This window comes from Muntiacus reevesi, chromosome 1, assembly GCF_963930625.1.
Source record: "Muntiacus reevesi chromosome 1, mMunRee1.1, whole genome shotgun sequence".
Taxonomy (NCBI): domain Eukaryota; kingdom Metazoa; phylum Chordata; class Mammalia; order Artiodactyla; family Cervidae; genus Muntiacus; species Muntiacus reevesi.
The window spans coordinates 62,830,969-63,058,809 of NC_089249.1; the positions used below are offsets into that span (position 1 = coordinate 62,830,969).

The following is a 227,841-nucleotide window of genomic DNA, read 5'->3' on the forward strand; positions in this document are numbered from 1 at the left end:
TCAGGGGTTGCCGCTCCTGGGAAGCCCACCGGCAGCACTGCAGACTGGCCAGCACGCAGTGCCAGCGCTCCTGGACTCCTCCTGCCCACACCGCGGCACACCGACCCACGGGGGCATCTCCCAGGCCGCAGGCCGGCACTCCGGAAACTCAGTGCCTGGGGGGAGCGGGGGTGCCCCAGATCCGAGGACACCAGAGCGCAAGGGTGAACCTCGCTGCTCCAAGGACCACAGCCCTGGGAGCGTCTTCTCGGGACAGTCCGAGGGAGGCTGTGCTGCCAGCTGTTAGGCCAGCCGCCTCAACTGCGCAGGGACTGGCCTTACTGCTGACATGCAGAGGATCGAAGGCCAAGGGTCACCTCAAGCATCTGCCACTCCCTTTCAGATGCTTCCAGAAAACAAGGCCTGTGTGTGCTCTGCCCTCCCGTCAGCGCGCGCGCGCGCGCGCACACACCCACCCACCACCACCACCACCACCACCACCACCACCACCACCACCACCACCACCACCACCACCACCACCACCACCACCACCACCACCACCACCACCACCACCACCACCACCACCACCACCACCACCACCACCACCACCACCACCACCACGGAACCTCAGTGTTGGCTGTATTAACCTTTCAGCTCTTCTGATATGTTTGAAATTTCTCATAACACCGTCTTACTGGGATCGTCCAGGGCATCTGAGACTACCCCTGCCTGATGCCTGAGCCTGTGGGGGAGACACTGGACCCCCGAGAATCCCCTTAAAGAGGAGGTTCTCGCTCCCTTCAGCTTACCCAGGAACCAATGGGGTCTCTCATGAGACTGGATGAATGTGACTCTAAAACACAAATGAACGCAGAAAGGGCTGAGAGGATAAGACACGCCTGTGAAGGCAGGCGTTCCAGACCCGGGCAGCAGCTCAGCGGCACCGTGTCTCTAAGGGTTTAATTAAAATAAAAGCACACAGACCTTGAAGGCTGGTGGGTAGTCTTTGAAAACGTCCATGATTCTCATGATGCTGAAGGACAGGTACCCAGAGGCCGTGAACAGCAGCGGGGCCGCCAGGCTGCAGACAGCAATCAGCACCTCCACCTGGGGGGGCGGGGCGGGCCGGGGCAGCCGGCACCGCCAGCGTCACTCAGGACTCCGCTCGGGTCTGCGGCCGGCGGGGCGCCTGCTAGTCTCTGTGCCCAGCGTGCCCCTTGATTCAAAACGCACTGTGTGTTGAACTTTGTCAACTGACGCACAATTCACTCTGTTCATAAAACAGCACTTAATGATCTCTGGCCTCCTCCCCACGCCCTCCCACCTGCTCCTCTGACCTCCCAAAGCAAGCCACGCAGCCCCAGGAGTCGGCCGAGCTCGGATGCTCACACCTTGGGGCATTCAGACTGGATTCGGCAGTTCAACGCCCACACCAGGACAGGACACTGCCTCTGCTGAGTCCCTAGAATCTCTCCCGACTCTCATGCCAGACCTGCTGTGGCTGCTCATTTCCACAGACGGGCCAACCCTCGGACAGTCGCCCGGCCCTCCTGCAGGCCCTGCAGACGCCCCTCGGGTGCTCGCCCCCACCCCGCTCAGGCCAGCAGGTTGCGCAGGAGGTCCCTGGGCCCAGCCGGGTGTCACCTACCAGAGGCCTGCTGGGACACTCGGCCGTCACGTGACTGGCGACGGCGCTTGGGAAACACTGAAAGCGGAGGAAAGAGAAGGCTTCAGAGCCAACACCCCACGTCTGGCCCCAAACCTGCCCCCCCCCCCCGCCCCGTGCTCATTCAGGCCGGCCACTCGGGGCTAGAGGGTGCGGGGGAGGCAGGGGAGGCACCCTGCGCCCCGCCAACATCGAGTGCCTGTCTCCTGCTCCCTCCCAGCTCAGCGGCGGCCCGGACTGTGACGCGGACTCAGTGGCCGTGTCCCAGGCAGGGTCTGCGTCCAGCTGCAGTCGTCCCCGCCGTGTCCTGGTCCAGCTGGGTCTGCTCGCAGCTCAGGGTCCAGGTGAGGACGAAGCTTTGTGCTTCTCGTCTCTGGGGAGCCCTCAGCTGGCCCTCACCTGTGCCCTGTTCCTGACGTTTCTGGGCCATCACCAGGGCGGGCTGCAGGTGGGCTCAGCTGGGCTGTCAGACGCCGGGGCCCTGGAGACACTGGGTCCACCGCACACCGTGCTTCACCCACGGCGGGGGCCTCCACTGGGCCAACGTCCCTGCCGCTTCGTTAGCAATAAATGCCTGGTCTACTTATTTTAAGGAGCCAGATCTAACTCTACACGACCCAGGCAGGGGGAAGTTCAGGGGGCTGAACTTCCTCAAGGTCACCAACCCCCGAGCCCACCTTCTGGCCATCCACCCGCCCGCACCCTCCACCGTCCCAGCCAACACGGCCTGCTAAGCCCAGGTGTGTCCAAGCCCAGCCAGCCGTCCACGCGGCCACAGAGGAAAGGGAAGCGCCCACACGCTGGGTGTGGGAGCACCAGGCTCCGGACGACTGTGCGGTTGGGGCGTCACATGACACGGGGAGACTCGGGGCGCGGGGGGCCCTGGTAGCTGCCCCAAGCGGGCTGGGATCCAGGCACCCCGGCATGGCAGGGCCGCGTGGTGCGCGGGGCTGGGCTGGCGCTCCACAGGGGGCTTCCCAGTTTAAGGGGCCAATAGCATTCAATTACGTAAGTCAGCTGAGACCTGCTTATGAAAGGACGGACGTCCTGTCTGCGGCAGCGACCCAGCGGTGAGCACTTGCCAAGCTGAGCCCTCACCGCATTGCAGTCAATGTGAAATAACACGTGCACTTCATTTTAAAATGTGAAACAAAATGAATGCTGTACATTATGAAACTATATAAAATAATGAAACAAGGATTTTCCTGGAAAAATAATACCAAAAAAATAATAAATAAAACAGCTAGGCTAACAGGCCGACTCGTATCCTCCTGGGTCCCAAACAGCCCGGGTGCCCCGGCCCTCCCACTGCGATCCTGCCTGACCCCTGAAGCTGAGCTCAGAGGCTGGCCGCCCCCACGGGCGCCGCCGGTGTACTCACGGCCACTAAGATCCAGAAGAACGTAACCGAGAGGTGCGGGCCCGAGACGGCGTCGTCCACGTTCAGAGCAATGACCCCTCCGAGGATGGCGGAGACCCCTGCAATCACCTCGATGACCTGGGGGCGGGCAAACAGCGAGGGTCAGCATCACCCAGGGGGGTGCGGCGGCTCCCCAGGGCCCCCGGGAGGCGGGTGGGGAGGCTCCCGCGAGCTCAGGGTTGAGGAGCAGGGTGCCCCCCCAAGCAGTGACATGCAGGATAATCTCCAAAGGAATACTGAAAATATGCATTCCAATTCAAATTTGTGGGAAAAAGGAAGGAGGAAGCTTCCACCAATTCAAAGGAAAGTGGGAAAAGCCACAGAAAACAGGAAAAAGATGGAGAAATACATAAATACGAAGGTGCCAGGAATTGTGCTCCGGGTGACCTGGCTCAGTCCACACGGCCCCTACACGCCACACAGAAACCACCCAGACGTGAGGGAAGAAAGGGGTGGAAGGAATGGAAGACACGGTGAGGAGATATTAACAAGAGACAACTCGTGGAGTTAATGATGCAACTGTCCTGGCAAAGGCCACGACTCTGGAGAGTTGCTCGCAATGGTTTAAGAAAGGCGGGGGGGGCGGGGATGGGGGACAGGCGTGAGGAAGGGCTTCTAAAGCTGTGTGTACTAAAACCCAGCAAACTCTATGGTGCAAAGCTGCAGAATTACAGAGACAGATCCGTAACCTGCACTCAGGTTGGGAGGTTTTCAACAGAGCTTTCAGTAATAGAACAAGTGGACTAAAAGATTTTGGGAAGGGCTTAAAACACAGTTAACATGGGATTTATGGAACAGGGGTGCACTGCCAACCAGGGCAGAGCCTGCGACCGTGGACACGCCCACCCCGTATTTATCACGTACTCCCCCCCACCACTCCATGAAACCAAGTAGAGGGGAAAAAAGCCTTTCTTACAGAGTAGGATTTCAGGACCCGAGCAGGAAATGTCACTTCACACAGAATGTTGGTGCTCTCAGAGATGGAACCCTGCAAAGAAACAAACCCCATTACAGGGGCGGCCATGTCCAGGCCACCGCTCCAGGGACGGTCTGAAATGGGAGTTTCTAGGCGATGCTCCTGGATCTTCAGGCTTAAGAGCAGAAGTTCAAACACGGACTTTCTCTTTGCACATGGAAATGTGTGATTGCTGAAGTCCTAGTTTACAAGGTGATACTTGAGGTTGACTTGGGCTCTGTCTGTGGCACTGCTGGGAGAGGGGAAGGTACTTGGTCAGAATCAGACGAGGGAGGAGATGGTCCGCATCTCTCTGTTTGCCTCCCCGGGGCCACCGACCCCTCACTCCGCAGCCAGGTCTTTGGTGCAGCCGTGCCGCAGGCTAGACCCACCTTCTGCTTGCATTGCGCCTCACTGGACCGCGCAGAGATGATCACGGTGGCCGCCATGAAGAGCTCCAGCAGAAGCAGCAGAATCAGATTGAAGTTGATCTGCCCAAGGAAAACATACACGTTTATAAAGTTGGCTTCTCCATTTTGATCCAGTAAACATAGACAGCCCCATGAAGGGGCTTAGTGGCCTCTTCAAAGCCTGGGCAACATTTCCTGTCCAAAGTCAGATATCAGGCAAGCCTTTTCTTTTTTGGTTGTAGACTTTTGTTCTTAAACCACTGTTGGCTCACAGGCTGGATTTGACCTTGGGCTGTAGTCTGCCAACTCTGACCTCAAGCTTCCTTGGCAGTTGTTCCCTCCTGGGTATTTATCCTAAAGGAATGAAAACTCACATTTATAACAAAACCTGCCCATATTTATAGCAATTTTGTGCGTAGCTGCCTCAAGTGGAAAACACCAGGCTGTTGGGGGTTACAAGACTGACCCACATCCTGACTGTTGGCAGTTACAAGAATCCATGCCTGTGTTTAAATTCACACAATACACAAGTCAATTTAACTGTGTGATATAAAACCATAATATCTACTACTGTGGGCAAGAATCCCTTAGAAGAAATGGAGTAGCCCTCATAGTCAACAGAAGAGTCCAAAATGCAGTACTTACGTGCAATCTCAAAAATGACAGAATAATCTCTGTTCGTTTCCAAGCAAACCATTCAATATCACAGTGATCCGAGTCTATGCCCCAACCAGTAATGCTGAAGCTGACGTTGAACAGTTATATGAAGACCTATAAGACCTTCTAGAACTAACACCCAAAAAAGATGTCCTTTTCATTATAGGGGGCTGGAACTCAAAAGCAGGAAGTCAAGAGATACCTGGAGTAACTCTTGCAGTAAAGTGATGCACTCAATATGCCAGCAAATTTGGAAAACTCAAGAGTGCCCACAGGACTGGAAAAGGTCATTTCTCATTCCAATCCCAAAGAAAGGCAATGCCAAAGAATGTTCAAACTACCGCACAATTGCACTGATTTCACATGCTAGCAAAGCAATGATCAAAATCCTCCAAGTCAGGCTTCAACAGTACATGAACCAAGAACTTCCAGAGGTTCAAGCTGGATAGAGAAAATGCAGAGGAATCAGAGATCAAATTGCCAACATCTGCTGGATCATAGAAAAAGCAAGAGAGTTCCAGAAAAACATCTACTTCTGCTTTATTGACTATGCCAAAGTCTTTGTGTGGATCACAACAAACTATGGAACATTCTTCAAGAGATGGGAATACCAGACCACCTTACCTGCCTCCTGAGAAATCTGTATGCAGGTCAAGAAGCAACAGTTAGAACTGGACATGGAACAACAGACTGGTTCCAAATCGGGAAAGAAGTACATCAAGACAGTATATTGTCACCCTGCTTATTTAATTTATATGCAGAGTACATCATGCGAAATGCTCACCTGGATGAAGCACAAGCTGGAATCAAGATTGCCAGGAGAAATAGCAATAACCTCAGATACGCAGGTGATACCACCCCTATGGCACAAAGCAAAGAGGAACTGAAGAGCCACTTCATGAAAGTGAATGAGAAGAGTGAAAAAGTTGGCTTAAAACTCAACATTCAGAAAACGAAAATCATGGCATCCAGTCCCAACAATTCATGGCAAATAGATGGGGAAACAATGGAAACAGTGATAGACTTTGTTTTTTGGGGCTCTAAAACCATTGCAGAGGGTGACTGCAGCCATGAAATTAAATGTTTGCTCCTTGGAAGAAAAGCTATGACCAACCTAGACAGCATATTAAAAAGCAGAGACATTACTTTGCCAACAAATGTCCGTCTAGTTAAAGCTATGGTTTTTCCAGTAGTCATGTGTGGATGTGAGAGTTGGACTATAAAGAAAGCTGAGCACCGAAGAATTGATGCTTTTGAACTGTGGTGTTGGAGAAGACTCTTGAGAGTCCCTTGGCCTGCGAGGAGATCCAACCAGTCCATCTTAAAGGAGATCAGTCCTGAATATTCATTGGAAGGACTGATGCTGAAGCTGAAACTCCAATACTTTGGCCACCTGATGTGAAGAACGACTCATTGGAAAAGACCCTGATGCTGGGAAAGATTAAGGGCAGGAGGAGAAGGGGGATGACAGAGGATGAGATGGTTGGATGGCATCACCGACTCAATGGACATGAGTTTGAGCAAGTTCCAGGAGTTGGTGACAGACAGGTGATCTGCTGAAGTCTATGGGGTTGCAAAGAGTCAGATACGACTGAGCAACTGGACTGAACTGATAAAACCAACTAATCAGGAATTCCCCGGCAATCAGTGATTAGGACTTGGCACTTTTACTGCCTGGGCCCGAGTTCAGTATTTTTTTTTTTTTTTGCTCTGTCGGGTCTTCACTACTGTGCGTGGGCTTTCTCTAGTGGAGTCAAGAGGGGGCTCTCTAGCTGCGGCGCTCAGACTTCTCATTGCGGTGGCTTCTCTTGTTGGCGGCTGTCGGGTTCTACAACACGCAGGCTCGGCAGTTGCGGTGCACAGAGTTAGCTGCCCTGTGGCAGACAGAAAACTTTGACACTAATAATGAAAGATGTCCCCTCACCAACAGTCATCATCGAGATGACTTTACAAGTGAGTTCGATCAGACTTTCCAGAAGCAGTGACTTCTCATCGTGTCAAGATGTTGCAAAAAGCAAAAAAGAGGTAAGAGTTTCTGCGTTCATTTTATGAGACAGGAAAACCTTGGTTCTAAAACCAGACAAAGGAAATGTAGGTCCATTTCACTCAGGAAACTTGATGAGCAACCCTAACGAGGAGACTGGTTGGTCGACCCATCAAAACACTGAAAATAACACACTGTGATGAGGTAAAGCTAATCTCCGGAAGGAATGTTTCAACACCAGAAAAATTAGTGCATTTAATCAATTAAATGAGGACAGAGCACCTCAGTAAGTTCAACAGCAAGCAGCACATGTTTGTATTTTTAAAACGAAAAACTTACAGCAAACCAGGACTTGAAGACAAGGTTTTAACTTGGTGAAAGTTATGTATAAAACACTTAATGGAGGGACTGCTCTAGTGGGCCGGTGGTTAAGAGGCTGCCTTCCAAGGAAGGGGATGCGGGTTCGAGCCCTAGTTGGGGAACTAAACTCCCACGTGCCGCAGAGCAACCCAGCCCATGCCTATAACCACTGAGCCCTCAAGCCAACTAGCGAGTCTGCAGGCAGCACAGCCAAAGAAGAAAAAGAAAGAAGTTCACGGCAACTTTAGATCCAGCCCATTTAAAACCAGGAATAAGACAGAAAGGCCCAAGGTGCCAGAAGCCCTGGGCAAAGCTATGAAGACACAGGGACTGAGGCGGCAGGCTGAGCAGGGCGTTTAGTGTCCTTTGTGGCGACACAGGCCTGCACAGAAAAACCAGAGCAACCAGTAGGAACGCTCGGAGGATGCGAGTCCAGCAAGGCTTCTGGACACAAAGTCCTCTCATGAAAATCCACTTCTAAAAATGGCTACAATTTCAATGGAGTCTGAATTAGCACTGATTTGACAACAGAAGGTGCTGTCACTGGGGAACCGGATAAAGGACGCCCAGGAGTGCTTTGTCCTGTGCATGCAAGTTCTTTTCAGTCTCTAACACTTCAAAATAAAGGGGAAAAAGAGAAAATCAGAAGTTTCTCTCTGCACTGGGAACAACCCCTCTAAAGATATAATTTGAGAAAGAAGACACCATTCATACTAGCAACATGCCTGTGAATTATGTAGGGACTGTCTAATACAGGAACATTCCGGCCCTGATAAAGGGCAGATGCTCTGAGGGGGGAGACAGTCTGTGCCCCTGGTGGGATGACGTCACACAACAAAGCTGCCGGTTCTTACCAGGTTACTCTATAAACTTCAACCAATCGCAACAGAATCTCAGCTGTACTTTCTGGGAACTCAGCAAACTTATCCTCTAACACATTTGAAATAAGAGCGGTCGACTTTGAAGGAGGAAGACAGCTGAAGTCACGAAGCCACACTGACAAGCCTGGCTTTGCCTCGGCCACCAGGCAGCCCACGGGGGTGTAGGCAGGGGCTGGCCCACGTGGCACGGCCCGAGCTGCTGACCACGGGCAGACCCACCTCAGGAGAAGCCGAGGACGGCAGCAGCCAGCAGACAGAAAGGAGGTTCAGGAGGGCACGTGCCTGGGAAGAGGGGTTCAGAGGTGGCAGTGATCCGAGGGTGACCTGCGGCAGCGGGGAGCCACGCCACAGTCATCAGATGGGAAAACGGGATGGCTGGAGATGCCACGTGCAGGGACGGCTGTGGGACCGGCCGTGGGGAGGACAGACCCCGCCGTATCCTAGGCTTGGCTGCGGCAGGTGGGCTCACGGCCCTCCTGGGCATCCAAGGAGCCCACGGAGATGTGCCACGTCAGCCTCACTTGTTGAGGGAAGAGTCAGAGGCCAGGGAGCTGGGTCCTTCCCTAAAGAAAGCAGTGCCCAGGAGGACAGAGAGCAGCCTGGGTGGGGAGTGCGGGGACGGAGGCAGCAGAGCCTCTCTGGAACCCCGCGTGGCCTCCCCCAGGGAGGAGGAGGACAGGCAGAAGGGGGAGGGGAGCAGCCCCTCACCCTGGTGGCCTCACGGCGGGGGGCTTCAGGGTTTCCTGTTTCATCGTACATGGCCCTGTTTGGACACTGGGAGTCCGACCTCGTGGTCCTGGGGTCCTTCCATGTGTTCAGGTGTCCGAGCTTCACGTCCTCCACATGGCCTGGCTGGGCCTTGGAGGTGCAGGAGCCCATGGGTCTGGTTAGCGATGGGCTCTGGGTCCCAGACCTAGGTGGGGGGGATGCTGCGGCCCAGGCCCGGGGGAGGCCACTGGAGGAGCAGCCCTCCTGGGGGAGCCCTGGAGGAGGGGAAATGCAGTGAGCAGCTGCACACATCTGCAGCCTCTTCATCCACTCTGTGTGGGGTGCCGTCCTGGGTGACGGGTGCTGGATCATGTTCTGGTCTGGGACTCATGCCACCATCAACAGGGCTGCTAGGAACACGTGTGAGTGTCTCTCTGAGGTTTGTACCTCAGAGGTTGTACCTCTTTCTGAAAACCCAGGCCTTTGCCAAGAGCCTGCAGCAGCAGCAGGAGTTGCAGGAAGTGAGGGAAGCACCCTGGGCCCTTGCCCGACCGATGCGGGAAACGTCATCGCCTGTGGCTTCAGCTGACCTCCTCTGCCGGGTGGGTCTCGGCTCAGCTGCCTGCTGGCATGGCGGTTTCCTGCTGGTGAGCCCCTGGCGCGGTCACCTACAGTCCAGGACTTTCTCCCAAGGCTCCGCACGGTGGCCTGGAGCCAGCCGCGCTGACAGAACCTGTCCCCTTCCTTACAGCGTGGGCTCCTGTGTCCGCAGGACAACTGGCTGGGCCTCATGGTGGGCAGGTGGCAGGGCCAAAGCCGAGTCGATCACAGCTGTGTGCCAAGCCTGGGACGGCCACACCCTGGACTGCTCAGGCTGACTGGATGCAGGCGCTCTCCTCTCCTGCCAGGGCAGCTGTGCGATGGAGGGGGAGACCCCCACCTGAACTTCAAGGGGGCTCCGCCCCGGCCCTTGGGTACCACCTGGATCTGCGGGGGCCTGCCTGTGGGTGGACTTGCTCTGGGCCCACAGGCCAGCAACACCTCCATGCAGTTTCTTTCGTGAAAAAGCAACGCAATTATCAGTGGGGCTTTCTGACTTGCTACAAACAGTCCCCAGACCTTCTGTTGCATTTATTCCCAGGAACCCGATACTGTATTTCATAAAATGCTATCTGTATTTCAGTAATATTTTCAACAATTTATGTTTCCGGCACAAATAATTGTTACACATGGATTTTCACATCCAACAACCTTGCTAGGAGCGCTTAACGGTGAAATGTCAAGAAAGCAGAGACTTGTCTCCTGCAGGACAGGCAGCAGACAGGCCCCTCTGAGACCGGAGCGTCTGTCATCTTCCTGCTCAGACCGCAGGCTGGGGTGTCTCTGGCCATGGCCTCCGTTTCCCGATCTTAAAGAAACGCGTGCACTGTCACACACAGAGCAGCGTTATCCCTAACCAGATCCTATTTCCTAGAGATTCTTCTCTGCTTTTTTGTGATTTAAACAAGGCTCTTCCATTTTTCTTAGCAGAACATTAAGTAATAATGGGACTTTAGTCATCAGCATCACACATTTAACAAAATACGTTATGTACTGCTAAATGCTTAAGACCCTGTTTAAGACTCCTTTGAAAAGACCCTGATGCTGGGAAAGATTGAAGGCAGGAGGAAAAGGGGACAACAGAGGATGAGATGGTTGGATGGCGTTATCAACTCAAAGGACATGAGTTTGAGTGAACTCCGGGAGCTGGTGATGGACAGGAAGCCCTGGCATGCTGCGGTTCATGGGGTCGCAAAGAGTCGGACACAACTTAGCAACTGAACTGAACTGAATAGAACGTTTAAGAACTGTCATGAAAGAAATACAAGAAATCAGTGAATCCATCCACTGACACCAATGAAAGCATCGAAGACAGTTCTTTTCTTCAGAAGCATAGGTGAAATTCTCAGGCTCAAGAGCTACGGTACACATCCCTACGTAACTGCCCGGCAGACAGCTCGCCAACACTCGCTCCAGGCCCACAGGGCTGAGCAGACTCAGGAGCCAGGCCCGAGGCACCTGTGAGCGCGGGAGACCGCATGGCTCTCTAAGGACTCACATCTACTGCTGACGGGTTCAGGACAAGCTTACAGCCGAACCAGATCAGGCAGGTGGTGGTGACAGCAAACGTGGACACGAACAGTATCTGGAAGTTGGGGATCTGGAAGACAAGACGGGAGGCTTTCCTTCACCTCTGTGTGACCTTCACCCTCATTCCTGGGCACTGACCACCATCCCGAGGTCAGGCACTTAGCATCAGGGGGTGACTGCGAGCTCGGCCCCTTTGCCCTCATGGGGGCAGGAAGAGGGGGTGCAGGGCTGCAGAGGGTATGCCCCAAGGGCGGCCTGGGCCCACCCCCCAGCCCTCCCACCTGCATGCCCTGCCGTCCGGGGCCTCTGGTGCCGCCCTCAAGCTATGCAGATGGAAGGCTGGACTCACCGCGCTAACGTTTCTCTTCGAGACGGCGAAGCTCACGATGGCTGAAGGGATGCACTGCAAAGAAAGAGTGGGTGAGCGTCCCGCTGGCCGCTCCGTGTCCTGAAAACCTGCAGGGCCCAAAGCATGTCCCCTCTGCCCAGTGCTCTCACTCAAAGCTGGAGGGGTCTGGGTCTTTCAAAATAATTCTTCTGGAAACAGCTTTAACTGTTCTGATGATGGAAAGGCACCTGAAGGTGAAGACTGTCCTAGCCAGACGCGCCTGGAGCAGATGTAGTTTCCTATCACCTGAGACCAGCGCGGCTTGCTAAGAATTACCCAGGAGACCCCAAGCCCCTTGGGGTCCTTGTTGGGGGCCCCCACTGCACCCTCCCAGGAGCCGAGGACAATGAAAAGGGGGAGCCTGGGCGGCAGGGAGGGGATGGGGGCCAGCCTGAGCCTCAGGGATCATGCCAGTTTCGCTGCACCACAGGACCCCCGGACCTCAGAGGGAGCAGCGGCGACACAGCCTGGCAGGAGTTGGGTGGGGGCTGGGCCAGGGGAGGGGCCAGGGGGACTATGTGACCCGCCCCCACCCCGTCACCCCTGACAATTCTGCTGGGACATCTGACTAGGTCAGTGTGGCCCTGGAGCCACCTGGGTCAGAGGTCACTGTGACCCCCAACCAGGGCTGCTCCAGTAGTGAAGAGCAAGGGCCACCTAGGAGGTTCTGGAGAGAAGGGCAGCAGGTGAGTGGAATTCTTTCAACGGGTTTTCTTTAAGAGAGCGGAGGCTGTGCGCCCTGCGGGGGTACAGGGTAAGGAAATGTCGGTCTCGAGTTTTCAGACACTTGGGAGTGCTGACGGGGCTGGAGCAGGGAGCAGGTGGACGAGGCCCCCCCAAGACCCCAGGGAGCGTGCCCTGTGCTCGAGCTGGCTGGGGTCACCGGGTGTTTCTCCGTGCGGGCCAGCGGCTCCCCTGGGCCTCAGCACTCTGAGTCCAGAGCAGACACAAGCTCTGGGGAGGGCAGGTGCAGCCCCAAACCACGGAGGGGGTTCCCTGCCGGCTCATGGGACAGCCCAGAGCAGCTCACAGCCGCCTGGGAGAGATCAAAGGGCCGCTTCTCACCCTGGAGTTGGTGGAGTAAGGCAGGCTTGCTTCATTCATCTGTTTCAAAAGCGACAGAAGCCAAAGTATACAAAGAGATTTTTTGAGTGAGAAGTGAGCACAAATACGGGTCAATCTCAGAGTCGAGAACTCAGTGCTGATGGAGGACCACTACTCACCGAGCCCGCAGCACAGCGTAGGTAGTCCATCTCCAGAGGAAACACGTTTCCCAGGTAGAGAGAAAACCCCGAGGTCACGAGCAGGCAGCTCTGCAGGACAGCACGAACGCAGGTGAGGACAGTGGGCCTGAAGCTCAGGTGGCGGGACAGCCAGCCCTCGCCCACACCTTCACCCTGCCCACACCAGCACCCCAGCTGGATCCTGCTGGACCTGACTCCCTCCTGAAGGACAAGAGCTGCCCACTCTCCCCCAGGCTCAGGCTGTGGGCCTCAACACTTACTAGGGAGACGGGAGGCTCTGTCAAAGCTGAAACCAAGAAGCAGAGGTGCCGCTTCCCAGACAACGCCTGCACCTCAATGCGCGCAGGGGGCCTGGGGACGGAGCCAGCATACAACCGTGTCCTCCTCAAGGCGGCGGAGATGGAAACTCACCCATGGGGAAGCCATGGGGCGGAGGTCACAGGTAGAGGTCTCTCAGACCTGGGGCCTGGGGGGCCCTTGTGCACCGTGGAGTGGGAGTGTGGGGCCTGGGGGTGCGGGGACAGAGGAACCCTCGCTGCACCCCCAAGTGAGGAACAGACAGCTGGGCCACGCGCTAGGCCGAGGGCACAGAGCCCCGGGCCCTGGGAGTGAGAGGAGGCTGAGCAGCTGCTGGCCGTCCACACGGGGGCGGAGGGAGGAGACTCCCCTGAGACACAAGTAGTGGGGGGTCCAGTCTCAGGGGCGCAGGGGCGCGGTGTAGGGGGAGGGCAGGCAGGACCACTGGGTGCTGGCCTGTCGGGCCTGGGCCCGGGGAGAGGCAAGGGCCCAGCCTGGATCCTGGATCTCGGCCTGGGCACAGGACCCCCAAGGTCCTGCCCACGGAGGGGTTGGGCCAGGGGACAGCCCCGCTGACCATGCTTGCTCAGGCCAAATGGCTCTTGCTGCTGTCTGAGTGCACGCGCAAGCTGTCAGAAAACGTCCCGGGCCCCCAGGCAAGGTCCGCGGGCCCGCCCCCAGCTCTCTGTCGGCCCTGCCCCTTCAGCCCCTTGGTCTTCACTGTCCCATGGCCCTGGCGTCCTGCCTCAGGACCCCATTCCACTGTTCACCCTGCCAGAGGCCCGTCCTGAGAGCAGAGCCCCTCTTCCCCATCTCTGCAGAGCCCCCAGGAGGTGATGGGCATGCAGGCCACCCTGGCCCACAGGCGGGCATGCAGGCCACCCTGGCCCACAGGCAGCGTGGGCCCCAGACTGTCCCAACCCTGCGGGACACAGAGTGGCCACCAGGAAAGAATCCAAAGAACAAAAGCAACCAGCACGTCACACCCGTGCGGCTCTCAGATGCAGCAGTGACCCAGGGCCCCGGGGAGCCACACGCAGGCAGGGGACCCTTGGCGGGGAGCACTCACCCCCATCAGCACAGAGAAGACCCACGTCCTGCGGCTGAAGCACGGGGGCAGCCTCGACGACAGCTGAAGGTCGCCGGGCTTGGTGTCCGGGGCGTAGCCCGCGGCGTCCGGCCTCCCGCGCTCCAGCGGGGGCATCCGGTCGTAGGCCAGGCCCTCCCGGCACTGCTCCTCACGGGCCATGGGCCGGCCGGGGCAAGGCTGGCGTGGGCGGCTCAGCGCAGCACTCACCACGCAGCCGTGTCTTTATTTGCGATAAGATTACAGATTACACTTTGATCACTCTGAAAAAACTCCCACAGAAGTGATTTTCAGTAAATACTTGTTTGGGCTTGCCTGCTGGCTCCCTGGTAAAGAGTCCACACGCCAGTGCAGAAGGCGCGGGTCTAGCCCTAGTTAGACCCAGCCTGGGCAGGTCGCACGCCAAGGGGCAGCTATGCGCACGCGCCACACCCACGGAGCCTGTGCGCCGCAACAGGGGCAGTCAGGCAACGAGAGGCCCGCACTCCACAACTCCAGAGCAGACCCCACGTGCCGCAGCTAGAAGAAAGCCCGTGCAGCAGCAGAGACCCAGCACAGCCAGACACAAATTAAAAAACTATTAAAATTTTCTTAAATATGCTTTCAATAAAAGAAATATCATGCGTATGGAAATACTGTGAATTTGAAGAATATAATGAGCACTTAATTTCACAAGTGAACAGAATCACTCTCCCAGTAAAACCACCCTGACCAGTCCAGATTCATGGAGGGACTTAGGCGCCGTGCTGAACTGGGGCTCCCTCGGCGCCTCCCCCCCCCACCCCACTGTCCACTGGCTCCTGCAGCCACAAATCCCTTGATGTGTCAGTTACCCCAGGTCCAGGGTGGTGACCAGACAAGAGATCACAGATGTACCCCACCCGAGGGGTTCCCAGCTGTCCACGCACTTACCTCCGTGGTGATTCTGGCGGCGGGAGCACCGGTCTCTGGGTGATGGGCTCCTGTTACTGAGTCACTGTGCCTTGGCGTCCAGTGGGAACTATTCACAGACGGAACAAAAGCCCAGCAAAACTGCACTTAAGCCAGGGAAGCGGGACTGCTTCCTGAATTTCAATGAGGGCATGAAGTGAGGGATCCTGGAAGGTTCTCGGTGGTTGTGTAACTGCTGGCCCAGAGTTCCACTCCATCCTGTGCCAACCCACCAAGAGCAGGGGGGCCTCCGCTGCTCCACTTGTGGCAGACAGGTTGTGAGCACCAGAGTGGGCCTCTCAGGAGAAACAGCATGCCTGAGCACAGAACTGTACCAAGCTCAGGATCCTAGAAGGCCGGACAGCCCAGCACTTGACTCTTTTGGAAACAAGCACGCTTTTATCCAAAGTCTTACTCTCCATCCTTTCTGGAAGCCCTTTTCCATCCCTGCCATCACACAAGGAAGGCCCTTCACAAGGTCACACACCATTTGCGTGCTGCGTGACTGGCCTGGCCCTTAAACTGTTTGGGATTCTGACCCACGGGCTCCTGTGCGCCGTGAGGGTCCCACTATGCCTGCTACTTCCGCTCAGCATGGAAGGGAAGGGACGGGCGTGCATTTTGCCCAGCCTCTGCTTGTTACTCCTCCATGGCTCAGTCGTGTCTGACTCTCTGCGACCCCATGGACTGCAGCACACCAGGCTTCCCTGTCCTTCACTATCTCAAGGAGTTCGCTCAAACTCATGTCCATTGAGTCGGTGATGCCATCCAACCATCTCATCCTCTGTGGCCCCCTTCTCCTCCCGCCCTCAATCTTTCCCAGTGTCAGGGTCATCAACCTGGTCAGAAGTTGCAAAGTATCGATACTCCTCACTGTCATTCAGCCTTCTCTATTTGCCATTGCTTGTGAACTTCACACATAGACAGTGCGCTCCAGAACGAAAACCACAGTCACAGAAAACAAACCAAACGATCACATGAATCACAGCCTTGTGTAACTCAATGAAGCGATGAGCCATGCTGTGCAGGGCCACTCAAGACAGACAAGTCATGGTGGAGAGTTCTGACAAAACATGGTCCACTGGAGGAGGGAACAGCAAACCACATCAGTACTTTTGCTTTGAGAACCCACAAACAGTATAAAGGCAAAAAGACATGACATCAGAAGATGAGCCCCCAGGTCGGTTGGTGCAGAGACTCCAGTGCCCCATGATCACAACGTCAGTCTCTTGTGTTCTCAGGAGCCGAAGCCTTCCACAGAGCTGGCCGCTCACATCACAAGCCCACATCACGCCCAAGCAGAGGCTTCAGCTTCCCATCATAGGATGCTCAGAGCCTTAGTTCTTCAACCAATCAAAAAGTATTAGAATTAATTTTCACAAACTGTGAGGTCAAGAAGGGATTTTAAACATTGAAAACCTCCCAAACCTCTTTAGTGACTGCCTTTTAAAGCAATTAAGTGCAACTAGCAGGGAGACTGTCAACCAGTGGAACTCTTCGCTTCTCTGTTTGAAAAAGAGCATTATGCAGGTTTCACCATGTCTGTGCATTTCCAAAGTTGTTCTCTAAGAAACACAAATAAGCAGTCTGGAATTAGAGATGGTGGGACAAACGCCTCCCACGTGTCCTGGGAAGAACTTCCTCATCTCCAGCAGCAACACTAGTCTCTAGAACAAGCTCCACCCCTCGCACGAACTCTGTTCCTAAAGTGCCCCCTCTCCCTCTGTGCTGCCCAGGTCCTGCTCATGCATCAACATGCACCCCGCCGTTCAGCACACACTTGCGGGAAGAGCGGGACAGGCCATGGCCCTTCTCATGTGGAGTCCACAGCCTGATGGGGGACAGGCACACAGGGGCTAAACAGGTGTCTTCTGTGGTGATGCACCTGGCTTCCTCTGTGATGGCAAATAAGTCCAGGTAGGGCGTGGGGGGCTACTTGGGGGAGTTAGGGTAGGCCTCACTGGGGGGGCAAGGAGGGCAGGGGAGCAGCAGCGCCCCAGGTGCAGAGGCACTGAGGTGGCAAGGCTGGAGGGCGGTGGGCACAGGGACCCTGTGAGGCAAGATGCAGGTGAGGCGCCCAGGCATGAGGCGCCTGAGGACGTGGAGACGGCTGTGGCTTTGACTCCGAGATGCACTTGCAGGGCAGGAGAGTGAGCGCTCAGCTGGGTGGAGCACAGGCCGTGGCACCGCCGGTGACAGCAGGTGTTGGTGGGATGGAGGGGGAGCCGCGGGGGCGGTGAGAAGCCACCAGATTCTTGACAGACTGAAAAGTCAAGCTGACCTGCCGTCCGAATGATGCGAGATGAGGGGAGTAGGAGTCCAGGGACTGGAAGGTTCCTGGCCTGAGAGGTGCAGCTGCCTCACCTGAGACAGAACACAGAGAGCAGGAGTTCTGTCCATGGGACGGCTCAGCCACAAACCCATGCTCTGCGACAAGAGACGCCGCTGCAGTGAGAAGCCTGCTCGCCACAACTGGAGAAAGCCCACGCGAATCAACAGAGACACAGCTCAGCCAAAAATAAACAAAAACTTAAAAAAAATTGTATATGCAACTAATTGGTGCTTAGAGTAATATATGGTCTTAAATGCTTGTGTTAAAAATGAAGAAAGTTCCATTCCAAAATTCATTATCTAATTTTCCAGCTTAAAAAGTTAGAAAAGCACAAATCAAACTAGAAGAAGGGGAAGGAAGGAGAAGAGGAGTGGAAGGGGAAGGAAGAGAAGGGGGAGGAAGAGAAGACAGGAAATAACGAATAGAAAAAAGTCAATGAAACCAAAAGGTATTTTTTGAAAAGATAAATAAAATTGATAAGCATGTAGCTAGACTGATGAAGACAAACAAGAGGACAGACATTAATTACCAAAGTTAGGAATGAAAGATGGTTCATCACAATGGGTCACAGAGATATTAAAAGGATAGTAAAGAAATACTATGAACAATTTATGCCGCCAACAATTTGACACGTTGGCTAAAACGGACAAATCCCTTAAAATTACCAAAGTTTATGCAATATTGCTGAATATTAGTAACAGCCCTTTAACTAATATAAAAGTTGAATTTGTTAAAACAGATATATGTGTTTGATAGGCCACAAGGCAGGCTGTTCCAGTTAGCACAGATTTCAAGCCAAATCAGGTATAAGCCCGGAGGACTGCCCCACACTGCAATAAATGAAAAATTCCTCATCACTCAGGCACAAACATACCACCCTTGACCAAATATTACCAAGCTGGATCAATACACAAAACAGATAATACACCATGACCTGGGAAGTTGAGCTTCTCGGGAATGCAGGGTAGTTTAACATTTCTCGGATGTACGGGAGACCTGGGTTCGATTCCTCGGTTGGGAAGATCCCCTGGAGAAGGAAATGGCAATCCACTTCAGTACTCTTGCCTGGAAAATCCCATGGACTGAGGAGCCTGTTAGGCTCCATGGGGTCGCAAAGAGTCGGACACGACTGAGTGACTTCACTTTCTTTCTTAACATTTGAAAATTCAATCAGTGTAATTCATTGTCATTAACCCGCTAAAATAGAAAAAACAAGACGTCATTTCACTAGATACAGGGAAAGCATTTGAGAAAACTCCACACCCAAGCACTGTAAGTAACTCTCAGAAAAGTGGGCAGAGGGGAGTTCTGCAACTTGATACAGTGAAGTGAAATTCCAGGCACGAGTACTGGAGTGGGTTGCCATTTCCTTCTCCAGGGGCTCTTCCCGACCCAGGGGTCGAAGCCGGGTCTCCCGCACTGCGGGCAGACGCTTTACCATCTGAGCCACCAGGAACATTTGCCAAAGCTACACCTAACAGCACCGAGCAGCCAAACGTTCAGCCGGCTCCCGCCCAGAAGGAAGCATGCACACCTCCCCAGCTAGCCTGCACGAAGCCCGGCCAACCTGCTCCAGGCCCCGCCCACCAGCACAGGCGTGACGTCACCAGCACAGGCGTGACGTCACCCCCACAGGCCTCACTAACGGTCGCAACCGCCCACCACTCGCCGCTAAGTCTCCGCGTGCGGCGCACCCATTGGCTGAGCCCCACCGGAGGGGCAGGCGCCGCAACCCTATTGGCCCAGCTCCAGGGCGCGCTGGCGCGAGCGCCGCAGCCCATTGGCGGCAGGAGCGGCGTGCCGCGTGCGGGCTCCTCAGGTGCGGCGCTGAGGCTGGGCGCCCAGGCCATGCTGCGCCTCGCGGCCAAGGTGGTTTCCTTCTTCTGGAGGAAGGCGGACTGCCCAGAGGAGGAGGCCGGGCCTCTGGGGCCCGAGCTCGTGGAAGGTGCCTCGCGGGGAGGGCGGGCCGCGCGGCCCTGCGGCGGCCTGGCCTCGCTGGCCGCTGCCCGGGCGGGGCGGCTGGGACCAGCAGTGGCCCCCGAGGCTCGCGAAGCCTGGTTCCCCGCCTGCCCTGAGGGTGGGGGTGGGGAGCGGCCCGAGCCGGGCCCCAGGGCGTTGGCATGAGCAGACCAGGGTCTGAGAGACCCGGGCGTCGCCGTTATATTGTCTTCTCCCTCGAAGCTCAGGCGTGTCTCTTTGATGGCGATCTCTTTCCAGCGTAGGATCTGCGTCTCCTTTCCGCTTGGTTTTTTCGCGCGCTGCGAGCGCCCTGACACCAGTCCCTCTGGACAGGTTCCCGCCCTTTCTCTGTTCCAGCAGCTGGGTGCGTCGACGGCTCTGGAAAGGGTGACCCGGCTGTCCTGAACTGTCCTTTTAGTCCCGTGGGGTCTTGCTCTTCTCGAAGTTGTTTGCGAACCCAGTTCCTGAAGTTCAGGCAGTACTTGTGATTCCGGCACCCGGATTACACACTCCCCAAGGTTCTTGGCATTTTCTCCCAACCCCTCCTTCTGTCCGAGACTTGAGCGCTGGGTAGTGAGTCTCCAGTTGCTTTCTGTAACCTCCAAAACCAGGAAATTCTCCGCGAGAGAAGCCAGAACGTCGGTCATGGAACTACTTGTCGCAACGTGCTATTAGCCGTCCCCCGCCGGCATTCTGGCCTCTTCAGCAAACTGCGGCCTGGAGCAGGTCGCTCCACCCATCCAGGCCTTGTCTGTCAATGCAGCCCCTCAAGCTGCAGTAGGATTACAGCTCGGCCTCAGTGGGCTTCCAGCCGGGCTGGGGGACACTCGGGTGTCTTCTGGGTCTGAGAAGGAGCAGGAGTTCTAGGCCCAGGTCTCTTGAGTGGATGAGGGCAGGCCAGCTCTGCCCCAGACCCAGAATCTTCCAGTAGTGCCTGCCTAGGATTGAGTGCTCAGTTGTGTCCCACTCTTTGTGACCCAGTGGACTATAGCCCACAGGCTCCTCTGTCCATGGGATTCTCCAGGCAAGAATACTAGAGTGGCTTGCCATTTCCTGCGCCAGGGGATGTTCCTGAGAAGGAATTGAACCTGGGTCTCCGGCATTGCTGATAGTTTCTCTCACCATTGGGCCATCCAGGAAGCCACTCCTGGTATGATGAAATAACACTGAATCTCCTGCTCCCGCTGCTGGTAGGGTTGGCGATGAGAAAGACAGCAGTGGTGATGAGAGCGCACAGTGGTGACTCCCCCACTGCTGCTCTAAAGCAGCCCCCAGCCTGTGCCAGCCACGCAGGGGTCTGTGCTTTGCACATTCTGTCGTGTGATAACCTTCACACAGCTCTCTTGGACTGTAACTCTCCCTTTTACAGATGAGGACAGGCACAGACCTAGACCAGGGTTCCCCAGATGGCAGGGCAGGAGATGGGCATCAAACCCAGGCAACATGGCTCTAGAGTCAGAGCTCTACCCATGGTGCCTACCACCTGTGCCCCTTGGAGTAACCTGGGAAGTCTGCCTCCAAAACCCTACTTTCTCAGCACTCTGCTCTCCAGGGAGGTTCTCAGCCCACAGGGCTCTTAGCCACAAGGATGCTCTGAGCTCCGCTGTTCTCTGGGAGGCTCAACTGTAGTCTGCACTTGCTTTGTGGTCAATGTAACCTTTCTGTTTACCTGTCTCAGGTGACACCAGGTTGAAAACTGTCCAGGGTGTTGTGACAAGATACTGCAGTGATTATGGGATGATTGATGATTTGATCTACTTCTCCAATGAGGCTGTGACTAGCAAAGTGCTTCTAAATGTCGGACAGGAAGTTATTGCGGTTGTGGAAGAAAATAAGGTGTCAAATGGACTGAAAGCAATCCGGGTAAGACCTGAGTTGTTGAGGAAGAATTTTCTCCACCTTGAGCTTTGCACCACCATCCTCCTCTCAGAGACAACCTATAGTTTTGTGCCTTGGAGGAAATCAGTGTTACCACTTCGTTATCTATTCTTCTAGTCATTTAAAAAACTATTGTTACAAATGATAGTTATTTGAACCCTTTGTTATCCAGTTAGCAGAGATAATTAATGAACTCTACTATGCAGCAAATTTTTCTTTAAAAAAATATAGTATTATTATGCTCTAATTCCCTGATGTTAGTTAGAGGGTATGCATGTTTAACATTTTAATGGTTATCATCAAATTATCCTTCAAGAACTTTGTGCTAATTATACTCAGGAGCAGGATGAGAGACTTGTCACCTGTGTTGGCGAGGGTGTGGACTTAGGCATCTTTGAAATCTTCACCAGTCACTTTCATAAATGATCTTATTGTTTTAATTTGCATTTAAGCCTTAAAATAGACTAAATATTCACATTTTTTTCCTGTGAGTTATTTTAGTGTCCTTTATACATTTTGTTTGTTGGATTCAGCTATTTAAAATTAAACTTTCTACTTTACGGGATTAAGTTTCATTCCATGTAGTTAATGGGTCTGTCTGTTTCTTGTGGCTCTGGGGCTTTGTATGAATCCTTAGAGAAGCTTTTCATACTTCTCAGTACAGACATGCACTCAGGTTTTCCTCTGAAAAATTGTTTATTGACATTTAAATGTTTAATTTCCCTGGAACTTATTGGCTGTGTGGACTGAAGGAAGGAACCAGACGTTTCTTTCCTGGTAGCTTGCCAGTCATCTGCTGAGTGGTCCAGTCTTTCCCACTGAGTTGGAAGGTCCCGGAATCCCACCTACCTGGGACCCTGTCTGGAGCCTGTCGGTCCTAATGCCTTCACTTGGCCCCCGTGACACAGTCACATCCTTGGGTGGCAGGCTGGTTTCCCTCTTCCTGTCTGTGGAGGGGCTTCTCCAGGCTTTCCTCTTATTCTGGGTGAACATTAGAGTCATCCTGCTGTTTCTCCTCCTTGGCTCAGACTGACCTGGACCAGCACGGAGTACATGGATCCACTGAGGTCCAGTGACGTGGATCAGGGCGAGTTTCACCAGCTACAAATTAGGTCCGCTTATTTAAGCCTTCCTTTGTGTTCTTTTTGTTCACTTATGTTCTGCAGATTCCTTCTTAAGTTTATTTTTGAGAATTGTATTGATTTTGTTTCATTATCAGTATGATTTTATTTTGTATTTTCAATCTTTTTCTTCCCTTATAGGAAATCTGTTGATTTTTGGTATATAACTTGGTATCTGGTAAACTTACTGAGTTCAACTACTTTTTTAAATGGTCATGACATACCATCTACCAACCATATGTCGCTATTTAGATTTATTAAAATTAAGTAAAATTTAGAATTAACTCCTCAGTTTCATGAACTACATTTTAAGTACTGAACATGACTGGTGGCGCCAAATCGGATGCTTCCAACATAAACCATCTCTATTGGGGCAGAAGGGCCTGTGGAGTTGCTGTGGTCTGGAACATGCCGCCCCCGGGGACCAGCATTCTCCTCGTGCTCCACCTGGACTCTGGCTCTTCAAACACAGTGCTTCCTTGTTTGTCTTTAGCTCTTCTGGAAGATGCCTATGTCACTTGATTTACCAACACTAGGTAGGATTAACTGACTTCCACTGTGAAAGTTGTGGAATTGGCTCATTTCTACTAGCCTCTGGATTTATTTGCTTATTTTTTATTTAGGTTTTTTAAATCATGGTAAAATGTATATAACATGAAATTGTTAACCATTTAAAATTTCTTGATGCCATTCAGTGGCACTGAATACATTCATGTTGTTAGGCATCCATATCACTACTTTCACACCTTTTCTTCGTCCTGAATACAAACTCTATACCCACTAAATAATAACCTACAGTTCTAGTTTCTGTCTCTATGAGTTTGACTATCCTGGGATGCTTCATGTAAGTGGAATCGTGTATTAGTCCTTTTATATCTGCCTTATTGGACTTAATATTTTCAGAGTACATCCACGTACCAAGTCTCAGCTCTTCATTCGTTCTTATGGTTAAATAACATTCTGTTGTATGTATAGACTATATTTTGTTTTTCCACTCACCTGTTGATGGACATCTGGGTTGTCTCTACCTTTTGGTTGTTGTAGATAATACTGCTGTGGAAAGTACCTTTTGAGTCCCTGTTTTCAACTCTGGAGTCTTTACCTTGCAGTAGAATTGAATGGTCATATGGTAATCCTATAGGCTTCCCAGGTGGTTCAGTAGTAAAGAATCCGTCTGCCAATGCAGGAGACAGGAGATGTGGGTTCGATCCCTGGATCAGAAGGATCCCCTGGATTAGGAAATGGCAACCCCCTCCAGTCTTCTTGCCTGGAAAATTCCATGAACAGAGGAACCTGGGGAGCTACAATATACGGGGTTTCAAAGGGTTGGACATGACCGAGAGACTGAGTGTGTGTAAGGTAGTCCTGTATTTACCTTCTGGAGCGTCCACCTCAGTTTCCCCACCAGCAGCGCAGAGCTCCACTTTCTCCAGGCCCCCACCAACGTGAATTATTTTCCTTTTTTTTTTTTTTGATAGTAACCAACCTAGTGAATGTGTCTTATTGTGGTTTTGATTTACATTTTCCTAATAGTAACACTGAAGATCTTTTCATGTCTTTATAGGTCATTTACAACAACATGTGTCTTCTTCAGAGAAATGTCTTTTCAGTTCCTTTGTTTATATTTTAATCACTATTTTCTTATTGAATTGTAAAAGTTGTTTATATATTCTGATATTAATCCGTTATCAGATGTGTGATTTACACATATTTCCTCCCATTCTGTGGATTTTTTCACTTCAGTTCTCTTTTTAAACTTATTTATTTTTGGCTGCACTGGGTCTCTGTTGCTGTGTGTGGGCTTTTCTCTAGTTTGGTGAGCAGGAGCTACTCTCTAGTCGCATTGCTCTGACTTCTCATTGTAGTGGCTTCTCTTGCTGCAGAGCATGGGCTCCAGGGCACTTAACCTTCAGGAGTTGTAGTGCAGGGACTTGGTTGCTCTTCAGCAGCATATGGGATCTTCCCAGACCAGGAATCATACCGATGTCCTCACGTTCCAAGGCAGAGTCTTAACTACTGGACCACCAGGGAACCCTCTTCACTTTTCTCAATAATCTCCTTTGATGCACTGAAGTTTTAAATGTTGATGAAGTCCAATTTATCATTTTTAAATTATGATAAATTCAAATTAAATTTAAACTGAAATTATTATATTTTATTTTTTAATTTAATTTAAATTAAAATTTAATTTTAAATCTTAATATAAATTAAAATTATCATTTTAAACATCAGCCTGTGCCTGATGTCACATTTAAAAAATAACCCAAGATCATGACGTTTTTCTCCTATGCTTTCTTCTAAGAGTTTTGTAGGTTTAGCTCTTAAATTTAAATCTTTGACCCAGTTTTTAATAGTTACTGAATATGGTGTTGGATGAGAGTTTGACTTCATCTTTTACATGCTGGGATCCAGTTTTCCCAGCGCTATTTCTTGAGGAGATTGCACCACATGGAAGACCTTTTTTCCTTCAAATGGTCTGGCACCTTTGTTGAGAGTCTTTTGACCATACGTGTGAGGGTTTATTTCTGGGCTCTTTATTCTGTTTCATTGGTGTTTTGTATGTCTCTACAGTCTTTTAATTATTGTAGCTTGGTAGTAAGTTTTGAAATCAAAAAAGGTGAGCCTTCCAACTTTGTCCATCCTTTTCAAGATTGTTTTGGCTATTCAGGGTCCCTTGAGATTCCATATGAATTTTAGGATGGATTTTTCTGTTTCTTCAAAAACCATCATTGGGATTTTGACCAAGATTGCATCGACTCCATCGATCACTTTGGGCAGTATTGATGTCTTCATGTTAATCCGTGGACGTGGGGTTTGTTTCCACTTGTTTGTGTCTTCTCTAACTTCTTTCCTGGTGAGGGCTTCCCTGGTGGCTCAGACGTTAAAGAGTCTGCCTGCAGTGCGGGAGACCTGAGTCCGATCCCTCGGTCAGGAAGATCCCCTGGAAAAGGAAATGGCAACCTACTCCAGTATTCTTGCCTGGGAAATCCCATAGATGGAGAAGCCTGGCGGGCTCCAGTCCATGGAGTCGCAAGAGTCGAACATGACTGAGTAACACTTTAACTTCTTTCAGTCACATTTGTAGTTTCAGTGTATAAGTCTTTTACCTTCTGGGTTAAATTTATTCTTAAGTATTTGATTCATTTTGATGCTATCATAAACGGAATTGTTTTCTCAGTTTTTTTGGATCATTTATTACAGGTAAATAGAAATACAGCTGATTTTTGTCTGTTGATTTTGTATCCTATAACTTTGCTGAATTTGTTTATTGGCTCTAACAGGTGTTTTGTAGATTCTTTAGCATTTTCTGGATGTAAGATCTCACTCAGTAATGTTTGACTTTTTGCAATCCTGTGGACAGTAGCCTGGCAGGCTTCTTTTCCATGGAATTCTCCAGGAAAGAATCCTGGAATGGGTAGCCCCATTCCCTTATCTAGAGGATATTCCTGACCCCAAGGATCAAACCCAGGTCTCCTGCATTGCAGGCAATTCTTTACCATCTAAGTCTTAGGGAAGCCCATATTAGATCATTTGTTGTTGTTCAGTCCATCAGTTGTCTTCAACTCTTTGCAGTCCCATGGACTACAGCATGCCAGGCTTCCCTGGCCTTCATCTCCCAGAACTTGCTCAAACTCATGTCCACTGAGTCGGTGATGCCGTCCAACTGCCTCATCCTCTGTCGTCCCCTTCTCCTCCTTCATTCAGTCTTTCCCAGCATCAAGGTCTTTTCCAATGAGTCAGCTCTCCTGATGTCAACTTCAAATAGATAGTTTTATTTCTTCCTTTCCAATCTGGACATTAAAATTTCTTCTCCTTGGCTAGTTGCTTTGACTGGGACTTTCAGTATTCTGTTGAACAGAAGTGGTAAAAGCGCACATCCTTGCCTTTTTCCTTATCCTGGGGAAAAGCTTTCAGCCTCTTACCACTGAGTGTCATGGGAGCATTGGGTCATATGTGGTCTTTATAGTACTGAGGAAGTTCCAGTGTCTTCCTAGTTAATTGAGTATTTTTATCATAAAAAAGGTGTTGGGTTTTATCAGATGCCTTTTCTGCACCAGCTGAGATAACTATATAATTTTTCATTTGTTCTGCCAGATTGCTGGATGGTGGTGACTGGTTTGCATTTGTTGAGCCATGTCTGTGTTCTGGGAGGAACCCCTCTCCATCATGATGTGCAGCCCCTCACTATGCAGCTGCATTCGGTTTGCCTGTGTTTCACTGAGATTTTTGCCTCAGTGTTCATAGGGGGTCTTGGCCAGTAATTGGCTTTCTTTGTGGTCCTCGGCATGTGCTAAGTGGTGGTTTGTCTGTCTTGCAGGTGGAAGCTGTCTCTGATAAATGGGACGATGACAGCAAGAGCCACGGTGGGGGGCGGTCGGACCCCAGCCCCCGGGTGCTGATTGGCTGCGTGACCTCGCTGATGGACCGCGCGGGCTACATCAGCCAGACCACGTACTTCTCCCTGGAGAGTGTGTGCGAAGGTGCGCTGGGCAGGTCTCTGCTTCACATTTACAATCACTTTTTGTGGTTTTTAAAAAATGTTGATGGATAGAGTTGAGGTGACTGCTCGCATCCCTGAAAGGGCCACGTCTGGGTTCCCTCTGGGAGGAGGCTTGTGGTGGGAGCAGCAGCAGGCGCTGGCGCCACAGTGCCCCTCGTCTGTGGGGCCTGCCGTGCAGTTGCCAACTCCTAGGTAGCTGTTCCTTTTCCATAATTGTTGCTCCTGACCTAAGACAGCAATGTCATAGATGAACAGAGGTACTGTGATTTTTTTTTTTTAGTTGTGTCCGGTGTTTTAAAATAGAACTTGGGGATAACCTGGTACTTTTCCGAGAGTCCATTTTTAATTGCATTTGGTTTTAGCTGATATTCCTAGATGGCACCGTGATAAAGAATCTAGTTTCCAATATAGGAGACACAAGAGACCCGGGTTTGATCCCTGGGTTGGGAAGATCCCCTGGAGGAGAAAATGGCAACCCACTCTAATATTCTAACCTTGAAAATCCCGTGGACAGAGGAGCCTGGCAGGCTACAGTTCATGGAGTTGGCAAAGAGTCAGACTCAACTGAAGGACTGAGCACACACACATTAGCTGATCTAAGATTCTGTTTTTATGCTTAAAGAAATAATTTGTCAGCATAATTTGTTGAACAACTATTTATTGTGTGCCTGCCGCCTCCAGTGGTGGGTAGGGAGCAAGGCAGGAGGAGACCCAGATGAATGTGCCCTTGCTGTCCCTCCTGAGGAGAGACAGCCCTATACAAGCTTTATCCTCAGGCAGGACTTAGAGGAGCTTGGTGGGGGGAGGCCCGGGAGCTGGACACCCTGCTGGGCTATGTAGTCGAGGGGCCCTGGCCCCCTGTGTGGATGACCCTTCAGTGATTGATGTGTCCAGTCCAGGGACCAGTTTTCATCTCCCAGCATCCCTGAGGTCCTCAGAGTGTTGCCCTGAAAGCCTCGACCCAGCACCTGGTTCCTGCTTCCTGGGGCTTATCCCAGACCTCTGACCTGCGACCCACCTCAAGGCTGGACCCCTTTACCCAGATCTCCCCCTTCTCTGACCCTAGGCCTGCCCTGTGTGGACCATAGCCTTGCCCTCTGCCTTCTGGTGGGGGTTAACCTAGGGGGAGCACCAGCAGGTTGAGGATGTGGGGAGTGCGACTGGGCTCAGCACCCCCACCCTGTGGCCTGCCCGTGGCTTCGCTCCTCTCCTGTGACCATAACCAGGGCACCAGGCAGGTGAGCGGCCGAGCCGGTACACAGTGGAGAAGTGAAAGGGACCTTCAGATTGGTTAAGATTAAATCATTTAAAAATGTGTGTGTGTGTATATATATATGTCGATTAGCACATTTATTTTATTATATTGGTGGGCCTTTACTGATATTCAAAAATTATTTGCAATGCTAAAATTCCTTCTAAAAAAAAGAAAAATGATACCTGGGTACGTTAAAGAATAGTAAAACAATTTAATCTTGATTGTGTAGCCATTATATTCTTTGTGTGTCTTAACATCTTTTCATTTCTTAGCAGCCCTAATACCATGTCACTGGTATTGTTCTGAGGAACGTACATTTTTCAGTGTTATCTTAGCTTCATTTTTTCATACAGTGGCCTGGAGTCTTCCTCAAAGCTGCATTTTATGGTCGATGAACTTGAAATTGTAGGCACCTTTGATGGGCTCTCCCTGTAGGCTTTTGTATGCTCAGTTGCTAAGTCATGTTAAACTCTTTGCGACCCCCATGGAGTGTAGCCCACTAGGCTCCTCTCTGTCCATGCGATTTCCCAGGCTAGAATGCTGGAGTGGGTTGCCATTCCCTTCTGCTGGGGATCTTCCCAGATCAGGGATTCAACCCTCATCTCCTGCATTGCAGGTGAATTCTTTACCACTGAGCCACCTTTTAATTAAGGAAATACTAGTAAGCTCAAAGCAGATTCTGCTGAATGTGAGTTATTAACAAGTCTGGGTTTTTTCCTACTGAAATATCCAACTTTTTTAGCCCAGATGTTTCACAGGTATTGGTTTTTACCTCTGTAAGTACAAAGGTATTCAAATATTTTCATGAACTGAAATCTATCAAATAAGTCATCTCTGTGATTTTTTTTAATCTTACACCAAATTTGGAAGCTGTAGACTTGTTGTAGGCCTTGATGGTTTTAACTTATTCATTGCTGAATATCAGTTTATCCAACTAAAAGTGAGGGCTTGATTGAACGGCTCCTCACACAGGTGGTGGGCGTCATGGCCAGGTGCTCAGCTCTGCACTGAATCAACACACGGGGCCTCGCTGCTTCAGATTCTCTGTGCTTTTATGGAAGTGAGTGTCACCATGTCGTGTTTACAGGCTGTATTCCCAATAACTGCAGTTCACAAAAGTCTCAGAACTGAAGACTTTTTTTTCTTTTCTTTTTTTTTTTTGGTTCTCAACCTGTTTAATGTGTAAAAGGGAAAAAGGCGGTAGGCAGAGTTTCGGTCTGAATACATTCTCGGAATGCTGGCCATCCAGAGCATCGTTCTGAACAGCTGATTATCTTCTGACTCGAGAGAGTTTTAGTTTTGAAAAGACCTAATTCCATGGGATCATGGTGACTCATTTATTGTAAGAATTAAATAGAGAAATTTAAAGGTTCCGAGCAAACAGCAGGGGCGGGACTAATGCAACAGTAATAGCTGGACTTGATGGGACAAGAGGCAACCAATCATAAAATTACTTTTCCCTTGTAACAAAGGGTTCACACTTTTAACATAAATTATACATTCATTATGGTGTTTAAAAACAGTCAAACCTAAATAAATTCTTCATTCCATCGAGAAAAGACACACACACTGAAAACCTGCTTAAGCACAGAACTTCTCGTCTGACAGCTCTGGGCCGGGGCCACGCACATTTTACAGGGAGCTTTTGCTTCTCAAGCTTAGTGAAAGTCTGGCAATCATTTTGTATAAAAATAGGACTTAAATTTAAAACCTCACCAAACTAGGAATCTGATGTAGAAAATCGGTCACACTTGAGTGGCTAAAGCTCACAGTTCTCAGACTTCAGCCCACGTCCCAGTGACCTGCGAGGCCCCGCCCCGCGTGTCCGAAGCCTTGGGGGGCCCAAGTCCCTGAAGCACTAGCGGGTTCCCCGGGGGGCGCTGCACTGCTGCTCCAGGAACCCTGGCTGAGAACCCCTGGAGGGACGTAGCACCGTCTCCTCCTCTGCCCGGCGCAGACCGTGTCCACACTCTCATCAGCCGTGGTTACCCTGCGGGCGATGGTGCTCAAAAGTGACGCCACCGCCCGCTGCTTTACGGTCAGAGAGGTCCCCGGCTTGCGGTCAGGTCGCGGGGAGTGCTACTCTGCCAGCATGCGACGCGGTTTACACCTATAGCCACAGACGACATGTTTGAGCGTCAGGCACTCAGTCCGACTCTGCAACTCCGTGGACGGTGGCCCGCCAAGGCTCCTCTGTCCGTGGGGGTTCTCCAAGGCAAGAATACTGGAATGGGTTACCATTTCCTTCTCCAGATCTTCCCGACCCAAGGATTAAACCCAGGTCTCCTGCATTGCAGCTGGGTACCATCTGAGTCACCAGGGAAGCCCCCAATATACTTGAATTGTGTATTTAATGCTGGAAGTTCACCCTAGGGGACAGACAGAAGGATGTGAAAGGAAAAGGCACCATAATTAAGCCGTCCTTGGAAATGATGAGGTTTTTTTTTTTCTTTCTTTCTCAAACACCTTCACTTCAGTGTAACTTCACTGCTGTAGAGACGGTGGAGTGGCCAGACCCCAGTGCTCCTCCAGCCATCCTGGGGCGCATCCTGCCTCTCATCCGTCGTAGCTGCCAGACTGTTTACCTCCCAGAATGCTTGGGCTTGAAGTTACACTTTTTTTTCTTTTGTTCCATCTCCCACTCAACCCCCACCCTCCTCACCCCACCCCGCCGTGCTGCACAGCTTGTGGGCTCTTGTTCCACAGCCTGAGTGAACCCAGGCCCTCACCAGTGAGAGCACCGAGTCCTAACCACTGGGCCATCTAGGAATTCCGTAAAGCTGAAGATTTGTTGCTTCCACATTTACTGAGTACTTTAATTAAAAATTGCCAACTGATTTTGAACAAAGTATAACCAAAATTTAGAGCCCTCACCTGAAAAGAGTGGAAGGAGCACCACTGAAGGGTTGATTTACAAAGCAGTTCTTCAGAGGTTCAGCCATTTGTGAACTTCAGGCTGCGGGGCAGCCAAGAGGGCCAGGCCACCGGGCCCCGCGGTCTGTCTGCTTTAGCACTGGCTTTGCCGCGGGGCTCTGAGGCCGAGTTGCCTCCATGGCTGCCGCCTGTCCGTCCACTCACCGCCAGGCACGGCGTGGGGGAAGCCCTGGGCCTGCGGGCGCACAGAGGTTCCTGTAGTTGTTGCCCCACGGGTGTCTCGGCGCACAGGGACCGTGTTTCTGTTACAGGTCCATCAAAACTTGCACTTAGGTGTGTTATCATGGTAAAAGCAAGTAATCTTTTCTCCAGTGTTGGATTTTTAAACTGAATTACAGTCGCTTTCACGATAACGTCAGATATATCTCCTTCAATAGAACAGTCTTCCAAAATCTTTACTTTGACTCCATGATTCTGAAGGGGGAAAAAATGAACTAGTTTTTTATTTGCCTCACTGTTTTTCTCTTTAAAATAACTTTTATACAACTAACAGTTATAGTTATTGCTTCACTTCTTGTGTATGTTGGAAGATACAGAATTAAAAATTAGCAAAATTATGTCAATTATTTGATAAATTAAGGCATGGCTTACAAACCAACAAGTAAAGATTTCTCAGTGGTGTGTTAACTTGTGCTTCTGAGCATCATCCTCCTAAAAAACTCACCAACCTGGAAGCTGGCGCCCGGGAGCTGTGTCTCCCGTGGGTTTGTGCTGCCGTGCCATGCTGGGTGGCCCCTGTGCTGAGAAGCAGTGTCTGTAGGTGTTTGGGCTGCTCTGTGCTTATCATCAGCTTTCTTGACAAACAAACTCAGTATTTTATTAGGCACTGTTGTCTTCTCAGCTCAATAAAAATGTTTATTACAAAAGAACCAAAAGGTTATCAGCAGGTATAGCCCCACCACGAACCACAGCAGCTCCGCGGCTGCCTCACGTCCCTGCTCCTGTAATTCCCCTCTCTGCCTGCCCCGCCAGTTCCCAGACACGCTGAGGGGGCTCCGAGGGTTCCCCTGCCTGAGCTGGGGCGGACGCGGCTGCCCAGGCCTCGGGTGTGAGTGCACCTCCCTGCGTCGCCACGCACCCGCATGTCCCTGACAAGGAGGATGGGCGGGCGCTCCCAGTGTCTGCTGGAGCCGGCAGAGGAGCGCCGTGAACACCCACGCCTCCTGAGCTCACCTCAGTGCGGTTGTCAGCCACGGTGCTCGGTCACGTGTTAGATGTGTGCTATATGTGCCTGTGTGTATAATTGCTATGTGTGTATAACATGACATATATGCCTGTGTATTATATAGCATATAATTGCCTATTACATATGATTACATACAGTGTATATAGTTGTGTATAATGTACATAATATATGCCTTATACACACATGGAACAACCATGCTCTGAAAGGTAACTTCAGAGTCTCTTGTACACTTTTTTTTTTCTTGTACACTTTAATGTTTCAATGTCACCAAGTAACTTCCCTGGTTTCCCTGCCTTGGAGGTTTCCAGCCCTGCAAGGGAGACTGGGTGGAGGCTGAGTACTGGATCCGGCCAGGCACATGGAGCAGCGAGGCCATCTCGGTGAAGCCGCTGAGGTACAAGCGCGTGGACCGGGTAGGTACCAGGCCTTGAGTGTCCACGGGTCCTGGGTGCACCGGGAGGTCAGGTTAAGTGAGAGTCAGAGAAGACCCTGACTTCTTACCAAGATGACTGGAGGCTGGCCTGCATGCAGGCGTACTTAAATTCTAGGTCACGGGAGTACTCAGTGTAAGGTGTCTGATGGTGGGACACAGAGAGCGGGTGTGGGCTCTGCCCGTGCTCCTCGCAGAGCTGTGGTCTGGGGAGTCGGGGCTGGAGCAGAGGCGGGAATCGAGCTCGCGAGTGGAGGTGGAGCCTGCCCTGGGCTGCTCCCGAAGCCTCGACTCCGGGCTTCTGCCTGGCCTGCGCCGTCTAGGGTGTTGCTTCTCACCGGCGACCAGGCCCGCGCCTCGCTGGCCACAGCAGCCCCACCCTCCGGGCGCTGGTCTCCGGCTCACTGTGCACGTGCTGCCAGCCCCAGTGTTCTGCTTTCAGGTCTGCGTGTCCAGCCTTTGTGGGAGGAATGGGGTGATCGATGATTGCATCTTCTTCACCTTGGACTCCCTGAAACTTCCGGAAGGCTACATGCCCCGCAAGCACGATGTGGTCAACGCGGTGGTGGTGGAGAGCAGCCAGTCCTGCTACGTGTGGAGGGCACTGTGCATGACTCCAGTGCAGAGGTGGTGAGGAGGCGGGAGCGGGTCCAGGGTGCGTCTGAGGGTTGGTTCAACAAAACAAGATCCCCTGAGCCAGCGGGGTTGGAGGGAGACCTCCTGGGCACTGAGGGGTCTTCATGGTTGACTGAAGGCTGAGTGAAAAATGGCCCCTTGAGCCTGACCTCATGTTGATGATCTTCATGTTTTCGTGGGTTTTGTGAGTTGTACTCTTTCACACACTGGTGTTTTGCGGAACATGTAATACACGGCAGATTTTTAGAGTTACTGAATTTGCTGTATCCGTATTCTTCTCTCTGTCCCAGTGACCTCCCACCTCTGACACGTGTTTATGAGCACGCCAGGCCTTCCTGAGCTTGGGTTTGGGCAGCAGCCCTGCCCTGCGTCCTGCCTGCCTCTGCTCTTTCTCCCTAGTGCTCAGTTAGGGCACTCATACACGGTTTCCTAAGCAGTCCTATTTGTCCTGTGGCCCCACAGGAGCAGGTCACATGTGGGAGGAGGGTCTGTGAGCCTCAAGTCGGGGAGCCTGTCTCAGGAGAAGTGGGCTACCGGCCTGGCCAGGAAGCTGTGCTGCAGATAAGGTGTGGGCAGAGCAGGGGACATGCAGGCGGCCCTGCCGCGTCCAGATCACCTGGTGGGCACGTGCTTCTGCCCCACGGGGCTTGCTCCCCTTTTGGAGAATGACTTGACCCATCTGTGGAGCAGTGAAGTGTGTGAGACACATTGCCCTCGCCCCTGCCAGCAGAGAGGCTGAGGAGTTCTGGCTTTAGCCTGTCTGATGGGCCCAGGGGCTTGAGGACCACCCCTCCACATGATCGTGCTGGCCGCCAGCTGCCTGGAGCAGAAGCCGGGGCCCTGCGCACATGGGTGTCATGGTTGCTCAGAACCTCGTGCCGCTCTCAGGAGACCCCAGGTCGTTGAGACACATGATTCCATGACCGTCCTCTTTATGCCGCAGTTAACTGGGATCCTATTGGCTGTGGGCATGGGCGGACCGTGGGAGGGTGGCCGGGACTGGCCCAGATGACCATCCGGGAGAAAGAGCTGCCAGCACACCCTCAGGGCCAGTGTGTCCATCAGAAGGACTCTGGATCCCTACTGCTCCACCTGTCTGCCTCTCTGCTCACTTCCCTCACCCTGCCCTGCAGCTCTCTGTCTCCAGAGGACTCGCGTCTGCTGAATGGAGTGGGTGGGGGCATGGGCAGGGGCTCCCTCGCTGTGGGTGGCAAGCTTCAGGTGAGCCTCTTTTGGGCCCCGGCTGCAGTGGCCTCTGCTCCATCCAGGGAGGGGACCTGGTCCCGGGCGCGTGATGACAGGCATGTCCGCCTGCGGCTGGAGCGGCTGTCCTCACAGGGAGCCCGCGGCCCAGCGAGTGCTCCCCGAGCACTGTGCCCTGTGCCGCGGCCCTGACCCTGTCTCCTCCTGAGCTGGTCCCGCCTGCAGGCTTTAGCCCCAAGTCGAGGATGCTGCCCTGCCCTCAGACCCACTGTCCTCCGCCCACTCACGGGTCCCAAGGCCAGCAGCAGCGCTGCATGTGCAGCGGGGCCTGGTGGTGTCCCAGGCCCGCCCCCCAGGCTCGGGGCGGGTTGAGCCCGTTAGCCAGTTCTCAGCCCCTGGGTGGTGGGCCGGCTGTAGGACACATGACCCCTGCCACGGCACGCTGGGCTGGGGGAGGCTCGGCAGGGCTGGCTGTGCGGCCAAGGCGAGGAAGACGGGATGGGGTGTGTGATTGAAATGGGTCTGAGGGGGTGGGCAGGCTGAGGTCGAGGATGTCGCTGGTGTGTGGACAGGCAGGTGTGAAGGAGCCCATTTGTGAGTGGCATGGGGTGGGTCAGGGCTGGGAAGGAGCTGCGAGTAAGTGGTGGACGCAGGACCTGCAGTACACAGCCGTGTCAGCACAGAGGGGACGAACGGTCCCTCCTCAGGGGAGGGCGGCGTCTGCCCATTTTCTAAAGATAAAAATTCTCCTTTAGTTTCACATACTCTGAAGCCAGATTCTTTTCCCCAAGGAAATGGGTCCCTGACAAGCCAAGTGCCTCCCTCCAGCCGAGGGGAGGGCCTGAGGAGGAGCACTGAATGCCCTTCCCTCCGGGTGCAGCGGGCTTGGGTCCCTGGGCCACTCTGGGGGAGGCAGCCTGCGCTCAGACCCTCAGTATCCCTGCTGGTCCTCCTCTCCTCTGGAGTCAGCAGGCTTGTGGTTTCTTCATGAGGGTGACCTGCTGTCCTGCCCAGAAGTCCTCAGGTTGTCCTTCCACATCTCTGGGGCTTGGCTCCATGCCCCGTCCCCTGCGGCTGGGGCCACCAGCGGAGCGGGGCCTCCAGACCCCCTGCCCGCTGGCCTGACAGTGTCATGTGGTGCTTTCTCCAGGGACGTCTCTCCCGCCACAGGGACTGCCGAGGAGGCCTGTGGAGCCCTTCTGCTCAAAAACAAAGGTGACATTGAAGTCACAAGGATGACAGATTTTGGAACTCTGAAAGAAGGAGAGAGCAAAAATATGGTGATCTGGATAGAGTAAGTTTGCCACCTAAATAGAATCACACAGTTGGGTTTTAAGCTGTGATTGAAGAGTTTCTATAGAGTGAACTTTACTTTGCCTGTTTGTTTTTCATTTTATGTCTGTCTTTCTAGATTTTCCGCCCTGAAGTAGCCTTTTCACTTACACTCAATTAGAAGTATTTTCAATTGTCATTCTCTTTTTTAGATTGAATTCTGTTTTATGGTAATAGTGTTTTACTTTAAAAATCCTGTCTCTGTTCACAGCTAATTTTCCTTTTCCAGGAATAAAGGAGACGTTCCTCAAAACTTAGTCAGCTGCAAGCTGGGTGGCTGGGATAAAGCTCAACAGTTCCGATTTCAAATGCTGGATAAGACCCAACTGTGCCCCGAAGTGTCTCCTGTTTGTGTTCCTCAGAAGGAGAAGGATTTTGCAGATGGAAATATTAACTCGCTAGGCAGCTGCGGGGGAAGCACAGCCGGGCAGCCCCTGGAGAGCAGTTCGGTGAACAGCAGAGAAGTCTCTTCAGGTAGCCATCTCACTGATGCCGTCGGGTCAAGCGCACCAGCACCTTCGGGCCAGGGGCTGGTGCAGCTGCTCCCGGGTCTGGGCTGGGGAGGGCAGTGGCTACCCTGCTGGCGCTAGCTCTGGACCCTGCTCTGGTAACTCGGGGCTGACAGCTGGAGACGCGCCCAGGGTGCTTCAGACAAGCCACTGCCTCTGCGGGATTCTAAACGGGAGAGGCTGCCTGTGCGCCTTTGCCTGCTGATCACTGTGTGTGCTAGACCCTTCCATCAACACCGCCGCTGTCAGAACAGCTCACCTTTGGTCTAATTTTGGATTTAAATTTCATCTCCCAGGTGATTGTGCCTGTAAAGGAGAAAATGGACTAAAGGAGAAGAACACATCACAGAAGCAGGTGACAGAGTCCGAACCTGATGGGCTCATCCCTCCAGGGGGAGAAACTCGGATCGTGATCACATGTGATGCAAAGTACGTGGCTGGAGGGTGTGGAAGGAGTTGACCTTAAGGACGTGTGCATATGTGTCTTGTTCTGTTTCACGTGTGGTCCTTCTGGGTTGGATGTTGTGAAAAGGATCGGTGGTTATTTTGGTGGGACAGAATCAGAAGGAAAAGCACTGGAGAAAAGTGGTCCAGTCCAGGGGGCGAGCCGGGGTGCCCACCAAGGGGCTTAGCCCGGCGTGGAGGACATGAGCCCCTCAGTCCTGGGAGCCAGTGCCCCAGCCTCCTGCTGCTGCTCCCCCAGCCTGCCTTCAGCGTGCCCGAGCCCTTCTTGCCCCGCCCCTTCCCCCCGCGCAAGCTGAGCAGTTGGCGGCTCCTGAGCCCTTGCGGGCCCTTCCCCTCTTCTGCCTCCGTCCCTGTGTCCGGAGCCCTGGGCTCTGACTCCCAGTAACCTGTCAGCTCGGAGCTTGGGTGCAGCCTTTCTTCCCTGTCTCATCTCATCTGCACCTGCTGGTTCTACATTGGTCCAGGAGTGGCTCTGATTAGGTCAGCGCCTCGCTTCAGGCCAAGGGTGACCCTACTCAGAGGGCAGTCCTCGCATGAGCAGTCAGTGCTGGTGCCTGTGTAGCAGCAGAGGGAGGTGGGCCGCAGGCAAAGGGAGACGGCGTCTTGTGTAGCACAGCTCTGATCAAACTTGGGAACACTGGATGTGTGTTACCTGTTCTTAAGTCTGAGAATCACAGACAACACTATTTTAGGTTTGTGATTTTATCTTATACTGTTCATGGGGTTCTCAAGGCAAGAATACTGAAGTGGTTTGCCATCATTCCCTTCTCCAGTAGATCGCATTCCATCAGACCTGTCTACCATGACCCCTCCGTCTTGGGTGGCCCCACACCGCATGGCTTAGTCTCACTGAGTTAGACAAGGCTGTGGTCCGTGTGCTCAGACTGGCTAGCGTTCTGTGACTGTGGTCTCCGTCTCTCTGCCTCTGATGCCCTCTCTCAGCGCCTACTGTCTTACTGGGGCTTCTCTTACGTTGGACGTGGGATAGCTCCTCTCGGCCGTACTTCTGTGCCGTCACAGCCATCGCACTCCAAGAGTGAAAATGAGTGAACATTTGCATTCTAGGAATCAGCAAGCTAAGATGGACTAGAATGGGTTATATCTACTACTGTGGGCAGGAATCCCTTAGAAGAAATGGAGTAGCCATCATAGTCAACAAAAGAGTCCGAAATGCAGTACTTGGATGCAGTCTCAGAAATGACAGAATGATCTCTGTTCATTTCCAAGGCAAACCATTCAATATCACGGTAATCCAAGTCTATGCCCCGATCAGTAACGCTAAAGAAGCTGAAGTTGAACAGTTCTATGAAGACCTATAAGACCTTCTGGAACTAACACCCAAAAAAGATGTCCTTTTCACCATAGGGGACTGGAATGCAAAAGTAGGAAGTCAAGAAACACCTGGAGTAACAGGCACATTTGGCCTTGGATACAGAATGAAGCAGGGCAAAGACTAATAGAGTTCTGCTAAGAGAACGCAGACACCCTATTCCAACAACAGAAGAGAAGACTCTACACATGGGCATCACCAGATGGTCGACACCGAAATCAGATTGATTATATTCTTTGCAGCCAAAGATGGAGAAGCTCTATACAGTCAGCAAAAACAAGACCAGGAGCTGACTGTGGCTCAGATCATGAACTCCTTATTGCCAAATACAGACTGAAATTGAAGAAAGTGGAGAAAACCACTAGACTATTCAGGTATGACCTAAATCAAATCCCTACTGACTATACAGTGAAAGTGAGAAATAGATTTAAGGGACTAGATCTGATAGACAAAGTGCCTAATGAACTATGGGCAGAGGTTCATGACATTGTACAGGAGACGGGAATCAAGACCACCCCCAAGAAAAAGAAATGCAAAAAAGCAAAATGGCTGTCTGAAGAGGCCGTGCAAATAGCTGTGAAAAGAAGGGAACCGAAAAGCAAAGGAGAAAAGGTAAGATATTCCCATTTGAATGCAGAGTTCCAAAGAATAGCCAGGAGAGATAAGAAAGCCTTCCTCAGAGATCAATGCAAAGAAATAGAGGAAAACAATCAAATGAGAAAGACTAGAGATCTCTTCAAGAAAATTAGAGATACCAAGGGAACATTTCATGCAAAGATGGGCTCAATAAAGGACAGAGATGGTAGGGACCTAACAGAAGCAGAAGATATTAAGAAGAGGTGGCAAGAATACACAGAAGAACTGTACAAAAAAGATCTTCATGACCCAGATAACCATGATGGTGTGATCACTCACCTAGAGCCAGACATCCTGGAATGTGAAGTCAAGTGGGCCTTAGGAAGCATCACTACGAACAAAGCTAGTGGAGGTGATGGAATTCCAGTTGAGCTATTTCAAATCCTGAAAGATGATGCTGTGAAAGTGCTGCACTCAATATGCCAGCAAATTTGGAAAACTCATCAGTGGCCACAGGACTGGAAAAGGTCAGTTTTCATTCCAATCCCAAAGAAAGGCAATGCCAAAAAATGCTCAAACTACCGCATAATTGCACTCAACTCACATGCTAGCAAAGTAATGCTCAAAATTCTCCAAGCCAGGCTTCAGCAATACGTGAATTGTGAACTTCCAGATGTTCAAGCTGGATTTTGAAAAGACAGAGGAACCAGAGATCAAATTGCCAACCTCCAATGGATCATCAAAAAAGCAAGAGAGTTCCAGAAAAACATCTAGTTCTGCTTTATTGACTATGCCAAAGCCTTTGACTGTGTGGATCACAGTAAACTGTGGAAAATTCTTAAAGAGATGGAAATACCAGACCACCTGACCTGCCTCTTGAGAAACCTGTATGCAGGTCAGGAAGCAACAGTTAGAATTGGACATGGAACAACAGACTGGTTCCAAATAGGAAAAGGAGTATGTCAAGCCTGTATGTTGTCAGTCTGCTTATTTTAACTTATATGCAGAGTACATCATGAGAAACACTGGGCTGGAAGAAGCACAAGCTGGAATCAAGATTGCTAGGAGAAATATCATTAACCTCAGATATGCAGATGACACCACCCTTATGGCAGAAAGTGAAGAAGAACTGAAGAGCCTCTTGGTGAAAGTGAAAGAGGAGAGTGAAAAAGTTGGCTTAAAGCTCAACATTCAGAAAACTAAGATCATAGCATCCGGTCCCATCACTTCATGGCAAATAGATGGGGAAACAGTGGAAACAGTGGCTGACTTTATTTTTCTGGGCTCCAAAATCACTGCAAGTGGTGATTGCAGTCATGAAATTAAAAGATGCTTAGTCCTTGGAAGGAAAGTTATGACCAGCCTAGACAGGATATTGAAAGGCAGAGACATTACTTTGTCAACAAAGGTCCGTGTAGTCAATGCTATGGTTTTTCCAGTGGTCATGTATGGATGTGAGAGTTGGACTATAAAGAAAGCTGAGTGCAGAAGAATTGATGCTTTTGAGCTGTGGTGTTGGAGAAGACTCTTGAGAGTTCCATGGACTGCAAGGAGATCCAACCAGTCCATCCTGAAGGAGATCAGTCCTGGGTGTTCATTGGAAGGACTGATGTTGAAGCTGAAACTCCAATACTTTGGCCACGTGATGTAAAGAGCAGACTCATTTTAAAAGACCCTGATGTTGGGAAAGGTTGAGGGCAGGAGGAGAAGGGGACGGCTGAGGATGAGATGGTTGGATGGCATCACTGACTCAACGGACATGGGTTTGGGTGGTCTCCGGGAGTTGGTGATGGACAGGAAGGCGTGGCATGCTGCCGTTCATGGGGTCGCAGAGTCGGACATGACTGAGCGACTGAACTGATTTTATCTTGGGAAAATGTTACATTGCCTATTGTAAAACATCCCTTTTTTCCTGTAAAAGAATTATTAAAAGGCTAAGGGTCACTGGTTTGCTACCTCTGTGACTTTCCCTGAGTGAAAAGGGAGGTTGTGTTAGATCTGCCTGTTTTAATTTATAACACACACTAAATTGTGTCTTGTTTTTCCAGGAATTCTGGCCGCTGCAGGGAGCTCCTTCTGCTTTGCTTCTCCAGTTTCATAATTGGGCGATACCTTGAAGTAAATGTTGTAAGTGAGGAGGAGTCACTGATAGCTGTCCGCGAACCCTTTTCGTGGAAGAAGTCTAAAAGTTCCCAGGTGTTAGCTTCCACCAAAACCACAGTCGTCGTGACCACACAGAAAAGGTACCGTGAGCAGAAATGAAAAAGCAAGCCCTGATCTCGGGCTCGCGATGTGAGGGACACACACGGTTGCTGTTGTTGAAGGGATGGAGACATCCAGTTAAAGGGGTGTAGCTATGGCCCAGCCTCTTCCATCGCTGCCCTCGGGGCACACTGTGAGGACCAGGCAGGGGGCCTGCGGCCGCAGCTCATCTCAGGGTGACTCTCAGGGCAGGACGGGACTTGACCCTCACCCTCAGCTCCTGCCGCCTCTCATGTTCCCAGCAGCACAGCCGCCCACCCTCAGAGACAGCCCGTGTCCCACATGGGCACCCCCAGGAAGGGGTCAGTGAGACGTGGCTGGCGTAGCCTCTGTGAGCTGTCCACCGCACCCACGTGTCGTTTATCAAGGGCAGCTTGAGGGTCACTTGGCTGCTTGAAGCCCATTTGAAGATGTGACACCTTTTAAAAGTGAAATTAAAAAAAGCCTGTAACCTGCCATCTGCATGTGGCGGGCGGTTGGGGACCACCCAGACTTGAACTAGGTCATCGTCTGGAGAAAGTGCTTTTTGTCTACCTTTTCTCATCTGCAGTAATAAACCCCAGAAGCTCTAAAAAGCAGATTTTGGTTTTTTAAGTTGGTGCCAAAAATCATGACCTATAGACTGGAGGGTTTTCATGACTTAGTCCTGTGGGTATGTGGCCTCAGCTGCTGCCCCAAGTCCCTGGGATGATGGGTGCTAGTTTTCTGTAATGAGAAACCCTGAATTTCTGCTTACACCCTCCCTACCTGGGAATAATTGAAGATGAGATGCGGACGTCAGCTCAGTTGTGGGCTGAAGGGAGAACTGTTGAGTGTTGTGTGCTGTCGGCCTTGGGCTGGCGCACTGTCGGCTCCCAGCATGCACAGGGAGCCGCGTCGTCCCTGCCCGGTCTGTCGGTCTCTCTGGCCTGCTCTCTCTGTGAAGCGACAGTCCCGCCCCCGCCCTGCCTGTGATCGTAAGGATCTTTCTTTCCCCGAGCTGGGTCTTTGTCTTGGTGCCCCAGCTCTTGGTTGCTGCACGTGGGCTTCTCTCTCGTTGCTGTGAGCAGGGCTCACGGGATGTCTGAGGGCTGACACTGCAGGGGCTGCTCTTGCTGCAGAGCGTGGGCCCTGGGGTGTGCTGGCTTCAATAGTTGCAGCACGTGGGCTCAGTGGTGGCATGCGGGTTTAGTTGCCCCACAGCATGTGAGATCTTAGTTCTCAGGGCAGGGATCAAACCCATGTCCCTTGGATTGAAAGGTGGATTCTTAACCGCTAAACCATTGGGAAGTCCCGGTTAATGAGGATTAAATGTACAGTTTCTGCCTCTGAGCAGTCAGGAGTAATAAATAAGCAGTAACAGTCACTAGGTCTGTGAACAGTGGTCAGGTTGGGTGGCTCTAGGGATAAAAGCCGAACACAGGAGCAAGAAGTCACATGGTCCGCAAGTGGTGGGTCCCCAATGCTGGGCTCCAGTTACAGGAGCTTTCTAGAGCTTCCAGCTGTCTTCAGTGGTGCTACAAGCAGCTTTCTCATCACAAGTTGACTTAACTGAAGAAGTAAAATAGAGCAGGAGCACACATATTTAGTCCCCTGGTCAGCTTTTTCAGTTTGAATGTTAATACATTGTTCCTGTTCAGGAGCATCCCTAAAACAAACATCTGTTTCCCGCCATCAAAGCAGTGACCCAGACTGCCTGTCCTGATGGCCTGGCTCTTTTGGAACTGCCACCGTCTGTATCTGCCCACCCCATCAGCAGACAGGCTGCTTTAAGCCCTGCAAGACCTAGCCCCAGCCACCAGTGGCCAGCAGCCTCCACACAAGGCAGGGCCTGGGAGCAACCAGACCAGGGGCAGCCGCACCCACCACTCACAGCAGTCAGCCCACTGTGACCGAAGGATCCACACAGCCCACAGGAGGGCGCGTGCAGTGGTGAGGCATGTGGCTCTGGGGCTCAGCGGGGAGTGTGCTGCTGGGTGCAGAGGACATCTGCAAGAGGCCTCTTTTCCAAGGCCAGGAAACGTAGCCACCCCCAGATACTCAGAAATAAAAACAGTAAGCTGGGCAGAGGAGGGCTTCCCCGGTGCTCTAGTGGTTAAGAATTTGCCTGCCAATGCAGGAGACATGGGTTCAGTCTCTGGTCTGGGAAGATCCCACTTGCCAAGGAGTAATTAAGCCTATGAGCCATAACTGCTGAGCCTGCATGCCCCAGGGCCTGTACTGCTTAACAAGGGAAGCCCCTGCAAAGAGAAGCCCTCGGGCTGCAATGGAGAGGAGCCCCCACTCATCACATAGAGAAAGCCTGCATGCAGCAGCAAAGACCCAGTGCAGCCAAAAATACATAATGTTAGCAAGGTGACAGAGGAATGTGTTCCAAATACAGGAACAGGTAAAACTCCAGAAGAAGAACTGAGTGACGTGGAGACAAGCCTCCCGCCCAAGAGATTTCAAGGTAATGATTGCAGAGATCAAGCAACTTGGGAGAAGAGTACATGAATGCAGCGAGAAGTGAGAAGTTTTCAACAGAGTTAGAAAATGTAAAGAACCAAACAGATGAAGCCTGAAGTAAATGAAATGGAAAATGCCCTAAGAAGGAGTCAGCATTGGATTAGATGATATGGAGGAAGGAAACAGCAAGCTTGGGAGAAAGTGGTAGAAATCACTGAGGTGGAACAGAAGAAAGAGAAAAGAAAAAAAGAAATGAGGATAGATTAAGAGAACACTGGGATGACGTCAAGTGTGTAGACATTCACGTGATAGGGGTCCCAGAGAGAGGAGAGGGAGAGAAAGGGGCAGAGAACACAAGTGAAGGCGTAACAGCTGAAAACTTCCTAACTTAGAAAAGAAAACAGACATCCAGGTCCAGGAAGCGCAGAGAGTCCCAAACAGGATCCACCCAGAGAGGAGCATAGCAAGACACACCGTCGTCAACCTGGGAGAAGTTAGAGGCGGAGTACTAAAGGCAGCACACCAGGTACAAGGGCACTCCCGTAGGACAGTCGGCTGATTTCTCAGAGTCTGCAGGCCAGAAGGGAGTGGCAGGATGTACTTAAAGGGATGAAAAGGAAAAAACCAACGCCCAGAAACACAACCCGGCAAGGCTCTCGTCCAGATTTGATGGAGATCAGAAGCTTTACAGACAAGCAGAAGCTAAAAGAATTCAGCATCACCAAAGCAGCCTTACAAGAAACGTTAAAGGGACTTTAGCAAAAAAGAAAAGGCCACAAATGAAAGTGTGAAAGTCATGAAAGAACACTCATAGGAAAGATAAAAGTATATAGTAAAGCTTGCAAAAGCAGCCTTGTATAAAGCTAGTAATAAGGTTAAAAGGCAAAAGTAGTAAAATTGTATGTGCCCGTAACAAGTAGTTAAGTGACAGTGTCGGTTCACAGTTGTATCCGACTCTTTGTGACCCTATGCGTGGTAGCCCACTGGGCTTCTCTGCCTTGGGAGTCTCCAGGCAAGAACACTGGAGTGGGTTGCCATACGCTTTTCCAGGGGATCTTCCTGACCCAGGGACTGAACCCATGTCTCTATGTCTCCTGCATTGGCAGGTGAGTTCTTCACCACTAGCGCCAACTGGGAAGCCCAGTAAATAAGGGGTACACAAAAGATGTCAAGTATGATGTCAGATACAATAATCATGAGGGAAGGGAAGTAAAAATGCAGGGTTGTTTAAATGTGTTTGTACTTAAGACAAGCAGCTTAAATAACCATAGATGGGTGGATGGATAGATGGGTGGATGGATGAATGGATGGAAGGTGGAAATGGATGGATGGAGGCTGGCTGGATGGAGAGGTGGGTGGATGGATGGGAGGGATAGATAGATGGATGTATGGGTAGATGCATGGATGGGTGGATAGATAGCTATCCCCAATGTGGGGAATATAGTCAATAACAATGTATTAATATCTTTGCAGAATGACACATCTTAACTATGCCATGATCATGCTTTTTGAAATGTACACAAATAGCAAATCACTCTGTTGCTTAATAGAAACTAACAGTGTTGTAGGTCAATTATACATCAAAAACAAAGTTATAGAAAAGGACATCAGATTTGTGGTCACCAGTTTGGTTTAGGGGAGGGGAATTGAATGAAGGAGGTAAGAGGTGCAAACTACTGTTAACCAGATGAGTAAGTACTGGGGGTGTGACGTACAGTGTGGCAGATGTAATCAGCCCTGCTGTGTGTTATATGTGAGGGCTGTTAACAGAGTAAAACCTGGGAGTTCTCATCGCGTGGAAGACTGTTTTTTTCTGTTTCTTCAACTTTGTGTTTGCACGAGACGGTGAGCGATCATGATTTCTTGATGCATATAAGTCCAGTCATTATGCTGCACACTTTAAGTGTCTTCAGTACATCTGTCAGTATCTCTATGAAACTAGAAGGAAAAGAACAGTTGAGCTCATTGGAAGCTTCGAAACCGTGTTTCTGAATTCCCTGGTTCCTGGAGGCTCCTGGTCATTGGGCGTGTTCTCCTGTCGCAGGCAGAGCAGCTCTGTTCCTGCTTACAGGAGGACAGGCCCGGAGAGCGGGTCCCAAAGCTGAATGACACTTTACAAACCGAGGACCAGAGCCCAAGGGTCAGTGGCTTTTGGTGAGAATGTGTAAGTGAAGATATCTGGTAGGAAGTGCTGTGTGAGGAAGGATTGTTTTTGACTTGTGACTCTCTTTTGTAAGGAACTCACGACGACAACTTCCTAGCTTCCTCCCGCAGTACCCAATACCAGACAGGCTTAAGAAGTGTGTGGAACAGAAAATCGACATCCTGACCTTCCAGCCGCTGCTTGCGGAGGTAAGGATTGTGTCTTAACGCGAAGCAATGATTCTTCTCCCCACTCGAGCTGTTTTCTGACAAACTCAGGATGAACCCTTGTCGAGTTCAGAGGTCATGTGGGCTGGATTTCACCCTGGGGAGCTGGGAGTGTCAGAATATTGAGTGTGGAGACCATCGCTGGGTCCCTCTGGAGACGGTTCATCCTCACAGCCTTATGGACTTACATGCACCAGGACTCTGGGGATACCCTCTCCCCACCTGGCCTTTCTCCTGTGTGGCTGAGCCTCTTGGCAGCTCTCCACTCCTGCCGGAGCTCTGAGCACTAGGAAGGCCTGCAGCCGTGAAGAGCAATGGGGAGCAGAGGGGGCTACCCTCCCCAACCCCGACCCTTGGGCGTCCTCTGCCAGGACGGCTCCTCCTCACCCTCCCAGTGCTGTGTGTTCTCAGGCTTCCTCATACCTGCTGGAGGAGGCCTGCTTCGAACCTGTGTTCTGTGACGGGAGGAGAAGGGCTGGGAGTCTGAGGGCAGGGCAGTGCTGAGTGAGGAGCAGGGCAGGGCTGGAGCCTGTGTGTGTGCAGGGGGAGCCGAGATGTCTGCTTCACTGGCAGGGAGGAGGGGAGCGCGGCCCTGTCTCCAGGAGGCATCTTCCCAAGAATCTGGGGGTCTGTTGGCTGAGGACAGGGTGAGTGGAGTGAGAACTGGGCCTGTGTTGATTCGGGGCAAGGGGGGAGGAGAGGCCATGTGGGCCCCGTGTCAGAGGAGAGCTTGAGCCCATGACTCTGTGGCAGCTAGGAGCACACCTGACACTGTGAGACAGACTGACGGACAGACGGAGCCTTCGTTTGCTGGCCTGTGTCCTCCCCAACGAGGATGCCGCAAGGGCACCCGCAGCAGCAAGCACCCGAGGCTGGCTGACCGCAGGGAAGGGGCAGCACCTGGAAGCATGTGGGCCAGGCCGTGGGTGGCTGAGCTAAGGCCGGAGCAGCAAGCCTGCCCTAGAGTAGCTCAGAGCAAACCTGGGGCTGAGAAGCAGATCCCAGGGCGGTGCTCGCATTGTCCTGTGGGCCTCCTGTGACTTGGCCTGGGCACCAGGACGGGACCTCCTCGGGAGCGCAGTTCCCAGGAGAAAGTGGCTCCTTTCAGCAGTGGTAACATCACAGAACTGAGACAGCGCACCTGTCACTCAGCACTTCCGCGCCCTGTGACCTCCCCCCTGCAGTGTGGCCCCTCCTGGGGTGCCTCCCATCTGCTGGGGGCCTGCGCAGTGGGTTCCCCACTGCCCTGTCTGAGAGGGGCCCTCTGGGCCCGGGAGGCGTTGCTTCACTTCTCACCCTTATTCTTTTGTACAGTCTGTATTTCCCCCTGCCTCCTTTTAGGGCTTTCACTAGTTTTAAGGCATTTAATTCACAGTGTGCCTTACTGCAAGTTCTTCACGTTTCTTGGCTTGGGTTCTTTGAGCTTATTGGACAACCATAACTTAGAGTTCTCAGATTTCAAGGTTCTTGGCCATTCTGTCTTCACATGTTCCTTCTGCCCTGCTCTCCAGGCTCCTGTGACGGGCACGTGCAGCCACATGAATTAGCCCGAGCTGCCGGCTGCTCCCTTCACTTCTCTCCGCCTTTCCCCTCTGCGCTGCATTCTGAGTAGTTGCTCTGGCTGTGTCTTCACAGCCAAATGTTTCTTCTGCAGCATGTGATCCCCTCCAAACACTGCAGTTATTGCCTCCACAAGTTCAGTGAGGGTCTTTTATATCTTCTGTATTTCTACTTAATGGACTTCCTTGGGGCTCAGATGATAAAGAATCTGCCTGCAATGCAGGAGGAGAATACAAGAAACTCAGGTTTGATCCCTGGGTGCGGAAGATCCCCTGGAGAAGGGAATGGCAACCCACTCCAGTATCCTTGCCTGGAGAATTCCATGGACAGAGAAGCCTAGTGGGCTACAGTCCATGGGGTTGCATAGAGTAGGACATGACTGAGTGACTAACATTTTCACTTTAACTTCTCTACTTAATATGTTTCATCTTTCCTCTACTTTCTTTTCACTTCCATTTTTTCCCCTCCACTTTTTGAATGTATATAGTTAAATATATAAAAAATATAAATATGTAAAAGAACTGTTTTATGTGTTTGTGTACTGATTCTATCCCAGGGTTTTTGTGTGTTTTTTTTTCCTTTTGAACCTCTTATTTTGTTTGGAGTTTAGCTGACCAGCCGTGTTGTGATAGTTCAAGGTGAACAGCGAAGGGACTCAGCCATGCATATACATGGATCCATTCTCCCCCAGACTCCCCTCCCGTCCTCAACATGGAGCAGAGTTCCGTGTGCTCCACAGCAGGTCCTTGTTGGTTATCCACTTATAGCAGTGTGTACATGTCCCTCCCAAACTCCAACTATCCCTTCTCCCCATTCTTCCCCCTGGTAACCGTAAGTTCCTTCTCTAAATCTGTCAGTCTCTTTCTGTTTTGTAAGTAAGTCCGTTTGTATTGTTTCTTTTTAGATTCTGCATATAAGGGATATTTCTCCTTCTCTGACTTCACTCCTAGGGTCATTTTTTTGTTCTGTAGATAGGTTTTTCTCCTCCTGAGGTCATTTTTTTGTTCTGTTGATAGGTTTTTCTCCTTGTTACAGGTTGTGGCTTGTGCTCATTTCCATGCCTGATCATCTTTGGATGCTAAACAAACATCCTGCATTCTACTTTGTTGGTATTTCTATTCGTGGAAGTAGCTTTGAACTTTGTTCTGGAATGCAGTTAGGTTAGCTGGCAGTGGTTGGGGACTTTTTAGCCTGGATTTAAAGCCTCATTAGACCAGAGTAGTTTTTACTTAGGGCTGATCCCTTCTGAGTCCCCCACCCAGTGCCCCTGTATCTCAGGCCTTTCTGTTTAGGTAGGGGGCCCGTGGCACCTCAGCCCTGTGTGAGCTCTGGGATTTGTTCTTTCCAACCCAGTGGCTCTCAGCAGGCGGACTTGCCCCCAGGAGACACTTGGTTGTCACGGCTGAGAGAGCCCACAGCCTCCAGTGGACAGAGGCCAGAGGCGCTACTCACTGCCGTGCTCTGCGCAGCTCAGCCCTGCTGCAGAGGCCGGGCCGCCCCGGTGTCTCCCGCCCCACGCGTCTGCCCCGTCTGGCATAGCTCCTCCCGCTCATGTGCTCATGGGGCCCTGGGAAGCTCCAGACCACTGTGCTGCACCTTCCCCGCCCCGCTCCGGCATTCAGCCTCCTGGGACCCCCAGCCCCGCCCGCTCTGCGCAGAGACTGGCAGAGACCGCGAGGCTGCTAGGCGTGCTCCGTGCCAAGCCTGGCAGCTCTGACTTGGTGGGAGCTGGGCGGCTGTGGGCACACTCAGATGGCTCCCGGTCTCAAGGCCACCACCCTGCGTTTGCCAGGTCATCGGCGTGTGAAGGTTGGTTAGCCTGTCCTTTGGCCTCCTGACCTGAGTGTGTGTGGAGTGCCGCCCTGCTCTCACTCACAGGCTGCCTTGTTTCCAGCTTTTGAATATGTCAAACTACAAGGAGAAGTTCTCAACTCTGCTCTGGCTGGAGGAGATTCATGCAGAAATAGAACTGAAGGAGTATAATATGAGTGCGGTCACGTTGAAAAGAAACGGGGATCTGCTCGTTCTGGAAGTCCCAGGATTGACTGAAAGTCGACCTTCGCTGTATGCAGGTTTGTTACGTGTCATGTCCTCCTCGGTGGACTGGCAGCCACTGAACGCGGTCACGGAAGACAACATGTTAGCTGGCAGTGCTGTCATCACATGAGTTGCCTTTGCTTTGGGTATCTCTCTCAGCACATTGACGTGATTTTAAGCCATTGACCTCGTAATGTTTTTTGGCTTATTCCACTTCTTCATAGTGTTTCACCTTACAGTACAACAGCAAAGTTCATTGAGTTTGTAGTTTTACATGTGGTGATGTGTTTTTTAACTAGGTGATAAACTGCTTTTAAAAACCCAAGAGTACAGTGGACACGTGATCGAGTACATTGGCTACGTAATCGAGGTGAGAGGCCGCTGTCACCGGTCCGTGTGGGGCTGGCCCGGTGACCACTCGCAGAGGTGACCCATCTGCCCTGGGGGCGAGGGAGGGGGTCCCCTGGGCGTTGAGGGCATTTTAGAAAATCAAGGATCAAGTGAATATTTAAATAAGTGTGACACATAAAGAGAACTTTGTAACTGAAGAAATCTTGTCACTTTCAGCCATGAACAACGTCTTACTTGTTATCACATCGATATCAAGGTATCGCATGGGTATCCCATGGAAGGCTTGCATTTACTCAGATTTGAGTGTTCTGAACATGTCCCAGAGGGTAGACTGGTCATGCCCCTAGGGGCCACTCTGTGGACTAAATCCTCAGCAGAAGCAGGGCCAGAGATGTCAGGAGTGAGACCCCCATGGCCCTGCCCCCAGGCTGGCTGGGGGAGCGAGCAGCGCCACAAGCTGGAGAGTCCAGAGCTGAAGCTGAGTGTGCCGGCCTCGGGTGAGAGGCCCTGCCGACCCTCCTGCAGGACCATCTGGAGCCGCCGCTCCTGAGTGATGGGCTGCCAGGTGAAGCGAGGGCTGTCTCGGGTCTCAGTCTATTGCTTCACTCAGTTCTCTGGAACTCCTTGGCCGGTGCCGTGGCCTGGGTACCTTGAAGGCACCAAGGCCCTCGAGAGCCCCCAGATTGTGTGGCAGGCAGCACAGTGCTTCTGGGAGCCTCCTTGGCTGCGCCAGCACTACCTCCCCCGGCCGCAGCCTCAGAGGGCCTGCCTGTCTGGGGCAGTGCACGGAGCACTTCCCCCCTTCTCCCTGAGTCTGGCTCTGTAAGCACACCCCATTGTGTTCCCTTGTGTTATCTTATGCTTGCTTATCTTGGTCTCCCTAGTGTTTTTTGTTTCATAGTTTTTGAAGTTTCTGTAAACGACAGTGTCAGTACATGATGTCCTGGGGGCCTCGATCTGTTGATAACTGTGCCTGTAGACCCTCACTGTTGGTGGTTTGTTTCCTTGTCTGCCTGGTGGTCTTTGATTACAGATTTATTTTCATTTGTCTTAACCTGTGGGAAAACTGGGGACCTGTGCTTGCATTTGCTTCTGCCAAGAGCAGGGGCACAGTTAGCCTCACGTCACGGCCCCCAGCTCTTGGGAGAGACCCCACTGCCTGCTGGTCCTGTCCTCAGATCCTCCTCAGCTCGGGATTTTCCATCCTGCTCATCTCGGATTGTTATGCAGGATCTAGTTTTGGCTGGAGGGTCCCTGAATGTCTAGTACCCTGTCCTGCTGGAAGGGTGTTTCAGAATGATGTCCATGAGGCATTTTTGTGGTCAGCACACCCTGCTGTTAGTGGTCACTCACTTGTCTGCTTTGGAGGTGGCAGCCTGTCTCCAACATAGGCTGTCTGAGCCCCGAGGAAAGTGCGACCTGAGGGAGGAGTCAGCAGGTATGCTAGTGGGGCTGGGTATGCAGCAGCACAGTGACGGAATCTTTTTAATATTTTTGCGCACATTTCAGATACCATATTTTAGCTCTGATCTATAGGATGGATTTTGATGATGCTTTATGACTATGGGTGGAGGATTGTCCAAAGCAAGCATAAAGATGAGAAGTAAAATATTTTTCTTTTTAGATTCATGAAGAAGATGTAACTCTTAAACTTAATCCAGAATTTGAACAAGCATATAACTTTGAACCTATGGATGTGGAATTTACATACAACAGGTAACGCTTCGGGGACTCTTTCTGCCGGGCGGGGGGCTTCTCCTCTTCGCTCGGCCCCTTGATGCCTCGGTGGCGGCATGGGTGCTGCAGGTGGTGCTCCTGCCCCTCTCTGCGGTCACAGCTTGGTCAGTGGACATTTGTAACATACTGAGCTGCGAACATTTGCACATCCGTTCCTTCTTGGACCTGAAGTGAGAATCCCCACGCTCAGTCACCACCGCCACCACTCCCTCTCATCCCTCGTCACGTGTCACCAGCCGTCTGTTCCCTTCCTCCACCAAGCCCCCCACTGTTAGCAGGAATTTTGTGTTTCTCTTCGTTTTTTAAAGCACAGTCTGTGTCTGTGCATATGCGCACGCGCACACACACAGGAAGTTTGTGTCAGCTGCAGCTGCTTTGCGCTTGCAGCCTGTGGTCTCTGGAGCGGTGTGTGTGCTGACGTGAGGGTCACATGCCAGGCCCTCGGCACGCTTGGCCCCCGTGCGCTCTGCCCCGTCTGTGTGCCAGCTGAGCTTCTGTGGACACCCGCTCCCTCCTCGTGCACACCCGCTCCCTCCTCGTGCACACGCACTCCCAAGGTGTCCTTGGCTGCACACTTAGGATGGGGTGTCACAGTTGGTGAGTGTTAGTGTTCCAGTGCTTACACGTGGTGGGAGAAGCGACCCCCAAGATCAGGGTCTGTAAACCCTCCCAAAACCTGGTTTTGGGAAATGTCTGAATTGGTGCCAGCCTTGTAGGTGTCTGCTGTTTCCTCTGTGGTTGTGAGGTGTGTTTCTCTGATGATGTCTAAGGTTACAGATCTCCCTGTTTGTTGGCCATAAAGTTCCTTCATCTGTGAAATGCTTGCTCATGTCTTTTATTGAGTCATTTGATTTTTATTATTTGTAGGAGTTCTCTCTGTATTCTTTACATAGACCTTTCTTAGGTTCATGCATTACAGATAACTTCTGTGAGTTTGTTACTTGATTTTTCACTTCTTAAAGTATCTTTTGTGTGACAGAAGGTGGTAGTTTTTATAGTGAAACGTACCTGGGATTTTGTACATTACTGCTTTTCATGTCTGGTCTTCTCTGGTGGCTCAGTTGTAAAGAATCCACCTACAAATGGAGAAGATGCAATTTCGATCCTTGGGTCGGGAAGATCCCCTGGAGAAGGCAATGGCAACCCACTCCAGTATTGTTGCCTGGGATATTTCGTGGACAGAGAAGCCTGGCCAGCTGCAGTCCATGGGGTCACAGAGAGTCAGACAAGACTGTGTGAGTGAGCGCACACACATGCTTTTCACATCTGATTTAAGAGGTCTCGGTGTTTGGAACACAGTCAGATGGAAATGTCTTGAGGATGAATGGATGGTGCAGATGTGGAGTCGGCCTCTTGAGGGGTGTTTGCCTGTGAAAGCAGAAAAGACAGGAGAAAGAGACCAGTGAGTGAGGAGGCGCCCGAGGCCCAGAGGTCCTCCCTTGTTTGTGTGCTGCCCAGGGAGCGTGAGTGACTTGTGGGGACACAGTCTGGACCCGGTTTGCAGGCCATGGTCTCTGGGGGCAGCGGCGCATCCTCCTTGGAGCTGAGCTGGTACAGCAGGCAGAGTGCTGGTGAACGGCTGTGTCTGAGGGCTTGCGGGTGCTCTGAAACAGGAGGCGGGATGCTCGCAGAGGAAGGGGAGGATGTAGATCTGAGTGAGGCGGCGGAGTGGGGGCAGAAGCAACATGGCTGCAATTGGTGTAAGAGGAAACGGACTGAGGGACCCAGATGGGAGGATGGGTGGGAGCGCTGTCGGATCTGAGCCCAGGAGAGAGAGGGAGCAGGAAGCGGCTCAGAATCCTGGGCGGCTTCTCCACTCGGCATCATCCGGGTGGGGCACAAAGCGGGCGGGACGGCCACCATAAGTGAGTGAGAAAGCCCGGGGCACTTCTCCACACAGAAGTTCTGCTCCAGATAAGTTTTTGTTTCCCTTTTTTGTTGTTCTTTTTTCCCCTGTTTTTATTCTTTTATCTATTTTCTTTTGGTTTATTTCTTCTTGTTTTTCTCCCAGACAATTTTTGATGGTTTACATTGTTACTGCCCCAAAGAAGAGTAATATCAAAGAATATTCAAACTACTGTACAGTTGCACTCATTTCACAAAATCCTTCAAGCTAGGCTTCAGCAGTACATAATGCAACAACTTCCAAGATATACAACCTGGGTTTCAGAGAGGCAAAGGAAACAGAGATCAAATTGCAGATATTTGTTGGATCCTGGACAAAGCAAGGGAGTTGAAGGAAAACATCTGTTTCTTTGACTGCACTAAGACCTTTGACTGTGTGGATCATAACAAACTGAAACATTCCTAAAGAAATGGGAATGCCAGACCACCTTACCTGTCTCCTGAGAAACCTCTGTGCAGGTCAAAAAGCAACAGTTAGAACCAGACATGGAACAATGGACTGGTTCAAAATTGGGAAAGGAGTACGACAAGGCTATATATTCTCACCCTGCTTATTTAACTTGTATGAAGAGTACGTCATGTGAAATTCAGGACTGGATGAATCACAAGCTGGAATCAAGATTGCCAGGAGAAATACCAACAACCTTAGATATGCAGATGATACCACTCTAATGGCAGACAATGCAGAGGAACTAAAGAGCCTCTTGATGAGTGTGAAGGAGGAGAGTGAAAAAAACTGGCTTAAAACTCAACATTCAAAAAACTAAGATTGTAGCATCCTGTCCCATCACTTCATGGCAAGTTCAGTTCAGTTCAGTCACTCAATCATGTCCAACTCTTTGCAATCCCATGGACCGCAGCATGCCAGGCCTCCCTGTCCATCACCACCTCCCAGAGCTTGCTCAGACTCATATCCTTCAAGTCATTGATGCCATCCAACCATCTCATCCTCTGTCGTCCCCTTCTCCTCCTGCCTTCAGTCTTTCCCAGTATCAGGGTCTTTTCCAGTGAGTCAGTTCTTCCCATCATGTAACCAAAGCCTTGGAGCTTAAGCTTCAACATCAGTCCTTCCAATGAATATTCAGGACTGATTTCCTTTGGGATCGACTGGTTTGATCTCTTTGTAGTCCAAGAGACTCTCAAGAGTCTTCTCCAACACCACAGTTCAAAAGCATCAATTCTGCGGTGCTCAGCTTTGTTTATAGTCCAACTCTCACATCCATACATGACTAGTGGAAAAACCATAGCTTTGACTAGACAGACTTTTTTCGGCAGAGTAACGTCTCTGCTTTTTAATATGCTGTCTAGGTTGGTTATAGTTTTTTTTCCCAAGGAGCAAGCGTCTTTTAATTTCATGGCTACAGTCACCATCTGCAGTGACTTTGGAGCCCAAAAAAATAGTCTATCACTGTTTCCATTCTTTCCCATCTATTTGCCATGAAGTGATGCCATGATCTTAGTTTTCTGAATGTTGAGTTTTAAGCCAACTTTCTCACTCTCCTCTTTCACTTTCATCAAGAGGCTCTTCAGTTCCTCTTTGCTTTCTGCCATCAGAGTAGTGTCATCTGTGTATCTGAGGATATTGATATTTCTCCCAGAAATCTTGCTTCCAGCTTGGACTTCATCCAGCCCAGCGTTTCTCATGATGTTCTCTGCAGGTAAGTTAAATCAGCAGGGTGACAGTATACAGCCTTGATGTACCCCTTTCCCAGTTTGGAACCAGTCTGTTGTTCCATGTCCTGTTCTAACTGTTGCTTCTTGACCTGCATACAGATTTTTCAGGAGGCAGGTAAGGTTCAGAAAGAATGAAGAGATGGAGCCAAAGCAAAAACAATGCCCAGTTTGGATGTGACTGGTGATGGAAGTAAAGTCTGATGCTCTAAAGGACAGTACTGCATAGGAACCTGGAATGTCAGGTCCATGAATCAAGGCAAACTGGAAGTGGTCAAGCAGGAGATGGCAAGACTGAACACTGACATTTTAGGAATCAGTGAACTAAAATGGACTGGAATGGGCAAATTTAATTCAGATGACCATTATATCTACTACTGTGGGCAAGAATCCCTTAGAAGAAATGGAGTAGCCATCATAGTCAACAAAAGAGTCCAAAATGCAGTACTTGGGTGTAATCTCAAAAACAACAGAATGATCTATGTTCATTTCCAAGGAAAACAATTCATCATCACAGTAATCCAAGTCTATGCCCCAACCACTAATGCTGAAGAAGCTGAAGTTGAACAGTTTTTTGAAGACCTACAAGACTTTCTAGGACTAACACCCCCCAAGAAATGTCCTTTTCATCATAGGGGACTGGAATGTAAACATAGGAAGTCAAGAGATACCTGGAGTAACAGGCAAGTTTGGCCTTGGAGTACAAAATGAAGCAGGACAAAGGTTAACGGTTTGGCCAAGAGAATGCACTGGTCATAGCAAACGCCCTTTTCCAGCAACTCAGGAGAAGACTCTACACATGGACACGACCAGATGATAATACTGAAATCAGATTGATTATATTCTTTGCAGCCAAAGATGGAGAAACTCTGTATAGTCAGCAAAAACAAGACCAGGAGCTGACTGTGGCTTAGATCATGAACTCCTTATTGCCAAGTTTGGACTTATATTGAAGAAAGTAGGGAAAACCACTAGGCCATTCAGGTGTGACCTAAATCAAATCCCTTAGGATTATACACTGGAGGTGAGAAATAGATTCAAGGGATTAGATCTGATAGAGTGAAGAACTATGGACGGAGGTTCATGACGTTGTACACGAGGCAGTGATCAAGACCATCCCCAAGAAAAAGAAATGCAAAAAGGCAAAGTGGTTGTTTGAGGAGGCCTTACAAATAGCTGTGAAAAGAAGAGAAGTGAAAAGCAAAGGAGAAAAGGAAAGATATACCCATTTGAATGCAGAGTTCCAAAGAATAGCCAGGAGAGAGAAGAAAGCTTTCCTCAATGAGCAATGAACAGAAATAGAGGAAAACAATCAAATGGGAAAGACTAGAGACCTCTTCAAGAAAATTAGAGATACCAAGGGAACATTTCATGCAAAGATGGGCTCAATAAAGGACAGGAATGGTATGGACCTAACAGAAGCAGAAAATATTAAGAAGAGGTGGCAAGAATACACAGAAGAACTGTACAAAAAAGATCTTCATGAATCAGATATCCACGATGGCGTGATCACTCACCTAGAGCCAGACATCCTGGAATGTGAAGTTAAGTGGGCCTTAGGAAGAATCACTATGAACAAAGCTAGTGCAGGTGATAGAATTCCAGCTGAGCTATTTCAGATCCTAAAAGACGAAACTGTGAAAGTGCTGCACTCAATATACCAGCAAATTTGGAAAACTCAGCAGTGGCCACAGGACTGGGAAAGGTCAGTTTTCACTCCAGTCCCCAAGAAAGGCAATGCCAAAGAATGCTCAAACTACCGCACAATTGCACTCATCTCACATGCTAGCAAAGTAATGCTCAAAATTCTCTAAGTGAGGTTTCAACAGTACATGAACCGAGATCTTCCTGATGTTCAAGCTGGATTTAGAAAAGGCAGAGGAACCAGAGATCAAATTGCCAACATCCGTTGGATCATGGAAAAAGCAAGAGAGTTCCAGAAAAGCATCTCCTTCTGCTTTGTTTACTACGCCAAAGTCTTTGACTGTGTGGATCACAACAAACTATGGAAAATTCTTAAAGAGATGGGAATACCAGACCACCTTTCCTGTCTCCTAAGAAATCTGTATGCAGGTCAGGAAGCAACAGTTAGAACTGGACATGGAACCATAGACTGGTTCCAAACTGGGAAAGGGGTACATCAAGGCTGTATATTGTCACCCTGCTTATTTAACTTACCTGCAGAGTACATCATGAGAAACAGTGGGCTGGATGAAGCACAAGCTGGAATCAAGATTGCTGGGACAAATATCAATAACCTCAGATACACAGATCACACCACCTTTGTGGCAGAAAGCGAAGAGGAACTGAAGAGCCTCTTGATGAAAGTGAAAGAGGAGAGTGAAAAAGTTGGCTTAAAACTCAACATTCAGAAAATAATGATCATGGCATCTGGTCCCATCACTTCATGGCAAATAGATGGAGAAACAGTGGAAACAGTGACTGACTTTAGGACAGGGAAGCCTGACATGCTGCAGTCCATGGGTTCGCAAGGAGTCGGACACAACTTAGTGACTGAACAACAGCAACAAATTAAGTTACTCAAAATCAGATCGTTTCACACTTCAGAAAATCTGTATTTCCTCCTTGTTTTGAAAATGAGCAGATGGATGACACAGCAGTGCAGCAGGTGAGACAGAACCAGGAGGCCAGGCCTCTCAGTGCACAGGTGGTCCCCTCTTATGCTCCTTCACAAGTGTTTTTCCTCCTTGAAGAGGTAGGTGTGCTGAGATACAGTGATCATACAATGGCTATGCCTGTTTAAAGTGTACGGTTTCATGATTCTGACGTTTGCACACCCCTTGGGTCCATCTCCACAGTGAAGACCGCGGTTCCGCAGGTGTTTCCTGGTGCCCCGTCCTGCCTTGTCTGTGCCCCAGCGCCCAGTCTCCAGAGGCTTGTTTTCATTTCATAGAATTTACGTTAACTGGAAACATACAGGACCTACTCTTTCTTTGGTGGCATCTTTCACTCGGCTAATTATCTTAAGATTCAGCCTACTTTTGCATGAATTCATTCCTTTTTATGAGTAACATTCCCTTATAAGACCATACCCTAGCTCACTAATCCAGGCACCTGTGGTTGGACGCTGGCTTGTTGCTTGTCGTGGCCGTCACAGAGGAAGCTGCTGTGAGCATCACGCCGAGTGTCTGTGTGGCCAGTCATTTCCACTGCTCTTGGGTAAGTGCCTGGCAGAGCCAGAGCTGTGTACAGCGGCTGGCGTACACTGGGCATCCGGAGGCCCTGCCAGGCCCTCCTCCAGTGGCTGAGCAGCCTTTGTGCCCACAGCGTGTGTGAGGTCCCACTCGCCCCACAGGCTCACAGCCGCTGGGTGGCTGGTCACGCTGCTGCTCGTGGCGGTGTGAGGTGTGCAGGGGGGGCTCCTGTGGTCTCGGCCATCTTCGCTCTGATGACCAGCATTTGCTGGCCATCACTTGGCCTTGGTGAGAGTGCCTGCCCCCGTCTGTGGTTCACAGCCTCCATCATTTGCTTATTTTTGTTGGTCTGGAGAATTGTTCACATATTCTCAGTGCAAGTCCTTTATGAGGTGTGTTTTTTGCAAGTGTGTCCTCAGACTGTGGCTTGTGTTCTCACTGTTTTTAGCAGTGCCTTTTGAATAGCAGAAGTTCTTAATTTTGATGACGTTCAGTGTACCAGTTTTGCTTTGATGGATTATGCTTTCGGTGACACATTTAACAAGTCTGCCAGGTTCAAGGTCATGAGGGTTTTCTCTTACGTTTTCTTCTATAATAGAAGTTTTACAGCTTGGACTTTTATATTTATGGCTATGATCTGTTCCATTTTTGCAGATGATGCCAGGTGTGGATTGACTAGCGCCAGGGGGTGGCCAGTTGCCTCAGTACCGTGTGTTGAAAAGACAGACTGTCCTTTGTCCCGTGAGTGACCCTTCCACCGTGTTGAAAGCCCATTGACCTGTGCCTGTGGGTCTGCCCCTCAGCCCTTGGTTCTGCTCCACGGACGCGGGCGTCTGTCTTGCAGCCACACCACAGCCTTGTCCGGGCGCCCTCGTGGGAAGTCGTGAAGTCGAGGGGACAGCCTCCAGTGAGTCCCTTTTCTTCAGAATGGCGGCTGTCCTAGCTGTTGGCATTCTGTGGGGATTTTAGATTCAGCCTGTCAGTTTCTACAGAGAAACTGTTGAGAGCCTGTTGAGATTTTGGTCAGGATGACATGACGGACCCTTTAGGTCCACTGAAGGGACAATAGGCATCTTTTTTTCATTGGAGTAGAGTTGGCTTACAGTACTGTTAGTCTCCAGGGTACAGCAAAGTGATTGAGCTACGTATTTCTTTCAGGTTCCCTTCCCATTCTAGGTTATTGCAATAACCTCTTGGCCTCAATCACTTCCTCATGCGCGCTCCTTTCTGCCTATGAAAGTCTTCTGTTTTGAGCTGCTCCTCATGCTCCTTTCTGTCTGCGGTTTGGACTGCCTGATTCTAATCAGTTTTTGCTCTAATAAACTCTTAAAATTTTTAACATACGTCAGCTTATCTTTTACCTGTTTTGAATAAATTTCATAGGAGTGAATCTTCACCATCAGTTACTTCCCTTTTTGAAAAAGTTTTTTTACTTGTCTTTGGCTCTGCTGAGTCTTTGTTGCTGAGCTCAGGCTCTCTCTAGTTGTGGCGCTGCAGGCTTCCCATTGTGGTGGCTTCTCTTTTTAGCACAGATTCTAGGCTCAGGGGCTCAGTAGTTGTGGTGCATGGACTTGGTTGCCCCGTGGCATGTGGGCTCTTCCTGGGCCAGGGATCGAACCAGCGTCCGCTGCATTGCAAGGCAGACTCTTAACCACTGAACCACTAGGGAAGCTGAAAGTTACTAGATTGATGCAAACATAATTGCGGTTTCAGACTGTGACTTTTAAATCATTATAACTAGACTCAAACACATTTTTATTAGTCAAAATAGGAACCATTACAATCAACACATTTTTTGCCAGCAAGAAATAAGTTTGTTTATTCCTATAGTGCAAAAATCCATTCTTCAGGATTTGGTGAACTCTTGGAAAGCATTTTCTGTTTCCTGTTGGTTGTGGAAGTGTTTTTCCTGCAAAAAGTTACCAAGATGCTTGAAGAAGACGTAGTTGGTTGGCAAGAGGTCTGGTGAAAATGGCAGATGAGGCAAAACTTTGCAGCCCAATTCATTCAACTTTTGAAGCACTGGTTGTGTGATGTATGAGGGCGTTGTCGTGGAGAAGAACTGGGCTCTTTCTGTTGACCAATACAAGCTGCAGGCATTGCAGTTTTTGGTGCATCTCATCCATTTGCTGAGCATACTTCTCAGATGTAATGGTTTAGCCAGGATTTGGAAAGCTGTAGTGGATCAGACGGGCAGCAGATGACCAGTGACCATGACCTTTTCTGGTGCAAGTTTGACTTTGGGAATTGCTTTGGATCTTCTTGGTCCAGCCACTGAGCTGGTCGTTGCCGGTTTTCATATAAAATCTACCTTTTGTCACACATCACAATCTGACCGGGAAATGGTTTGTTGTTGTTGTGTAGAGTAAGAAAATGACACTTCAGAACGATGATTTTGATTTTTAGTCAGCTCATAAGGCACCCACTTACCAGGTTTTTCACCTTTCCAATTTGCTTCGAGTGCCGAACAAGCATAGAATGGTCAACATTGAGTTCTTTGGCAGCTTCTCGTGTAGTTGTAAGAGGATCAGCTTCAATGATGGTTCTCAGCTGGTCGTTGTCAACTTCTGACAGCTGGCCACTGTGCTCCTGTCTTCAAGGCACTCGTCTCCTTTGCAAAACTTGAACCTCGACTGCACTGTACGTTCACTAGCATTCCTAGACCAAGTAAGCTGTTGATGTTGTGAGTTGTCTCTGCTGGTTTATGACCCATTCTGAACTTGCATAAGAAAGTTACTCAAATGTGCTTTTTGTCAAACATTATTTCCATAATCTAAAATAAATATAAGTAGTAAGTCAGTAACAAAAAAGACATAAAGCGAGAAATGTTCATTAAAATAATGTATAATGTAGCTGCATTTATTTAAGAATGTGTTCCAGTATCAAATGGCAAAGTTCAACAGTGCGAAACCAAAATTACTTTTTCACCAACCTAATACTTTCCCACTGATGCAGCATTGTTGCTATTTCTCTGACACTTCACAGGCTCTATTTTCTTTTTTTCTACTTGTTCACTTTGTACATTAAACAGAGATAGTCCTAGAAAGGAAGGCACCTGCTACCCTGACACATTTAAAGTTTTCCTGGTAAACTCCTGGCATCCTGATGGCAGCCTCATGGTGGGGCTTCTGATGCTGCCTGGCCTGGGCTCTGAGCGCCCGTCTGCCGAGGCCCCAGACCGTGACCTGTGTTGCTTTCTCCACTGCAGGACCACCAGCAGACGATGCCACTTTGCACTTGAACAGGTCATCCACTTGGGGGTAAAAGGTACTACTTTGGGGGGATGGTGGTGTTATATCTTCCTGGAGTATTTTAGAAGCTTCCTATAGAATTTTGTGTAAATCAGTTTCTTCAGCTGTGCATTAGAAGTGAATTGAAAAAAAAAAAGAAAAAAAAATGAAAGGAAAAAAAAAAGAAATGAATTGAAATTCTGATACCCAGTTTTTTCTGTTGGGGAGGTTCATTGTTTTCTGACAATTTCAAGTATGTAGAAATAGCACGCTTAAATTATTAACGATAAAATGATTTTACTCTGCTTCCCCATCTTAACATAAGTCGTTTGTAGGCTACAAATAAACAAGAACATGGCGTGGTTGCAAAGAACATGCGGTGCTGGCGTTACGCTGCACTGAGGCGCAGACCCGGGGCAGGGAGCAGGGTGTGCACAGACATGCGTGTCTTCTCTGCTCACCTTTCTTAAGCTTCTCAGTAACATCTGCCTTCTCGTGTTGTCTTGTTTTAAAAGTGTTGTTTCCAGAAGAAATCATTTTACAGCCTCCCCAGGTGACATGGAATTGGACCCATGCACAAGACACCAAAAATGACGGACAGTCTACCTCCAAGGTACTGATTTGATATGTGTAAATAGATAATAGTTTCCTCTCAGTTTACTGGAGCATCAGAGGAGTATAGTGAGTGTAGTTCACAAATAACCCCACATCACAATGAAAGTAAAACTAACTATTCACTATGTAAAGTTTGTTTACCCTTATATGTAGGGTAATGACAGCTGCAATATACTGGGGAATAATAGGGGAAAGGAAGATAAGGATATATTGTGTGAGCATGTAGTTTTCTGTTTTGTTTTTATTTACTTTTTAATTTTTTAATTGAAACCTAATTGCTTTACAGAATTTTGTGGTTTTCTGTCATTCATAAACAAGAATCAGCCATAGGCACACCCATGTCCCCTTGCTCCCAGACCTCCCTCCACCTCCCACCCTCCCGCCTGTCGCAGAGCCCCTGGTTCAGTTCCCCAAGTCATACAGGGACTTCCCACTGCCCATCCGTCTCACATGTTATTGTGAATTTACATGTTACTGTCTCCATACATCTCCCCTTCTCCCTCCTCTCCTCCCCCCGTGTCCATAGGTTCAGAGCTCTTTCTCTGAAAGAGAAATTAAGAAATCAATCCCATTCACCATTGCAACAAAAAGAATTAAAATCTAGGAATAAACTTACCTAAGGTGAAAGAAGACCTGTATACAGAAAACTATAAGACACTAATGAAGGAAATCAGTTCAGTTCAGTTCAGTCGCTCAGTCATGTCCGATTCTTTTGACCCCATGAACCACAGCACACCAGGCTTCCCTGTCCATCACCAACTCCCAGAGTTTACTCAAACTCACATCCATCAGCTCAGTGATGCCATCCAACCATCTCATCCTCTGTCGTCCCCTTCTCCTCCTGCCCTCAATCTTTCCCAACATCAGGGTCTTTTCCAGTGAGTCAGTTCTTTGCATCAGGACGCCAAAGGATTGGTGTTTCAGCTTCAACATCAGTCCTTCCAATGTCTATTTAGGACTTATCTCTTTTAGGATGGACTGGTTGGATCTCTTCGCAGTCCAAGGGACTCTCAAGAGTCTTCTCCAACACCACAGTTGAAAAGCATCAATTCTTCAGTGCTCAGCTTTATTTATAGTCTAACTCTCACATCCATACATGACTGCTGGAAAAACCATAACTTTCATTAGATGGGCCTTTGTTGGCAAAGTAATGTCTCTGCTTTTTAATATGCTGCCTATGTTGGTCATAAATTTTCTTCCAAGGAGTAAGTGTCTTTTAATTTCATGGCTGCAGTCACCATCTGCAGTGATTTTGGAGCCCAGAAAAATAAAGTCTGTCACTGTTTCCACTGTTTCTCCATCTATTTGCCATGAAGTGATAAGACCAGATGCCATGATCTTAGTTTTCTGAATGTTGAGCTTTAAGCCAACTTTTTCACTCTCCTCTTTCACGTTCATCAAGAGGCTCTGTAGCTCTTCTTCACTTTCTGCCATAAGGGTGGTGTCATCTGCATATCTGAGGTTATTGATATTTGTCCCAGCAATCTTGATTCCAGCTTGTGCTTCATCCAGTCCAGCGTTTCTCATGATGTACTCTGCATATAAGTTAAATATGTGGGATGACAATATACAGCCTTGATGTACTCCTTTCCCAATTTGAACCAGTCTGTTGTTCCATGTCCAGTTCCAACTGTTGCTTCCTGACCTGCATACAGATTTCTCAAGAGGCAGGTCAGGTGGTCTGGTATTCCCATCTCTTTAAGAGTTTTCCACAGTTTGTTGTGATCCATATAAAGGCTTTGGCATAGTCAATAAAGCAGAAATAGATATTTTTCTGAAACTCTCTTGCTTTTTCAATGATCTAGCAGATGGGGGCAATTTGATCTCTGGTTCCTCTACCTTTTCTAAATCCAGCTTGAACATCTGGAAGTTCATGATTCAATGTATTTTTGAAGCCCAGCTGGGAGAATTTTGAGCATTGCTTTACTAGCATGTGAGATGAGTGCAATTGTGCGGTAGTCTTGAGCATTCTTTGGCATTGCCTTTCTTTGGGATTGGAGTAAAAACTGACCTTTTCCAGCCCTGTGGCCACTGATGAGTTTTCCAAATTTGTTGGCATATTGAGGGCAGCACTTTTACAGCATGATCTTTCAGGATTTGAAATAGCTCAACTGCAATTCCATCACCTCCACCAGCTTTGTTTGTAGTGATGCTTCCTAAGTCCCATTGACATCACATTCCAGGATGTCTGGCTTTAGGTGAGTGATCATACCATCATGATTATCTGGGTCGTGAAGATCTTTTTTGTACAGTTCTTCTGTGTATTTTTGCCACCTCTTCTTAATATCTTCTGCTTCTATTACGTCCATACCATTTCTGTCCTTTATTGTTCCCGTCTTTGCATGAAATGTTCCCTTGGTATCTCAAATTTTCTTGAAGAGCTCTCTAGTCTTTTCCGTTTTATTGTTTTCCTCTCTTTCTTTGGACTGATCACTGAGGCAGGCTTTCTTATCTCTCCTGGCTATTCTTTGGAACTCTGCATTCAAATGGGTATATCTTTCCTTTTCTCCTTTGCTTTTCGCTTCTCTTCTTTTCTAAGCTATTTGTAAGGCCTTCTCAGACAGTCATTTTGCTTTTTTACATTTCTTTTTCTTAGGGATGGTCTTGATCCCTGTCTCCTGTACAGTGTCACAAACCTTTGTCCATAGTTCTTCAGGCACTCTATCAGATCTAATCCCTTGAATCTATTTGTCACTTCCACTGTATAATTGTAAGGGATTTGATTTAGGTCATACCTGAATGGCCTAGTGGTTTTCCGTACTTTATTCAATTTCAGTCTGAACTTGGCAATAAGGAATTCATGATCTGAGCCATAGTCAGCTCCTGGTCTTGTTTTTGCTGACTATATAGAGCTTCTTCATCTTTGACTGCAAAGAATATAACCAATCTGATTTCAGCATTGACCATCTGGTGATGTCCATGTGTAGAGTCTTCTCTTGTGTTGTCGAAAGAGGGTGTTTGCTATGACCAGTTCATTCTCTTGGCAAAACTCTGTTAGCCTTTGCCCCGCTTTATTCTGTATCCAAGGCTAAATTTGCCTGTTACTCCAGGTATTGTTATAGCCACGCTTTCCGGGAAACAGACTCACTCAGAAGGACAATGCAGATAGTGGAGTGCAGTTTATTACACCGGCGGGCCCAAGGCAGAGTCACCTCTTAGCCAAGGACCCCGTCCAGCATTTGTGAAAATCTTTTATACCCCATGTGTACGTGTCCAAACCCACCACCTCAATTCCCTTGAGACTTACATAAACAAAGGCAGGGTAAATACAACTACAATAACCCCATCATTCCCGTGTTATGTGTTCAAACAGTCAATAATCAATCAGCCCGCAGTTACATTCCAAACAGTTAATAACCGATAAGCCTGTGCTTACATTCTGATAGATAGTGTCCGGAGGCAGGGGTGATTAGTGTCTCTTTTCTCTTAGGCGATGTAATCGCCTGGATATGATCTTCAAGGTTCCCCTGTCCGGAGGGGGTCTTATCCTTCCATTGTCGTTCCCACAGGCACTAAGCAGAGAGTTCAGAGTCCACTGGAGAGGCAGCTGAGCACGATCAGCACGGACAGGCCTGAGATGGAGTCCAGGCCCTATGAATTCCTTCTTCAGTATCTCTTGATTTCCTACTTTTGCATTCCAGTCCCCTATAATGAAAAGGACATCTTTTTTGGGTGCTAGTTCTAGAAGGTCTTGTAGGTCTTCATAGAACCGTTCAACTTCAGCTTCTTCAGCTTTAGTGGTTGGGGCATAGACTTGGATTACTGTGATATTGAATGGTTTGCCTTGAACAAGAACAGAGATCATTTGTCATTTTTGAGATGGCACCCAAATACTGCATTTCGGACTCTTTTGTTGACTGTGATGGCTACTCCATTTCTTCTAAAGGATTCTTGCCCCCAGTAGTACATATAATGGTCATTGGCGTTAAATTCACCCATTCCAGTCCGTTTTAGTTTGCTGCTTCCTAAAATGTCAACATGTACTCTTGCCATCTCCTGTTTGACCACTTCCAATTTTCCCTTGATTTATGAACCTAACATTCCAGGTTTCTATGAATTATTGCTCCTTTCACGTCCACAACTGGGTGTTGTTTTTGCTTTGGCTCCATCCCTTCATTCTTTCTGGAGTTATTCCTCCACGGATCTCCAGTAGCATACTGGGCCCTACCGACCTGGGGAGTTCCTCTCTCAGCGTCCTATCTTTCTGCCTCTCACGCTGCCCACGGGCTCTCAAGGCAGGAATGCTGAAGTGGTCTGCCATCCCCTTCTCCAGTGGACCACATTATGTCAGACCTCTCCACCATGACCCGGCCGCCTTGGGTGGCCCCACACGGCATGGCTCATAATTCCATTGAGTTAGACAAGGCTGTGGTCCATGTGATCAGATTGGTTAGTTTTCTGTGACTGTGGTTTTCAGTCTCTGCCCTCTGATGGAGAAGGATAAGAGGCTTATGGAAGCTTCCTGATGGGAGAGACTGGGTCTCCTGAGGGGGGAGACTGGGTCTCCTGATGGGGGAAACTGGGTCTTGTTCTGGTGGGCGGGGCTGTGCTCAGTAAATCTTTAATCCAATTATCTATTGATGGGTGGAGCTGTGTTCCCTCCCTGTTGGTTCAGTTCAGTTCAGTTGCTCAGTCCGGTCTGATTCTGCAACCCCATGGGCTGCAGCACACCAAGCCTCCCTGTCCATCACCAACTCTTGAAGTTTACTCAAACTTACGTCCATCAAGTCGGTGATGCCATCCAGCCATCTCATCCTCTGTCATCCCCTTCTCCTCCTGCCTTCAGTCTTTCCCAGCATCAGGGTCTTTTCCAATGATGAGTTCTTCGCATCAGGTGGCCAAAGGATTGGTGTTTCAGCTTCAACATCAGTCCTTCCAATGAATATTCACGACTGATCTCCTTTAGGATGGACTGGTTGGATCTCTTCGCAGTCCAAGGGACTCTCGAGAGTCTTCTCTAACACCACAGTTGAAAAGCATCAATTCTTCAGTACTCAGCTTTATTTATAGTCCAACTCTCACATCCATACATGACTACTGGAAAAACCATAACCTTAATGAGATGGGCCTTTGTTGACAAAGTAATGTCTCTGCTTTTTAATATGCTACCTATTTTGGTCATAACTTTTCTTCCAAGGAGTAAGTGTCTTTTAATTTCATGGCTGCAGTCACCATCTGCAGTGGTTTTGGAGCCTAAAAGAGTAAAGTCTGTCACTATTTCCATAGTTTCCCCATCTATTTGCCATGAAGTGGTGGGACTGGATGCCATGATCTTAGTTTTCTGAATGTTGAGTTTTAAGCCAACTTTTTCACTCTCCTCTTTCACTTTCATAAAGAAGCTCTTCAGTTCCTCTTTGCTTTCTGCCATAAGGGTAGTGTCATCTGCATATCTGAGATTGTTGATATTTCTCCCAGCAATCTTGATTCCAGCTTGTGCTTCATCCAGCCCAGTGTTTCTCATGATGTACTCTTCAGGTAAGTTAAATAAGCAAGGTGACAATATACAGCCTTGACGTACTCCTTTTCCTATTTGGAACCAGTCTGTTGTTCCATGTCCAGTTCTAACTATTGCTTCCTGACCTGCATACAGGTTTCTCAAGAGGCAGGTCAGATGGTCTGGTATTCCCATCTCTTTAAGAATTTTCCACAGTTTTTTGTGATTTGAACAGTCAAAGGCTTTGGCATAGTCAATAAAGCAGAAATAGATGTTTTTCTGAAATTCTTTTGCTTTTTCAGTGATCCAGTGGATTTTGGCAATTTGATCTCTGGTTCCACTTCCTTTTCTAAATCCAGCTTGAATTGGATTCAGAAAACTGGATTTAGTTTTCTAAATCCAGTTCCGGTTCCATCTGGAAGTTCATGGTTCACATATTGTTGAAGCCTGGTTTAGAGAATTTTGAGCATTATTTTACTAGCGTGTGAGATGACTGCAATTTTGCGGTAGTTTGAGCATTCTTTGGCATGGCCTTTCTTTGGGATTGGAGTGAAAACTGATCTTTTCCAGTCCTGTGGCCACTGCTGAGTTTTCCAAATTTGCTGGCATATTGAGTGCAGCACCACAGCATCATCTTTTAGAATTAGAAATAGTTCAAATGGAATTGCATCACCTCCAATAGCTTGTTCGTAGTGATGCTTTCTAAGGCCCATTTGACTTCACATTCCAGGATGTCTGGCTCTAGGTGAGTGATCACACCATCGTGGTTATCTGGGTCATGAAGATCTGTTTTGTATAGTTCATCTGTGTATTTTTGCCACCTCTTCTTAATATCTTCTACTTCTGTTAAGTCCATAACATTTCTGTCCTTTATTGTTCCCATCTTTGCATGAAATGTTCTCTTGGTGTCTGTAATTTTCTTGAAGAGATCGCTAGTCTTTCCCATTCGATTGTTTTCCTCTCTTTCTGTGCATTGATCACTGAAGACAGATTTCTCATCTCTCCTTGCTGTTCTTTGGAACTCTGCATTCAAATGGGTATATCTTTCCTTTTCTGCTTTGCTTTTCACTTCTCTTCCTTTCACAGCTATTTGTTAGGCGTCCTCAGACAGCCACTTTGCCTTTTTGCATTTCTTTTTCTTGGGGATGGTCTTGATCCCTGTCTCCTGTACAATGTCACGCACCTCCGTCCATAGTTCATCAGGCACTCTGTGTGTCAGATCTAGCCCCTTGAATCTGTTTCTCACTTCCACTGTATTATCGTAAGGGATTTGATTTAGGTCACACCTGAATGGCCTAGTGGTTTTCCCTACTTTCTTCAATATAAGTCTGAATTTGGCGATAAGGAGTTCATAATCTGACCCACAGTCAACTCCCGGTCTTGTTTATGCTGACTGTATAGAGCTATAACCTAACACCATAGGTAAAAAGATAAGCTCAAAATGGATTAAAGACCTAAATGTAAGACCAGAAACTATTAAACTCTTCCCGAAGAATGTAGACAGAACACTTGGTGACATGAATCAAAGCAAGATCCTCTATGACCCTCCTCCTAGAGTAATGGAAATATAAACAAAAATAAACAAGTGGGACCTAATTAAACTTAAAAGCTTTTGCACAACAAAGGAAACCACACACAAGGTGAAAAGACAACCCTCAGAGTGGGAGAAAATAATAGCAAAGGAAACAAACGACAAAGAATTAATTTCCAAAATACAAAACCAGCTCATATAACTCAATACCAGGAAAGCAAACATCCGAATCAATAGGTGGGAAAGGGACCTGAAGAGACATTTCTCCAAAGAAGGCATACAGATGGCTAACAAGCACATGGAAAGATGCTCAACGTCAGTCATTATTAGAGAAATGCAAATCAAAACCACAATGAGATAACCACCTCACACCAGTCAGCATGGGCATCATCAAAAAGTCTACAAGCAATTAATGCTGGAGAGAGTATGGAGAACGGAAACAGTCCTGCATTGCTGGTGAGAATGTAAAATGATGGAAGATGGTGTGGAGACTCCTTAAAAAACTAGGAATAAAACCACCATATGACCCAGCAATCCCACTCCTAGGCATATATCCTGAGGAAATCAAAACTGAAAAAGACATGTGAATCCCAGTATTCATTCCAGCACTGTCTGCAATGGCTACAACATGGAAGCAACTTAGATGTCCGTCGACAGATGAATGGATAAAGAAGCTGTGGTGCGTGTATACAATGGAATACTACTCAGCCATAAAAAGGAATGCATTTGAATCTGTTCTAATGAGGTGGATGAAACTAGAGCCTATTATACCGAGTGAAGTAGTAAGTCAGAAAGAGAAATATAAATATCGTATGCTGACACCTATATATGGAACCTGAAGAGATGACACTGATGAATTTATTTTCAGGGCAGCAGTGGAGAAACAGACATAGAGAACAGACCTATGGACACGGTGGGAGGAGAGGAGGGAGAAGAGGAGATGTACGGAGGGAGTAATGTGGAAATTCACAATACCAGATACGAGATAGATGGGCAATGGGAATTCGATGTATGACTCAGGGAACTGAATCAAGGGCTGTGCCACAGGCGGGAGGGTGGGATGGGGAGGGAGATGGGAGGGAGGGGACATGGGTGTGCCTGTGGCTGATTCTTGTTCATGTGTGACAGAAAAGCACAAAACTTTTACTTCTTCTCTGATTTGGATTCCTTTTATTTCTTTTTCTTCTCTAATTGTCATAGCTGGGACTTCCAAGACTATGTGAAATAATCGTGGTAAGAGTGGACACCATTGTCTTGTTCGTTATCTTAGAGGGAGTGCTTTTAGTTTTTCACCATTGAGAATAATGTTTGCTGTGGGCTTTTCATATATGGCCTTTACCATGTTGAGGTAGGTTCCTTCTATGCCCATTTTTTGGAGTGTTTTTATCATAAATGGATGCTGAATTTTGTCAAAGGCTTTTTGTGCATCTATTGAGATGATCATATGGTTTTTATCTTTCAATTTGTTGATACGATGTATCACATTGATTGATGTGCATGTATTGAAGAATCCTTGCATCCCTGGAATAAACCTGACTCGATCATGGTGTATGAGCTTTTTAATGTGCTCTGTTTAAAAATTCTGTTTGCTAGAATTTGTTGAGGATTTTTGCATCTATGTTCATCAGGGATATGGCCTGTACTTCTCTATTTTTGTGTTGTCTTTACCTGGTTTTAGTATCAGGGTAATTGTGGCCTCATAGACTGAGTTTGGAAGTGTTCCGTCCTCTGTGATTTTTTGGAAGAGTTTCAGAAAAATAGGCATTAGCTCTTCTCTGAATGTTTGATAGAATTCCCCTGTGAAGCCATTGGCCCTGGGCTTTTGTTTTGGGGAGGTTTTTGATCACTGTTTCGATTTCAGTGTTTGTAATTGGGTTGTTCACAATTTCTGTTTCTTCCTGGTTTAGTCTTGGGAGGTTGATTTTTTCTAAGTACCTGTCCATTTCCTCTAAGTTGTCCGTTTTACTAGCATATAGTTGCTCATAATATTCTCTCCTGATCCTTTGTATTTCTGTGTTATCTGTTATAACCTCTCCTTTTTCATTTCTAATTTTAGTGATTTCGTTTTCCTCCCTTTTTTTCTTGATGAGTCTGGCTAGTGGTTTGTCAATTTTGTTTATCTTCTCAAAGAACCAGCTTTTAGTTTAATTAATCTTTGCTCTGTAGTTTTATTTTTAAGTTACATGGTTTTTGTGTACATTCAGGCACGTTTTTATCATTACACATGCATAGAAGACCTCTGAAAGTGCTGCACGCCAAGAGCATTATTCTTCTGTGATCTTTGTGCAGGTTACAAGGGTATTTTTTAATGTCCAATCAGTAGGTCCGTAAATACGTATTATGTGCCAGATATTGTTCTGGGCTCTACGTTTTATTTTCAAGAGTAAAATAGAAGTGGTTTTATTTATCACTGAATTTCCATTAACAAGAAAAACCCTTCATGCCACAGGTTACAGCTTGTAACTTATAATTCTATGCTGTTGGAATTTGGTTTTTTGAGCATGCTTTGACTTTATAGTAAATACAGATTTTTTAATTGTATCTGACATGTATAAACCTTTTTACTACTTTGTAGCCCCTCTCCAAAAATGGAGAAATGATAGCTTTAGAATGCCTGCACAACCACAGAGAATTCTCTAAAAGTTTGCATTAAAATCATCTGCCGTGTAACTGGTACCTGAACTCACTTTTGCTCTGAAAAATAGAAAGAGGTCTTCATTGAACAAAGATTTAATGTCATCTGCAAAACTGTGTTTTCACCTCATTTCCTGGCCCATCCCACTGCCCGATTCTCAGGAAGTATTGCTGTTTCAGTGGATCACAGTCCTGATGAGCTGAATCTTAGCACTTTAAGTGTAGAGCATTGTCCTAATACAGATTAGCCAGGTTGCAGACAAAGCACCCAGCCAGGGTGGAATTGCAGGGGGCGGTTTTACCTTCCCACCTAAATGATTAAAAATCAGAATGCATGAAGCAACAGGTTCAGAGCTTGACCAGTGATTCCTGAGAGAAGAAACAAGGGCGGCCACTGTGGTCACCCCAGCCCCTGCTACCAGCCTTCAGAGCTCCCAGGTCGGGGAGCCCAGAGCCAGAGCCAGTGTCTGCCTCATGGAGGAGGCAGCGTTTTCACTAAATGGCCAGTGGTGTGTTTTGATCAACTTCAAGTGGAGGTGGGTTTGGGAAAGATACTGCTTCTGTGAAAACACCCCCTTTTCTCCATTAGAGGTACACTCATTCAGCTCTGATATTCATATTCCAGGAAGTTATTTTGTTCTCACTGTTAAACACAAAAAGAACATAAAAAGCGTTGCACAGGGCTTCCCTGGTGGTCCAGTGGTTAAGATTCTGTGCTCCCAGTGCAAGGGGCCTAGGTTTGATCCCCAGTCCGGGAACTAAGATTCCACATGCTGCAACTGAGAGTTTGCATGCCACAATCCAGCACAGCCAAATAAATATTTTTTTTATTAAAAAAGACACAAGACAATGAAAAGACAAGTGACAGACTGAAAATATTTGCAAATCACTTTATCTGATAAAAGATTTGTATCAAGACTACATATTGAAGAATTTTGCAAATTGAATAGGAAAAAGATTTTTAATGAACCAATACCTGAGCAGATGTTGCACAGATGAGCCACGTACAGGTGACATGACTGCAAGAAGATGCTCGGTGTTAGTCGTTACGGAAACACACGGCCAGTGAGACCCCACCACACACCTGCTAACGTGGCCGCACTGTGGGGCCACGGGGGCCTCACTGTGCTCGCTGGTGGGAACACAGACCTGACTGGACACAGGATGAGCGCTTGAGCAGGAGATCGCCCACAGCCTGCAGTGCAGGCGTCTCCCCGGGGGCGGTGGGAGCACGTGCACTGCAGCCTCTCTTGCAGTGGCGCAACCTCAGAAACAATCTCTGTCCATCCACGGACAGTAGGCAGCAGTCAGTCTGTGCTCACCATGGATGTCTCCTCAGCGAGGAAGGGGGTAACGTCCGTGTGCACACAGCCCAAAGGAGCCTCCAGATCCCCAGTTGTGCTATGTGGCGATGTCAGAAGGCCTGCGTCTGCGCACTTCTGTGACTAGAACCTTCTGGAAGATGCACGTCAGTCTGCAACAGCAGGAGGGTGTACCGGGATGCTTGGGGACTGACAGGCAGACTTGCTTTTTTTCGGTGATGGGTTTATGGGTGTGCATGTATCCAGACCCGCCCAGTTCCTCACTTTGGCAGTCCACTCCTTACTGTGTGTCTGTTCTCTGTCAAACAGACGATGCTGGGAGGGCGGATTGCTGCGATCTCTTGGACTAAAATTTGATAAAAGAGAAAAACTTTTTAGTGTGAAAACCTGTATAGAAATTTTACTTTGGGAATTTACGCTGTAAAAGTAATCAGGTGATTGCACAAGCATGTGTGTGCAGAGGTGTTTATTACCACGTTGTTTATAATGAGAAATTTGAAAAATAGTTCCGTTGGTCCATGTCAGATTCAGTTTATGTTTAAACACATGCAAAACCAGTTCCTCAGCACGATTCTGACCCAGTAGACAAGGAAGCAGCCCCAGGGCCGCCTCATACCCAAGAGGCAGGTGAGGGTCTGCCTGGGGCCGAGTCCTTGCCGAGCTCATGGGGCCCCTTCACACACGGAGAGGAGGACCTGGGGCCCCAGGAGCAAGGGCTGAGCTTACAGTCAGCCCCGGTGGGTTCTCCTCGGAGATGAGCAGGCTCCACGGGAAGAGCAGACATCCTGGACTCAAGGAGAATATAGTCCTTTTTAGCAGTTTTTATTAGATATTCTGCATTCGCATTACATCTGAAAGGGATGACGTGTGATCTGTGCAGACTGCTGTTAAGTCAATAAAACAAGCATTTGATGATTGTTTACATTCACACTTTAAGCCTGCGTGAACACAAAGCTTTCTTTTTAAGCAATTTTTTTGGCGTGATTTTTTTCTAGAATAGGAAAGCTGTGAAGGACCAAACTAAGCAAGCCCCAGAGGAGCACCAGGCAGGTGCCCAGGACACACCAGGGCCGCGGGCCTTCGCCACAGAGATCAGCAGGCTGGGTGAGTCTGGGACCAGTCTGGCTCCTGCAGGCCTGGAGGGGAGATGTCTGGGGCTGCCGGGGCACACATGCTCTGGCCTTGGTGGTGGCTGCTGTTGTCCACCTATCACCGCAACGTCTGACACCTTGGTGACACTGTCCAAGTGAAATGGGGAGGGCCGAGTGGCCTGGGCTTTTGCAGTCAGCCAGCCGTCCTGGTGAGTGACGCTGAGCAGGTCTTGAAGGGCCCTGCCTGTGATCCACTGACTGTCTCTCCCTGACGCAGTCAGTGGATCCCCGAAGGCGAGAGAAAAGGAGTTTTTCAACCCCATGCTCAACGAGAACCAGAAGCTGGCGGTGAGGAGGATCCTGAGCGGAGACTGCCGCCCAATCCCCTACGTGCTCTTCGGGCCTCCGGGGACGGGGAAGACGGTGACCATCATAGAGGCCATCCTGCAGGTAACGGCCAGGCAGTGTCGCGGGAGGTGTAGCCTTGTGCTCCTGCCATCAGAACGTGTTGGTGCAGACCTTGGGATCAGAGCATGGGAAACAGCTTAGAAAATCTCATTTGCTTTGCATGTAGCAGTTTGCTATGTGGCTTTAGGGCTTCTGAGAGCTGATGTCCTCAGTTTAGAAAGGAGTTGCTTCATTTCAGAACAGTCAACTGCAGATGTTTCTGGTGCCTCAATCTAGATTGAAGCTGAGTTTGTGGAAAGAGAGGGTGTGCTCAGTGTCCTGCATTGCTGGGGACCCGGCTTGACCCACAGGCACCCAGACCTGGTGCAAGGTTTCCCAGGGTCCTGGCCAGGCAGCTTAGGGGCTGGGAGACACGATGGCAGGGTCAGGGCTCTGGCCACGAGGGGCAACGTGGGTCAGGCAGCAGGTCTGCATCCAGAGACCTCGTGGCGGGGCTTGGTGCTGGCTGCTGACCATTCCCTCTTTGCCTTCCATGTGTCCTGGGGAAGGTCTTTCATGCTCTGCCGGACAGCCGGATCCTGGTGTGTGCACCCTCCAACAGCGCGGCCGACCTTGTGTGCCTGCGGCTGCACGAGAGCCAGGCGCTGCGCCCAGGCACCATGGTCCGCGTGAATGCCACCTGCAGGTTTGAGGAGGTGAGCACCCTCCCCAGCCTCGTGCACACCGCCGGAGGCCCCGGGAGGGCCACTTCCGTGCTGGTGTCCAGTGGCGGCCGGGCAGTCCCAGCTCTGTGAGGGATGACACTCCTGCTTGCCTCCCCCAGATGTGTACTTGCTTTTTGGTTCTGCTCTGTTGGTTTGCTATAAAGGTTTCCAGTTTGGTTAGCAAAAAAGATTAGAAAGCATGTACAGTTGTTTTGGGGAAGGATCTGCAGGATTCTCTTGTTATATTCATGGTTCTAGCATCTGTAAGACGTGGATTATGTTGATGAGAAAACATAAGACGTTTTGATTTAAGAAAACAATATAAAAAAAAAAGGAAAAGAATGTTACATCATTACGTAGTCCAGATAAAAAGGGGCAGCAGAACAGGCGAATTGTTGAGAATTCCATTCAGCTTTGTGATTACGTCCAGTTTGAAGAATCACTCAGTAACCCTAAGGGTGGCCTCTTCCCCGCAGACTATCACAGAGGCCCTCAGGCCGTACTGCAGAGACGGGGAAGACGTCTGGAAGGCCTCTCGCTTCAGGGTGGTCATCACCACGTGCAGCAGTGCGGGGCTCTTCTACCAGATAGGCTTGAGGTGGGGGCTTGAGGCTTGGGGCTTCCCGGGTGGAGGCAGGGCAGCGTGGGGTGTGGGGAAGGGTTGGAGGTGCCTGGGCTCCCAGGCCGTGAGGCGAGGCCTTGTGGGCAGGACACTTGAGCAGGAGTGACCCTGGGACGTGTCTGCTGCAGAGTCGGACACTTCACGCACGTGTTTGTGGATGAAGCGGGCCAGGCGAGCGAGCCCGAGTGCCTCATCCCCCTGGGGCTGGTATCGGACGTCAGCGGCCAGGTGAGGCCCGTGCGCCGCGGCCACCCCGGCCTTGGTCCCTGCCCCTCCACACACCAGGGGCCCAGGCAGCTGTGTCTGCCTTCTTCACCTGTGAGACACATGCTGAGAGTTGCCCCATTTGTGCTGTAGATCGTCCTTGCTGGAGACCCCATGCAGCTGGGACCAGTCATCAAGTCCAGACTTGCCATGGCCTACGGGCTGAACGTCTCCATGCTGGAGAGACTGATGTCCCGACCAGTGTACCTGCGTGACGAGCATGCTTTTGGGGCCTGCGGCGCCTACAACCCCTTGTTGGTGAGCTCAGACCCACATGCTCTTCAGTCAGACTGGATCAGAGGGGCCACTGGGGAGGTCACCTCTCTGTGTCCCAGAGTCACAGCTGGGGGCAGAGGCCACCACCTAGGGTGCACCTGAGGTGCCTTCAAACCCACTGTCCTGGGAACTCAGGAACTGCTGCCTGTGCCCCTTGAGGGGCTTCCTGAGGCGTCAGCCCTTCCCAGCAGCTCCATCCCATCAGTAGAACCACTGCAGACCGTGACGCTATGGGAAGTGGGAAGGAGCTTTGTAAGTTTACCTGGAGGAGAAGGCAGATGTCTGCGGTCTCCTGAGGTACCAGGTGGAGTACAGGTTCCTCGTTCTTGGCGGCTCTCTGACAGCACTGAGGCACAGACCTTGGCATCTGCGTTTCAGGAGCCCCAGCACCTGGAGCTCAGAGCGCTGTGCCTGTGACTGCCCCGTGCACGGGCAAGAGGAGGTTCCCCTCTGGACTTGGAACAGAAGAGCAGGTGCAGGGATTGTGGGCGATGGTCCGGGCAAGGCCTGGGGCCTATTCCACATTCCAGGCCCTTTCTGCCAGAGGGCAGGGTGGGCAGGTGGGCACAGGGTGACGAGGTGGCGGGCAGGGGTCCAGGCCGGTGCAGCGGGCCCAGCCTGGCCGAGGGAGAAGTCGTGCTGCTGAGTTTTGGGGTTTTGACAAGAGTCTCGGAGGCTGGACTTGTCGCGATGACTGAGTAGAAGGGTGTCAGCCGGAGAGTCCCGGGCCTCTGGCCTTCCCACCCCAGGAGCAGGAAAGACGGGAATGAACTTCCTGGACAGTTGAAGCAGGAAACAAAGCTGTCCTTGCTTCATGTCCTGGTGCTCCACCCCCACTGGCTCTCAACAAGATCCTGGCCAGCCTCAGAGACCCAGCACCCACCGCAGCAGATCCAAGACCAGGCTCCCCAGGCAGCTCTAACGGCCGGGCTCCCACGGCCTGGATCAGGGTGCAGCTTGGAGGCAGCCGCGGCCCCCACAGGGGCCCTGTCTCACAGCAGAGGTCCCCCAAGCGCTTCCGAGGCAGGAGGAGCTGGGCACAGGTGCAGGGCCCTCCTCCCCAGTGGCAGCGTGCAGGGCGCCCACGGGCTCTGGCCCAGGCCCTGCCCCACCTCCCCCATAGGTGACGAAGCTCGTGAAGAACTACAGGTCCCACTCGGCTCTGCTGGCCCTGCCGTCCAGACTGTTCTACCACCGAGAGCTGGAGGTGTGTGCCGACCCCGCCGTGGTGACCTCCCTGCTGGGCTGGGAGAAGCTGCCCAGGAAGGGCTTCCCCCTCGTCTTCCACGGAGTGCGGGTGAGCTTTGGGCCAGCTTAGCAGGAGGGTGTACGCATGTCTGTGCATGGGTCTTGTTGAACCCAGCCATCACTCGGCATTTCCCGAGAGCCTGTGGTGGGCTGGCTCCCTCCTGCTGCTGGTGGTGGCGGTGGTGTTGAGTCAGTAAGTTGTGTCTGACTCTTTGTGACCCCATGGACTGCAGCACTTCCAGTGAGTGTGGAATAAAACCAGTGAGGGGGGCGTTAAAGGGGGGCCTCCTGAAGGAAGGAGTAAGGGTCACACGAAGCTTATTCATGACAAGACCCATGTAGGAGGGATTTGCCAACATGCGTAAGGTTGTGTAGAAGGAAATGGAGACTGAAGCCCACTGGGTACCCGGCCTCAGAGCTGCGAACGGGGGGCTCCTTGGTGTGGAAAGTACAGACCTGAAAGGCTGCCTTACTTTTTAATCAGTGCTCTTTGTCACTAAGATTTACTTATGTAGGCTGTGCTGGGTCTTCGTTGCTCTGAATGAGCTTTCTCTAGTTGCGGCAATGGAGGCTGCTTTCTGTGTGTGGTGTACAGGCCTTTGACCGTTAGGACTTCTCTTGCCAAGAAAGTGACATTTTCTGATGGACCAGCTATTCTCTTATCTTCCTGGTGACTCAGGGCAACGAAGCTCGAGAGGGACGCAGCCCGTCGTGGTTCAATCCTGCCGAGGCCGTGCAGGTCATGCGCTACTGCTGCCTGCTGGCCAGGAGCGTCTCCAGCCAGGTGTCCGCTGACGACATCGGCATCATCACACCCTACCGGAAGCAGGTGTGGGCCGCTCCAGATCCTCCACGCAGTCGTGTCCGTGGGGTCCTGGTCTCTCTGCCACTCCCCCCTCTGTCTGCACAGCTGCTGCTCCTGTGCCCCAGATGGAGTGGGCGCACGCCTCGAGAAGGCCTGTCCTCTGGGTGTGGAGAGAGTGGCCCCTAGTCCCCGCCCTCCAGCCTCCTCTCCTGGAGAGCCGAGCTTCTGTCCGTGTTCTGTTCCTTTCACAATTCAGAGTTGCTTCTCCTTTGCCAGCACCGCCTGGAGATCTCAACAGCCCTCTCCCCCAGCGCCCCCGCCCAGTCCCCGGCCCTCTTCCTTCTGGCTTCCCTGTGGTGCCTGCTCAGGCCCCTGGGGGTGGGATCCCCTGAGGGGCTCTCCCCCCACCCTGGGAGGCACTCTGCACCCTGGAGCCACCCCCACTGTTGGGGTGCCCTCGTGTCTCACGTGAAACCCCACTCCTGGCAGTACCCACTGGCGCACCATCTGAGATCAGGGCATGTTCTGTGAGCAACTTAGAGATTGTGAGACTTAAAAGATTGTGATTAGGAGTTGAAAGGCCCTGATGCTCACTGGTTACCGTTTGGCTTTTGCTGTTAATGTGTAAAGAAATGGTCAGATTTGTGAAATTTTATCTTTGATCTTATCTCTTTCAAAGGTAGAGAAAATCAAGATTCTTTTGCGAAATGTTGATCTGATGGATGTAAAGGTTGGATCCGTGGAGGAGTTTCAAGGGCAGGAATACCTGGTCATCATCATCTCCACTGTAGGTGCCCTGTCCAGACCTGCACAGGCCCTCGCCTCGAGCAGTTACCTACCTGCAGGGGGTTCTTTAAGAAAACAAAACAACTATAGAATCCCGAGAAGAAGTGCTTAAATTTGGAGACGGGAGCCAGGAATGGAGAGGAGGGGGAGGCGGGATCTGAAAGCAGCTGCGGGCCCGGAGGGCAGCTGGGCTCCAAGGAGTCTGTTCTTTTAAAAATTCCCATAGTGACCAGTGCACCGCTGTTAACTGCAGGCAGATTAGGGAGTTCAGGCAGGAGAAGAAGCAGCGTTTCTTGAAATCCACACGTGAGGTCACCCCTGGGGAGAACATAGCGCGGTGAAGCGTATTCCCCTCCCATGGCAAAATGAAGACACACTGATGTGTAACATTTTTAAATGCTTTTATATATCGAATTTCTTTCCACACCAAAAATTTTTAAATACTGTTTTTATTCATCTCTGTGTTTTTTAGGTACGGTCAAATGAAGATAGATTTGAAGATGATAGATATTTTTTGGGATTCTTGTCCAACTCAAAAAGATTTAACGTTGCAATCACCAGACCCAAAGCCTTGCTGATCGTAGTGGGAAACCCTCATGTCCTTGTCAGAGTGAGTCGCGGCCGGGGGCGCGGGGCGCGGGGCGCGGGGGCAGGGCGGCGGTGAGAGCCAGCCCGCTCCCTGCTCTGTCCGCAGGACCCGTGCTTCGGGGCTCTGCTGGAATACAGCATCGCCCACGGCGTCTACACAGGCTGCGACCTGCCGCCTGAGCTGCAGCCGCCGCGGGAGTGAGCGGCGCCTCCTGGCGGGCGGACTCGGGCCTGGCCCCTGGGCTGCAGCGGCCGCCCTCCATCTGGTCCGGGGGTGACATCGCCAGCCGCGTCCCTGGCCCTCACACAGCTTCATGAGGAACTGCAGTGCCGCTCGTAAAGCCTCCTTGGGAAGCCGGGCGGCCGCCGGCCCCGCCACCGTGGTCCTGTGGGCACCTGAGCCCCCACGGGGAGCCCCGCCCACTGGCCCCTGCCTCTCCACGTCTGCAGCCTTGGCTGGGAGTGTGGCCTCCCCTCCCCGCCCAGCAGAGCCCTGTTGAGAAAGGGCGGCCAGAGGCCAGCTCCACCCCCGAGGGGCGCTGTCTGGACGCTGCCGGCGTGGGGCCCCTGATCTGACACCTGCTCCCGCTGTGGGCAGCTCCACACCTGCCGGCCCCTGCCCCGGGGCAGTCCTGCAGCTGTCACCAAAATAAACGCTCCGTGGGACACCTGCGAGGCATCCACCTCAGATGTGTAGGTGTTGGGGGATGGCCAGGCTTTCACGGGTCCTCCAGGCCCTTGAGCCACTTCCCCGTCATGTGCAGGCTGTGGGAAACCCGGTGGCTCTGCCCGAAGGCAGGCCCGTCGGGCAGGGGGCTCAAGCATGCTGCCTACCCACTTCCTGGTGCAGCTAGGCAGGGCCACGGAGACCTTCCCGTGAATTCTGCAAGGGTGGAGTGTGGAGCATGTGGCAGGAGGGACAAGGCAGGGACTGTCCACACCAAGTTCCCACGGCCGCCCCGGGACCCTCGTGCACACCCCCTGTGATGGCTGCTGCCCCCCCAGTCCCAGCAGGCCCTGTCCCTTGTTGACAGCTGTGAGCACAGGAAGTACCCTCGTCCCAGCTCACAGGTGGGGAAGTTGAGGCCCTGGGGGTCCAGCCGGCACCCGCTGGGGCCCCAGTGGTGGCTCAGTGGGAGAGAATCCACCTGCCAATGCAGGAGACGTGGGTTCCATCCCCGACCTGGGAAGACGGCACGTGCTGAGAAGCAGCTGAGGCCTGCGCACAGCTGACAAGCCCAGACTCCTGAGCCCACAAGCCCCAGAGCCCGCGCTCCCCACGGGGAGCCGCTACAGCGAGAAGCCCAAGCACCACGGCCAGAGAGCAGCCCTCGCTCACCGCAGCTGGAGAGACGTCCATGCACAGCTCTGAAGGCCCAGGGCAACCAAGAACTACTGTGAAAGGCTGCCCATCCCCAGCATGTTGTAAATGGTACCTATTCATGGCAGCCTTTCCAGTGTCTCCAACAGAATCAAAAAGCTGTTGATTTGCCGCTCACCTTTGTCCACTTGACGAGGACCCCGGCCAGCTGCCCCTCCACAGCTGGCCGCATCGTGTCACTCCTCCCTCCACAGAACCGCACCCCAGAGCAGGAGGGGCTCAGTTGACGGTCGAGGCCATCACAGAGGGTCTGCTCCTCCTGGGCGCACTGTGGGCTGGGGCCAAGCCCTCTGCCAACAGAGTGCAGCAGCTCACAGCGCCACTTCCTCCGGAGGTGCCTGTGCCCGCAGCCCTGGCGGTGGCCGCCTCCTGCCAGAGTGAGGGGTGCAGACCAGGGCAGAGCCCCCAGCCCACCCACCACCCACGCTCAGGGTGAAGCGGCGCTCTGCCGTGCTGTGTGCTGAGACCGGCGAGGTGACTGCAGCGTGACGGCCTGGCCTGCCCTGCCCAGCATCCTCTGCCGCTCCAGACAAACGCAGTCAGTCCCTGCGTGTGGACAAGCGCCGTTCTGAGAGCTGCTCGTAAGTCCAACGATGTTTGCCTGGGCATCCAGCTAACACAGTTGACTACGTAGTACTGTATTGTAATAGGTTTATAATACTTTTCATATAAATAGTATATAAAAAACAGTATGACAGCCAGCATTCAGGGACTGGTGTCGCATGAACAGGCAAGAAGAGTTTCCGATGAGGAGGAAGAAGAGGGGACAGAGGCTGAGCTGAAGGAGTCAGCCACCAGAGACAGGGCGCGGCCTCACTCACGTCTGATGTCGCTGGCTCAGGCCTGGTTCCATGCTGGATCCAGTTCTGTCATCTTGAAAAAATGATCCAGTGATGTCTGGGCTGTAGCTCTTTTTCTGTCAGATGACACAGTGGCCTGGGTTGCATTCTGAACGGCTGCTACAGACAAGAACAGTGACTCCCGCAGAGAGCACGCTCTGCCACTTCCTGTAGGCTGGCCCTCTCCGGTCCTTCAGTTCCTCCTCCTGTCCCTCCCCATCCTCTCTCTCTCCTCATCCCCTCGGGTCTTCATTAGTGAGGCCCCCATGTTGCACAGCAAGGAGTTGCGGGAAGTCATCCTCCTGCAGATCCGCTCCGGCGTCTCTCTGAGGGTCAGTGAGTTGCTGAAGATCTCTTTGGACTCCTCATCCACCTTCTCAAATCGTCAAGACTCGTGAATTACGGGCAAAGGTTCTTCCAAACCCCACTCATGGTAATGGCTGTAACCTCACGCCGCGCAGAGTCTGTGTTTATGGCCCTGTAGGTGGTGTCCTTCCCAAACTGTCACAGCTTCTTCCTGATTGGTCAGTGCCTTTACTTCCTGATGGAAAGTGTGACGTGAGTAATACTTCTTGAAAGTCAATAAAACTCTACTTGGTCCATAGGTGGGATGAGTGACATGCACTCCTCCGACGTTGGGATGAAAATCGTCTACGAGCAGGGGGTGGCCCGGGGCACTGTCAAGCTTCGAATGTTGAGTGGAACATCCTTCACACAGCATGTCTCTGCCTCTGGGACAAAGTGGGAAAACCAGTCCTGGGAAACGGGCTGTAACCAGGCTTTGGGGTTACTTTTCCACACAACAGGAAGAGAGCCCTTGGCTGTTTTTAAAGGCTCGAGGGCTCTCTGAGCGGTAAATTAAGAGAGGTTTCAGCTTCACGCTACCAGGAGCATTGCCAGCAAACCGCAGAGTCAGCCTGTCCTGTGCTGCTCTCGAGCCTGGCAGCAGCTTTTCCTCCTTAGCAGTGTAACTTCAGCCTGGCGTCCTCTTCTGGTACAGCCCTGTCCCAGCCAGTTTGAAAACCTGCTCTGGTAAATACTCCCCTTCGTCAGTAATTTCTCGAAGCGTGTCAGGGAATTCCCAGCAGCTGCCATCTCACCCACTGCCTCAGCACCCACTTTTATGGCGTGAAGACTGACGCTGGCTCTAGCCTTGAACCCATGAAATCAGTCATGGCTGGGATTAAAGGATATACCCTCTGATTCTCCCTTGTGGGTCTTCTTCAGGTCTTCACATAGGCTTTTAGCTCTCTTAAATCAGCATTAAGCTGAGTGGGGCTAGGCGCTGGTGCTGGTCCTGCAGCCACATGCTGAGAAGGTTCTCCGTCTCCGTCGCTTTCCCACGCCTCTGCAATGTTCTGGCCAACATCCTCTGCACAGCAGACCTCCACACATTCCACGATCTTGTCCTTACTCTTTAGAAGCGCGCCAACGGCTGAACGGTTCATGTTACGAGACCGAGTGACGTCGACCATCTTTTCACCTCGCTCTGCTCTCCGTTATTTTCACTTTTGTTTCCATCATTGTTTCTTGGCACTTGTTCACGGTACTAGCTACATTACCACTATTTTTGCACCTGCTTGCAGATACCCTGGCTGTGAAATAAAGACGCTGCACCTCTGTACTCTCTATAGCACTGCACAGTAAAGTGCACAGAAGCACAACGCTCGCAGAGGGTGCGCTCAGTGCCAACGCACACCAGACGCGTGAGCCAGCGGGACTGCACGTGTGAGCATGAGCTCACACCTTTGGAAGTTCACAACTTGAAGGCTCACACATACGGGACTTACTGCATCTGCAGTGCGCCGAGGGGGTCATCTGCCCTAATCTGAGACTGTGAACCCGAGCCTGGGAACCAGAGCTTCCCCTGTGTTCTCAGGATTATTAGCTACATACTCAACACAATACGCAGACATTGCGGATTTGCATAACAACATGGAAGTAAAACTGACTTGGAAATTCGTTATTAGCAAGCCATCTGTCTTCATGGGAGAACACCACTTAGGGCCAAACCGAGCCAGTATTCAGAGTGGCGCTTTTTCCTATTTTTCATCTTCGTTGATAGAAGAACTGGTAAAACATCACCTGAATAGAGATGGGAATGTTTTGCTGTAGCAACATCCCTCAATTTTCCAAAGTCTTTCATGTGTCAGAAGCCACATGTTAATGTTCTGGAGACAGAAATGACCACCCACTCCAGTATTCTTGCCTGGGAAATCCCGTGGACAGAGGAGCCTGGCGGGCCGCTCCCCACGGGGTCACACAGCACAGCCAGCCCCAGGCCGGGCTCAGTCGCTCGATCGTCTCGACTCCTCCGACCCCGCGGGCCGTCAGCGCTGTGTGTGGGTGTCTCGGTGTCTAAAGGTATCATCGTGGGAAAGGGCAGTCTGCCCCCTGCAATGCCGCCCCGCCCCAGAGGCTGGAGTTGGGGAGGCTGGCCCCCCACTCTGGGCCGATGGGCCTGGGGAGGGTGCAACCCCTGTTATCCACCTCTGTCCAAGTGGGGGTTGGGGGGGAGCCACAGAGGGCGGGGGGCTCAAAGCCCTGGTCTGGGCGTCACCTCCACACCCAGGCCTCCTGGGATGACAGCGTCGGAGGGGCTGCTGGCTCCAGCTGTGCCCCCTGTCCCGTGGGAAGGCGTGGGCCAGCGTTCCCACGGCGCCCACTGGGTCCTGTCACTCACCCACTGCTCCAGCAGCAACTCCACCACATGCCATGGCCACAGGCCCACTCGGAGCCCATGAGGCCCCTGGTGTTCGCGGCACCAGGCTGACTATAAAGTAAACCAGCACGACTTCCCTGGTGGCCCAGTGGTTGAGGATCTTCATACCAGTGCAGGAGACACAGGTTCGATCCCTGGTTCAGGAGGATCCCACGTGCCACGTGGCAACTGCGGCCACGCTCTAGAGCCCGAGCTCTGCCACAAGAAAAGCCACTGCAACTAGAAAGGGCCCACATGCAGCAGTGAAGACCCAGTGCAGACCTGCATGAATTAACGAAACACACCAGAGACTGGGCCCTTTACAGTGGAACGTCTAGGACGCGTCTAGGAAGTACCTGCAGAACCAACAAGACATTGCAGGAGAGACACAGAAGACAATGCGCCCTGTTCACCAACAGGGTGGCTTAACTCAGTGTAGATTTCCACTTTCCCCATCCTGCAAATGTACATGGAAGAGGACAGGCCGCGACTACCTAAGTCGTCATGGGAAAAGGAGGGCGCGGGGACCTGCCAACCTCTGGATCCTGCAGAGTCAGTCAGGAAAGTGTGCTGCTGTGGGGAAGGGCCAGCCCCTGACGGGAGGTGTCAGGCTTGGGGGCATTGGGGCGGGGGCGGTTATTTGAAAACAGGCAGCCCAGCTCCCTCAGTGAGCAGCAAAGTAAAATGACCTGGAAGCCAGGGGCAGGCGTAATTTGGGAACATTCGTAACTCTTTAAAAGCACAGGCACATTAAAAAGGTTTTGTATTTTGTTTGTTTTTAAAAAGTGTGAAGTTAAGGCTTGTGCAAGATAAACCCCCTCTCTGAACCTGGGCAGAGGGTAGGCAATTAGCTCACCGCAGTGACCCAAGGCCTGCAAATACTGGTGCTCAGAACCTGCTTGGATGAACTAATGAAGTTGAAACTCCAACTGTGCTACATATTTTACAAAGACCACGCATACATCCTCTTACAATGCCATGGGTTCCTGCCATGAAGGAGTGAAGTGAAAAAGCGAGTCTCGCCGGCAGTGGACATGGAGGTGCAGCTGGGTTCTGCCGGGAAGACCTAACCCAGGAGGGTGTGCAGTGGGGGTGCCTGAGGGCGGCTACGCGGGTTCCAAGTGGAGGAGGCGAAGTTCAGGAAGGTGGCGGGGACCGGGAGCCTGTGCCCCGAGGCCGGTCTGGAGAATGCCTTTGACAGTGGCAAAGGGATGGGTGATAGGGAGGGAGGTGCCGGGCTGGAGAGGCCTTGGGGCCACGTCGCGAGGGGAAAGGGGACGCTCACCCGGGCCATGGGTCAGGGTGTGGGCGCCGGGTCGCCGGCTGCAGTGGAGGGGCCGCGAGGAGACGCCCCATAGCGTCCATCTGCCCGCTGCCCCGAACGGGGAGGGGTGCCGGACCCCTCCTCTGTGGCCGCAACACCCCGGGTGGGTGGGGGCCTCAGCGCCCACCATGGCGGCCAGGTATCGGTAGGGAGCGGAGCGGGACTGCGGAAGGCAGACTGCGAACCCCTCTCGACCGGTCGGGCGGCTCCCGGACGCCGGGCTGGAAGAGGGGGGCCGGGGACGCCGCAGGTCTTCCCGCGTTTCCTCCGCGTGCGGCCGCCCCCGCTCCCCGGGAGAGGGGAGCCACCCCACCCGCTCGGCCTTTCCCTCTTTCCCACCCTGAGGAGGCGGAGGGACCAGTCATTCATTGTTCATTCATTTTATTTCATTTAAATATTTTTTGCTAAGTCATCGCCGGCGCCGCGTCTGCGTGCGGGGGGGTGGGGGGTGGGGGGCGGATCGGGGCGGAGCTACTCCCCGAGTCGCCGCAGGTAAACAGCCCCCTCCCCGCGGCGGGACCGCAGCCGCCGCCCGCCGCTCGGGGCGGGGGTCCCGCCGCCGCCCCCGCCGGGAGGACGCGCCGCGGCTGCAGCCGAGGCGGGGGCGGCGGCCCCTGCGCCTCCCGCAGCCCGCGTCGGCCCGGGCGGCCCGACCCCTGCCCGGGGGGCGGCGGCGGAGCGCCCCCCGCCCCCGCCGCGGGCCCCGCGCCCCGGGTCCCCCGCGCCCCCCATGCACCACCTCCTGGAGCCGTCCGCGGACATGGCGACGGCGCTGCTGGCCGGGGAGAAGCTGCGCGAGCTGATCCTGCCCGGCGCGCAGGACGACAAGGCGGGCGCGCTGGCCGCGCTGCTGCTGCAGCTCAAGCTGGAGCTGCCGTTTGACCGCGTGGTCACCATCGGCACCGTGCTCGTCCCCATCCTGCTGGTCACCCTGGTCTTCACCAAGAACTTCGCAGGTGAGGCCGGAGGCTCGTGGCGGGAAGGGCACAGGCCCTCTGCGGTCTCCATCGCCGACGCAGCCGCCGCGGGCTACCTCCCCACGTCTCTCGTTGCTGGATTGATTTTCCCTTCCCTTGGTTCACACTGGGAGGAGGGTGCTGCGGTCTAGGCATCAGGAGACATGGGGTCTGGCCTGGAAGAGGGGGGACCAGGAGGGGGAGTGGGCAGGCTCTGAGAGGAGGAGGAGTGGCCAGGTGGGGACCGGGAAAGGAGGCTGCAGGTGATGAGGCCCGGGGACACGGAAGCCCGCTGCTGGGTGGGGTCCTGGGGCCAGGTGTGGAGTGAAGACCCTGCGAAGTGGGGCCCAGGGGTGCTCCAGCCTCTGGGAACCTGGGTCGGTCTTGGGCAGAAGCCCAGCAAGCAGGCAGGGCCTGGAGGAGCAGGCAGTGAGGGCCCTGGACCACCCTGGCCTCAGCAGGAGGCTGAGCCTGAGGCTGATGCGGGGAGGAGAGGGCAGGGACCACGGCAGTGTGCTCGTGAGGAGCGGTCAAAGGCCCGGGTCCGCAGATGTGGTCCTGGCTGGACTCAGTGTCGGGGTGCTGAGGGCCCTCTGAGAAGCAGTGACCCCAGGTGAGGCAGCGGTGGGGAGGAGTGGGCTCCTGGGGCCACTGTCCTCCCGGGGGGCCCACAGGGGTAGGTGGGTGGGAGACTGGAGACAGGAGACAGCACCCCCAACCCAGGGTCTGGCTGGCAAGTGTTCTCAGGGCCCAGACGTCCAGGGAGGCCCCTGGGCACCCATCAGCCCGCGCAGAGAGGGCCCTGGGGCAGCGGGGTGGAGCAGCTCTCCCTGAGGGACGCAGCCAGGCAGCCTTCTCAAAGGCCTCTCTCCTTTAGGGGTCTCTGGGACCAGGGCGGACACTGTGCAGGCTGCCTCGTCTGACCCCTGGGCAGGGCACGCCCACACCCACGTGCTCAGACTCTCCCGGTCTCACGCGACCTGTCCCCTCGGCACTGAGTCACCACCCTCTGCAGGGTTTGAGCCCGGGGGTGAGGGTGTCCTGCTGCAGCCAGAAGGATCCTTGTCCCACCCACCGGGGCCCAGCTGGGCCAGGGGCACCTGGTGCCCAGACCCTCACTTGCTGCCCTGGCGTGGGGGGGTCCACCCTATCTGCCTGTCGGAGACTGGGCTAGTGCATGCTGGATGTCCGGCTCATGGCGAGGAGCCAGCCAGACGGGACCTCCCTGACACCAAGGCCTGTGCACGTCCCCTGGCTGATGGTGGGAAGATCCTCATGGCTCCGTAGATGCCGCCCACCCTTTAGACCTGCTCTGTGACAGACGGAGGGGACAGCCTGGGGCATAGCTGAGCAAGAGGACCATGAGGAGGGGAGCTGAAGGGTTGCCAGTTTCTCCAGGGGATTTTGCGATGGCTCCATGGCAGAGAATCTGCCTGCCAATGCAGGAGACACAGGAGATGCGGGTTGGATCCCTGGATCAGGAAGATCTCCTGGAGGAGGGCATGGCAACCCACTCCAGTATGCTTGCCTGGAGAATCCCATGGACAGAGGAGCCTGGCGGGCTGCAGTCCACGGGGTCACAGAGAGCCGGACACGACTGAGCACACAACACAGAGCAGGTTCTCCAGGCGTCACGCAGGCCCCGGGCAGTGGGGGCCAACACCTGCCTTTTCCTGAGTAGCCGGATACAGCCGGCTCTGGCTTTACTGTGCTTCACAGATACTGCGTTCCTCACAGTTTGAAGGTTGGTGGCAACACTGTATCAAGTCATTTATTCAATAGCATTTGCTCACTTCACATCTGTGCTGCATTTTGGTAATTCTCACAATATTTCAAATTTCTCATTATTAGTATATTTGTTAAGGTGATCTGTGGGCAGTGATCTCTGACGTTACTACTGCAAAATGATTACGGCTCACTGAGGGCTCCGATGATGCACAGCATTTTTTAGCAATAAAGTGTTTTTAATTAAGGTGTACATTCCTTTTTAGACATGCATACAGTATGCAGATATAGACTACAGTATAGTATAAACATTTTTACATGCACTGGAAAAAAAAGTGTGTTACTTGCTTTATCAAGGCATCTGGAGCCAAACCTGCAACGTCTCTGAGGTGCCGCAGGTGGGCAGGGTCTCCAAGGGTACTGGGGTGCCCAGGGGCTGGGAGGACCCTGGCCACCGTGCCATCCTCCAGAATGGTGCCCTTTGGCGAGCTGTCTGTGTCTCGGGCCCCCAGCAGACCCTGCCGTGTCTCAGTGCCCACTGCTCAGGCTCCGTGGCCCAGCAGTGACTGCACGCCCCCCACCCCCGGAGTCCAGCCCAGGTCCTGGGCCCCTGCAGGTCAAGTCAGGACAGGTGGCCGCCGCTCCTCCAGGGCAGGGTCCTGAGGCGCCTGGCGCCACACGTGGTCTCTGCTGGGCGCAGTCTGCTTCACAGTAGCCAGCGGGAGGGGGAAGGATAGAGATCCTGGAGAAGAGCCCGTGGGGCGCTGGGCTGGGCCTCCCCCGAGCTGGAGCTGTTTTCCCTCCTTGCCGGCAGGCAGGGCTGGTGGCGGGTGTGAGAGGACGGGGGTGGGGGCCTGCCTCGATGCACAGAGGGGCTCAGCTCCCCTGTGCCTGCAGCACCGTGGCCACAGGCGACGTCTCCCCGTGCCCTGGGGCCCGGCCGGGGCCTGGACCGGGGACCGCCCCCAGGGTCCCTTTCCCCAGCGGAGAGCGTCTCCTGGCCTGGAGTTGGCTGTAAGGACAAAAGTAAGTGAATGAAATGCTACTTTCTCAACCGCGACGCGGGCTCCTGTACCTTTTCCATGTTCTTGGAGCCTAACTCACCACCAGGCCCCAAATCCGTGTCCTTGTCAGGGGCCCTGGGCTGTGGGAACAGCGCTTCCTGACCCGCCCCCACCCCAGTGCCCCCGCCTCATCACCACCCCCAAGCCCGCTCGCCCGCGTCCCTCCTGCCCCCAGGCCCCTGACTCCCCAGCGCCCGCCAGGCTGAGTTTGAGGTCCGCATTCCCGGAACGAGCCGTGGGCCCCGCTCTGGTGATGCTGAGGCCTGAGGCCTCCAGGATGGCATGAGGCTGAGACAGGGTGGTGGTGGCCTGAGGCCTGTGCGTGTGAGAGGGAGGTGGTCTCCGCGGGCTGGGCTGAGGCACATACAGGGTGTTTGTGCCAGGGGGTAGCTGGCCCCTCGGCCCCTGCGAGGCACCAGCAGTGACCAGCTGCCTCCCCAGTCAAGGGCCGACTTCGTGCAACAGGCCTTGGGGTGGGAGGCCTGTACAGACAGACAGACGGGCGCGCTGGTCCCCACAGCTTCGTGGTCTGCGTCTCCTGGGCTGAGAGGCTTAAGCTGGGGCAGACGGGGACTTAGCGGCCTGCCCCAGGGCTCTTCAGGTGAGGGGGAGGGTGCCCGCTGTGTTCAGGTTGGGGCGCCGCCTGCTGCCAGTGAACGCTGCCCTCTAGGCGAGGGGCCCCGGGCGCCGGCGCCTGCAGGAGGGCACCCCCGGCTGGAGCCCAGCCTAATAGCGCAGTGACCCAGCCTTCAGGGCCCAGACCACCCTGCCCTGAGGACGGTGCCGAGGCGGCCAAGCCCTGCCCTCTGGGAGGCCCGGGGCGGGGGCCTCGCTTCACGCTGTGGTCTGTGCCTGTCCTCACCTGGGGAGACAGCTCTTCCTGCGTTCGGGGCAGAGCTCTCACCCTCGCGTGTTGGGCAGACACCGGGGTGTGGGTGATGACTCCTTGCTGTCCGATCCCTGGAGTGGCTCCCCTGCCCACCCAGCATCCAGGGACCTCAGGCCTGCCCTTCCCCAGGACAGTGGGTCTGGAGGGACACCCTCACCCCTCACAGGCAGGCGCCGCTTTTGCTTTTCTTCAGTCATGCCCCCATAACCTCTGGCCAGGGAGGACTCGCCCAGGGCACCTGCCCTCCTCAGGATGGGTGGTGGTGCCGGCCCCCAGAGGGTCCCGGGCTCTGGACTCTGCCCTGTGTGCTGGGGGCGGGCGTGGTGGCACCTGGAGGGAGGCCTGAGGTTCCTAGTGCAGATCTCTGCCCCCCCCAGGTGGGCAGGGCTGTACCCTCCACCCCCAAGGCAAAGCTGACTCCGGTATGTGGGGGCGGGAGGGGGTGTGGGAGGAGACCCCGCGGGACACAGCAGAGACGGGGAAGGGGGCTCGGGAGCCGGGAGCCGCAGGGAGCCGCAGACCGGGAGGGGTCCGATGCCCCAGCGCCTTCTCCTCTCCGCCCCCAGAGGAGCCCATTTACTGCTACACGCCGCACAACTTCACCCGCGACCAGGCGCTGTACGCCCGCGGCTACTGCTGGACGGAGCTGCGGGACGCGCTGCCCGGCGTGGACGCCAGCCTGTGGCCGTCGCTGTTCGAACATAAGCTGCTGCCCTACTCGCTGCTGGCCTTCGCGGCGATCATGTACGTGCCCGCGCTGGGCTGGGAGTTCCTGGCGTCCACGCGCCTCACCTCCGAGCTCAACTTCCTGCTGCAGGAAATCGACAACTGCTACCACCGGGCGGCCGAGGGCCGAGCGCCCAAGATCGAGAAGCAGATCCAGTCCAAGGGCCCGGGCATCACGGAGCGCGAGCGGCGCGAGATCATCGAGAACGCCGAGAAGGAGAAGAGCCCCGAGCAGAACCTGTTCGAGAAGTACCTGGAGCGCCGCGGCCGCAGCAACTTCCTGGCCAAGCTCTACCTGGCGCGGCACGTGCTCATCCTGCTGCTCAGCGCGGCGCCCATCTCCTACCTGTGCACCTACTACGCCACCCAGAAGCAGAACGAGTTCACCTGCGCGCTGGGCGCGGCCCCGGGGGGCGGCCCGCCCGTGCGCGTCACCTGCAAGCTGCCGGCGGTGCAGCTGCAGCGCATCGTGGCGGGCGTGGACGTCGTGCTCCTCTGCGCCATGAACCTCGTCATCCTGGTCAACCTCACGCACCTCTTCATCTTCCGCAAGAGCAACTTCGTCTTCGACAAGCTGCACAAGGTGGGCATCAAAACGCGCCGGCAGTGGCGCCGCTCCCAGTTCTGCGACATCAACATCCTGGCCATGTTCTGCAACGAGAACCGGGACCACATCAAGTCGCTCAACCGGCTGGACTTCATCACCAACGAGAGCGACCTCATGTACGACAACGTGGTGCGGCAGCTGCTGGCGGCGCTGGCGCAGTCCAACCACGACGCCACGCCCACCGTGCGCGACGCGGGCGTGCAGACCGTGGACCCCAGCGCCAACCCCGCCGAGCCCGACGGCGCGGCCGAGCCGCCCGTGGTCAAGCGGCCCCGCAGGAAGATGAAGTGGATTCCCAGCAGCAACCCGCTGCCCCAGCCCTTCAAGGAGCCGCTGGCCATCATGCGCGTGGAGAACAGCAAGGCCGAGAAACCCAAGCCCGTGCGCCGCAAGACGGCCACGGACACTCTGATCGCGCCGCTGCTGGACGCGGGCGCGCGCGCCGCGCACCACTACAAGGGCGGCGGGGGCGACGCGGGGCCCGCGACCGACAAGAAGCACGCCCGCCACTTCTCCCTGGACGTGCACCCTTACATCCTGGGCACCAAGAAGGCCAAGGCCGAGGCCGTGCCCGCCGCGCTGCCGGCCTCCCGGAGCCAGGAAGGCGGCTTCCTCTCCCAGGCGGACGAGTGCGGGCTGGGCCTGACAGCGGCGCCCGCGGCAGGTAGGGGCTGGCAGGGCGCGGGCAGGGGGCCGTGACCGGGTTAAGGATTGCGCCATCCGGGTGGACGCGGGGGGCAGGCAGGGGAGCCAGCTGCGGGCGTGACCCCAGGCGGCTCCCTCGCCCCAGGACCCCGGGAAGCAGCCGGGATGAAGGACTGGAGAGGGGAACACACGGTGAGGTTGCTCAGCTCCTGGAGAAGGTTCTGGAAACAGGCGCCCCTGCTCCTGGGGCAGCCAGGGTCTATCCAGACAGGCCACCGTGCTGGGGAGCTTCCGCGCTCCAGCCGGCCGGGAAGGAGGGGTGGGCAGGGCGCGCGAGAGGGGGGCGTCGCAAGTGGGGCGGGGGCTGCAGACACCCGGTGCTCTGGGCTGTTTGCAGACGCGCCGCTTCCTGAGGAGGAGGTCCTGTACTCAGCAGAGCCAGCCCGGGGCGTGCTGTCCCCCGGCGGCCCGTTTCACGTCTGCTCGCCCCCCGCCGCCCCTGCCACCGCTCCTCTGTCGCCAGCCAGCCTGGGCAAGCCGGACCCCCTCGCCATCCTGAGCCGCAACGCCACACACCCGCTGCTGCACATCGGCACCCTCTACGAGACCCGGGAAGAGGAGGACGGGGCACCGCGCGCCCCCCAGGACGTGGGCAGCCTCATCACCATCCCTCCCCCGCAGCAGATCCTCATCGCCACCTTCGACGAGCCGAGGACAGTAGTGAGTACCGTGGAGTTCTGAGGGCCGGGGTGGCGCGCGGCTGCATGACCGCTAGGCCGCTGCTCCCAGCCCCGTGCGGAGGCGGCCTTCGCTTCACCCGGCACTGCCCACGCGCCCCGGCCTTCCGCCCGCATGCCACGGGGCTCAGCACCTCTCCCCCCGGCCCCCCGAATGGCATCGTCGGGGCGCTGGCTGGGTCCGGGGCTGGCCGGGACCCCGTAGGAGCCCAGAGCCGCCGTCCCCCCCCCCCCCCCCCCCCCAGCATCAGGCGCTCGGCTGTGAGATGAAGAATTTATTTTTTTAGTTGATTCTGTTTGGGGCCTGGGATGCTGGCCTGTGAGGGGCCGGGAGGTGGCAGGACGACTCAGGGGGGCGCGGGGGGTGGGGTGGCACCTCAGCCTTGGCCCGCCCCTGCAGGGACGTGCGCCCTGGTGGGAGGGGCCGGGCCCTTCCGGTCAAAGGTCAACATGCACTTTCTCCTCATACCCCGACCACTGTCCTTTATTTTACTATGATTACTGTAACTAGCCAGTACATTTATTATCCGGCGGCTTCGGATGCCTTTAAATCAAAGGATGTCGTGCGTGTGACTGTGGGAGCGTGCCCGCGGGTGTGTGTGAGAGCCGCGAGCGTGGAGCGTGTGCGTGAGTGGGCATGGGGTGAGGCCGGTGAGGGCAGGAGTCCAACGCAATAACCACGTCCCCTCCAGGCCACCTGAGGGGCCCCAGCGGTCTGTGGGAGCCCCGGGCTGGCGTGGGCGGGGCTCCCCATTACCTCAGCCGCGGGGACATCATGACAGTGTTAGCAAGGTACCGAGCATCTCAATAAAGATTATTCTGATACCCCCGGGTCCCGAGTGCTGCGTCCGCCAGAGGCCCGTGCTCCGGCTGGGGCTCCGTCTCCCTGCACGGGGTGGAGGTGCTGGGGGGCAGGGCACCGGGAGATGCCCGCTGCCCTCCGGGGCCCCGCTGCAGCTGAGCCAGGCCGTGTGGTCCTCGCCGGCGGCCTCCAGCTGCCTCACGTGCATCCTGGGCCCCTGGGTGAGTCCCTGCCTCAGTGGAGAGGGCCTGGCCCCCGGGAAGCTGCCCCCATCAGATGCTAGAGGGCCCAGCTGCGAGGTGCACCTGAGGCAACAGCCAGGGCTGGTGGGACTCAGGAGGGCTTCACCGAGGAGGCACCCGTGTTGCAGGGACTCGGGGTAGGGGGCTTTCGGGATGCAGGTGGGGGTGCAGCCGGTCCGAGGAGTCACGAGCCTCCCAGGCCCTGGCAGGAGACCCTGGGGGCCTGAAGACAGGTGGCTGGGGCAGCCGGGCCAGGGACCCTGGGGCTGCAATCACAAGGGGGCTCGGCGGGGATGAGAGTGGGACCATCTGCTGCACCGTGTGGAGGGCCGACAGGAAGACCCTGGGCAGGCCCTCTCTGGAGCAGCCTCCGCTGGGCGCCCTGCAGATGATCCCTTGCCCAGGGGCAGCATCCTAATGGGTTTCCATCATCACTCGGGGACGGTGAGGCCCAAGATCGGGGGAGGCCGCCACTTCACAGACAGCTCCCGAGAGGAGGGTCCCAGGGCCGGGCAGCAGGCAGGCAGGAGGACGTGTGGGCAGGGCCTTTCCTGGGGTCTCCACAGGGAGGGCGCATGTGAGGCAGGGTGAGCAGGCTCAGGATGGGCCGGCATGAATAATCTAGGGGGGCTCGGGCAGGGGGCTGCCCCTGGCTGCCGGGTGCCTGGCCCTGGGGATCCCGAGGGCGGCACCAGGACACACAGGAGCCTGAGGGGGATGGGGCGCCGTGCTCCGGACGTCCCCTTGGCCTGTGAAGCTGTTTGCCGGCTCTAGGAACTGGCTGGCTCTGGGAGGGCTGGTCTCTCCAGGGTCAGCAGGGTTCCTAGCCCTGCCCCAGAAAGCACTCGCCCACGCCTGCCGCTCTCCGCTGCCCAGCGTCCCAGGGCACGTGGCCCCTGCTCCTCAGGCTGGCACTATCTCCACGGTGCCCCCTCCCCAGGAGAGCGGCTGTGCCCACCTGGGAACCCAAGCCACCCTGACCTCAGGCCCCCCCACCCCTGAGGGCTGGAGGGCAGCCCCCGGCCCGCCCGCTCACGCCCACGCAGGGCCTCGCTTAGAGTGGAGGCTTGCGGGCTGCCGCAGGCGTGCACTGGCCAGTGTGTGCCCACCAGTCGAGGCAGGGCTGGAGCGCTGCGGCCTCTGAGCCCTGGGCTGTGTCTCTGGCAGGACTGCTGTCCCCCAGCCCCGTCCCTGAGCCAAGGCTGGCAGGACGTTTCGGGGCCAGTCTCCTCCAAAGCTTGGGTTGGCTGGGGAACAGAGGGAGTCAGAGTCCCACTGAGGCTGACCTCCTCCTGCGGGGCCGGGGCTGCACCTCACGGGAGCGGGCAGAGGGCGCCCCACGGGAGCTGTGGGTCCATTACACACGGTCCACAGCCGGTCCTGGGCAGGGCAGCCGGGGGCGCCCTCCCTCTCCGGGGAGGAGGAGCGTCAGGAGAACCTCGGACCGCGCCTGGGACCGCCAGGGCGGGAGCCCAGGCCTGCATCAGTCACACCAGCCCAGCGGGGCGACTCAGCCAGGCCGGCTCTCCAGCGGGGCGACGGCCTGGAGTGAAGGGCAGCGCTCCAGCTCTGCCGTGTGGGTGGCCAAGGCGGCAGGGTGGGCAGAGCCAATCTGTGCCATGCCGACCGGACAGAAAGGCTGGGCCCAGGCTGTGGGCCAGGAGCCTGGAAGCTAAGGGTGAGCCTGGAGCCTCTCCTGGCAGCTCAGCCTGCCGACCGGGAGCCCACCCTGCTCGAGGCTGGACGGGGCGTCTCAACTCAGAACGGGGGAGCCCGGGACCCGCAGGGGCGCCAGGGCGGGGCGCACCCCCTTCGTGGAGCTGACCAGGCAAAGCGGATGGGGCCGGCCTCATTCTGGGCTGCCCGTCCGGCTGCGCGCCCCCCATCCCGCCCGCCCTGCCCCCGCCCGCACCTCCCCCGACCCCGCCCGCACCTCCCCCGACCCCCCCGCCAGGCCGAGCGGGCGCCCAGGCACCCGATCTGCGCGATCTGCGGTCTGGACTCTGCTCCTAGCGTTGCATTGATGGTTCTGTATCATAGCAGGCCACTCCCTTTTCCCGACCGGAAGCTGCGGCCAGAGAATTTCGGGGCGCTTCGCAACCCCTCCCCACTACGGCCGCAGGCCTGGGACTCGAACCCACGTCCTCGGCCGCTGCTAAGCCCTCGGAGCCTGGCGCGCTAGGAGGGGCCAGGTGGTGCTCCTTGCGCGCGGCCTCCTGGGAAGTGAAGTCCTCGCACAGTCGCGCGCGGCCGCCTGGGAACTGTAGTTCGCAGGCGCGGATCGGGCCTGCTGCAAGCGCAGGCAGAAGGCGCGCCGGACTACGCTTCCCGGCAAGCCGCGCGCCCCGCCCCCCCCCCCCAGCCGCCCGCCCCGGCCGCAGTCCGTCTGGCCGCCCCGCCCCGCGGCCCCGGCCCGCCCCGCCCCGTCCCGTCCGGTGGGCGACGCGCCGCATGGAGGCCGGCTGAGGAGCGCCGCCCCGCCCGGTACGCCGCGCGGCTCGGTCCGGGGCGGGGGGCGCGCGGGGCGGGGGAGGCGGCGGCGGCAGCGGGGGCGGTCCAGACCAGGCCCAGCCGTCCCGCGGCACGCGGCCCCGGGCCGGAGGGTCAGCGCCGGCCTCCGCGGAGCGCGCGGGGCTGAGGGCGAGGGCGCCGCCGACTGGGGCCGGGGCCGGGGCCGGGGTCGGGGTCGGGGTCGGGGCCGGGGCCGGGGCCGGGGGTGACGGCGGTCCGAGCGGGCAGCCCGGCTCCGCAGGGGCGGCGACGTGGCCTCGGAGGGGGCCCTGGGCCCTTCGCGGCGCCGGCGGCCTCTGCCGTTCAGGCCGAGGAGTCGGGGCTGCCATATGGAGCCCCGAAGCCCAGACTCCGAGGCCCGGCGCGCTCTACTCACCTCGATTCTGGGAGCAGCTTTATTGAGATGTAACTTACATGCCGCAAAGTTCTCAAATGCGTCTCTGTGAAAACTGTCCCGAGAAAGAAAAGCGAGGCTCATGGAGAGCAGGAAGTCCTCGGCGTCACACTTGGGGTGTCAGGGCCGCCGCATCCGGAGATGGGGGACCTCCATGTGTCTTTCTCTGGGCTCTCGGAGTTCCCCGGAGAGGAGGGTGTACAGGCCACCGGCTCGCTGTGCCCCCTCGAAGGCGGCAGTGTTTCTGGGCTGTCTCCCTGGCTGTCGTTGCCCGCCCCCTTGTTGTGTGACTGGGAGGGAGTCCCCTGACCTTGGCGCCACTGGGCAGCCTTGCAGGATGGCGGTGATGCTGCGGTGTCAGGCCTGGGGCAAAACCGCCAGGAGAGGGCCCAGTATGGTGGGCAGGAAGGACCCCACCCCCCAGTGCCTCCGAGGAGGTCAGCATGGGGACGCCCACTGGGCAGAGTGCAGGTTCCAGGAGGGTTGGCCAGGTGTGCTAGGCCTCCAGCTCAGGTGTGACTTGACCCTTTACCCATATCCTGACCTTTGCCACAGCTCCATAAAACAGCCTGCCAGACCCGGGGGGGGGGGGGGGGGGGTTCCGGTGGCTTCAGAAGTGGGGGTGTAGGGGTGTAGCTTCAGGCCACACTCTGCTGCCTCCCACTCAGTCATTTTTCTCTACAGCCTGTTGTCTGTCCAGTTTGGGATCCTTAACCTGAGCAGGCAGGCCTAGTGGGCTGGTTGGGAGCTGGTTTTTCTGGAAACTCCATCTGGTGCTGGTCAGCTCTTGGCCAGTAAGGGGAAGCCAGGCTGGGGTCTGGGAGGCGTTTCTGGCTTCCGGATTTTTAGAGGCAGATGGGAGGGAACAACTGAGTGTGATCATGACAGAATACCACCGATGGGGCTAAAACAACAGTTTCCTCAGAGTTGTGGGGATAGACAATTCAAGACCAGGGTTCCTGCTGCCTTGGTTGCTGAGAGGAGCTCTTCCTGACCCCAGACAGCTGCCTTCTCACCATGCACTCCCAGACCAGCCCTCCTGGGGCTCTTCCCAGGAAGGCTCTAGTCCTATCCTGGGGCCCAGCCTCATGACCTTCTCATCTGAGTCATCTCCCGGAGCCCTTGCCTCCTAATTTCATCCCATTGGGCTCAGGGCTTCAGAATATGAATTAGAGGGGACACAGCCCAGTCCATAGCAGTGGGACCCTGAGAGGAGATGGCAGCCCATGGTCTGGCTCCCAGCCGGCTGCCTGCTGTCCTGGGTCTGTGCTACACGGGGCACTCAGCAGGCTGTTTGCTGCGCTAGCTAACACCTTGTCCAGCAAGAGCGCCTGACACGTTCCCTGGGGGTCCCCAACGCAGGCGGGGCTCTCCCTGCCTGTGAGCTGGTGCATTCTCTGGTGAACCCGGCAAGATGGGTCCTCTTGGGGGTCAGGGGCTCCCTGGCATTTGGAGTCTGTTTCCCGTAAGTGTGTGGGTGGAGCCAGATCACAGTTACGCCCCTCCTGCGGAGGCACCTCCTGGTCCTCCTGCCCCAGGGACGGACGCCGACGGGCCATCTGAGCGCGGCACACCCTGTGCCCATCATGGGACGGCTGGGCGGCTGCTCGAACCACCCCAGCCCTGGAGGCCGGAGGTAGGCGTCTGGGCAGGTTGGGGGGGCTGCTGAGGTCGCATCGTGCCAGGTGGCAGTCTGAGAGCAGACAGCCCTGCGGACATCCCCCCGCAGCGCAGTTGACTGACAGCCCAGCTGCCTGTTTGCTGGAGGACCGGCCTCGGGCCACCCAGCTCAGGAGGCCTCCCCAGGCCGCGCTCCCTAAGTCCAGCGCGGTAGTGACAGCTGCTGGGGTGCGGGGAGAGCACCTGGATCGGGCGGCAAGTCTGCTTTGTGCCGGCTCCCCAAGGGCTCGGCGTTGTTGGCTGGGTTGCTGGGCGGAAGCCTGGCCTGGGCTCCCTGGGCCTGAGCATGGAGCCTGGGGTCTGCTGGGCTGGTCTGCCAGGACCTGTCGTCCAGAAATCCTGTGGCCAGAAACGCCACCTGCGGGTGTGAGGAGGTGGAGGCTGGGCCCTTGCTCCCCTCCAGGCAGCTGAGAGGTCGGGTCCCGGCTGTAAAGATCTGGGGGTGCGTCATGCTGGGAGGAGGGTTGATGACCCTCTGAACTGGTCCTGAAGGGGTCCACCAGGGGCCCTGCCTGAGCTTCCGGGAAACCAGACGCTGGGAAGTGAGAGACGCCTCTCAGGCCAGGTACCTGTCCTGGGGCACTCCGAGTGCTGGGTCTGGGTACTGTGGTCGTGGCCCAGCTGTCTGGGGGCTCATGGCCCGTCTGCCCCCTGGGACAGAGGGTGGGTCTGGGGGGCCGACCAGACTGCAGCCCCCAGGCCCTGGGGAGGGAGACTGAGGCTCACTGGCCTGCCTCCCGCTGGCTGTCACACAAGCTTCCCGGGACAGCACGGACGCTACCTGGAGCAGCTTCTCTGATCCTCTGGCACCTCGTGTGAAGGAGACCCAGGGGGCTCTCCTGGGTCTGCTAGGGAACCTGAGAGGAGGGCGGGCCAAGCCAGACACCGCAGAAGCAGCTTCCTGTTTCTGTTCCCGTGGGGCCTTTGGTCTGTGAAGCGGGAAGGAGGCGGCCCTGGGGCTGGTGAGGCCAGAGAGCCGCCCTCTGCGGGGACCGGCCCCCGCAGCGTGGCTGCTGCTCCGGGTGGGGGGGCGCCGGGGCCCGGCCTGCTCAGAGCCCACGCTGGCCCCCTGCCCCCCGCAGAGGCCCCCGGCTCTACCTGCCGCTCCTCGGCTGGGGCCTCACCTGGGGCCTGTCAGTCCCTCTCGGGACCCTTCCCCCGACTTCATTCCCGGGAGCCCCAGGCCAGGACGCAGGTGCTCCTAAAGGGGCTGGGAACGGAGCCCAGGCGAGAGTTGGGCCCAGGGTCACAGAGTACCCGGGGGAGGAACTTGACCTGGTGTCGTGTTTATTTTATGGTCTGTATTTCCTCTTCGTTGTGAAACTGGAGCTGACGGGGCCTTGGGCGTGTCCTGCTCCCTGCGTGGACCTCCCGGGGGCCCCCCCCGCAGTTCACGTGTGACCGCGTGGACGCGAGAGCCCACCACGGCGCTGAGCCAAAACCAGATCAGAATCGCTGCTCACGTGATGGTCCCGTCACCTGTCAGATTCTCCAGTGGGCTCAGCCCGTGGGTGCCCCGCAGGACCCCAGCTCTTAGCTCAGCTGGAACCGAGGCTCTTTCAGTTTCTGGTTTGTTTCCAGAGGCACCTTGGGAGGTCTGGGTGACGGATGTGGGGCAGGCACTGCTTCTGTCCTCAGTGGGGGCGGACAGAACGCCACGTCCCAGCCCCTGACATCCCACCCACCCCTGCACACACCCACCCCATTCCTGATACCCCCACCCTGCCCCCTGACACCCCAACACCCCTACCGTGTCCCTGACACCCCCACTGCCCCTGACCCCCTGGTTTTCTCAGGTGAGAACAGTCTTCCTGGGTCCAGCTCCTGGCTGGCCTCTGGTAGGAACAGTGCAGAGGCTCACGGACGACCCAGGGGACTTGGTTTCTGGCTCAGCTTCTTAGAAGCAGGCTGGGTTCTCAGTGACGCCAGCACAGCCGGGCCATCCCCGATCCCTGCTCCCTGCTCCCTGCTCACACCCGTGTGAGACTCACACCCATGACGACACTGCTGGGATGCGGGCGTCACTGCCCATGAGAGCAGGGCTGTGGCCACGCGGCCTCCCATGCCGGCCCCACACACAGACTCCCTCCCACCGCTTGGTGTCATTTTTTTAGGGAATTTTATAAATTTTGTTTTTGTTCCGAAGTCAGAATGGAAGCACTCAGGTCTGGCCAACTCCCCCATGGGGTGTCCCCCTGCAGGGCAAGCAGAGCGGGCGCGTCCCAGCTGTGGGCGACTCCAGGCTTGCTGCCCTGGCGTCCCCACTCTGCGCTCGGGGCCCAGGGCTTGCCCGCGGGTCGTTCCAGACGCCGAAGCCCCTGGCACACTGATCCCATGCCCAGCCCTGGGGCCCCAGGTGAGGACGGCCCCTGTTTCCTCAGGCTTCACACGTCGCTGCCAGAGCTGCTGCCAGCCATGGAGGGGCCGGAGGAGCAGCCACCCCGCGAGGTCAGAGGCTGGGTGGGCCTGGGGGACGGGTGCAGGGTCCCCGGGGCTCCTGGGGTCACACCGCCTTTTGTGCCCAGAGGCACCTCACCGGTTTTCCCACCGTGTTGCTGACCAGCTGAGGGCCACGCCGGGCGCCATCGGGAGCATGTTGGGGGCACATGGCCCGCGGTCCCCCAGGCTGGGGGCAGCACAGCCTCAGCGCCTACTCCCTCTGCAGGCTGACACGGAGCCCGTCGTGACTTCAGGGGCCTCAGAGGCGGTGCCCAGGGTGCTCCCCGGAGACCCCCAGAACCTGTGTGCGTGCTCCCCAGGTCCCCGTGGGGTGGGGCTTGGGCGGGGTGACCTCCCGAGGTTGTGGTGAGCCGGGGCCCCGACCCAGCTTGGGGTGTTCGGGGGTGCTTGAGCGTGAGCCCCCTCCCCTCCTCGGGTTGGTGGGCTGGGGGCTTCAGAGTCACCCTGGAGCCCATGGGCCCTGCCGCAGCCTCTCCTGGGCGCCTCGGCAGCCTGGGGCTCCCACCCAGGCCCCAGGACTCTCATCCTGGTGGGTGAGGACCAGAGGCTCCAGACTGGGAAGGACCCCGTGCAGGCTGGCGTCCCTGAGCGGGGGCTCACTGTCCCGCAGCCGACGTGGACGCGTTCAACCTGCTGCTGGAGATGAAGCTGAAGAGGCGGCGAGAGCGGCCCGACCTGCCGCGCACGGTGACTGAGCTGGTGGCGGAGGACGGCAGCCGCGTGTACGTGGTAGGCACGGCCCACTTCAGCGACGACAGCAAGCGGGACGTGGTGAAGGTGAGGCCGCCTCCAGCCGCGGGTGGGGCCGCCGCGGGGCAGGCGCGTCCAGGGCGGGGCCCTGGGCCGGGCGGGGCCCTGAGCTGGCGTGTCCGCGGCAGACCATCCGGGAGGTGCAGCCCGACGTGGTGGTGGTGGAGCTCTGCCAGTACCGTGTGTCCATGCTGAAGATGGACGAGCGCACGCTGCTGCGCGAGGCCAAGGAGATCAGCCTGGAGAAGCTGCAGCAGGCCATCAGGCAGGTGCGGCCATCGGGCGGGCCGGGCCTGGGGCTCTGCCCGAGGGGCCGGAGGAGAGCCGGCTGGCGCCCCAGCCCCGAGGCGGGAGCTGCTCTGGCCCCAGGGACCCCGGGGGTGCTGGCAGGTCACAGGGGTGGGGAGGGGGCTTCAGTGTGTCCTGGGGCCGCAGGCCGAGACCCCCACTGCGTGTCCCTCCCCGGGGACATAGGACCCAAGGGAGATGTGGACAGGGGAGTCGGGTCTGGGCTGGAGGGCTGAGGGCAGGGGGCTCCGTGGGGCCACGGGCAGGCCGCCGGCCCAAGCCTGCAGGCCGCTGGCGTGTGGTGGACACGCCTACCGGCGGCCTGCGGAAGGTCGCCCCGCCCCGCCCCCTCGCGGCTGACACGCCCCCCCCCCCCCCCCATACAGAACGGCGTGGCGTCAGGGCTGATGCAGATGCTCCTGCTAAAGGTGTCCGCCCACATCACCGAGCAACTGGGCGTGGCCCCCGGCGGCGAGTTCAGGGAGGCCTTCAAGGAGGTGGGCCCAGGCCCGACTGGGGGCGGGGGATCGGGAGTCGTCCCGGGGCCTGGGGTCCCCCACCTACACCCCACACCCCACCTCTACCCAGGCCAGCAGGGTGCCGTTCTGCAAGTTCCACCTGGGCGACCGGCCCATCCCTGTCACCTTCAAGCGGGCCATCGCCGCCCTCTCCTTCTGGCAGAAGGTCAAGCTGGCCTGGGGCCTGTGCTTCCTGTCGGACCCCATCAGGTAGGTCCGCTCAGCCTCCTGACTGGGGATGCGGCCAGCTGCCTCATGTGACCCACAGTGACCGCCCCGCCGTGAGGCCTGCTCCCCGAGTTCCCGGGCTGGGTCTCCTCGTGCAAGGCCGCCCCTCCCCTCCTTCCATGGGGTCCAGATGGGGGCGAGGGACACCCCGCCCTGGGCCCACTGCCTCAGCGCCGGCCGCCTCCCCCCAGCAAGGACGACGTGGAGCGCTGCAAGCAGAAGGACCTGCTGGAGCAGATGATGGCGGAGATGGTGGGTGAGTTCCCCGACCTGCACCGCACCATCGTGTCAGAGCGCGACGTTTACCTGACCTACATGCTGCGCCAGGCTGCCCGCCGCCTGGAGCTGCCGCGCGCCTCCGACGGTGAGCACAGCGCCCGCGGGCACGGGGCCCCGCAGGGAACGGGGGTGCTAGGGTGCTCATGCGTCTCCCACCCCAGCCGAGCCCAGGAAGTGCGTCCCCTCCGTGGTGGTGGGCGTCGTGGGCATGGGCCACGTACCTGGCATTGAGAAGAACTGGACCACCGACCTCAACATCCAGGAGATCATGACGTGAGTGCTGTGCCCCGCACGCCCCCGCCCTACCGCCACGGAGTCGGGCTGGGGGCTGGGACCGCCCCCTCAGCCTGCCCAGCCCGCCCTCCCTCCCCAGCGTGCCCCCGCCGTCCGCCTCGGGCAGAGTGTCCCGCCTGGCCGTGAAGGCCGCCGCCCTGGGCCTCCTTGGCTATGGCCTCTACTGGACGGGGCGCCGTGCCACCAGCCTGCTCCTGGCCCTGCCCACCGCCCGGCACTGCCTGCAGAGGCTCTGCGACGCCTGGCCGCACAAGTAGAAGGACAGACTGGAGCCAGCGCGCCCGTGCGGGGGCCGCCCCTCGGGGGTCTGGCCCAGCTTCTGCCCGCCCCCAGCCTGCCCAAATAAAAGAGTTGTTCACTGTCTGAGCTCGGGCTTCCCCGCAGCCCCTCCGCACACCCGCTGTGGGCTGTTAGGAGGCTCACCGGCCGGGACGAGCCGAGGGGCAGGGGCGCGGGAGGCCGGCCAGCCCCTTCCTCACTGTGCCTTCTCTCCGAGGCCGGCTGCGGGGGTGTCTCGCAGGGGGTCGGGGCCACTCCCTGGGGGCAGGCTGCGGCCATGCAGCCTTGGGGTGTCCTCTGGGGGCAACTCGGCCAGGCTCAGGCCCCCAGGAAGCGCCAGCAGCACCTCTGCCTGCAGAGATTCTGTGTTTTGGGCTTTTAAAAATGTCTGAAACTTTTTTACTCAGGTAATTTTAACTTAAACTGAAGCAAACATCAGGAAATACTAGCCTTAAATCTGGTTGGGACCGAGAACATCTTTTTCTTGAGTCTCAGTCCTGGGAAGATGAGCTTGTAGGGCACGTCCGCTCCACTGTGGGCAGCCAGGCCGGCCCCGCTCCTGCCTCCAGCTGCCGGGGGCCCAGGACCCCACCCTCCCGGGTGGCTGACCCTGCTACCTGTGCAGCTGGTGGAGGTACCCAGGGTCGCCCTTGCCCTCTGGACAGATGGTGCCTGCCAGCAGGGCATCCACCTTGCACGGGACCCAGCCTGGGTGCAGTCGGGCCCCACACCACACTGCCCTGTCGCCGCCTGTCCGCGTGTCTCCTGGTCTCCTGGTCTCCTGTCGGGGGCGTAGCGTCTGGGGCCCACTGCCTCGTCTGATTGTGTGTGTTGACTCAGTGTCCAGATGAGGTGAAATCCACACCACGGGCTGGACCAGGTCATTGTCATTCACATGCTCGTATACCCGTCCCTTAGAAACTGAAATAAAATCTAATTTTGGAAGCCGTCTTGTGAAATATGTGGGAAGGGGGCTCAAGTGACAGGTGGGTCGGGGAGGCGCCAGCGTGCTGGGGGCTCCCCCCACCCCCGCGGGGCCCTGCCCTCACCCTGCGGCCCACGCAGCAGTGCTGCCCAGCCCAGCCCAGCTGGGAGGAGGCGGGCTGGGACCCGCAGCTCAGATCGGTCCAGAAAGCCCAGAGCGGAGAGGGGCCTTCCCCCCAGAACACACGCTCGCCCACCCCACAGGGGCCTCCTCTGTGCTGCTCTGCCCCGGGCCAGCTCAGAGGGGCCGCATCCAAGGCCAGTAAGAGTGGCCGGCGGGCACAATGAGCTGGGAGCCCCAGGGCTCCTGGGCCTCCCCCTGCCAGGGCTCTTCTCTCCACTGGTGCAGGCAGTGGACTGGGACCCCCAAGGCCTGGCCGGGTGGGGGGGGCAGGAGGGGCTGGGTGGACACTGACCCTTCACCCAAGTCTGCACCCTGTAGGCCTCTCGCTGCCCATGAGGACCCTGCGGGGTCCCTGCCCTGAGCAGCCCAGGGAGGGGCAGACAGGGACCAGGCTCCTCCAGCCCCAAGTTGAGGCGGAGGAGGGCAGGAAAGCCAAGGCAGGCAGGTGAGGGCCACATGGGACCCACCGGGTGACCACGGCAGGGGGGGGAATCCAGGGCGGGGGCAGCCTCTTTTGGAGGAGGCAGCGACGGTGAAGGGACAGTGACCAGGTCGTGAGTCACCTGCTGGGTCACCTGCAGGCCCTTCTGGGGCCCTGGTCCCCGGAGTGCTCTGAGCCATCCTGGCCGCATCTCTCGGGGAGGGGCCGCTCTGAGATCCTGGTGGAGAATCCCGGGCCCAGTGGCGTGTGTACCAGCCTGCTGGGGAGCCCGCACCCCCCTTCCAGGATGTGGCCGGCAGCCTGGGGGGTGTGGACTCTTGTGTCAACTTTGGTAAAAACAAGAGACGTCACCGTCGAAGGTTGGGAGGGAAGGTGGGGGCCAGCCACACCTGCCCAGAGACCACCGTCAGGCGCTAGCTCCTGGGATGCAAAGGCTCTGAGCCTTGGCTCCAGGCAGGAAAGGCGAGGAGATGAATCACAACGCCAGATACAAGTTAGGTATAAAATAACCACCAAGCCTGAAGCCTGGAGAGTTACTTGAATCTTCACCCTGGGAATTTTAATGTATTCCAATGCAAGTTTGTATTACATTGACAAGCAGAAAAGCAACAAGGTTTCATTTTTCAAATGTATGACAAGTGCTCGGAGGAGGGTGGACTGAGAAACCAACGGAGAGGGGCCTGTGGGCCCACCCAGGCGCTCAGCATAGGAGATGCTGGTGTCCCTGCCCCCACCCGGCTTCTCTGCGAGGGGGGCACGGCCAGTGGAGACTGGGCCGGGGTGCCGCTGGACTCTGAGAGGTGCTGGCAGAACTAGAGACTGGGTCCCAGGACCTCGTCGGAGAACACGGCAGGGGAGGCCAGTGCGGCAGGCCTAAGCCTGGGGCCCCCCCACGGGTGACCCCTGAGCCTGGGCCCCCCCCACGGGTGACCCCTGGCCGGGGCCGGAGCACACCTGGGGCCTGGCTCCCCGCCCGGCCTGCGCACCATGCTGCCGGCGGACCTGCCTGATACAGATAGCCACACGCTGCGGGCCCGCTGCGACAATGACCGCGTGGACCTCCTGGACCAGTTTTACTGGCCGCCCCTTGCCTGGGGGTCTGGGGGCTCTGCTGACACCCCCCTGCCCACAAGCGCCCCATTTTGCTGACACGTTTTCCAGGCTGGGGGCAGGGGAGAAGGCTGAGGCCCCAGAGACCCACCTTCTCAGCCTACCGCTGCCAGCCTGTGCGCTCTGGGAAAGGACAGTGCTCCCGGGGCGGGGGGCGGGGGTGCCAGGGGCCCAGGGTCCATGATGGGGGTGCAGTCAGGGCCACATGGGGTCACGGACAGCAGGGGGCTGTGCACACACACCGGGGCCCCCAGGCCTCGCGGCCTCACTCAGCGCGCCTGCCTGTCGGCTGAATTTCCAGAGAGGAACCAGGAAGGGGCCGGCTCAGGCCCCCACAGCAGGGCCGCGTGGGCCCACCTGCACAGGACGGACTCGGAAGGTCTAGAGGCCAGACGGCCAAACGGGGAGGCAGAGTCAAGGCTGCAGGGCAGGGAGGGCCACTGCCGCTCCTGGGTTGACCTGCTGGGACCACTGGAACCAACCAGATGTTCCCTCTGCTGTGCATGGCCAGTAGGCACCCGCAGGCTGTCAAAACCCAGTCCCACCATTCCAGAGTGCGGGCAGGGCAGGGGCTGAGGGTGGGGGGCGCAGGTCTGGAAGAGGGGAAGCTCAGGCCGGTCTCTCAGGCAGTTAGGAAGGAGGCTGGGCATGGAGGACTCTGCCTGCAGGCCAGGTGAGGAGACCCCAGGTGGGCCCAGGGGGAAGGGCAGCCGTCTGGCTGCAGGAGACGGCTCTGGGTGCCAAGCACCACCAGACCCTCACCGCGTTATCCCCGTCGTTCCTGGGAGCACCACCCCCACCCCAGGCAGACGGCAGCATCCTTGCTCCTCTGGGGAGGAGGACAGGAGCTGGAGTCAGGGCATCCCCAAGGGGGCGGAGCCAGCAGGGCAGAGTGGGGTCACACGAGGTCTGGGAGCCGCGAGGCAGCCCCTGGAGGCAGTGACATGGAGAGCCCCCCATGTCAGAGGTGGATCGGGGCTGCTGGACAGAGCAGCCTGAACAGGAGGGCGCTGGGGAGTTTGTCCAGGTCTCAGGTTTTGCTCCGGAGAAGGCAATGGCAACCCACTCCAGTACTCTTGCCTGTAAAATCCCATGAGCAGAAGAGCCTGGTGGGCTGCAGTCCATGGGGTCGGGAAGAGTCAGATAGACTGAGCGACTTCACTTTCACTTCTCACTTTCATGTATTGGAGAAGGAAATGGCAACCCACTCCAGTGTTCTTGCCTAGAGAATCCCAGGGATGGCGGAGCCTGGTGGGCTGCCATCTATGGGGTCGCACAAGAGTCAGACATGACTGAAGCGACTTAGCAGCAGCAGCAGCAGCAGCAGCAGGTTTTGCTCTGGGCCGGGGTGGACGGGGGCTTGGGAACTCCTCCGAAGACCACCCTCTCCAGGCAGGCATCAGCGGGTCACCTGGGGGCCCCACACGACACTTCTGAACTGGACTCAGGAGTCACTCTGCACACTGACCCCGCCTCCTCACCCAGGCAGGCCCTTCGAGGCCAGGCTTGGCCCTCCCCACCCCGCGCCCGCCCCAGCCTCCTGGGCGTCCACCGGGGTTTTCTGGGGGAACTGCGGCCCGGATCAGCACAGCTGCCGCCCTCCCAGCGCGTGGTGAGGAGAAACAGGAGAGTAAGAGCCTGCTTACTTCAGAGGGAAGCGCAAGGAAAAGCACGGGGTGGACAGGCAAGCGAGCGGCAGAGGGCGGAGGGGCAGCGGGACAGCCGGGCGCCGGCTTCCAGCCGGGGGAGGGGAGGGGCCGCGCCCGGCCCGCCGGAGGAGCAGGCCGCCGCGCCCCCGGCTTCGGCTTCACCCCGGGGCCTTCCTGGCCCGAAACTGCCCCCTGACTTCCGGCAAGATCTTGACCAGCGCCGCCGTCTTTCCCCCCTGTCTCGTGCGCGCTGGGCAAAGGACAGTCAAGGGCCAGACCCCAACAAAGCTGGTCCTGCTTCACGCGGAACTGCGGGGCACTCCGAGGGTCCCCTGGGGCACTCGGCACGGTCACCGGCCCGGAGCGCTCAATCCGGACGGGCCGGAGCCCCCGAGGCGGGGTAGTCTCCGCCGCGCGCTCCCCCAGGGTCCGGCCGGGACCTCGAGGTCCCCCAGGCAGGAGAGGAGGCGGACGGACGGCGAGACCAATCAGAGTCAGACTTCCGCGGGCGTCCGGCTCAGCTAGGCATGTCCGACTCTGTGCGACCCCACGGACTGCAGCGTCCCAGTCAGTCAGAAGAGGCCCGGGAGGCGAGCCCGGGGCGGGACTTCCCGTCGGGGCGACGGGGCTTCCGGGGCTAGCGGGACTTCCTGTCGGGGCGGCGGGCCTTCCGGGCAGCGGGACTTCCTGTAGGGCGCCGCTGAGGCGCCTCAGATGGCCGCGCTCCGCGCAGCGCTCGCGGCCTCGCTCGCGGTCGCCCGCGCCCGGCCGCCGCCCCTCGGCCGCCGTCCGCCGCCCGCCCGCTGCTCCGCGTTGGCCGGCGCCATGGACCCAGCGCCCCGCTGGTTGACCGGGCTGCGCTTCGACAACCGCGCCCTGCGCGCGCTGCCGGTGGAGACGCCGCCGCCCGGTCCCGAGGGTGCCCCGTCCGCGCCGCGGCCGGTGCCCGGCGCCTGCTTCAGCCGCGCGCGGCCCGAGCCCCTGCGGCGGCCGCGTGTCGTGGCGCTGTCGGAGCCCGCGCTGGCGCTGCTGGGCCTGGGCGCGCCGCCCGCCGCCGCCGCCGCCCGCGAGGCGCGCGAGGCCGAGGCCGCGCTCTTCTTCAGCGGCAACGCGCTGCTGCCCGGCGCCGAGCCCGCCGCGCACTGCTACTGCGGCCACCAGTTCGGCCAGTTCGCGGGGCAGCTGGGCGACGGCGCCGCCATGTACCTGGGCGAGGTGTGCACCGAGGCCGGCGAGCGCTGGGAGCTGCAGCTCAAGGGCGCGGGGCCCACGCCCTTCTCCAGGTGTGTTTGGGGGTGCGCCCGCGCACCCGCCGGGCGGTCGGGGGTGAGGCTTGTGGCCCGGGACCGTATAGCGAGCTGGGCAGCCGCGCCCGAGCCGAGACCCGAGGCTCGGACGAGAGGCCGGGAGCTGTGCGCCCTCTCGGGTCGGGCTGAGCGTCTGATCTCGCCGCGCTGGCCGCTGCCCGCTGCCCGCTGCCCGTGCTCTGTTCTGATAAACGACCCACGGACTTGGGAGCCAGTCCTGCGCGTGACACGCTCGTGTTTACCGCGTGCCCCGCGGGGCTGCCAGCGCTGCGGCGCTCAAGGCTTCGACTGAATGCTGACCGGGCCGTCGGCTTGCCTCCCACACACTTAGCACCGCGTATGCCTACTTACTACTTGGGGCCAGCCCTGCTCTGAGGGCGCAGTGAGGTGGGCGCTGTCCGTGCTCCTCCAGGGCCTCATGCTGCCGGCCTGGGTCTAGACCTTGACAGCCCTACCTGGCAGGGTGCCCAGCTGTCCCGCCTCAGCTGTATGCCCGCGGCTGACAGGCTGTTCTGCTCTTTAACACGAAAAAGTTCATATCCATCGCCCATGTTGTTAAGGGCTTGTTGAATGGCCAGAAGAATTACACCTAACTTGGAGCTTTATTTCCAAAGACATTCTGAAGGTGTGCTGTTGTCTGGCCCCTCCCACAAGCTCTTGCCTCCCCTCTGTCAGGGACTGAACCCGCCCCCCACCCCCCCCATCTGTAGCAGCTCCACCTCAGGTCCTCAGGTTCTCCCTCATACCCCAGTCTTCAAACCTTTCTGTGTCTGCGACATCCTGAGTTCAGCCTGGCACCCCCACCACGGTCCTGGCACAACCTGCTCAGAGCTGTTTGCACCTGCAGCTGGTGGAAGCATTTCTGCTCTTGTGATCATGTGTAAATGTCTCACTTTGGGGCTTGCATATTGTATGAGCAGCTTTCAACTTCATGTGTTCATTTTAACCATTTGTTTTTGTTTTTAAAAAAATTTTTTTGAGAGTAACATGCTGCTGAAAGTTGCTTTTAATATTTGAAGACTTGAACTGTAAGTCAGTGTTTCCAGACCTGAAATCCTTTAAAAGAAAGGGGCTGTCTGACTGTTAGCAGACTTGTGCCCATCCCCAACGTTTCCTGGGGTCCCCAGCCTCAACAACACTTGAGGCTAACATCTGAAGTGGTGCGAGTGGGTTAGGCCAGCAGCTGCTGGAATCCCCGGGTGTGAGTTGGGGGTGAAGGGACAGGCGGCTTCTTGCCTTTGCCTCCGTGGGGGTTGGGGTCTCAGGACGGCAGGTGCAGGAGAGCTCGGCGTGTGTCCTTGGCGCTCTGGGGGGGCAGGGTTAGGAAAGGCCCTGTACTCTTGCTGTGCGGTCGTTACACGGTTCTGGTTTCTGCTTTGGGCGCCTCACCCTGGCAAGGAGGTAGCCTGCCTGTTTTCTGGATCCTTTTTTACCAGATCCACAATTAGCTTAAGCAGTGCTGGCTTCCTGCTGAATAGGCCGGGGTGGGGTGGAGTGACATTTGAGGACAGATCACAGCCCACAAGGGCGTGAGTGGAATGCAGCTGCGTATTGAGTCTCACCAGCCAGAGGCAGGTGCGGACAGCCTTGGGGTGGCTGCCAGGCCTGGCTTCTAGAGGTGTCAGTCACACCTGGAATAAACTCCTCCCAGGTGAGGGTGAGGCAGGAGGCCGAGGTGGTCCCCACGCCGTGTGGAGGCCCACAGAGGTCTCAGCTGACCTCTGGTCCCACTCTAGGCGTATGCCCCAGCACCTCAAACTCATACTGGCCTCTTCCCTGCAGAGGACGTGGGTAGAGGTGCATCCCAGGCAGCTTCATGCAGCATCTGTGTCCTTTGGCAGGTGAGACGGAGTGAGCCCAGAGTTGTTTTTTTATTCCTAGAGGATTTTCTAAGTTGTCTCAAGTGCCTTCCTGCTGGGGGAGTGCTCGGACGCTTCCGTGCCCTGGGCCAGGCCAGGGCACCAGGCCCGACTCTGAAGGGCAGAGATCCAAACTCACTTTGTTTTGGTTGCTTGATGGGTGGGGGCTCTTGGAGGTCGAGGTGTCCAGCCCCCTCACCTTACAAGGAGGGGCCTAAGGACATGGCTCCTGCAGGCTAGCTGTTCTCATGGATTGCTGTGACTTTCCTTCTTTAATTTAGAAAAACATGGAGTAAGAAACTTCGGATGTCGTCACTCTGTCCTAATGGGTGAAAAGCTGAAAAAACTGAAAAATCAACAAGTTTTCTTAGATCTGCAAGAAAAGCGAGGTGAGAGGGCAAATCACTGCCCACTCGTCACCCCCGCCCCGACTGGAGAGACAAGCAAAGACAGAGAATTGCGCGTCACCAGAGCAGGAGTCTCCAGGGACTCTTGCACTGTGGATGATGATTTGCTGGAGGCTCAGTGTGGACAAGCCAGTTAAAACCCCAAGGGCCCCCAGTCATAAGGGGCCCCTGCACCTCGGTGAGTTTTACCTCCTGGAGCTCTACTAGGTCCTCTCAGTGAATGCTGGTGGAAAACCCCTTTGTGCTTCTGGCAGGAGTGGGGAAATGAAACCGTTTCAAGTTCACAGGAGCACCGTGTTCTTAGCAAGCCTGCCTCGGGGAGCTAATTAACCCGAGGCTGAGCTGCTGGGGTCTTCTCAGAGCCTGAGCTGGGAAGGGGACGTGCCCAGCTCCAGCCTCTGGCGGAGAGGAGACTGAAAAGCCCATGTGAGCATTCTCAGTCCAGAGACCCAGGTTCACTGACAGGCTGAGGCCTCCACCCAGTACCTGAAACCCACCACCACATCACAGAGGCCTGTTTATAGCTGTTCTTTTTGCCACAAACATCATTCCTGGCTGTCAAGAAAAAATTAAAAAACATACTAAAAGGCAGGAAACACAGTTGCAAGCGACAGAGCCAGCATCAGAATTGGCCTCAGACGTGGCAGAGGTGTTGGAACTATCAGACCAAAGACTTGGCATAACTGCGAATATGTCAAAGGCGCTAATCGATAAAGCAGGCAGCACACAGGGACAGATGAGCAATGTGAGCAGAGAGATGGGAATTCTGAGAAAGACCAGAAGGAAATGCTAGAGATTTCTCGTAAAAACACTAACAAAAATGAAGAATGCCTATGATGGACTTATTACTAGACTGGACACAGATGAGGAAAAGTCTCTGAGCTTGAGTATATCTCAGGAGAAACCTACAAAGATGCAAAGCAAAAAGAAAAAACGGAAAAAGCCCAAACGCTATTCGAAGAACTGCAGGACAGCTGCAAAAGAAGTAGCATGTTATAGGAATACCAGGAGAGAAAGAGAAAAAGGGACAAAAGAAATATTTATTGTAGTGACTGAGAATTTCTCCAAATTAATACCAGATGCCAGATACAAGAAGCTCAGGGTACACCAAGCAAGATAAATGTCTACCTGCCCCCCCTACAGAAAAAAAAAAACACACCTAGGCTTATAATTTTCAAACTACATACAAGCAAAAATAAAGGGAAAAAGTGAAAAAAGCTAGAGAAAGGAAACACTTCACCTACAGCAGAGCAGAGATTAGAATGACAGCTGACTTCTCAAAAGCCAGGCAAGCAGAGTAAAGTGGAGTAAGGGAAAAAACTCACCCATCTAGGATTATGTGCCTTGTGAAACTATCCTTCAGCAGTGAAGGAGACACAGACTGCCTCAAAAAGTAAGGGGAATTGTTACCATTAGATCTGTTTTGCAAAAAATGTTGAAAGATGTTCTTTGCAGAGAATGAAAATGATACAGGTCAGGAGCTTGAATCAACATAATCAAAGGACTAGCACAGGAGAAGGAAGTGAGTGTAGAGTGAAGCCTCTGCTTTTCATTGTAACTGATGTAACAGGTAATAGTTTAAAATAGCAGAAACAATGCATTTGATTATGTGTAAGTGAGATTAATGACACCAAATGGAATAAGGGATGGGAGGAAGAGGTTGGGATTATTTTGCTATTATAAAGTACTCATACTACCCATGAAGTAGTATAATGGTACTCGAAAGTAGACTTGGATTAGTTGTGAATGTGTATTACAAACTCCAGGGAAACCATTTTTTTATAGTAAAAAAACAAAACGCACAAAAAGTATTATTGATGTGCCAGGAGAGAACTAGTGAAAAAGGAGAAAACAGAATCACAAAATGCTCAATTAAAACCACAAAATATGGGGGGGAGGGGGGAGAGAAAAAGAGTGAAAGGAAAGAAAACACTTTGGTCTAAACACACTAATTAAAACACAGGATACTGTTAATAAAAAAAAAGGTCCTAAAAGAAAGGGAAAAAAAAAAAAAATGGTCCTATATGTTGTCCATAAGAAATCCGCTTTAAATATGAAGACATGTAGGTTAAAAGTAAATGGATACTAGTGTACCATGCTAACACCAATCCAAAAACAAGCAGGGGTAGCCATATTAATTCCAGAAATAGTGGACTTTGGAATAAGGAAAGTTATTAGGGATAAAGAGGGGCGTGACAAAATGAAGGGGCCAACAAGGCAGAACAGTCCTTAAGGTGAGTGACTGAGTGAGTGAAACTCGCTTAGTCGTGTGCAACTCTTCACGACCCCATGGATAATACAGTCCATGAAATTCTCCAGGCCAGAATACTGGAGTGGGTAGACTTTCCCTTCTCCAGGGGATCTTCCCAACCCAAGGATCGAACCCAGGTCTCCCGCATTGCAGGCAGATTCTTTTACCAGCTGAGTCACAAGGAAAACCCAAGAATACTAGAGTGGGTAGTCTATCCCTTCTCCAGCGGATCTCCCTGACCCAGGGATCAAACCAGGGTCTCCTGCATTGCAGGCGGATTCTTTACCAGCTGAGCTATCAGGGAAGCCCATCCTTAAGGTATATGTGTCAAACAGCAGCATCAGAGTGGCAACTGACAACTTGAGAGAGGCACAGAGGAATCCACTGTCACAGTCAAGACTTCAGCACCCCTCTATCAGAAATGGAGAGAGCCAACCGGCAGAAAATCGATAAGAACACTTTTGAGCTCAATTAACACCATCGATCAGCTGGATATAATTAACATCTAGGCCTACTTCATCTAACAACAGAATACATATTCTTCTCGGGCCCACATAGAACATTTATCCAGATAAATCACATTCTAGGCCATAAAACACACCTTAACAAATTTTCAAAAATAGAAATTATACAGTGTCTATTCTCAGGCCACAATGGAATCAAACTAGAAATTGATAACAGATCACTAGAAACCCTCAAATTCTTGGAGATTATGCAACATACTTCTAAATGATGCATGTTAGTTGCTTCAGTCATGTCTGACACTTTACAAGTCCATGGACTGTAACCTACCAGGCTCCTCTGTCTGTGGAATTCTCCAGGCAAGAATACTGGAGTAGGTAGCCATTCCCTTCTCTAGAGGATCTTCCCAACCCAGGGATCGAACCCGAGTCTCCAGCATTGCAGGCAGATTCTTTACCATCTGAGCCACCATGCCAAGAGAAATTTTTAAATGTTTTGAACTAAATGGAAGTGAAAATATCAAGTGTGTGGGGTACAGTAAAAGCAGTGCTTTGAAGGGAATTTATAGCAGTGAGTACACATGTTAGTAAAGAAAAGAGATCTAAAACCAATATTTAAGCTTCTACCGAGGAAACTACAAAGAGCAAATCCAAACCAAAGTAAGCAAAAAAAAAAAAAATAAAGAGTGTGTTGGTAGTATAGTGGTGAGCATAGCTGCTCTCCAAAGTAAACAAGAAGAAGGAAAATTAGAGCAGAAATCAATGAAATTGAAATAGGAAATAATAGAGGAGAAATCAGTGAAACGAGAAGCTTTTTCTTTGAAAACATATATAAAATCAATACACCTCTAGCCAGGCTAACGAGGAAAGAAAGTTAGGAAGCAGTTACTAATACCAGAAATCAAAGAGGGAAGATCATACAATTCATATAGACATTAAAAGCATAATTAAAATACTTCAAACAGTACTATGTTCACAAATTTGCTAGCCTAGATGAAAAGGACCAATTCCTTGAAAAACAAAATTTGCCAAAACGCAAGAAAAAATAGACAATCTGAATAGGCCTGTATATATTAAAGAATAGACAATCTGAATAGGCCTGTATGTGTTAAAGAAATTGAGTCAATTAGTAGCCTTCCAAATCAGAAGGCATCAGGCCCAGATGAGCTCAGTGGCAAATTCTGCCAAACGTTGAAGGACAAAATTACGCCACTGTTTTCAGAGAATGGAAGCGGAGGAACTGCTCCCTGACTTGTCTGAGTCCAGCATTGCCCTGATACCAGATCTAGACAAAGGCAATGCAAGAAAACTACAGACCAAAATCACTCATGAACACAAAGAATTCCTCGACAAAACATTAGCAAATCAAATTCAACAGTGTATGAAAATAATTATATATCACCACCAAATGGATTTATTCCAAGTATGCAGGGCTGGTTCAACATTCAAAAATCAATCAATGTGATCCATCAGATCAACAGGCTAAAAAAGGAAAATCATATATTAGTTGAAGCAAAAAAGGCATTTGACAGAATCTAACACTTCATGATAAATCAGAAATGAGAAGAACTTCCTCAACTATTGAGTATCTACAGAAAACCTCTAGCTAAATCATCATCATGAGAACCTCAGAGCTTTCCCACCAGAAACAAGGCAGATGTTCCATCTCTCCATTGCTTCTCAGCATCCCTGGAGGTCCTAGCTAATGCAGCAAGGCAAGAAACTCAAAGGTATACACATTGAGATGAAAGAAAGAAAAACCGTTTTTGTTTGCAAATGGACATCTATGTAGAAAATCTCAAAGAATGGACCAAAATGCGCTCAGAGCAGCTGTAATATTGCAGGCTACTGTGCTACAGCCAAGCAGTGACAAGTGGAATTTGAAATTAAAAGCACTGTTTCCATTAACATTCCTAAAAATGAGATAGTTAGGTGTAAATCTAACAAAAGATCGCTATGAGGAAAACTACAAGACTGATAAAAAAGAAGTAAATCAGTGTCAAGATATTCCATTTCATGGATAGGAAGATTTAATATTGCCAAGATGTTGGTTCTTCCCAACTCAATGTATAGATTCAGTGCAACCCCAATCAAAGTCTCAACAAGTTATCTTGTAGAAATTGACAAAATGATTCTAAAATTTTTATTGAGGCAGAACCCCAGAATAGCTCAATATTGAGGGACAAGAACAAAGTCAGGACTGGCACTGCCCCCACTTCATGACTGACTACAAAGCTGTGATTTTGGCCAAAGAATGGATAGATCAATGGAACAGAACAAAGAGCCAAGAAATAGACCCGAATAAACATGGATCTTTGTTTAAAGGAGCAAAGGCAATCCAATGGAGCAATGATATTTTCAACAGATTGTACTGGAACAACTTCCCAATCCCAAAGAAAGGCAGTCCCAAAGAATGCTGAAACTACTGCACAATTGCACTCATCTCACACTCTAGTAAAGTAATGCTCAAAATTCTCCAAGCCAGACTTCAGCAAGACGTGAACCGTGAACTTCCAGATGTTCAAGCTGGTTTTAGAAAAGGCAGAGGAACCAGAGATCAAATTGCCAGCATCCGCTGGATCATCGAAAAAGCAAGAGAGTTCCAGAAAAACATCTATTTCTGCTTTACCGACTATGCCAAAGCCTTTGACTGTGTGGATCACAGTAAACTGTGGAAAATTCTGAAAGAGATGGGAATACCAGACCATCTGACCTGCATCTTGAGAAACCTGTATGCAGGTCAGGAAGCAACAGTTAGAACTGAACATGGAACAACAGACTGATTCCAAATAGGAAAAGGAGTATGTCAAGGCTGTATATTGTCACCCTGCTTATTTAACTTAAATGCAGAGTACATCATGAGAAACACTGGACTGGATAAAGCACAAGCTGGAATCAAGATTGCTAGGAGAAATATCAATAACCTCAGATATGCAGATCACACTACCCTTATGGCAGAAGGCGAAGAGGAACTGAAGAGCCTCTTGATGAAAGTGAAAGAGGAGAGTGAAAAAGTTGGCTTAAAGCTCAACATTCAGAAAACTAAGATCATGGCATCCGGTCCCATCACTTCATGGCAAATAGATGGGGAAACATGGCTGACTTTATTTTTCTGGGCTACAGAGTCATTACAGATGGTGATTGCAGCCATGAAATTAAAAGGCACTTACTCCTTGGAAGGAAAGTTATGACCAACCTAGACAGCATAGTAAAAAGCAGAGACATTACTTTGCCAGCAAAGGTCCGTCTGGTCAAAGCTGTGGTTTTTCCAGTGGTCACGTATGGGTATGGGAGCTGGACCATAGAGAAGTCTGAGTAATGAAGAATTGATGCTTTAGAACTGTGGTGTTGGAGAAGACTCTTGAGAGTCCCTTGGACTGCAAGGAGATAGAACCAGTCCATCCTAAGGGAAATCAGTCCTGGGTGTTCATTGGTAGGACTGATTTTGAAGCTGAAACTCCAGTACTTTGGCCACCTGATGGGAAGAACTGACTCATTTGAAAAGACCCTGATGCTGGCAAAGATTGAGGGCAGGAAGAGAAGGGGACGACAGAGGATGAGATAGTTGGATGGCATCACTGACGCAATGGACATGAGTTTGAGTAAACTCCGGGAGTTGGTGATGGACAGGGAGGCCTGGCGTGCTGCAGTTCATGGGGTCGCAAAGAGTTGGACATGACTGAGCGACTGAACTGAACTGGAACAACTGGACATCCACATTAAACTGAACTGAACTGGAACAACTGGACGTCCACATTAAAAAAAAAAAAATGAATCTAGACACAGACCTGACACCCTCTACAAAAATTAACTGAGAATGGATGACCAACCTACACACAAAATGCAAAACTGTAAAACTCCTAGAAGACAAAACAGAAAATCTGAATGACCTCAGGTATGGAAACGACTTTTTAGATACAACACAGAAGACAGGATCCATGAAAGAAATGATAGGCTGGACTTTATCAAATGTAAAACTTGTGTGAAAGTGTCAGGAGAATGACAAGCCACAGACGGGGAGAAAGTCTCTGCTAAAGAAACGTCTGATAAACGTCCGTTCTCCAAAACATACAAAGAACTCTCAAAATTCAAGAAAAAGCAAACAAACTGATTTTAAAATGGGGCAAAGACTTTATTAGACACCTCCCCAAAGAAGATACAGAGATGGCATATAAGCCCATGGAAAGATATTTCACATCATGTGTCATCGGGAAAATGCAAATTAAAACGGTGAGACACCACTACACCCATGAGCACGGCCAAAATCCAGGACACTGCCAACACGAAATGCTAGCAAGGACGTGGAGCAACAGGAAAGCACATTTGTCGCTGTTGGAATGCAGAATGGTCCAGCTGCTTTGGAAGACTGTGGTGGTTTCTTACCAAGCCAAATATTATTGTCACCGTATGATCCAGCAATCATACGACTTAGTATTTACCCAAAGGAGTTACACACATGTCCACATGGAACTCTGTATAAGGATGTTCACAGCAACTGTATTCCTAATTGCCAAAACTTGGAAGCCACCAAGATATCCTTCAAGGTGAATAGATAAAACATGGCCCATCCAGACAATGGAATATTATTCAGCAAAAGAACAGGAAAAAAAAAAAAGAAATGAGCCATCAAGCCATAAAAAAAAACATGTTGGAAACTTGGATGCATATCAGTAAGTGAAGAAAGTTAATCTGAAAAGGTCACACAGTGTGACAGTATGACATTCTGGAAAAGGCAAAGCTCTGGAGACAGTAACAAGACCAGGGGTTGGGAGGTGAGAGACGGCTTGGTGGAGTCAGAGGACTGTGGGCAGTGAAACGTCTCTGTGTGACCTGTAGTCATGGTGGATCCCTGTCTGGGCGGTTGTCCAGACCCACAGGATGGGTAACACCAAAGATGAACCCTGATGTAAAACAAACATGGGCTCTGGGGGGATGGTGACATGTCAGCGTGGGCTCACTGGCAGACGTCCTGTCTGGTAGGAGTGTTGATGCTGGGGGGGCTGTGTGTGTGTGGTGGGGGACATGTGAGAAATCTCTGCCTTCTGGTCGGTTTGCTGAGAACCTAACACTGCCTAGGAAAGTAAAGTCTATTTAAGATAATGATAATGTCTGTTTAGGGTAAGAGAACGTCTGAGTCATTTGGAGCTGCCCAAGGTGGGCTGAAGTCCTCCCGCCACTGCAGACAGTGCTGTGTCTGTGTTGTTGTGTTTTTTACAAAGTAAATTCTTAGGAACAGAACTGTAGAGTTACAAGTGTGCGCGTGGCCCAGGGGATGGCTCTCCCCGTGGCCTCGGCTCCCACGGCAGGCTGGGCGCCCGTGCTGTGGATCGAGACCTTCAGGACATGAGTGGCACAGCGCCTGGGGTCACTCGAAACAGACACGTTCTGCGACGACGTCAGAGCTGCCATGGGCTGGTTTTAGGAAGCTGGTAGCGGCTTTCCCGGTCCCTTCAGCCTGCGGCTGCGCCTGCATCACCGTGCCCAGCAGTGACCTCTGTGCTTGACCTCAGACAGGCCGACGGCCGCAAGGTTCTGCGCTCCAGCATCCGCGAGTTCCTGTGCAGCGAGGCCATGTTCCACCTGGGCGTCCCCACCACGCGGGCCGGCGCCTGCGTCACGTCCCAGTCCACCGTCGTGCGCGACATCTTCTACGACGGGAACCCCCGGCCCGAGCCCTGTGCCGTGGTGCTGCGCCTGGCCCCCACGTTCCTCAGGTGAGGCCCGCACACTCACGTCCCCAGGCCAGGGGCTGGGCAGTGAGCCCGGAGCCACCACCTGGGGTCTGTGACCGGGGGCTGCATCAGGCGCGCCGGGAGAACGGCCCCACCCGCGTCGCTGGGCGGGTGGCCGTGACACCCAGCACGCCCGCTCCCAGTGCCCCGTCTGCCGACCGGAGGCCTCCTGCTGCCGGGGCCCTGTGAGTCCTCGGTCACCAAGCTGCCTGGAGTCGAGCACTCAGTACCAGCCACCCGCAGCCAGTCACCAGGAGGCGGCTGTGGCAGTCTCGGGGATCAGGGAACTCAGCTGACCGCATGGCTCAGCTGTCTCCGGCTTCGCCTTTGTCTCTGGGGTGGAGGCGCCAGGCCCATATTGGGCCCATTTCGGCCGTGGTAGCCGTGTCTGGACCAGACGGTCTGCTGAGGGCTGGTCTGTGTCACGTAGGCAGTCGGGCAACACCCCTGGCCTCCACCCATGAACTGCTGGCGTTCGGCCCGTGTGATCAGCAAACATGACTCTGGACGTTGCCCCGTCCCCTGGGGGTGTAAGTGCACCACTGCTGACCCCAGCTCACCCCAGCACAGGCCGCCTCCCTCCGTGAGAGCACGAATTCCCTCATCCCTGCAGGGTGGCTGTGGCCGTCCCGTCCCATGTGCCCTGGGAGGCGCCCCGTATCAGCCTGTGTCCCTGAAGATCAGCCGTGTTTGTATGGTTTGTCCCCCGCCCACCCCTGCTCTGGCCACGAACGCTGCCAGCAACCCCCTTCCCGCTTCACTCAGGAGGGGTGGTGTCACATTTAACTGGCTGTCAACGTGGGTCTCCCCTGCAGGTTCGGCTCGTTCGAGATCTTCAAGTCCAGAGACGAGCACACGGGCCGCGCGGGCCCCAGCGTTGGGAGAGACGACATCCGGCTGCAGATGCTCGACTACGTCATCAGTACCTTCTACCCCGAGATCCAGGCCGCTCACCCTGAGGACCCTGTGCAGAGACACGCCGCCTTCTTCCGGGAGGTCAGCGGGGCCGTCCCCTGAGGGTGGGCTCTGGGTGTCCTGCCCTCTGAGTCCCCTCCTATCCCAAACCCCCATCACCACCCACTGGCTTGGTCCAGGGCTAGCTTCTCAGATGCTGAGGGTCAGGGTCCTGGGATGGACCCCCATTTGAGCAGCCTCAAGGAGCTGTGCAGAGATCTAGGGGGGAGTCAGGGCCGGCAGGTGTTGGGTCTCCTGCATGGGGCCTGTGTGCACAATGGCCCCCACTACACAGCCCTAAACCTCTTGATTTGGGGGACATGCTGACTTTCCTGGCTCAGGGCTGAATGCACCCCAGAACTCTCAGGTATGGTCCCTTCCCAGGGGCCGTGCAGGCATCCCCGGCGGTGGCCACAATGGGAGGGGTGCAGCCTCAGCCCGTGGCGTGGAGGCAGCAGGGCCGGGGGTCTTCCTAAGGGCTGAAGGCTCGCAGCTGACACTGTGCCCCAGAAGTGGGCCCAAAGCAGCGCTTGTGGGGCCCCGCCTGCACCCTGGGGACCATGTGCAGAGACACGCTGGGGAGGTCTGGTCCCTCCCCAGACGCCCCCCTTCAGCCACAGTTTCTTCCTATCTGTCACATGGGCAGTGCCAGGGAGACTTGAGGCTCAGCTCACACCCACGGTGGTGGCCTGGGTCTTCTGCCCTCTGAACCTGGTCTCTTGGTCAGTGAAGTCAAGCATGGTGCTGTCCAACGCAGGCAGCGCCTGCGGCATCACAAGGCGCGCTGTGTGTGGGCTGCTCGGGGGGCCACGGGCTGTCTGGTGCACCTGCGGCTCACAGGGCTCCCCCTGGCTGGGTGCGGGGCGGCAGGGCGGTGCTCCTCTCACTGGCTGGGTGCGGGGCGGCAGGGCCGGTGCTGCCCCCTGGCTGGGTGCGGGGCGGCAGGGCCGGTGCTCTCCCCCCTGGCTGGGTGCGGGGCAGCAGGGCCGGTGCTGCCCCCTGGCTGGGTGCGGGGCGGCAGGGCGGTGCTCCCCTCACTGGCTGGGTGCGGGGCGGCAGGGCCGGTGCTCTCCCCGCCCCGGCTGGGTGCGGGGCGGCAGGGCCGGTGCTGCCCCCTGGCTGGGTGCGGGGCGGCAGGGCCGGTGCTTCCCCCCCGCCGGCTGGGCGCGGGGCGGCAGGGCCGGTGCTCCTCCCGGCTGCCAAGGTGGGCTGGTGGAGCCTCGTCCCCTGCAGCCCCGGGTGAGGCAGGACCTGGGGCGGGTTTGCCTGATAATGTGGTGACTTGCTTCCTTCTTCCGACATGGTCATCCCACGTGGGGGCCTGTGTCGTGAGAATGTCAGGGTTCCCTGATGTCTCTGGTTTGGGTAAAAGCCAGAATAGTGAGTGTATAAGAGACGGTGGTGTGGTCGGGGGGTTTCCTTCTCACATGTCCTCAGGCGTTCTTCCAAGTCAGGGCGGAACACTGGGCAGGCCCCCAGGAGTCGCCCAGCGGGCACAGGTGGTTCGGGGAGGGGCCGGGCCGAGGGAGTAGCGGCGGCCGTCCCGTTGCAGGTGACTCGGCGCACGGCCCGGCTGGTGGCTGAGTGGCAGTGCGTGGGCTTCTGCCACGGCGTGCTCAACACAGACAACATGAGCATCGTGGGGCTCACCATCGACTACGGGCCCTTCGGGTTCCTGGACAGGTGGGCGTCCCACTGCCCGCCGGGGCCCCCGGGGAGGCCCACATCAGCACAGGCATCACAAGCCAGCATGGCTGCTTTGGTGAAGGTTTTGTTCATGTTTGATTCTCAGCAAGGCCTGGTCATTCCCAGAGCAGGAATCCCCCAGCGGGCTTTAGCACAGACACGTTTAACCAGCACCCTCTGCTCTTTGGTGGAAAGTGGGCTGAAGGGGCAGGTGAGGCTGCAGGGTCCCCTGGGACAGGGCAGGACAGTGGAGTCCACCCAGTCCCTCGGTGGGTCCCTTTAGGCACCACCCCACTCTTGCCCGTGTGGCAGGTACGACCCTGATCACGTGTGCAACGCCTCCGACACCGCCGGGCGCTACGCGTACAGCAAGCAGCCCGAGGTGTGCAAGTGGAACCTGCAGAAGCTGGCCGAGGCCCTGGACCCCGCGCTGCCCCTCGAGCTGGCCGAGGCCATCCTGGCGGACGAGTTCGACGCCGAGTTCGGCCGGCACTACCTGCAGAAGATGCGCCGGAAGCTGGGCCTCGTGCAGACCGAGCAGGAGGGGGATGGCGCCCTGGTGGCCCAGCTCCTGGAGACCATGCACCTGACCGGTGAGCGGGGGCGGGTTGCTCACGAGCCGCGGCTGTCTGGGTCCCCGTCTCCCGTCCTCCGGGACTGCCTTTGCAGGGCGTGTGTGACTTCCTGGCCAATCCGGCTTGGAGGCCCAGTGCTGCCCCGCAGAAGTGGCCAGCCAGGCGCCATTTGCTGTTCCTGCCCTTGGGGAAAGCATCTTTCACGCAAGCGTGCCATGAACCATGGGCCAGTTCACACGTGACTCCTCTCAGTAGAGCACGCGCCCTTCTATCCACTGCTGCGCGCTTTCACACTGTGCGTCAGTCGAGGTGACCATGTGGTTTTACTTCTTTGTCCGTATCCTGCCGCGGTTTAAACTGCTTCTCACAGCCTGGAGGCTGGACGTCCAGCCTTGGGATGCCATCTGCTGGTTGCGTCCTCACAGGAGCACGGAGCCACTAGAAGGGCTGCAGCCCATCCCTACCTCCCAAAGGCCCCATCTCCAGACACCGCCCCCCTGAGGTTTGGGTCTCCGCCTGTGCATCTGGGAGGGGACATAGACACCCCTTGCGTTCTGGGGTGAACCCCACCTGGTCTGGCATTTTGCTGAGGTTCCTTGTGTCTGCACTCACAGGGACACTGGTCTGTGGCTTGCTTTTCTCATGGTACCTTTGTTTGGCTTTGGTATCGAGACAGGGCTGGTTTCATGAAATCAGTTAGAAAATGTTTCCTCCTATTTTTTAGAAGAGTCTAAGGATTGGTGTTAACTCTTCTTTAAACAATCGGTAGAAAAAAAAAAAGTTGGGTAGAATTCACCCTGAAGCCTCTGGTCCTGACATTTCCTGCGTCGGGAAGTTTACAGTCTCTTTACTTGCTATGGGCCTATTGAGATTTTCTTTTTCTTCCTGAGTCAATTTTGGTAATTTATGTTCTTAGGAATCTGTCATTTAAGTTACTATTGATAGTGTCTTCTTAGTCTTTTATTTCTGTCTAATCAGTAGTGATATCCTCACTGTTACTTTTTTTTTATTGTTTTCAGTTAGTCAGTTCAGTCGCTCAGTCGTGTCCAACTCTTTGCGACCCCATGGACTGCAGCACGCCAGGCTTCCCTGTCCATCACCAACTCCCGAAGCTTGCTCAAATTCACAACAGTTGAGTCGGTGATGCCATCCAACCATCTCATCCTCTGTCATCCCCTTCTCCTCCTGCCTTCAGTCTTTCCCTGCATTGGGGTCTTTTCTAATGAGTCAGTTCTTTGCAGCTTCAGCTTCAGCATCAGTCCTTCCAGTGAATATTCAGGACTGATTTCCTTTAGGATTGACTGGTTTGATCTCCTTGCAATCTAAGGGAGTCTCAAGAGTCTTCTCCAACACCACAGTTCTAAAGCATCAATTCTTCATTACTCAGACTTCTCTATGGTCCAGCTCCCATACCCATACGTGACCACTGGAAAAACCACAGCTTTGACCAGACGGACCTTTGCTGGCAAAGTAATGTCTCTGCTTTTTACTATGCTGTCTAGGTTGGTCATAGCTTTTCTTCCAGGGAGCAAGCGTCTTTTAATTTCATGGCTGCAGTCATCATCTGCAGTGATTTCAGAGCCCCCCAAAATAAAGTATCTCATTGTTTGCACTGTTTCCCCATCTATTTGCCATAAAGTGATGGGACCAGATGCCATGATCTTAGCTTTCTGAATGTTGAGTGTTTAGCCAACTTTTTCACTCTTCTCTTTCACTTTCATCAAGAGGCTCTTCAGTTCCTCTTCACTTTCTGCCATAAGGGTGGTGTCCTCTGTATATCTGAGGTTATTGATATTTCTCCTAGCAATCTTGATTCCAGCGTGTGCTTCATCCAGTCCAGCATTTCATATGATGTACTCTGCATAGAAGTTAAATAAACAGGGTGACAATATACAGCCTTGACTGGTTCCAATTTGGAACCAGTCTGTTTTTCCATGTCCCATTCTAACCGTTGCTTCCTGACCTACATACAGATTTCATAGGAGGCAGATTAGGTGGTCTGGTATTCCCACCTCTTTAAGAATTTTCCACAGTTTGTTGTGATCCACTCAGTCAAAGGCTTTGGTGTAGTCAGTAAAGTCAGTTTTTCTTTATTGTTTTAGCTGAAATTCTGTCAGGTTCACTGATCTTTTCGAGGAACCAAGTCTGGTCTCACTCTCTCACTTTTGTTCTCTGTGTATCTCTGCTTTCATCTTCCTTTCTGTTAAGTTTGGTCTTATTTGTTCTTTTTCTAGTTCCTTAGGTATAAGATCAATTTATTGATTTGAAATGTTTCTATTGAGAAGTAACTGATGTGCAGCATCATACAAGTCTCAGGTGTGCACCATGACTATACATGCAGCGGGAAATGATCACCACACACAGTTACAGTTTTTTTCTGGTAGTGACAGCGCTGTTCTTTTAGTTCAGACATACATAGCGATGAACTTCCCTCTGAGCACTGCTGCTTTAGGTTCATACCTCCAAGTGTTTTCTCATTTCCCTTGTGATTTCTTTTTAGAGCCAGTAGTTGATTAATTTTAACATTGTTATTCAGTTGCTAAATTGTGTCTGACTCTTTGGAACCCCATGGACTGCAGCAAGCCAGGCTTCCCTGTCCCAGTTTGCTCAAACTCAGGTCCACTGAGTCGATGGTGCCATCCAACCATCTCGCTTTCTAATTTCCCTTCCATTTGTGACTTCTAGCTTCTTTCCATTGTGGTTGCAGAACACACCAGTGTTCTCAGGGTGCTGACACTAGTTTCATGGCCTGACGCACGGTCTGTCCTGGAGAGCGTGCGGCTGAGGGCTTGGGTGGGGCACTGTGCCTGGTGTTCGCTGTTTCCCTGCTTGACCTTTGTCCAGGGGTCAGGCGCTGATACCCCGGCGCCTACAAAACTGCTAGACTCTGCCCTTCAGCTGTTTCTTGTTGTTAATTGGAGTACAGTTTCTTTAACACGTATTCAGGAACTTCCCCGGTGGCCCAGTGGTTAAGAACCTGCCTTCCAACGCAGGGGTCGTGGGTTTGATCCTTTGTCGGGAAACTAAGATCTCATGTGCTGCAAGACAACTACGCCCTTGCCCAACCAGAGAAGCCCCCCAAACCTCAGGGACGGCCCCTTGCCCAACCAGAGAAGCCCCCCAAACCTCAGGGACGGCCCCTTGCCCAACTAGAGAAGCCCCCCAAACCGCAGGGACGGCCCCTTGCACAACTACGCCCTTGGTCAACTGGAGAAGCCCCCCAAACCGCAGGGACGGCCCCGCACAGCCAAGAAGCGTTTCCCTTCAGTTTTAGGAGTGTTTGCTTTCTGTGTTGGGGGCTCTTGTTTGACTGTTGTATCTTCTTGCTGAACTGACTCACCCACATCTAAGGCTCCTCTCTGTCAAGTGCTTACATAAAGTCTACTTTCTGGTGTCAGCATAGCCACCCAACTTCTTAGGTTACTATTTGTGTGGGATATTTTTTCCATCTTTTTGCTTTCAACTTAAGCGTGTTCAGTATCTTACTGTCATTGGATCGTGTTTTTTATCCATTCTGCTGGTCTTTGCTCTATGAATAGTGACATTAATCCATTTACTTTGGGGGGGAGGCAGTCCTCTCAAGATCTTAGTTCCCAAACCAGGGGTTGATCCCATGCCCTTGGCATTAAAAGCACAGTGCTAACCACTGGACCAGGGAAGTCCCTGGTCCATTTACTTTAAAAGTTAACCACAGATAAGGAAGAATTCACGCTGCTTTGTTGTTTTCTGTCTTACACCATTTTTGTCCCTTATTTTCTGTCACCACACTCGTGTTTAGGTGGTTTTTTGTGTACACCATTCTGGTTCCCCACTCATTTCCTCTTCTGTCTGGTTTTGGCCATTTCCTTAGGGGTTATGGTGACACTGATGTAGCCAGCCAGGCCAAGGATGTCACACAACACGCCTGTTATCTCAGGTCCTCTGCTATCTCAACCTTGCAGCTCCCAGAGCGTGCAGTGCTGAAGGCGCTGACAGCAACGGCGGCCAGGGCTGGCCTCGGTGCCTGGACTGTTTATTCAGGTTACTGATGAAGAAACTGGGCTTGGAGGCCTTGGGAGACTGAGTGACTTGTCAGGTTCAGAGTGGGGACCGAGCTGGGGGCACTGAGAACAGGCTGGGGGAGGGGGTCAGGAACCCCTGGCCTGACGCCCAGCAGGTCTCCACACACACGTGCTGGATGAACCGTGTGGTCATCTGGCGACGGGGCTGCGCCCTGAGCAGCTTTCTGTTCTAGGGGCTGACTTCACAAACTCCTTCCACCTGCTGAGCTCCTTCCCGGCCGCGCCGGAGTCCCCAGACCTGGATGAGTTCCTGGCCACGCTGACTGCACAGTGTGCCTCCCTGGAGGAGCTGAGGCTCGCCTTCCGACCCCAGATGGATCCCCGGTGGGTGCTTGGGTCTTGCTTCCCGGGAATTTGTTTCCGGAAAGGGAGGACTATTTAGAACAAAGCCATGGGTGGTCAGACTCTGGCTTTGTAGCCCTGAGGCCCACCAGTCAGAGGAAAGGGCGTGATGCTGACGCTGGAATGAGGGGCCAGGCGGCACAGACTGGGGCATGGTGGTCTCTGCTCCAGGGAGGCTCCCAGGAACAGCCTGGGTGTAGACCGCAGTCTCCAGCCACCCAGGCTTTCTGCACCTTCGTGCCCGGGGGGTGCAGTCCACACTCACCCCATCAACAAGTTTGATGCCAGCAGCAATCTAGTGCAGCTGTGCAGGGGGAGGCTGAAGCTGGCAGGACCTGCTGAGCCCAGAGCCAGGGTGACTGAGAAGGGGGTGTCAGGGGCTGCCCTGCCCCCCTCCCCAGGTGGAGGATCCAGCTCTGTCTCCATGGGCGGAGTCAACAGCGGGAGACGGGCCTGTCACGTGCAGGGGCTGCCACAGAAGGAGGGCAGGCGGCTGGAGGTGTTCCCCCGTCTGCCCCGCCCACCGGACCCGGGCTTTGCCCTGGCGGGTCCAGACACAGCAGTGTGGCGGGCCAGGAGGGCCGAGCCCGGGGCCCCTCACGCGCCCGCTCCGCACAGGCAGCTGTCCATGATGCTCATGCTGGCGCAGTCAAACCCGCAGCTCCTGGCGCTCATCGGCACGCGGGCGAGCCTGGCTCGGGAGCTGGAGCGCGTGGAGCAGCAGTCGCGACTGGAGCAGCTGAGCGAGGCGGAACTGCACGGCAGGAACAGGAGCCGCTGGGCCGCGTGGCTCCGCGACTACAGGTGCTCCCCGCCCAATCCCCGGTGCCCCGCCCCCCCCCAGCGCGGGCCGGGCTGTGCGCTGACGCCCAGTGGCTTGCAGGGCCCGGCTGGAGAAGGACCAGGAGGCCAGCGGTGACGCGGCCGCCTGGCAGGCTGAGCGCGTGCGCATTATGCGCGCCAACAACCCCAAGTACGTGCTGAGGAACTACATCGCGCAGGGCGCCATCGAAGCTGCGGAGAGTGGCGACTTCTCGGAGGTAAGCGCCGCCCGCTCGCCCCCTCACCCTCCCGGCTGCGGAGGAGGCCGGCCCCCAACAGCCCCCCTCGCTCTCCGCCCCCCCTGCAGGTGCGGCGGGTGCTGAAGCTGCTGGAGACCCCTTACGGCGGGGAGGTGGACGCCGAGGCAGCCGCGGAGGCCAGCGAGGCGGCCGAGGAGACCCGCGGGGCAGCCGGCCGGCGGCGCTCCTATAGCAGCAAGCCCCCACTCTGGGCGGCGGAGCTGTGTGTGACGTGATCCTCGTAACCGCCCTGGGAGCTCCACGCAGGAGACCCCAGGGCCGAACCCCTGAGTCCACGAGGCGGCCCCCCGTCCCGTCTCTCCATGACGGTGGAGACGTCCAGTCAGGACCTGACCCGTCTCTGCCCGACGCTGACTCGCCACCCTTGCCCCAGGCTCTGCTCCCCACGACAGATGCACCACGCAGCCCCGAGGACCGGCCGCTCGGCCTCCACCCACCCGGCCACCTGGCGGGTCTGGGGTGGGGGGACAAGGCCCCCCAATAAACCGGCAGGCTCCTCAGTGGCCCCGCGTGGTTGTTCTGCCCCCGCCCGCCCCGGAGACAGAGGCTGGAGTGCAGGCACACGTTTATTGCGGCCGAGCGGGGGCTCAGGCGTCCTGGTAGTAGTTGTTGAAGTTGATGCGCAGCAGGAAGTCCTCTAGGTGGGGCTGGTAGCCGCGGTTCACCAGCTTGCTCACCACTGAGGGGGGGGCGCAGGTTCAGTGCCGGCTCAGCACCGCCCCCAGCCCTCCCCCGCCCCTGGGGTGCTCACCTTTGAAGAGGAAATGGGAGTAGTACTTGAAGGCGCTGTAGGACTGCTGCATGAGGGCGAAGTTTGGGTGCTCGGGGCCCCGCGGGCCGCCAGCCGGGCCCCAGGGCTGGGAGATGAGCTGGCTGCGAAACTTGAGGACCAGGCTGAAGACACTGTGGATGACGTTCATGACCGGCGCCGCCTTCTCGGTCAGCAGGCCCCTGGGGGGAGGTGAAGACTGCGGTGGGTGCGCCCGAGCCGGGGCCGCGCCGCGGGCCCGCACCTCACCTGAAGACTGCCTTGTGCAGGTACTCGGCGTGGGCGCGCTGGATCTCCTCCAGGTCACCCACCGAGGCCAGCTTGGCCTGGAACTCGCACCAGCTGACGTGCAAGATCTGGTTGGCGATGTAGCCCTGGGTGACCTTGACGAAGTGCTGCATCTCGTGCTTGAAGAGCTGCAGCTGGCGGAACTGCACCGAGCCGGCCGCCTGGCTCGCCCGCGCTGGGGGAGGGGGGGTGCAGAGTGAGTACAGCTGCGGGCAGCGTGGGTGCCTCGGGCCCACCAGGCTCACCTGTGCGCTTGAGGTGGAAGCAGATGTCCTTGAGCGTCCACATCATGAGCTTCAGTTGCAGCAGGAAGGAGAAGATGCCGCCGTACCTGCTCAGGCAGCCCTCGGTGACCACGATGTTGAGGGGCCAGTCGACCTGCCAGGGAGGCTGGCTCAGCACAGCTGGGTCCCGGGACTACCCCCACCGCCCGCGCCAGGGGGCGCTGCTGACCTTGTACCTGAGCTCCAGGCAGCTCAGCACGTCTGGGGCGTTGGGGGCGAACGTCTCAGGCAGGAACTTGAGGGCGAAGGAGAGGTTGGCAGCGTGCGGGCTGTCGCCGTGCAGGCTGTACTGCAGGGCCTTGCTCAGCACCGAGTTGAGCACCAGGGGGCTGAGAAGCTCCCCGGGCGTCTGCCCCGCCCCGAGCTGCAGGGACAGGACAGAGAGTCCCAAAGTGTCCAGAGCCTGCCCGCCGTCCCTCTGGCGCCTGGCCCACCTGGGCTCACCTTCTCGAAGAGCAGGTCGCTGAGGGACTGAGCGAACTCCCCGTCCTCCATCAGCAGAAAGTGCCGCAGCGCCTCGAAGTGCGCCCCGAGGTTCAGCTCCACGAAGAAGTAGTCGACCACAGCCTTGTTCACCAGGGAGACGCTGGCGAGAGGGGCCTGGCGTTACTACTGTCAGGGGGCGGGGCGGGGCGGGGCGGGGCGGGGCGGGGCGGGGCAGGCGGGCGCTCACTGGGCAGCCAGCGGGGCAGTAACGGAGTGCTTCATGAGCACAGGCAGCGGCAGCAGCTCGCAGAGCTGCACAGCGCTCTCATCTGCATCTGATGGGAGCCCGGTGTCCTCGGGGAGGGCGAAGGCTCGGGGAAGCCCGTGGTGCAGGAGGCGGGCGACGGGAGGCTCTGCTGCGGGGTGACAGACTGCAGTCACACGATAGGAACACGGGGCCAGGCTGCCTCTGCCTGCCTGCTGTGGCCGACCCACTCACACATAGCCTCATAGCTGTCCGGGTACTGCTCCAGGCGGTACTGCCCCGCCAGGCCCGCCAGGTAGGCCTGCTCCCGGTCCCAGCGCTGGGCCGCCGCCTCGCCAGGGTCAGGGCTGCTCTGGACATCTGCATCCTCCTAAGACGACCCAGCCTCAAGGAACCTGCCTCCTTCCCTCATGGGAGAGGAACAAGCAAGCAGGCAGGCAGAGCAACCCCCCCCACCCGTCACCCAGTCCCAGGACGGAGCCCTCCCTGCCCATGAAAGGCCCAGCACCGCCCCCCCCCGACCCCTGACCTGTGAGCCGAGAGAGAGGTCCCTGGAGTCCTCACTCATCCCCACGTCTAAGCAGAAGAAATGGGCAGGAGAGGGGGTCAGGACCAAATGCCTGCAACAGGGCAGCGCCACCCCCCACCCCCCTGCCGGCCGCCCTGTCCTGGGCTCACAGACACCCCCAGGGGCAGGACAGCTCTGGGCCCCACTGACCTGGCTCTTTCAGGGTGCCATCTCCCAGAGCAGCGGGTGCAGCCTCAGCAGACAGTGAGGCCTGGGGGCCACCCTTCTCCCTGTAACCAGGGTCTGGACCGGCCACCTGTGTGCTGGAGCTGCCTGAAGCTGTCTCCACAGGCAGCTCCGGTGTGTGTTCCTGGGCTCCCGAGCTGAGGCCCAACTGGGGTCCGGAGTCTGGGGGACCCAATGGGGGTCTGGGAAAATTGGGCTCTGCTTCCCCTGAGAGGACCCCCAGCATCACACTGGACTGAGAAACGTGTCCATGGACACTCCACCGTGGCCGGGAGGGGGCCACATCCCACACATTCTCCCCCACCCGGATGTTGGCGTCAGACACGTGTCCATGGACATTCCACCGTGGCCGGGAAGGGGCCACATCCCACACATTCTCCCCCACCCGGATGCTGGCATCAGATACATGTCCGTGGACATTCCACCGTGGCCGGGAGGGGACCACGTCCCACACATTCTCCCCCACCCGGATGCTGGCATCAGACACGTGTCCGTGGATGTTCCACCGTGGCCGGGAGGGGGTCACTCCAGAAACACAGCCCCCTCTGGGAACGCCAGGCTCCGCCCCGAGGACCTGCACCAGGGCCGGACAGCGCTCCTCCTGGGGGGAGGGGTGCTGTGGGGGGTCCGGGCCACAGGTGTCCAGTGGCTCGTGAGTGTCCTCCCGCAGCTGCTGCCCTCTGCTGCCCAGGCTGCCTCTTGCAGTCTGGAGCGCCCCTGCAGAACCTGGGGCAGCCACAGCGGGCCTCAGGATGGTTCTGAAGTCATACTCCTGTGGCACGAAAGGTGCTGAGTCCACTGCTGTGGACGGAGCCATGGGAGGCAGGGCGGAGCCAATGGTCTGCAGTGCGTCTTCCAGGACAGGGGCCGAGCCGCTGAGCCCAGGCTCAGCCCCCTGGGCCACGGGCAGGAAGTCTCTGAGGCTGAGGCCCGCGGAGAACGGCCCCGGCTCCTCTGCCTGCACCCACAGCAGGCCTGCCCCTGGCCCCACACCATAGGCCCCGGCACCTGGAGACTCGAGGGGCTGCGGCATGAGGGTGCTCTGCCCATGAGGGCCGGCCAGTGCCACCTCCCGCGGCTCCTCACACCCGGGGTCACAGCTGCTGCCTCTATCTGGGGGCACAGGGCCCAGAAAGGAGACCTGAAACAAAAGCGTGCATGGGTTCCCCTGGTGTCTGCTTCTGTCCTCCAGGTTCAGTTCTACACCCAATACTCAAGCCCATGAAAGGGGACAGTGGAGACACATGCCAGTCCTGCGGCAGCCAACTCAGAGCCCACTCTCCATGGCCTGGGTCCTACCTGGTCCCCTGCCCAAGAGTGGGCACTTGTCTGGGAGCAGGCACCAGGGAGGACGGCCGGCTGCTCTAGGGGCCTCCCCTCGGCCGCGGCCTCTAGCATCCCCTGAAACAGAACCAGCAGGACGTGAGCGGGAGCACCTACACAGCGGGGCTCACGCAGCTGCCCAGAGCCTGGTTGGCTTTCCACACCGCCCGTGTCACTTGAGGGCAGCCCAGCCTCTGCCAGTCACGCCCCTCTGAGCACCCAGTGAGAGTGTCACCCTAACCCCGCAGTGGGCACACAGTGGGTCTGTGTGTGACTTCAGGGCTCCTGAGTCCCCGAGAGCCCAGGGAAGAGCTCCTGGGTGACAAGTGGCAACACCTGAACGCGCTTCTCATCTTCCAGGAGAAAACGAAGCCGCGCGCTGGCCAGCCTGTGCCTCCGGACCTTCCACAGTGCCTTCTGCTCCCGACGAGCCGCCTCTGCAGACAACTTGCTGTAATGATCCACCAGTGCCTGCCTGCAGCCACCCAGACAGGACGGGTCGCCAGTCACCCCACTGTCCAGCCAGTGCCCCATGCGGGGGGCCCCCAACGGGAAGCCCACCCCCGAGCACCTTCCCCAGGTGGGCAGCTGGCCCCTGGGAGCCCCCACAACACCTGCAGGGTGTCACTGGGCATGTCTTTCTGCCTCCCCGCCAAATGGGAGCCCCTGGCGGGCAGGCACAGTGAAGTCACCCAGAGCAAACCCCAGAACAAGCCTCCCCACAGCCTGAAGCACAGGGGTCGATGTGGGCCAAGGGGCCACACCCTCTCGGAGGCGCGACCTCGGCCCTCACTGCTGGCGGTTCTTCTGCTGCCGTGCCAGCTCCAGAGCACCGAGAGGTGATGCGAAGGGCATGGGGTAGCGGGAACATCTCACTTAATTCAAAGCTGGCCATGTTACACCCAACGATGGGGACCCTCTCACCAGTACAAAGCTGGTTTCAAACCCAGACTAGCCATTTTTAATTCAGCTGCCAAAGGCCAGGGACACACCCTCCACACCTAGTTTCCTCCACATGTAAACAAGAGAATAACATCTACTCACACACGCATGTGTACACACCCAAGTCAGGATGAATGCACACAGACACATGTGCACTCAGCACTGACTGGCTCTGTCACAGCTCCACGAACAGTCCCCGGGGTCAGGACCACTGACCGGGGGACGAGGAAAGGGAGCGGCTCCTTCTGAGGCAGCTGTGCTGTCAGCTCGCAGGAAATGCAGGGAGGGAGGGAGGGAGGTCACAGCACAAGACACACTCCCGGACGCCGTGCTGGGTAAAGCCCTGTCTCAGTCAGGCTACTTACTAACAGGTTTAAAGACAAATTTAAGGAACAGAGGCAGTTTAACTTAAAGGAAACAAAGAGATCAAGCACAGCATGTGGACCGAGCCTGGATCCCAGTCCACACAGAGCAACTGCAAGAAGACAAGTTCAGACCGCTACTCCTCCTGCCTGAACAGACTCCTGAAAGATGCCAAAATACTGACAAAAGGTAACCGACCATCACAAAGGTCAAACCAGCCACGACATCCAGGAAGGCTGACCCGGCGCAGCACGGCACCCCCAGCCGCCCACCTGGCCTTCCTCTCCAGCTGCTCCTCCAGGGCCCTCAGCCTCCTCTCCCGGTCCCGGAGCTCGCGGGCATAGCTGAAGTCCTCATCCAGCTCCTCCTGCCTGGCCGCCCGGCGTCGCTGCAGAACACCCCGCGCGGCCCCGCTGGTGAAGCTGACCCCTCGAGCCCACGCTCCCCCATCCCACCCCCCGCCAGCCCCCCCCACCTCCTGGTCCTTCACAAACTGCTCCTTCAGCCTCTGGAACTGCTCTCGCTTGCGGGCATCCGAGGCCATCCGCTCCGCCATCTGCCGATCTGCGACAAGACAGGGGCCGTGGTGAGAAGCCCCAGCAGGTGGCCACCGACCCAGAGAGGCAGGCGAGCCACACGCACCGCTGAGCGCCTGCAGGACCCTGGACGCCGCCTCCCGGGCCTGGACAATTAATTCCTGCTTTGCAATTTCCATCCGTAATTCCTGAAAAAGACCACCAGCAACTGATACGTCTGACCTTTCACCCCACCATCCCTAGGACAGCCAGGGAGAGGGGTCTGCGCTGACCAGGTCTGGGGGTGCCACGCCCGTCCTGCACGGCGGTGAGGCTGGTCCCCAGGCAGGCGACACCCTCTCTCAGAGCGATCCGGGGCCAAGACCCCAGCCTTCCCGCCCACCCTGGAGGAGGCTGGGCTGGGCCTCCCACAGGGGCCAGCCCCCTGCACGCCCAGGGCTCGCCCCTCCACACAACTGGTTCTCTGGGGTCTGCCCCGCCCACAGCTTCCTGCTGCCCACAGGTGCCAGGACTTTGCATCAACCCCTCCCCAGGGCACAGGACACTCAAAGCTCGGGCCTCAGTGCACCTGACCCTTCTGAGCAGGACAGGGGCTCAAGGAAGCCACTGAGGCCAGGAGCCTCAGGCCCTGCTGCCCTGGAGCCACGGCCTGGCCAGGATGGGGCTGCCCGGCGCCCGGCCCGCCCCCAGGAGGGGAGGAGAGGGCCCGGGAAGGCCGGGCTGCGGCACCCTCACCTTCTCCTCCTTGCTGACGGAGCTGTGCCGCGCCACCCTCTCCATGCGGCCCACGTAGATGGCGCAGTCCTTCTCAACGTCCTTCAGCTCCTCGAGGGAGAAGATCACGGAGATGCGCGGGACTGGGACATCGGAGCAGCAGAGGTAGTGCTGCGGGGCGGGGGGCGGGGGGGCACGTGAGCCCAGGGACTCGCAGACACAGCCCACCTTGCCTCCCGCGTGTGACCCACGTGGACAGCCTGCTCGGGAGTACTGTGCTCCTCACTTACACCCTCCACAGCTCCACAACAGCAGGTGTGGGTCTCTGCCCAGGGCCAGGCCGCCCTGCAGCAGAGGCCAGGACTGGCTCCCACAAGTGAGGCTCCAAGAAAAGGAGGGAAGGTCCAGACATACCCAAGGCCTCCCTGAAGTCAGCCCAGCCCACTCCCGAGTCAAGCCCACATGTAGCCCCACCCACCATGGAAGCCCCGCCCCCCAGAGCCAACACCTGGGCGGCTGCTGGGGCTCATGGATACTGGAGACCCCCCTAGCCAACCCTGAGCCCATCCTGGCCACTCCAGCGTGCTCCTCTCAGCCCTGTACTCGGCCGGCCGCTGCCCCCGGCTCTGGCCTGAACCTGGCTGTTGCACTGCCAGGAGCCCCCAGTCCACACCCGCCAGCCTGTCCAGACACCAGACAGCACCTCCTGCAGGGGCCGCCCATCCCACCCACTGCCACTGGCCATCTTCCAGGGGCCTTGGCTGCATGGACACCAGCTCAGGGCTCTGCTCCAGAGCACAGCCGAATCCTGGGACTCCTCACAGGACTCCTGGGTCCATCCTCCTACGGACACAGCCCTTCCCGTCCCTCTAGGACGGTTTCCAAGGTGGGGGTGGGGGGGGGCCCACTGCCCTTTTGGCCTCTGAAAGGCCTTCAGTTTTCCTCCCATCTTTGAAGGAACACGAGAAACTCAACAGAGCCACTCATGAAACTCTCAAGGGGACTGAGGTTGAGGTCACCCCACCCTGGCTAGAACACTATGGACCCGGGCTGAGGGCAGATGGGCTGGCAGCGTGGGGCTGGCGGAGGCCAACCGCTCGCCCCTCACCCGGGGGCAGCAGAGCTTCAGCAGGTTGATGGTCTTCCCGCAGACGTACACGTCGTGGGCGATGTGGCTCAGGAAGACAGGGACGCAGTCCTCCGCCTCTTTGGAAATAAGCACGTAGCCGTGGGTCCAGTAGAACCTGTCTGCGTGTGGGACAGCTCGCTCAGGCCTGCGACCAGCGCGGCCCTGACCCAGCCGATGGCGGCATCCCCGCCCGGCAGCAGCCCCCACCTACCTCTGAAGCCCAAGTACTCGGGGTTCACCTGGATCATGAACTCGCCGTAAACATCTCTGAAGACCCCACTGTACACCCAGTCGTGGATGAACCTGCGCATGCGTGGAAAGGGGGAGGTGAGCTAGAAGTGACTTCCACAGGGTAGAGAGCTCCGCCCTGGGAGTGGCGGAGCGGCAGTCCAAGCCCACCTATCCTGCCCCTCCACGGCTGCGCTCTGCGTGGCCCCGCCCCGCCCCCGGAGCCGCCCCGCCCCGCCCCACCGCGTGTAGGGCTCGCAGCTGGTCTTGAGCAGAGACAGCAACACCGGGTAGTGCTCGTTGCTGCAGTTATCCAGGGCCTCCTGGTAGAGGTAGGAGAGCAGCTTCACGCCCTGCAGACAGCAAGGGGGGCTCAGCTACACCACACGCAGCAAGGAGAGCCCTGCTCTCCCTGGAGCCCACCAGCCCTCACCGTGGGGAAGGCAGCCCTGGGCTCTCCTCCACCAGAGCCGGGGGGCGCGGCGCCGACACCGCAGAGCTCAGCCAGGTACCTGCACACAGATGCAGGGAGGCCAGGTGAGCAGAGAACCCAGGCCCTCCCCTGCCGTCCACATGGTCCAGCTTTAAAACTGCCTGCACCTCAAGCAGCTCAGCTTTGAGCTTCCTGTCAGACCCCTCCCAGGGACCCCATGCATCCCCACCTCCTTCCCAGGTCTGGCCAAGACTCTGAGTCCACAACCCTTCCCCACTCCTGCCGCTCTCCCTCAAGACGCCCTCCTGCACCCACCACCTCCCCCAGGTCACCACCTCCACCATCCTGAATGGCTACCAAGTCCCCTTGGGCCCCCCATCTCGCCATCCCATTCCAGGCTGTGCTCCCATCGCGCCCTCCAGACACCTCCAGGCTCAGCCTTCCCACCCCCCAGCGCCCCTTCTCCAGCCCCGGGGCCTCCACACTCCTCTCCTCTGCCTGCAGGAACTCCTCTCCACTGAACCCACCCCCTAACTCCTAGTCCTCCACTCTCCCTTTTCCAGATGGCACCTGCAAGCAGGCAGTCTGCCCATGTTCACTGGCAGGCACCAGGTCTGTCTGTAGGGACCCTGTGTGCCTGTCAGGCAGAAGCCCTGATCCTGGGTTGGGCCTCACAAACTCAGCTGGGTCAAGGGTCATTCAGACGCCCACCAGGAGGCCGCCCACCACCCGGCATGACCCATGCCTGCCTCACCAGCCACCAGATCGCACGCCGAGGCTCACCTGAGCTGCCGGCCCAGCTTCTTGAAGAGAAAGCCAATGGTGAGGAGGCTCAGGGTGGGCGGGGTGGAGAGCACGCAAGCACGGTAGTACTGCAGGTACCGCCTCAGGCCGCTGGTGAAGGCCTGTGGGGCAGGGGGCTGGAAGCTCAGAACGAGAACAACCTGGGTGCGGGAAAGTTGGGCCTCCACCCCCAAGCTTCAGACTCCATTTTCCAAGGAATGGGCATCTGGGTCACATGCGGACACCCAGCCCAGCCAGAAGCCCAAGCCCACTGCAAGCCCCCCTGGGCCAGCTGCACCAGGAATCTGGACCTTGCAGATCCTGGGCAGCTGGGCTGTGCGCACAGACCCCAACTCCCAGAGGGTCTCTGGCTGCTCAGGCCACTGGGGTCCTGGGGACACTGGTGTCCGGGGCAGTGCCCGGGAGCATGGCCCCAGTGCAGCTCACATACTTCCAGGAGCTTGCTGGAGCGCTCCAGAGCAAACGTCAGGCACCCAGGAGACCGCTGTCCTGCCCTCCATCCCTGACAGTCAGCACGGCAGTCCTGTCTGGGTTTCCCTCCGCCCTCCCAGCCCCGCTCAGGCCCATCCTAGAATCTGAACCTCGTCACATCACCCCAGCAGCCCTGCTGCGATGCCCGAGTGCAGAGGGCCCAGCCCAGTGCCTGCGCTCTCCCTCAGGCCACACGCCCCCCACAGCTGCCCACTGTCCTGGGGGCCTGCCCAGCGGGCACCGACGACAAGGCTTTCAGGTAGACCTGGTTCAGTCCCGCGCCAGGAGGACCAGGCAGCACGTGCTCCCTCCACACCACAGGCCGGCCCCGGCCCCGGCCCCGGCACAGCTGCCTCCCACAGTCTCACGGCCCCAACACATCCACCCAGTTTTCCATGCAGTGATAGGCCAGGCAAGACGTGGTCCCTGGCCACCATTCCCAAAGGGCCATTGACAGACTCTGACGTCACTGAGGGGAGCACGGTCTGGCTCAGAGGCCCCGGGGCAGGCCTGCGTACAGCGGCGGGGTCCCGCAGCAGCGTGAAGCGGGGCCGCACCTGGAACACGAGGCCCTTGCTGCAGGAGGAGTCCAGCACGGGCTGCAGGGAGAAGTGGCTGAGGCGCGCGTAGTGGGTCCCGCACTCCGCCACCTCGGAGAGGAGGCTGCTGATGCTCTCGGGGGATGCTCCTGAGACATGGACACCCCGCTTCACCGTGAAGGCCTGAGCTGGCTGGACAGGACAAAAGGGAGGTCACTGGGATGGGGCTGCCTCCCATTCCACCCAGGCACCCAAACTCGGCACTGTCCTGAGCACCCCGAGGCCAGGCGCCCCAAACCCAGACACACAGGGAGGGCACAGGAGACAGAAAGCCTTCTGCCAGCAGGCTGCCACTGACATGACATGACATGTTAATGTCACGTGAATTTCAAGATTTAAAGAAAACAAAACAAAAACCCAAAAAAGAGAAGTCCAACACCAGATGGCTTCACTGGTAAATTCTACCAATTAAAGAACATCAGTTGTTATTAAACTCTTCCAAAACTTAAAGTGGAACACTTCCTAATTCTAAGAGGTCAATATTGTCCTGATGCCAAAGCAAGATACAGACATTACAAGGAAAGACTATAGTCCAACATCCCTTATGAACACAGATACAAAAATCTTTGAGACGATATTAACAAACTGAATCTAGCATCATGTTAAAGAGTTATACACTATGACCAAGTGGGTTTTATCTCAGGAATGCAAGGGTAGTTCAACATACAAAAATCAATGTAAGACACCACATTAATAGAATGAAGGAAAAAAATTATACATATGATCATCTCAGCTGATGCAAAAAAAGCATTCGACAGAAATCAATTCAATCCTAAAGGAAATCTTTTCAACAAACGGTGCTGGGTAAACAGAATATCTACATGCAAAAGATTAAAGCCGCACCAAATGCAAAATGAACTCAAAACAGATCAAATATCTAAACTGTAAAGCTAACACTATGGGACTTCACGGTGGCGCAGTGGATAAGAATCCACCTGCCGGTACAGGGTGCAGGGTCCAACCCCTGGTCCAGGAAGATCCCACACATGGAGGAGCAACTGAGCCACGCAGCACCACAGCTGAGCCTGTGTTCTGGAGCCTGAGACCCACGACCGCCGAGGCCACGACTTCCGAGAGCCACAACTGCCGAGGCCACCACCACTGAGGCCATGACCACTGAGGCCACAACTGCTGAAGCCCACGCGCCTGGAGCCCATGCTCTGCAACAAGAGAGGCCACCGCAGTGAGGAGTCGGAGCACCACAGTGAAGAGTAGGCCCTGCTCGCTGCAACCAGAGAAAGCCTGAGCAGAGCAATGAAGACCCAGTGCAGCCAAAAATAAATAAATAAATGAAATTATTTTAAAAAGAATAAATTCAACACCATGAAACTCTTGGATGAAAACATGGAAACATAGAGGCCTTGGATTTGGAGATTTCTTAAATATGACACCAAAAGTATAGGCAACAAAAGGAAGAAAATAAATTGGACTTCATCAAAATTAAACTTTGTACTTCAAAGCATACTATCAAGAGTGTGAAAAGACAACTAACAGAATGAGAAAAAAATATTGGCAAATCATGTATCTGGTAAGGGATTAATATTCAGAATGCATAAAGAACTCCTACAGCTCAAGAGCCCAACCCAAAGACGGGCACAGGGCAGGTGGCAGCACAGTAGGAGGCAGTGGTCTGCAGGCTGAGGAGACACTCACTCTGTGAGCACATCACCCTTGTACCGCCAGCATCCAGAACAGTGGGAAAACACATTTCTGTTCTCTGACCAAAAAAAAAAAGGCAAAGGACTAGAATAGACTTTCTTCCAAAAAAGATATACAAATGAAAAAGTGCTCAGGAGCAGTACTCATGATGGAAATGCAAATCTAAATTGTATGAGACATGCATACACTGCCAGGTATAAAGCAGATCTAGTGGGTGGCGTTAGTGGTGAAGAATTCACCTGCCACTGCAGGAGACGCCAGAGACGTGGGCTCAGTCCCTGGGTGGGGAAGATCCCCTGGCGGAGGAGATGGCAACCCCCTCCACTATTCTTGCCTGGGAAATCCCATGGACAGTGGAGCCTGGCAGGTTACAGTCCATGGGTCTCAGAGAGTCAGACATGACTGAGCACGCAGGACAGAACAGTGGGAAGCTGCTGTATTACACATGGAGCCCCGCCTGATGCTCTCTGACCTGGGTGGGGGGACTGGTGGTGAGGGGTGGCGGGGAGAGTTAATAGGGAAGGGACACACACAGACACACACACACACACAGACACACACAGACACACACCCCAAAGGGAAGTTACACACACACACACACACACACACACACCCCAAAGGGAAGTTACACACACACACACACACGGGACACACACACACACACACACACGGAGACTTAATAGGGAAGGGATACACACACACACACACACACACACACACACGGAGACTTAATAGGGAAGGGACACACACACACACACACAGACACACACAGACACACACAGACACACACACACACAGACACACCCCAAAGGGAAATTACACACACACACACACACACACACACCCCCAAAGGGAAGTTACACACACACACACACACGGAGACTTAATAGGGAAGGGATACACACACACACACACACACACACACATACACACACACACACGGAGACTTAATAGGGAAGGGATACACACACACACACACACACACACACACACATACACACACACACACGGAGACTTAATAGGGAAGGGATACACACACACACACACACACACACGGGGGTGGCAGGGAGACTTAATAGGGAAGGGATACACACACACACACACACACACACACACACACACACCCCAAAGGGAAGTTACACACACACACACACACACGGGACACACACACACACACACACACGGAGACAATAGGGAAGGGATACACACACACACACACACACACACACACACACACACAGAGACTTAATAGGGATACACACGCACACACACGGGGGTGGCAGGAAGACTTAATAGGGAAGGGATACACACACACACACAGAGTCATGATTGATTCTCATTGTTGCGTGGCAGAAACCAACACAACACCGAAAAGCAACCATCCTCCAATTAAAAAATTAAGCATTTCAATTTTTGGGGAAAAAACTATAATGAGACACCACTTCACACCCACTGGGACAGCTATTATTTACCAAAAAAGGAGTGGGGGGATAACAGATATTGGTGAGGATGTAGAAAACTGGAACCCTAGAATAATACACACTGCTGGAGGGAGTGTAAGGGTACAGCCATGGTGAAAAATAGTTGTTGGCTTCTCAGGAAGTTAACAGAATTACTGGGATTTCCTTGGTGGTCCAGTGGCTAAAGACTCCATACCACAATGCAGGGGCCCAGGTTCGACCCCTGGTCAGGAACTAGATCCCACGTGCTGCAACTAAAAGGGCCTGCATGCCACAACTAAAGATCCCGTGTGCCACCACAGACCCGGTGCAGCCAAATAAACAAACCAAAGAGAAGCAGCACAGGACCCGGAAAGTCCACCCCCAGGAACACACCCTGAAGAGCTGAAGGCACCCCTGTTCACAACACACTACTCAAAACAGACAGAAGGCGAGATCCACCAGAGCGTCCATCAGCTGGCTAACAAAATGTGGTCTTTATACACATAGCAAGGGAGAGAGGGAAAGACACACCCAACTGAATGCAAAGTTCCAGAGAATAGTGAGCAGAAGTAAGAACGGTTTCTTAAATGAACAGTGCAAATAAGTAGAGGAAAACAATAGATTGGGAAAGACTAGAGATCTCCTCAAGAAAACTGGAGATGTCAAGTGAACATTTCACGCAAGGATGGGCACAATTAAGGACAGAAGTGTAAAGACCTAACAGAAGCAGACGAGATTAAAAAGAGGTGGCAAGAATACACTGAAAAACTGCACAAAAAAGGTCTTAATGACCCAGGTAACCACAGTGGTGTGGTCACTCACCTAGAGTCTGACATCTTGAAGCCTGAAGTCAAATGGGCCTTAGAAAGCATCACTACTAACAAAGCTATTGCAGGTGACAAAATTCTAGCTGAGCTATTTCAAATCTTAAAAGATGATGCTGTCAAAGTGCTGCACTCAATATGTCAACAAATTTGGAAAACTCAGCAGTGACCACAGCACTGGAAAATGTCAGTTTTCATTCCAATTCCAAAGAAAGGCAATGCCAAAGAATGTTCAAACTGCCATATAATTGTGCTAACTTTGCGTGCTGGTAAGGTTGTGCTCAAAATCCTTCAAGTGAGGCTTCAGACATATGTGAACTGAGAACTTCCAGAGGTACAAGCTGGGTTTAGAAAAGGGAGAGGAACGAGAGAGCAAATCGCCAACATACACTGGATCATAGAAAAGCAAGAAAGTTCCAGAAAAACATCTACTTCTGCTTCATTGACTACACTAAAGCCTTTGACTGTGTGGATCATAAAAAACTGTGGAAAATTCCTAAAGAGATGGGAGTATCAGACCACCTTACCTGTCTCCTAAGAAACCTGTATGCAGGTCAAGAAGCAACAGTTAGAACCTAACATGGAAAAACAGACTGGTTCAAAACTAGGAAAGAGGCTGACTGCAGCGATCCTCTCGACCCCATCTGTTCTGTCTTTATTTCTTAGCCTAAAGGAACGCATCGTGTTGCTCACTGAAATCTTCCGGCTGGCCCGGCAAGTGGCGCCCAACGTGGGGCAGGCTTGGAAAAAGCTCCCTTGCTCTAGTAATAAGACTGAGGATCTTTTTCAAAAATTCGTCAGGGGCCTGATGAACCATATCAAGATTTTGTGGTTCATCTTCTTGAAGCAGTAGGTAAGATTATGACTGATGAGCAGGCTGGAATGGTGCTTACTAAACAGTTAGCCTATGAAAATGCAAATTCTGCCTGTCAGGCTGCGCTTAGACCGTACAGAAAAAAGGGGGGCCTATCAGACTACATTCGTGTATGTGCTGATATTGGACCTTCCTATATGCAGGGTATTACCCTGGCTGCAGCTTTACAAGGTAAAAGCATAAAAGAAGTATTATATCTCCAGCAAATGAAAAATAAATGAGGATTACCTAGTAGAGGAAATGCTGGCTGTTTTGTTTGTGACCAGCCCAGACATCGTGCCGCCTTTTGCCCTCAACGAGCCTATTTGGGGAATATTAAAACTCCTAATTTATGCCCTAGATGTAAAAAAGGAAGACATTGGGCAAAAGACTGTAAATCCAAAATTGATGTCCAGGGCAACCCACTTCCCTCACAGTCAGGAAACTGGGTGAGGGGCCAGCCCCTGGCCCCGAAACAATGTTATGGGGCAATCCAGGGAAATCAGATGGTAGAAGGTGAGTCACAGACTTGTTCAGAGCCACCTCAGGGAGCGCAGGCTTGGACCACTGCTCCTCCTCCTACACAGTATTAACTCCCGAAATGGGAATGCAAGCTCTGCCCACTGGGGTATACGGCCTTTTACCTGATGGAACCGTGGGCCTTTTGCTCAGACGTAGTAGCTCTGCCATAAAAGGGCTGCTCATAGCTCCTGGAGTAATTGATGCTGACTATACAGGAGAAATCAAAATTATGGCCCATTCCCCGCAATGCATTACCACCATAGCTAGCGGACAGCGTATAGCTCAATTGATATTGGTCCCTGCAGTGCAGACAGGAAAAGCATTGGCTTCCAGGAGAAGGGAAGGTGCCTTCGGATCCTCTGACGCCTACTGGGTCCAGGCAATAACTAATAATCGTCCTGAGTTCACGTTAAGAATAAATGGAAAGTTGTTCACAGGCATTTTGGACACAGGGGCTGATGTTTCTGTTGTTGCCGAGAGACACTGGCCCCGAGGACGGCCTAAGCAGATGGCGATACCAGCATTGCGAGGAACTGGTCAGACTAGTGACCCTGAGCAGGTACAGAGCTGTTACACTGGGCTGACCTTGAGGCTCACGAAGGGGACATTAGACCTTAAACATTAAACCTCCCTGTAAATTTGTGGGGACGAGACGTTATGACTCATATGGGAGTATACCTGTACAGCCCCAGTGAACAGGTTAGCAATCAACTCTTGGATCAGGGACTTCTTCCTACTTCTGGGCTTGGGAAATATAACCAGGGAAATGTTATACCCATCCAGCCTAGGAGATTGCCTGATAAAAGTGGACTTGGGTATTTTTAGAAGGGAACTCTGATCCTCCTGTAATTCACACAGATCCTATTACTTGGAAGTCTGAGGAGCCTGTGTGGGTTGATCAGTGGCCAACAACTGGTGCAGGAACAGTTGGAATTGGAACATATTGAACAGTCTAATTCACCTTGGAATTCGCCCATTTTTGTTATTAAGAAAAAATCTGGGAAATGGAGGCTTTTGCAGGATCTGCGAAAGGTTAATGAAACTATGGAAGTCATGGGAACTTTACAACCAGGATTGCCTTCTCCCATGGCTATTCCTAGGAACGCCCACATAATAATCTTAGATTTAAAGGACTGCTTCTATACTATTCCCCTAGCACCTCAAGATTGCCCTCGATTTGCTTTTAGTGTTCCTTCTGTTAATTTTTCCCAACCAATGCGTAGGTATCATTGGAAGGTTTTGCCACAGGGTATGGCTAATAGCCCGACCTTGTGCCAGAAATTTGTTGCAGCAGCATTGCAGGAAACTCGGGCGAAATACTCCGATGCTTATATTCTGTATTACATGGATGATATACTGCTAGTGCACATAGATAAAGAGTATTTGTTAGCAGCTTATGCCTTCATGGAACCTGCCTTAAAAGCAGTAGGGCTAATAATAGCCAAAGAAAAGGTACAAACCTTTCCTCCTTATTCCTATCTTGGCTTTCGTTTAGAAAGGGAAACATTTGGAGTTCAGCCCATTGCAAGGAAAAAAAAAAGAAAACAAAAAAAAAAACTAGGAAAGAAGTACGTCAAGGCTGTATATTGTCACCCTGATTATTTAACTTGTATGCAGAGTACACCATGCAAAATGCCAGGCTGGATGAAGTACAAACTGGAATCATGACTGCCAGGAGAAATATCAACAACCTCATATATGCAGATGATACCATTCTAATGGCAGAAAGTGAAGAGGAACTGAAGAGCCTCTTGATGAGTGTGAAAGAAAAGAGTGAAAGCTTGGCTTAAAACTGAACATTCAAAAAAATAAGATTATGGCATTACTTCATGGCAAATAGGTGCAGAAAAAGTAGAAGCAGTGACAGATTTTATTTTTCTTGGGCACCAAAATGCAGATGCAGATGGTGACTGCAGTCATTAAATTAAAAGATGCTTGCTCCTTGGAAGGAAAGCTATGACACACCTAGACAATGTATTAAAAAGCAGGGACATCACTTTGCCGACAAAGGTCCATAGAGTCAAAGCTGTGGTTTTTCCAGCAGTCATTGATGGATATAGAAGCTGAACAATAAAAAAGGCTAAGGGCCAAAGAACTGATGCCTTCAAACTGTGGTGCTGGAGAAGACTCGAGAGTCCCTTGGGCAGCAAGGAGAATAAACCAGTCCATCCTAAAGGAAATCGACCCTGAATATTCATTGGAAGGACTGATAACTGAAGCTGAAGCTCCAATACTTTGGCCTCCTGATGCCAAGAGCCAACTCACTGGGCAAGACTGAGAGGAAAAGCAGAAAAGCGCGGCAGAGGACAAGCTGGTGAGATGGCATCACTGACTCAGCGGACGTGAATCTGAGTAAACACCGGGGGACGGTGAAGAGCAGGGAAGCCTGGAATGCTGCAGTCCATGGGGTCGCAAAGAGTCGGACATGACTTAATGACTGAACAACAACATATGTGTAGAATACTTTCTAGGCTTAAAAAGGAAGGAAATTCTGACACAGACTACAACATGAACGACCCTTGAGGTCATTATGCTGAATGAAATAAGTCAGACACAAAAGTACAAACACTTCGTGATTCCATTCATATGAGGAAAATCACTTTTTAAAACTGAAACAAGAAGACCATCCCCAGGGAGGCTGCCAAGACAGTTTCCTGGCCACACCTCACCTCCTTACCTGGCAGAGGGAGAACGTGGTGGACACGACTCCGATCAGGACGTTGAGTGCGTCCTTCACCAGCTCACACTCCTTCACCAGGATGGGCTGTGGGGCCTGCAGGAGGCTCCCGCCCAGCACCTGTAGCTCCCCTTGGCGAAGCCGGCAGAATCTGTCAAAGGCGTCCCTTCCCGCCTCGGTGAGGTAGGGCTCCTCTCGGTGGCCGGGGGGGCTGTGGGGACAGAGCGGGCAGCGAGCTGAGGTAAGCAGGAGGCAGGACAAAGAGCAACTCAATAGCTTGAGATATCTAAGGCCAGGTGAGACTCCCCATTGCCCCCCAGTCTGCGTCCAGCAGGCCCATCAGACAGCACTGCACAGAAAGTGTCCCCATGCAGCCCGCGCCCACAGGGCACACAGCAGCCCACTGGCTGAGGACTCGCTCGCTTGCGATGACCTCTACGTGGGAGACAACACGCAGGCCCTGAGCAGCGCAGTCACAACCGCACAAGTGTCCATCAGTAGACGGCTGGATAAAGATGTGGTCTGTCCACGCAGAGGAACATTAATCCAGCCTTCAGGAGGAAGGAATTCTGACAGTGTGTCAGATGCTACAACACAGAGGAACCCTGAGGGTGTAACGCTGAGTGATTAACCCAGTCGTGCACAAGGACAAGTGCTGCATGACCCCCTCCTCTGGGGTCTCCAGAGTCACAGTCACAGAAAGGAGATGGTGGAGGCCAGGGGCAGGAGGAGAGTGGTGGAGAGTATGATGGGTATGATGAAGACACTGTCTCGGTTTGGGAGGATGAAAAAGTTCTGGAGAGGATGGTGGTGATGGTCACCTAACATGAACGTGCTTAACACCACTGATACAAACTTCAAAAGGGTTAAGATGTTAAACTTCATGTCATAGGATTTTATCACTCTCTGCCCAAGAAAGCACAAAGATCATACAGAACCAAAAGTTCCCTGAAATTCTAGGAGAAAACAGGCACCTGCCTGCCCTAGGGTCTCTCCCTATGGGGCTTCTGCAGGATGTTCAAGAACAGGGTCTACCAGCCTGGTCACACTGTTCAAAAGAGGCCAAAGAGACAGCACCATTTTTTAAGTATTCCTTTGGAAACCATCAACTCCTACTGAAAGCGTGAGAGCTGTTTTTTAAAGTCCACTGGAAGTAGGTTCTTAATAAAAGCAGCCCAGGAAAAATCTTAGAACTTGCTAAAACCAAAAATGCTTCTTGATGAACAGTGCACCATAACGCGCTCTTTCGCTCATTCAGCAAAAGCAGGGGCCAGAGCAGTCAGGCGGATGAGCCCAGCCTCACAGGGCCGGCGCCGCTACGAGACACACGCTGAGAGGAGGTGAGATGTGCCGCCCAGGAGAGGGGCCCTAAAGGGACTGCGGGAACGGAGATGCTGACAAGGCCAGGGGAGCAAGGCCATGCCCAAAGCAGTGTCCCTGGGGGGCGGGAGTGGCCTGCGTGAAAGCCTGGAGACAGGAGGAGAAAGGGGCCAGGTGCTCTGGGCTCAGCAAGGGAGGGCTGACCTAGTGGGCAGGGCTGAGGGGTGGCGGGCAGAGCAGCGTACTTCGATCTCCATCCCTGGAAGGTGATGCTGGCCAAGCGGAGGATGGCCGGGCAGGCAAAAGTGGGTGGGCCAGTCCTGAGTGTCCAGACCAGCAGGTGGGCCCAGCCAGGCCACGACAGCAGGCTGCGCTCCTCGGGGCAGGGAGAGCTGGAGGGGAGGAGGAGCCTCTGGAGCTCCAGGGACCCCCCAAGGCTCCAGTGCTGCGGGAGCCACCCCACCGAGCACTCAGGCATCGGCCGCTGACCACTCTCCCGGGGTCAACCCCCTTGGTGACTGAGAGTTGAGAGAGGAAAGCCCGTGAAGGAAACACTGCATTCACACTTGTCCCCACCGAGAACTTGGCCCTTAACATCACAAAACCACTTCCCCAGAAAGGGTGACAGATGCAGAGGTGCCAGCAGCAGGGAGACCCAAGCTGGCTGGCAGGGTGAAGCATAGGGGCAGGGGTCCTCTGGGGATCTCATGCAAGGGCAGAGTTCACAATCAAGGGCTGTGGCTGCCAAGGAACCCTTGACTTCCCATTCGTCAGAGTTCCTGGCAAGAAACTAGCAAGTGGCTGGGATCCAACTGCAACAGATTCCCAAGAGCCTCCAAATGAACCTGAGCAACGGGCTTTAGAGGGGCAGGAGCATCTGGCTACGACAGAAGAGGCAGTGGAAGAGCCGCAGGGTGGCCAGTGTCTCCTGCAGGGGCCAGGCTGACATGCTGGCCACCATGCTCCTTGAAGGGACACCAAGCAGCGGTCCTCACTCTGGAGCTGTGGGGCCAGCTCTGCTGCAGGGGACACTGAGGAGATTAAGTGCATTCACAAAAGGGGACAAGAACGTTGACCGGCTGAGCAATCGTGTCTCCTACTGAAGAGCGATCTGAAAAACTGAGCCTGGAAAATCAGGAACTGGCAAATGAAATCCACTAATGAATATTCACAAAAGGAAGTAGTAGCTGCTTGATGGCCATGTTCAGACTTGTGAGGGGTTTGCAGCCAGCAGGTGATTAGATCTGCTGTGTACATACAAGACAGGTGAAGACCGAACAGGAAGTCATAGGGCAAGGACGCTCCTGGAGGACAAGAGAGCCACCAGAGCCGACGGTGTTTGGGGAAGCAGGGAGGGGCCCCGCCTGGGGGAATCCACGCTGGGAAAGATGCACATGCCAGGAAACCCCTCCAGTAGGAGCAGGGCCCACATAACACCCCGAGCACATGCTCGTCCCAGGGAGACCCCACAGGAGCCAAGGCTGCGTCAGAAGGCACTCGGCTCCCTGCAGACTCCACCTCTCTCCCTCACTGATCCCCAAGCTGGCATCCCCCAGAACTGTCAGCAGAGAAGAGGTGCCCAAACATGTGGGAGACAGGTCCTCTACCCCCACTCTGGGAAGCTGCGAGACACCAGCACGCCACGGGCTGAAAGATCTGGCATCAGAGCACCCATCAGGGAACACTGCAATGATGGGCTTCCCTCAGGGAAGCACCACCCTCAGGCCTCCCAGGTGTGAGAAGCACTCCCTCAGCAGCACCCCGTGCCCAGCACCAACCACAGAGCCTGCCACCTCGACCGGGAGCTGTCACGGCCCGGACGTGAGCAGTAGCCATTACTGGCTCAGTGGGAACTTCCATAGGTTTCTCCTGGTGGTTCTCTCAACCCTCAGGGCAGACAACTTGCACACAGCTTGACTAAAAGTTCCAAGTCTCTAATCTAGGCTGAGTAAAGGCCACACTGGAGGGCAGGGTAGGAGCAGGGTTTGCATTTAGGGCAAAGGCTCACAAACCATCCAACTTGCTCCCAGCATCTCCGCTTGCTGGCCTCGTAGGTGAGCACAGCGTCCCACAGGTCAATGTCTGGCGTCATGCCCGGCTCAGACTGGGAGTCAGGAGTCAGATTGGATGCTGACTGGAACCCTTCATCTTCCGACTGATCCACGCTCGGAGGGACCTGGGCCGTGAGAAAAGGACTTCACCTGCGGCATGGTGTCTGGATTCCACCCCAGTGTGAGGAGAGTTCCAGGAACCCTTCCACACGCTCCCATTCACTCTATGGGAAAGACCCGGAAGAACATTTCTTCTCTTTTTCTCAAGCACACAAGTTACTACACCATGTTTTTGCCCCCAGTGAGTCATTTAAGAAATTAAATTTATTCATTATCAATTTCCAATTTCACACAACACAAGCTTATTGAGGCTTATGAGCCTCAAAATAACTTACAGTGACATTTTCCGTAACATGTCTCTAATCTGGAAATTCCATTTTGGGGAACCCAGCACAAAATAAAAAAAATCACATAGAAAAATTCACTTCTCCCAAAGTGTTTGCTATAGCATTATGGTTGGAAACAATGTAAATGTCTCCCACTAAACGAACAACTGAATAATAACACCACATCCTTTCAGCAAAGCTACAAAATGCAAAGGCAAAGGATGATTAATAAGGTCTGAAAAATCCCACTTCATCCAGAAAAAAGCATATAACACTGCACAAATAGCCAGGAGACATGATTTTTGGCACCTATGGCTACTGAGTACTTGAGTACACAGGGAGGAATCAGACTTACTTCATCTTGCATGCCATGCTGTAGAACCGGCCTGACAGTGCAGGAGACGTAAGCTATGAGGGTTCGATCCCTGGGTTGGGAGGATTCCCTGGAGAAGGTAATGGCTACCCACTCCAGTATTCTTGCCTGGAGAATTCCATGGACAAGAGGAGCCTGGTCAGCTACAGTCCAAAGGGATTGGAAAGAATCGGACAGGACTGAAGTGACTTAGCTGGAATGCCGTGCCCAGCCGCCTCTGACTCTTTGCAACCCCAAGGGCTGTAGCCCTCCTCTGTGGACAGAATTCTCCACACAAGAATACTGGAGTGGGATACTTCTCCCACGGGGGGATCTTCTGACACAGGGATTGAAACCGAGTCTCCTGCACTGCAGGTGGATTCTCTACCCTCTGAGCCACGAGGGAATTTAAACATCAACTGGAAGGCAACAGAAATGACTGAATGGCAGAGAAGACAGTGGCATGGGACTCGCGCCTGCGGGGAGGGGGCCGCTGGGAGTCCACACCAGTATCCCCACCCCACAGCTCAACCGCCAGTGCTGGACTACGGCTGTTCTCCCTTTGCCCCACTGGAAGGAGGGTCAAACGAGGCGCTTCCCAAGCCCGAGGAGCCGAAAACAGGAAGCAAACACTCTACCTTGATGGCCAGTCCGGAGAGGTCTGCGCTGTCCGGCACCGGGGGCAGGTCCAGGCGGACGTCCAAGTCGGCCGTGCGGCTGTGCACCAGGGCTCCGAAGAGCGAGACGCGGGTGTCCCTTTCAAACCTCCCCCCGCAGGGGTCGCCGTACGAGAAGAGCCCGACTGCGGGCAGTCCGGTGCCCGGTGCCGCCTCCATCACCTGCCGCGTCTTGCGGACCAGGTCTTGACACAGAGACTCCTCTCCGGAGATGAGCGACCGCACGTCTGCCTCCAACTCACTCAAGTCGGCGCAGTCGTAGCCGCCGTAGGGAAGGGCTCTCCCGACCGGCCGGCTGTGCAGGAAGACGCCCCGCCGGCGCCGCCGCACTCGCGGGGGCCCGCTGCCCGCCAGCCGCACCAGCAGCTCCAGGACCGCGCCCAGCTCCTCCAGCGGCTGGCGCGGCGCGGCCTCCAGCCCCTCCACCAGCTCCTCCAGGCGGTCTGCCTCGGCGCCCAGGCCCCCCACTCGAAGGTCGAAGGACAGCATGAGGATCCTGTTCTTCACCGGCAGCCTCGGGAGGCCGGGCTGCAGCCCGCGGCCCTCCTCCTGAAAGAGGCCCGTGAACAGGGCGTCGTAGGCCACCCTCTTGAGGCCCCGCTTGACCTTCCTGCGGCTCCCGCGGCGCGGGCCCGAGGGAGCCTTGACGGCCGGCAGGAGGACCTCACACAGGTCGTCCACCAGCTGCGGGACGCTGGCCATGCCTCCACCTCACGCCGGGGCCGCGCGCGCAGCCGGACTCGCCTTCTCAGGACCCCGGAAAAGCGATGAACCACAGAGGTGCAGCCGAGGACGGAGCGTGGGCCCCTCAGCCTGAGGAAGGCGCGCGCGGCCTGACCCGGCTTCTCATGGTCCCCTCAGCCCGAGGAGGCGCGCGCGGCGCCGCCATCCGCGTCACCGCCGCGCGACCAGCCCGACGGCAAGCGCGAGCGCGCCGGAACTGCGTCACCCGGGGGCGGGCGGCCCGCGCGCAAGGGGCAGAGCCTGGAGGCTGCGTCCACCGACACTTCCCGCCTGGGTCCTCCTTCCCGCCGGTGGGGAAACTCAGCCAGAACCGAACGAGTCAACTACACGGGGATCAATAAAGAGGCGGAGTCGGACTTTGGCTTAACCTACTTTTACTGACGGCTGGGAGAAGGGAGCCGGGGAGGGGCCGTCCGTGTAGAGGCTGGCGCCGGAGCGGGGGTCCCGGCGGTAAGAGCCCCTGAGCCCGTGTCCTGGGCAGGCCTACAGCCTGGCCCTCAGGTCAGAAGCCTCGCGCAGAGACGTGCTGGCGCAGTTAACAACAGGCTCCCGGGGGACTGGTGCGTAGTGTCGTTTCCACGGTGTAGATACTCTCACCCTGGCCGACTTCAAGCTGCCAGGTCACAGCACTCAAGGAGGCGCTGAGAAGCGGGGCACAACTGCTTGACAGGGCCATGAGCTGGTTCAGGGCAGCACCCCGCTCCCCGGGATGTGAGCCCTCTCCCCACAGAGACCTAAAGCAGCTGTCACCCAAGGCCCCACGCATTCAGCCTAAGCCTGGCCCCGCAGCCTCACCAGCCACCTGCAGCATCTTCCACCTTGGCTCCAGCCGTGGTCTCAGGTACATCAGGGCCTGCGTGTCCTCTGGGGTGGCCATGGAGAAGGGACCCAGGCTAGGGGGTGCCTCCCCATTCAGCACGCTGGCCAGGACTGTCGCAAGCTGGGGTGTGGATTCCTGGGCCAGCAACAGAGGTGGAAGCACGGAGTCACTGATTTCTCCCGACCTCCCATCCCACAGCAGGTCCCCCCCACCCAACTCACCTCATCCACAAGGGCCAAGACTCGGCCGCCTGCCGGGCCCCGAAGTAGTGCAGCCAGGAGTGCAGCTTGGGGGTCCCGCAGGCCATGGGCCAGCCCCAGCGCCACCAGCACCAGGTCAGGCTGGAAGCTGTAGGCCAGGGGCAGCACCAGGGCCAGGGCACAGCTCAGGAACCCACCAGTCGTCTATGGGAGTGACAGCAGCATAGCCGGCCCATCATCCAGGAAACTCTGGCCACTCGGGTCACCCCACCTCACAATCTTGGGTGGGCAGACACTCACACCCCCAGTCCCGCCAGGAAGGGTAGGTAAAGGCCAGGAGTCTGGCCCTCATGCCAGTGCTAGTGAGCACAGCTGTCCTGCCCTATGACTCCCCACTCACCACTGGCAGTGGCACAGAGACGTGGAACATGGACGGGGCAGTTGCCTCCTTGCCCCCAATGTTCAGCCATAGATTCCTCCTTCCAGGGGAGAGCAAGCATATGGATACATGTGCTTGTGCGTGAGATGCCGCCCACTCTCCAGAGCCCAGACAGATGAGGGGACAGCTCAGGGGCAGAGATGCTAGGACTGCTGACCCTCCGTGCTGGAGACCCTCCTGGCATTGCTCCCATGGGGCCCTTCTGGAATTCCAGCTGCAGAAGGCCCCGCCCACCTGTCACCCAGGAATCCAGGGTGATGTGTTCACCCCACCCTACTTGTGAAACTGGACCTACACATGACCCGAGATCATACCCATCATCGGTGAGATCTGGGGGCCGATCCAGCTGTCCCACGGCCACACACAGCAGCCTAGAGGAAGAGTTGGCTCCTGGATGAGCTGCACTCACCCCACCTGGAGCCCATTCCCAGAGCCCTTCCCACGCGGCCAGCCCATGAGCCCTGCCTGGGAACCTCAGACCAGCCAGGAGAGGCTTACCTCTGGGCTCCGTGGGACAGGCCATACCGAACAGCAACGTCCAGGGTGGCAGCTGCAGCAGGGGCTGGGGTGGCTGCCATGCCACTGCTCACCTGTGGGGTGGGTAACAGGTATAAAGGGCAACTCCCAAGCTGGGTAAACATACCCATCTGTCTTGTCTTTGCCCCTGGCTACGGGGTATCATCTGTGCAATCTGAGGTCAAATTGCTTCAACTGCTTCACTCCTGAAAACAAGACGCTTAAAACTATAAGTCATCCCCTTCACCTCTCCGCCAAGAGAATTTCCTTGAGGGAACTGAGGGGGTGCTCCTGAACTCCAACCCTGGGGGCTGTCCTGGGAAGGAGCCTGGGTACAAAGCAACACTCACGTCCACACGGTTCTGTACCACCCAGCCCTGCCCTGACTCCCGGTTGCCCCCACCTGCCCATCCAGGATCCTGTCCAAGAGGTACAGGACCTTCCCGAGTGCAGCGAGGGCCTCGTCCTGGGCCAGGGTCTCACGTGGCCTGTGGTGGACAAACCAGGGAGACAGAAGGACACGGCGTGACACAGACCACAGCTGAGTCCCACAGCCACGGGCAGCCACGGCCCGGTCCTCCCCCCAGGCCCGCCCTGCCCACCTGGCCCAGGCCTGTGCTTCCTCCCGCGGCAGTGACCCCTCCTCACAGAGGACGCCCAGGGGCAGGGCCCGGCCAGCGTCTGGCACAGTCAGGGCAGCAGCCACGCGGATAGGGGGTGTGGGGTGGAGGTGCAGCTGCTCCAGGAGCACGCTCAGAGCATCAGCGGCCTGAGTCACCGCTGCCTTGAATTCAGGCTCCCCCGGTGGCAGCGGTGAGGGCCTCCCCTCTGGGCAGGGGGTGCCGGGGCTCAGTACAGGGGCGGCACCTAGGGGTACAGGGTGGTTCAGAGTAACAGCCACCGACAGCAGCCTGAGGCGCCATCCCACCTGCCGACCCAAGTCAGGCTGACCTTGCTGCTGGAGGCTCACCCAGTGAGGGGCCTGGGCTGCCCGCACACGCTGGAGGGACTCCAGGGCGCTGCGAGGAGAAGCAGGATCAGGAGGCCCGGCCTCCCGCCCCGGCCCTTCCCACCCCCCTTCCTCCTGGCCCCACACCTGCCCTGGGGCTCCATGGGCCCTGACAAGGGCAGGGCAGGGTCGCCCAGCAGCGCTCGCACCGTCATGCACACGGACTGGGAGAGGGACTCCAGGTGGTAGCCACCCTGGGAGGAGGAGGAGGAGGAAGAGACACGACAGGCAGGGCGGTCAGGGCCCCAGGCGGGACGCCCCGCTCCGCACGGCAGCAACCTCCGCCAGTACCCCGGCCTCTGCCCAGGTGCCCTCCCCCTCGCTGCGGTCACCTCCAGCACGGCGCAGACCCGGCCGCCAGCCAGCATCTGCAGCAGTTGTGTGAGGTGGGCGAAGCACTCCGGCGTGGCCAGCATCTGCCCCTGCAGCCAGAGCCAGGCGTGAGGAGGGCCTGGCCCGGGGCCCAGAAGCCCTCTAAAGCCAGGCCAGGCCCTCACCTCGGGATCGCCGATGGCTGAGTCGAATCCTGCAGAGACTAGGACCAGCTCAGGGTCGAACTGCAGGCAGGGCCCGGTGGGAAGAGAAAGAAAAGCAGCTGGAGCAGAGGCAGAGGGGAGGCCCCTCCAGAGAGACCCTCCTAACCCCCAAGAGTCCTGTTCCACGCTGGTGGGGAGAGGGGAGCCTCTGGGCACCGAATACCCCTCCCCTCCTGCCTCCAACCCCTCCAGAGTCACCTCAAAGGCCAGGGGCAGCAGCACGTGCAGGAAGGCGGCCACGTAGTCGGCATTTCCCATCCCGACCTGCAGTCAAGAGGCGTCAGAGCAGCCCTGCCAGGAAGCACTGCAGGGTCTTCAACCCCAGGCCTGGCTTCTGGGGGTGGTTCTGGCTGCACGCCCAGGGCTACACACGGCTTAGGGGTAACGTAGACTGGGTGAGGGGGGTGGTGGCCAGTACCTGGTTCCAGGGCAGGTTAACAGTGAAGCCAAGGCCCCGCCCCCGTCCGACAGCATCAGCATCTGACTCCCGCAGATGCGGCCAGAAGTGTCCGTGCTCGTAGCGGTGCCAGGAGAAATAAAGGACGCTGCAACAGCCAGCCGGGGTCAAAGGTCAGAGGTCACCCCCCCCCCAGCCTCAGGGCTCCTGGCAGAACCCTGACCCCAGCCCCCAGCCGCTGAGCACACAGCTGTGTCTCCCCTCTCAGGCCAGGCTCAGCCTGAAAAGTGGGGTGGCAGGGAGCCCCCCGCTTACCTGGGGTCATCCTCGAAGATATACTGGATGCCCTGACCATGATGGACATCCCAGTCAACGATGAGGACCCTGGGACAGACAGTTCTGGGGTGATAAGGGTCAGGGCCTCCCACTCCTGGCCAGGAGCCAGGCCCAGGATGGGAAGAGGTCCCTCCGTCCCCGCTCCGCGTCTGGCCTGGGCCTTACCCTGCAGCCGGACTGACACAAACCTGCGCAACCCGTGCTGCTGCTGGGCGTGTTTGGCTGCTATGGCTACGTTGTTGAACACGCAGAATCCGTTGGCAGTAGCCCTCTGGCTGTGGTGTCCAGGAGGCCTGCGGGTGAGTGTGGGGCAGGTCAGGGTCACTGTGCCTTCACAGGGCCCCCAGCAGGTCGGGGGGGTGCCGCGCTCACCTCACCAGGGCGAGCCCGTTGCGCACAGCTCCCGTCAGCACCGCGTCCACCAGCTGCAGCGCAGCCCCCGCGGCCAGCCGGGCACAGTGGAAGGTACTCTGCGGGGGAGAGGTCCAGGTCAGCCCCCGGCCCCCCACTCCTCACAGGCTCGACCAAGGCCTGTGCCAGGTTACAAGGCACCATTCCCGGGTACCTGCAGTGGCAGCCAACAGGGCACAGCACATGGGAGTGCCGGCCGTGAACAGGCACAAGTACCGGATGTGTGACTGGGGGGCGGGTCAGCCAGGGCACGCACCGGATGGAGGTAGACGGCATCGTACTGCTTGGACAGGGCCTGGAGCTCCCTGGTGCCCAAGGCCTGGGTCCCCCGCAACAGCGCCACATACTCGGGGCTACAAAGAGGCAGGCAGGCAAGGCAGGGTCGCCAGGAGAAGCAGGTAGAGGAGAGAGGGACTGCCCGCCTCATTGCTCCTTCACCTACCCCCACAACGGGGAAACTGAGGCTTGGGGGGAGGCTCTATGTGCCGGAACAGCAGGCTTGGGCAGCCCCAGCCTTCTAGGGCCGTGGCCCGCCCCCCATCTGACCTGTGCACCAGGCCCAGCTCCGCCTCCGAGGCCTCGCGGGCTGCCAGTCGCAGACACCTTTGCTCCAGACCTTGCTGCTGCAGACACTCCAAGGCAGTGGTCAGGCGCTCAGGACACTCGATCTCACACTCAGGGCTGAGTGGACAGAGAGCTCAGCGTCCAGAGCCTCTGTCTTCACCCCCCACCTTTCCCTCTGCCAGGCCCCACATACTCGTCCCAGAGCAGCCGGGCGGCTGTCATGTCCTCGTGGTACACAAGTGCGGTCCCCATGGCCCGCCGGGGGTCACTGTAGGCCACTCAGGGTGGGCAGGACCCAACGATCCCGCTTACAGGCAGATCAGTGCGCCGCCCGCCCCTCGTGGCAACCCCAGGGAGCAGCCAGGGGAGCCACTGGGGCCTGGGCGGGATCTCAGGAAGCCCAGACGGGGAGGCCCCAGGTCCAGCTGGCGCCACAGCCAGGCCGGGGTCGCCCGGGTAGCTCCAGAGCCCTGGCTTCCGTCTCGTCCCACGTGGGGCTGCCCCAGTCCCCGCCCCGACGCAGCAGAGCGGGCCCAGGCCTGAGCCCCTCCGGCTCCGCGCGCCTCCCTTCCCGCCGGCGGCGGCTCCCCATCCCCCCTCCCCCTCCCCCGGCGCCGAGGGCGGGCTCTCTGCCTCGCGCCCTGCGGAAGTCGGAGCGGCCGGGTGCGGAGCCGGACGGCCAGAGTGCCCAAGCTCCGCGGGCTGTCGCGGCGGCGCCACGCGAGTCTGCGCCCCCCGCCCGGGGCCTCCTCCAGGCCAGCCCAGACCCCGCGCCGCGGCTCAGACACAGCGGTTGCCCACCGCCGCCCCGCGCTGCCCGAGGCCCGGCTGCGAGAGCGCAGGGAAAAGGGAAGGAGCGAGGCGATGAGGAGCCTCGCCCCGGGAAGGGGGCCAGGACTCAGGCCGAGAGGGCTGCAGCGCAGAGCTACGCCCCAGGCGCAAGAAGTGTCCGACTGAAGCTCCGGGAAGACCCCCGGCCGGAAAGCGGGGGACTCGGGGGCTCAGGACTGTGGCCGAGAAGCCGGACAGGCGCAGCACCGAGTGGGGAAAGCGAGGGAGGAGACCAACAGAGGGGTGTCTCCCGGCCTCAAACCGAGAGCTTCGGGGGACTGAGCCCGTGGGGGCGGGCTGTGGGCCGGGCCTGGAGGGCAGACTTTCTGAGGCGGTCTCGGGTCGGGGCGAGATGGCTGGGCCTGCGAGGGCTGGTCTCCGCGGCGGGAGATCTGGAGGCGGGGCAAGGGCCCGGGGCAGGCGTGCTCGCTCCCGTCCTCGGTTGCTGCAGCCGTACGGGGACGACCCCCACGGCGGGGCAGCTGTAGAGGGAGGCCTTGCACTGCCCCGCGGCCCTCGGCCTGCTCGAAACGCCCCCGTCCCGGTAGGGGTGCTTGCCGCGTGGGCCCCTGGCCGCCGCCGGCTGGGGAAGGCGTGCCCGCCCCGGAGCCAATCAGAGCAGCTCGGAAGCCGCGAGCCGACAGGCCGTCCCGCGCACGTGGTCGCCGAGGCGGGGCCCGCGGCCGCCCGCCCCGCGGAGATGGCTGAACGCTTGCGTCACAGACGCGGGCGGCCTGGGCGGACGGCGGTATCCACTGTGGTCACTTGTCTTGACCGTATATATTCGGCTGAACCAGCTGTGCGCGAGGCCGGGAGAAGGAAGACCGGCGGATCGCGCCTTGCGCGCACCTGCCTAGGGAAACTGGGGAGGAGCCCCAGGGTGGCCCCTGACCCGTCGGCGAGTCCTCTACGGCCAGCAGAGGGCGCCGCGGGCTCACCCGCGGCTGCAGGGTACTGCCGGGCCTGCGACAGGAAGCGGAGCGCAGAAACCACCTTCTGCTAAAGCTCAGGCGTCTCAGAGGCCCCTGAGAAGCCGCCAGCGTCTTGCATGACCCTCCCGCCCACGAATCTGGCCTTGGAGAGTGCGGGAACCCCAGATACCGGGGACTGACACCCGAGTTGGACCTTGACCCTCTCACCCCTGTCAGGCCCTGCCCTGCATCTGGCTCCAGGCTCTAAGCTTAGAGGAAGGAAATGGCAACCCACTCCAGTATTCTTGCCTGGAGAATCCCATGGACAGAGGAGCCTGGCGGGCTACAGTCCATGGGGTTGCAAGCGGTCGGACAGGACTGAGCAACTGACTACACAACCACCACCGCGCAAGAAGGCCGGGGCCAAACCCCGCCTCGGGGGCTCCAGGCCTGAGGCTCCCTGACACAGGTTGGGGGGTCAGCTTTGTGGCCGGGGAGGGAAGGGTTGCCCAGGCCCAGTGGCTCAGGGTGGGGAGAAACTCCCAGACCAGCCTCCTTATTCCAAACACAAACCTAAAGGTGGAGCTCCAGCCCAGGAATGAGAAAGTGAAGCAGAGTGTGACCTACAAAAGGGTTTATTTCCTCCAGCCGAGGGGCCACACCATGTGACCAATGTACATTCCAGGCTGGGGGTGAAGAAGCGTCCACACGAACACCCTCAGGAGACGCATCCCTGAGTCGGCATCCTGTCCTTCCTTCTCAGCACAGTTCAGAGAAGGCAGGGTCAGAGGCCAGGACTTGACCCCAAGTCCTGTCCCACCCCACTGGCTCTGAAGCTTCTGGTGCGTCCTGGGGACAGGGACCGCTGCTGGCAGGCTCAGAGCCCAGCCCCAGGTCAGGTGGGCATCCTGTCCAGAAAGTCCAGATGCTCCTCCAAGGTTAGGCTGAGATGGGGTCTGCGAGCAGAGGAACAGGCTTCCAAGAGAGGTTCCGTGGAGTACAGGGGCTCCCGAGACTCCAGCCTCAGCCAAGGTCACAGTGGCAGACGGGGTCTCCCGTCCAGGTGGAGCCCCAGCCAGGGCCCAGGCGTCTTCACAAGGCTGTCTCCTTGGAGACCTTGGCCCCCAGCTGCCGGGGAGGCTTGAAGCTGAGCACCTCTTTATATGTGACACCTGGGGCCAGAAGGACAGTCACAGGAGAAGGAGCCCACCACCCATCAGACAGCTCCACGGTGCATACCAAGCTACGACACCAGTGACCCAGACCAAGTGCTCGCCCGGGCCAGTGACAGCTCCTGAGATTCCACTCGGGGTGGGCATGGGGAAAACGCCCGGGCCCAGAGCACAGGTCACTGACCTCGGGGCTCACTGCCCCCTAAATTACAGTCAGAGATCACTGCCAGGGCTTAGGCACCAAGGGAGCTTCCCACATGTGCGAATCCATCTGTATCCATCCCCAGGGACTGTCCACCCTGACGGGACTCCTGTAGCCCACACACGCAGCCCCCAAAGTGGCTCTGGCCCCACAGCCTGCCTCAGTGAACAGAGGATGTTGCGGGCACATAAACCAATGTGTTCACTCAAGTGGAGCTACTCAGGGTCCCACCAGGGCCTTCCAGCTTCTGAATGCAGAACATCTATGAAGCCTCAAACGAGAGTGAAGTTCCCACTGAGCACCTGCATCTCGGGCTTCCTCGCCGGTCCCCATGTTCCCTGCACCATGCCCAGAGCGGGCGGTCCCTAGGGAGGGGGCGCTGCTCCACCTCTCCCAGCGTGCCCACACTCACCAGGCCGGCAGAGCGCCCGTCTGGGGGACCACTGGGGCTCCCGGAGCCCATTCAGAGGACCATGACTCAACAGCATGTGGTCTGTGTGGTTTGCCCAGTGAGTGGCACGGTTGTGTTCCCACCCGTGGGGTGACTCCCAGGCCATCCGTCTGACCTTCACGCAGGGCGGGGCCAAGCCACACGGGGATGGTCAGTGTGGAGAAGCCCTTGCTGAAAGGCTGGCCTTTCCCAGGGAGACAGGAAGTAATGAGCTTAAATACCTGACCGGGGCTTTAACCGCAAACATGGTCTGTAGTAAAAGCAAAAGTTCTTACTACAGTTTGGGGCGGGAACCACAGACAGGATCCTATGGCCTGCGGTTTTGGGTTTTCTGGTCTTTTTTTAGCAACAGAAAACTTACAAGCACAAAACCCAGCACAGAGAAAGGTGCAGCCCCCGCTGGCAGCACCGAGAACCCAGGGACTCAAAGGAGCTTCATGTGAGCGGCACAGCCATCCGGCCCCGCCCCACCCTCCGCGTCCAGGACCACAGCGCTGGCCTGAGGCTCGGCCAGGACAGGGCCTTGGACAGCAGCCACCAGGCCCGCAGCTCCAGCGGCCCTATGCTGCCCTCAGCTGGGTCCCCACTCCCTCCAGGGGCCTGAAGCCACAGAGAGACCACGTGCTGGACGAGGCCCGATCCAGCGTGGGGCGTCAGGGACCTGGTCGGGGGGGGCGGGCTGGGGACCACGCAGGTGACCCTGAGCCCAGCCTCAGGCTGAGCAGCCCTCAGAGACCAGCAGAGCCCTCGGTCTAGGGACAGCCAAAGCAAAGCCTGGCGGCGCAGAGCATGAATGGGGGTGCTCAGTGGGCTGGAGGGGACGGGCAAGGGGTGCTGAGGAAGGTGGGGGGCAGACGGGCTGCCTGGCGTGGACCTGACCCTGCCGGCAGGACAAGGGTGCTGTGTGACTGTGTGGTAGGAACGGTCTTGAAGGGGCAGGAGATCCAAGAAGTATGAGCAGAGGCCTGGGGAGGGGTTCCGAGGGGCTCCGGGGCAGCCCGGGCCCTGGCCCAGACGTGCACGGGCATGCTGGCTGCTCCGGGCGCCAGGAGAGGCCCAGTGCCTGGATGTGCCCTCTGACCTCCTGCTGCGCTCCTCGCTGAACCTGCATCCCGGGGAGGGGGGCCCGGGACCCTGAGCGCCGCCCCCCGGCCGGGGCCCCCACTCACGCTTCCACTCGTCCAGCGTGCGGTCCACGTCATCGAAGGACTCATCGTATTTCTGGGCCTGGGGCTCGTCCTCCGTGTCCTGCAGCGACTCGAAGTAGGGGTGGGCCAGCGCCTCGGCCGCCGTCACCCGCTGCTCCGCGTCCAGCACCAGCATCTTCTCCAGGAGGCTCACGGCTGCAGGAAGGGCAGGTCAGGCCGGCCGGGGGCAGCGTCCTAGGGCCCGGCCCCACACCCACCCCAGTGCCACCTACCCAGGGGGCTCGCGTTGGTCAGGACGGAGGCAAAATCCTTCTTCTCCAGTTCAGGGAGGCCCTTCATGTAGTTCTTGGCCTGCGCGGGAGCAGGCCGTGAGAAGCCAGTCCCAGGCCTGTCCCCAGCCCCCGCCCGGCTCCCGGCTGACCTCGTCACTTTGCAGCCTCTGCACAAACTCCGCGGGAGGCGTCCCCGTCACCTTCATGATCTCCTTCAGCTGGTCCAGGTCTTGGCCAAGGTCAGGAACACAGAGCGGGCCAGAGACAGGGCTCGCCCACCCACCTGCTCCCGGCAGGTGTCCCCTCAGGTGCAGGGAAAACCCCCCCAAACCCAGCCCCAGGTGCAGGGTAAGTCCCAGCCTGGCCCTTGGTATAGGATACGGTCGTTGCCTTTGAAGAGCGTCTTCCCCGTGATCATCTCGGCCATGATGCAGCCCACGGACCAGATGTCCACTGAGACAGAAGCCCCTGCGTCAGGGCTCCGCGGGCTGGGGAGGGGGGCACACACAGACTGGGGAGGGGGAGACACAGACGGGGGTGGGGGTAGTGGAGGGGTCATGGGCGCCGGAGCCATCTGGCCTGCCACTGCCCACCCAGCCCCCCACCCAAGTTGGAGCCTCCCCACGGAGCAGCCGCCATGGACCCCCGTGGAGCAGGGCGCGGGCAGGCAGCTCCTCACCCGTCTGCGTGTAGTGCATCCAGTTCAAGATGACCTCGGGCGCCCGGTACCACCGGGTCACCACGTACCCGGTCATCTCGCTGTCTGCCTGCCGGGCCAGGCCGAAGTCCAGGATCTATAGCCAGAGTCAGAGGGAGTGGGGGGCAAAGTGGTCTCTGGGGAGTGGGCAGGCCGACTGTGGTCCAGAAGACCCCAAGGGGCCTGGGCACACAGGAGCCTCAGGCCAAGCCCCTGGGGATGAGGTCTCGACCACGTGTCCCTAACTCTGCCTCCAGGGCCCCCTGACAGACAGGGCCCCCGGCCCAACAGACCACGCCTGCCCCCAACCCTCAGAAACAGGCCCCCGGGGGTCTCCTCCCCGCGCCCCCCCCCCTGTGGACTCCCGGCTGCGCCAGTGCCTCTGTGCAGCCCCCTTCCGCCCCACTTCTCCTCAGGCAGGTATGGGCATGTGCCACAGGCCACCCGCCAAGTGCCTAGGACCCCGGCCACGGCCCGGATGGCTGGGGTCTGGTCCGTCCGCATGGGCCTGGGCCAGCCCACCTCCGGGCCTGAGAGCAGGGGCCCAGCGGGCAGACAGGCGGGTGTGGGGGAGGGCCCGAGCACCCAGCCCCGCACACACCTTCAGTTCACAGTCCTCGTTCACCGCCAGGTTGCCGGGCTTCAGGTCCTGGGGACAGAGGCATGGTGTTGGTGCAGGGCCAAGGCCAGGGCCCGAGCAGCGCCTGAATGTGGGGGCACGGCCGGCCTTCTCTCAGCCCTTTCAGGAAGGGTGGGGTACCCGCCCCGGGCGGTGTGCAGAGGGGGTGCCCCCGCAGGGGTGGGCGGCTCTGGGATGGAGCCCCTTACACCCACAGCCAGGAGAGGCGCCCCCCGGGCCAGGACTCACCCTGTGGATGACGCCAGCAGCGTGGATGTACTGTGGGGACAGAGCGCAGTCAGCGGCCGTCAGCTCGCAGGAACCCAAGTCCCGGCCATGCCCGGGGCCCCTCCCAGCCCAGCGGGCGCCCCCCGCCATCCCGTGTCCCCACCTTCAGCCCCTTGAGCATCTGGTAGACAAGGAACTGCACTCGGTCCTCACTCAGCTTCTCATGCTTCATGAGCTTTCCCAGGTCGGTGCCCATGAACGGCATCACCAAGTAACTGCGGGGCGTGACAGGGTACAGACAGTCAGGGTCGCATGGGACCCCGTCACACTGCGGCATGTGGTCCCCGCCTCCCACGGCGCTACCCCCGGGCCCCACCCTGTGGGCCCCACGAGGCCAGGCAGCTGAGAACTGTGCTTTGGGTTTCCGAAGGGTGACCAGGGAGACCGAGGTTCGAGGCAGGGGAGGGGGTGAAAGAAAGGAGAGGTGGTTCTGGATAGGGGTGAACGCAGGGCATCCCCATCGGGGAGCAAGCTGAATGGGGTGGGGAGGCGGGGAGACACCCTGAGCACCCCACCAGGACACTGGGCCACTGTGTGCATGTCCTTGACCTCCGCGAGGCTGGGCGGCGAGAAGCCCGTCTCCCCCGCCCTGGCCAGGCCGGGCCCAGGCTCCTAGCCGAGGGGAGCGTGAGTCCAGGGGTAGCCACCCCGGCAGTCACGGGGCAGGCGTCACAGAACAGTCAGCACTGGGCCCCCTGCGCCCCTCCCCTCCTGCCAGCAAAGGTCAGCAGCTCCAGTTACAGGCACAGCCTCAGGGCCAGCACGGAGCACGGGACCCGCTGACAACCCTCAGGGCCAAGACTCACAGCTCTGGCACTGCCAGAGAGGCCCAGGTCCACCCCATGGCACCAGGAGCATGTGGCAGCGGGCAGTGGGGGGCCGGGTGCGCCCCGACCCCTGGCCAGGCTGCGAGGCGAGACCCGCCTCAAGGGGCTCCCCGCAAACCCCAAAGCTGAAGTTGACACCCAGGAGCCACCCAACACCAACTCCCTACCCGGCCAGCCCCAGGCAGGCACTCACAAGTCCGTGAAGTCATCCAGCGTCTCGTCGGGCGTGAACACGTCCAGCAGCCCAATCACCTGGGGAGGAGGCCAAGTGCCGGGTGGGCGGGGGCTCGGGCACCCACTGTTCTCGGCAGGAGAGCCCCTTGCAACTGCCCACGGGCCCAGCTCTGCCCACTGGCAGCTCTACCTTGCCCTGGCACACGTGCCCACAGACAAAGGCTATTTCTGGATGGAGACTGCGGGCATCCTCTGGGGGAAGGGCAGCCTCAAGTCCGGGGCAGCCCCCAGCCATCCAAGGAGCTCACCCCTTGGCCCATCATCACCCCACTTCCTGTCCCTGCTGAAGACCCAGGACCAGGGTGGGGGCAGCCAGCCCCTAGGAGGGACCACGCCTCTGCCAAAGAGGTCCAGGTAGACGGACTAGGACCAAACCCACAGCCCGCAGGCCTGTGCTTGGGGGGAGACAGCACGCGAGCAGTGACAGCTGGCTCCAGGGCCTCCAGGGACCTGTGAAGCCTGCACATCCTAGCGGCTGGAGGGACAGGTGGGCGTGCTGGCAGGGGGCAGGCTTGGCAGAGGCCACACGAATGGTGGCCGAGGCAGGAGACAGAGAGCTCGGAGCATTTGAGGAACACGGGAGAGAGGCCAGGTGGCCAAGAACCAGGCCAGGGAGCCGCCAAGGAGAAGCCGAGGAGAGCGAGCGGGCCCGCCACGCCAGGTGAAGGCTGCCCTGATCCCAGGAGCCGCCGCGGGGGGTTAGGCGGGCACGCTACTGCGTGCGGCCCCGGCTGTGGTGCGGGGACAAAGTGGGCAGGAGGCAGAGGGACAGCTCGGTGACCACCGCAGCCTCCAGGGCCAGACACGGGTGAGGGTGGCAGGGACACCAGAGAGGGGCCAGAGGCAGCAGGAGCCTCAGGAGGTGGTTTCAGCAAGGATCCCGGAGGTTCAGGGGAGGCGTGACAGGTTGATGGAAACTTCCAGGTCTCTGCCTTGCACGAAGAGGCCGGTGCTGGGGGTGGGGGGCTGGGGTGCAGGGGCAGAGGTGGGCACAGAACGGGCGGGACTGGGTCACGCCTCAGCTTCTCGGAGACCGTTTCTTCCCAGGAACCCAGGATCATGAAAGGCGGAGCCTCCCAGCTCAGGGGGGCAGCTGCTGTGGGTCAGGGGGCCTGCAGGAAGGCAGGAACTAGCGGCAGCGGGGAGGCCCGAGCAAGGAAGGACAGGACCGGGAGGCCATGGAGCAGAAGCCCAGGGAGAGCGCAGACAGGGCAGGGCAAGGGGGGAGCACGAACTGGGAGGGAGGGGACCGCAGGGAGGCTCTGGCAGAGGGGTCGGTCCTCATGGGGACGAGTCCTGCGTGTGAGCAGGTGTGCCTGCAGGTAGCAAGGCCGGGGCGGGGTGGGTGTCCACCACAAGGGGACTCCACCTGCGGATGGGAGTGCAGGGCCCACCGAGGCGCTGAGCGGGTGGGCCCTGGAGCTGAGGGCAGTTTCCTGGTGGACACGGGGACCAGGAGGTGCCGGCCCGCCATGATTGGCCAGGGTGTGGGCACCCAGATCACCCTCAGACTGGGCAGGAGTGGCTGCGGGAGGGGAAGCAGGCAGCTTTCAGGGTCACAGGAGGAACTGCATGGAGGAAGAAGGGAAGGGCCCCCTGCGGCCCGCACCGTGCAGGGAGAGGCTTGGGGCACCACGGCCGTCTCCTGCGGGCAGGTCTGGAGGCAGAGGAGACGCCTTCCTGGTGGGGGCCGGCCCTTCCTCACATTGTGGGGGTGGGCGTCACAGGAAGGGTCTGCGTGCAGCTGGTGCCCAGCATCCTCCACACACGGCTGGGCTTGCTGGACCCCTTCACCATCAGAGACCCGGGGCTCTGAGGAAGCTGACAACTCCGGTTCCTCCGCGTTCCCAGCCATCCCAGTCCCAGGCCTGGGGCTCAGGAAGCAGACTGGGGTCAGGAGAGGGGCTGGAGGAGCTGGCAGGGGGCAGCCGGCTAACCGGGGGCTGGGGGTGGGTCCCCTTCCGGGAAAACCCCTCCTCCCGCCAAGGTCCCCAGGGCTCAAGTCAAAGTTTGGAGCGAGTAGGGCAGGAGCCCCGCGGCCTGGGCCATCCGCGAGCAGGCCCCGGGCGGAAGAGCAAGAGGCGGCTGCGGAACTGGCCCAGGCGGAGCGGAGGAGACCCGGGGAAGCCGCCCTCTCGACCCGCACGCTCCGGGACACGGTCGGACCCACGGCCTCCGCCCCGCCACCCCAAGGAGCAGCCCAGGGGTCTCCGGGGCAGGATCTGGGGCCGGCGGGGGATGAGCGGAGCGCGGCGGCCGCGGATCCGGCGGCGCGACTCACGTTCTCGTGGCGCATGTGCTTCAGCAGGCGAAGCTCGCGGTAGGCGCGCTTGGCGAACAGCTCGGACTGAAAGGGCCGGTACAGCTTCTTGATGGCAACCTTGGCGCCCGTGCGGCTGTCCACCGCCGAGCTGCGGGGCGCACAGCTCAGCAAGGGGCCGGGACACCCCACCCGCGGCCACCCAGCCCGGCCTGCGCTCACCACACGGCGCCGTAGGCGCCCGAGCCCACGGGTTGCAGATCCTGGTACACGACGCGCACCTCCCAGGCCGTCTTGGTCACCTCCTGGCGATAAAAGCCCTTGCGGGCGGGCGACGGAGAGCTCATGGCTGGCCGGGCACCGCCCCCGCCGCGGACACCGTGCCTCGAGGGCCGGGGTCCCGGCGCGCACCCGGGTCGCCGCCGCCGCCGCCGCCGGGAAACCCGGCTGCCGGCTGTCCCGTCCGGAGCTCCGACCCCGGCACCCGCCTGGCCCGCGCGCGGCCCCTCCCCTGCGGGAGGACCAACCGGCCCCGGGGCCCGGGCGCACGTGACGCCCCCGCCCCCCGCCGCGGCCCCTCCGGAAACCTGAGGCGGCGCCGCCCCGCAGGCCGGAGGCGAGCGAAGTGGGGAGGCCGGAGGCGGGGGAAGGGAGCGCCGCGGCGCAGGGCAGCCCCCGCCCGGACTGGCCCGCCTCTGCGCTCCGCCCTCGGGCTGGACTCGCCGGACCTAGCGCACGGTGTCTCCGCTGGAGGCCCGAGGGACTCGTCTCCTCCTTCCCGCCGCGCCCAGCGGCGCTGGCCCATCCTGGCCGTCTGAGCTTGTCAGCTTCTACCCCCAGCCCCAAATCACCGTTCAGCAGTCCCGCCAACTTCCTCCCGCGATCAGAGAACTCCCACCCTGAGGCACCTGACCTGAGCACTGTAGGCCAACTACTCACCCCAGGATGCCCCTTCACCCTGAGCTGACCCTCCCACCCCCGGCTCCGATCCACCCCCGTCTGGCCTTTATCCCCCTTTCCCTGTGAAGAAGCGCATTCCCTTTCCCTCTCCTGAACTCAGAGTGCCTACCACTGCCTGGGCCAGTCCCGCAGCCACCTCTGGCTCTTCCGCCTGGGGCCTGCTCGCGGATGGCCCAGGCCGCGGGGCTCCTGCCCTACTCGCTGGAGCAGAGAGGGCGGTCCTGCAGGCCCCCCACCTGGGTGGGGACACTACCCAGAGATGTGCACGCAGTCCTGCAGGCCCCCCCCCCCCCCCCCCCGCCTGTCCAGCCCAGGTCCTCAGGTTTACGTTTCAAAACACAGCCAGAGCGGCTCACTCTCCCCAGGAAGGTATGTCCGACCCCCAAAGTGAAGGGGCGCCCACTTAGCTTGAGATGGGAGCATTATCATTTCATGCGTCAGAGCCCCCTCCATGCCCTCCCCCAGCCCAGTGACCCAGGCCTGAGACACAGTGGGGTAACAAGATCCCCGGGGGCCCGGCCACCTTCCGTGCCCTGCTCCGTGGATCAGCGGCCCTGCAGCTCGCCGGCCAGGGCAGCTTTACACCTGCTCCACCGCAGCGAGTCGGCACTCAGGAGCTGCAGGCTGGTCTGTGGCTGCAGCCTGGGGTCCCTGGAGCCACAGTCACCTTTGCCCGTGCCCCTCATCCCCTGTGGTACCCCACCTGCCTCCTCCAGGAAGCCCCCAGCTGGCCCCCTTACTCTCTGCATTGAGGTGCAGGGCTCCAGAAGGGTTCTGCTGCTCCTGCCCCGCCCCGCCAGGTCGACAGGGGTCCTCCGGGACCTGAGGCCAAACAGCCACGCTGACCAGGCCTCTCTGCAGGTGCAGCTCCCAGATGATCCCCACAACCCTTCCAAGGCCTGGGGCAAAGGCACAGAATGTCCCCATAATAAGAACACCTTGCCTGGTCCCCAGTGGGGCCTGGGCCTTCCCAACCTGAGCTGCAGGGAGCAGCAGGGGCTTGACTGGAAAGAAAGGAAAGCTTCTCCCTGGCCCTGGGGAAGGCAGGCCTTTGTTCCCCCACCCCGCCTCCTCCCTGACCAGAGTGAGGGGCAGGTCTGGATCTGGACCAGACGCTGCCCAGTGAACCTCTGAGGGAGTGGGTTGATTCTGGGCAGACAGCCTTCTCTGTCCACCTCAGATCCCGCTGGCCCTCAGGGGCTGGTGGGATGCGGCCCTGCTCTACAGGCAGTAGGGGCAGCAGGAACTGGAGCCTGAGACACGAGCCAAGTGGGGGGCAGGACCCCTTTATTGCAAATCCCCCGTGCAGGCACTTGACACTCAGACCTCCCTGGTCCTGGAGGGTGAGAGGTCACCACCTGACAGAGAAGCCCCTTGATGGTGGCCCCACACCCCCAACACATCTGGAGGGTTCCTGTCCCAGAGGTCGCTGGGTCCCCTCCGCTCTGGAAGGACGGAGGACAAGGCGGACCCACAGATTAGAGCACCCCAGGTCCCTGCAGCAGGACCAAGGGCGGCAGAGGTGGGGCTGGCACAGGTCTCTCCGTCTGCCTGGGGCCAGGACCCACATCCACACTGGTGGGCACCTCCTCGAGGCCAGAGCCCCCCAAGCCTGCCAGGCCCCCAGCGGGCCCGGGGCCCCGTGCCTCAGGAACCTGCTGCAACTCCCATGTCCAAGGGGAGAGGGGGTTTGCCCACAGGGATGCCCGTGGCCACCTGAGCCCCTTGCACGCTGCCCAGCAGGCTCTTAGCAAAGCCTTGCGCCCCACCCACATCGAGGACTGAAGGCAGGGTAGGCAACAGTACAGTCACCCGCACTTGGGCCTGCGGCTGGTCACACCGCAGGCTCCCAGGGGCCCTCAGACTCACACACGCCTGCGTCTGCTGGGATGTGTGGATTCCAGGACACATGCGGTGCATACAGCACGGGTGGACATGTGGCTCCAGGCAGCCGCCCCACTCCGCCACCCCCATGGAAGACCCTTTGAGCCTCAGCACTTTTGAAGGGAACCCCTCACTTGCAGACCGAGCAGCTCTGACCATCAAGACTCTTCCTTTGTGCAGGGAGGCTCCCACCCCAGTGTACTTACCCCCCGCCCAGAGCCAGCCCTCTGGGATCTATGTCTGGAAACACACACACTGCCCAGGGAGAGGTCTTTTGGCACCCAGGTCCTCCCAAGGAGGCCCTAAAGGGGACTTCGGGAGGGGGGGGCAGGAGAACAAGGACGTGCAGGACGGTGTGCCCAGACTCCCACGCCCTCGGCTCACGCCCGTGCAGGCATCCACACACGTGCAGGTTCCCCAGAAGGTGCAGCGTGAGGACCAGGGTCCCAGGCCAGGGATGGGTGCCACTGGCTGTGGTGGCCTCAAGGCAGGCGCCCCCCATGGGGGTCTGGCAGGCCGGGGCTGGCGGCAGGTGGGCTCAGGCCCCCTCTTGGTCCCAGCAGGGTGGCTGGCAGGTGGCATTTCATCACTGCGCAACGTCCAGGCTGCCCAGCGGCTGCGGGGGCTCTGGGGGCTTGAAGCTGAGGACTTCCTGGTAGGTGAGCTCTGTGCGGGGAGGGGGAAGCGTGCGCTCAGGCCCCCAGCAGCCCAGGCCTCCCAGGCTCTGGGAGCAGCCTCTGCTCACGGGCCCCTTCCTGGACCCGCCTTGTGTGGCCCCCAGGTTTCTGGTGGACTCACCCAGGCCCAGCTCTAGCTGCCCCCTCACGCCCCTGTGTTGGGGGTATTTGTCCCCCCACCCAGACCCTCTCGGAGGAGCGGGAGTCTCCTGCTGAGAACGGCCAGGGCCAGCCTCAGGGACACGGCCTCACCCTTCCACTCCTCCACCGTGCGCTCCTTGGCCTCCACGCTCTCGTCGTAGGGCTCCGCCTCGGGCTCGTCCTCCGGGTCATGGTACTGGCTGAAGTAGGCGTGGGCCAGGGCCTCGGCCGCGCTGACCCTCTGGTCACTGTCCAGCACCAGCATCCTGCCCAGGAGATCCACAGCTGCGGGGGCAGGGGTGCCAGGTCAGCTCCACCCCCAGGGCCGAGCGAGGAGCCCCACCCAGGCCCCGGGCCCGTCCTCACCCAGGGGGTTGGCTCCGCGGAAGATGCTCCTGAGGTCCTTCTGGGGCATGGGGGGCAGGGACTGGATGTAGGTCCGGGCCTAGGTGCCCACGGAAGGGTCTGAGGGGCTGTTCAGGGCCTCCCCGCCCCTGGCCCTAAGCCAGGCAGGGGCTTGATGGGAGAGGCCCCTGGCCTTTCTCTCCAACGAGCCTGGCCAAGGGCATGCGTGGAACAAAGACATCCCCCCTCGGATCTGGGGGCTCCAGCACCTTGCCTGGCCCCACAGGCCCGCAGGCAGGCCCAGGTGTGGTGCCACTCCGCGGTTCGTGGCCAGGACGCTGCAGGTGCCCAGGCTTCACCCGCCCTGTCCCTCATGCCAGGAGTGTCTCCCCAGGACACCCGTTTCTCCCTGAAGGGGGCCGTGCCCGCCTTGGGGTCTGTTTCACTGTGGCCCATGCTCCCCCCATGGGGCCCCATCTAGTCCCACAGCCCCCCTCCCACCAGGTCAGCAGAGGGACTGGTGACCAACGACTCACATGTTCCGAGGATATCTTTGCTAGAACCTCAGGGCTGGGTGTGCCCACCACCTCCATGATACGCTTCAGCTGGTCGATGTCTGCCTGGCTCAGGAAAGGTTCAACGGCCAGACATGGACTCTCCTGGGGTCCCAGGCCCCAGACCTTGGGTCGCTGCCCAGAGCCTGCTGTCCTGCCACTGGGGACAGGGACCCGAAGGTGGCATGGTGTGGGGCAGAGGAGGCAAGGCTGTCCAGAAAGGGCCAGAGCCCACCTCCCTTGACTCCCACCCTGCAATAGGAGGCCCAGCCCTCCTCCCCAACCTGAACCAAGGATACAGTCATTTCCGGGGAAGAGAGCCTTTCCCTGGAGCAGCTCAGCCATGATGCAGCCCACGGACCAGATGTCCACTGAAGGAGGAGGCGCACCATCAGTCTGCCCACCCCAAGTCCCGCCCCAGAGAGCCGGGGGCTGGACCCACCAGCCCCGCGGTCACGTCCAGGCCCCTTCCTGACGGCACCCTGGGCAGGGCACGGGTCAGCCCAGGACCTGTGGTGCCCTGCCTTTCTGAACGTCTGGTCCTGAGCTCCTGGCCTGTCTCAAAGGTCCCTGGCCTCTGGGCCCCGCCCGCCCGCCCGCCCGCCCCCGCAGGCCGCGCCAGGTGGGGCTGCCATCACCTGTCTGGTTGTAGTGCATCCAGTTCAGCATGATCTCGGGCGCCCTGTACCAGCGCGTGGCCACGTAGCCAGTCATCTCCTCGTCTGCCTGGCGCGCCAGCCCGAAGTCCAGGATCTAGGGCGACCCCCGGCTTCAGCCCCGCGGGTCTCCACCTCCCTGCAGCCGCCTCCCAAGCCCCTGCCCTGGTCGCTCACCCTCAGCTCGCAGTCCTCGTTCACAGCCACGTTGCTGGGCTTCAGGTCCTGCGGGCCGGGCGGGCGCGGTGAGAGGCTGGCAGAGTCCCAGGCGCAGGAACCCCCGCCGCCGCGCCGCCGCGCCACCGCGCACCCGCACCTACCCGGTGGATGATCCCGGCCGAGTGGATGTACTGCGAGGGGGAGACGGCGGGGCGTCAGGCGCTGGCCCCTGCGCCCCCACCCGCGCCCGCTCCGCGCCCACCTTTAGCCCGCGCAGCAGCTGGTACACCAGGAACTGGACGTGCTCGTCGCTCAGCGCCTGGCACTTGACGATGTTGTTCAGGTCGGCGCCCATCAGCGTGGTCACCAGGTACCTGGGTGCGGCCGGGAATGAGCCCCGCGCCCCCACGCCCCCGCCGCGCCGCGCCGTCCCTGCACCCCCGCCGCACCGCCTCCGATGCTCACACTTCGCTGAAGTCCTCGAGGGAGGTAGCCGGCGTGAACACGTCCAGTAGCCCGATGACCTGGGGGCGCGGGGAGTCAGAGCCGGGCGGCCGGCGCGCCCCCCACCTCCTGCGCGCCCGCCCCCTGCTCACGTTCTCGTGCTTCAGGTGTTTGAGCAGCCGCAGCTCGCGGTAGGTCCTCCGCGCGTGGATCAGAGACTGGAAGGGCCGTGACAGCTTCTTCACTGCCACCCTCTGGTGCAGCCGCGTGTCATAGGCCGAGCTGCAAGGCCGTGCGTGAGGTCCAGCCTCGGTCCCGCCCTCCCCACTGGCCAGAAGGCCACTGGCACCACCATCGAACTACACTCGCTCCCAGGCTCTCCCCTCCCTCCTGGGGTCTTCTTTTATTTATTTTTTTTTAATATTATTTGCTTGGCTGTGCTAGGTCCTAGTGGAGGCATGTGGGATCTAGTCCCCTGAGGAGGGATTGAACTCTGGCCTCCCCGCATTGGGAGGACAGCATCTTAGCCACCGGACCACCAGGGAAGTCCCCCTCCTGGGATCTTGCTCCTTCCTCCAGAGGCAGGTCCCCTTCCGCTGACCCCCTGACATCCGGCCTCCCTAGCCCACCTGAATTTCTCCTGACTCCTGCCCCCCTCTCAGGGTGGAAATACCACCGCAGGGAAACAGCCAGAAGTGTGTTCTCAGAGTAGACAGTCCTTCAGCTCCCCGTGGGCCAGGGGATTGGGAGCCCCCTGAGGGGTCTCAAAGTCAACTCCAAAGCCCTGGAATATTCAACACGTGGAGGAGACCCTGACCAAAGGTGTGTGCTGCATCCCTATCTTTGACAGTGAGAAACTAGACAGTAGGAAATGTCCAGCAGAGGGTGGTGTCTGGAGCCCCAGAGCATTCCCCTCCTGCAGCCCCACTTCCCCCTCCCCACGGAGGTGCAGACCCGCAGCCTCCATGCCCAGTTGCCCAGCGAGCCAAGCCCTCCCAGCTCCCGCCCCACCGCGGTCTCTAGGATCCAGCTTCCCTCCAGCAAGCTGTCATGTGCAGCCACCCAGCCCTCCACGCCCACACAGGGAGCCTCCCGCAGCACGTGGGATGCTCGTGGGTGATGGTGGAGGAAAGCCGGTCTGGGGTGGGAGTCGGGGGGAATGTCCCTCACAGGGGAGGGGAGCAGACACTTTTTTCTGTCTGCAGAGTCAGCAGAGGACTGTGGGGACTGGCAGCAGGCCATCAACTTCACCCGAGGAGGGAGGGAGCCCAGGAGTGACACCTGCCTGGGGCCCGCTTCCAGCCAGAGCTCTGTCAGCTCCCCAGGGGCCAGGCGCACGTTGGCTCACACCCTCTCCTGCCCTTGAGGTGTTAGAGGGGAAGCCAGGTCCCGGTGGCTGGGGCGGCTGGAGTGGCCTGGGGTTCCCGAAGGCCGGCCAGTGACAGCATGAGGCCCGAGGCCCAGGGGACCCCGAACCCCTGCTCCAGGCTCCAGCACTGGGCCCTGGGAGGGATCTGAGGAGTCCCACTTGGAACCTTCTGCCACATCCTAGAGCAACAACTCTCCCCCGGGGAGCCTGCCTGCCCACACCCATGGCCCCACAGACACCTGGCACCTCACCGGTTCTGGATAGGGGGGGCACCCCTTGACATCCACACCCACAGCTGGCCTAAATGTCAACACTGAAACCCCAAGGACTGTCTGCACGGCCCGGCCGGCCCCACCAGGCCCAGGGCCTCCCCAGGGTCTGGGTCCCAGGATCTCCGTGCAGTGTGCGCTGTCTTGGTTGGGGCAAAAATGGGGAGGGGTGTAGACCCTCTAAAGACTGTGGGGGATGGTAGGCTTCTCTGATCAGGCCTGAGCCCCATTCGGAGTCTGAGACCCCTTAGAAAACAGGGGTGGGGGCCAGGCCCACGGAAGAGCTTGAGGTCATTCTCAGGCAGGGGTCTTGGCGCCCCACCCCCAAGCAGGACTCTTCTTTTTCAAGCAAAACTACCCACCCTGGGGCGGGGGTATCTACCGGAGCCCAGGGCTGCCTGACCCTTGACCGGGGAACCCCAGATGCGTGGTCAGACATCCAGGGCCACGGAGACCGGCCCTTTCGCCAGCTGTGACGCCGCAGATTCAGACCCGGAGGAGGACGCCCCGGGCTGGAGGGGCAGGACCACCCTTCCCTGGCCAGGGAGAGGCTCCGGGAGGAGTTTCCCTCGCGCCCCCACCCCCCATTCATTCCTTGGATCCGCGTAAGGCCCGGGGGCGGAGGCAGGGTGAGCCCCTCCCCGCGTGGGAACCCCGCACGGGGGGGAGGGGCGCGCGCGGAGACCCCATCCCCGCCCGCCCCAGCCCGCCCCTACCAGACTGAGCCGTAGGCGCCCGAGCCCACCGGGCGCAGCCCCTGCAGCCGCTGCGGCACCTCCCACAGTGTTTTGTTCAGCTCCTGCCGGTAGAAGCCGGCGCGCGGGCCCGACATGTCCGGAGCGGCCGCAGCTCTGCGCGCGCCCCGCCCCGCGCCCCGCACCCCGCGGAGCCCCAGCCAGCGGCGGGAGGCGGGGCGGGGCGGGGCGGGGCCGAGGAGGGGGTCCCGCAGACTAGCGCGCGGCTTCCTGCGGGCCACGGGCGGCGGCCCGGCGGAAAGCGGCCTTCCCGGGGGAGGGGGGATGGGGGCCGTGAAACGGCCCCTGGCTCCTCCCGCGGCCTCCTTCCGGGGACCGGGCGCCTCCCCCAAACGCGCCGCGTCTATCCTCGGCGCGACACCGCACGGGCCGGGCCAGGCCGCCTCCACCTCCTGGGCTCGGGTCCTCGCACCCTCCCGTGCCCGCACCCAGGGCGCCACCCCTGCCCATCTGCCTTCGCCCGCACTCCGCCACCCGCCTGCTCTGGGTCCTGGTCTCCCTGCTCCAGCTTGCTCGGGGGCGGACACCCCTCTTCTACCGGCTCCTCATCCGGGCCCAGCACCCCTCCCCTCTCCCAGCGAGCTCCCCCTGGAATGAAGGTAGAATCCTCTACATCAGAGAAGCCAGGGCGAACCATGGGAGATATGTGTATTTACATTTATATACCTATTTATCAGAATAGAAAATAGCCCCTGAGAAAAGCTAGGCGTTTGGTCGGGTAAGGTCCCCTCCGTCGTGGGCCGATGGCGGCGCCTTGGACCCTGGGTCGGCCTCACTTCCCTTCCCGTTTGGCCATCCGGCCTTGGCCGTGTGGTTCCCTTCCTGGAAAAGCTTCCCCGGCCTGGTGAGGCCTCCTGCAGCGGCGGCTCCACGGCCGGGCACGGCCGCACTCTGGGGGAAGCGCAACTGCCGGGCCGGGCCCGGAGACCCGCCCTCAGGACCAGGGACAGCGGCGGCACCAGGGGGATTGGAGGGCTGGACTCAGGAAACTCTCCCCACTGGGGCCCTTTGGGGCCTGGTACCCGTCCTCCTTCTGAAGTAGCCCCCGCAGCTGTGACCTCTTCCAGGAAGCCCACTCTGACTTTCCCAGGTACTGCGGCGTCTGGAACTGCGACCTCCACCCCGCACGGGGCATTTCCTCTGTGCCCTTGGAAGGTGCAGTTTGCACCGGCTGCTGTCACCGAAGGGGCTGGGCCTGTTTTAGCCTCTGTCTGGAGCTCTGGACGGGAGCGGCTGCTTCTGTTTGACGTGACCAGGGTTCGGATAGAACATCTCTGGGGAGTCAGACCCCTGACCCGCACCCTGGGGAAGCGGGGGGCCTGCGCTCGGCTGCCCCTCCCGAGAGAGTGCGACCTCAGGCTGAGTGCCCAACCTTTCCCTTTTTTGAAACAAAAATCTGAGTTTTTGTGTGAAACCTCCTGATATTCAAATATTGATAACCAAATTAAAACATGTCAACGCAGTCCCAGGCAAACGAACAGTCGTGCCTGGCGAATTCGGGTCCTGCAGGGAGCCCAAAAGTCAGACGGGGTGCCGGGTCCCACTCCCAGCGCGCGGGCCTCAGTTCCCTCCGGGCGCCGGGAGCGCGGGATGCGGCGAAGACGCTGGTGTCCCCACCCCCAGCCCCCGGCCCTACCCCCGCTTCCTCTGGGCCCCGCGACGGGGACACCTTTCCCGGCTGGGCGAAGTGACTGAGGTTTTGTGCGGAGTTAATGGAGCTTCAGCTAAAGCCGGGAGGAAGGGGAGCGGCGGGCCGTGGGAACCGGCCGCGCGCCGCAGGGAGGGGCGGCCTTTGTCTGCGCCGAGGCCGCGTGGGGCGGGCCGCGTTCCCATGGCGACCGGCGGCCCCGGCCGGGCGGGGTGGAGCGGGCGCCGGATCCTCCCTCCTCCAAGGGGGCCAAGAGGTCTGTCAACTAAGGGAGCCCCTCCCCGCCTTCTCCCGTCGCCCTCTTTCCCCCAGAATTCCAGACGCGAGTGGGGATTCTGTCCTCCGACAGGATCCGCACTTTTTTTTTCTCACTGTGCTGTGTTTACAGGGTCGCCCTGGCCGGTCTGGCTGGAAGGTAGAGGACGAGCCTGGAGCAGGGCTGGCATGGATCAAGGGCAGACAGGAGCGGCAGGCGCTGCCGGTGTGAGCAGGGCGCGGTGGGGCTGGCACAGACGCGCCCCCGTGAGCCCTGGCCTCTTTCCACTCCCTACTGTGATTCGAGGGCCCCCCAGATACCAAGATCCCACACGTCCATGTACACTGTCTCTCCACAGCCCCACACTGGTCTTCTGACTGGCTGCACGTCCCCCTGAAGGGAAGAAACCTTTAGGAAGGTCAGACGAACTTCCTAAAATGCTATCTGGCCCTGTCACAGGGGCCTCGTGACTTAGAGGATGTCTCATGCTCTCAACAATCAAGCAGGGTGTGGCCCTGGGCTGGCTGTTTTCTGCAGCTTGGAAGGAAAAGTCTTCGAGGTTGCTGCTCACCCCTCCATCTTCGCCTCTCCCGGCTCCCACTGCGTTGGGAGGAAAACGGGAAGTGGAGAGTGACAGAAGGCTGCATCACCCCTAGGTTTGCCCGTCTCCTGACCCCTCCAGGCTGGCCAGCCCACCCCGGTGCACCCAGCACCCACGCCCAGTTTCCCCACAGGCCCCATGACAGAAGGCTGCATCACCCCTAGGTCTGCCCGTCTCCTGATCCCTCCAGGCTGGCCAGCCCACCCCTGTGCACCCACGCCCTGTTCCCCCACAGGCCCCATGACAGAAGGCTGCATCACCCCTAGGTTTGTCAGTCTCCTGACCCCTCCAGGCTGGCCAGCCCACCCCTGTGCACCCACGCCCATTTTCCCCGCAGGCCCCATGGAAGGACGGCCGCTGGGTCCACTCACATGCCTGTCCTCCACGGAGGAGGGCTTCCCGCCTGCTGGACCTGCAGCAGAAGGCAGTCCCACCCACTCTCCCCCAGTTTCATGCCCAGCTACCAGTGGGGAGGAGGCAGAAGTGTCTGCTGAGGTCCAGTCTAGGAGCCAGGCCTCCAGGTCCCTGCTCCCTCGGGCCTCCCCCACCCTAACCCCCAAACTCTGCCCGCCCCCCCCCCCCCCCCCCCCCCCCCCGTCTCCAGTTTAGCAGTATCTCGTTCCGATTTCCTGACTGGCTGGGTCTCAGCTCCTGACTGTAATACAGTGTCATTTCAGTGGTCCTTGGGGTGGGGGATGCCAATTGTGTGCCTTCCACATGGGAGATACCCACTCTTGTTTCATGTGGCTTGAAATTGGCTGCCTGTCCAGAAATGGCTCATGATCAAAAACCTAACCTGCTGAGACCTCTCAACCACAGTGGTGTACACCAGGTGGAGACACAGGCTGGGGGAGCCTGCCAGTAGCATCCAGATCCTGAGAATAAAACCGCATGTACCGGGAAGCAGGTTAGACAGAACCCAAAGACACATGAGCCTGGATGGAGCCGTATCTGAAGCTGGGCCCTTCACTTGCTTTTATGAAGCCGCTAAATCCCTTTTCTGCTGAGGTTGGTATTCTTGGACCTCACGGGCTCCCTCAGGGAAGGCCCTTTCTGCCCCCCTTTACTGCGGTGTAGCTAGTGCCTGGGACAACGTGCTGAATGAACACATGGGGGCCCCAACTCACTGATGCTGCGTGCTTGTGTGCGTGTGCACGCCCGTGTGCTCACGGCACGTGTGCTTGATGGCCACGGGCTGTGCACCTCCTGGTGTCTGCGCTCTGCTCATGTGATTGGGAGCGAGCCCCTTCCCCCAGGGCGGCCCTGGGGCAGCCCCCCTCCCTGCACTAACCAAGGGGCCTCACGCCTTTGGGTACACAGCCCTTGAGCTATCTGTATGCCCTGAGTCATCCTGGACTGGTCTAGGGGACCCAGGAGGTGCCAACCCTGAAGGGCCCACAGCCTTGAACAGCGGGGACACACAGCCTCTCTTCAGGAACTACCGTGCCCACCCACATGTACGCAGTAGGAGCTGACCAAACGTGTGCTGGTTGGACCACCCTGGGGCACCCCACCTCGGCAAGGAAGAAACAGCTCCCCAGCGCTCATGCCATGCCCGCTCCTACCACCAGACGGGGCCCGAGCCAGCCCCACCCCTACTGGGCGGGGACGTCTCCTTGCTTCTCAGGGTCTCTGGGACCAGCTCCTCTCCACAGCCTAGAACTCACGACCCGGGTCTGACCATCATCCTATCCCGCTGGGGCCGCAGGGAAGACAGGGACCGAGGCTCCACAGGCACAGCAGGAGGCGGGCTTCTGGGGCCACAGAGAGAGTGCACGGAAGTGAGGCCACAGGCAGCTGTGCCGGGACAGCAGGCCGGAAGAACCCAGCCAACCAGCAGAATGAAAAAGACAACTGTATTTGATTTACAATTCACAAGATTTACAAAAAGGGTTGGGGTGGTCCTGGCAGACCCGCTCCTGGCCCCCCAGACCTGGGCAGGGCCTCCAGGTCGGCCTGTCTGACAGGCCGAGACCAGGACCACCCGTCTGCTGGGTCCCTTCTGGCCGCCTGGGCCTCGACGTCTGACGTCCAGCTTGACCTTTGAGGTGGGGCCTGCAGCACGGAGTCCCCGGAGTGCCGGCACCCCACAGGGCAGGCCCGCGAGGCCAGCGAGGCATCGTACCGCTTCTCTGCCTCCATCCGGGCGGGGCGGACGCACACGGTCTGGGTGCTGGGTCCCGGGGGCCGCAGGCACTCAGGCCCCGCCACTGGAGGCCGAACCCAGGTGTCTGAGGCGGCTGCTGGTGCTCGGGGAGGGGGCCGAGGCCTGACTGCCCCCAGTGGCCCAGCGTGGCACCGGGGCGTAAGGCACGTTTTTCGAATCACTCAGGAGACACACCGGATGCTGGTTCTTCGGGAGGGGGCTGGTGTTGGCGGCCCCCGGCTCTATTGCTCAGGGAAAGATGCTAACGTGGCTACAGACTTTGAGGGGGGATCCCCCACCACACACACTCAGAAGCCCGGGGCTCCTCCTCTGCGGGAAAGAGAAGGGGTGAGTTCTGCCCGCCCAGCCCTGCCCCGCAGGGCTGCCCAGCACCTGGCCCTGTGCATCACACACCTGTGTCCCAGACCGTGATGCTGGAGGTTGGAGGTCAGAGGTCCGTGACTTTGTTCTCAAGCGCAGCCGCGATCTGCTGGAGCCGAAAGGCCAGCTGCATCTTCTGTGCGGCGGGGTCCTCCTCCAGGGCGTTGATGATCTTGGTTGGGGGGGGGCGGGTGACGTCAGACCACAGGCCAGGGGAGGGGGCGCCCGATGAGCGCTGCCGTCCCCAGGGAGGCCCGGCCCCCTACCTCGTCGTAGTACTTCTGCGTGTACTGGTAGAGCTGGTGCAAGGCCACGAGGGTGTTCAGGGAGTCTGTGTGCGCCTGAAGGGCCGGGGCAGGGGCTGCATGACCCATGGGGGCCGGAGGCCATGCCCCAGGGGGTGGGCAGATACGAAGGGCCCCCCTCCAACCCCGTCACAACGCTTAGACACACAGCGTGCCAGGCACAGACAACTTCCCATCCATGCGGGCCCCAGGCAGGTGGGGCTGGCTCAGAGCTGCCCCCAGCTCCCCATGAGCCCCGGGGCCCCTCGCTGGTGCCTCTCCAGGTCCTGTGAGCACGTCACCTGACCCCCCAAGTGGGGCCTTCAGGCGAGGTAGGAGGCTAACCCTGGGGGGTGGGGCTCTCAGCCTGCGCCCCCCGTGCCCCCCTTACCCGGGAAATCTCTGCCAGGTGTGTGTTCATGTCCTGGTCGCTGACCTGCACCATCTGTCTGATCCCCTTGTAGTAGCTGCGGGGGAGAGAGAGTTACACAGGGCGGGGGGGTGCTGGAAGCGGGGGGCAGTGGTTCCCAGAGGTGGGCCCTCCTGATCACCCGCACCACCCAGGGGCCCTAGCTGGGCGCTGAGGGTGGGCAGGCGGGGCCTCGCCTGGCGGGCGGGTGTGCGGGACTTACTCCTCCACCATCTTCTTGTAGGTGGAGATCTCCTTGGCGTAGAGGAGCTTGTTGCTGGGAGAGTCCTGTGGGGATTGGAGCCAATTGACACCCAGGCCAAGATGCCCAGAGAAAGAAGGGTGTGCGGAGGAAGGGGTCCCACAAGATAGCTGCCCTGCCCAGCCACAGATCCGACGGTGCTTTCGTCATTTTGTAATTTACAATAAAACTCACTCTTTCTCTTGGAAGGGGAAGGATGACAGGGTCCCTAACTGCCAGAGGGCCACTCCCCACGGGGCCTCCCATCACACCAGGGACCGGCACCTGTTTTCCTCCTGACCTCCTGCCCCCACGTGCAAACCCACACCCGAACTGACCCTCTCACCCCACCGCAGCCCGCTTCCCTGATGCCCCCTGGTCCAGGCCCCACCCTGCCGCAGCCGCTTCCCTGATGCCCGCAGTCCAGGCCCCACCCCGCCGCAGCCTGCTTCCCTGATGCCCCCAGTCCAGGCCCCCACCCCGCCAGGCTGCCCGCAGCTGCACGCACGCGGCTCAGCTTGTGCTCTGTGCGTGTGCAGGCGTCCATGAAGGTCTGTGCGATGACCGACAGGGAGGCGTCCACCACCTCGTGGACGTGCACGTCGAAGATGAAATGGGGGTTCTTGAGGATGTTTACCCAGAAGCGGAGCGGTAAACTGAGGCAGAACAACAGGGTGTGAGGGGGAGCCTCCGGGAGCAGGGCGGGCGGGGTGGGTGGGGCCGACTCCCCACCTGTTGGTCTTCCAGATGTGGATGGTGTCCTCATCCTTAATGTCATGCTTTTCTGCCTGCTCGTCCAGGAAGTCGAAGAAGTACTTGACCGCCGGGGGCACCGCACTCCCGGGTGCCAGCACGCTCTGGAAGAAGTTGTCCACGAACTGCTGCAGCGTACCCTGCGGGGCGGGGCGGGTTCAGCACCGCGGCTTGGTGCGGGGCAGGAGGGCCGGGCCTGCCGCCCATGGCCCCCGAGGCCCACCTTGACGGACAGCAGGCGGGTCAGGTAGATCTCGGTGATGGCCTTGGTGCGCTCCTTCTCCTTCACGCTGCCGCGCTTGCACTTGCCCTCGTCCACCTCGTCCGTGGGCCTCACCAGGTGCCACACGCGATTCTCCTCCTCCAGGAGGGCGTGGCCTGTGGGGGGTGGGTGCTGAAGGACGAGCAGAGCCCAGGGCTGGGGTCCCAGCACCAGGTGGACCCTGGTTCAGGACCTCCAGGGGCCAGAAGGGGCCAGACAAGGGGGAAGGGACTCACGCTCCCCAGGCAGGTCCTGCTGGCTGTCCTCAGGCTGCTGGGAGACTCCCACCTTGGACAGGATGAGAGTGGCTCCGTCCCGGACCTGGGGAACAGGGACATGAGGGCCGGCCCCGCACCCCGCCCTCCGCGGGCTCTGCCTGCTGCCACACTCACGTTGTAGTGCATCAGTGTGTTGACACGCCTCCACCGGCCCTCCCGCTGAGAGGTCAGGTCCAGGTCTGACAGGATCTGGGCTGTAGATCCGGGACGCCACTCTGTGGGATGACACAGCCTAGTTCCAGGGACCCATCCCAGCCCCCGCCCCCACCTCCCAGCCCGCCTCCCTCTCGTCACCTGCCCACCCCCCACCCCGGCTGACCGGGAGCACACAGCCCAGCTCCAGGGACCCCAGCCCAGCCCACCCGGCCCAGCCTCCCTCTCGCCACCCGCCCGCCCCCCACCCCGGCCGACCAGGCTTCTCCGGGCACAGAGCCAAGCCTCCAGGGGCGGGGCTCACCAAGGACCACGCTGTCAGCCTTGGGCCAGCGGGAGCAAGGCTGCGTGCGGTACACCTGGTCGATGATCTTCTCCTTGACCTGGGAGATGGTGTCACAGTTGAGGACCTTGACCGGCACCGCATCGACCCCTTCATCCTGGACGATCACGCTCACCGTCTGCCGGGGGCAGAGAACAGAGGACCAGCTGGGGAGGGGCCCTCGCCCTTGCTCGCCCCAAACTGGAAGCAGGCTTGAGCCTCCTGCTGATGGCAACGTCTCTGGTGGAGGAGAAGGGGCGGAGCGTCCTGAGCCCCGACAGTACCCGGGCCTCACCTTTACCTGCACTGTGGCTCAGCAGGACAGACAGCAGGGGCCTGAGGCTGCTCACACACAGCTATGACGCCACACACAGGTAATCAAAGGAGCACACGTCACGCACCGCCTCCCCATACACACATTTACCACCACACACCTGGTGCGCCGGGCCCCACACATGCCTGCAGCAGCCTGGGAACCCACGAGGCAGCCGGCCTGGGGTTGTGGCCCTTAGAGCCCCTCTCTAGGGATCCAGGACCCAAGCCCCTCCCTGGGCAGGGGTGGGCCCAGCACAGGGGATGGGTGCTAATATAAGTCTGTGAAGAAAGCAAGTGGCATCCAGTTTCTGGTTCTGAGGCTGGCCCGGAACCTGGCCCCGGGGGCTCACCAGGGGTGTGTACTCCACGTCATCCCCCAGCAGCCCCGTGTCGTTGAGGGTGTACTTGGCCTTCTTCTGCACGGCGTCCACCGGCCCCTTCTCCACCTGATGCTTGATGGCCTTGAAGAGCTTGTACAGTGGCTCCCCTGCACTGTCCTGGAGCAAAGCAGGGCGGCTGAGCGAGGGGTGGGACTGACCGAGCCAGGGTGGGAAGCAGAGCCAGCCAGATGGAGCTGGGCCCCAGGGAGGTGGGCACTGGAGGGTTCCAGCACCACCTCGCCCCTCCCCCACCCCCTGGCAGAGCCAGGTGGGACCCACCTTGAGATACTGGTACAGGCAGATAGACATCCAATTAGACAGCATTCTCTCCACCACTGTCTCAGACCTGGAGGTGCAGAAAAGCTTTGTACAAGGGACCCGCTAGGGCCCTGAGGATCAGCTGGCTTTTCCAGGTACCCAGGCCAGGTACGGCAGCCCAGACTCCATCCACGTCCCGGGTCTCCATCTCCTGCAGTGACGAATCTCCCAGGTCCCTCAGGGAGGGCACTTCATCACCCATCCCACGCGACAGTGCTGACCACATGGAGGAGCAGAGACCACCTGCTAGCAACAACGCCTCCCTCTGCCCTCCTCACTAGCCCTGGCTACACCTGCTGGCCAACCAGGTGCCTGGACGAGCCTGTGCGCCCCGCTGCACCCCCACGCCAGGCGGGCACCCGCCCTGCCCCACACACCTGCGCAGCATCAGCTTGGGGTTCTTGGCCACCACGTACTGCTCCATGAGCTCCAGGAAGAGTGTCCGCATGATGTCCGTGTAGTACTCCAGCTTCCCGTGCAGCGCCACGGTCAGCAGCGACGCAAAGTAGACCTTGGCGCGGGCCGAGAACTCCCGCTGGTTCTCCAAGGTGTGGATGAACTAAAGGGCAGGTCGGTCAGAGCCCCGCCCCCAGAGGCCCCGCCCACACCAAGGCCCCCCCCCCCCCCCCACACACACCGCGGCCCCGCCCCCGCACACAGGGACTGCCTCCTCCCTGCCCACACACAAAGGCCCCGCCCCTCACACAGGGACCGCCTCCTCCCCGCCCACGCTCAAAGGCCCCGCCCCCTCACACAGGGACGGCCTCCTCCCCGCCCACACTCAAAGGCCCCGCCCCCTCGCACAGGGACGGCCTCCTCCCCGCCCACAAAGGCCCCGCCCCTCAGAGACCGCCTCCTCCCCGCCCACACTCAAAGGCCCCGCCCTCGGCCCCCGGCTCACATTGATGAGGAAGCACTTGCTGTTGAGCAGGTTGGAGAACTGGTAGAGCGCCTGCTCTACCACCGGCCGCCGAGACTCGGGGATGTCTAGCTTGCCCGTGATCATCACGTCCTTGTCGCCGTCCTTGGAGGGCAGGAAGAAGACGCGGTCGGTGTAGGTCTTATAGTCCAACACGGGGATGCCTGCCTCGTGCACGTCGTTGGTCTGGTCTTCCATCTCAATCATCAGATCTGCAAGGGGGTACGGGTAAGGCACGCGTGGTCGTAGCTGGCCACCCGCCCCCCGAGACCCCCTCTCCCAGGACCCGCCCAGAGCCCTACCCGTGAACTCTTTTTTGCAGCGGTCCCGCACACTCTCCTCCAGGCCCTCCAGCTGGGACTTGATCTTCTCGTACTCGCGCTCCGCCTGCTGGCTCTTCCTCCTGGGGGCACAGGGAAGCTCCTGGGACCCGGCCTAGGTGGTGCCGGCTGGTGGGTGTGGCCGAGGGGCGGAGGCCAGCTCACCAGTAGCAGTAGACAGACACCGCGATGACAGCCACCATGGGCCCGATGACCAGCGGCAGGATGAGGCTGAGAGGCACGTCGCTCGCACGCGTGTCATACTCCACTCGGCCCAGCACCCACTCCCGCGAGCCGAACTTCACCTGCGTGGGGACGGACTCAGCAAGGACCAGGGGGGCCGCAAAGACACCCCTGAGTGCCCTTCAGCCGCGCCGCCCACATGCACGATCCCGCGCCCCCCTGCCGCGCTGCCCCACACGCACGACCCTGCGCGCCCCCTGGCCGAGCCGCCCCACACGCACGATGAACTCTGGCAGGTTGTGGGCCGTGTCTCGCTTCTGCCTCCGCTTGGGAGGTGGCTGCACCTCTGGGGGCTCGCAGTACAGATCCGTCTCCGTCAGCGTCTTCATGATGCAGCGCTCAGCACCCACGAAGGCTTCGGCCTCGTGAATGGTCATGGCCTTGTTCAGATTGGTGCCCTGAGGTGGGCGGCGGCATCACAGTGACCATCAGGGCATCAGGGAGGCCCTGACCAGCCCAGGCCTTGGGCTGCTCCCTGCCCGCACCGCTCAGAACCTGCCCACAGAGGCTGCGCTGGTCCTCACCCGCGCGTGAATGAGCTTGTTGACCTGCTTCTTGACACCCCCGGTGAAGTTCTCGAAGGTGGGGTCGGCAACGTACTCAAAGGCACCAGCCTCCGTCCTGAGCAGGGCTTGGTGTCCGTCCATCCGGATGAGTGCGGTGAGGTTGTAGGCCTCGGGCTCGTCGGGGACAGCCGGGGACAGGAACACGACCTTGGAGTCATTGTAGAACACGTACTCTGTGCCCACGACCTGAGGGCCAAGGCAGGACCTTCAGGCCACCTGGCACAGGTGGCATCCGGCCCTGGCTTGTACCAGCAGTGGGCAGCAGGACTGACCGTCAGGGGCTGCAGCGGTCCGGTCTCCCGCCGCTGTCTCCAGGACTGCAGGGGCTCGGCTATGACCACCATGGCGAACCTCTGGATCATGCTGAAGCCCTGTCCTGTGACGTTGATGCTCCGGCCACCACTGGAGGACGGGGAGGAGACAGTGCCAGAGTGGGCACAGCGGGCAAGGCAAGTGCCCTGCAAGGCCATGTCCCTGACCCCACCCACCGCGACCTGGGATGTACTTCTGCAAGGCAGCAGGTGTGCCCAGAGCACATGGCTGCGCACTGCCACCCTGCACTGCGGGAGGGCAGGGAGGCTGTCCACAGGGTGTCTGGGGGAGGGACCTGGGGGGACACGGTAGCTCTGGGAGCCTCCTCCTGTCACCCCGACCTGCATCTGCCAATCCTCACGAGGCTGGTGGGAACAGAGCGCTGGGAAACAGCTGGACGGGGTGGGTGTGGGGGCACCTGCCTCCGAGGGCCCCCTCTCACACCTGACAAAGCTCCGCAGTGGCTCGAAGGCCCGCAGTACTGGGTTCTCACGGTAGGTGAAGGTGATGCCAGGGCTGGGCACTTCGGCGCCCCCGTAGTAAATCTTCAGGGCCAGCTCTCCCGGAACCGACTGGGGGCCAGTGACACATTGAAGCTGTGCCCCAAACTGTGTTCTGGAGGTGTGAGAGCTGGTCAGCATCAGCCCTGCCCGGGGACCACCCCAGGCCCAGGCCAGTGGGTCCACTGCCCCCTCCAGGACGGACACAGGGTCATGGCCAGAGGGCCCTCACCCTGTCCCCAGGACCAGGGGAGACCAGTATTTGGCGACCTGTGGGTGACACCCACACGTTACAAGGGACGTCATTGAGGGTCACCCTCACGTCTTCCTCAGAGCCCGTGTCCAGGTGGGTGCCGTTGATGGTCAGCGTGGTGCCGCCCGCCTGCGGCCCCTGTTTGGGCTCCACACTGCGGGGCTGGGGCTGCTGGAAGAGAGGCAGGGCATCCGACTCAGGGCTGGGCGGGGACGCAGCCCCTCCGCCCAATTCTGGCCTCCCCTGGGCCACAATGTCAGGAGGCCCCCAGACCTCACCCACATCTGTGCTGACCTGCCAGGTGCTTACCTGGTAGGTGAAGAGGACGTCAGGAGGCGAATGGCCGAGCTTCCCATTGACGTCCACCTCCACGCCGCCCGTGAAGGGCGCCTCTGCAGCCTCGATGGTGCACACAATCCTGCGTGGGTGGCAGGCAGGTGGGCACACGCTGTGGGTGTGCGAGGCCTGGGCACCCACGCACACCTGGACCGTGTCTTCCCTCTCCACGTCCCCCAGTCCCCAGGCCCCCCAGGACAGGGCTGAGTCCAGCCATGGGAGTCCAGGTCATGGGCTGCCCACTCACCGGGTGGACACAGAGTACCGTTCTGGCTCAAAGGCACAGTTCTGGCCAGCCACGGTGACCCTCTTCACATCGTCCGCTCTGACCCCCAGGTTTGACCCAAGGATGGTGACGCGGATGCCTCCGCCCAATGGGCCGGTCTCAGGCTGGATCTGAAATTGGCAGAGCCAGGCTGACCTGGGGGTCCCGGGCCGGCGGGACCGGAGCTCTCCTGCAGGTAAGAGGGCAGGGGGCTCACCCTGGTGACGACGGGCGGCGGACACTCGGAGGTGGCATTGCTGCACAGGGCCTCGTACACACAGCGGCTCTGCCCGCTACACCACACGCAGCGGTAGGCGGGGTCAGCGGCCAGGCACAGGCTGCAGTCGCTGCGGCCGAAGGAGCAGTTGTAGAGGGTCACTGCAGAGGGAGAAGCCGGCTGTCGGCAGGGCCGTCCTGCTTCCCGTGCCCGCCCGCCTGCCTGCCCGCCTACCTTGGAGCCGGCTGTCAACATTCTTGCCGGAGGATTTGACGTACAGGTGCAGGGGCAGCGTCTCGTTGGCGTCGTGCATCAGCTAGGGGCACACGGGGACACACTGCACCCCCTGCTCCCACGAGGTCCCCGACGGCCATGACCACGTGTCCCCGCACGGCGGAGGGTGATTCCCATTCCAGGGAGCCGGGGGACACGGGGACGCCCCGAGGCTGCGCCTGCCTGCTGCCTGCTTCCTCAGCAGGGTGGTGTGGTGGGCCTGGACCCCCGAACCCTCAAGGTTGGTGGTGTTCAGTTGCACAGTCGTGTCTGACTCTGTGCGACCCCATGGATTGCAACACGCCAGGCCTCCCTGTCCTTCACCATCTCCCAGAGCCCGCTCAGACCCATGTTTGCTGAGCTGAGCTGCCTCCACGGAGCTGGCCCTCAGGGTCCACCAACCTGGCCCATGCACCCCGGGAGGCGTACCTTTGGGGTCCGAAAAGAGAAGGTTCCTGGCTCCTGGGTGCTGACCGACGCCTCAAACTTGAGGAGGTCACTGCCCACAAGCAGTGGAGAGCCCTGCCAGACAGGCCAGTCAGGACTCCCCAGCCGGGCCACCCCACTCCACCCCGGGCCCCAGAGCCCACCATCCCACACAGCTCCCGGGTCGCCAGGCCGCCCCCGCCCAAGGGACACTAGGTCACACCACGGTCCCCACCTGGGCACACAGCCTGCTCCCTCCTGAGCAGCACTCGCTGCCCGCCTCCTAAACCCTAAACCCGCATAGCCTGTCCAAATGCCCCCCATCCTCCCAGGCCCCTCCCTCACATGCTGGGCCCTGAGCACAGAAGCCCAGGGCTCTGGGGTCTGCAGGGGCGGGCCCAGAGTAAGCCCCGCCCCCAAGCCCTGGCCCGCAGGACCCCCACCTGCACTGTGTCCAGGTTCTTGCCCTGGAAGGTCACGTCCGTCTCGTGGTTCACGGGGATGACCAGCGGGCTGGGGTTCAGGAACTGGGGGCAGTCGTCCTCCTGGGGAGGGAGAGCGGTCAGGGTCTGCCCCGCTGTGGCTGAGCAGCCGGGCCCCCCAACGGCCCCAGGCCCCTCACCATGTGGGCGCTGACGACGCCGTCCTCAGGGCCGGGCGAGGCCTGCTGACACGCGTGCTCGTGCAGTGCCCACTGGCAGGTCCAGCGATTGCTGGCGCAGGAGATGCACCTGGAAGAGGGGGCGGTGAGGGGCGTGGGGGCCGCAGCGGGGGCCGGGGGCAGGCGGGGGAGCCACTCACGGCAGGTTCTCCTGCAGGCTCATGGCCTCCTGGCAGTCATAGAAGGGGTACTGGTGGGAGGTCAGGAAGACGTTGCCGCGTTTGAAGAGGAGCTTGACTGTCACGGCCACGTGATCTGCGGAGGGACAGCGCTGGGTGGGGCTGCAGGCAAAGCTGGCCCGTACGGGACAGGAAGCTGGAACTGGGCCTCCCTCGGCCCCAAGCCCGCCTTGCGCCAGTCTCCCACAGGAGGCCGCATGCAGAGACCCTGACTGGAGCCGGCCCCGAGGGCTCAGTTGGGCCTCTATCAGATCCCGACTCAGGTATCGCTCTGCCCCCCACCGCGCCCTGAACTGCCGGCCGTCTTTCTGTCCCTGGAGGCGTCGAGGGCCGTGGTTCCCTTGTGTCTAGGGCAGAGCACTTGCCAGGTCCCAGCCACGTCACTGCACAGGCCCTGCCTTCACCCACGAGCCGGCTTCCACCGCCCCACGTGCTCACGGGACAGGCTTGGCGCCGGGCCCGGCCTCCAGGGACGGCCTCACAGGTCTAAGCTGGCTGGGGCAGGGAGGGAGGGGCGGGTGTCCAGCACACATTCCCTGCATGCCGCCTGGCCAGGGTGCGGCCCTGGGGTCTCAATGGGCACCCGGGGCCGGTCGGGGGTGGGGAGCCAGGGGTCTCAGTGGGCACCCCGGGGCCGGTCAGGGGTGGGCAGCCAGGGCCAGGCTCACTGGGCAGCCTAGGGTCAGTTGGGGGTGGGCAGCCTGGGGTCTCAGTGGGCACCCCGGGCCTGGGTTTGGCAGGCGGCAGCAGGTGCCTCACCCTGGCCAGGTGGCGTGCGGGGGAGGCTGCTCCTGCTTGGCGAGTTGCAGACCACGGTGCCCTCCTGCAGGCGTGCGGGGTGAGGCGCCGATCCTCCAAAGAGGCACAGCAACGTGTCGTCATCACTCAGGGCCGGAAGGGGGCTGACAGTCAGCTGCACCTGGGAAAGGGCCGCGCCGCTCATGCCAGGACGCTTCCGCCCCGACCTGGCGTGCGGGCCACCTCCCGGCCCAGCCCCACCCGAGGCACCTGTCCCCTGCTTGGCTCTCTGGCCGCCCTCCTGAATGTGGACCCCTACCCCCTGGAAAGCCCTCTAGAACCCAACTCCGTTTCCCCCTGCATGGGACACCCTTGGGTCACTCCTGGGTCTGCCCTGGGTTCTTAGGGGCACCCCAGGTCACAGGGGACCCCGCGAAGGATGGAGTCCCTGTACCCAGACCCGCACCCACAGCCAGGAGCACAGCCCTGTATGGGCCTCTAGTTGTCTCCACAACCTGGGTCAGGAGCAGCCTTGCCTCCACCCCTGCTCGTCCCACTCACCTCCCCCTGGGTCTGGCGGCTCATGTTCTGCGGGTGGGCCCCGGTGATGGCCACGCAGGACTCGTTGCGGCTCCACAGCCAGTGGCCGCTCTCGTCAGCCCGGGGGCACTCTGCCTTCCTGGTGCAGCTGCAAGGGCGGGGGGCAGCCTTAGCCTGGCACCCGTCAGCCCCTGGGCCGGGGCAGGGCTGGACCCCCGGATTCAGGGCAGGGGCTGAGCCCCCGGCACTCACCGGCCCTCGACGACGCACCAGCCACAGTAAGGGTCCTGTGAGCTGTGGCAGTGAGTGCAGCTGGAGAAGCTTGCACACTCCTGCACGAGAAGCCGGAACACCTGGGGGCATCCGGGCAGCGAGCATGACTCCAGACACCAGCCAGAGAGGAGCCCCCCAGACAATGATGCCTGGGAGCACCGGCTCAACCCCACCTTTCCCCACTAAGCCTCAGGAGCCTCAACACTGACGCAAGGCTGAGCAGGGGCTGAGCAGGGATGGCTCCCGGCAGCCCAGAGGCTAGACCTCACCCGGGATCAGCTGGCGCCGGGTTCCAAGGAGCCAGGGGAGCCTTAGTTACAGCACCTCCCCGGTGCCTGTTGCATCAGTGCCCAAGAGGCTGCGGGACTTGGCCTATCTGAGCTCACAGAGGCGGCCCCTCAGCCCAGCTTGCCCTTGGGAAGGCCCACTTTGAGCACTGACCCTCTGGTCAGATGGGCCAGAGAGAAACAGAAAGGACAGAAACAGCTTCAAAGGTGGGAAAAGTGCTCAGAGACATCGTCAGGGCCCGAGAAGAGGGCTGGCCCCTCCCGCGCCACTCAGCCCCTCTCCAGGCCCTGGACCCCCGAGGGCCCTCCTCCGGGCCCCACGGGCCCACCTTGTCCTGGGTCATGGCGTACAGGCTGGCCCGGTCTGCGGCCAGCACCAGGTCTCTCTTGATTCTCTTGTTTATCTCCACGAGGACGGCGCCGTACTCTGTGGAGCTGCCGTCTGGGGCGAAGTACACCTAGGGTACGAGCGCAGGTACAGGTGAGGGTGGGGGTCTTGTGCGCTGAGGACCCCTCCAGGAGCCGCCTGCCCCAACCCTGGACCTCACCTTGAGGACCCGGCCATCCGAGGTGCCCAGAAAGGCGATGGTGTGGCCATTCTCGGTGGTCACGGTCACAGCCGTCAGGTTCAGGCCTCCACGGTGCAGCACGGCCTTGGCCGAGAGGCCGTTGCGGCTGCCCAGCGGGTAGGGCAAGTGCTCCGAGCCACAAGGGAAACTCTCGCTGGCACCCTGCGGACCGTGGTGTCAACACCTGCCCGAGGCCTCTCCCCCACGATGGCCCCCCAGCACTCGGGGCCACACACATGCCCCAGAACCAGCCTGGGCACACAAGGCCCCCGCGTGCTCACCGCCCCGAGCCCCCACCCCTGGTGCACCCGACACCTGGGAGAAGCGGCACCCACGTGGGTGTTCACGCTGACCTGCCCGTGGAGACACCACACACGCACACACGGCCCTCCCGCTGGGTGACACGTGGACACATGTCAAGCAGGGCCACGCACAGACCCACCCACGCGTGGCCCAAACCCATGGGAGAACGCTGAGGCCACATACCGACACATGGCCGCCACACTGGATGTCGCCATGGAAGGGCTTGTAGAAGATGTCACGGGGCACCTCGCGCGCACCCGTGTAGCAGGCGTCGCGGTTGGCCTCCATCATGCGGTGGACCTCGTCCAGCGGGAACAGGCAGAGGCCGGTCCGAGGCCCCCCGCCACCCCGGCCATCCGTGCTGAAGACGGCGTAGAGCACCCCGCTGGAGCCCGGCCGGTCCACCGAGGCCGCCAGGCAGGTGCCGAAGGGGGGGGCCTGGGCGTCGCCGGGGTCCAGGCAGCTCAGGTCCACCTCTAGGTAGGAGTAGTAGAAGGGGTCCTGCTTGCACATGCGTGCCAGCAGCGTGCGGTTCCGGGCCGGGTGCTTGTCCTGCTGGTTGAAGACGAAGAAGACGTAGGGGCCGTCCTCAAAGGCGGCCACGAACTGCTGCGTGTTGGAGGACATGTAGCCGGCCTTGTAGGTGGCGTGGTCTGTGTAGGCCTCGAAAGCCTCCCGGCCCTCGGTCCGGTCCAGCAGGCGGGTGCTCACGATGACCCCATTGTCGTGCGGCCCATTGCCCTTGCCCACGAACAGCAGGCACTCGTCGCCGGGGCCCGCGGCGCTGACCAGCCCCACAGTGGCCACGCTCTCGTCATTGCTGGCCACAAAGGACTTCTCGCCACTGCCATCCTCGTAGAAGAGGCGCATGGAAATGTTGCCCAGGGCGCGCAGGGCGCAGATGCCCTTGAAGAGGCTGCCGCACTCCACCAGGCGGCTCCGGGGAGGATCCAGCAGCAGCAGCTGGTTGACGTTGTCGGTCAGCACGGCCTCATGGCACTGGCTCACCTCGATTGGAGGCGTGCACTTCTTGTTGTCCAGGGCCGGGCCCGTGGCCGCCCGCTGCTCCAGCTGCAGGTCGGCACTCAGCTGGTAGAGCATGTTCACTGCCCCCACGTACACCATGCCTGATGCCTCGTCCACCACCAGGTGGTTCAGCTCCGTCTCGCTGCGGAAGAAGTCTAGCTTGCGGGGCCGCAGGCTCACACTCGTGCCCACCAGGCCCAGGAGGGTCAGGGCCCAGAGCTGCAGCGCCATTGCCCCCGTACCCTGCAGGAAGACAGGAGGGTCAGGGCTACCCTGGCCTGGAGGACCCACCCACCCTGTTCCTGATGCTGCCCAGCCGGAGGCCCACTCCCTTACCTGCCTTCCTGCCCCTCTGGCCAGACACACCCACTCTCAACTCCAAGGAGATCGTCTCTCAACCCTCCTCAAGATGACCACCCTGTGACCTAACCTCTGATGGGCCAGGCTACAGCTCCAGGCCTGGGTGTGGCCGGCCGCCCCCAGAGGACTGCGTCCTGGCCTTTGCCCCCAGGTTCCCAGAGAACCTTCAGGCCCACCTCAAGGCAACAGAGCACCTCCTCCAAGAAGCCTCCCGGGCACTCACATCCCATGACCCCACAGCGCAGGTGATCTGAGAGGCACCACCCCCAGACGGCACTCCCCAGAGCACAGACCCTGAACATGCAAACAGAGGGCCACACACCTGTTCTGCACCTGACTCTCACCACACAGTGTGATCCGATCAGAAACAGCAGAGCCACTGAGACTGCAGCCCGGCCTGCCTCCCTGACACCCCCCCACCCCTCAGAGCCCACAGCAGTCTAGTCACCCAGCCTTTGCCGTGCTGGGGAGACCCTCAGGTCTCTGAGAGGGGGACCCCAGAGTCAAGAGGGCGGTGCTGCGTGTGGGCTATGGCAGGCCACATCAGAGTGCGGTATCTACTTGAGCACATGCCCGTGTGTGTGTGCAGGCCCGTTCACGTGTCCATGTGCATGAGGGCCGAGCTCAGGGTTGCCAACATGCAGGTCTCTCCCGGTTTGCAGTGGTCCAGCAGCTCCCCACCTTAGGGACCCTGATTACAATCTTGAGAGTCTCTGCCACCAGCCCCTCAGGCTGCCCTTTCCCAATCTGTGTCCCACCCCTCATCCTTGGACCCCTGACATCTGCCCCGAGGATTTCTGTGCCTGGCAAGACGTTTAGGGCAGCCCTGTCCGTGCCCACAGTGTCAAAGGGAGACGGGGCCCTGGCTTCCCTGACTGCCCACAGCAGCCGCTGCGGCCACCTTCAACACCACTTCCCTGGACACATTCATTCACTCAAGAAATGACTACTACTGTCCTCTCCTGCGACAGCCCTCCCTGCCTGCCCTGCCCCTGCCTCCTCCGGGAGAAAGAAAGCTAGCTGCTCCGTGGCCAGGGGAGACGTTTCTCTGGGGCACTGGCTTTGGGCAAAGCTGTGTTGACTGGAAAAGTTTGGCTTCCTCTCATGGACTCTGTGACTATTACACAGAAACAAGCCGACTTCCTTCTTTCCCTGGGTCACTAGGAACCCCCCCCCCAAAAACGGCCAGGCTGTGGCTGCTCCCCCCCCCACCCCGCATCGCCCCTGGGCCACTAGGAAGCCCCCCCTCCCCGGCCAGGTTGTGGTTGGTCTCCATCCCTTTGTTCCCGTCTCCACCACGTCCCTCGACCCCCTGGAGAAGGCTTAGCCGAGAAGAACCAGGTGACAAAGCCTCCTCATCCCAGAGTCATGGGGGAGGGGGGCGCCGGCGGGTCCCGGCTGGGGAGGGGGCCCCTCGGCGAGACAGCGGCCCCGGGAGGAGGCCCTGCTCTGAAGCGCTCCCGCCCCGCCCCCGGCCTCCTGACGAGCTGCTGGAGAGGAGCCACCCACAGGCCGACGGGACGATGTCGCAGGGAAGACAGCAGGGACCCGGGAAGGGGGCGGAGGTGGCCCAAGAGGAGGCGGAGGGCGGGGCAGCCAGGGCGACCGGGCCGCGCGGAGACCATCGGGCTGGGGAGGAGCGGGAAGACTCCGCAGGCCCGCCCGGAGCACAGGCCCGCCCAGCGCACAGTCGGGTCTGGCGCGGCGGGCCGGGAGCCCGCGCGGGGGAACGGGATGCCCCGGAGGCCCCCAGACGTGGGGCTGGGCCACCCGCCAATCCAGGGACGCCAGGGGCCGGACGCTCGGGCGCCCGCTGGTGCTGCCCCAGGCCCGGGGGCGGGCGGCCCGGCTGGAGGCCCCGCCCCGCCGCCCCTCCCCAGCCGCCCCGCCCCGCCGGCTGGCAGGTCGCGGCCCAAAGTCCGCTCGGCGGCGCCGCGCGGGCTGGGGGCGCCCAGGGCTTCTGCTGGTCCGCACCCCCGCCCGGCCCCGCTCACCCGCGTCCCCGCGTCCCCGCCGCCGCGACCCCGGCCCCGCTTGGCTTTGGCTCCGGCTGCGGCTCCGGCCACGGCCGGCCGCGGCGGGCGGGGAATGAATGGAATGTTCCCCGAGCCCAGGGAGGGAGCGAGCGGGCGGGCGGGGGCGGGCCGGCCGGTGGGGGCGGAGCTGCGGCCGGAGCTGAAGCCGGAGCCGCCCCTGGGAGCAGGGCCCCCGGTCTCGGAAGGATCCGTGTCCGGCCCCTCTGCCCATCTGCAAGCCCGAGGAGGACTTCAACCAAGAACAGATCGATCGGGCACAACGCCCACTCCCCCATAGCCCTCTCGCCGCCCCCCACCTCGGTCCTGGGAGATGGGAGGGTCACAGAGCCTAAACCGAATGCTCTGGTCGCCTTCTGGTTAGGGCCCTGGGGCTGCTATACCAGAAGTGCTGGATGAAGGCGCTGTGTGCCCTCACCCAGTGGACCAGATCCTGCTGCTGACTCCCAGGGGCCCAGACGCTGGGCTGTTTCCCCCCACACTGCCCCCCCACCCCCGGAGGCCAGGCCAGACAGACCTGGGCTCCCTGCCAGCCCCAGCAGCCCTCTGGGCAGCGGGCAGTGAGCCCCCCTTGAGAGCCCAGGCCGTGCGGTGTCACAGGAGGGGCTGGGACTCCAGGCGGCAGCTCCCTCCACTTCCTGGACAAACAAAAGCCTCAGGTGACCTGCCTGGCCAGGCCCAGGAGCAAAGGGTGACCCACCTGACCAGAAGCCACGCTCGGGCCGCAGCACCGGAGGCGCCAGGCGCAGCCGGCAAAGCTCCCTGCGGCTGGTGTTCCCGGAACGGGCGCTTCCTGTTTTGAAGGCGGCCCAGGACCCCCGCTTGCTCACCGGGGCAGCGGGGATTTCCTCAGGGGCACCAGACGCCTCTTCCTGGCCGAAGTCCGGAGGTGCACTTCCAAGAAGTCCACAGCTCCAGCCTGCTGCCGGCCCGGAAGGCGTCTGGACGTGTGCCCCTCGCGCCAGGCCCGATTCCCAGAAGGCCGCACTGCACTCAGTGCCCAGCAGCCCTCCAGGCTCCCTACAGAGCCCACCCCCCCACGCGACCCTGCCAGTAGCTCCCACAACAGGGCACCTGGTTTTGGGCAGACGTGTGCCCGCTGGGCCTGGCCAGACAAGACCCGTGGGGACACCTCACTCTGTCCCCGTGTGGCCGTGGCCCCCACTACCTTCCCCAGCTTGCGCTAGCCCCCACTCACCCAGGCTTCAGTGGTCCGGCTCAGTCTCTGCTCCAGGCTGGCATTGAGGTTCTCTAGGAAGCAAAGGAGAGACGGTGGTCTCACGACAAGCCTGGCCCCTGCCTCCACGTCTGGGGTGCAAGGAGCAGCCCATGGGGCCCCAGCTGGCCTCTGCTGTCCTGGAGGAAACGCTCAGCCTCCTGCCTCCTCCACCCCATCTTCAGCCCTGCCCAGACACTGGCCTCCCAACCCCCAGCCCAGCACCCCCGTGCACATAGGTCCACTTGGTGTGTATGCCTGCATGCCCCTCCAGCTTCTGCTCAAAAAGGCAGAGAAGGGAATTCCCTGGCTGTCTAGTGGTTAGGGCTCTGCACTTTCATTGATGAGGGGCTGGGTTCAGTCCTCCGTTGGGGGAACTAAGATCCTACAAGGTACATACATTACTTTCATTAAAACTAAAATTGTTTTCTGAAAAACATGCACACACAACTCTGCAATTCTCCTTACTAGATATGTGACTTTGCACAAGTTACTTAAGTTCTCTGAGTCTCATTTCCCCATCTGTGAAGAGAAGACAGCCATAGTGACTAACCCTAGCAGTTTGTAACAACTAAAGGATTTGGGCCTGAAAAGCCTGTCACATTGTAGCACTCAGAAAGCTGCGACTGTATCCTCTCCTTTCCCTGTGTATTGGCAGGGAGGACCTGGTCAAGGATACTTCTCAGCAGGGAAGTATGTAACTGGAGGACCCTGAGAACCCAAGATGCTGGTGAAGATGGGTGGTCCGTGTGGACCCTGATGGAGCCCAGACCTGTTGAGGACAGCTGTGGTGCAGAATTCCAGGCATCTCCACCCATGGGGGTTGATACAGACACCCAAGAGTTTAATTGAGAAGTTCTAGAAGACTACATCCAAACTGAAAGTCATGGTGAAGCCTTGAGGCAGGGAGGAGGGGGCTGAGACAGTAAAGCAGCTTCATTTGCCACTTTTAGAAAACATTTTTACAAGATTATATTGAGTATGCACATGCTACCGGTCTACTGAATCCCACCACACCATGGCCACAGACCACTGGCTCCCTGTCTGGCTTGCCAGCAGCATGCCCCCAGGCACCTCATTCCTGAGCCAGACAGCCCCCAAATGTGGGGACCAACACTGTGAAGAGGGCCCAGGGCTGGAAGGACCCCCACAGGTCTGAGGGAGACCAGCAGGGGCAAGGCCTGTGGGTGGGGGGCACCACACCTGTCACTTAGGGCAGGAAACCCCTCTGGCGTCCTCAGCCCCCAGCTAAGCAGGGAAGGGCTAACCAGAAAGAGGAGCTCAGAGTCCAGGTATGTGGTGAAGGTGCCCAGGCAGCCTCTGTGAAAGGGGCAAAGGCCACTCCGCAGGCAAGCTCAGTGCCAAAGCAAAGGGCATCCGGGCGGCGGAGCTTCATGAGAGGGCTGGGCTGGGCCGGGCCTCGAGGCTGAGGCTTAACACGGGGCCCACAGCCCCGGGGCGGAGCATGCAGGCCTGCCCTTGAAGGGACGTCACGCTGGCCTCGGGGCCTGCTCCCTCTGCCTGGCATGGCTGAGTCCCCAGCCTCAGCCCTTCCACCTGCCCAGGTCCCGGGGCGGGCGGGGGGGTGGTGATTGTGTGCTGGAGGCGAGGCCAAGGGACGCTGACCTCTTCCAAGGGACCCCCTCTTCCTAAGCGCCACCTCAGCCCTCGAGGGACCTGCACCAAGGGGCCCACTGCGGCAGACCCCCTCGGACTCTCCTGGAGGCGGTCCTTGGATTTCTCCTCCCGACAGCAGGAGCCCCCAGCCCACACTTCCTTCAGAAGGAAACCTGGACACCTCCCTTCCACTTGGCCCCCAGCTGCCCCATCATGTCCACCCTGCCTCCAACTGGCAGCCCCCGCTCACTCCTGCCAGCTCAGATGAAGGCCCCTCTGCTGAACGCCCACAGGTCTGAGGCCCTGGGTGACCCCCGCCACAGTCACACACACCCAATGCCGCTGCCCAGTCCCTTTTGACCTGGGTTATATGGGCCATGGACAACATCACACTGCGCCTTAGTTTCCCTGTGAGGTACGCGGGGTGATGACAGAACCAACCCGAGTGTGAGGCCTGGAGGTGTAAGTGAATCTGTGCCTGGAGGAGGGACTCAGGATGACATTGCGATGCCACCGTGTCTCTGCTTTTGCCGTCCCCTGGAAAACGCCTACCCACCCCCCAGAAGCCGGAGACGCCCAGCCTGACCCCGCCCTGCAGGACCTTCGCTCACCCACCATGGCCCACAGTCTTCATTGATGGGCCGGTGAGCACGGTCTAAACACAGGATCTGGCCCGGTGGGCGCCTCCGGGTCTCAGCCCTGTGATCCAGGACGGGGGTGACACACGGCAGAGGAGGCTGAACATGCACGTGCCCCCAGAGCTGGTGCCGAGCCCCCCTGCACCCAGCGGGCTCCCCGAGGCTCCCCCTTGGGTTCCTTTCTTTTAAGCAGCAGCCTCATGCCCTGCTCCACCACCAGAAAAATGCAAAGAGCAGGTGCTCGCTGGGCAGAGCAGGGATCCCACCCCAGGCTAGGGCCCCCTGCAGCCCTGGCCCCCAGGAGGAGGCCCTGGGGCGCAGGCTGGCCCTCCCGGTCACTATCATCACGCAAAACTGATGCAGGGATGTCTCAGCACTGAAGTCAGAACAACGCAGAACAGCCAGGTCTGCGGGGGGGGGGGGGGGCGCCCTTGGCAGTTGTGGGCTCGGGCAGGGGGCCCAGGTTCGGCCGACTGGGAGAAGGGGCCGTTTAGACAGAGGCTCAGGCCCAGGTGGGGACACTCCGAGATGGTGGGGGCGGGGGGCAGCCTTAGCACCACGCGGCGGGCACTCGGGACCCTCAGGGCCGAGGGGGGCGGAGGAGTCAACCCCTGGCGGAGCTCGGGGCCGTGAGTCACTCCCCAGACCCTAGGAGGGCCGGGAGGTAGCGGGGGCAGAGGTCCGGGTCCGGCCAGGGGCGCCGCCCCTCCCCCGCCCGGCAGCTGGCGGCGGGGAACCCGCCGGCGCTCCGCTCCCGCGACGAAAATGCAAATCTGCAATTAGCCCGGAGCGCGAAACAAATCAGAGGAAACAAAACCAGCGCTACGCCGGCAAATCTGAGCCTCCGCTGTTTTCAAAACAAGAGCGGGGAGTGGGCGCGCGCTGGGCGGGGTAGTGTCGCGGCACCCGGGCCAGGGCGAGAGGAGCCCCGGCCGGCCCGCCGCGCGCCCCGAGGCCGGGTCAGAGTTCAGTCGGGGAAGCGGGGCACGGCCCCGATGGGGAGGAGCGGCCCGGTCTTGCAACTCCGGGCGGCCCGCAGCCGGCGCGGCGCCCGCGGACCACCCCTCCCGAGGCCCCGCCCGCGCCCCGCGCCCCCGGGCCTTTTGACAGGGCTCCCCGGGGCCCCGGGGCGCGCGGTCGCAGGGAGCCTGACCTCCAGTCGCGATGACGGCGGCGGCGGCGGCCACGTGGTCCCAGGGACCCGTACCCAAGGAGCCTGGCGGGAGTCAGGCTGTCCTCCGTCGGCCAGGGCGCGATGCGCTGCCCCGCCGGCCCCAGGCCCAGGCCCCCGCGATCCGCTGTCGGCCAGTTACCCACCGCGGCCGCAGTGCCGCCTGCGTGACTGCCCACCCCACCCCAGCCAGACTCACCGGGCAAAGGCCGAGCGATCGGCAGACACCTTGGAGCGGGGGCGGGCCGGGGCGGGCCGGGGCCTGGCTGACGTCTAGCAGGAGCCTTGCGTCAGCGCCGGGAGAGCCTCCCGAGGGACCCTCCCAGGTGTAGGGTGTCACCTCCCCCTCCCCACCCGCCCAGCTCCCAGCCGCTCCTCTCCTCCCAGCGGGGGCTGAGGGAGACAAGAGCAGCCGCCCCTGCAGCTGGGGCTCTGGGGCCCAGCAGGAAAGTCACCCCTGCCCGGAGGCCAGAGGTCAGAGGCCCAGGACCCAAGGCCAAGGTGAGGAGGCTTAGAGAAGCCCCCGGGCTCTCACTGCTGCCTGCCTGAGGGGTCTCCCGGCCCGCTCCTCCCCCCATCCTGTGGGCCTCCCCCAAGCTGAGGCCTGAGCCTCCCACTGCAGCCGCCTCCGAGCACCCCTCCGCCTTCGTCTGAGGTCACCCTCGCCGGGGTCTTGCGTCCTGCCCTGAACCTCAGGCACCACTGCGGCTCCCTGGGCAAAGCCCCAGGGTGGGTGCTGCCCTGGGCTGATCCCATGCTGTTGGCCCCAGTCACCGCCTCACCCTGCGGGCGCTTGACCCTAACCCCTTGGAGAGAAGGCTTAGGGGAACACCATTTCAATGAATTGTTGTTATTCAAGAATACAAGCCGGGCCCTGCCAGCAGCCCACAGCCTCCTGGGCCTCCCAGGCCCTCAGGGCAGAAGGTGGGGTTTAGTGGGGCCAGGCGCCCATGCGCTCCACCCTGCTGCACTGCCCTCCTCCTGGCGGCCCTCCTGAGTGCCAGCCGCCCGTGTCCCACCTGGACTCGGTTGGGCCCCGATTCCCCCTCAGGCTTGCCCACATCCCTCCTCTGCAGAGCCGCGCCCCCCAGAACACCTTGTAGCTTAATGCCTCTGTCAGTTTCCCTGTGCTCGCAGGGACCCCCAGATGGGCCCGCAGACCTGCCCCATCTGCTCAGCCCGAAGCCCCCAAGCGCTTGCTGTGTGCCGGGGACAGGGGGACGAGCCTCCTCACCCCAGGGCCCAGGAGGCCCTGGCCCACAGCGGCCTCAGGCCACACCTGGTGCACGGATGCATGGCGTTGGCACCCAGGCAAGTGTGGATACCCCCAGAGACCCCCCACCAGTGGGCAACCAGTCACGGCCGGGCTGAGAGGGACAGGAAGTGGAGGAGTGGGGTGTGGGCTGGGCTGGCTGGCAGAGGGAGGGCGATGCACGGCCTCGAAGCACAGAGGGGTCAGGGAGGGCCCAGCCACCCCAACTCCCGAGGGGCTCCTATGTGAGGCACCGCACCCCCGTCCCCCCAGCAAGCAGGAAGGCTGGAGCCGTGAGGAGGGCGCGGGGCCCGGCATGACAGGCACAGCCAATGGCACTGATGTCTGATGCCCACCCCCTTTCCAGGCTGGCCCCCGCAGCTGGTGGGGTGCTGCTGGCGGGGCTGCCTGAGGCTCACGGCGGGTACAGCTGGCCCAGGCCCAGGGCCCCTTCTCAGGCCCTGTGCAGGGGCGGGAGCAAGGCTTGGGGGCGGACGGGTGAGGGCCCAATGAGCAAGGAGCAGGCGAGGCCTGTAATCTGCTTGTCAGTCTGTCAGCGCCTCGGCGGCCACCCCAACCCCACCTCCTGCATCACGGCCGAACCCCACAATTAGCCTGGGGCACCGCGCCAGGCCGGCGTGCCAGCCACCCCACACACACCCGTGAGCGCTCTCGTGCAAGCGCACATCTGGGATGCCGAAGGGGGTCCCGCCCCTCCGCCCAGGGTGTTTGCGGGACCAAGAGCCCCAGACTGGACCACTTGGGCTGGGGGCATCTCGGGCAGCCCCAGCTCAGCATTGGCCCAAGGTGCCCAGAAGGGCAGAGAGGCCTGGCGGAACCAGGCAGGCCTGGAGCTGGCCCCGGGGACCCTGCGTGGGAAGGGGGCGCTGGGCCCTCTGCGCTGGCTGCAGGGGCCGCAGGATCGGGGCCTCGTAGGGCTGGAGGGTCTGGAGTCCAGGCTGCGGTGGGGCAGTGGACCAGCCCAGGGTCATGCTCTGGCAGGGCAGAGGCACCGGGAGTTTCCAGCGAGGAAACGCCCCAGCTCAGGCTGAGGCTGGGTGCTGAGGGGGACTCCTCAGGTGCCAGGGAGCAGCGGGGCAGCCAGGACTGGGAGGTGGGGGAGACACCTGGCCTCCCTGTGACAGCACACCCTGGAAGTGGCCCCCAGCCTCTGGGGCGAGGCCCCGCACCCACCCGGCTCAGGGCTGGCTCGGTTCGGCCTGGAGCTGCCACCCACGGGGCAGGGGCTGAGGGTCCCTGCAGGAAGCGTTGCCAGGTCTCCCCCTCTGGCTCCTCCTTAGCCACCCGTCCCTCATCCTGACCTCCCTCCCTGGGTCCTGAGATGGCCACAGTGGCCCCCAGATCCGGCCTGACGCCAAGACGGGGAAGGTCCAGCCCCTCACATCCCCTGGCCAGCCTGGGGAAAGACTCGAAGGCTGAGGGGAAGCTGGAGGCCACGCGGGGCCCCTCACTGCGACCACCTGCCCTCGCCCCTGCCACCTTGCCCAGGGAGGCTTGACTGCTTCTCCCACCGCGGGGTGCACGCAGGGCAGCGGCCACCTTCCCGGGGTGGGCATTGACTTCCCGCAGCAGTGTCCTGGGCTCGGCCCTTCTCCAAAGCAGGCCCGGCTCGAAAATAGCCCGGGGAGAGGGTGGGGGCAGGACCCCACACTCAGGCCGGAGCCCACAGCGCTTAGTGGTCCGGGAACTCACCCCCGGGGCCCCGCCAGCCCTTCCCAGCCCCCGCATCTCGCCACTCCTCCTCCAGGATGGACCCTCGGGTCCCACCTGTCAGGGCTGCTCCGGGGCCCCTCCGGCAGCCAAGGACCCAGGCTGCGTGTCCGGCTGCGACCACCGACTCCTGGAGACCCCTCAGCCTTCAGCGGCCAGCTTGGGACTGGGCAGGGGGCCTGGAGGAAGCCGAAGGGGCCCCACGGCCAAGCCCCCATCAGCCCAGCGCCCGCACCCTGCGAGGCAGCAGGCTGGCCCAGCGGCCCCAGACGAGGGCAGAAGGCCCGTGGCCAGAACTGTCCCTGCCTTGGGGGCAGAGGCCCCTGCTCCTGCGCTGTGTTGACACAGGTGGCCCTCTGCAGAGCTGACATCAAACTTCTTTCCTCTTTCTTCCTCTTCCTGAGCAGGGGCTTGAGCTGGCCCCGCGTCAGGCACAGAGGTCTGAGCTCAGCGCGGTGCCCCTCCTCCTGGGCCCCCAGGGGAACCGCTGGCCACCTGCGCCGAGCAGCCGCGTCTCCACACCCGGAAGAGTCAAGTCTGGGGCGGGGCTGATGCCAGCACCGGGGTCAGAACCTGGGTGACACCCAAAGACCTCACTCGCTCCCCCCGTGCCCAGGCCCGGCCTGCATGCGAGACGATTTTAGAGGATGGGCCCGGTTTTAGAGGTCTCGTGATCTCAGGGGCTGAGGACGTGGGCACCAGGCCGACCCTCTCCCAGGTGCCCCGCCCCATCCCAGGAGCGCACCTCCTCTGCCCAGCCTACAGGGTGGAGAGTTGCCAGTGGTGGGGAGCCGGTCTCTGAGTGAGGCGGCCCGGAGCTGCAGAGGGGCACCAGAGAGGCCCAGAGGGCAGAAAACAGGACCCCAGTGCCAGGGGAGGGGGGCAGCCCTGGGCTCCTCCCTGGGACCAGAGGGGCAGACCTGCGGGTGTGCCCACGGTCACCCTGGGCTCCACCGAGGGTTTGGGTCCAGCTACTGTCACGGGTGTGTGAATACCACAGACGCGAACCGAGTTAGGATGCACTGGCTTCGGCGCTGCAGGCAGGACAGCAGGCCCTGCCCTGCCCTTCAGACGAGCAGCTGTGCCCTGGTGTGGCTGGGGGGCCCAGGAGGGGGCAGGGCTCCTGCCTGGTCAGCTGGGGGACCGAGGTCCTCAAAGCCTCAGGGACAGAGAGGAGCAGAAACCCACAAGAGGATATGAAGTCAGGGAAGGGAAAAACCACGAAGGGGCCACATGCGGCAGGGGGAGAAGAGGGAAATGGAGTGCCTCTCCAGCCCCGCGCACCCCGGTGCCCCCCACCAATTACGGGCCACCAGCAGCCCAGTGCGTCCTGTAATTTGAAACCAAAGATGTTTAAAGGCCCCACCCACCTCACCCCAAACACAAATAGCCATTAGCCTCAGGGGGAGGGACTCGTCCAGCCCCCACAAGAACTAGAGACTGGCCCCTGTGAAACTGCGCCCACCTCAGCGAGCCAGCTCGAGGCTGGAAGACCAGCCCGCTTCGGCTTTCGACAGGTCTGATCGCTCCTTTCCTCCCCTGACTGCTTCACACACCCTTGTCTGGAACAGGCTCTGGACACAAGAGGGTCTCAGCAGAGAGGAAAAGCCTATCCCCCCACCCAGGAAGCCAAGGCAGGAGGCTGTGCCTGTTGTGGCAGCAAAAAGGCCCAAGACCTGACATGAGTGAGGACTTCCTGCTCACAGGACAGCTCCGGGACGGAGGACCTGGCATCGCAGCGCGGATCTGCCCGGGCCAGACCAGGGGCCACGTGGGGAGGCGCCGAAGCCACAGCCAGTCCCACGCCCAGCGTCCCCGAGCACCACCAGCTTGGCCCCTGCGATGTGAGTCCAAAGCAGGGAAGAGAGCACGATGCTCCCGGAACGGCCCAGGTCCCAGGACGGCTCACGGCCGGCAGCCAAGCTGTCCCGGGGGCGCAAGGGCATATGCCATACGGAACTTCCCAGGCTGCCGCCCCCCGCCAGCCTTCCAATCCAATCTCTTCTGCTTCACTGGCCTGGGCTGTGGCCAGGCCCCTGGGCTGAAGCCCTCCAGCCCAGCTGCTCGCTTTGCCTCCCAGTATGGATTCTCCAGGGGCTGCTAGGGGTGCGGCTGCAAGCAAGCCCGCAGGGACCCTGCAGGCCACGTGATGGGCAGCAGCCCAGTCAGCTCCTGGCGGGCCCCTCCCCTGGGGCACCCCTCCCCTGGGACAGACTGACAGGTGGGGACATGGGGGCGGGGGCCAGGCGGTCGGAGGGGCTTCAGGCAAGGGTGCCCCCTCACTGTTGGTCGGTGGGCCAGTCAGGAGGCGGGATAATGGTCAGAGATCCGGCCCCGGGGAACCCTAGCGCCTCACCCGCTCCAGGCAGCCCAGGTCGCGGCCCTGCCTGCCCCGCCGCCCGGGACACACTGCACCAGCGCCAGGTGTGAGTGACAAGCCCAAGGTGTGTCCCTGAGCGGGGTGCGGGAGGCGGACTCACACCCGGGCCGCGCTGCCGAGCCCTCCAGAGGTGGGGGTGCTCCTGGCGGGGGCGCTGCCCCGGGGCCCTGAGGCCAGAGGCCAGGGACCCCTCCTGGCCCATGGCCTCCCCCAGAGGACCCGGGCGCACCCCAGGCTGGCTCGGCGGGCCTGCTGGGGCGGTCTCCAGGCCGGGGTGACGCAGCCCCTCCCACCCCGCCCCCGACCGGCCGAGCAGCCGCGGAAGGTGCTGGAGCTGCCCAGACTTGCCTGTCCCCTCCCTCCTGGGCCTCTCAGCCCACGGCCCCGGAAGTGGATCTCTCTCCCACGGCTGCAGCCTCCCCCCTTGGGGTGGCTGGACAAGGCTGGATAATCCAAAATAATTCCTTCTTGGCAGGCGGCCGGCGGGGGGTGGGGGACTTGAATTCCAAACCCTTGTTTTTCTCTGCAACTTCCCTCCTCTCTTGGGGAGAGGAGCCCCGAGCCAGACCTCAAGCCTCCCCCCACCGTCGGATGAAAGTGGGCCACCAATAGGTGTGTTGGGAAGAGGTGACAAGCTCAGATCTGCTGAAACCACCTGCTTGTTTTCAATCTTCTCCGGGAATTCCTAAAAGCTGACACGCCACAAAACATCCTCAGCAGCTCGGCCAGGCCGACGCTGACTGTGCCCTCCTAGGGACCCTCGCCTCAGAGCAGAGGACCGGCAGCCCCTGCCCCAGCTGTTCAACTCTGGGGCTCCCTGCCCTATGCCAGGGTAACATCCAAGTATGGGGTCGGGCTGGGCCCCCACCTCTGGGGGCCTTGTTCTCCTGTCTCCCAGGGCCCAGCCTGGATGTGTGCGGGGACACAGGGGGTGAGGTTAAGCGTGAAAGGGCCTCGCCAGGGTAGGCTCAGGCCCAGAGGGCCCTCCAAGCTTTCAGAACATTCCACTGGCTTTGGGGTCGAGCTTCACCCTTCAGTCCTGACCCCCAACCACAGCCCCAGAGCCCATTAAGACCCCTTCCTTTCTCCAAGTTGGCTGGGAAGAGGAGCCCAGTGACGTGGCAGGAAACTCCGAAGCCCTTGAGCTCAAGGACCCTCCTCAAATCTTACAGGCAACCTGAACACAGAATGGTGGGAAAGGCCCGTCTAGGAGGGCTTCCCGCAGGCGGAGGCACATAGAGTGGGAGGGTCCCGGCAGTGAGTACAGAGACTTTCTGGGTCCCAGAGTGTCCACCCAAACATCAAGACAACAAGCACCGGGAACCGCGGGGGCCGGCCGCGCGGTGAAGCACTGGGGCGCCAGGCCGCCCTCCTCCCAACCCGGAACCTGCACCCGCCTTCCACCCAGGCAGGTGCCCTGTCTCATGCCCTCCTCACCAGGCCCGGGGGTGTGGGAGCCGCTAAGGTCTGACCGCGGGCCCAGCCCCTGGGGAGAGCTCCGGCTCTGCCACTCGGGAACGAGGCTGGGTGGGCGCGGGCCTGGAACTCTTGCACAGCCAAGGCCGACCTCCGCCCTGTGCACGGATCTCGGTGATCGGAGGGCTGGGGTGGGGGTAGGGGGGCAGGAGCACGGAGTGTCGGGAACCACAGCAGCTCCGGAGGGGCGCGGGCTGCGGGAGAGGGTGCGGCGCCCGGCTTGCGACCCTCGGCCCGGCCGCCCCCGGCGCCGCGGGCCTCGCCCACAAGAGCGCGAGGCGGGAGGGGCCCTGCCCCGGCTGCCGGGACGGATGGACAGCGGCCGAGGCCCCGGGCGCCCTCCGCGGGGCGGCTGCCTCCCGGATCCCCGTGTTCCGAGCGCCGCAGGCCAGGGCCAAGCGGCGCTGACGACGAAGCCCGCCCCGGCCCGGCCGTCCGCGGGCGCGGGGCCCCGTCCCCGTACCTGCTCGTTTGCCGCGGAGGCTCGATGGCGCCCGGGCCGCGATCGGCGCAGCGCTGCGGCCCGCGCGGCTGCCATGGAGACGGGCCTTTGTGTGGCCGAGGAGGGGCCGGAGCGCGCGGGAGCAGCGGCCCCGCCCCCGGCGGGGGAGGGGGAGGGGAGGGGAGGGAGGGGGAGGGGAGGGGAGGGAGGGGGAGGGGAGGGGAGGGAGGGGAGGGGAGGGGAGGGCCCGCCGGGCGGGGGAGGGGACGGGAGGGGGGGGAGGGGAGAGGAGGGGAGGGGGAGCGAGGGGGAGGGGAGGGGGGCGAGGGGGAGGGCCCGCCGGGCGGGGGAGGGGAGAGGAGGGGGGAGGGAGGGGGAGGGGAGGGGGGCGAGGGGGAGGGCCGCCGGGCGGGGCGCTCCCCGCGCGACCCCGCGCCCGGCGGCCTCAGTGGGTGAACACCGCGCGGCGCCTGGGAGGTTCGACTGGATTCAGGCTCAGCCTCGCTGCCCGAGGAGCCCAAATCTGGCCTCTGGAGGAGAGTGCCCACCACATGGAGACCCCTGGCACCCTAACCCTCAGACTGGGGAACAGGCCGGTCACACCCGTCCTTTGCGGGGCTGGGGGCTGCTGGGCCTTGTCCCCGCACCTCCTGGGGGAAGAGGGGTCCTTAGCCTCCAGCCACCCTCCCTCTCCTCCCCCAGCTCGCACCCAGGACCCACTGACTGGCCTTCCAGTGCTCGGATGTGGGTGGCAAGACGCGGCCCCTCCCTGGGGGGTCCAGTTCTGGACAAGAGCTTGCCCCACTTTTGGTCACTCTGGCCCCATCTGCCCTTATCATGATGCCCCTGGCTCCTCCCCACCCAACTTGAGCAGAGGTGGGGAACCCCCCCCCAGGAAGCCAGCTCTCTTGTGTCCTCCTGCTCCCTCATGGACACTCTCTGGTCACAAGTCCTGGTGTGGTGAGCGGCTGCTGGGGACCCAGAGGGGCGTGAGGCCATTTCCCAGCCCTAATCCTAACTCCCACACTGGGACCACCCCCCCCCCCTCCGTTTCTGAGGGAGCTGCCATCCAACTTCCCCTTCCCTGCAGACAGCCAGCTTCCTCCACCCTGGGACCTGCCTCCAGTGCTCAAAACCCCCCACTAGGATGAAGCTGATGGAGAGGGTCGCACATGACTTCTTTCTGCGACATGCTCCCAGCCAGCAAGGCCACACCTTCACCCTTTTAGCCCTGAACCATCCACACCAAGGCCCATCCACGCCCCACCAAGAGAACCCTCAAGTTACCAAAATCTCATAGGGATGCCAACTTTTCATCAAAAGAGGAAGTTAAAAGACAAGCATTGTATCACAGACAGACACTTTAATACCAAAGATGTGGGAAGGCCCCCATCCCAGACTAAAAGGGAGGCTTTAAATAGCCTGCAGGAAGCTTGGGGGTGAAGACTGTCCTTCCTGTCCCTGGATCAGCCCACTGTCGTCCCACGCCCATCCCTGGCCACCACTCCAGACCCACACACAACCTCCTGAAGCAGACGGCCTCCTACACTGGCTGACCGCGGAGCCCCCGTGGACCACTGCTTCCTGCCCTCCAGGCCTGGCTGTGCACAGGGCCCTGGTCGGTGGTGCGTTGGCCTCTTTTGACCCTGCTGACCTTTCCTCCCTCCTCACCGTCCGTCCCTGACCCTGGGGAGGGACAGAGGCTCAGCCCAGCCAGAGCTGACCTGATCCTGAGAGAACCAGGGAGCTTCCGGGGGGAGGATGGAGCTGGCAGGACCCCATGGACCCCATGCCAGGCTGTGCTCTGCCCAGAGGCCGTCAGCGTTGGAGCCCGCCCTGGGCAGTGATGCCCACCCTGCCAGGCAGCCCTCCCCCGCACCCCCCACCAGGGGGGCAAGCTGCTGAGAGGCCGGGGCGCGGACTCAAGCGGTGCTGGAGGAAGGGCGCCGGCATCCAGGGGCATCTGGTGGTGCCCGCTGGGACTGCTGGAGGCAGAAGTCTGGGGGGTCAAGGACACCCCGGCGCGCCCTCGCAGCCCAGCCCCGGGGGGACCATGTTTGAGGCTGCCCTCCAGCACATGCCATCACCTTCCGAAAACGGAGGGAGGAGACTGGGCAACGCGCTGCAGTGATGGCGGGGCGCACCCCGTGCCTGGCCGCCCCGGCCCAGAGCGGGCGGGCTGCGGGGGCACTGCACCCACGAGGTCCCCCTCTCTTGGAGGCCTCTCTCTCTTCCACCTGCAGCCACACGCCAGGCTGCCAGAGGTGGTGCTCGGGGGGAACGAGCGGACATCAGCGGTTCTGAGACCAGTGCCTCTGCCATCTGAGGGTGCCACCCTCTCCCCTGCTGGGGAGCAGTGGTGCGGCCCGGCCCTGGGGGGCGGGTGCTCCAGAGGAGACAGGAGCCCCCCCACCCTCCCCCGCCCTGCACCCTGCGGCCCTCAGGGAGCCTCTCCCTCAGGGAGCCTCCACCGTGTCCCACGGGGGCATGGGACTCCGGGGGGCCTTTCACTCCTTGTCAAGAAGCCTGGGGCCCTGAAACTCTGGAGGCTGGGGAGGGCTCTAGCTGCAGGGGCCAGGTCTAGTTAAGAGTCCAAGACCCTCTTTTGCCTGCGGGGGCCGATGGACACACGGGGGGCCACTGGAGCGCCTGTGAGCCTGGGGTGGGCAGGGCCAAGCGCTGGAGGGGTGCCCAGGAGGGTGTCCCTCGAGTGGAACCTACAGGGCAGCACTCCTCCGGGCGAAGCGGCTCCTCCCCTCCCAGGCGAGGACTGGAGGCGAGATTCCCCTCCAGGCAAGAAGGTGGGGGGGTGGGGGGCGCCTGTGTGAGGGAGGCGTCTGCCTGGCAGCCACCTCCTTCTGTCTTCTGTCCTGAGCCGGCGTCCTGGTGGGTCTAAGACGCGCATCAAAGGCAATGCCCAGGCCTGCACGGTGCGGGCAGATGGGCGTCTGGAGGGGGTGCGTGGCCTTGGCCCAGATCAGATCAGCCAGGGCTCACAGTGTGCCGCCTCCCCACTCGCCTAAGACCTCAGAGCGGGCAGGTGGGGCCCAGGGTGGGGTGAGGCTCTAGCACAGGAGCCGCCAACAGTCAGGGTCCAGGCTGCGGTTCCAAATGCCACCTTTACTGCTGGACGACAGCGGTGCCAGGTGGCGGGCAGCAGGGAGCTTGTCGGGGAGGGCGGGGGAGGGCAGCAGCTCGGCCCACGGGCACCGTCCTAGGGAGGGCCCAGGACGGCCTGCAGGTCCTTGGGCAGGGAGCCGATGGCCGTGTCGATGTACAGCCGTGCCCGCGTCAGTGTTGCCTCCGTCACGGGCAGCTGGTGGCCCTGTGCCCGAACCTACAGGGACAGCGGGGCTCAGGGGCAGGCAGCCTGCACGCCCGACTGGCTGAGGGCGGGCAGGGCGGCGCGGCGTCTCACCAGTCTCTCCCGAAGTTTCAGGATCAGATCCACGACCTCCACCTCGGACTTGTCCTTCATCCAGATCTCGATGTTCTGTGCGGACGACAGGCTGTCTGTCTCCAAGGTCCCCCCAGTTCTGGCCGTGGCCTCCCCTCCAAGACCCCCCCACCCCAGCACCCCCTCACCGCCTCACAGATGGCCTCGAGGTGAAGGGCCTCCAGCTTCTGGGTCATCTCCCTGTGACGCTGCCGGTACCACCCGTCAAAATGGGGGGACTTGAAAAACCGCCTGTCGGGGCGGGGGGGGTGTGGCTGTGGGCTCCCGTGGGCTGACGGGTGGGTGTGTGCGCCCACTGGCCGCAGGAGCCCTGGACCCCGCCGACGGGCCGCCCACCTGTAGAGGCCCAGCCAGTCGCCCTTGAGGACACAGGTGAGCTGGGGCCCCGCGCGCTCCAGGCTGAGCAGGAAATCATCCTGGCGGAAGGGGCGGATCTGGGGAGGAGTCTGCGACAGAGGCATCGAGTGAGTGCGGGAGGACCAGCCTCACAGGGCACGCCTGGGCCGCTTAGGAGTCTCCCCTGGCCCTGACTGAGGACCCCCAGCCCTCCTGGGACCACACCTTCCAGGGCACGATGCCCTTCTGCAGCGGCATGAGGCTGGCCATGTAGTGCTCCTGGGGGCGGGAGAGCAGTGAGTCCGGGCCAGAGCCCGCCCCCCCGCCCCCCGCCTCGCGCTGGCCTCACCAAAGGGATGATAAAGCTCTGAGTGAGCTCCAGGAGGTGCCGCCTCAGCACTGCCGTCTGCACATCAGACGGCCGCTTCTTCTGCAGGCCCTGGGGGTGGGAGTCGCCAGGGCTGAGCCAAAGCACCAGGCTCGGGTACCCCTCCCACAGGGGGCACCCCACTCCAGCGGTACCTTCAGCAGCCGTCTGAGCAGGGCCTTGTCTCGGTGGAGGTGGGCCGTGTACGCGGTGTAGAGGCCTGGGGAGGGCAGAGGGCCACATGCTCTGCTCTGGGGGTGGGGTCACCCCCTCTGGCTGTGCCAGCCCCGCTGCCCGCCCCTGCCCACCCCAAGGCCTGTCTCTGGGTCCTAGGAGGAGACGAGGAACACGGACCTGGCTTGGTGTCCAGGGTCTTCAGCCTCGAGGGCTTTTTCAGTTTGACCTGCTTGGGAAGGTCCCCTACGAGACACACCCCATGGCCGGGCCTCAGGGCCTCAGCTCTGTCTCTGCAGGCTCAGACCCCACAAGGCCCCACGCACATCCCTAGAACCCTGGGTGGAGGCCCGGACAGCCTCACCTGACATCTTGGGCTCCCCGACTCGGAGAATGTGGGGCCAATGCTGGAGTGTTTTGATAAAGAAAGGGTTTGTGACTCCCAGGACCACGTTTGGTCTAGAGAGAGAGAGAGAAAGGGAGGGAAGGAGGCGAGGCAGGAGGGGCAGGGGCCGGGGGGGGGGGGGCAGGGGGTGGGGGCAGGGGAGGGGCGGCGGAGGGGGCCAAGGGCAGCGCTTACGGGGCTTGCGTGCGCGTGGTGAACTCCTTGAACTCGCTGTCGTGGATGGTGAAGTAGGGGCGGTAATCGCAGCAGAACTTGAGGGGCTGCAGGCAGCTGCGGGGGGGGCCCCGCGGGGCAGTGAGCACGCTGGCCGGCCCTGGCCCCACCTCCCGGGTGGCCGCCCAGCCCACCTGGTCAATGCCAGGACCATCTCCGAGGACACAGCGGGCGAGGGCGCCAGGACCAGCAGGGGCTCCCCGAGGAGCATCAGCTCCCACAGCAGCTGCACGTGGGCCAGCACGGGCCGGAAGCACCTGGGGGGGAGGGGGCCAGCGGGGGTGTTGGCCAGGCGGGGGGGCTCCCCAGCCCCGACCACCTGCCCCCACAGGTCCAGGCGGGCCCTGCTCCGAGTGGACACCAGACTCACACCAGAGGAAAACAGTGGAGAGACTTGGGAGCCTGCTGAGGGCGAGTCCAGGTCACCCCGCGGCCCCCAGGCCAGAGGCGGGTCTGCAGAGGTGGGGTCCCCGCTGACCCTCCAGGGAGCACAGCCTCCCCCCGCGGCACCTCCCAGCACCGTCGCTGCCAGGATCTGCCCACCTGCGCACGGCACTCGGATCCTCCAGGTGCAGACCTGGGCACTGGGCTCCCTGTCCGCCAGTCTCCCTCTCAGAACGGGCCGCGAGCCAACTCCTAAGGGGCAGTGCCCCGGCAGCCCCGCCTCGATGGGCCTGAACCTTGGGGGCTCGCTCACCATCTGTGGGGGGAGGTGGGGCCTGTGGGGCTCACCTGAACAGGTCAAGCTCGTGGACGCTGGGCAGGACCACCGGGGCTGGCAGCAGGGTCTGTGAGGGTCGAGGGGTCAGGCCGAGGCTGAGGCTGCTGTCCCAGAGCACCAAGCGGCCCCTGTCCCCCCAGCAGAGTTCTCGGGCCACATCCCTACCCACATGTCTCCCCATGCCCACCACACAGGAGTGGGCGGGGCCACCCCGCCCCCCACTGGGTCACGGGCTTTGTCTGGGGTCTGGCCAGCCCCAGGACCCCCGCAGGGGAGGGGAGGGTCGCGGCAGGCAGGTGGTGGGGGACCCACCTCGTGGCTGCTTTGCTTTGGAGGCCCGGGCTCAGGCGTGTCCGCTCTCAGTGGGATGTGCACCTGTGGACCAAGGGGGCAGCTGCCGGCGGGGTGGGCCACATGCACGGGCCCCCATGCCAGCCGCCAGCCCCCACCTGGAGGACGACTCCCATGATGGGCAGGTTCAGGGTCTGCCCCGGTGCGGGCGCCGGCCACTGGTCGATCTCATTGCAGACTGTGGACATAGGCGGCCAGCATCAGAGGCCGGGCCTGGAGCGAGCTGCCCAGCGGAGTCGCCGGGAGCTACAGCCAGGCGGCCGCAGCAGCCGCACTGCACCTACTGGCCACTCACCTGCTTCCAGGCAGGGCGCCAGCTTGTCGAAGAACTCGGGGGCCACCAGGCCCAGCAGTGCCTGGAACAGCCGGACGAAGGGCAGGCGGGACAGCAGCACCAGCGACTGCAGGGCCCGGGGGCCGGTGAGACGTCGCCCCAGCCCCTGGGGACTCTGCAGGGACCCTCGGGCCGGGCTCTCCAGGGCTGCCTGGGGGCCAGTGAGACGCCGCCCCAGCCCCCGAGGACCCCGCAGGGACCCCCGGGCCTGGCTCTCCAGGACTGCCCAGGAAGGGCGTCCCACTGGCTTTCTAGGACAGCTGTCCCAGGAACAGCCCGACGAGAGACTTCAGGTCACGAGAAAACCACCACCACAGCAGGGCGAGCCGGAGCCCAGGCCTTCAGGGAAAGGCACGTGGCCGGGATTCTGGGAGCATCTCCCTGGGATTCAAGCGCCTTCTGCTCTGGTGCCTAAGCTCAAGACTGAAGTCACTCAGAGTGTGACAAAGTGTCCCACCCACATCCCAGCGCGGGGAGGGGCAGGGAGCCTGGGCCAGATAAGGCTGTTGGGCCAGGCGGAGCGAGGCGGGGCCTCCACAGAGCCCACACCCCGTCCCGGGGGTGGGGGGGCGGTGATGGGCTCAGCCTGGCATCAAGTGCCCAGGGCTGCAGAGGAGGGGATGCTCCTGGAGGCTCCGGACCCCAAGGCTGTCAGTCCCTCCTGACGGTGGCTGCCCCCAGCTCCCAGTGGAGCCACCCCGGGGCTCACCTTCTGGAAGTAGCCCCGCTTCATGGAACTGTCCTTCACCTGCCTGAAGTACACGTAGCCAAAGAAGTGTGCAGGCTCCCTCTGGAAGGAGGGGTGTCAGACAGGCCGCGTCGCCCACCCACACTCCCTGCTGCTCCCGCAGACCCCCACCCAGGCTGCGGCACACTCTCCCCAGCCCTAAGCTGACCTGGGAACCTCTCCAGGGACATCTACGCAGACCCGGGCAGCAGTTCGGGGCTCGGGAGGCCTGCAGGCCTGCACCCTGAGCCCTGCCCTGGTGCACATAAGCGCCCAGGACCAGCTCCAGGGACATCGGCAGGGCCTCAGAAGGGCTGGCTGGCCCCCGCTTGAGGCTGGGGCGCCAGGCTCAGCCTGCAGCAGTTGAAGACCCTGCCGGCTGGGGGGTGGGCCAGGCGGCCTGAAGGGGCAGCTCCCAGCGCCCATCCTGGCCTGCGGCAGAGGGGAGGGGGCAGCCGCTCACCTGCAGAGACGCAGGGGCCCAACTGTCGCTGCGCTTCTCACCCACGTGCCCGGGGCGCCTCTGCCCTCCACACTGACGGATGCGAAAGCTGAACTGCGTGTCCCCGAGGCAGCCTGTGGAAGAGAAGGCCCATCACGCTGGGTCCAGCTGGAGTCTCTCCTGCCAGCACACAGTTGAGGGGGGGAGGCCAGGGCCCCACGGGGCAGGCCTCTGCCTGTCTGCGAACGCCGTGGTGAGTCCAGCCCTCAGGGTCTGCATCTCCCGACACAGGCCCCTGTGTCCTGACCCCTGTACCTTGGGGTTTAAACTCAGCACACGGACACGCACGCAGCGTGGGCACGAGGAAGCCCGCTGGAGGGTGGCAGGACCTCCGTGTGGCCTGGCTGAGCCTGCCTGGGACGGAAAACAGGCTGGCCGCACAGGCGAGCCCCGGGGAGGGGCTGAGGCCGGGAGCTGGTGGCCCCTCCGCTGGGGCAAAGCCCAGAACCCGCAGGTCCCTCTGCCCAGATACCTCTTTCCACAGGAGCCAGGGAGCCTGGTGGCCACACAGGACTCAAGACGTCTCCCCAGAGAGGGAAGCGGGGCCGGGGCTCCAGGCGGGGTGGGCTGGGCCGGCCCCAGAGCGACGCCCAGGGCAGGGCAGGGCAGGGAGAGGTGGCGGGGCGGCCTACCTGAGTGTGAGTCGGGAAAGGACAGGTAGCAGATGCTGCTTTTCTGAAACACAGAAACCCGGTGAGGGTCTGCTCTCCAGGCGAGGTCTGCTCCCGAGAGGGCTGGAACCCACCTCCTTGTCCGTGAGCTGGAAGTCGCTGGGGTACACCAGCTGCGGGGGACACAGACCGCTTGGTGGCACAGGCTGGGCCGGCCCGGGCCGGCTCGGTGCTGGGCTGCACCCCCTCTGCCTCCTCTGACTCCCTGCTGACCCTCCCCCTCCTGGGCTCCACACCCGCCCCCCCCCCCCCCAGGGCCCTGGGCCCTGCATCATGGGGACACTCCTGGCCCCTGTCCTTCCTGTTTCTTGGCTGGCAACCCTGACCAAGCTCAACTCCCTGCCCACATCCTCACCCTCACGGGCGCTTGCTCAGACGGGCCTCTCTGTCTCCGTGGCCCAACCGCCCATCCCCGAGACACCCCCTCACTTGGAGGGGGGCAGGCCCTGCTGGCCTCCGCCCCCACTCCGCCCAGCCAGAGGGGCTTGGGCTGCACCTGCCCTCCCAGCCTGCTCACGCAGCCAGCACAGCCAGCCTCCTCGTCCCGGCTTCACTAGGTGCCCGACGCTGGCACCCCTGCCTCTGAGCATCTTCACCTCAACCCCTGCTAGTCAGGAGTCCGGGAGCTTCCAGCCTGCTCCCGGTTTGGAGCACGACCCCTGGGGTACCCAAGCCCCAAGAGTGGCCAGGCTCCATCTGGGAGAAGGGCCACGCTCGAGGGGAGCCAAGCAGGTTGAGGCTTGCCTGTCCGGCCAGAAGCCCTGTGCTCAGGCGGCGGGCCCGAATGGATTTCCTTGCTGGACAGGAAGAGCGGCCCCTGGAGCACTGTGGTACCGTGGGCGTCGCCGCGGCCCCGGCCTGGGCTCAGACGCCGCGGGCTGGCTCTCCCAGTGGCTGCCTGCAGCGGGCCAGGGGCTGAGGGGCCTGTGTGCACGGCGCCCTGTTCACCGTGTGCCAAGCTCCCAGGCGGAGGAGGACTTGGGTTCTGGCTGAAATCAGGCTTCTGAGGTGTGCCCTGAACCCCAGATGGTGAGTGCTGGGCCCTGGGACCCCCACTGGCGCAATCACATAGCTTCTGTCCTATTTGCTCTGGGCCTCTGCTGCCTCCAAGTGTCAAGAGGACCGGGCCTGTGTCCCAGGCACTTCTGCCTCGGAGCCCCTGGCAGGGAGTAGACCCTCACCAGATACTGTGCGGGCATATCTCATTTTATTACATTTTGCTTTATTATGCTTTGTGGATGTCACGACTATTTTACAAATTAAGGGTCTGTAGCAATTCTATGGGTGCCATTTTCCAACATCTGCTCACTTCACACCTCTGCATCATATCCTCATAACTTCCACAATATCTCACACTTTTTCATCACTATTTATTTCAGTGACCTGTGATCTATGTATTTGATATTACTGTTGCAAAAAGATGACTTACTGAAGGCTCAGGATGATAGCGTTTTTTAGCAGGAAAGCATTTTGAAATAAAGGTACATACATTGTTTTTTAGATACAGTGCTATTTCTTGTATGCTTATTAGACCAGTCTAGTGTAGTAGCAATGTAAGTCGCTCAGTCGTGTCCGACTCTTTGCGACCCTGTGGACCGTAGCCCACCAGGCTCCTCTGTCCATGGAATTCTCCAGGCAAGAATACTGGAGTGGATTGCCATTCCCTTCTCCAGGGGATCTTCCCAACCCAGGGATTGAACCCAGGTCTCCTGCACTGCAGGTGGATTCTTTACCGTCTGAGCCACCAGTGAAGCTAGTGTAGCCATAACTTTTATATGTGCTGGGAAGCCAGGAAATCTGTGTGACTGGCTTTACTACAGTGGCCTGGAACTGAACCCCCAACAACTCTGAGGGGCTTATATTTATGGAGAATGTGAAAACATGTCTCTAAAGGACAGTGGAATAGGTGGGTCAAGAAGAAATCACAAGAATATGTCAGCTAAGGCGGCACCAAGAGGGAAGGGCCAAGAGAAGGGAGGCTGTTGGCTGCTTAGTCACAAAGTTGCGTCTGATTCTTTGTGACCCCAGAGACTGTAGCCCGCCAGGCTCTTCTGTCCATGGGATTTCCCAGGCAAGAATACTGGAGTGGGTTGTCATCTCCTCCTTCAGGGGCTCTTCCCAACCCAGGGATTGAACCTGTGTTTCCTGCTTGGCAGGCAGATTCTTTACCACTGAACCGCCTGGGAAGAGGTGGGAGGGGAGTTGGCCAAACACTGTTTGTCTGTGGGGCAGGCCCACAGAGGCCTGGAGACAGCGCCCAGAGAGGCAGGAGCCCAGGGCCACACAGGCCAGGCCCCTGCGTGTCTGCTGAGAAGGGCAGAGGAAAGGCAGGTGCCTGGCGGCTGGGGCAGGGCACGACCGGCTCTCAGTGCTGAGGTCAGGGGTCTGAATCTGGTCTGCAGGCACAGGAGTCTTGCAGCGTCTGAGCGGGCTCACAGCCCTGCCCAGGGCTCTGTGTTCAGAGTTCAGAAGCTGGGAGCAGAGGCCGGGGGAAGGCCACACCTGAGCGAGGGGGCAAATGGGGCAGACCCACAGAGACAGCTCCTTCCCACCCGAGCCTCAGGGCTCAGGGGTGGTGCTGCCGTAACTCAGGCGTCCCGAGGAAGACAGATGTGGGAGCTTCGCCTCGCTGGAGGACGCACCTCTAGGAAAGCACTTCTCCAAGTGCAGGGTGGGTGTCCTTGGGTGCCCTAGGCTCCCCGAGCAGAGGCTGCCTTTTCCAGTCGCTCCTTCTCACCGTGTGCAGCATCACTTCCTGAGGTTGTGACACAGGCCGTCAGGAGCACTGACTGAAGCTGACATGGGGATCTTCATGACATGTGGGTCTGTCTAGCTGCCTTCCATTTGACGTTAAAAGGGATGTAAAAGTATCGAATAATGCCATTCTCCTCACTAAACTTGTTTCTGAAAATATGGTTGTTTTGGTGGGGATATTAATAGCTATATTAATATAAATGGTATCTCGTGTTTCAAAATGGGATTAATATGCATTTTTAATTTTCAGTTTTAACTTTTAGTGTAGAGAACACTGATAGATGCGACCCACATAAAAAGCCCCTTGGGCGCCCAGTGCTTTTGAAGACTGAGAGTCCCGAGACTGCAGTGCGGGAGCTATGGCGAGCCAGGAGGAGGCTGACACCCGCTGGAGACAGGACCCCCTGGGCCCTTGGGCTTTGCGGGAGGCGGGGCTGCAGGGAGGAGCGCTGTCAAGGCCTGAGGCAGCAGAGCCGGGCCCTCTGCTCTTGGCACAGCCCTGCCCGCCCTCCCCGCCTGTCTGACCTCTGCCTGCCTGCAGGGTCCAGAGCACCCACATGGGTGGGACACCACATACATCCTGCATGCTCTGGAGGGGGCGGGTCCTGCACCACTGACTCTCCATGTCTCTAGCACAGGACGTGAACTCCTGGTGGGCAGGCCCCGGCATCGCACCCAGCTCTGCATCCTCATGTCCAGCACCAGGACCGTGGAGCCTGGCAGTCGCTTGATACTGGATTTATTGAGTGACTGAATGGCTGGCTCCTTGCCTTTGCCTTTGCTGGCTTTTGGGCGGAGAGGTTACTTGAAACAGCCCCCTCCCAGGTCTGGATGCCTCCTTCTCATCCTGCAAGATCTGGCCAAGCACCGTTCCTTCCTCTGAGCTGCGTCTGCCCATGGAGTCTCCATGACCCATGAGTGCCTGGAGGGCAGCGCCTGGGTCTTCCATCCTGTCCCAGCGCCAAGCACAGTACTAGAGCCTCTGTGGTGCTCAGCTAGGCCAAGCCCAGAATAAATGAACAAGTGCAGAGCAGGTGTTCCATGAGTGATTGTGGACTCAGCTGAAATGACCCCTGATCCTCCCCATGATCTCCAGGGGAGAGAAGAAAGACAAGACGCAAACCGGTAAGCACCGGGTGGCTGCCCTGCTCGTTCCCTGCACAGACGTGCCGGCCCCCCAACATCCCAGGAGTTATACAGCCTCTACAAAGCTTGGAAGCTCAGCACATGGAGCCTTTAACTGTTCTTGCTTGAATGGTTAAGTTCTAGAAAATCATACATGAGAATGCCTTAAGGAGACAGTGGACTCCCTTCCCTTGTGATTTTATCAGGCACAATTTGGGCACCAGCAGGAAAGGACTCTGTGATGTTGAGCAAATCACCTGACCTCTCTGGGCTCAGGTCCCTGCATCAAGTTAGCCTGGTGCGCCATCAGGGGACAGCTGTTGCGAATGGGGTCTCCACAGCGAGCTGGGCAGTGTCAGCCCTCTGCACATTAGGACTTGAGCTTCCCACAGTCTCGTGGAGTTCAGCAAGGTCTTGGAAAGCAGCCCCTCACTCTGACCCTGGCTTTCCCATGACGGCTGACCAGGCTCACCTCGGCCAACTGCAGTCACGGGATGCACCACCTCCTGGGTTCTCAGAAAGCTGCCTCAGACAGCATGCCGAACGCTACCTCCTAAGCCTCCCCTGCCCTGGTCAGCTCCACGGTCTGTATCATGGCCTTCAGGGCACAAAGGACCATCCCAACGGACCTGCTCAACTACAGAAGGCCTTCCTCCCCCAGTCTGTCACTTTGTCATTTACATCCATGTGGATGGGGGTGGGGAAGAGTCTCGCAGGGAGGGGAAATCCCCTAGGCTGGGTGGGCTGGGTGCAGTCAGTGCACAGAAAGATGACTCCTGGGGCTGGATGTGACCCACCAGGGGTCTGGATCAGGTTCTAAGTGAAGGAGGAGTCCAAAGGTTTAAGCAAGAGACCACAGATATTGGACTTGAGGTTGACCGATCTGGAGCCTTGCCGCAGGTGGAGCTGTCAGCCATGCATCCTCCCAGGATGTGGGGTGGAGGGAGGAGAAGAGTCAAGGGTGACCCCTGGGATTCTGGCTGGAGTAACTGAGGGGAGAAGGTGTCATAGTGTTGGAAAGGCCGGGGGGCTGGGGTGGGGAGGGGAGACAGGCTTTTCCTGGGGAGGAATCAAGTGTGCCACTTTGGGGATCAGAAGTGCAGGGCTCCCCTCTCCTCCATCCCACACATTGGTCTTGGCAACTTCACATTTTCTCCTCTGCTTGGGGGGCGTGTTTCAGGAGGGCACCAGTGCAGGGTTCCAGAAGGGGAAGAATCGGAGGGTATCTCACGGGCAGTGGGATTCCCACGCCCCTCGGCAACGCCTGAACCGCATCCGCCTCCAGCGACAGCGCAGGACCCGCCCTCCGCTGCCGCCCCGGCCCCCGGCCCGCGGCCCCCTCACCTCCAGTGCCTGGCCCAGCTCCAGGTCGAAGGTGACCACGCACACGCACTCCAGCCAGGCCGAGAAGCGTGCCCAGGGCGTCCCCGGGGCCCGCGTCCCTGAGGACGGCGCGCCGAGGCGGCCGCGAGCCCGCTGCTGCCCGGCGCCGGCCCCCGGGTCCATAACCGCAGCTACCGGCACCGCCCAGCGTTGCCCCGGGAACGGCCGGAGGCGTTGCCGAGGGAACCGACTGGTGGTAGCAGCCCGGGCGCGTCAGCACCGCGCGGCGGAGCAGTCGAGCGGCCGTCGCGGGCCAGAACGGCCCAGGCGCGATCTCGCGCGCCCCTGGCGGCTGGAGGAGCGCCGTGCGGCGGAGCGGCTCCGAGACCATCAGCGAGACGCGCCCGCGCGGGCCAGAGCGGCACGACCCTGGAGGAGAGACTTCCGGTGGGAGGAGTGACCGGGGAGGCTGAGCCTGGGCGGGGTCGCGGCCCAGGGGGCCGTGGTGTGTCCCCGCCTGGTCGAACTGGGCGGGCGTCCTACCCGGCCGGGTTTCGTCGTTACCGAGCTCCCGCTGTACCGGCTGTCCTGGTCTCCCTCGAGTTTTGTCCCCGTGGTCGCCTCCTGGTGCGCGGCTTTGCAGAGGGTCCGTGTGCGACCTCTAGGGCACTTTTGCCTCCTCTGGCCCGGACAGCGGGTGCTGGGAGACCCTTGCCAGGGCCCTCCTCGCCGCCTGGGCCCACCACTCTTCCAGACATTCCTGGGCCCCTGTTGGACAGCCTTGCGTTACTGTGTCAGACCCGTCTGTCCAAACCGAACCCTGTGTACAACGCATAGCTCCAGCCAACAATGCCCTTTTGTTTTCGGCTGCGGTGGGGAAGTGTGGCTGCGGGCAGGCAGCAAGCCCCCTCTTCCTCTATGGCATCACCAGCCCTTGCCCCTCAAAATGTGCCCCCTCCCCCCCGCCCATCGCACAGAGGATCATGGAAGGGCAACTTTGGAGTTGAGACAATTTAACTGACACGCTACATATATATATATATATATATATATTTTTTTTTTTTTTTTTTTTTTTTTTAAGGAAAGCTCCGCAATTAGCCTAGGATAGACTAGGTCGGAGTAACAACTCCCAAGTCTTCAGTAGATTTTTCACTGTCCATAGACCAATGGGAGAGTCAGGTGGCTCTTCTTGACTTACCTCTGGAACACAGTCTCCTGCGGCACTGGCAGTGGAAAAGAGATTAGTGGAGACCTGCTAGCTATTAAATACCTTGGCCTACAAGTGATCAGGAAGATCCCCTGCAGAACGAAATGACAACCCACCCCAGCATTCTCGCCTGGGAAATCCTGTGGATAGAGGAGCCATGGAAGGCTTGAGTCCATGGGGTTGCAAAAGACTTGGACACAGCTTAGAAACTAAACAACAGCAACAAGTGATATAACACTTCTGCCTAGAGTCCATGGGCCAAAATGAGGCAGAAAAGGCAATGTGATAAGGGAATCAGAAAGAGAAACTGGTAGTTGCCACACTGCTGGCTTTGAAGATGGAGGAACGGACCATGAACCAAGGAATGCAGGCAGCCTCCAGACACTAGAACAGGCAATGGAATGATTCTCCCCTCGAGCCTCCAGAAGGAAGGCAGTTCTGCACGACACCTTGATTTAAGCCCCATAAGATGCAATTCAGATTTCTGACTTCCAGAACTGTAAGTGTGCATTGTTTTAAGCCACTAAATTTGTTGTAATTTGTTACAACAGCCCTATAGCTTCCCAGCTGGTGCTAGTGGTAAAACAAACAAAAAAACCCAATTGCCAGTGCAGGAGACATTAGAGACTTGGGTTTGATCCCTGGATCAGGAAGATCCCCAGGAGAAGGGCATGGCAACCCACCCCTGTATTTTTGCCTGAAGAATCCCATGGACAGAGGAACCTGGTGGGCTACAGTCCATAGGGTCGCAAAGAGTCAGACACGACTGAAGCGACTTAGGCATGCAGGAAACAACTACATACAATATGCAGCCTTTCTGTTTGGTTTCTGCACTTCAGTTCAATTCAGTCGCTCAGTCGTGTCTGACTCTTTGCAACCCTATGGACCACAGCACGCCAGGCCTCCCTGTCCATCACCAACTCCCGGAGTTTACCCAAACTCATGTCCGTTGAGTCAGTGATGCCATCCAACCATCTCATCTTCTGTTGTCCCCTTCTCCTCCTGCCCTCAATCTTTGCCAGCATCAGGGTCTTTTCAAATGAGTCAGCTCTTCCCATCAGGTGGCCAAAGTATTGGAGTTTCAGCTTTAGCATCAGTCCTTCCAATGAACACCCAGGACTGATCTCCTTTAGGATGGACTGGTTGGATCACCTTGCAGTCTGAGGGACTCTCAAGAATCTTCTCCAATACCACAGTTCAAAAGCATCAATTCTTCTGTGCTCAGCTTTCTTTATAGTCCAACTCTCACATCCATACATGACCACTGGAAAAACCATAGCCTTGAGTAGATGGACCTTTGTTGGTAAAGTAATGTCTCTGCTTTTTAATATGCTGTCTAGGTTGGTCATAACTTAGCATAGTATTTTTGAAGTTCATTCATGTTGTTGTGAATATCAGTAATTTGTTCCCTTATATGACTAGTAGTTCATTGTCTGGATACATGACATTTTCATAATCCACTCTCAGTGGAGTTATTTAAAGAAATTTCAGTGGAAGTTGGAGCCAGGATAGCCAGAACACTCTGGTAGGGAGCGTTCCCATGCTCACTGTTCATCGTCAGTTATCAGAAACAGGAAGACAGGTTTCTCTACTTTTTCTCTAACAGGAAGCAGAAAACTTCCCTCCACCAAGGACATCCAAGCCAATCAGAGACTGTCACAGCCCAACCTTTGGGAAGCCTCCAAGCTCCTCCAGTGGGCTCCAATTATCACATTATCACAGCTCCTCCTTCTCCCCCTTTTCTGGGCTGTATGTTCAGTATATAAGAAACTGTCAAACTATTTTCCAAAGAGGCTTTACCGTTTGATGTTACCACTAGCAATGTATGAAGGTTCCAGTTTTTCCACATCCTTGCCAGCATTTGATGTTGTCAGCCTTTTCATTATTTTTTTTAATTTAAATTCTTTTCCGTTGTTTTTTGGCTGCCCTAGGTCTTTGTTGCTGTCTAGGCCATCTCTCTAGTTGCGGCAAGTGGGAGCAGCTCCGTTGTTGTGGAGCGCAGTAGGATTCTTAACCCCTGGACCACCAGGAAGAGTAGCCCCTGCTCCCCACAAGTGGAGAAAGCCCACATGAAGCAGTGAAGACCCAGGGCGTCATAAATAAACGTAGACAGAGATGGGGACTGGAGTGATACACCTGCATGGATTGCTGGCAGCAACCAGAAGTTAGCAGAGGTGTGAAATGGTTTGTCCCTCAGGGCCTCTGGAAGGAACCAAGCTTGCTGACACCTTGATTTCAGACTCCTGACCTCCTACACGGTGAGAGAACAGATTTCTGTTGTTCAGATCTCCAGGTTTGTATCTGTTACAGCAGCCTTAGCAAGCAAATATAAGCTCCTGCTAAAACCATGAGTTTCTAATGAGCTTCCCTGTTTGGCAACATTTCACACCCTTTGTCATGACTCCCTGGGACAATTAAGCTTCTCCAGTGTAACTCCAGGAGGACCCTGGAAGCTGGCACATGGTCTTCCCCAAGCTTGGCCCCATGAGCCTTTTCCCTTTGTTGATTTTACCCTGTATCCTTTTCCTGTGAAAAATCATGGCAGTTCTGATCATTCCAATCTCTCTGCCATGTCTGGTTCTGAACTGTGCTTTGTCTCTTCCGATTGTGTCTTTTGCCATTTAATTGTGTGATTTGCCTTGTAATTATTTTGTGACAGCTGGATGTGATGTACTGGGTGAAAGGACCTGCTAAAAGCAAGCCTTAGGAATGTCAGGTGAGGGGGTGGGGATGGGGAGGGGGAGGGGAAACCTTCTTCCCTGGGACTAGAGCGCAGGCCTGGATCCATCTTGGGATGAGGCCCCAGTCTCGTACTGAGTCTGTGCCTCTGGATGGGAACTTCACAAGGGTTTCTCCATTTTTTATCTCCCCTTGGTTGGGGCAGGATGTCCAGGGGAAACTGGAGCTGAGCATTTCCCTCTCCCAGGTCAGTTAGGCTCTGATAATGCCCCAGCAGGTCAGGCTCTGGCTAATGAGATTTCCTTGAAGGCAGCCTTGTTAGGAAAAACAGAGTGTTCTGGACGTTGGGAATGGTTCCTTCCCTCCCTCGACGAAAGCTTGAGCGGACTTTGCTGCGATATTTATTTGGGAACCTGGTCATACTCCAGGGGTCAGTCTCACAGTATTGTATGGAGTCCCTTAGGACTAAGTCCGCATGGTGTTTTTAACTCTCAGACTGGCCTCTGGTGAGCCTCCAGAAGTTCATTAGTTCAGTCCCACCTCCCCACACAGGCTCAAGTCAGCTTCTCTCATGCATGTTTGCTGACTGTGACGACTTGTATTCACCTGCCTGTCTCTCCTATCTTGGGAAGAGTGCTTTGCTGTGTCCTGCCTTCCCTTACAGATCCAAGGAGAGCTGCTAATTTTTCAGTCTGTTTCGCCCTTTCCTTGTCAGCATGGATTGGCGACTGCCAAGCTGCTTGCAGAACCCTGCAGTGTAGAACTCTGGTGGTGAGTGCAGACAGCCTTGGCTCGCTTCCAGTCTTTAAAAAGCATAACATCTTCCACCACTAAGTTTGGTGTTAGCTATAGGTTTTTCCTTTAATGACGTTGATGAATTTCCCGTCTGGTCCTAGCTTGTTGAGAGTATTTATCACGAATATGTGCTAAATTTAGTAGAACGCCTTTCCCTGCAGCTATCGTGACAATCTTGGGGGTTGTATCCTCTTTTCTATTAATGCAGTGTTTGACATTAATTGAGTTTGGGTGCTAAACCAACTTTGCGTTCATGCAATAAACCCCAGTGACCTTGGTACATAAGTCTTTATAAGTCACTGAATTTGGTTCTTCACTCCTGGTTTTTTTTTTTATGTCTTAAATTTCTTTTCTTCACTCCTATTGATTTGAGAGAACAGATTGAAGAACTTTCTTTTTCTTTTCATTTTCTTTCAGTTTGATGAACTTTCTTTAGTGTTTCTGATAAGGCAAATCTCTTCCCAATAAATTTTCTGTTTTGTTTGCTGGGAATATCTTTATCTCATTTTCATTTTTTTCTCCAAGTTTCATTTTTGAAGGATAGTATTGCTGAGCATAAAGCTTATTCATTGGCAGGTTTGTCTTGCCTTTGACGCTTTCTCTTTTCTGTTTCGTTTTTCTTTCGGCACTCCGAGCATGTCATTTCACTGCCTGCGGCCTCCGTCGTTTCTTGTGAGAACTCAGCTATTTAACTGCGTCATCCTTCCCGTGGGTGTGATGGGGGTCATTTTCCTCTTGTGGTTTTCATGGATTTCTCTGTCTTTGACATTTGGTCACGGTGCATACAGGTGTGGGTTTCTCTTTGTTGACCCTCTTGGCTTATGGAGGCGTAGTCTTTGATCTGGGGAGTCCCAGGTGTCTCGGTGGTGAAGGATCTGCCTGCAATGCAGGAGACTCAGGTTCGATCCCTGGGTCCGGAGGATCCCCCTGGAGGAGGAAATGGCAACCCACTCCAGTACTCTTGCTGGGATAATCCCATGGACAGAGGAGCCTGGCGGGCTGCAGTGCATGGGCTTGCAGAGAGTCAGACACGACCGAGCGACTGAGTATGCGTGCGTGCAGTTTTCTGTTACCCCAGTCTGAACTGCTGCACCACTGGGCTCTTGGAGAGAAGAACGGGA

The 227,841-nt window shown here is 57.9% G+C and overlaps 11 protein-coding genes across 39 annotated transcripts in view; 4 read left to right on the forward strand and 7 right to left on the reverse strand.

Annotated features, from left to right (window-relative positions):
- Nucleotides 1-15,199, reverse strand: part of MLC1 (modulator of VRAC current 1) — a 20,793-nt gene extending 5,594 nt beyond the window's left edge. Inside the window, exons 1-10 of one of the 2 annotated variants that reach the window (XM_065924404.1) lie at nt 15,079-15,199; nt 14,149-14,389; nt 12,762-12,851; nt 11,500-11,553; nt 11,119-11,220; nt 4,413-4,511; nt 3,982-4,053; nt 3,027-3,143; nt 1,628-1,684; nt 964-1,086 (exon numbers count right to left, since the gene is read on the reverse strand). In XM_065924404.1, coding sequence (XP_065780476.1) covers nt 964-1,086; nt 1,628-1,684; nt 3,027-3,143; nt 3,982-4,053; nt 4,413-4,511; nt 11,119-11,220; nt 11,500-11,553; nt 12,762-12,851; nt 14,149-14,328 — 894 coding nt within the window. In that variant the 5' untranslated portion in view covers nt 14,329-14,389; nt 15,079-15,199. Of the gene's footprint in view, nt 1-963; nt 1,087-1,627; nt 1,685-3,026; nt 3,144-3,981; nt 4,054-4,412; nt 4,512-11,118; nt 11,221-11,499; nt 11,554-12,761; nt 12,852-14,148; nt 14,477-15,078 lie in introns of those variants that run through there. The other variant, XM_065924413.1, reaches the window with a different exon arrangement.
- Nucleotides 15,200-19,276: 4,077 nt separating this feature from the next.
- MOV10L1 (Mov10 like RNA helicase 1) lies at nt 19,277-82,554 on the forward strand. Its single transcript, XM_065924427.1, has 26 exons — nt 19,277-19,373; nt 21,066-21,250; nt 26,705-26,867; nt 32,563-32,675; nt 33,135-33,322; nt 35,682-35,825; nt 36,093-36,337; nt 36,669-36,801; nt 40,792-40,986; nt 45,670-45,784; nt 49,257-49,434; nt 49,699-49,769; nt 51,375-51,466; nt 61,427-61,485; nt 61,964-62,061; nt 70,229-70,261; nt 73,980-74,088; nt 74,353-74,525; nt 75,032-75,178; nt 75,664-75,785; nt 75,938-76,037; nt 76,167-76,331; nt 77,473-77,646; nt 78,277-78,426; nt 79,082-79,189; nt 79,883-82,554. Exons 1-26 carry the CDS (start codon nt 19,277-19,279, stop codon nt 79,976-79,978), a joined length of 3,453 nt encoding a protein of 1,150 aa, XP_065780499.1. The 3' UTR covers nt 79,979-82,554.
- Nucleotides 82,555-86,533: 3,979 nt separating this feature from the next.
- Nucleotides 86,534-94,191, forward strand: PANX2 (pannexin 2). 3 transcript variants are annotated; one of them, XM_065945712.1, is made up of 4 exons: nt 86,534-86,977; nt 89,600-89,728; nt 91,222-92,652; nt 93,157-94,191. In XM_065945712.1, exons 1-4 carry the CDS (start codon nt 86,752-86,754, stop codon nt 93,372-93,374), a joined length of 2,004 nt encoding a protein of 667 aa, XP_065801784.1. In that variant the 5' UTR covers nt 86,534-86,751; the 3' UTR covers nt 93,375-94,191. The 3 variants fall into 3 exon arrangements, with proteins under 3 accessions (XP_065801784.1, XP_065801779.1, XP_065801788.1); XM_065945707.1 differs by having other exon boundaries at nt 86,540-86,977; nt 93,031-94,191; XM_065945716.1 differs by lacking the exon at nt 89,600-89,728 and having other exon boundaries at nt 86,550-86,977; nt 93,031-94,191.
- A 2,642-nt stretch (nt 94,192-96,833) lies between these two features.
- On the forward strand, nt 96,834-105,040 carry TRABD (TraB domain containing). 5 transcript variants are annotated; one of them, XM_065945737.1, is made up of 10 exons: nt 96,834-96,898; nt 101,381-101,447; nt 101,665-101,743; nt 102,070-102,236; nt 102,338-102,478; nt 102,884-102,994; nt 103,086-103,225; nt 103,435-103,607; nt 103,684-103,795; nt 103,896-105,040. In XM_065945737.1, exons 2-10 carry the CDS (start codon nt 101,415-101,417, stop codon nt 104,071-104,073), a joined length of 1,134 nt encoding a protein of 377 aa, XP_065801809.1. In that variant the 5' UTR covers nt 96,834-96,898; nt 101,381-101,414; the 3' UTR covers nt 104,074-105,040. The 5 variants fall into 5 exon arrangements, with proteins under 5 accessions (XP_065801809.1, XP_065801796.1, XP_065801814.1 ...); XM_065945724.1 differs by having other exon boundaries at nt 96,836-96,898; nt 101,563-101,743; XM_065945731.1 differs by lacking the exon at nt 96,834-96,898 and adding an exon at nt 98,814-98,955.
- Nucleotides 105,041-109,086: 4,046 nt separating this feature from the next.
- Nucleotides 109,087-129,624, forward strand: SELENOO (selenoprotein O). Its single transcript, XM_065945759.1, has 9 exons — nt 109,087-109,687; nt 120,200-120,403; nt 121,237-121,417; nt 122,928-123,058; nt 123,374-123,654; nt 127,871-128,021; nt 128,658-128,843; nt 128,923-129,079; nt 129,169-129,624. The coding sequence occupies exons 1-9, from the start codon at nt 109,119-109,121 to the stop codon at nt 129,343-129,345; spliced, it is 2,037 nt and encodes a 678-aa protein (XP_065801831.1). The 5' UTR covers nt 109,087-109,118; the 3' UTR covers nt 129,346-129,624.
- A 50-nt stretch (nt 129,625-129,674) lies between these two features.
- TUBGCP6 (tubulin gamma complex component 6) lies at nt 129,675-153,123 on the reverse strand. 2 transcript variants are annotated; one of them, XM_065945750.1, is made up of 25 exons: nt 152,174-153,123; nt 150,759-150,922; nt 147,427-147,637; nt 139,408-139,581; nt 138,359-138,480; nt 137,576-137,654; nt 137,386-137,495; nt 137,126-137,217; nt 136,894-137,033; nt 135,807-135,956; nt 135,178-135,259; nt 135,011-135,099; nt 134,808-134,923; nt 133,567-133,705; nt 133,207-133,308; nt 131,872-133,048; nt 131,683-131,729; nt 131,388-131,523; nt 131,136-131,304; nt 130,907-131,048; nt 130,632-130,826; nt 130,424-130,556; nt 130,140-130,353; nt 129,873-130,072; nt 129,675-129,800 (listed from the first exon to the last, which is right to left on the reverse strand). In XM_065945750.1, exons 1-25 carry the CDS (start codon nt 152,912-152,914, stop codon nt 129,709-129,711), a joined length of 5,016 nt encoding a protein of 1,671 aa, XP_065801822.1. In that variant the 5' UTR covers nt 152,915-153,123; the 3' UTR covers nt 129,675-129,708. The 2 variants fall into 2 exon arrangements, 1 of the variants encoding a protein (XP_065801822.1); XR_010664447.1 differs by lacking the exons at nt 129,675-129,800; nt 129,873-130,072 and having other exon boundaries at nt 130,217-130,353; nt 130,639-130,826.
- A 190-nt stretch (nt 153,124-153,313) lies between these two features.
- Nucleotides 153,314-159,542, reverse strand: HDAC10 (histone deacetylase 10). Of its 4 annotated transcripts, none has more exons than XM_065924467.1 (20): nt 158,378-159,541; nt 158,167-158,301; nt 157,877-157,973; nt 157,582-157,679; nt 157,398-157,502; nt 157,189-157,257; nt 156,895-157,021; nt 156,675-156,740; nt 156,438-156,497; nt 156,273-156,362; nt 156,028-156,134; nt 155,883-155,950; nt 155,534-155,798; nt 155,335-155,419; nt 154,914-155,005; nt 154,730-154,786; nt 154,377-154,455; nt 153,998-154,180; nt 153,759-153,911; nt 153,314-153,597 (listed from the first exon to the last, which is right to left on the reverse strand). In XM_065924467.1, exons 1-20 carry the CDS (start codon nt 158,434-158,436, stop codon nt 153,565-153,567), a joined length of 2,028 nt encoding a protein of 675 aa, XP_065780539.1. In that variant the 5' UTR covers nt 158,437-159,541; the 3' UTR covers nt 153,314-153,564. The 4 variants fall into 4 exon arrangements, with proteins under 4 accessions (XP_065780539.1, XP_065780511.1, XP_065780520.1 ...); XM_065924439.1 differs by having other exon boundaries at nt 157,775-157,973; XM_065924448.1 differs by having other exon boundaries at nt 153,752-153,911; nt 157,775-157,973; nt 158,378-159,540.
- A 1,011-nt stretch (nt 159,543-160,553) lies between these two features.
- Nucleotides 160,554-168,692, reverse strand: MAPK12 (mitogen-activated protein kinase 12). Its single transcript, XM_065945769.1, has 12 exons — nt 168,319-168,692; nt 168,118-168,247; nt 165,796-165,854; nt 164,879-164,990; nt 164,737-164,766; nt 164,470-164,517; nt 163,851-163,965; nt 163,553-163,624; nt 163,321-163,400; nt 163,172-163,250; nt 162,921-163,094; nt 160,554-161,098 (listed from the first exon to the last, which is right to left on the reverse strand). The coding sequence occupies exons 1-12, from the start codon at nt 168,441-168,443 to the stop codon at nt 161,019-161,021; spliced, it is 1,104 nt and encodes a 367-aa protein (XP_065801841.1). The 5' UTR covers nt 168,444-168,692; the 3' UTR covers nt 160,554-161,018.
- Nucleotides 168,693-170,321: 1,629 nt separating this feature from the next.
- Nucleotides 170,322-176,428, reverse strand: MAPK11 (mitogen-activated protein kinase 11). Of its 5 annotated transcripts, XM_065924506.1 has the most exons (12): nt 176,271-176,428; nt 174,069-174,198; nt 173,938-173,996; nt 173,735-173,846; nt 173,634-173,663; nt 173,491-173,538; nt 173,296-173,410; nt 172,957-173,028; nt 172,640-172,719; nt 172,125-172,203; nt 171,870-172,043; nt 171,383-171,606 (listed from the first exon to the last, which is right to left on the reverse strand). In XM_065924506.1, exons 1-12 carry the CDS (start codon nt 176,384-176,386, stop codon nt 171,527-171,529), a joined length of 1,095 nt encoding a protein of 364 aa, XP_065780578.1. In that variant the 5' UTR covers nt 176,387-176,428; the 3' UTR covers nt 171,383-171,526. The 5 variants fall into 5 exon arrangements, with proteins under 5 accessions (XP_065780559.1, XP_065780550.1, XP_065780578.1 ...); XM_065924487.1 differs by lacking the exon at nt 172,125-172,203 and having other exon boundaries at nt 170,322-171,606; XM_065924497.1 differs by having other exon boundaries at nt 173,938-174,198.
- Nucleotides 176,429-180,656: 4,228 nt separating this feature from the next.
- PLXNB2 (plexin B2) lies at nt 180,657-208,701 on the reverse strand. Of its 4 annotated transcripts, none has more exons than XM_065945777.1 (38): nt 208,600-208,701; nt 197,854-197,906; nt 193,420-194,505; nt 192,913-193,095; nt 192,694-192,822; nt 192,057-192,157; nt 191,826-191,952; nt 191,286-191,445; nt 190,488-190,602; nt 190,309-190,417; nt 190,130-190,231; nt 189,690-189,782; nt 189,222-189,303; nt 188,988-189,148; nt 188,753-188,901; nt 188,479-188,587; nt 188,204-188,340; nt 187,861-188,031; nt 187,377-187,506; nt 187,063-187,290; nt 186,760-186,936; nt 186,461-186,600; nt 186,278-186,378; nt 185,958-186,187; nt 185,434-185,615; nt 185,018-185,084; nt 184,709-184,855; nt 184,026-184,182; nt 183,683-183,783; nt 183,527-183,611; nt 183,252-183,406; nt 183,008-183,168; nt 182,784-182,931; nt 182,258-182,322; nt 182,017-182,092; nt 181,608-181,682; nt 181,375-181,513; nt 180,657-181,290 (listed from the first exon to the last, which is right to left on the reverse strand). In XM_065945777.1, exons 3-37 carry the CDS (start codon nt 194,491-194,493, stop codon nt 181,409-181,411), a joined length of 5,532 nt encoding a protein of 1,843 aa, XP_065801849.1. In that variant the 5' UTR covers nt 194,494-194,505; nt 197,854-197,906; nt 208,600-208,701; the 3' UTR covers nt 180,657-181,290; nt 181,375-181,408. The 4 variants fall into 4 exon arrangements, with proteins under 4 accessions (XP_065801849.1, XP_065801855.1, XP_065801866.1 ...); XM_065945783.1 differs by lacking the exon at nt 208,600-208,701 and adding an exon at nt 201,280-201,431; XM_065945794.1 differs by lacking the exons at nt 197,854-197,906; nt 208,600-208,701 and adding an exon at nt 197,356-197,441.
- Nucleotides 208,702-209,725: 1,024 nt separating this feature from the next.
- Nucleotides 209,726-222,320, reverse strand: DENND6B (DENN domain containing 6B). Of its 11 annotated transcripts, none has more exons than XM_065945822.1 (20): nt 222,061-222,320; nt 216,912-216,950; nt 216,799-216,841; nt 216,128-216,240; nt 215,647-215,727; nt 214,899-215,004; nt 214,702-214,781; nt 214,565-214,627; nt 214,264-214,319; nt 213,666-213,788; nt 213,493-213,588; nt 213,277-213,371; nt 213,093-213,158; nt 212,894-212,958; nt 212,721-212,810; nt 212,597-212,650; nt 212,372-212,481; nt 212,164-212,266; nt 211,997-212,071; nt 209,727-211,915 (listed from the first exon to the last, which is right to left on the reverse strand). In XM_065945822.1, exons 1-20 carry the CDS (start codon nt 222,220-222,222, stop codon nt 211,793-211,795), a joined length of 1,743 nt encoding a protein of 580 aa, XP_065801894.1. In that variant the 5' UTR covers nt 222,223-222,320; the 3' UTR covers nt 209,727-211,792. The 11 variants fall into 11 exon arrangements, 3 of the variants coding, with proteins under 3 accessions (XP_065801876.1, XP_065801882.1, XP_065801894.1); XR_010664455.1 differs by having other exon boundaries at nt 211,852-211,915; nt 212,164-212,223; XR_010664454.1 differs by having other exon boundaries at nt 211,858-211,915; nt 212,172-212,266.
- Between the last annotated feature and the right edge of the window lie 5,521 nt (nt 222,321-227,841).

Bases quoted from the DNA above. Each gene is read 5' to 3' on its own strand.
- PANX2 (XM_065945707.1), top strand. From the start codon at position 86,752: ATGCACCACCTCCTGGAGCCGTCCGCGGACATGGCGACGGCGCTGCTG. The intron at 86,978-89,599 runs GTGAGGCCGGAG...CTGTGCCTGCAG, and splicing joins CTTCACCAAGAACTTCGCAG to CACCGTGGCCACAGGCGACG. The intron at 92,653-93,030 runs GTAGGGGCTGGC...GGCTGTTTGCAG, and splicing joins GACAGCGGCGCCCGCGGCAG to ACGCGCCGCTTCCTGAGGAG.
- TUBGCP6 (XM_065945750.1), bottom strand. From the start codon at position 152,914: ATGGCCAGCGTCCCGCAGCTGGTGGACGACCTGTGTGAGGTCCTCCTG. The intron at 135,100-135,177 runs GTGCGTGTGGCT...GTCTTGTCGCAG, and splicing joins GGTCCTGCAGGCGCTCAGCG to ATCGGCAGATGGCGGAGCGG. The intron at 133,706-134,807 runs GTGGGCGGCTGG...GGGTGGCTGCAG, and splicing joins CAGCTGGAGAGGAAGGCCAG to GCAGGCACTGGTGGATCATT.
- MOV10L1 (XM_065924427.1), top strand. From the start codon at position 19,277: ATGCTGCGCCTCGCGGCCAAGGTGGTTTCCTTCTTCTGGAGGAAGGCG. The intron at 49,435-49,698 runs GTTTGTTACGTG...TTTTTTAACTAG, and splicing joins TCGACCTTCGCTGTATGCAG to GTGATAAACTGCTTTTAAAA. The intron at 49,770-51,374 runs GTGAGAGGCCGC...TTTTCTTTTTAG, and splicing joins ACATTGGCTACGTAATCGAG to ATTCATGAAGAAGATGTAAC.
- HDAC10 (XM_065924439.1), bottom strand. From the start codon at position 158,436: ATGGGGACCGCACTTGTGTACCACGAGGACATGACAGCCGCCCGGCTG. The intron at 155,951-156,027 runs GTGTGGGGCCAG...TTCTCCTCGCAG, and splicing joins CCCATGGAGCCCCAGGGCAG to CGCCCTGGAGTCCCTCCAGC. The intron at 153,912-153,997 runs GTGAGTTGGGTG...TTGCTGGCCCAG, and splicing joins TCTTGGCCCTTGTGGATGAG to GAATCCACACCCCAGCTTGC.
- PLXNB2 (XM_065945777.1), bottom strand. From the start codon at position 194,493: ATGGCGCTGCAGCTCTGGGCCCTGACCCTCCTGGGCCTGGTGGGCACG. The intron at 185,085-185,433 runs GTGTGTGGGGCA...CTGCACCTCCAG, and splicing joins CCCAAGCTGATGCTGCGCAG to GTCTGAGACAGTGGTGGAGA. The intron at 181,514-181,607 runs GTAGGGGGCCGG...CCCCCAACCAAG, and splicing joins CGCAGAAGTACTACGACGAG to ATCATCAACGCCCTGGAGGA.
- TRABD (XM_065945720.1), top strand. From the start codon at position 98,734: ATGGGTCCTCTTGGGGGTCAGGGGCTCCCTGGCATTTGGAGTCTGTTT. The intron at 102,995-103,085 runs GTGGGCCCAGGC...ACCTCTACCCAG, and splicing joins TCAGGGAGGCCTTCAAGGAG to GCCAGCAGGGTGCCGTTCTG. The intron at 103,796-103,895 runs GTGAGTGCTGTG...CTCCCTCCCCAG, and splicing joins AACATCCAGGAGATCATGAC to CGTGCCCCCGCCGTCCGCCT.
- MAPK11 (XM_065924478.1), bottom strand. From the start codon at position 176,386: ATGTCGGGCCCGCGCGCCGGCTTCTACCGGCAGGAGCTGAACAAAACA. The intron at 174,199-176,270 runs GTAGGGGCGGGC...ACGGCCTTGCAG, and splicing joins GGCGCCTACGGCTCAGTCTG to CTCGGCCTATGACACGCGGC. The intron at 173,029-173,295 runs GTGATGGCAGCC...CTCCTCCTTCAG, and splicing joins GATGCACTACAACCAGACAG to TGGACATCTGGTCCGTGGGC.
- MAPK12 (XM_065945769.1), bottom strand. From the start codon at position 168,443: ATGAGCTCTCCGTCGCCCGCCCGCAAGGGCTTTTATCGCCAGGAGGTG. The intron at 163,966-164,469 runs GTGTGTGCGGGG...CTCTGGCTATAG, and splicing joins ACGAGGACTGTGAACTGAAG to ATCCTGGACTTCGGCCTGGC. The intron at 161,099-162,920 runs GTGAGTGGGGGC...TTCTGGCCCCAG, and splicing joins CACGCTGGACGAGTGGAAGC to GTGTCACATATAAAGAGGTG.
- DENND6B (XM_065945804.1), bottom strand. From the start codon at position 222,222: ATGGACCCGGGGGCCGGCGCCGGGCAGCAGCGGGCTCGCGGCCGCCTC. The intron at 216,951-222,060 runs GTGAGGGGGCCG...TGTCCCCCGCAG, and splicing joins AGCTGGGCCAGGCACTGGAG to CTGGTGTACCCCAGCGACTT. The intron at 211,916-211,996 runs GTGAGACGCCGC...CTGTCCCTGTAG, and splicing joins TGAAACTTCGGGAGAGACTG to GTTCGGGCACAGGGCCACCA.